Genomic DNA, 288,358 nt, shown 5'->3' on the forward strand with positions numbered 1-288,358 from the left:
ATAATACTGCTCCTATATACAAGAATATAACTACTATAATACTGCTCCTATATACAAGAATATAACTACTATAATACTGCCCCCTATATACAAGAATAGAACTACTATAATACTGCTCCCTATATACAAGAATATAATTACTATAATACTGCTCCCTATATACAAGAATATAACTACTATAATACTGCCCCTATATACAAGAATATAACTACTATAATACTGCTCCTATATACAAGAATATAACTACTATAATACTGCCCCTATATACAAGAATATAACTACTATAATACTGCCCCCTATATACAAGAATATAACTACTATAATACTGCCCCTATATACAAGAATATAACTACTATAATACTGCCCCCTATATACAAGAATATAACTACTATAATACTGCCCCTATATACAAGAATATAACTACTATAATACTGCCCTCTATATACAAGAATATAACTACTATAATACTGCTCCTATATACAAGAATATAACTACTATAATACCGCTCCTATATACAAGAATATAACTACTATAATACTGCCCCCTATATACAAGAATATAACTACTACAATACTGCGTCTATATACAAGAATATAACTACTATAATACTGCTCCTATATACAAGAATATAACTACTATAATACTGCTCCCTATATACAAGAATATAACTACTATAATACTGCTCCCTATATACAAGAATATAATTACTATAATACTGCTCCCTATATACAAGAATATAACTACTATAATACTGCCCCTATATACAAGAATATAACTACTTTAATACTGCCCCTATATACAAGAATATAACTACTATAATACTGCTCCCTATATACAAGAATATAACTACTATAATACTGCCCCCTATATACAAGACTATAACTACTATAATACTGCTCCTATATACAAGAATATAACTACTATAATACCGCTCCTATATACAAGAATATAACTACTATAATACTGCCCCCTATATACAAGAATATAACTACTATAATACTGCGTCTATATACAAGAATATAACTACTATAATACTGCGTCTATATACAAGAATATAGCTACTATAATACTGCCCCTATATACAAGAATATAACTACTATAATACTGCCCCCTATATACAAGAATATAACTACTATAATACTGCTCCTATATACAAGAATATAACTACTATAATACTGCCCCTATATACAAGAATATAACTACTATAAAACTGCCCCTATATACAAGAATATAACTACTATAATACTGCCCCTATATACAAGAATATAACTACTATAATACTGCCCCTATATACAAGAATATAACTACTATAATACTGCCCCTATATACAAGAATATAACTACTATAATACTGCCTCTATATAAAAGAATATAACTACTATAATACTGCCCCTATATACAAGAATATAACTACTATAATACTGCCTCTATATACAAGAATATAACTACTATAATACTGCCCCTATATACAAGAATATAACTACTATAATACTGCCCCTATATACAAGAATATAACTACTATAATACTGCCCCTATATACAAGAATATAACTACTATAAAACTGCCCCTATATACAAGAATATAACTACTATAATACTGCCTCCTATATACAAGAATATAACTACTATAATACTGCTCCCTATATACAAGAATATAACTACTATAATACTGCCCCTATATACAAGAATATAACTACTATAATACTGCCCCCTATATACAAGAATATAACTACTATAATACTGCCCCTATATACAAGAATATAACTACTATAATACTGCTCCCTATATACAAGAATATAACTACTATAATACTGCCCCCTATATGCAAGAATATAACTACTATAATACTGCTCCCTATATACAAGAATATAACTACTATAATACTGCCCCTATATACAAGAATATAACTACTATAATACTGCCCCCTATATACAAGAATATAACTGCTATAATACTGATCCCTATATACAAGAATATAACTGCTATAATACTGCCCCCTATATACAAGAATATAACTACTATAATACTGCCCCTATATACAAGAATATAACTACTATAATACTGCCCCTATATAAAAGAATATAACTACTATAATACTGCCCCCTATATACAAGAATATAACTACTATAATACTGCCCCTATATACAAGAATATAACTACTATAATACTGCCCCCTATATACAAGAATATAACTATTATAATACTGCCCCCTATATACAAGAATATAACTACTATAATACTGCTCCTATATACAAGACTATAACTACTATAATACTGCCCCTATATACAAGAATATAACTACTATAATACTGCCCCCTATATACAAGAATATAACTACTATAATACTGCCCCCTATATACAAGAATATAACTACTATAATACTGCCCCCTATATACAAGAATATAACTACTATAATACTGCTCCTATATACAAGAATATAACTACTATAATACTACTCCTATATACAAGAATATAACTACTATAATACTGCCCGCTATATACAAGAATATAACTACTATAATACTGCCTCCTATATACAAGAATATAACTACTATAATACTGCTCCCTATATACAAGAATATAACTACTATAATACTGCCCCTATATACAAGAATATAACTACTATAATACTGCTCCTATATACAAGAATATAACTACTATAATACCGCTCCTATATACAAGAATATAACTACTATAATACTGCCCCCTATATACAAGAATATAACTACTATAATACTGCGTCTATATACAAGAATATAACTACTATAATACTGCTCCTATATACAAGAATATAACTACTATAATACTGCTCCCTATATACAAGAATATAATTACTATAATACTGCTCCCTATATACAAGAATATAACTACTATAATACTGCCCCTATATACAAGAATATAACTACTTTAATACTGCCCCTATATACAAGAATATAACTACTATAATACTGCTCCCTATATACAAGAATATAACTACTATAATACTGCCCCCTATATACAAGACTATAACTACTATAATACTGCTCCTATATACAAGAATATAACTACTATAATACCGCTCCTATATACAAGAATATAACTACTATAATACTGCCCCCTATATACAAGAATATAACTACTATAATACTGCGTCTATATACAAGAATATAACTACTATAATACTGCGTCTATATACAAGAATATAGCTACTATAATACTGCCCCTATATACAAGAATATAACTACTATAATACTGCCCCCTATATACAAGAATATAACTACTATAATACTGCTCCTATATACAAGAATATAACTACTATAATACTGCCCCTATATACAAGAATATAACTACTATAAAACTGCCCCTATATACAAGAATATAACTACTATAATACTGCCCCTATATACAAGAATATAACTACTATAATACTGCCCCTATATACAAGAATATAACTACTATAATACTGCCCCTATATACAAGAATATAACTACTATAATACTGCCTCTATATAAAAGAATATAACTACTATAATACTGCCCCTATATACAAGAATATAACTACTATAATACTGCCTCTATATACAAGAATATAACTACTATAATACTGCCCCTATATACAAGAATATAACTACTATAATACTGCCCCTATATACAAGAATATAACTACTATAATACTGCCCCTATATACAAGAATATAACTACTATAATACTGCCTCTATATAAAAGAATATAACTACTATAATACTGCCCCTATATACAAGAATATAACTACTATAATACTGCCTCTATATAAAAGAATATAACTACTATAATACTGCCCCTATATACAAGAATATAACTACTATAATACTGCCCCTATATACAAGAATATAACTACTATAATACTGCCTCCTATATACAAGAATATAACTACTATAATACTGCTCCCTATATACAAGAATATAACTACTATAATACTGCCCCTATATACAAGAATATAACTACTATAATACTGCCCCCTATATACAAGAATATAACTACTATAATACTGCCCCTATATACAAGAATATAACTACTATAATACTGCCCCTATATACAAGAATATAACTACTATAATACTGCTCCCTATATACAAGAATATAACTACTATAATACTGCCCCCTATATGCAAGAATATAACTACTATAATACTGCTCCCTATATACAAGAATATAACTACTATAATACTGCCCCTATATACAAGAATATAACTACTATAATACTGCCCCCTATATACAAGAATATAACTGCTATAATACTGATCCCTATATACAAGAATATAACTGCTATAATACTGCCCCCTATATACAAGAATATAACTACTATAATACTGCCCCCTATATACAAGAATATAACTACTATAATACTGCCCCTATATACAAGAATATAACTACTATAATACTGCCCCCTATATACAAGAATATAACTATTATAATACTGCCCCCTATATACAAGAATATAACTACTATAATACTGCCCCTATATACAAGAATATAACTACTATAATACTGCCCCCTATATACAAGAATATAACTATTATAATACTGCCCCCTATATACAAGAATATAACTACTATAATACTGCTCCTATATACAAGACTATAACTACTATAATACTGCCCCTATATACAAGAATATAACTACTATAATACTGCCCCCTATATACAAGAATATAACTACTATAATACTGCCCCCTATATACAAGAATATAACTACTATAATACTGCCCCCTATATACAAGAATATGACTACTATAATACTGCTCCTATATACAAGAATATAACTACTATAATACTACTCCTATATACAAGAATATAACTACTATAATACTGCCCGCTATATACAAGAATATAACTACTATAATACTGCCTCCTATATACAAGAATATAACTACTATAATACTGCTCCCTATATACAAGAATATAACTACTATAATACTGCCCCTATATACAAGAATATAACTACTATAATACTGCCCCCTATATACAAGAATATAACTACTATAATACTGCCCCTATATACATGAATATAACTACTATAATACTGCCCCCTATATACAAGAATATAACTACTATAATACTGCCCCCTATATACAAGAATATAACTACTATAATACTGCCCCCTATATACAAGACTATAACTACTATAATACTGCTCCTATATACAAGAATATAACTACTATAATACTGCCCCCTATATACAAGAATATAACTATTATAATACTGCCCCCTATATACAAGAATATAACTACTATAATACTGCTCCTATATACAAGACTATAACTACTATAATACTGCCCCTATATACAAGAATATAACTACTATAATACTGCCCCCTATATACAAGAATATAACTACTATAATACTGCCCCCTATATACAAGAATATAACTACTATAATACTGCCCCCTATATACAAGAATATAACTACTATAATACTGCTCCTATATACAAGAATATAACTACTATAATACTACTCCTATATACAAGAATATAACTACTATAATACTGCCCGCTATATACAAGAATATAACTACTATAATACTGCCTCCTATATACAAGAATATAACTACTATAATACTGCTCCCTATATACAAGAATATAACTACTATAATACTGCCCCTATATACAAGAATATAACTACTATAATACTGCCCCCTATATACAAGAATATAACTACTATAATACTGCCCCTATATACAAGAATATAACTACTATAATACTGCCCCCTATATACAAGAATATAACTACTATAATACTGCTCCCTATATACAGGAATATAACTACTATAATACTGCCCCTATATACTAGAATATAACTACTATAATACTGCCCCCTATATACAAGAATATAACTGCTATAATACTGATCCCTATATACAAGAATATAACTGCTATAATACTGCCCCCTATATACAAGAATATAACTACTATAATACTGCCCCTATATACAAGAATATAACTACTATAATACTGCCCCTATATACAAGAATATAACTACTATAATACTTCTCCCTATATACAAGAATATAACTACTATAATACTGCCCCTATATACTAGAATATAACTACTATAATACTGCCCCCTATATACAAGAATATAACTACTATAATACTGCCCCCTATATACAAGAATATAACTACTATAATACTGCTCCTATATACAAGACTATAACTACTATAATACTGCCCCTATATACAAGAATATAACTACTATAATACTGCCCCCTATATACAAGAATATAACTACTATAATACTGCCCCCTATATACAAGAATATAACTACTATAATACTGCCCCCTATATACAAGAATATAACTACTATAATACTGCTCCTATATACAAGACTATAACTACTATAATACTGCTCCTATATACAAGACTATAACTACTATAATACTGCTCCTATATACAAGAATATAACTACTATAATACTGCTCCTATATACAAGAATATAACTACTATAATACTGCTCCTATATACAAGAATATAACTACTATAATACTGCCCCCTATATACAAGAATATAACTACTATAATACTACTCCTATATACAAGAATATAACTACTATAATACTGCCCCTATATACAAGAATATAACTACTATAATACTGCCCCCTATATACAAGAATATAACTACTATAATACTGCCCCCTATATACAAGAATATAACTACTATAATACTGCCCCCTATATACAAGAATATAACTACTATAATACTGCTCCTATATACAAGACTATAACTACTATAATACTGCCCCCTATATACAAGAATATAACTACTATAATACTGCCCCTATATACAAGAATATAACTACTATAATACTGCTCCCTATATACAAGAATATATCTACTATAATACTGCTCCTATATACAAGAATATAACTACTATAATACTGCCCCCTATATACAAGAATATAACTACTATAATACTGCTCCCTATATACAAGAATATATCTACTATAATACTGCCCCCTATATACAAGAATATATCTACTATAATACTGCCCCCTATATACAAGAATATAACTACTATAATACTGCTCCTATATACAAGAATATAACTACTATAATACTGCCCCCTATATACAAGAATATAACTACTATAATACTGCTCCCTATTTACAAGAATATAACTACTATAATACTGCCCCTATATACAAGAATATAACTACTATAATACTGCTCCTATATACAAGAATATAACTACTATAATACTGCCCCCTATATACAAGAATATAACTACTATAATACTGCCACTATATACAAGAATATAACTACTATAATACTGCCCCCTATATACAAGAATATAACTACTATAATACTGCCCCCTATATACAAGAATATAACTACTATAATACTGCCCCCTATATACAAGAATATAACTACTATAATACTGCCCCCTATATACAAGAATATAACTACTATAATACTGCCCCCTATATACAAGAATATAACTACTATAATACTGCTCCTTTATACAAGAATATAACTACTATAATACTGCCCCCTATATACAAGAATATAACTACTATAATACTGCAATACTGCCCTCTATATACAAGAATATAACTACTATAATACTACTCCTATATACAAGAATATAACTACTATAATACTGCTCCTATATACAAGAATATAACTACTATAATACTGCCCCCTATATACAAGAATATAACTACTATAATACTGCCCTCTATATACAAGAATATAACTACTATAATACTGCCCCCTATATACAAGAATATAACTACTATAATACTGCCCCTATATACAAGAATATAACTACTATAATACTGCCCCCTCTATACAAGAATATAACTACTATAATACTACTCCTATATACAAGAATATAACTACTATAATACTGCTCCTATATACAGGAATATAACTACTATAATACTGCCACTATATACAAGAATATAACTACTATAATACTGCCCCCTATATACAAGAATATAACTACTATAATACTGCTCCTATATACAAGAATATAACTACTATAATACTGCCCCTATATAAGAATATAACTACTATAATACTGCCCCCTATATACAAGAATATAACTACTATAATACTGCTCCTATATACAAGAATATAACTACTATAATACTGCCCCCTATATACAAGAATATAACTACTATAATACTGCTCCTATATACAAGAATATAACTACCATAATACTGCCCCTATATACAAGAATATAACTACTATAATACTGCCCCCTATATACAAGAATATAACTACTATAATACTGCCCCTATATACAAGAATATAACGACTATAATACTGCCCCCTATATACAAGAATATAACTACTATAATACTGCCTCCTATATACAAGAATATAACTACTATAATACTGCCCCTATATACAAGAATATAACCACTATAATACTGCCCCTATATACAAGAATATAACTACTATAATACTGCTCCTATATACAAGAATATAACTACTATATTACTGCCCCCTATATACAAGAATATAACTACTATAATACTGCCCCCTATATACAAGAATATAACTACTATAATACTGCACCCTATATACAAGAATATAACTACTATAATACTGCTTCCTATATACAAGAATATAACTACTATAATACTGCCCCCTATATACAAGAATATAATTACTATAATACTGCTCCCTATATACAAGAATATAACTACTATAATACTGCCCCTATATACAAGAATATAACTACTATAATACTGCTCCTATATACAAGAATATAACTACTATAATACTGCTCCTATATACAAGAATATAACTACTATAATACTGCCCCTATATACAAGAATATAACTACTATAATACTGCCCCTATATACAAGAATATAACTACTATAATACTGCCACTATATACAAGAATATAATTACTATAATACTGCCCTATATACAAGAATATAACTACTATAATACTGCCCCTATATACAAGAATATAACGACTATAATACTGCCCCCTATATACAAGAATATAACTACTATAATACTGCCCCCTATATACAAGAATATAACTACTATAATACTGCACCCTATATACAAGAATATAACTACTATAATACTGCTTCCTATATACAAGAATATAACTACTATAATACTGCCCCCTATATACAAGAATATAATTACTATAATACTGCTCCTATATACAAGAATATAACTACTATAATACTGCCCCTATATACAAGAATATAACTACTATAATACTGCTCCTATATACAAGAATATAACTACTATAATACTGCTCCTATATACAAGAATATAACTACTATAATACTGCCCCCTATATACAAGAATATAACTACTATAATACTGCCCCTATATACAAGAATATAACGACTATAATACTGCCCCCTATATACAAGAATATAACTACTATAATACTGCTCCTATATACAAGACTATAACTACTATAATACTGCTCCTATATACAAGAATATAACTACTATAATACTGCCCCTATATACAAGAATATAACTACTATAATACTGCTCCTATATACAAGAATATAACTACTATAATACTGCCTCTATATACAAGAATATAACTACTATAATACTGCCCCCTATATACAAGAATATAACTACTATAATACTGCCCCCTATATACAAGAATATAACTACTATAATACTGCCCCCTATATACAAGAATATAACTACTATAATACTGCCCCTATATACAAGAATATAACGACTATAATACTGCCCCCCTAGGTATAAGATTATTTCTGCAGTATCTGATGATCTGTTATAAATTCTTCCTGCCATAATGAGCAGATTGTCCAGCGCTGGAATATTTGTGAGGATTTTCGCCATCGTTCTGTGACGTTTTCCGTTTTCTTTTGCAGGACATTCGGCATGAAGCCAGCGACTATCCGTGTAAAGTGGCTCGAAAGCTCGAGAACAAGACCCGCAACCGCTACAGAGACGTCAGTCCATGTAAGTGTCCGCACTGACTGCAGCACGTCGTCCTTCTATTGCAGAATTATTCAATTATTATTAAAGGGTGTTGTTTCGTTTAGGAATCTCCTATTATTCACCCTATTAGAGAATTCAGGGTAATTCCGCTGTTCAGGATCCTGCTCTCTCGGGCAGAGTGCAGAGCGCTCACATAGAGCGTCGCTGGAGGACCTGTCCTGTATTACACAGACAACACTTATGTCTATGGACGCTGTGTAATGCTGCATTTCCCCTGTGGTGGCGCTGCAGGAAAACTGAACATTTGTGTGGGTTGAGAGCCTGAGGTGCAGACACAAAGGTCGGAGCATTAGAAGTTGGCAGATGTCTGGTGTCTGCTCCTCGTTAGATGGACAGATAAGGGATGCGCATCACTACGTGGAGCCGACCCTTCACTGCAGACCTTTCTGCTGCTGTTTTCCATGAAGATTCTGCAACTTTCCATTATCTTTCTGTTCCTAACCATTGTCTAGATTTCTGCTGGCTGTCAGTGAATGGAAACCGTGATTATTTACATCAAACAGCTGAAAACTCTTCTGGTCAAGATGCTTCAACCAGCTGAGGGTTCGCTATCATTGTAATCAGTCTATACATGTGATCCCCGATCTATGGCACTGCAGCTTTATGAAACTACTACTCCCAGCATCCCGTGACAGTCGAAGACCATTGACCATGTGAGCTATACACATCAGCAGCACAAATCTCTCTCCTGTCCTGATAGTTTGTTACAATGTATCATAGTAGGTCAAATGTATCAGGCTGGAGTCCACGTTTACCTCACAGGATTGTATGCACTGGATACATTGTAACAAAATACAGGCAAAATACAGTGAGCAGGACTGGTCTTTGCAGGTCTCCAGCCTCTGGATTTAAAGGGGTCTTCCAGCCACTAAAAGTTGATGGCCTCTCCTCAGGAGAGCGGCGATTCACGGGTATTGCAGCCGACTTATGCCATTCACTTCAATGGAGGAACAGGCAGCAATACCTGACAATCGACTCTGAGCACGAAGAAGTGACGGGGAGGCAGCACTTGTACGAGCTCTGCACCCCCTTCAAAACAGCTGATGGTCGGGGCTCCCAAAAGTTGATCCCCGATCCATCAGCTATTGATGGCCTTTCCTGAGGATAGGTCTTAAACTTTTAGTGGCTGGTAAACCCCTTTAAACATTAAAGGTTTTCTATTCCTGACAGCAATCAGTGGTCTAGAAATTGGTGTGAAGTTGATCTCATGATGATTTGGCCCATCCAGCGGTAGCTAAATAAATATTTCTGTTTCGCTCAGGATCTGCTCAGCAGAATGATGTAGTGTGAACCTGTTGAGCAGAGCTGAAGCTCTACACCGCTGTCTCCCGCTCTGTTTCACTGGGGCATCACGGGCGCGTCATCTTCTATTCTGCACTATTCACCCCACACAGGGTTAATTCACACCCCATAATCTAACCCTCTGACCATAGCATGCAGCAGACCTGACATTGACATTAAACCTGTCCCGTCTTATGCAAAGCTTGTAATGTAGCTATTTCAAGATCTCTGCATCTGTCAATGAATGATAACATTATTTTTCTAATTGCACGGTCTGCAAACCTGCCCTTGTCCTGCTCACACAGCTGATGAGCTTGTTACATTATATCAGTGTAGCTAAAACACAGCAGTGCACACCTTCTCCTGTCCTGACTCCAGGCTGATCGCTCCTATCTGCACTGATACATTGTAACAAACCTTCAGCTGTGTGAGTAGGATGAGGTCAGGACGGGTTCTAGGTCTCTTAATGTAAACGGGAGTGCTTTCCTGCGCTGACAGGGCGGCACAGTGACATGTAAAGCCAATTGTTCTATGGAGAGGTAACTTTTGGTGACGGCGATGAGGAGTCTGCGCCGTCATGTCTCCCACAATGCTCTGCTGCAGCTGACAGGACATGCTGGGAGTTGTAGTTTGACAGCAGCCAGAGAGACGCAGGTTGCAGAGCACTGATCTACAATGAGTGTAACATTAGGGGGGTCACTAATTATTCTGCCCCTTTATCTAAAGCTGCGGGGGCAACCAGGGCCGGCGTCTCTAGGATATTGCCTCAGTCGCATGAGGGACGTGATGACATTTACCGGGGAAGATTTCTCTGGAAATCTTGTAAACCACATTCTGCAGATTTCCTGGCTTCAGTTATTTGCAGCGATGAAAATAATAAACAGATAAGACCGGAAACTTCCGCAAGTCCTGGCCACGTTCCTGCAGTGGAGGGGTTCTCCCTTACTTGTAATAGAGGTGTATCTGACAGGCGGTTTAGATACATTTTAGAGTCTGTATCTAAGCTTTCTGACTCCATTACTCAGCCTAATGTAATGTCTGGCCCTGTAGAATGCATCTCAGCAGTCAGTCAGATACATGTGCAGAGTTGGATACATTTCTCAGTGGATGTATCTCGGGTGTTGTGCGTTGCGTTTTGAGGCGCCGCTCGTCCTTCGCTGATGAGATTTGCAGCGATCGTCTGACTCTTGGGTTGATTTCTCTTGCAGTTGACCACAGCCGGATAAAGCTGCGCCGCGAGGACAATGATTATATTAACGCCAGTCTAATCAAGATGGAGGAGGCTCAGAGGAGCTATATATTGACTCAGGTGAGCGCTGGCCGCGGCAGATTTTACCTGCGTCTCCTCCCGGCGCGCGGTTTTTCACGTAAACGAAAACTTACCAGTGACCTCAACCGGGAGCGTCCACGCCACTGGTGGGCCGGACAGGTAATAGTTAAGGGGGCGGCTGCACGGGACCCTCAGCCATGGACGTGGGATCCCCACTCAGGATTGTTGTATACGTTACTGTCGCTCCCGGGTACAACGTTTTTTGAGGTCCCGTGGCCTCCTCCCCCACTCCCTTCCCTTGCAGGTCGCTGGTTGTGGTCCTGCACATCTTCAGCTCTGCTATGTTTGCTGCCTTCTTCTCTCGCTCAGTACAGTATTTTAACACCATCTTGTCGCTGTGCAGGGACCGTTACCCAACACCTGCGGACATTTCTGGGAGATGGTCTGGGAGCAGAAAAGCTGCGGGGTCGTCATGCTGAACAGAGTCATCGAGAAGGGATCCGTGAGTATCGCGCCTCGCCCCGGGTGCGGGTGACATTATTATATTGTTATTATGTGTGTCCCCCTAATAGCAGCTACAAAACAGAGGACCCTTCACGTCCATTCAATGCACTGACAGCCGGTGTAATAGTTCTCATCCCCAGTGGAGGTGCTGCAGGGGGATAGAACAATGGCTGATGGATTCCTCCACAGCTGATCACTGGGGGGTCAATGCAGCGAGACCTGTTCTTATTATTGAGGAATCCTTCTAACCAAAAGTGATTGCCCCAAACCAAGGACCCCTATAACCCTAGACCAAGGAGCTTCACTAAACCCAGTGTCGTCTGCGGGGGGCAGCTCAAGGGGTGAATCCTATAAGATGGGGGATGGGTCAGTGTTCCCGGGGTTGGGGGCAGCTCAGGGCCTGAATCCTATAAGATGGGGGATGGGTCCGTGTTCCCGTTGTCGGGGGCTGGGTGTGATGAGTATAAAGCAGCCTCAGGTCAATAGTTGGGAATCCCAGCTAATCTCAAGGAAAGAAGAAATGTAAATGTGACTCCACCCAGTAAGATGTCCGGCACGGGCTCCGCCTTCCCTCCAGTCTGTGGGACAACTAGTTGATCACCAATATGGCTCGCAATATGTCACCCGGCTTTCTCAGACTTCTGAATGGCAGATCTCCCTGACTATAGAAACACCTCACGGGGAGCACGGGGCTGATCTTCTTACCATATAGATTTGTGATTTGGGGGGGGGACGCAGCTTTACAGAAGGTCTGAGGACTTCTAATGTTTTTCCTTTCCCCGTAGATAAAGTGCGCGCAGTACTGGCCCAAGGACGACGACCCCATGATGTTTGAAGACACAAACCTGAAATTAACTCTTCTCTCCGAGGACGTCAAATCCTATTACACAATCCGGGTCCTGCAGCTGGAGAACCTCAGTGTAAGTGCGGAGGCGACGCTGAACCCCCACCCCTGCTCTGCAGCCGCCCCGCCCCCGCTCTCTGCAGCCGCCCCGCCCCTGCTCTCTGCAGCCGCCCCGCCCCCGCTCTCTGCAGCCGCCCCGCCCCCGCTCTCTGCAGCCGCCCCGCCCCCGCTCTCTGCAGCCGCCCCGCCCCCGCTCTCTGCAGCCGCCCCGCCCCCGCTCTCTGCAGCCGCCCCGCCCCCGCTCTCTGCAGCCGCCCCCGCTCTCTGCAGCCGCCCCCGCTCTCTGCAGCCGCCCCGCCCCCGCTCTCTGCAGCCGCCCGCCCCCGCTCTCTGCAGCCGCCCCGCCCCCGCTCTCTGCCCCACCCCCGCACTCTGCACTAATTCGATTTAGGTTTCCTGGACGTGATTGTTATGTAGATGTCAGTTCTATGGAAAATGGCCAAAAATTCTAATAATCCAAATATAGTCTCCAAATTTGACCCGTGCGCAGCGTGGACCCGGCTGACTCCTGCGGGACCGTTATCTGTGTGCCTCATCTTGAGTGGTCACTGGGTCCAGACTTTTCTAAAAAAAAACCTGTTTACATTCCCTCACAGGTGCACAGCTCGTTACAAGCTTTGATACACTGTAACAAGCTGTACACCTGTGTCAGCAAGCAGAGGTCTTGAATATCGGAAGGACTTGAACAACAAAGTATGTGATTGTTTTGCCCCTGCTCTGTTACTCCTCCTCCGCCGGCGCTGCCCTCACCCTCCGCACCTTTTGTTTTTCAGACACAGGAGACCAGGGAGATCCTGCACTTTCATTACACCACGTGGCCGGACTTCGGGGTCCCAGAGTCTCCAGCCTCGTTCCTCAACTTCTTGTTTAAGGTGCGGGAATCGGGATCTCTGAACCCTGAGCACGGGCCCATTGTGGTGCACTGCAGCGCTGGCATCGGACGCTCCGGCACCTTCTGTCTGGCGGACACCTGCTTATTGTTGGTGAGTGATTTGCAGGAGGAATAATGGAGGATTCTCTGTTCCGAGGAGCAAAAGAAATGAGACCGGGAACACGTCCGGAGATAAAAAAAACAGCAGTTCCGCCATGTTGTAATTGTGTTTTTTTAAATGTACCGATGATTGCGTCCGTAATTACCAAAGGGGTTAAACAGTGGAGGTTTTTTTTTCTCCTGGCCGTTAAGGCTCCTGTGCCCGCATGATCTTACGGTTTTCCCACCATAGGATGTTACGGCATGTCATAGCCTAGTGATTGGCGCGGGACGACCTCTGGGACCTGCACAGGTCTGGAGATTGAGATCGAGGTGATTGAGCTGTGAATCCACGATCAGGCCGGGTTCACACGTATCGTAAATACTGCGGGTTTTCCACAATGGATTTCCTTACAGAAAACCTGCAGAGTAATACAGCAGCAGAGCCGATGATCTGAACGAATCTCCTCCACATTCTGCGGAAAAAAAACGCCGAAAATTCTTTCATAAACTGACCTGCGGTGCGGTTTTTTATTTCGCAGCTTGTCCATTGCGTTTTTTTAAAAAATATATCTTTTTTATTATCAGTTTTCACATTTTCTTACAAACATTTCACGTAACCGTTACATCATGAGTGCGCAGCACGCTACTGTCATGGGATTAACTTTGAATTAAATTCAACATAACATATAAACACATGAACATGGCATAAGTGTCTATCTTCAGATGGACCGAAAACATGACTTCCCCCAACCCCGACACGACCTAGGTCATCAATGAGTTTCTACTCATCCTTTTTCCCCCAGCTGGTTCAGAGTTGCAACCCCCCTAAAGTGCCTGCCAAGAGCTGCGTGCAGTACCACTTTGTATGCTGGAAAGGCTTAACAATTTCCGCTATTTCGGCTGCTGTACATTGCGATTCTATGAATATTTGCCACTTATCAAATAGCTTCTTGGTTCCCGTTTCCTTCCGCCTTTCCACCTCCGCCCTCTCAAGAACTAATAACTGTTTCAGCCGCGACACAATCAGTTCTAACCCCGGCATGTCTGCCTCTAACCATTTACTCAGCAGGCATCTCAAGGCTACCAGTAGAATCGTGTGCACCAGCGCTGGAGGTGATCTCACTCCTCGAACACCCTCTTCCTCTGGCGGCCGCGCCTGATAGAATAGTAGCGCTTGAGGCGTCAGTGGGAGGTTCGCTTTCCAATGATCCTCAATATATTTTTGTACCATCCCCCAAAATCGTTTCGTATGTACACACCCCCACACTCCATGCCATAAATTCGTCAGAGGTGTATTGCATTTGGGGCAACACGTAATGCGGTCAGGGAAGGATTGTGAAGGCAGAATATTAAAGCCATATATAGCTGAATGCATCAACTTAAAATAGGTTTCCCTCCAGCTCTCATTTATCACACTCTTCCGTACCGTCTCCCAACCCCCCAGTATGATCTCTCCTATACCTGGATCCTGAGTCCACCGTTCCCAGCTTTTAAAACTAATCCTTGATTGCGGACGAACAAAACCATCTCTCAGTGCTCTATACATTCCTGAAATGGTCGCCCGCCCAGTTGTTGGACCCATGACCTCATCCAGAGTGTGCGAGGTCGCTTCCTTACTCACATCCCTGAGCCTGGAGGTGCAAAATGCTCGTACCTAAAGTATTTGTAAAAAATTGACCCTACCTTCTATGGGTCTGAGTTTAGTGGTAATTTCCTCCCCAGTTAACCACCTCCTTTCCTCTGTGCATAAGATCCCCTGCGTTGTCAATGCCTACCCTCCCCCATGAGGCAAATCCGTCCCCTTTGCCTACTCCCGGTAAAAATTCCGGGTGTCCGCTCAACGGCATATATTTCGATACCAGGTGAGGTAACCCAAACTGCTTGCGTACCACTTTCCAAGCTAGGACTGTATCTCTCAATACAATGGAGGTTTTGAGACGGCACGGAAGAGAAGCGATTCTACAATGTAACAAAGCTTTCAGGTTCCAGGGTGAGGCATACTCCCCTTCCAGATCTAAGTTGCATCTACTACATGACGAAAAAGACAAGCCACGTTATAACCCCTGACATTCGGAAAGTTCACACCTCCTTCTTGTTTACCCATCATGAGCTTGGTAAGTGCGATGCGAGGCCTTTTTCCTGCCCATATAAATTTAGTGAATGAGGCCGTCAGTTTAGAGACATCCACATGCTTCAATAAGAGAGGGATTGTTTGAAAGGGGTATAGCAATCTGGGGAAGCTAACCATCTTAATCAGATGGCATCTTCCCAGGAGGGACAACGTCAATTGGCCCCATCTAGTGAGTTCCGCTTGTATTTTTTTAATTAACGGGGGATAATTTAGGCCATACAGGGTGTCCGGCACCATCCCTATTCTGATACCCAGATAAGTAATGCAATGTTCAACTGGGGATATGTCCATTGCGTTTGTGTAATCGCTGCTTTTGTGTTGCGCATTTTCTCCATTGCATTTAATGTGGAGGTAAAAGCCGCAACAAATAGCAGATGTCGTGATTTTGAGGCAGAAATGCTGCGATACCGCTGCAAAAATCGCAACTCAGAAAAAAAACTAAATCTTATACTTACCCAGAATTCTGTGCCAATTCATCTAGACCAGCCTCCTGGGATGACGTTTCAGCCCATGTGACGGCTGCAGCCAATCACAGGCCAATCGCAGGCTGCAGCGATCACATGGGATGAAACGTCATCCCAGGAGGCCGGGCTGCAGGACGTCCGAGGGTAAGGCCCCATGCACACGACCTTAATTACGGGCCCATCGACTTCTGTTGGCCACGGGTACCTTCCCGTTTGCGTACGGGAAGGTGCCCGGGCCGTTGAAAAATAGAACGTGTCCTATTTCAGGCCGTAAATTCGGCAAGGGCAGGCCATAGAAGTCTATAGAGCTCCCGTAATTACGGGAGCGTTGCTAAGCGACGTCAGGGGATTTCAATTTTTGAATAAAGAGAAGCAGAGAAAATGGAGTCTGAGCGATCATGTGACATAATTTACAGCCGCCCCTTTTTCTACGTGTCCGTAAATACGGGTAGAATACGGGTTAAAAAACGTGTGACAATGGAACTGTATTTACGGGAGGGAAAAAATACGGTCGTGTGGATGAGGCCTAAGTATGTGTGGTTTTTTTCTGTGCAGTTTTTCATCCGGAACTCGCTGCAGGGCGTCAGGGCGAATACGCGGTGTACTTTTAGGCAGCGTATCGGCCCTATGTGAACATAATCTTAAAGAGGATCTGCCAGCAGTTTATTAATTCCCGATCTCCTGACTAATCTAATAGTCGCTGTGATGCTGATAACTACAATGTGAGATTTTTTCAAAAACGTTTATTATTTGCAAAGTTCTGAGCATTTTTCTAAATATAATAATGTGGCTCTCATAGCCGAATGGGAGGAGACTCTTTCTTTTCACTCTGGGCGGAGTCATGTTTTCAGTATGACGCTGTCCAATCATATACAGCTTCACCCCTGACCAATCATATACAGCTTCTCCCCTGACCAATCCTATACAGCTTCTCCCCTGTCCAATCAGCATACAGCTTCTCCCCTGTCCAATCAGCATACAGCTTCTCCCCTGTCCAATCAGCATACAGCTTCTCCCTCTTCCACAGCGTGATCTTATAGTATAAAGCTTCCATTCCCGACTGTGTATTCAACTGGTGATCCCTCCGGTTGTGTCACAGCGAGAACTGCGGATTAGAATCTCATCTTTCATATGACACCAGATCCGCTGCTCTAGGTGGTCCTCAGCCGGAGATCTGGCTGTTTTGTGTGATCCCCCTTCCTCCAGCCTCGGTCTCACACTGTGTGAAGCAGCTTCATCCTGATAGGTCAGAGGCTGTGAGGAGGCTCCACCTCCAGAGAATCGCTGCGGTCACCTCCCACTTGTCTAGTAAAGCCTCATTTTCATATTTATAAAAAAAAGCTCAGAACTTCTAAAATAATAAACTTTTTGGGACACAATTTTCGCCATCATTATCAGTGTGACGGCGCCGATCACATTATCCAGGAGGTCGGACATTACTAAACTAGTGACAGATCCGCTTTAAGGGTCATCGGTCAGTATGTGTTACCAGTCGCCGCGTCGTCTCATGATCCGACATATCAGGAGTGGAGAGATAAATAACATGGTGTTCCGTGGTTTCCATTCACTTCCTGTAAGGACTCGTCTGGCAGCGTTCGCCGTGCGCTGCCGACCACAAGACGTTATTTATTTTCTTCTTTTACTTGCAGATGGACAGGAGGAAAGATCCGTCTTCAGTGGATATTAAGCAGGTCTTACTGGAAATGAGAAAATGCAGAATGGGTCTCATCCAGACGGCGGATCAGCTGCGATTCTCATACCTGGCGGTGATCGAGGGGGCCAAGTTCATCATGGGGGACTCATCGGTGCAGGTCAGGGGTCACGAGAGCGGCGCTCCCCTCCGCATTATACCGCCTTGTGGGTTTAGGTTGTCATAAGATGTGAATCCTGAGGAGCGCGATAGGAATGTGCAGTCATATGACATTGGATGACTCTTCTGATTGGTTGTTTTGTGTTGGCTGATGAATGAGCCCCCAGTGGCTGCACAGTCTGCCGGGACCAACTTATTTAAAGAGGTAGAAGAATAGAGGCAAGGATCTGCGTATAAGTAATGTATGTACACAGTGACTCCACCAGCAGAATAGTGAGTGCAGCTCTGGAGTATAATACAGGATGTAACTCAGGATCAGTACAGGATAAGTAATGTAATGTATGTACACAGTGACTCCACCAGCAGAATAGTGAGCGCAGCTCTGGAGTATAATACAGGATGTAACTCAGGATCAGTACAGGATAAGTAATGTATGTACACAGTGACTCCACCAGCAGAATAGTGAGTGCAGCTCTGGAGTATAATACAGGATGTAACTCAGGATCCGTACAGGATAAGTAATGTAATGTATGTACACAGTGACTCTACCAGCAGAATAGTGAGTGCAGCTCTGGAATATACTACAGGATGTAACTCCGGATCAGTGCAGAATAAGTAATGTAATGTATGTACACAGTGACTCCACCAGCAGAATAGTGAGTACAGCTCTGGAGTATAATACAGGATGTAACTCAGGATCCGTACAGGATATGTAATGTAATGTATGTACACAGTGACTCCACCAGCAGAATAGTGAGTGCAGCTCTGGAGATTGAGCATTTAGCAGAGCTTTATTGATGACTTCTTCTATTTCTGCTGCAGGAACAATGGAAAGAATTGTCTAATGAAGACATGGACCCTCCTCCAGAGCACACCCCGCCTCCACCCAGACCCCCAAAACGTACATCTGAGACTTTGAATGGGCGCATGCATGACCAGCCGGAGTTCTTCTCTCAGCAGGTGGTGGAAGAAGTTATAAGAAGAGCGGTCAGTGTGGTGGAGGAGAGCATTCCTGATGGCAAAGTTCACCTGACTGCTCAGCCTCCTGTAGACAGGTAGGAGATCCCAGGATCTGATCACCAGGATCAGTAATGGATAAGTAATTTTATGTATGTGCACATTGGCTCTACCAGCAGAATAGTGAGTGCAGCTCTGGAGTATAATACAGGATGTAACTCAGGATAAGTAATGTATGTGCACAGTGACTCCTCCAGCAGAATAGTGAGTGCAACTCTGGTGCATAATACAGGATATAACTCAGGATCAGTTCAGGATACGTAATGTAATGTATGTACACAGTGACTCCACCAGCAGAATAGTGAGTGCAGCTCTGGAGTATAATACAGGATATAACTCAGGACCAGTACAGGATAAGTAATGTAATGTATGTACACAGTGACTCCTCCAGCAGAATAGTGAGTGCAGCTCTGGAGTATAATACAGGATGTAACTCAGGATCAGTACAGGATAAGTAATGTAATGTATGTACACAGTGACTCCACCAGCAGAATAGTGAGTGCAGCTCTGGAGTATAATACAGGATGTAACTCAGGATCAGTACAGGATAAGTAATGTAATGTGTGTACACAGTGACTCCACCAGCAGAATAGTGAGTGCAGCTCTGGAGAATAATACAGCATATAACTCAGGATCAGTACAGGATAAGTAATGTAATGTATGTACACAGTGACTCCACCAGCAGAATAGTGAGTGCAGCTCTGGAGTATAATACAGGATGTAAGCTCGGATTAGTACAGGATGAGTAAAGCAGAGGATTTATAAAGTTACTTTTATGGAGATTTAACTGTTGCAAATTTTTGCTGAGAAATGCAGTTTTTGAGGGTCCTTCTGCTAAATGACCCCCATTAATCTGTTTACTTTTCTGCCTCTTTCTTGCAGCATTTGTCCTGACACTGAGGTGAGAAGGAGAAACGTCCCCGACCAGATCCCTCCCTCATCCGACCCTGAAGAGACGACCAAACCGGACAACTCTGACGACCGTAACGACAGCCAGGAATGGAAATCGTGGGCGCTAAACGTATGTGTGTTCACAGTGCTGACCGTGGGGGCGATCCTCTGCTACAGGGTCTGGTACCATTAACGAACACTCTGCCCAGTCTACATCCGACTTCATCACCAGGAGCAAGTGAGACGTATTTGGAACCAAATGAGGAGAAGGAGCTGAGCGAAGCTTTTACAGTTGCAGTCTCAATGCACTAACGGTGTCTCCGAGCCCTGACACCCCGCGGAGAGATTCCTCACTTCTCAGGGCATTTCTACATCTATTCAGGAGTAAACACAGATAATGCCAAATATATCTCTATATAAATATTATATTTTTTTTCTTTTTGGAATAAAATCGTGATGACAACACATTGTTGTTTCTTTTTGGCCAGGTTTTTTTTTTTTTTCTCCTCGTCTGTTTTTAAGAGGATGCGAGAGTCGATGCCTTTTATTTCCTTCTGTTCCATTTTACCTGAATCGCAAGCGGTTTGTATAAAGCTTGTCCCTTTTTTTTTTTGTCTCGCAACCACATGGTTCCTTTTTATTGGACAACCAAGAAGCCGCCCCCCTCCCCCATAACCTGGAATAAAAGAAAAAAAAAATAAACACATCAGAGGAATGTATTTTTTATTTTCTCTCTGGGGGGGGGGGCGTCATTTGTATTAATATAAGTTTTGACTATCGGGGGGTGAAGTTGAGACATTGTATAGATTATTTTCCCTCTTTTTGGTATTGGAATCTTGTGGGCTGAGCCTGGCACGTGTCCTCCGTGTATCTGTTACAGAAGCTTCATCGTCATTTCCATGTTTTGTAGCTTTGTTATTTTTTGTTTTCGCTCAGGGTAGGCCAAAATTTTTTTTTACCATTTTGTCTTACACGTTGGACTTGGGTTGGTCGTGCTCTCCTGTAGTCCTGACTGATACTTTCCTCTTACAATACGATAGATCCACCAGCATTTCAACCGTATGGTGCCTCAGAACTGGAGTGCTAGTCCATCCCTTTACCCTACGTGTTTTACCGGCCGCTGATAAACAATGTCCCTCCGCCAGCAGAGCCGTCGTTTGGGTCATGACTGTTCTTCGATCTCACCATCGGTGCTCGGGGAGTAATAAACCACTTTGTTGGGGCTGAGCCGGGGTGCGTTGGGCTTCACGTATCACCGCAGTGTCGGAAGGTCTGTCGGTCTACTCTATGACTGTTGTGTCTGTTTTTTATTTTTTATAAGCTTTTTTTTTTTTTTTCTTGCCCTTTGCATTTATACACCGTATATTGTGTTGGGTTGTGTAACCAACACCGTTTGGAAGGGGAGGAGTTGGGGGATGGGGGTCAATGTTTAGTGATCTTTTACAATACTGTTTAAACCTGACGCAATACAGAAATGCACTTGTGACACTTGAATGTGTTATGGATTTATGTGCTGATTCAATAAAGTTGTATCCCCCCCTTCCATCTGTCTGTGCCCGCTGTGTGGTTTGTGGCTGATCTGTTCCAGTGTTTGTGGGGGAATTCTTGGTACTGATCTAGCTCCACCAAAAGTTTTTTAGATTTTGTTTTATTTTATAAAAATCTGATTAATCCTGCAGCCTGAGCTGGGGACTGCTGTCAGCACAGGGACCATCCAGCTCTGAGTCCTGTCTGATTACTATGGATACATTGTAACAAACAGTCTGCTCAATGGGTTGTCCGGCATCTGTCTCCCTAGCGTAAATTTCTCACGTCTTCAGACAATACATTTTATAATATCTTAATAATTCTCGCCGCCTGCAGCCACCACTAGAGGGAGCTGAGGAGCCTATTGGAGACATTTATATTACTTCCATTGAACTCTTCAGTGATCTCCCTCTAGTGGTGGCTGCAGGAGGACATAATATTATCATGTAATTCTATAGCTATATGAAGGAAAGCAATAAATTTGGAGCTCCGACCCCTGTAAATATATATTATGAGATGAATCAGCACAGAATCTGATCAAATTTACGTAGTTTATCAGCAATGGACATTCACTTTAAAATATTATACACTGGAATCTTTCATTAATGAATATCTGAATAAGTGGAATTCCAAACATTAAGAGCGCACCCCAGTAGGGTTGTCACGATACCAGATTTTGGACTTCGATACCGATACTTTGTGCAGTTTTGCGATTCTCGATACATTGCCAAAAAAAAAAAAAAAAAAAGTCCTTCCATTTTCTGATGTGAGGCGCGAGGTGAGATGTGCCTCACATTAATAGTGATTAACCCCATCATGTTACTCAGTCATAATGGACAACATTGGATTAATGTGTGAGGTACATGATGGGGTAATTACTATTCGGGTATGTTCACACACAGTGGTTTCAGACGTAATTCGGGCGCTTTACGCCTCGAATTACGCCAGAAAAAACTCCCCTAATACGCCTACAAACATCTGCCCGTTGCTTTCAATGGGAATTACGATGTTCTGTTCCCACGAGCCTTTATTTTACGCTTCGCTGTCAAAAAACGGAGCGTAAAAAGAAGTAGCATGTCACTTCTTGAGGTATTTTTTGGAGCTGATTTTCCATTGAACACAATGAAAAACGCCTCAAAAAACGTCTGAATAGAAGCCTCAAAAGAAGCTCCAAATTTCATTCTCAGCTTCAAAAACGCCTGAAAATCAGAGGTTGTTTTCTCTGAAATCAGCTCCGTATTTTTCAGACGTTTTTTGTTAAGCGTGTGAACATACCCTTAATGTGAGGCACATGGAGGTTCCAAATTCATCATCATCGCACCTCGTGCCTCACATTAATGTTTAGGTTATTTATTTTTACAGCTTAAACATCATAAATGACGCTATAAATTTGTTGTGCAGGTTATTAGTTACGATGATACTGAATGTGTGTGTTATATATTGAGACTTATTGTAATGTTTATTGTAAAAAATGTTTGTTTACATTATTTTTTTCTTTTTAACCTGTAATGTTCTGGCATATATCTATATACTGATAGTAATGTACGGTTATATCTATATACTGTACACAGGCAGATGTTAGGACAGACCTAAGTATACCCTAACAGGAAATATGGTCAGACAGCCCTGGGGTACTTCTATGGTCACTGGTTTCTCTGCCCATATATGGTATGTCCCTCAATCGCATCACAGGGATCCCCCCTTCTCATTTTCCCCTTGAATGCTGCGGTGGCGGTCAGCTTTGATCACAGCATTGAAGGGAATAGCGGCGGCGATCAGAGGTTCCGCGGGGCTGCAGCTCTGTATTACAGCCATTGCCCCGCTCCTGGTCGTGCGCAGACACTTGTCGTGCCTGTGCGCTCAGTGTGATGCGGCCGGCGCTGCTCTAATGATCGGCAGGCACTGAAGACAGAACATGGAGGTGTTTTGCAGTGGTCCCGCCATGTTCTCAGTATTCAGGGCCGGCCGCATCACATCATGCTGCTGACTAGATTCAGATTTTTTTTTAGTACATAGTATTGATTTTTCGATGCATCGTACATCCCTACACCCCAATAATCCTGCTCCCTGCTCATGGTTTCTGTCTGTGAGTGGCCATACAATAGCAGAAATCTGTACAGACGGGAGGTGGTCTGGAATGGCTATTTATTAGATGGGGAAGTATCGAGCTCTGCAGAAACTGGCGCCGTCCCCATCACCTGAAGTCTTGTAATACGTAACTTTTATCCTATTTGTAAACTATTTATTCTTCATTTACTTCCATGTCATTTTCTAATGATGTGAAGAACATTTATATCTTTGCTGCAGTTGTTGATTTCGATTCTTGGCTTTTAAAGGGACAGTCGTAAAATGGAAGTTTTATGTCCGTCACTTCAGTTCTGGTGGTCAGGTCCAGTCTTTATTGTGCGGGTGGCCCTCGCCTATATCTTCTGCGCTTCCATCATGGTGGTGTTGCCAAGGGCTGGAGGGGCTGCTCTATGTCCTACAGTAGTGGTCTCCAGCCTGTGGAAAAATGACAGCTCCCAGCATGATGATGTCAGGACATACTGGGAGTTGTAGTTTCCTAACGGCTAGGAGCCACTGGATGGAGACCACTGTTGTGACGAGCTGCAGAGCCCGTGGTCTTTGTGTAAGGTGATGATTCCGCGGCGTGGCTCAGGTTTATATGTTTGTATTGATGATTGGCTTTTATTTCTAGCAGGGAAGTTACGCGGAGGAGACGATGACGAGAACCGGACATCTGGAAACAGGTAAAGTGTGAGGCGCCGCTGACTGCACAGAAGGGTTAAATAAAATCAAATGTGTTTTTTCGGAAGTTGCGCTTGTCTTATGCTTCGTTATTCATAGCCCAGAAGTGCAGCTTTCCTCATAAAATGCGCTCGATTTATCACTGAGGTGCGCCATTCTTTTGGCACGGTATATTGGTGTAAAGGACTCCAGCCAAGATATGGCCTCATGACCACTAAAGTTTGCTATCCGTTTTTTTAACAGATCGCACACTGACACATTCATGTCTATGGGGCCACGCACACGTCCATTGTTTTAACAGAACCGCGTGGCTGCGCCAACAATAATAAGAGCGGTCCTACTCAAGAACTTTGAGGAAAATCTGGGCCATTCAATTCATTTGATCCGTTGAAACATTGAACTGCAGACGGAAGCTAAACATGTGCGGTCCATGTCTGACGGATCTGTCATTAGCGGCTGTACGACGGGCAACGGAAGTGAGTGAGGCCTCAGGAAAGAGTGTCCAACATGAAAAATAGGGGCACTGATAAATGTGGCGCGGTGCCTGGCCGGTCTGGTCTTGTTCCATCACGTCTTATTTTAAGATAGTATTAATAAATCTTCCCCATTGTATCTCAGGCCTCATTCACACGGGTGTGACCGTAATCCCGGCCCACCATGACGGGCACGGTTGGCCGCGGACAGCCACTTGAATTTTCGGCCCATGCTCCCATACAAAGTATGGGAGTGCGGCCCGTAAATAGCAAAAGAACGGCCATGTTCAATAATTTGCGGTGCGCTCCTACAGCCCAGACACCTTCCCGCAAATATACGGGTATGAGCCCGGAATTGCGGTCCAAAGTTACGGTCCGCAATGACAGACGATTTTTACGGTCGTGTGCGCGGGGCCGTCACGATTCTTCTGGTTTTCGCTTGGAATCTGTTGCCCTCATTTAGCTCCTGTGATGTGGAAGATGCTTTTTTTTCTGTCCGGTTTTAAGCCCCGTCTCCCACAATACACCACAGCAGCGGGCTAAGTTCTGGTGCCCCAGCAGGGGGCAGCAGTGAGACATTATACGGTATGAATCCTAGGTTGTCGTTTTGTGTGTTGTGCCTTTTGATTTGCTTTTATATTACAGTGAACGTGTTTCTGCCCCTTCAGTCGCAGCGTTTTCCTGCCGGAGGGATAAATCTGCTTCTTTATAGAACCCATCCAGTATTTCCTGTCCACACGCGGCTGATTTTGCTGCAGACTAATGAATTGAAAAGGGTGAAATTCGTTGTGAACATTTATAAGGTTGTATTCACACAGTGCGATTTCGCTGCACGGGCAAAAACCATTTTAACTTCAAAATCACGTTTTTAAAGTGCGGCTTTTCAGCTGCGTGGCAAAACCAGTGTGATTACACCCTAATGGCATGAGCGTGCTGCCGATTTGAGATTCACAGCCTGTGGAAAAGATTTAAATTCTCATTCACATGGCCGGTGCTGTAATCCACTGGATTTTTCACGGGAAACCCGCTTAGTTTCCGTCCTGCGTGCAGGGATCTTACTGTAGATCAAGAATCTCCTCTCGTATTGATAGTAATTCTTAATGTTGTGCACGTTCCTGTGCTGCCACCTTGTGGATCGTTGTAGAACAACCTGCTCCGAACCCTATAATTATTATTATTATTCATCCCATTTATTTCCAGCGCTCGATCAGCGTCACAGATTTTTTCGGTGAGATTTGGTTATTCCCCTGTGATGCACAAGACGCCGGTTCCATCAAACCAATTTTATTTGTGAACTTGAGTTAAATATACAATACACAATGTATCAGGAGGTAATATACAGGTTTATGTACATTCCTTTAACCCTTTCAGCCCCCCCATTCATTATATACAGGATCTGTCCAGGCCTCGATATAATGAGTCATCGGGTACAGCCACGTCACAGGCGCCTCTGCAGAGCATCTGTCCTCTGCTGGACAGTGAGCCGGGAAATATTACACACAAGTTTTGGCCACTTTTGAAACAAAGGAATTTGTCTCTTGTGCTCAGAGTAAGGAAAGTGCCGCATGATATAAACTTCTGTATAGTCCGTTATGTCTGGCAGCGTTACGTCATAGGTTCCGGATCAGTGGCTGCAGATAGTGAGGACATTAATTTTAAAGTGCAGCTAAACGTTTGACAAACTTCTGACGTGTCATAGATATAATAGTGACATGTCAGAAGTTTGGATTGCTGGGGGTCCGAGCCCTGAGACCCCCACCGATCGCTAGAACGAAGCAGCTGAAGGTCTCGTGTGATCGCTCGGCCGCTTCGTTTCTGTTCTTTCCGGAAATAAATGTATCGTGTACGGAGTCAATATAAAGTCTATGAGCCCGTCCTCCGATACATTTATTTCCGGAAAAAACCGAACAGACACGAAGCGGCCGAGCGCTCACACGAGACCTTCAGCTGCTTCGTTCTAGCGATCGGCGGGGGGTCTCATTGCTCGGACCCCCAGCAATCCAAACCTCTGACATGTCACTATTATATCTCACTAGGACACGTCAGAAGTTTGTCAAACGTTTAGCTGCACTTTAAAGAGGCTGTCACCACATTATAAGTGCCCCGTCTCCTACATAGTCTGATCGGCGCTGTAATGTAGAGAACAGCAGTGGTTTTTATTTAGAAAAACGATCATTTTTGACCAAGTTATGAGCAATTTTCGATTTATGCTAATTAGTGTTTTAATAGACAACTGGGCGTTGTACAGAGGAGTGTCTGACGCTGACCAATCAGTGACTAATCAGCGTCATACACTTCTCTTTACAACGCCCACTTGGTTTAAAAGTAAAAACACGCCCAGTTGGTCATTAAGAAACTCATTAGCATAAATCTAAAATTGCTCATAACTTGGTCAAAAATGATCGTTTTTCTAAATAAAAACCACTGCTGTTCTCTACATGACAGCGCCGATCACATGATGGAGGGACAGGACACTTATAATCCGGTGACAGCCTCTAGAAGTCTCTCTGCTCAGAACACGGTGATCTCGATCTCGCCGTCCAGTGTCAGCGTCTCCTGTAGTTCTCTGCAGATCTTGTCCGTCTTTCCAAATGTTTGTCGACCTTTTTGACCTAAAATATAAATATCAGATTAGTACATTCCAGATTTTCTCATTTTTCCCCAAATAAATTCCTTCTAATAATGGTTTTATCATTCGAAAAATCACATCTTATTTATAGCGAAACTGACGGATGATTTCTGCTGCCCAATCAGACGGCTCCTCCTGGTAGAACTCTGCGAGTAAGCAGGACTCATTCTCTTCTCGGTCCTATTAATGGACCAAATCATAAAGCTCTATATCCCAGAGCTCAGAGTCTCGTCCTCCATCACACGGGGCCCTCCGATAGGGCACCAGAAGTCTGACCTGTGGGGGATTTCCCATCTCAGACATTTATTTGAGATGAGGCATCCACAAGATCTGCCATAAATGTCCGAACGCTGCGGGTTTCAGAGGTTGGACCTGCACTTATCTCTAGAACGGGGCCCCAAAGACCCCCGTCCGACCTTCTGCCATTGGGCTCGGGCCGCTATCTTACGAGGTGGCTGGGTTTTCTGGAATTCTGAGTTATGGAGGTTTCTGTAATTCTCATTTACTTCTATGGGAGTTACGGAAACCGCTGAGCATAACCGCGTAAGGTAGCGGCCCGAGCCCAACGGCAGAAGTTAGGATGGGGGGCCCCATTTTAGAGAGGTGCGGGTCCCACCTATCGGACAGTTATGGCAAATCATGTGGCTGCAATAAATGTCTGAGATTGGAAAAACCGTTTAAGATGAACAAAGCAAAAAGCGCTGAAGTGGCAAATGCCGAATTTATTGTGTTGATGATTTTTTCATCATAAATTTTAAAGTGTCTAGAAAAGGGGCGTAAAGAGGGGTCGTAATATGCGCGAGATTTTATTCCAGTATGCCAGCCCGGAGTCTAACCGGATGTGCCAAGGGGACGGATTTGGAGCAGTTTTCTACTGTGCGGGGGCAGCGTCAGGGTGTATTGTATACAGCGGGCTCAGGAAATATATACAAAAGAGAGGCCTAAATAATTCATCATGATCGATGTTACATGGCCAATAAATGGTGATATTGACTCGTCGTGATCGCCCGGCCCCCACGTGTGACCCTTTATATTCTCAGTGAAGATTTACTCACCGAACGACACGATGGTCTCTCTGGCTGTGATCCGCACGTCCTCCACTTCTGATTGGCAGAGTCCTGCGATCTGGTCGATGCCGGCTGTGCCCTGTGGGTAGGAGAACACGCCGGTCATATAAAGTCACAGCAGCAGCGCAAATCCCTGTCCTGTTAGTAAATCCCTGTCCTGTTAGTAAATCTGCTCCATTGTAGCAAACTGACTGTAAACTTAGACCCGGCAGTCAGAAAATGCACCAGATTTATCAAAGTGGTGTAAAAGAAATTGGCGCATCTTGCTAGACGCTTTTCCTTATACCGGGTATTAGTTGGAATAACGCAAGGTTTTTGCGCCAAAGTTGTGGCACTAGAACCCCCTCCCGTTGAGCGTCAAGCAATTAATACTTTCCACAGGTGCAGACACGCTGATCAGTCTGGATATACTTCAGCCTCTGGATGTTAAAACAATAATAATCAATCATATTCACTGACAGCAAGCAGAGATCTTTAGCAATGGCTAGGGACTGAAACACACAGAAAAGTGTATTCTTGCATTTGCAACACATTTCTGGCGTTGGAAAGTCGCAGGTTGTGGCGCACGTCACGTTTGGTAATAGTTTGCAACTCCTTGCTTTTTTTACACTATTCTTGCCACTTGTCAAAAGTTATTATTTTATTAAATAGCAGCGGCGGCGTCTCCAGGACGGCGGAGGGCAGACGGGTAATTCATAGTGCCCCGGGGTCTGTGCCGCGGCTGTAACGCGGTGCACTCCACCTGTCTGGGGTAGCGGTCGGTCGCCTCCTATTTTAATACTTGTATCCTCATGAAACATTTCTGGAGCATCTTTTCTTAGATCTCTGCTTTGTGCCGTTCCTCTGTTGTTCCTCTAAGAAATGTATGAATAAATTGATGACTGGCTGTTGGGCCGGGTTTCCACGTCGGATAAAAGCTGCAGAATTTTTGCACTGACGTTCTGTGGGGAAATTCTGCATCGTTTACAGGAGCAGCAAAGTGGATTTGAACAAAACTCATTCACACGTTGCAGAAAAAATCCTGTAAAACGTTCATAGTTTGACCTGTGCGGCCGTTTTTTTAATCTGCTCCGGAATCGCTGCCTTTGTTTTCCCTGTTGAATTCAATGGGAGGTAAAACTCGCAACAAATAGCAGATGCTGCAACTTTTGGGGCCGAAACGCTGCGACTTCGCCACAAAAATGGCAAATCAGAAAAAACAGCACTTTTTGTTTAAAACGAATAAAAAGGTCAACGCTTCCCCACTGGGCGGGATTTAGCGCCACATTCCTCGGTTCTTCGTTCAGGCCGACCTCCTGGGATGACCTTTCATCCTATGTGACGGCTGCATGACGAACAGAGGGATGTGTCGCTAAGACAACGCCCGGTACGGGTAAGGCTGGGTTCCCACGTGTCTGATACGCTACGTAAAAACTGCGCAGGATATCCGACCTGGATTCCGCAGCACCTTCCGTCTGAAAAAAAAATCGCACCACTCCGTGGTGCGGTTTTTCGGACGGAATTTCTGCTGTGGAAAGCAGCGCTTGAGGAAAAACGAAAAACCACTTCAATACTTCTCTGCGTAGTCCGGCCTCCTATGATGACACTGCAGCCTCTGATTGGCTGCAGCGGTCACATGGGAGGAAACGTCATCCCAGGAGGCCGGAAGAACGAGGGTGTTCTGGGGAAGTATGATTTTTTTTTTTCCGTAGTTGCGATTCTTGCGGTGTAATCCCAATTATGCCACAACGCTCGGCTTTCTGTTGCGGGTTTTGCATCCCCATTGAATTTAATAGAGAAAACTCGCAACGGAAAATCAACAAAAACGCAGCATGTCTGGCCAATTAAATTCCGCACTGCAGGTCAATTATTCACGTTTACGCTGCGGGTTTTTCCGCCACTTTGCTGCTACTGTAAATGCTACAGAATTTCCGCGCAGGATTCCGTTGTGGAAATTCTGCAGTGTTTACACCACGTGGGATCCCGGCCTCCATATTCATTTTTCTTATAATTCCAGGCACTGCAGGAAACGTTCTGCCTAAATATCTGCACCACAATTTGGTTCTGTTTTTCAGGCAGAATTCCCTGCAGGTTCTAGGTCGGATACGCAGCAGACTTTTACACAGCGTAGCCGCACCAAGGCATCCCAGCCCGACCCCCGCAGTCTGAGGTTCTCTGTACTGATTGGACAGGGTCAGTCTGTGTAGGAAAAAAACCCCCAACTGGTAACACCCGGGTGTCCATATTTCATATACTACGAACACATTTAGATTTGTGCCAACATTTTGCGCTTCTTCTCCTCACTTCCGTTATGTGGCGTAGACGATGTATGTATTTTGGGAGACCACGCCCACTTTCCGGATTACTTTTTTGATTGGGCGAGTGAGAAGAAAAGTCACAAAAAATGGTGCAGTTCTGTTTTCTAAATTATTCTGTTCACCCCACTGGGGCAGTCACCTTTGTGATGTAATATTTTCTGTTCCCAGAAGGGGTGTACTTACTTTCAGATGTTTCAGGGCCAGGCACGCTGATCTCTGCAGCTTCACATCTTTATTGGACAGGAGATCCGTGTAATAGAGAACGGACTGTAGAGAGGGGAAAACATCAGACCCAGAACAAGCAGCACAAGAAAATAGAGACCCCCCCCCCAGCAATAATCACTATTCTACAAGATGTCTGTATACACAGCAGTCACCATACACATATATGATATTACTTATCCTGAGTTACATCCTGTATTATACTCCAGAGCTGCACTCACTATTCTGCTGGTGGAGTCACTGTGTACATACATTACATTACTTATCCTGTACTGATCCTGGGTTACAGCCTGTATTATACTCCAGAGCTGCACTCACTATTCTGCTGGTGGAGTCACCGTGTACATACATTACATTACTTATCCTGCACTGATCCTGAGTTACATCCTGTATTATACTCCAGAGCTGCACTCACTATTCTGCTGGTGGAGTCACTGTGTACATACATTACATTACTTATCCTGTACTGATCCTGAGTTACATCCTGTATTATACTCCAGAGCTGCACTCACTATTCTGCTGGTGGAGTCACTGTGTACATACATTACATTACTTATCCTGTACTGATCCTGAGTTATATCCTGTATTATACTCCAGAGCTGCACTCACTATTCTGCTGGTGGAGTCACTGTGTACATACATTACATTACTTATCCTGTACTGATCCTGAGTTATATCCTGTATTATACGCCAGAGCTGCACTCACTATTCTGCTGGTGGAGTCGCTGTGTACATACATTACTTATCCTGCACTGATCCTGAGTTACATCCTGTATTATACTCCAGAGCTGCGCTCACTATTCTGCTGGTGGAGTCACTGTGTACATACATTACATTACTTATCCTGTACTGATCCTGAGTTATATCCTGTATTATACTCCAGAGCTGCACTCACTATTCTGCTGGTGGAGTCACTGTGTGCATACATTACATTACTTATCCTGTACTGATCCTGAGTTATATCCTGTATTATACTCCAGAGCTGCACTCACTATTCTGCTGGTGGAGTCGCTGTGTACATACATTACTTATCCTGCACTGATCCTGAGTTACATCCTGTATTATACTCCAGAGCTGCACTCACTATTCTGCTGGTGGAGTCATTGTGTACATACATTACATTACTTATCCTGTACTGATCCTGAGTTATATCCTGTATTATACTCCAGAGCTGCACTCACTATTCTGCTGGTGGAGTCACTGTGTACATACATTACATTACTTATCCTGTATGATCCTGAGTTACATCCTGTATTATTCTCCAGAGCTGCACTCACTATTCTGCTGGAAACTCAGGATCAGTACAGGATAAGTAATGTAATGTATGTACGCAATGACTCCACCAGCAGAATAGTGAGTGCAGCTCTGGAGTATAATACAGGATGTAACTCAGGATCAGTACAGGATAAGTAATGTAATGTATGTACACAGTGACTCCACCAGCAGAATAGTGAGTGCAGCTCTGGAGAATAATACAGGATGTAAGCTCGGCTTAGTACAGGATAAGTAATGTAATGTATGTACACAGTGACTCCACCAGCAGAATAGTGAGTACAGCTCTGGAGTATAATACAGGATGTAACTCAGGATCAGATAGTACAGGATAAGTAATGTAATGTATATACACAGTGACTCCACCAGCAGAATAGTGAGTGCAGCTCTGGAGTATAATACAGAATGTAACTCAGGATCAGTACAGGATAAGTAATGTAATGTATGTACACAGTGACTCCACCAGCAGAATAGTGAGTGCAGCTCTGGAGTATAATACAGGATATAACTCAGGATCAGTACAGGATAAGTAATGTATATACACAGTGACACCACCAGCAGAATAGTGAGTGCAGCTCTGGTTTCGTACTCCCGACCATGTAGTCAGGGAAGTTTAGGTGGCCCCGTTCTAGAAATAGATGTGGGTCCCACCTCTAGAACTCGCATCTATCTGACATTTATGACATAGCCCGTGGATATGCCATAAGTGTCCATGATGGGAAAACCCCTTTAATGGAATTTTATGGTATTTGGCAGATCTGCTTTTTTTTCCCCCAGGAAGAGGTCGTTGGGGATGACCACGCAATATCGGACACAACCCGCTAAATCTTGGACAATCCTTTTAAAGATAGTAGTAAACTGGTGTTCAGAGCTGAATATGCGATTCCTCAGAATTTTGCCTGTATATAATCGTCAGCCTGGGGTCCAATATTAGAATTACAGACATTGTCCTGCTCTCTGTATAAACAGTCCTCCGCCTGTCCCATAGGGATCCTGCTTACCCGTCTACAGTAAAAAAAAAAAAAAGACAAGTAGAAAACGATATTTCCTAGTGGCGAGAAAGGAAACGTAACGTGTGAACAATTTGCTGCACAAACCGTAGATTAATGTGTACGTCTCAGAACTATGCGCTGATCTGCGCACGCGCTCCAGTCCCTCTAATATGAATCCTGGTAGTGAATATCATGTTCCATATTACTGGACACTGCATTATAAGGTGAGCATTATAGTCAGTGATCTCTGTCCGTGGTAACTGTCAGGCCGTGTTCACACTGGGCAGATACACGGTGCAAAAGCACACATTGTATCCGCCCAGTGCGCCGCAGGGAATTCCTGGTGAAAAAGCGGAAAACTGCAGCGCTTAACCGGCCGACCTCCTGGGATGATGTTTCTTTGCAGGAGACCACGCTGGAGGGGGGGGGGGGGGGGGCAGAGACTTCTGGGTAAGTGATTTTTTTTGTTCTCAGCTGCATTTTTTTTGCGGCAAATTCGCTGCGAACCTGCCGTTAAAACCTCAACATCTGCTGTTTGTTTTGGGATTTATCTCCCAATGAATTTAATGGGGAAAACCTGCAAAAAAGAAGCAGAGTTTACGCAAATACAATTGACATGCTGTGGAATTAAACTCCGCACCGCAGGTCAGTTTGAGCTTGTTTTTGTGTGAACTGACCCTTAGGCGGTCCATACACTTTAGATAGCGGTCGGCTGAGCAGTGAACATCTATCTGTCCATAAACACTCTGTAAACTCTTAAATGTGCGAACTGTGCTGCCCCCTAGTGGACCTACTAATTATACACCAATGCAGTTATGTAGAATTCTCTCTATAACAGAAGTGAATCGGTGGTTTCTATCAGGTGACATGGAAAATGTCCCCGCGGTCCAAACACTAAACCCCTAACCCTTGTTCCATCCTCAGGACCGGCTGCGTGCGATTCAGTCTCTCTTATTCAATGATAACAGGATTTTTCGACAAAGGACTCTCCACTAGATGCCAGATAAACCTATTCAATTGTAATCTATCGGCCGAGCCCCAGCTATGCCTTATCCCCACTGTGGTCCATGTATATCCAGAGGACATCCCATAAATGCCCCTTTACATAGTGCCTGGTGTTAGGACTACATCTCCCACGATGCAGAACAGCAGAGCACGCCCGGTACAGGCAGAGGTGACGCATCTCCCCAGATTACCAGCATAAAATCCAATAAATCTGGAAATCTAACATGAAATAGAGGGGCAGGTAATCGTTTTGCTTTCTTTTGTTCAAAGAGTTTTCATGTTTCAAGTAGAAGAAACTTAACGAGTGAATAATGAAGTTGCTTATAGACAGCGGAGTGCTTCTTTATCGCACGCTCCGTTTTTACATTGGTGTTTCAGAACGGGGCTCCCATAGGAATGCATTGAGAGCCTCCCTTCCGGTTTTCTGAAAATCACAGCGATCCAGACAGGTCAGAGCGACGATCACGTGGACCCGAAGATGACAAGCGGCAGGGACTGCCAAGTATTTGTGCACACAGCACCCGCTGACACACCAATGTACAAACGGAGGGTGCAATAAAAGAAAAAAAATCGGAGTGGTTCTTTAATTCCTTATTATTTTGGAGAGCTCTGCTTGCTGTCAGTAACTGGGAACATTGTTGTTTAGCTAGTCCTGCTGCAGTTCATTACGATATAACAGTGTAGACGATCCCTTGTGATATAAACAGCTTAAACATTTTAACTGCACTGATACGTTGTAGAAAATCCCACGGTCAGGAGAGAAATCAGTTGTGCTGACTTGTTTAGCTCACCAAGGACTGTCAATCCTGTGTACAATTGTAACAAGCCCTCAGCTGTGAGAAGTCAGAATGAGGTTTGGGACAATGAATGTAAAGCGATTAGGTTTCCATTTACTGACAGCAAGCAGAAATATTGAAAATTGTAGCCAATTATTAATATAATTTGGAGAGTTACGTCTGACTTGGGTCTGAAACCAGGTTGTGCTATACAAATTAATGTATTTTTACGACGGCTCCAAAATATCACATTTGGGGGAGACAAAGGCCTCATGCACACGAGCGTGTTCGGTCCGTGATATACGGACTGCATGTCGGCCATGTTTCTCGGACTGAACACAGTGCAGGGAGCCGGGCCCCTCGTATTACAGATGTCGCTGTGAGTCACTGCCTCCCCGTGGGAATACTGTCCTGTACTGGAAATAGGTTTTGTTACGGGACAGTATTCCCGCAGGGAGGCAGTGACACAGAGCGTCACACACAACTATGAGCCCGGCTCCCTGAACTGTGATCGGTCCGGGAAATGTGTCCGTCATGCGGTCCGTATATCAGACTTAACACGCTCGTGAGGCCTTAATGTGGAAACGTTGTTTCGTTTCTTTCCTCCGGAGTCGCTGTGGCGCGGACGCTCACCTTCTGCTTGAAGTGCTTGTTGGCGGACGCTCTGCGGAAGAAGCCTGCGGCCGCTTTACACAGCTTAATGTTCTCATCTATCTGGAACGGGGCCACGAGCTGCAGGAACTGCGGCAGAGGCTGCAGCCGGGAGATCTGCTTTACTTTCAGCTTTTTGATTTTCTTCAGACGCCCGGGAAGCTGCAGGTCTCCAATGAGAGTGACTGGGGAGTGGGAGACAAATCATCGCTATGTGACTAGGTCAGGATTGTAAAAAACGCTGTAAAGTTTAGAACTAAGTATTTGGGAGAGGGGTCTATAGCCGGAGAGCAGCCTGGTGGGGTCACTCCCCACATCCACAATGCTGCTGATAGACAGGGATATTATAAGGGACACTTTACCTGCACCGCATCTTCCCTTGATTTGTTGTGCAGTTGCTTACATCTATTGTTCCCTGTAATCAGCCATTATATGCTGAGGAATGACTGACTGCAGGACAAGTGAGAATACCCTATTACTGCGGTGTGAGCGACATGGAGCAATGTCTACCCCTCCCCCGTCATACAACTCACCTTCTCTGGTAAGTGCCGCCAAGTGTTTCTCCAGGTCGACCACGTGGTATCTCCGCAGGTAGCCGTAGAATAAGAAGATGGAGACGACGGAATGTGGGATCTCGTTAGACGCCATTACCCCACCGAATCCAAATATCTGCTCCAGCGCTCTTCTAAACACTGCGGAATAACACAGATCGTCAGCTCACAGGGCGAGTCATCTAAAAATCAGGAGGATCCGTCTCCCGCCAGGAGCTGGTCGTATCGCGCGGTGACTGTACGGTAATAACGCTGCATTATATTATCACTACCAGTCTCAGAATTAGTTCTCACATTTCCCTCTAAAAAAAAAACAAAAAACGTATCAATCCCCAAGTCTAATTTTATCGAGGTGTGGAATTATTTTCAGCCTATTTATCGTTTTTTTGGGAAAGCTGGGTAACCACCAATATGGCCGCCATTACCGCTTCCACTGGGGGTTGTCATCCAGCCTTCCCGGGCTCCAAGTCAATTGTGCATTATGCAGTTATATAGTGACATCACACGTATTGCCATTCAGGAGTCTGGGAAAGCTGGGTTGTTGTTGGCGACTGCTCATCCTGCGGTGACTGAGAGAGTTCTAATCAGGCGGTGACTCCAGGGCTTCACATATTCACAATACATTATAACATTGAAAATAACATCCCAGAAGATCTATGTAGAACGAGCGATGACGACGTCGTCCAGGAGGAAGGACACGATGACTTCTCCCAGCCTGGTCGAGATGTAGGATTTATACATTCACAATGTTATGGGATATTTCCTTCCAGAAACAGCGCCTCTCTTGTTCAGAGGTTGTGTCAGGTATTGTAGTTCAGCTGATGGACAAGAGTGGCGCCGCTTGTGGAAGAAAGCTCTATGAGCATTAATATACAGGGTCTTTTGTTTCCTCCCCTACAGATTAACCCCATATTGAATCCACCACCTGCGGTAATCTCTCCCCCTCCCCCCCTAGGCTGGACTCTCAGTGCGGCTCTTTAATCTTTCCATGATTTATTTGATCTGAGTGTATAAATTATTTTCCAGAGCGGACTTTATTTACATGTTGTAATAACATCCTCCTGTATGATGGTAATGGGTTTTGCACAGATAGGGGGGAGGGGCACCAAGAAACGCAATGACTACGATGAAGTTAATGTGTCCTGCAGACGTCTCGTGGCGTCCTGGCAAATGCTCGTCCCTTGTGGGGGTCGCTCACAGCGGGGGCAGCACCGCAGATTACCAGATATCCTGCGTCCGAGGAATAGACCGGTACAGACACGGGGGGTAATGAGGTCCCTGCTGGGGGCTGCAGGACCTGTCCCCTCCTAGTCCACCAACACATGCAGCTCCTGTTATGTCTGGAGACCTCATTAATGTCCCAGCCAGACCGGCTTTATAAAGATTAAACCTTCTTTACACCCTATAAGGATTTCTCATTCTCTCCGCCATCAGATCTCGCGGCGTCTGAACTACCATGAAAGTGAAACGAACCCGGGTGGGATGAGGGGCAGCTGCAAGGCATAGGGGACTTTACTGCGGACGTTATAGAGTTTCAGCCACGCACCCCCCGCTCCCCATTCATTTTATCTGACATTTCACTAATACATAATCAAATGTCAAAAAAAAGTTTTGCCTGTGTCTGCTCCATGAAGTTATAATTGGGGCTCCACTGAGGACGTGGATACATTTTCCTGTCCACAGAAACAGTGCAAAACTCTGATTTCCCCCAGACGGTTCCATGGCGCAGACCTCCGGTATTGGGGTATGGGGTGCGGAGGCGCCTCACCTGCCTCCAGCTGTCCTGGGTACTTGGCTTTGATCTTCAGCACAAACATTTTCTTCAGCTGATTGAGGAAAACTTCAGAGGAGCAGAACCAAGGAGATTCAGGCCGGACACAGCCCTGCCAGAGCTCCAGGAAATGTCGGATCTTTTTGGTCTTTGGGAAAACTACGGAAATAAAGAAGAGAAAAAATTGGCCACTGACCGTCCTCCCCGTGTATAATATATCATCAGGGTATATACAGGGTGATACATACTGTCCTCTATAGAGGCCTTCTCCGGGGCTTTCTGGATATAGATGATTGACAGGTCCTCCAGCACCTCCCTCTGCCAGGATAACTCCTCCAGGAGGTGATGCTGAATAATCCTGGCTGTGTTTGGGGAGGTCAGTTTCTGAAATACAAAAGTTCTAATTCTGTTTAGACATCTTGGTTTCATGGAGCCCTCCGGGACGGATTTCGACGGGATTTGCCCAAGTATCCAACCTCCTCATGCCATGTATCCCCCAGAGGTAAGTGGCAACGGAGGAGTCTGGCAGCCGCTTATCCCTCAGTCTATTAGAATAAGCAGCATGTTCAGATGTGGACGGTCTGCGCCAGCTTAACGCTACGACATCTCGTTGATTTCCAGACGGTACACGGCGGCAGGGCACGGCTCACCTTTAGTAGTGCTTTACAGATATCCAGATGGACGGAGAGCAGCGTGTCCAGGTCTTCATGTCCGGCGCTCAGTCCATCCTGCTCGGAGGCGCTATGACCGCTGAATCTCTGTGTGACTGAGGGAGTCGCCATCCCGTTACTGAAACACAAAAGATTCAATATTGGGATTGGATATCAAGTTGTTGCACGAGCACGTACTGGTTTTTTTAATCAAAAAAGTTTTTATTATTACAAATTTTTAACAAAGAAGACTTCCCAACCCCACCTAAATCCCCCCCCCCCTCCCTCCCCCCGCTCACAAACAAAAGTCCTACAATAAATGTTCGCAATCTTCCCACTCGTGGATGTTCTCATATAGAGTCCTTCAAAGAAGCACCGGCAAGGAGCTAAATAAATCCCCCCCCCCCTGTCCCTTGTCATATACGACTTCATCATGGAACACAAATAGCAGAGATCTATCAAACATGTGAGAAGCGAAATTAGCAGACGAGCACATACTGTTAAATGGCTGGAACTATAAGGCCCTGTTCACACGCTTAGCAGAAAACGTCTGAAATTACGGAACTGTTTTCGAGAGAACCGCTCCTGATTTTCAGCCATTTTTTTTTTTAGCAACTTGCGTTTTTTACAGACGTTTTTGGAGTGGTTTTTCTATAGAGTCAATGAAAAACGGCTCCAGAAATGACCTGCACTTTTTTTTCGCGGGCGGTGTTTTACACGGCCGTTTTTTAAAAACGGCCCGTTGAAACAGAATGCAGTATTTCCCATTGAAATCAATGGACAGATGTTTGGGGACGTACTGCTTCCGATGGTTCGGCCGTTTTTGGCCCGAAAAACGGCCGAAAATAAGCCGTGTGAACAGACCCTAAAGCTGCTTTGGCTCAGCATGGGGTCTGTCGTGAGCACTCGTGTACCAAGAACTATGGGGAGCTGGGATCAGATAATAATGATGTAGATCTGTGATCACGCTCTGCTCCAGGGATCTATGCTGAACCTTAGGACTGTGGATAGTAAAACCAGACTGAGGAACACGACAGCGACCGACCTTAATGGGACCGATCTCTATTCCAACTCAGGCGTGACGACTATATATGTGGATATTACAAGAGATTACTGTAAAAAAAAAAAGAAAATCGCAAGTTTCTCACGGAGCACTTCATAAAATAGGAACTATGCAGTCAGGGAGGATGACTATGCGTGTCGCACGGCAAAACCGCTCACATCTTCCTGTCGTTTTTGCCCAGGCGGCTTGTACAGGGGCTTTACACTTGTTTCACCTGTAGAAACCGTGTGTCCAAAAACTGTATTGCAAAACCACGCTCAACAAACTTCTGACGTGTCATAGTGAGATATAATAGTGACATGTCAGAAGTTTTGGATTGCTGGGGGTCCGAGCCCTGAGACCCCCACCGATCGCTAGAACGAAGCAGCTGAAGGTCTCGTGTGATCGCTCGGCCGCTTCGTGTCTGTTCGGCTTTTTCCGGAAAGCCGATGTATCGGAGGACGGGCTCATAGACTTTATATTGACTCCGTACACCGATACATTTATTTCCATAAGAAGCTGAACAGACACGAAGCGGCCGAGCGATCACACGAGACCTTCAGCTGCTTCGTCTCCGTGCACGGACCCCACCAATCAATGAATGTTTAGTTACAATTTAAACGTGCGGTTTTGCCATGTGATTATTAGTTCCTCGGCACAAGAGACTCCACCCTGAAGGCGATAACAATCAGCTCCGGCACCGGTGACGCTACATTTATATGGGGTGATGTGAATCTTGAGCGGTATAGAAGGGAGTAGGGGATATCTGCATTTATTCTTAGCCATTAGACGTGTACGATGATTAAGATGTTAGGACACGTTGATCTGGTGACATTGCTGCAACAACCGTATATGCATCACTAAGGCTTCGTTCACATCTGCGTCCGGGTCCTGTTCTGGCGTTCCGTCTGAGCTTATCGCCAGAACGGAGCCCTGACTGAAACAAACGGAAACCATTGATTTCAATGGTGACGGATCCGGTGCAAATGGTTTTGTTTTGTTTCCGTTGTGCGAGGGTTCCGTCGTTCTGACCGTAGTCAACTGCGCTATTCATTCTGTCAAAACGACTAAACACTTACACCACGTGACAAACGAAAACCCTTTGCGCCGGATTCATCGCCATTGAAATCAATAGTGATGCAAACGGAAACCTACCGTTTCAGTCAGGGTCCTGTTCTCATGGGAAGCTCCGACGGAACGCTAGAACGGAGCCTTAAAGGAGAGAATTCATCATCATCTGATCCCTATCTGGGAGTCTGCAGTATTAATGTTCATACTGCGCCTCCTGGTTCATGATTAGAATCTCAATGAAGACTGACACATGGACAGAGCAGTTGTAACTCTAGATAATAATGCAATTCTGGGTCTGTGGAAAGCTGGGTGACAAACCCTGTTACTGTAATGGTCTGCCAAGATGACCCAAAATATAAGACTTCAGGACGACTCAGACGCATCTACAGAAGTTGCCGGGAATTTCATGAATTTAGAGACCAGTGTAATCCGCCAACCAGACGGCGACCATAGTGACGAGGTGGCACTTTAAGCTCTTAAAAAAAAACAACCTTTTTCTTAGTAATATTATCAAAACTGATTCTACCAACCACAACCAGACACAAGGGATGGGTCCGCTGTTCTACCCTATGTTTGTCAGGGAATGCTGGGAGTTGTAGTTTCTGAACAGCTGGAGAGCCACAATTTGCGGACTTCCTGGTTTACGTTGCGATTTGAGAACTTTATCTGTAGTTGACTTGTTCCCAGCACATCACACAGGAAATGCTGGGAATATTTGGAGACTGTGTGTTTTACCTCTTGCTGTGAGTGCGGACGCTGCCAAAGAGAGACAAGTCGTCTGCGCTGAAATCTGTGTTCAAGAAGTCAAAACTTTCCAGTGCCGTCTCCACCATCAGGCGGTCCATGGAGGGGAGCGCAGCTCCGGGATCACATGACCTCTGCAGAACAGAAACAACCAATAGGAGACAGATCTGTGATTTTATCTAGTGAGATGCACCATAAATCCCAGCATGTCAAGCAGTTCTGTTCATCCATCTACATGATAAGTACAACTTCTCTGCACTAATGGTAGTGATGGGGTTAAACGGTGCAGGGGTTTTCATAAACAGGCGCACTTCAGGATGGAATTCATTGTAACGTCAGCAGTTACTGGAGAAGCCGGATCACGCAGTGCTATGATGGGGTTAGGGCTGGGCAATTAATCGAAAAATAATCAAAACCGAAGTTCAGTGCAATTAATCGACATCTTGCGAATTTTGGTTTTATCAATTATTTTATCCCAGTTTAAACTGTATCTGCATCTTCAGGACGCAGATACAGTTGAATCCAATGGTAGAGCCGGGAGTCGTAAGGTCGCTGCACTAATATTCACTATGTATGGCGGGACTCGAGGCAGTGACGTCCCCGCACCGGTCTGCCCCGAGCCGCACAGACCAGAGGGATCTCCGCCACTCATCATTGGAACGGGTTAGGGGAGTATGTATATTATTATTTTTATCAGGCACTATAGGGGGCAGCTGTGGGACATTATACAGTGCGGGGGCACCTAGGGGGTCTCTATACTGTGTGGGGGGCATATATGAGGGCAGTTATGGGGGCATTACACTGTGTGAGGGCAGCTATAGAGGCATTATATGAGTGGAAGTCTGTTATAGGGGCATTATAGTATGTAGCGGCAGTTATGGAGGGCATTATACAGTGGGGGGGCAGATATAGGAACATTATAATGTGTGGGGATAGCTATAGGGGCAATATACAGTGTGGGGATAAATATAGGGGCAATATACAGTGTGGGGGCAGTGTCAGAGGGTATATTATATACAGTAGCATACAACAGGCTCAGGTGATAAATATTAATTCAATGGCGTAGCATGCAAATAGGGGGTGTGGCATGCTAAAAGGGGTGTGGTCTAAGTAATTATTTAATAATCGTAAATCTAGGCTACATGATCAATCAATCGTGATTTTGATTTAGGCCATGATCGCCCAGTCCTAGGTGGGGTGTTGTAGGGTTTTCAGGGTCTGCACAATTCCTGGATTCCAACACTGACCAACTAGACTTTACCAGGTGAAAGCATCTTGGAGGAAACCCCTCGATTAAAGTAGCAGCTACATGTTTAGTATCACTGACACCCTCCGCCCCATATTCTATGTACAAATACTTGCACTACTCACCTCCAAATATAAATTCTATATACACACACCCCCCTCCCCCATATTCCTCGTAAGAAATCACAAACCAACATTCATTGTCTATTAGACTCCGTGCACCAATAACACTGCTCCTTCTTCCGTCCTCTACATACCAGTACTCACCCCCAGTTCCTCACACCAGGACCCCCTCGCCCCCCGGACTCCACATTGCCACGTACCAATATTCTCTCTCTGAAGTTTAGCACGGACTGCTCCATCTCCTTCATTTTCCACCTTGTGGCCTCCTCTGACCTCAGCAGGTCCAGGACGTCGTCCAGCTGGCGCGGTAGTGACGGTTTCTCGTCTTCGCTGTTCTCTTTGCCTCTGGTGCTTTCCTCTAGAGTCGAGCTGGGGGTCCGGCCCTCCTCCGTGGTGGGGTTTTTGTCAAATTCTAGCCTTGAAGGTTTCCCGGTGTTCTGGGCGCTGTAGTAGTCGGTCGTCTCTCTGAGAATATCCAGCGTTTCGTGACCTGGCGGTTGCTCGTCTCTGGTCAGCTCTTGTGAAGAATACGGCAGAGTCTCCCCACATGAGGACGGTGGACTGGGGGCAGCTTCATCTCCGATCTCCTGTAGATTTCTCAGACTGTCTATGCTGTTCAGCTCCATGCTGTGTCCTAGACTTCGGCGGTCCCTGATAAAGCCGCTGTTGGCCAGATAGCTCAGGATGTACGGGGTCTGGATGTCTTTTTCCAGTGATGGATACGTGCTGCTGTCTAGATCGTTTGTCTGCAAAACAATAATAAAAAAAAAGTGAGGAATAAAATTCCATATAAATAAAACAAAATATTAACTTCTGACAAGTTCCCTATAAGGACCGTCAGCACTCGGTGATCGAGCGTCGCGCTGGACATGAGGATAATAACCTGGTCCCTGTATAATACACAACGGGCAGCGGCTGGGAGTTCACATACAGTACAACGCTGGCTGGTCTGTCCAATCTTCTGTACATAAAAAAGTGGAACTAAACTGTTTTTTTTAAATAAGTTTGACATGTCATAGTAACGTGTCAGAAGTATTGATAAGTGGGGGTCCGAGTGCCGAGACCCCCACTGATCACTAAAACAAAGCGGAAGAAGGGCTCGGATGAGCGTTGTGCTGCTTTGTTTCTGATCTTTCCTTGGAAAGCCGAGCTAGCAGGGTACGGACTCAGACTTTCTACACCGCGGAAAGCCAAGCAGAAGCAAAGCGACACATCGCTCACATTAGCGCTCTTGCCGCTTCGTTTTGGCGATCAGTGGGGGTCTCAGTGTTCAGACCGCTGTTGATCAAAACTTCTAAAATGTCCCTTTGACATGTCAAAAGTTTTATAAAAGTTTAGTTACACTTTAATGATTGTATAAAAAAGTTCTGCAACTTTTTTGTGATGTGTTTTAACTCTTCGCCATTTCCAAGATCTCTGCTTGCTTACATTCATTGTTAGCATTTTCAGCCTCTAAATGCTGAGGGCTTATTACAATGTATCAGTGCAGACATTCCTCTTTGATACAGCAACACATCTCTCTCCTGTCTTGTACACCAGACTGATAGCCCTTACCTGCACTGCTACATTGTAACAAATCCTTAGAAGATGTCAGGAGACGTTTTTAACCTCCGAATGTAAACACTAAAACAAAAAGTCTATTAGAAAGTTGCGGAACTTTTCATTATGCAAAGTTTAAGCTTTATTTATGGAACCCATTTACGGGTCGTCCCCTGGAACCAGATGACATGCAGTGAGACTATAGATACTCACAATGTAAAACTTGTCCCGGAAGCTGGGGGTGTTGGGGGGCGTCCAATGATATAAGGACATTTTCCGGACACTTGATGAAAACTTGTTGCTCATTCCAGGTGTAGACAGGATCTTGCTGCTATCAAATGGGCTGAGAGGGAAAAGACAATAAGAAAAACGTCATTGTACTTATGGCGATTACGAGAGTCTATAAAATTCAATCTAATGGTCAGGCAAGTTTTGCATTTGGTTACCACAAGTATAGGGGAAATCACACAGACTGATCGCAACGTTACACTCGTATAACATCTGTTACAATGACGTAACTTACAATTGATACTTTGTTACTATAAACGTGCCCTGCGGATACCGCCAATCCCTTTACACACAGGTTTTACCCGACCCTGGAATGAGACGGGTCACACAAACTATGACAGTATTCCGGCAGTTCAAGCCAATTGATCACGAGAGAACAGCTGGAAGTCGTCACTTGCTGAACGCGGTCGCACGAGATTAGAAACAGAACCTGCGTTTCATCACCGCGGCTCTTCATTCATAACCTGCCTCTAATGTAATCCAAATAACTAAATAAATTAGTTTGACGGACGGGCGACAAGTTTCTCCTCGGCTTTACTCATGTTACATATCAAAACAAATCCGGCGTCGGTGGCGTGTGAAGCGGCATGTGGCTTTAATGCAAAACTACAAATAACTTCACCGTACAAACAAAAAGGGGCCCCAGGAACACATTCTATTAAGGGGGGGGGGGGGGATTCTGGCTTCATATAAATAAAACTCAAAACTGATATCATTAAAAATTTCTGCAACTTCTAATATACTTTGATTTTTAAATTTCTCCCATTTCCAAGATCTCTGCTTGCGGTCAGTGACTGGGAACATTGATTGTTTGAATTTAGAGACTGAGAGCCCTTCTTAATCTAGTCCTGTTCATAGCTGAAGGTTTGTTGAAATTGTATGTAACCCAGGCAATACTCTGGACTGAACAGTCCGGACTTCAGGCTGATAATATTGGGACATGAGGGAGATTCTAGACTGTAAACAATGATACTGATCTAAGCGGTGTGAGAAGTGGTCGGGAACGGTTTTCAGCTTCTGGATGTAAATGAAAAAAAAAGTTTCTATTCTCGAACAGCAAGAAGAGATCTTGAAAATGGTGAGAAATTAATTATACAAATATTAGAACGTTTCAAAACTTTTCAATATACAAAGAGATTTGCATAAATTCAGGAAACAGAACTCCGGCAGTTCACCCCCAAGCCTCCTATGTTCTCTGCACATATCCTGCGGCCGCTCCTGATCCTTTATGGCAGCGCTGCCTTATACAACAGGATTCAGTTCAGGGGTTTCTATAGTTGCCTTTTAATACTGGAGACTAAGGGCAAATTCACACGAGCGTGTTCGGTCCGTGATATATGGACCGTATCCCGGACCGAACACTCTGACCATAGGAGCCGGGCTCCCTGCATAGTTATCTGTGACGCTCGGAGTCCCGGCCTCGCTACGGAAAACTGTCCCGTACTGAAAACACGATTACAGTACGGGACAGTCAAACCGCAGCGAGGCCGGGACTCCTATCGTCAGTGTTCGGTCCGGGATACGGTCCATATATCACGGACCGAACACACTCGTGTGAATCCGGCCTAAGTAAGAGTGAGTGAGAGCCAGTGTGTGTCATCAATCTGCATCTCTTCATCCTCTAGGCCATTCTGGGACATATAGTTCTGCAAGCTCGAGGGTGGGGGGGGGGTGAAATAAGTCAAACTGCTGAGTTCTGCTACATTAGAGAAGTTTTCCTCTTGGTGATCGCATGCGGTGACTGTCCGGCAATCTCTTACCTCGCACAATGGATGACAAATGAGAAAAACCTGCGAGAAACGCTTGTGGCAGATGAAGCTTTCTGTAGGGATTATCTCAGCACGGAAATATGTGTTCTTGGTACAGACTATCTCATCATTCCATCTAAGCGTTCGAGCCAGGCAGGAAAACAAGGGCTCCCTGCGGACCCGCTCAGCTCTGCTGCATCCCGTGACTGATTGTGACAAGCGCGCCACACGCAGAGCGCATCCTTCTTCCCGTTCTCGTTTACGGCAGGTTATTAACATCTCCATTACCCTCCCGCTCATTCATTGTCCTGAATCCAGAAATGACATATTCACAAACAAACAAGGAGAGGAAGAAACGCGTTTCCAGGGATCGATTGCACAACTGTTAACTGAATGCACCTGCTCTCGTCCCAAAACTGCAGGAGATGAAAGTTTTCTAGTTCTATGTAAATAAATATTGATTGTATAAAAAAAGTTCTGCAACTTTTCATTATGGTTTGTGTAACAAATGCTCACCATTTCCAATATCTCTGCTTGCGGTCAGTGAATGCAAACCTCGTTGACAGCCATAGCCTGAAAACCAGTCCTCAGTGCTAGCACCTATGTGAGCTTGACAAGCTAAGGGGGGGGGGGGGATTCCATTCACTGACAACAAGTAGGAATCTTGAAAGTGGTGAAGGATTTTAACACAAGCTATATTAGAAAGTTGCAGAATTTTCATTATACAAAGTACAGAAAACTGGACTGGGCCCCCGACAAATACGCTCAACATATTGAGCAGAAGTCCTTTTTCTTTGCAGCGGACGTTCCATAAGATATATCCATAGTCCCGCTGTGCGCGGCCGATCACCAGTGAGAAGGATGGATCAGCGCCTCGCTGGTCACACTGCTGTTATTCTTGGCCTCTACAATATACGGAATTGCTCAAATTAGCCAAGGTCCCCCAGCGGTGGGGAGCAAAATGGATCTTGCAATGTCCGGTTCCAAGGGGATCTGACATCAAAGGTCCGGGAGAGAGCGCGCGCGCCATCGCTGTGTTAATATTCTGAATATTTAGAATTACAGCGAGCCAGCATGAATATGTGATGCGGACATCTGATCCAGGACAATAGTCAGAGACCCCCCTCACCCCTCACTCATAAGCGCACAGTTCCAGGTTCTCCCTAATCTACACATGCCGACAGTGAATATCTGGGTGTATTCCAGGAACCGTCCAGTGATGATCTGAGGAGTGCGGCGCATGAAAGCTTAACTGATAATGGACCAAAACGTATGAAGAGAATGATCCATCAAGTATAATACAGCACATCAAGGGTTACAGGGACTCTCCGGGAGGATAACGGCCCGCAGCATAAACTTTTTTTGGCTGGATGAAGGAGCAGAGAGATCTGGGTAAGTATAGATTTTTTTTCCCTGAGTTGCGATTTTTGCGGCAAAAATCGCCGCTTTTCCGCTGCAAAAATCGCAACATCTGCTTTTTGTTGCGGGTTTTACCTACCATCTGCAGCATAACTTGACATGCCGCGGATTAAAAAAAACTGCACCGCAGGTCAATTTCTGAACCTTTTTTTGCCGTGTTTTTTTGCGCAGCGCGTGGATGAGATTGTAATGTAATACGCTGCGGATTTTCTGCAATTAAATCAGTTGCGGAAAATCTGCAGTATTTACACTGTGTGTGAACTCGGCCTTAGGCTGGATTCACACGAGCACATTATGTCCGTAATGGACGGAACGTATTTCGGCCGCAAGTCCCGGACCGAACACACTGCAGGGAGCCGGGCTCCTAGCTTCATAGTTATGTACGACGCTAGGAGTCCCTGCCTCTCCGTGGAACTGCTGTCCCGTACTGAAAACATGATTACAGTACGGGACAGTTGTCCCGCAGCGAGGCAGGGACTCCTAGCGTCGTACATAACTATGATGATAGGAGCCCGGCTCCCTGCACTGTGTTCGGTCCGGGACTTGCGGCCGAAATACGTCCGTCAATTACGGACGAAATGTGCTCGTGTGAACCTTACAGTCATTGGTCTGCTTCTTATCGTGCGGGCAATGATGCAGTCCCCACACGAGTAGGGTTACGCGTATGCTTATCGTTAAAAGCTAGTGCCTGCCGCGGAGGACGAGCATACTCTTGTGTCTACAAGTAGTTAAATAACGGCAGAACACCTAATAATCGCAGTTGTGTTTTCAGTGGAGTTTTGCAGAGATGATAGAAAGCACCCGATGAAGAGCACTAAAAATGCTGCAGACTCCAGAGGAGCCGGATTTGGGACACTTCTTGTTACCGGGCGGAAATTTGTCTGCGACACGGCAGGGTTAAAGCCAGCGTGTAACGTGTTGAATCTGCGAATGTTGTTTCCGGACACTGCGGGACGTTTTACACTGTTTGCATTGGATTTCATGTCGGCCGCAGGCAACGTACAGAATGTATAATTGATCATCCCTCCACAGGGAGGCTCCGCAAGAAGTTTCACTGTGTACCTCCCCTGCAGACATTTTGGCAAAACGTTCCCAATGATCCGTATAGAAGAAGAAAAAATAAAAAAACAACGTACAAAACCTTTTAACAACAGCAGTGCCGGGAAATAAAATCGGGCGCTGTACGATAATTCAAGGCGCCTCCTGCCAGGACCAACGTCCATTACTGGTACTGAGCCGTAAATTATATTACAATGCCGGAGCTCTGGAGAAAAGCGAGCCGGAAAAGTCATCATTTTAATACGACCCAAGAAAAATATGTGCGCTCTCGTCTGCGCTTCCGTGATGGTTTCATGACGATCACAATACGAAGTTCCGTCATTTGTAGAACAGAATCCAACAGCATGTAATGCGGCATACTAAAGTGAATCGTTTTGGGTATGCAGCGGAGATGCATAAACTTCAGCACTTCAATATCAACCCTGGACCCTATAAATACCATGTCCTTGGTGTGATGACCTCTAAAAATGAGCTCAAATAGACTCTAAAGTTGCTTATAGAACAACCAGTAGTGCAGATGATCAGGATTCTTCTATGTGACAAAATGACCCATCAAACTCTCTATTCTCCGCAGCTGGAATCGTCTGATAACATAACAATAGACTAAACTTAGCCGCACAGCAAAGATGAATCCGCTGTGACAGATCGCGAGCTCTGCCGAGGCCGGGGAAACTGACATGTACGGAATATCCGGTAATGATATCAGTAGCTGCACTAAGTCCCGGACAGAAGTCCTTGAGTCCTAATCTTCTGCAATAAAAATTGTGGGTGACAACGTGGCAGTCGCAAGAGCTTTTCCAGACTCCTGAATGGCTATTCTGCTATATGATGCAGCGATACATACTGGGCTCCCATAACTAGACCAATATCATGTTCAGGAATTATTAGAAAGCAGAATGACAGGTCCTATATCAAATTCTGTAAAGGATATACCTATAAAACAGTATATACGGCTTCTATTTAAAGCCAACCTAATCACCGGTCCGTTATGTTCCTGTGGCAGATTTGCTGTAGAAATGTATGAAAACCGAGTCGTTTCTGCACCAGGTGCGTAGATTTTCACAACCCCCATTCAGATGTATGAAACAGTCAGAAAAATGTCTGCAACAAACCTGCCCAGTGTGAACATATCCTACTAGGAGATGAACTGAAGGATCCTTATAGCGAACATGGATTCAGAAGAGTCAGGGGACGAAGACTAACACGCGCACCATTAGGGAATAGTTATGATCATTGACTCCAGCTTCGATGAATTGTCTTTCGGAGTAGGGTTTAAACATCCTCTTTCATCAGAATGCTTTACACTGCAGCCCTGCTTCTTTAGATCGACTTCCAGGAGTGAGAAAACAGCAATGACAGACCCCTTTTATACCTGTGATACGCTATGATACAGTGATAACTAGACAGGGGTGCACACGATAAGATCTACTTACTTCCATATAACTTCCAGCTGTAGCTTAATGGTCCCCAGCTCTGTGATGTCCACGATGATGATTCTTGGTCGAGTGGTAAAAAAGTCAGCGATGTCGCAAGTCACTACCCCGACCATGATGGTGGTCAGGCCCCGCTGCTCTATGACCTGAAAGGTGCAGAAAAATAGAAGAAGATTTGATTCTTAGTCTTAAGGGTCTCACGATTCTGACAATCCTACAAATAACAGGCGGCTGTAGGGTCACTGCCTGACTGGTGCTTTCCGCTATACGTGGTGTGAGCGACTCTGGTCCAGTCACCTGGATAAAACATTCAGCGGAGTTGATATTTGTTCAGGACAATTTACAAAGCTTTTGATTTATTTTTGTGGACCGTGAAGAATCCCTGATTCATCTGAGGAATGGCAGTAAAGTCTCTGACGGTGCGGTCTGGATTTGTGTGCGCGCTGCTGGTTACACTCGGCCCGCCACTGTGCGCCATGCTAAGCCACCTATATAATGTAAGGTATGCATACCTCTTTACTCTATAGACCTTTAACACTGAGGGGTGTCTTGGAGGGCAGCCAGATGTCATAAATACTATGTAAATGCTCCATATGTTTCTGGACATCTGGGAACTGTTACTTGTAATGTTTTGCTGCTGTTGTGCGACTCTACAGTGTGAAGGAGGCCACAGACATAATAGTTACCGGCTTGTCCGTGCACCATGATGGTTATTGGCAATGACGCTCGTTTAATACTGTGTGGAAGCTCAAGGGTTAAAAATGTTCGGTTCGTCGGTCTCCATTTGCATGTAGTTTGTAGAATTGACACATTCAAGGCAGTTTCTTAAGAGATTACAGGACTGATTGTGACAGTTACGTAGTTAGTACAGTTGAAAAAAGATGCATCTCCATCAAGTTCAACCAAGGGACGGGAAAAAGGGGACGGATGAAACAAAAATTCGACACATTGACATGGGAGCTGATATTTTTCCGTTCTAGGAAATTATCAAAGCCTTTTATCAAGCCATCTACTGTCCATGCTGTGACAGCTCCTGCAGTAGACTATTCCACAGATTCACCACTCTTACAGTAAAGAATCAGCTCCTGCAGTAGACTATTCCACAGATTCACCGCTCTTACAGTAAAGAATCAGCTCCTGCAGTAGACTATTCCACAGATTCACCACTCTTACAGTAAAGAATCAGCTCCTGCAGTAGACTATTCCAGATTCACCGCTCTTACAGTAAAGAATCAGCTCCTGCAGTAGACTATTCCACAGATTCACAGCTCTTAGGGGGGATTCACACGAGCGTGATTTTCGTACGTGCAGGCCGCGTATTTTTCACGCACCACGCACAGCCCTATAGAAGTCAATTGGGCAGTTCAAACAGTGCGTGATTTGTGCGCAGCATTTGTTCGCTGCGTACAAAACGCGACAGGTTCAATATCTCCGCGTATTTCGCGCATCACGCACCCATTGAAGTCAATGGGTGCGTGAAAACCACGCAGGTCGCACGGAAGCACTTTCGTGCGAACCGACTGAAACAGCGCACCAGCTGTCAAAAGGATGAAAGTAAACAGAAAAGCACCACGTGCTTTTCTGTTTCCAAACATCCAAATGGAGTGTCTTTGAGATGAGCGAACCCGGACAATCGAACCGAACTTCATCGGGTTCGGCCGAACTCGTTTTGGCCGAACCCGGCAAAAAAATTTCCGGTACGCGACGTCAGGAGATAGTCACTGTCCAGGGTGCTGAAAGAGTTAACCTGTTTCAGCACCATGGACAGTGACTACCGATCCCAATAAACATGAACCTGTAAAAAAAAAACGAAGTTCTGACTTACCGATAACTCCCGGCATCTTCCTCCAGTCTGACCTCCCGGGATGACAATTCAGTCCAAGTGACAGCTCCAGCCAATCACAGGCCAAGCACAGGCTGCAGCGGTTACATGGACTGGCGCGTCATCCAGGGAGGTGGGGTCCGATGTCAAGAGAGGCGCGTCACCAAGGCAACGGCCGGGAGGGAAGTTCTCGGTAAGTACGAACTTTTTCTTTTTTTTTTTAACAGGTTTCTCGATATTGTGTTCGCCATTCACTGTCGAGGGTGCTGAAAGAGTTACTGCCGATCAGTTAGCTCTTTCAGCACCTTGGACAGTGACGGGCGTCGACTAGCCTCATCTCTATGATGGCGGCTGCGCATCATACACGGATGATACACGCAGCTGTCAAATGGTTTTTGCGCGCGCAAAACGCAGCGTTGTTTGCGCGCGCAAAAACGCAACGTTCGTCTGAATCTGCCCTTACAGTCAAGAACCAGCTCCTGCAGTAGACTATTCCACTGATTCACCGCTCTTACAGTCAAGAACCAGCTCCTGCGGTGACTATTCCACAGATTCACCGCTCTTACAGTCAAGAAGACTTGTCGCCTCTGCAGGTTGAACCTTTTTTTCTCCGGATGGAGGGGGCGTCCCCTTGTCTTTTGAGGGGGTTTTACATGGAGCAGGTTTTCACTATATTTCTTGTATGGGCCCTATATGGTCATCATGTCCCCCCTTAGTCGTCTCTTTTCAAGGCTAAATAGGTTTAATTCTTTTCATCTTTCCTCATCACGGAGATCCTCCGCGCCCCTTATAAGCTTTGTTGCACTTCTTTGTATTTTTCCTAAATCTAAATCTGATATTTTGCAAATCCAGTATGACCCCTGCTTTCCTGTTAAAGGATTTTATATGGTTGTATAGAAATAAATCTTAATCAATGTAGAATTAAAAGTTTTGCAACTTCCTAATTCACTTTGTGATTCAATTTTCAAGCTTTTTTCCCAGATCTCTGCTGGTCAATGAATGAAAACCTTCATTGTTTACATTTAGAGGCTGCAAAGTTGTCTTGCCCTAGAGTCCTGCTCACACAGCTGATGAGGTTTTTACAATGTATCGGTGTAGATAAAGAGTGGTCAGCCTGAAATCCAGGACAGGACATTTGTGCGGTTTTGTATTGCTCAAAGAGGGTTGACTAGACCGTTACACTAAGGCCTCATGCACACGACCGTATTTTTTCCCACCCGTAAATACTGGCGTAAATACGGGTCCGGTGTCACACGTATTCGACCCGTTTTGCACCAGTATTTAAGGGCACGTTTTTGGCGGCAAAATAGCACTGCACTAATCGGCAGCCCCTTCTCTCTATCAGTGCAGGATAGAGAGAAGGGACAGCCCTTTCTGTAATAAAAGTTAAAGAAATTCATACTTACCTGGCCGTTGTCTTGGTGACGCGTCCCTCTCTTCACAGCCAGCCCGACATCCCTGGATGACGCGGCAGTCCATGTGACCGCTGCAGCCTGTGATTGACCTGTGATTGGCTGCAGCGGTCACATGGGCTGAAACGTCATCCAGGGACGGCCAGGACGTCGGGCCGGATGTCGAGAGGGACGCGTCACCAAGGCAACGGCCGGGAGACCGGACTGGAGGAAGCAGGAAGTTCTCGGTAAGTATGAAAGTCTTTTATATTTATTTTTTACAGGTTTATACTGATCGGTAGTCACTGTCCTGGTGCTGAGTTACTGCCGATCAGTTAACTCTTTCAGCTCCCTGGACAGTGACTATTTACTGACGTCGCTTAGCAACGCTGCCGTAATGACGGGTGCACACATGTAGCCACCCGTCATTACGGGAGCTCCATAGACTTCTATGGACTGTCCGTGCCGTTATTACGGCCTGAAATAGGAAGTGTTCTATCTTTTTTAACGGCACGGGCACCTTCCCGTAAGAAAACGGGAAGGTACCCGTGGCCAATAGAAGTCTATGAGCCCGTTATTACGGGTCGTAATTACGACCCGTAATAACGGGAGTTTTTTACGGTCGTGTGCATGAGGCCTAAGGGTGGGGCGCAACGTGGTGGCATTTATGTGATCGCACTGCGGATGAAAACCACGCTGGCATGCTGTTCGCCATGGTCATCAAATCGCATGTTAAGGGTGGTGCGTTGTTGCTGGGAAAACCACTGGTTACCTGCAAAATAGTTCAGCTATTAATAAATAGATCCTTATGGCTGCCCGATTTTGCAGGTAAATCGGCAAGTAAGCCGCCCCACCCTAACAGCCTGCGGATGTGTGCGTAGGACTAGGTCAGAATGAATTTTCAGCTTCCGAATGTGCATATGAATGTTTCCACTCACTGACAGCAAGCAGAGATATTGTACATGTTGTGGAATTAAAAACATAAGAAAGTTGCAGAACTTTTCATTATACAATAAGCTTTTATTTACTTAAGACAGCATCGAAAATGAATGGACGATGCTCCGTTATTACATGATCTACTGAAATAAAAATTCCCCTATAGAGCAGTGGTGTCCAACAGGCAGGAGACCACGGCCCTATCATCAAGGCACAGACACCATATTATGCATATAAACTACAGGGGTGTCTGTCCGCTCAACGGTGTATGACGACCCCACATCCTTTACCTTAATTTCAAAGTTCTCGCAGAGATTCGGTATAAATATTCTCTCCTCTTCATCCCACATTTGGCTGTCGTCTGTTTCTATCTTGCCTTTTAACCTCCACCTCTGGCGACCCAAACGTACCAGCACCTGTGGAACAGCACGCAACGACGTGAACTAGGGAATAGAAGCGGCACCTCCCTAGTCCTTGTTCTGTTAAAGGAACTCATTGCAGGAATTGTTACTATTTTGCGGTTATTGGGCTCCGTGCCCTGAGCAGCTGGCATGACTTTGGCAACAGTTTTTTTGTGTGGGGTAAAAATGGTGCAATTTGAACGTGACCTGCACCAACGCAGCATGGACGTATGTGTGAATTTGGTGCAAAATTTGTTATGTTATGAAAAAAATGTCTGGATAGCCCTGGCACTTCACTGGTTAAAGGCGACTGCTGCTTTGCGAATAAACTTTCCAGCGCCCATAATAACACATTGTACTCCGCAGCATACGTTACTTAGATCCCTGTGTCACGATTAGGTCTGCTTTACTTTTCTTCTGTCAGATACCAAGACCCCAGACATTTTCCACGCCCCCACAGCTACATGTAATTCCCAGATACGATCTATCACAGCAGGCCGTAAAGTGCAGCCATTAATCTGCTCATACACAATGGAGCGGCAATGTTAGCGGAGGCTCCACGTGAACCGAGTTCACTGTTCCCCTGGTTCGTGGTTACTGAAAACGTGTCCGGATGTTACTGGCAGCGAGCTCCTGGCTGGGTCGTAATTCCAGGTTTTATGGACCACGACGTGGTTCGGTTTCACTAACAATATGAAACAATATTTTCTCTGAGTGTTTACTGTACCTCATAATGGTCTCCGGGGCAGAGCCGAGCGTAACCCACCAGACCTAGACAGGACAAGGGAAGGATCACAATTACTCAAACTATCATTTTTTGGAGATGTTTAATAGAATTATTCTCAAACAGCGCCCCAGTATTTAACGAAGCGCCGTGCCCTCCCCCGCAAGTGCAACACCCCACACACCCTAAACGTCCGATTACATGACCCAAAATGGGCCCTGAAAACGAGCGCCGATCAGTGAGGCAGCTCGTTGATCGGCGCTCAGTTGCTCCTTTCACAAGGCTCATGTGTGGGGACGAGCGCTCGTTACTGCGATGTTCGTCCCCAGACATGTTCATCTCCTGTGCATTATAAGAGGTTCTCCAGTCTTATGTGAACTAAACTAAAAAGCCATTTTAAGATCTCTGCTTACTGTCCGAGAAATCAAAACATTCCCACTTAAATACAGAAGCTGAAAACCCATCCAGATCATTTCCTTCTGACACAGGTGCACAGCTCGTAACATTGTACCAAATCGATCTCTCGTAGAGAGTCGTTTAGCTTTGGTACCATTCGCTGACAGCAAGCAGAAATTTTGCAAAAGGGTGAGGAATTCAAATACGTGTATGAAAAAGTTGCAAGACCTTTCGTTATACAATGAATGATCTTTTTATTTACATACGTGATGAGAAATATCAGAGGTGGAATCCCAAAAGAGGATGGGGGTATTACTGCCCACAAATTCATGTACTTGGTTATTAAATCAGACAGAGCAGAAGTGACAATCCTCACCACAAACCAAACCCAAACATATAACAGAGTAGCCATTTTTGTATACAATTTGGTCAATTTCAAAGAGTCGTCTGTCTATAGGATATACTAGCGTGTGTAGGATTACCTTTCATCTTAATGAGAAATTCTCCCAGATGGACTTCCAGCGCTCCTTCTATCATACACATATCCTACAGTGAGATACAACAAATAAAGAGATCAGGACGTCTGCCTCACGCGCTGACGTGATCGGACCTGGGACTGCACCGAACGTTCATCAGCCTGTTCCCCGCCCCCCCGACCGCACTCTCACTATTACCCAGTCAGAGATGTCCTATAAAGAGGACTATATTCACACAAGATAGAAAAAATGCAGAAGCAACTTTCTAAAATATTTTGTGTTTCAATTCTTTGCCATTTACAAGATCTCTGATTGCTATCAATGAATGAAAACATTCTTGTTTACACCCAGAGATATCTGACGGGTCCGACTTGCTTTTCGGGGCCAGCCAGCAGGACCCCAATACACAAGATTGACGGCTGATCCTATGAGTATTGTTGGGTATGGCTGGCATAAAAACACAACCTGATCCGTTTCTGTTCACAAGGCTGCGAGACTTGCTAGAAGAGAGAGCTCTAATAGACCTAGGGTGCATTACGCTAAATCGTGGACAAAAAATGCGGCGTTATTTTTATTTTCTATTATTTTTTTTTTATCCAACACCCCACAAAATCTGCTTGTGTGAATACACCTTTAAACAGATGCAGGGCTTGGTAAGTATATCAGAACTCTCTACTCTAACGAGCCTAACAGCTGTGTGAGCAGGACTTTTTTGTGAGTTTTCAGCCTCTAGATGTAAACAAGTATGTTTATATTAACTGAAAGCAAGCAGAGATCTTGAAAGCAGTGAAGCATCAAAACACGACGCAAGATGAACCAGAATTCTGGTACAAATTGCACCAAATGTATTATGTGTAGTTGACACTTTTCACGGCCCCCTCAATAGTTTTAAAAAGTGTCTAGAAGAAGGGTCGAGGCGAAGAGAAATTACACTGCGCGCCATTCTTGGGGCACATATCGGTGTAAAGTACGCCAGCTACGAGAAAAGTGACTGACACGCCTAGCAAGTTGCCCCAGATTTATCATACAGCGTGCACGGTGATACATTTGGTGCCGTTTCTGCCGGTCATGTCTAGTTTTATCCCGTCTCACCCAAAGCCTATTAGAGAGTTGTTGGATCTGACACTATACAAGGACTTTAGTTCTGGGCCTTTAATAGAAAGATGCAAACGTCGATCTTAGTGCAGTGAAGTCACAAGGTTTATGCCGAGATGTCTCCACATGTGAAATGAGAAGGGCCAGGCAGCCAATCCTATTAATATCGCAGCTGCCGGGGACTCTCGGCTCATTTCCATCAGGACTCTGCTCCACATACAGAGACAAGTAACATCTGTCCTCCCTCGTCCTCCACACGTGTATCTGGCGAGTCCGCACTGTTTATGGACATTGTCAGCCTGTTGCAGTAATGTAAAGCAGATGTCTGATGGACTCCAGGTCAGGACGTGATATATAAGGGACTCATGAATGTCAGCACAGCCTCTTTACATACAGATATATTATGGAGTAGCGAGGACATTGTCATCATTATCAGGTGGAGGCTTCTTGTCCCCTGCAGATACAGCTCTGTAATGCCCGGAGGTTGTCTCTGACCACATTCATACATTGGTCCCAGTGTCTATTGCAACAAATGAGACGGAATTATAAAGAAGTAAACAATCCAGGGGCCCTACCAGGAGATCCAGGGGCCCTACCAGGAGATCCAGAGCCCCTACCAGGAGATCCAAGGGCCCTACCAGGAGATCCAGGGGCTCTACCAGGAGATCCAGAGCCCCTACCAGGAGATCCAGAGCCCCTACCAGGAGATCCAGAGCCCCTACCAGGAGATCCAAGGGCCCTACCAGGAGATCCAGGGGCTCTACCAGGAGATCCAGGGGCCCTACCAGGAGATCCAGGGGCCCTACCAGGAGATCCAGGGGCCCTACCAGGAGATATAGAGCCCTACCAGGAGATCCAGGGGCCCTACCAGGAGATCCAGGGGACCTACCAGGAGATCCAGGGGCCCTACCAGGAGATCCAGGGGCCCTACCAGGAGATCCAGGGGCCCTACCAGGAGATCCAGAGCCCCCAGCTTCTCAATGTATTCATATTTATCTAAAACATGTTTTTAAGTTTGGAGTGTGACCTGTCCACCAGTAATGACAGGTGAGGGTCTCTCAGCAGTGCAGAGTATTTCAGAAAATACGAGTGCTTGCTGTGTGAACAATGTAACCGCATTACAACACTACAACATAATGGTTGTATCCTACCTCCGTGCACTCCTGGAAGTTTTTGCACAGCTCTAGGAGACTTTCCCTGGAGGCTTTCGTTGATGGAGAGAGGGAAAAGGCTTGTTTCATGTTGCACGCGCCGACACGCAGCCGCCATTGTATGCAGTAGGTTTCATACAGCTCCTCGATCTATAAAGTCATAATTTAACCAGTTAAATAAAGCAAAACGCGTGAGTGAAGATGGTATGCTTGAGTGGAAGATGCACACACAGACATCACGACACAGAACCAGAAGTATATAGGTGTTAGAACATGAAAATCAGGGGGTTACTGATTCGGGGACTCCCCCCTCTTTTGCTTTAATACGTGTAGTATTTAATAGCTTTGCCCATAAACGTCTTCAAATGAAAAAGCAAAAAGGAAAGATAAAACACAATCTGAAGCTTATAAACGCAGCAGAGCTGGACTCCCATCTATGTGCTCGCCCCTAGGCTTCAGAATACAGAGCGGTGACAAGGTCGGGACAGTCAGCTCTATAGGTGAGGCCACCTCTGTGTATATGAGGACATAATCCTTATTATGTAACACGTGCGACTGTAGCACCGGGACCTGCACAGTGCTGGAACGTGTCATCCAGAACAATGCATCTTGTAGTGGTCGCGTTCTGGAATCCGGCAGCGAAGAGAAGATTATCTGTACCGGCGACCTCTAAATTACAGGGTAACGCGGAGCGACTTCCTGAAAAATGTTGCACATTCGACTCCGGCAATGGGATGACAAGGACTTTCCTAAATTACAGTTTACTAGAGAGGAGAACGGCAACAAATGACCAAGATAAAAGGGTTGCTCGCGATCAAGGTCACAGCGCTGGACTCCAGCAGGAGAACGGGTAATGACTGTAATTCACAAACCCCGGGGGTCCATCGCTGGGGTAAGAACTCTCATTCTACTGCAAGAGGCTAAACCGACCGGCAACAATCAAACTTAGAATCACACGCATTTTATAACGATGTAAAAAAGACGAATACTGCGGTCCCTAAGGAGAAGTCATACAGGGCAGATATGCAGCGTAAAAGTACACCGAGTATATATCCTGGAACCTGGAGTGAATTCCACTAGAAAACCAGCACCAAATTGTGGCGCAGTTTTCCGGGTGGAACCCCCACTGCGGAAACCAGGGCTAGAAAAAAAAAAAAAGGGTCAATACTTACCCCAGGGCATTGTCCATCGCGGAAAAACCAGTGTTTATGCGGTTTGTGTCCTTACCCTAAGGCGGAATTCAGACGAACGTAGGTTACGTCCGTGTGACGGCGGTTAAAACAACGGCCATCACATGGACGCATGTATTTCAATGGGGCCATTCACACGGCCGCTGAAAAAATAGAACATGCCCTATTTTGTTCCTTTTCGCGGATCCCTCCATAGACAAGTCTTTGAGGATCCGTGAAAACGGAACCCGCGCGGGGCACCCCGGACGTAAAAAACGTCACGTTTTTCACACCCGAGTTTCCCCATGTTCGTGTGAATCTGGCCTTACACTAGAATGAACTTGTGGGTTTTCAACTTTTCTAACTTTGGGTGTTTGTCATGAAGGGAATCTTCCAGACTGAAATATACGCTTTGTTTTCGGTCAGGTTATTAATAATATATTTTTATTTACTCTATTTCAGGGAAAGTTTAATGAAATTGAACGCGGCCGCCATTGCCGAGCAGAGAGGTCTAATCATGGTCAATTATGATAGAAATGGCTGAATGGAATTTTTTCTATTAAAGAAAAATAAATCAAAATCAGTGACTTGTATTTACTGGGGATTTATTTTAGAAGAAAAATAAATAAATTTGAATAAATCCGTCAGCTTCAGGGATGGGCAAGACCTGAATGGAAAAAAAAAAAAAAAAAGTAGATTTTGCGCCTGATTTCATACTTTACAATGCAGAGGATCAAATCTGTAGTGCAAATCCCCAGCATGCCCTGAATTCCGCACTGATTTTTTCCACTACGTGTAGATGGGTTTTTATACGTATGCTTTTATTGCGCATGTATTTTACTGTAAATTGTTGTATATTTTTTAATACGGAATCCAAAACACAAATCGGAGAAAAAAAATTCCGCGTTGTGTAAACTCACCCTTAAAGATGACAACTTCATATATTTTTTAATCCATTTTGCTGGCTCAGCCCGGATGAGGGTTGTTTAGATGAAATAATAAATGTGCACATTGTACCCTATTACATCCAAGTCTCGGGGTTCAGGGTTTTACCCGCAAGTACTGAGTAAAAATGTTGCAGGAATCCGTGTGTCACAGGACGTGTATGTGAAGAATGTGTGAAGCAGCAACAGCGATGACATCTGTCCCCCAGATGTGGAAACATGGCGACGCGGGATCACGCACTGCGGCCGCCCGGCACCTCCACAGTAAATCATACAAACAATCCCCACAGTAAAGCACGTACCTTACTTATGTGAAACTCCAGCTTCCTTATGTGTCTTTCAATTAGACGAATCTCCTTATAAAGCAAAGAAAGGCAGATTAGTGCGCAAACATTTCTAGAAAAGCCACTCCCTTAATCCGGCTCCGACGGATGTGACATGTGACGGATTATTGGACGTTCTGGATTATAGGAAGGGCATAGACACCTATATAAATATTCCCTGTTCGGTCTTCAGCATTCGTGAAATTCCACATTGTACAAAAGTTTATTGTTGAATTATCGAAGTTGCTGTATTATCGATTGCGGGATTAGGGGAATTTATATTATGAACAAATATTAATTTAACGTCAAATTATGGAAGATGAGATCCAACGTGTCCGATACCGCTCCAACATCTGCCGTTGCAGGATGGTCGTAACGCCCCCCCTCCCCCCTACACATTAAATGCTTGGTCAACCCCCAGACATTGCTGGGTTTGGCCGATTTTATATTCTACGTAGTCCGTTCACGGCTATAATATAAGTGCCCCAGACGAGCGTGTATTATGTCCATGTGACGGCCGTCACATGGACTTTGGTATTTTTTTGCGCTTCATGTATCCATCTGTAGACTCTGGTCTATGGGTAATGCAGGATAACTCGTCCCACAAGGGCACACATCGGACGTGAAATACTGTCGTTTTTCATGTCTGAGGTTTTTGCCACGTTGGTGTGAATGTAGCTCTAGGTGAAGGCCCGGCAGCCACGATCAAGTCTCAGGGCCCGATGGGATGACAAAGTGCTATATGTTAAGATTCGGTTTATTTGACTTTCTTGAAGAGATCTTCTTATTATTTTCTATGTCCATCCAGTAATCCAAGGTTTGTGGAAAACGGCCGGGTCCCAAACGCCGTCGTAAAGGAATTATCCGCTAACAAGACACGAGTTGTAGCTTTGAGGGAATATTCAGATGCAGATTTGCTGAAGTAAAACAATCCCGTTCAGAAGTATTGCACAAATCTGCCGCGTGTGAACGTGCCCTTACATGCATTAGTACTTGTAGTTTATGTGGATTCCACTGAACATAACGCAAATGACGTCGACATCAGATCACAATAAGGCTCTGTTCACACGGAGTCTTTTCAGACGTTTTTCGGGCTGTAAACGTCCCGAAAAACGACTAAAAAATCAGAAGCAGAACGCTTCAATGGTAAAATTGAACTTGATTTCAATGGGAAAAACGGCGTTCTGTTCAGACGGGGCGCTTTTTACGCGCAGTTTTTCAAAACGGCCACGTAAAAAAACGGCCGCGAAAAATAAGTACATGTCACCTCTTGAGCCGTTTTTGGAGCGTTTTTTCATAGACTCTAAAGAAAAACAGCTCCAAAAACAGCCATGAAAAACGCAATGATGAAAAAATGTCTGGAAAGCCCCTCCGTATTTTCAGACATTTTTTATTTTGTGTGTGCAAAGAAAAAAACCAAACGGTGAATGCTTGTGTTTCTGTTTAGACTGGGCATCCCCCATACATGACAGGATCCGCTCCGTTATATACATGCTCACTAACCCTTCATGTCTTATGAGAATAAGCAGGAACCGGAAGCAATGAGATAAGGTGGAGGAAAGAGAAGATGATCAGGAGACAGAACCTCCCCCAGTTATTCATGGTAATCAGCAGCACAGGCGGGGACTCACCTTGTCCAGGTCATAGACGTAGCCCTGTAATAGAGGACGGTCAGTCGGAATCTGCACTTCGCTGGTTTAATATACAGTTCTTGATGAGATCGTTGGGGCATTTTTTTATTTTTACCATTAAAGGGGTTTCCTGGTTGTAGGACGAGATCGCTTAGTCACTATTTAATGAGAAGTTTTGCTATTTTTTGTATTTCAATTCTTCCCGATTTTTAAGCTCTCTGCTTGCCACCAGTGAATGGAAACAATAGTCTACAATGAGAGGCTGCACAATTTTACCTATTAACTTTTTGCTGACTCAGGTGCCCAGCTTGTTGCAATGTTCCATATATTAGAAAGTTGCAGTACTTTTTTTTAACATTTTACGATGGTTTAGCTATAAACTGGTCCTTTAAAGAAAAAAACTTCTATAAAATCTCCTTAGAAAGTATTTCATGTCGAATGCTTTCTATGTATTGTGCACTTCAATGACCAATAATAAATAAATGTGTGCGTGTATTAGGAACTTCAAAAAAGAAAAGAAAATGTCAGATGCATCATCGCTATGAGGAGTAACGCACGATTTAATCACGTAGGGAATGGCACTGGTCGAGTTGCTCTAAGTTTCTGAATAATCTGCATCTAAACATTCATACGAATAACCTTGCTAGGTAAATGGGCACAACCAGGTCTGGCATCTAGAGAGGGAGAGAAGGAGCAAATATTACACCATCTTGGGCCTCCCCGAATTCACAGGCTTGGCACTGTAGTCCGCGTACTATAAGATTGCAGTGGTATTATTTCGGAACGGTGAAGCCCTGCATGGTGATATTATTTGGTCACTTTATGGCAATATATTTCGAGCGCTGTACAGCGGTTGATTGGGATAATAAAAAAAAATGTTAGCTTTTTTTTTTTTACCCAGAAACAGCACCACTGTATGTGGTAATGCATCTCATCCCCAGTAAGATGGACACCGGACACAACCCAAGGCCGGGAGTGCCATCCTTTCTGGAAATAAAAAAAGCAAACCCTTTATTCTAATCCTGGACCAGTCCTATCATTTCAGAACTGCATGGCGGTATTTATTGGGCACCACATGGCGGTATTTATTGGGCACCACGTGGCGGTATTTATTGGGCACCACATGGCGGTATTTATTGGGCACCACGTGGCAGTATTTATTGGGCACAACATGGCTGTATTTATTGGGCATCACATGGTGGTATTTATTGGGCACCACATGGCGGTATTTATTGGGCACCACATGGCGGTATTTATTGGGCACCACGTGGCAGTATTTATTGGGCATCACATGGCGGTATTTATTGGGCACCACATGGCGGTATTTATTGGGCACCACATGGCGGTATTTATTGGGCACCACGTGGCAGTATTTATTGGGCACAACATGGCTGTATTTATTGGGCATCACATGGTGGTATTTATTGGGCACCACGTGGCGGTATTTATTGGGCACCACGTGGCAGTATTTATTGGGCATCACATGGTGGTATTTATTGGGCACCACATGGCGGTATTTATTGGGAACCACATGGCGGTATTTATTGGGCACCACGTGGCAGTATTTATTGGGCACAACATGGCTGTATTTATTGGGCACAACATGGCTGTATTTATTGGGCATCACATGGTGGTATTTATTGGGCACCACATGGCGGTATTTATTGGGCATCACATGGCGGTATTTATTGGGCACCACGTGGCGGTATTTATTGGGCATCACATGGTGTTATTTATTGGGCACCACATGGCGGTATTTATTGGGCATCACATGGCGGTATTTATTGGGCACCACGTGGCGGTATTTATTGGGCATCACATGGTGGTATTTATTGGGCACCACATGGTGGTATTTATTGGGCACCACATGGCGGTATTTATTGGGCACCACATGGCGGTATTTATTGGGCACCACATGGCGGTATTTATTGGGCATCACGTGGCAGTATTTATTGGGCACAACATGGCTGTATTTATTGGGCATCACATGGTGGTATTTATTGGGCACCACATGGCGGTATTTATTGGGCATCACATGGCGGTATTTATTGGGCACCACGTGGCAGTATTTATTGGGCACAACATGGCTGTATTTATTGGGCATCACATGGTGGTATTTATTGGGCACCACATGGCGGTATTTATTGGGCATCACATGGCGGTATTTATTGGGCACCACGTGGCAGTATTTATTGGGCACCACATGGCTGTATTTATTGGGCACCACATGGCGGTATTTATTGGGCACCACATGGCGGTATTTATTGGGCACCACATGGCGGTATTTATTGGGCACCACATGGCGGTATTTATTGGGCACCACATGGCGGTATTTATTGGGCACCACATGGCGGTATTTATTGGGCACCACATGGCGGTATTTATTGGGCACCACATGGCGGTATTTATTGGGCATCACATGGTGGTATTTATTGGGCATCACATGGTGGTATTTATTGGGCACCACATGGCGGTATTTATTGGGCATCACATGGCGGTATTTATTGGGCACCACATGGCAGTATTTATTGGGAAGTATATAGAGCTTGAAATTAAAGTGCCATTATTTCGGCCTTCTATGGAGGTATTTGTGGGGCACTGAATGCTTTTACCATCAGTAGTTTATTTTTATTGACAAATGTTTCTGTTTTTACAAAATAAAGGAATATAATACAGTAACAATATACAACGTAGTACACGATGTCATTGATCAGATAGTACACATATGTCCTTAAGTGGGAACAAAGTCCATACAGGTCATAGCAACGACATATACATACGATGTACCTACAATGTATATAGAGTAAACCGTTCTGCACTGGATGCTTTTAGAGGCTGCTGTTCTTATAGGGGCCCCCACATAATGGATCTCTGAATCAATGACTGGACTGCACTTGTGTTGGGAATGAAACGCGTCTTATTGATGAGACTTTCAGTTCCCAGGTAATTCTATCTGAGCTTGAACCCGTGGAACAGAACAGGTATGGAGTGTGTACAGGCAGGAGGGATAATTGTGTCCCTTACCAGTCTGGAGTTTCTTTTTATGTCTTTCTGTTGGCCGGTCAGGAAATCCAGCTGCGATTGATGTTCTTCAAGGTACTCGCTGCAAAATTAGCCAAGGGTATTCCAATTATTGTTATGCAAACCACAACACAGGTCACGGCTCTCTAAGGAAACAGCTGAACTTAATGAACATGTTTTTAGATTGTAATCGCTGAGAAAATTCCTCCTTTAAAGCCATAAGTAGAACAGCGAGAGCCTCCAAGTGCTGGAACGTCTACAATAGGAGGCCATTGCTCTTCAACCTCTCACATTAGCGCCATGTGCCAGTGGAGTGGTCAACATATGAAAAGAATATTATTATGGTGACACCGAATACCCAAGTGTTTATAGGTTACTGAGAGCATTCACTTAACAGGGTGCCCAGCAATTATAACCAATTAGGGCAAACATTTTACCAAAAAGGCAGTAACGCAAAACTAATGACATCAGTTATATAATCACTGCTTAAATATTGTGTCATGTCTGATGCTCAAAACACATGGGGCTTTATATCAGTGGGTGATTTGCAGCTTGTATTACACTCCAGAGCTGCACTCACTATTCTGCTGGTGGAGTCACTGTGTACATACATTACTTATCCTGTACTGATCCAGAGTTACATCCTGTATTATACTCCAGAGCTGTACTCACTATTCTGCTGGTGGAGTCACTGTGTACATACATTACATTACTTATCCTGTACTGATCCTGAGTTACATCCTGTATTATACTCCAGAGCTGCACTCACTATTCTGCTGGTGGGGTCACTGTGTACATACATTACATTACTTATCCTGTACTGATCCTGAGTTACATCCTGTATTATACTCCTGAGCGGCACTCACTATTCTGCTGGTGGAGTCACTGTGTACATACATTACTTATCCTGTACTGATCCTGAGTTACATCCTGTATTATACTCCAGAGCTGCACTCACTATTCTGCTGGTGGAGTCACTGTGTACATACATTACATTACTTATCCTGTACTGATCCTGAGTTATATCCTGTATTATACTCCAGAGCTGCACTCACTATTCTGCTGGTGGAGTCACTGTATACATACATTACATTACTTATCCTGTACTGATCCTGAGTTATATCCTGTATTATACTCCAGAGCTGTACTCACTATTCTGCTGGTGGAGTCACTGTGTACATACATTACATTACTTATCCTGTACTGATCCTGAGTTACATCCTGTATTATACTCCAGAGCTGCACTCACTATTCTGCTGGTGGGGTCACTGTGTACATACATTACATTACTTATCCTGTACTGATCCTGAGTTATATCCTGTATTATACTCCAGAGCTGTACTCCCTATTCTGCTGGTGGAGTCACTGTGTACATACATTACATTACTTATCCTGTACTGATCCTGAGTTACATCCTGTATTATGCTCCAGAGCTGCACTCACTATTCTGCTGGTGGAGTCACTGTGTACATACATTACTTATCCTGTACTGATCCCGAGTTACATCCTGTATTATACTCCAGAGCTGCGCTCACTATTCTGCTGATGTGGTCACTGTGCACATACATTACATTACTTATCCTGTACTGATCCTGAGTTACAGCCTGTATTATACTCCAGAGCTGCACTCACTATTCTGTTGGTGGAGTCACTGTGTACATACATTACATTACTTATCCTGTACTGATCCTGACTTACATGCTGTATTATACTCCACAGCTGCACGCACTATTCTGCTGGTGGAGTCACTATGTACATACATTACTTATCCTTTACTGATCCTGAGTTACATCCTGTATTATAAACCAGAGCTGAATTCATAGTCCTGCAAACTTCAGAGCTGAAATCTCCCAGAATTCCCTGCTGGTTCAGTGTCTACATAGAGAGATTGCTTGGAGACTTGCATTTCTGATGTTGGGTCAACTAGCAAATCGCTTGCAGGAGTTTTAGAGCAGTGTGGGAGGTAGCTGCATTCAACACACATGTAAGAATACGAGCCACTGGTGGTCCCTAAATTTCACACAGGTCTTCCATCTAGAATCTTATTTCCAGGGAATACATTGTGATTTAAAGATTTCTCAAAACCACACACTAAATACAAGAAACGCCTTTACGCTACTCTAGACAGATGCTTTGAATTGTGTTGGGTTGAGTAGAATCATCTCAGCAGGAACATTCCCATAAAACGCACAATAAATCATTTGTGTATTACCGAATGCAGAACAGACAATTTCACCTGTGGGAACCATCCTGGGATCATGTAAAACATCACCTGCTGATCTGAGGATCAATGCAGTCCTAAAAATATGTTCCTAAAATATAGCAATACAGAATAACCTGGAAATCTGATAATTAATTCAGGTCTGGGAAAAGATTTGCAATGCAAATACAGAGGACATGCCATAAATGTCTAAACGATGAGCGTCCCAGCTCTAAGACTGCACCTACCTGGAGAATGGGAGTCCCCCGACCCACCTTTCTTGACTGTTTCCATAACTCCCATAAAACATAAAGAGCCACGCACACGACCACCCCTCCATTCATTCTTATTCGCAGGACCCACATTTGCCAGATAGATGCGGGTCCCAGATCCGGGATGCGAGTCTATCAGACATGGAGCATCCAGTGAATAGGCCATTAATGTCTAACATGAGACAACGACAGGTTCACCAGTTTATATACAGAAAACATCTAGGCTTTATAGCCTGTATTATACTCCAGAGTTGGATTCACAAATCTAAAACTTCAGAGCTGAAAGCTCACAGAATTTCATACTAACAAAGAATGTTCTGGTGATTTGCATTCTGCGAAGAGACTTTACAGTCACATGATGTAAAAATAACCCAAATCAGAAACTATCTACCCCCCTGCATCAGAGCAACATTATATCAGCCAAGATGTTAGAGGGCTGTCTGTCCACAAGCTTGCTGATTTCCAATTACAACCAACAGAATAGTGAGTGCAGCTCTGGAGTATAATACAGGATATAACTCAGGATCAGTACAGGATAAGTAATGTAATGTATGCACACAGTGACTCCACCAGCAGAATAGTGAGTACAGCTCTGGAGTATAATACAGAATGTAACTCAGGATCAGTACAGGATAAGTAATGTAATGTATGTACACAGTGATTCCACCAGCAGAATAGTGAGTGCAGCTCTGGAGTAGAATACAGGATGTAACTCAGGATCAGTACAGGATAAGTAATGTAATGTATGTACACAGTGACTCCACCAGCAGAATAGTGAGTGCAGCTCTGGAGTATAATACAGGATATAACTCAGGACCAGTACAGGATAAGTAATGCAATGTATGTACACAGTGATTCCACCAGCAGAATAGTGAGTGCAGCTCTGGAGTATAATACAGGATGTAACTCAGGATCAGTACAGGATAAGTAATGTAATGTATGTACACAGTGACTCCACCAGCAGAATAGTGAGTGCAGCTCTGGAGTATAATACAGGATATAACTCAGGGTCAGTACAGGATAAGTAATGTATGTACACAGTGATTCCACCAGCAGAATAGTGAGTTCAGCTCTGGAGTATAATACAGGATATAACTCAGGACCAGTACAGGATAAGTAATGTAATGTATGTACACAGTGACTCCACCAGCAGAATAGTGAGTACAGCTCTGGAGTATAATACAGAATGTAACTCAGGATCAGTACAGGATAAGTAATGTAATGTATGTACACAGTGATTCCACCAGCAGAATAGTGAGTGCAGCTCTGGAGTAGAATACAGGATGTAACTCAGGATCAGTACAGGATAAGTAATGTAATGTATGTACACAGTGACTCCACCAGCAGAATAGTGAGTGCAGCTCTGGAGTATAATACAGGATATAACTCAGGACCAGTACAGGATAAGTAATGCAATGTATGTACACAGTGATTCCACCAGCAGAATAGTGAGTGCAGCTCTGGAGTATAATACAGGATGTAACTCAGGATCAGTACAGGATAAGTAATGTAATGTATGTACACAGTGACTCCACCAGCAGAATAGTGAGTGCAGCTCTGGAGTATAATACAGGATATAACTCAGGGTCAGTACAGGATAAGTAATGTATGTACACAGTGATTCCACCAGCAGAATAGTGAGTTCAGCTCTGGAGTATAATACAGGATATAACTCAGGACCAGTACAGGATAAGTAATGTAATGTATGTACACAGTGATTCCACCAGCAGAATAGGGAGTGCTGCTCTGGAGTATAATACAGGATATAACTCAGGATCAGTACAGGATAAGTAATGTAATGTATGTACACAGTGACTCCACCAGCAGAATAGTGAGTGCAGCTCTGGAGTATAATACAGGATGTAACTCAGGATCAGTACAGGATAAGTAATGTAATGTATGTACACAGTGACTACAGCAGCAGAATAGTGAGTGCAGCTCTGGAGTATAATACAGGTTATAACTCCGGATCAGTATAGGATAAGTAATGTAATGTATGTACACAGTGATTCCACCAGCAGAATAGTGAGTGCAGCTCTGGAGTATAATACAGGATATAACTCAGGATCAGTAATGTAATGTATGTACACAGTGACTCCACCAGCAGAATAGTGAGTGCAGCTCTGGAGTATAATACAGGATATAACTCAGGATCAGTACAGGGTAAGTAATGTAATGTATGTACACAGTGACACCTCCAGCAGAATAGTGAGTGCACCTCTGGAGTATAATACAGGATGTAACTCAGGATCAGTACAGGATAAATAATGTAATGTATGTACACAGTGACTCCACCAGCAGAATAGTGAGTGCAGCTCTGGAGTATAATACAGGATATAACTCAGGATCAGTACAGGATAAGTAATGTAATGTATGTACACAGTGACTCCACCAGCAGAATAGTGAGTGCAGCTCTGGAGTATAATACAGGATGTAACTCAGGATCAGTACAGGATAAGTAATGTAATGTATGTACACAGTGACTCCACCAGCAGAATAGTGAGTGCAGCTCTGGAGTATAATACAGGATATAACTCAGGATCAGTACAGGATAAGTAATGTAATGTATGTACACAGTGACTCCACCAGCAGAATAGTGAGTGCAGCTCTGGAGTATAATACAGGATGTAACTCAGGATCAGTACAGGATAAGTAATGTAATGTATGTACACAGTGACTCCACCAGCAGAATAGTGAGTGCAGCTCTGGAGTATAATACAGGATGTAACTCAGGATCAGTACAGGATAAGTAATGTAATGTATGTACACAGTGACTCCACCAGCAGAATAGTGAGCGCAGCTCTGGTATATAATACAGGATGTAACTCAGGATCAGTACAGGATAAGTAATGTATGTACACAGTGACACCTCCAGCAAAATAGTGAGTGCAGCTCTGGAGTATAATACAGGATATAACTCAGGATCAGTACAGGATAAGTAATGTAATGTATGTACACAGTGACTCCACCAGCAGAATAGTGAGTGCAGCTCTGGAGTATAATACAGGATATAACTCAGGATCAGTACAGGATAAGTAATGTAATGTATGTACACAGTGACTCCACCAGCAGAATAGTGAGTGCAGCTCTGGAGTATAATACAGGATATAACTCAGGATCAGTACAGGATAAGTAATGTCATGTATGTACAAAGTGACCAATTTTATAATGAATTATTCTACATGTAAAACTGTAAAATGGGGTTCCAAGATGAATATGTATACAAAAAAAAAAAGGCAATATACACTGACACCACCTACGTACTTTAGTCCTTTTCTTAAAGCTTCAAATATCTTCTTAACTTGGTGAGGATGAGGGTCCAGCCTGATCGATCCTTTCCTCAGAGATGGGTACAACTTCTCGGACCGGACTGACATCTTTGACTTAACAGAATTTTTCCGAAGGGACTGACTGGAAAAAGAAGCCAAAGACAACATTAGAAGGGCAAATGACTTGTGTAAAGCAGACCTGTCAGACAACAAGGCATTTCCTTTACTACATAGAGTGTTGTGTGCGATAGTGGCGAGTACATCAGTTCTGTTTTTGGAATAGTTAAGTGAAAACCAGTATGGCGGATATAACTCCAACATTTGCAGGTCGCCAGCCACATTTAGTACTTATGGGAGTGAAGGCGGCACCAGCACTCTGTGCAAAAGCGAATGCATAAAATGTTTAATTGCCACCATGGTCTTTTTTCATATGCACTGGCCAGGTCATAAAAGTCTCATCAGTAGGAGATCAACCACTGGGACCCCCAACCACTGGGACCCCCACTAATCCAAAAGACAGGGAGTTCAGTGGGCGGTCACTCTCCATTAATGTAAATGATGGACACGCAGAGAACAATGTAAACATGCTTGGCTTTTTATGTATCCTCCGATTCACCAGAAACCGGGGTTAAAACTTTTTTTCTGGGGTCAGTGGATGTCCCAAAACATATTTCATCAGTATAGGACTTTGGGAAAGCTGGGTGACAAGTCGTGAGCCTAGTGGTTGCCACCCAGCTTTCTCAGAAGCCGATAATGGGAAGAAATGGCTAAAAGCATCTTGACAGAAAAGAAGGATTTTTCTATTGTAGAGGAAATGCTTTTTAAATCACGAATCAAAGTGAGGTCCAAAAGGAAAAAAACCTGCTTAAAAAATCTATTTTCCGTACATGAATCCATGCGCCTCCTCCCAGCAGCGTTTCAGACGGTGATGATCTGGTTTATATCTCAGTCACCTGAAGTTCGCAGTGACACGTGTTATCCATCCTGAAGATTCTGTTACATTATTCCTTAGTGCGGCTTCCAGGGACCTTCTCGTACATCATTTGCTAAACGTTTGCTAGACGGCAGACGTATTGATTTTACAGGCTTCCTGCGCGGGGTCGGCTGCCATATTTCAGTATCTATTGCACTTACGCTGAATTACAGGATATCAGGGCTGATTTCTGTGAGAGGCAGAGACATACTGTAATGCTGCTGCACGGTATCCCGGATTGCCTGGCATAATATTAAAGTGCAGCTAAACTTCTGACGTGTCATAGTGAGATATAATAGTGACATGTCAGAGGTTTGGATTGCTGGGGGTCCGAGCCCTGAGACCCCCACCGATTGCTAGAACGAAGCAGCTGAAGGTCTCGTGTGATCGCTCGGCCGCTTCGTGTCTGTTCGGCTTTTTCCGGAAATAAATGTATCGTGACCGGAGTCAATATAAAGTCTATGAGCCCGTCCTCCGATACATCGGCTTTCCGGAAAAAGCTGAACAGACACGGAGCGGCCGAGCGATCACACGAGAACTTCAGCTGCTTCGTTCTAGCGATCGGTGGGGGTCTCAGGGCTCGGACCCCCAGCAATCCAAACCTCTGACATGTCACTATTATATCTCACTATGACACGTCAGAAGATTGTCAAACATTTAGTTACCCTTTAAGCTGAGGTCTCCTACAAACACCTGGACTGAGCAGGGATTTAAAATACCTTGTAAATGGTGCTCTCCCTGTCAATCAGAAGTGTCTGGAACCAGGAAAACATTAAAAACAATCTGCAGAGGAGACTTTATGGGCTGAAACCTCATCAATCAGGGCATGTTATATGCAGACCACGTCTACCGGCCCCATAAACCCATCAGACGAGTCCTAATGTGTTCCAGACCCTCAGGTCTATAGAAAGATGTTCACAACGGCCGGGTCCCACGGCTGCTAATAACATTATTACTTACGAGGTTTTTCGGACTTGTAATGTACTAAAACCGGCGAAGGATCGGCTCCTACCGACCCCAGCGAGACCATCACCGGGAGAGCTAAACTTCAACTTCACCGACATACTGGCTGGAGGCTTCAAGAAGGAGAGAGAAGAGAATCATGAAACTGTCCTACACGAGAACCACTGCTAATAGTCCATTATTATGATGATTATAGTAGGACCCTGTCCCAGGAGAAGGTCCCTGTAGATTAAGGAATCTTTATTATTTCTCTAATGATCTCCCCAACGCCATCTCAATGTACCATTTACCTTACAGTCCCCCATCCCTCGTCTAAATATTTTAAAGTTTTCTAGTGTAAATAAAACATATTCATCAAATAAGGAAAAGTTCTGCAACTTTTGAATAAACTTAGTGTTTCAAATCATCACCATTGTCAAGATATCTGCTTGCTGACAGTGAATGATCACATTCTTGATTAGATTTAGAGGCTGAACACCAGTCCTGATCATGTGTAGCTAACACAGCTGCAGGGCTCGTCAGGGTAAGGCCCCATTTGCGGCCATAAAGGTCTATTAATAATGGCCGAATAATTGTGCAGGTAATCAGTAACTTTACTCGCAACACCGTGCGGCCATTAACAAGAAACTTGACAACCTCAAACACACTAACAAGTGAGCAGCACATTTTAAGGTCAGGGTCTTCTACTTCTAAATGTAAACAAAGGATGTGCCTGTTCACTGACAGCAAGCAGAGAAGTTGAAATTTGTACGGAATTGAAAAAAGCTAAATTTTGGTGCGTGCTAAAGTTACCCAGAATCTGACCGCTACGTTTCCCTCACGGCTGACCGTTTTTCGTTTGGGGCTGCGTGTACTCCACATTTATTAAATATTTGCGCCATTTTCCACTGAGGATTAAAATAAATTCTTCATTTTGTGACATTTCTATTTCCAACGAAGACAACAAAACTCCGGGCACCAGGTTAGTAGATCTGGTGAACGTCTGGTAGAAACGGCGCCATTCTTGCAAAGGTCATGTCAGCACATATTTGCATCCGTCGGCAGTCGTGGTGCTTTTTCAAGCTAGAATTTGCTTGCGTCCGATGTCTATAGTTTTGTCTGTTTTTGCCGTTCGTCCCACTGACTTCCCCCAGGATGCAGGAAAGCACCCGAGTGATTAAACCATTTGTCCTCTCTCAGTAACAATTATTTTGCAGTTTGATGTCCGGGTTTGTTGCTGCTGTCAGACTGCCAGCGCTTTAACTCTCCTGCAAGTGCACAGCTTGTAAAGACATCCACGAGAGATGAAAGATTTGGAGAGACGTCTCTCGGTGCCAAGTGCTGTATAGACGCTGCTGCATTATTAAATAGGGGGGACGTGAAGCGAGGGGCGACTCTTGGCTGCTCTCACCGCAGAACCGTTCATTGGACAGGTCGCCGCGACACGGCCGAGAAAACATTTATTTCTGTTTCCGGAAAATGCAAACTGGACAATGTGCTCGGGGGCCAGATTCGAAAGGTCTAAAAATGTTCTCTTCTAATAAAAGTTAACTTTTTTTTAATGATATAGAACATATTTACGGTGAAGCCGGAGCCTCGGCGCAAATATATAATTACTTTACATAAAATTAGCAGCTATAGCAGCCCAAAGACATTACACGTGTCTTATGGAAATGAAGTTCAATTTTTGTGTGCTGAAAAGTTGTTTTAATTCCTCACCATTTTCAAGATCTCTAATTGCTGTCAGTGAATGGGAACTAGAGCCTAGTTTCTCAACCTATGGGATGTGTATCTAAGGGGATTACATACCATGTCTATAGTGGGTACTCGCACTGTACTTTTAAGAAGCAGCACAGTGTATGATCATGACCTTGGGGATACTGTAATGTCATTTATTTCTTTAGGATGTACCTGGCTTAGGAACGTTAAGAACTACTCATCTAGTCTTGCTACAGGGTTCATTACATGAGGGGGGTCTGATTGACAAAAGGTCTCACTGATTAATAAGGGGTTAGGGTGATATCCTGAATAAAAGTCCATGTTACCACTCCCCCATGGGATCATCTGAATCCATACAGGGACAGAAGGAGGATCCGAGATGTCCCCCGCTGTCCCCTCCTCTACACAGGCTAAAATACTAGTTCAGGCTAGATCGTGGCTAGAGACACGATTCCGAGACTTGTTTAAAAGCCAGAGCTTTTAGAGTGGCAGCTCCCTCTGCCCCCACATCACCCCGATCCTGTGCTTGGCCTAAACTGTAAGGTCCTTTTCCTGCAGCATGAGCACAGCTCGGGGTAAACGGTTTGGTGGCTAAAACTCTGGAGGTAAACAGCGGATGTTTCCATTCAATGATGGCAAGAATGGATATTGAGAAAGTTGCACAAGCGTATACATACATACATACAAATAACTTCGAGCACTGCTTTGATCAATGCATGTAGGTTTCCAGTCTAATGTAGTGACCCTTCTCTGCTGGGCACCGCAGACCTCTGGGAAATTAAAAATGCCGATCCGTTATTAATTTCCCTGATTTCCAGAGTTAATTGTGAATCTGGAATCAGGTAACCAAATATCCTTATTATGATTTATAGTAGCCTCCTCACCCTCAACAGGATCGGTCAGCCATTCACAAGGCTTGAGCAGGCTCACATGACCAGCTCCCACACTCCTCTGTAATACCAAGAAGGTCTAAGGCCCCATGCACACGGCTGTGCCCATAATCACGGCCGTCCGCCCTGCCCGCATTTTCGACCTGTGCTCCTATACAAAGCATGGGAACTCGGCCCGTAAAACGCAAAAGAAAGGACATGTTCTATCTGTTGCGGTACAGTTCTACGGCACGGACACCTATCCGTATCGATACAGAAAGGCGTCCGTGGCCAATAGAACTGAATGGGTCCGTAATTGCGCAATTATGGAGATTTTTTTACAGTCGTGTGCATGGGGCCTAAGGGGCTAAACACGGACACGTGAGCCCACTGAACGCCACTGAGCTGACGGAATCCACCACATATGCCCATTGGCATGACATGCTTTATCTCACCCCCAAAAAGCATTTTGGGATGAATTTCTTGTTACCCGGAGTCTCTTATTGTGATGACACATTCTCTTGGAGAACAGAACGTTTACATTCCCAGCTGCAGTGAGAACATTCAGTAAAATCTAGAAATCCCACAGGTCAAAATCTCATCACAAATAATCACAAAACAAAAATAACCCGGGATGCGGCCGCGTTCCCGACTCGTGATTTCCGGTCTGTGTTTAGATTTGGTAATTGAGTTATTCACTTTAGATAAACCCCCAGATTACTTAATAAGGGTAACTAGGGTCATTCCCTTTAGTCGCCCCGAGTTCATCGCTGGGCACCAGAAGTCGAGGGGGAGTCCCAAGTGAAAGACCTCCCTCTATTAATTCCACATGCCGTCTACAATCTGCAAGGCTCCAGTTGTTGGGAAACTACAACTTCCAGCAGCAGACCATGTTGGGAGTTGTAGTTTCCTAAAAGCTTAGGAGCCACTGGTTGGAGATCACTGCCTTATAGATGAATTCTAGATGTAAACTGCAAAATGGGGAAATGGAACGTAACGATTGCTTGGCGTATAAATGCTGGAACCGTAGGATCTGCACCAGACAAGAAAATAAATATTCAAGAATTGTGATTGGACTGATGGTTTGTTATCACTCTATATAATCCCAATGGTGCACCGGGAAGGGTTAATATTAATATTAGAGGGAACGCCAGGTTAGCGTGTTTTGGCAGTCCTCAGGTATATTTATGGAGAATCAGCCGGGCAGACGGCCGGAGCTGTCCACTATTATGAAGCTTGGATAAAACCCACATTCATTTCAGATGAAGCATAGACTTGGATATTGCAAAAGACCTGGCAGAGCCGCTCACTTTCCATGGACGGTTTCCCTTATTGGTGTCGATCTGCAAACTTATTACCACTTACCTCTCCTGCTTGGTTAATAAATGCAGAATAAATCCACACAGTGACAAGTGACCGGATATCGTCTGTGAACTGCATTATACATGATCTATCACAGACTAACGTCACCCATGCACATTACATGCGTGTTAGTGAATCTACTGATAATGCAAGGTCCAAGGGGGCCATGTAATGCAGGGTCCACGGGGGCAATGTAATGCAAGGTCTACGGGGATAATGTAATGCAAGGTCTACAGGGATAATGTAACGCAAGGTCTACGGGGATAATGTAATGCAAGGTCTACGGGGATAATGTAACGCAAGGTCTACGGGGATAATGTAACGCAAGGTCTACGGGGATAATGTAACGCAAGGTCTACGGGGGCAATGTAACGCAAGGTCTACGGGGATAATGTAACGCAAGGTCTACGGGGATAATGTAATGCAAGGTCTACGGGGATAATGTAATGCAAGGTCTACGGGGGCAATGTAACGCAGGGTCTACGGGGGCAATGTAACGCAGGGTCTACGGGGGCAATGTAATGCAAGGTCTACGGGGATAATGTAACGCAAGGTCTACGGGGGCAATGTAATGCAAGGTCTACGGGGATAATGTAATGCAAGGTCTACGGGGGCAATGTAACGCAGGGTCTACGGGGGCAATGTAATGCAAGGTCTACGGGGGCAATGTAATGCAAGGTCTACGGGGGCAATGTAACGCAGGGTCTACGGGGGCAATGTAACGCAAGGTCTACGGGGGCAATGTAACGCAAGGTCCACGGGGGCAATGTAACGCAGGGTCTACGGGGGCAATGTAACGCAAGGTCTACGGGGGCAATGTAACGCAAGGTCCACGGGGGCAATGTAACGCAATGTCCACAGGGGCAATGTAACGCAATGTCCACAGGGGCAATGTAACGCAAGGTCCACGAGGGCAATGTAACGCAAGGTCCACGAGGGCAATGTAACGCAGGTCTATGGGGCCATGTAACGCAAGGTCCACGAGGGCAATGTAACGCAAGGTGCACGGGGACAATGTAACGTAAGGTCTATGGGGCCATGTAACGCAAGGTCTACGGGGGCAATTTAATGCAAGGTCCACGGGGATAATGTAACGCAAGGTCTACGGGGATAATGTAACGTAAGGTCTATGGGGCCATGTAACGCAAGGTCTACGGGGATAATGTAATGCAAGGTCTACGGGGATAATGTAACGCAAGGTCTACGGGGATAATGTAACGCAAGGTCTACGGGGATAATGTAATGCAAGGTCTACGGGGATAATGTAACGCAAGGTCCACGGGGGCAATGTAATGCAAGGTCTACGGGGATAATGTAACGCAAGGTCTACGGGGATAATGTAATGCAAGGTCTACGGGGGCAATGTAATGCAAGGTCTACGGGGATAATGTAACGCAAGGTCTACGGGGATAATGTAATGCAAGGTCTACGGGGATAATGTAATGCAAGGTCTACGGGGGCAATGTAACGCAGGGTCTACGGGGGCAATGTAACGCAGGGTCTACGGGGGCAATGTAATGCAAGGTCTACGGGGGCAATGTAATGCAAGGTCTACGGGGGCAATGTAATGCAAGGTCTACGGGGGCAATGTAACGCAGGGTCTACGGGGGCAATGTAATGCAAGGTCTACGGGGGCAATGTAATGCAAGGTCTACGGGGGCAATGTAACGCAGGGTCTACGGGGGCAATGTAACGCAAGGTCTACGGGGGCAATGTAACGCAAGGTCCACGGGGGCAATGTAACGCAAGGTCCACGGGGGCAATGTAACGCAGGGTCTACGGGGGCAATGTAACGCAAGGTCTACGGGGGCAATGTAACGCAAGGTCCACGGGGGCAATGTAACGCAAGGTCCACGGGGGCAATGTAACGCAATGTCCACAGGGGCAATGTAACGCAAGGTCCACGAGGGCAATGTAACGCAAGGTCCACGAGGGCAATGTAACGCAGGTCTATGGGGCCATGTAACGCAAGGTCCACGAGGGCAATGTAACGCAAGGTGCACGGGGACAATGTAACGTAAGGTCTATGGGGCCATGTAACGCAAGGTCTACGGGGGCAATTTAATGCAAGGTCCACGGGGACAATGTAATGCAAGGTCCACGGGGGCAATGTAATGTAAGGTCCACGGGGGAAATTTAATGCAAGGTCCACGGGGGCAATGTAATGCAAGGTCCACGGGGGCAATGTAATGCAAGGTCCATGGGGGAAATGTAATGCAAGGTCCATGGGGGCAATGTAATGTAAGGTCTATGGGGCAATGTAATGTAAGGTCTATGGGGCAATGTAATGTAAGGTCTATGGTGCAAAGTAATGTAAGGTCTATGGGGCAATGTAATGTAAGGTCTATGGGGGCAGTGTAACGTAAGGTCTATGGGGCAATGTAATGCAGGGTCCATGGGGGCAATGTAATGCAAGGTCCATGGGGGAAATGTAATGCAAGGTCCATGGGGGAAATGTAATGCAAGGTCCATGGGGGAAATGTAATGCAAGGTCCATGGGGACAATGTAATGTAAGGTCTATGGGGCAATGTAATGCAAGGTCCATGGGGGCAATGTAATGCAAGGTCCACGGGGGCAATGTAATGCAAGATCCACGGGGGCAATGTAATGCAAGGTCCATGGGGGAAATGTAATGCAAGGTCTATGGGGCAATGTAATGCAAGGTCCATGTGTAAAGGATCTGCCAGGCACTACGTCTGTGGATACTCCCAGGATTAATCAATCGACACCTGAGGCCGGACCTCTTAGACTGACTCCCACGTGGAGCATGTCAGGAAGGTGCTCCAGGTCCTCCGGGAAAATAATCTGTTTGCGAAAACCGAAAAATGTGTGTTTGGGGTACAGGAGATACAATTTTTGGGTCAAATCCTCACTCCTCATGAATTTCGCATGGACCCTGCCAAGGTTCAGGCTGTGGCGGAATGGGTCCAACCTGCCTCCCTGAAGGCGCTACAGTGTTTTTTGGGGTTCGCTAACTATTACAGGAGATTTATTGCCAACTTCTCGGTCGTCGCTAAGCCTCTTACGGACCTCACTCGCAAGGGTGCTGATGTCCTCCACTGGCCTCCTGAGGCCGTCCAGGCTTTTGAGACCCTCAAGAAGTGCTTTATCTCGGCCCCTGTGCTGGTTCAGCCCAACCAAAGGGAGCCATTTATCGTGGAGGTTGACGCGTCCGAGGTGGGAGTGGGGGCCGTCTTGTCCCAGGGTACCAGGTCCCTCACCCATCTCCGCCCCTGTGCTTACTTCTCCAGGAAGTTTTCGCCCACGGAGAGTAACTATGATATTGGCAACCGCGAACTTTTAGCCATTAAATGGGCTTTTGAAGAGTGGCGTCACTTCCTGGAGGGGGCCAGACACCAGGTAACGGTCTTTACTGACCACAAGAATCTGGTTTTCCTAGAATCTGCCCGGAGGCTTAATCCGAGACAAGCTCGATGGGCGCTATTTTTTACCACATTTAACTTTTTGGTTACCTATAGGGCTGGGTCCAAAAATATTAAGGCGTTAGCTTCTTTGTTTGTTAAACACATTCTGCGTCTCCATGGGGTCCCTGTCAATATCGTTTCTGACAGAGGGGTACAATTTGTTTCATTATTTTGGAGAGCCTTTTGTAAAAAGTTGGAGATTGATCAGTCCTTCTCCTCCGCCTTCCATCCCGAAACTAATGGCCAAACTGAGAGGACTAATCAATCCCTGGAACAATATTTAAGGTGTTTCATCTCTGACTGTCAATTTGATTGGGTCTCATTCATTCCCCTCGCCGAATTTTCCCTGAATAACCGGGTCAGTAACTCATCAGGGGTCTCCCCGTTTTTCTGTAATTTCGGGTTTAATCCACGGTTCTCCTCCGTTTCTCCTGGTAGTTCCAATAATCCCGAGGTAGAGGTCGTTCATCGGGAACTGTGCACAGTCTGGGCCCAGGTTCAGAAGAACCTAGAGGCGTCCCAGACCGTACAAAAGATTCAGGCTGATAGTAGACGTTCTGCTAACCCCCGGTTTGTCGTCGGGGATTTGGTCTGGTTGTCGTCTAGGAACTTGCGCCTTAAGGTCCCGTCCAAGAAGTTTGCTCCCCGATTTATTGGGCCTTATAAGGTCATTGAAGTCCTCAACCCTGTATCCTTCCGTCTGGAGCTGCCCCCATCCTTTTGCATACACGACGTCTTTCATGCCTCCCTCCTTAAACGCTGCTCCCCGTCCTGGTCCCCCTCGAGGAAACCTCCTGTTCCCATTCTCACCCCTGAGGGGGTGGAATTCGAGGTGGCCAAGATTGTGGACAGCAGGATGGTCCAAGGCTCCCTCCAGTACCTGGTCCATTGGAGAGGATACGGGCCTGAGGAGAGGACTTGGGTACCTGCTCGAGATGTTCACGCTGGGGTATTGGTCAGGAGGTTCCACCTTCTCTTCCCCACTAAACCAGGTCCTCTTAGTAAGGGTCCGGTGGCCCCTCATAAAAGGGGGGGGGGGGGTACTGTAAAGGATCTGCCAGGCACTACATCTGTGGATACTCCCAGGATTAATCAATCGACACCTGAGGCCAGACCTCTTAGACTGACACCGGCTCCCACCAATCAGGGTGGCAGGCTCAGGAGTGGGAGAGCCTATTGCGGCCTGGTCAGTCGGAGTTAGCTCCGCCCCCTGTCCATTTATACCTGCCGTTTTCTCTTCCTCATTGCTTGTGATTCTTCCTGGTTTCCTGGCCCTGATACAGCCTTGCTCTAGCCTGCTACTGCCTTGCTTCAGCCTTGCTACAGCTTCCGCTTATCCTGCTTCGCTCTGACCCCGGCTTGCTTCCTGCTCCTGCTCTGCGTCCGTATACTTCGGGACATCCTGATTCTTACTGGCTCGTTGACCACTCTGGTTTCCTCACGGTGTTCCGTGGGCTACTGCCCCTTCCCTTGCTTGTTCCCGGTTTGTATCCCCTTCTTCCTGTCATAACACCATGGGGGCAATGTAATGCAAGGTCCACGGGGGCAATGTAATGCAAGGTCCATGGGGGAAATGTAATGCAAGGTCCATGGGGGCAATGTAATGTAAGGTCTATGGGGCAATGTAATGCAAGGTCCATGGGGGCAATGTAATGCAGGGTCCACAGGGGGCAATGTAATGCAGGGTCCACAGGGGGCAATGTAATGCAAGGTCCATGGGGGCAATGTAATGCAAGGTCCATGGGGGCAATGTAATGCAAGGTCCACAGGGGGCAATGTAATGCAGGGTCCACAGGGGGCAATGTGATGCAAGGTCCATGGGGGAAATGTAATGCAAGGTCTATGGGGCAATGGAACACAAGGACTATGGGGGCAATGTAACGCAAGGACTATGGGGGCAATGTAACGCAAGGTCTATGGGGGCAATGTAACGCAAGGTCTATGGGCACAATGTAACGCAAGGTCTTTTTACCCCGAGATAAGCGACAGCAAGGTGACTGCCAGCTGGACACTTCCCCTGCCCCCTTCCTGTGCCTGACTGAGTGAGCCAAACACGCAAATCTATACTGTCTATTAATTCAGTTTATAATATGCGAAATGTGGTTCAAAAGGTGGACATATGCTTTAAAAGGTTTCATTTCTTGCAGAAACAGCGCCACTCTTGTCCATTGGCTGCCCCTGGTATTGCAGCTCATTCAAATGGAAATAAGCTTCAATATCTTGCACATCTTATGGATGGCGCTGTTCCTAGAAGAAAACAGATCCCTTTTTTCTCATTTCAGACAACCCCTTTGGGTCTAGTCACACCTCGTGGTCATTTTGTGTTTTTTTGCTAAAAATTGTGACAAAACCAGCATCATGACTGAGACGTGACAGCTGGCCATACACTTTAGATAACTGTAGCCCGAATGATCATTATTCCTGCCGACTCCCCCATACACACGCACAGTTGGTCGAGCGTCCATGCGTTTTTAATAGGGAGAAAGCCGAAGCCAGACGCTTATTTACTAACAGAAGATTCAACACGCCCGACCCTTCTCCACTGCCCTCGGGGGAGAGTCACCGCCATACACATTAAGTGGTCGGCCGGTCCCGCCAAAATCATCAGGTCTGGCCAACATACATGTAATGTGCATGGACAGCAGAGAAACCTGGAATCAAAAGGCTGACGCCAATTGTGGGAGTTACTAGAGGAAAATATCCGCAGATGACAGCGAAGAGTTGGGTCAGTAGTAAATAGGTCACACAGCATGTAAATATTTGCAGAGTTGTGATTGTGAGATGTAAACCGCGTCGGCGTGGGCGATCGACTGCTTATATTATGAGACCTATGAACGACAGGAAAAGCAGAACGGTCACGCATCTCCAGCGCAGTCCTATAAGGATCATTCTCCATCGCGGCGCTAATAGCGGGGCCGCCTCTGGCACGTTTATGCCTGTGGTGTTGGCCTCTGGAAGACCCTAGAAATACGACCCAATCAGAGCGCTGCGTGAAATCCAGGAAACATTCCTGCTTTTATTTTCTCTTATTCTCTGGTAATTGAGCGAGTGCATCTCTAGATCACGAGTAATATTACTATGAATACGGATCTATAGACTGTGCCAGTGACAACGGACTACAGGTGGCTGGGAATACAGTACCCATAGGGGTGGTCATCCAGCTTTCCACAGACCCTGCAAGGCAAATCAGCACTATGAAACTATGTGTCTGTTCGGCTTTTTCCGTAAATAAATGTATCCGTCTATGGACTCAATATAAAGTCTATGCGCCCGTCCTCTGATACATCGGCTTTCCGGAAAAAGACGAACAGACACGAAGCGGCCGAGCGCTCACACGAGACCTTCAGCTGCTTCGTTCTAGCGATCGGTGGGGGTCTCAGTGCTCGGACCCCCAGCAATCCAAACCTCTGACATGTCACTATTATATCTCACTGTGACACGTCAGAAGTTTGTCAACCGTTTAGCTGCACATTAATAGTAATACCTGTATATCTATCATGGCCGGCTCTGTAAAAATAGGAAGATTACATCTGAAAGTAACGATAATCCCTATAAAAACTGAAAGTAAATCTCTCTACATGCATCAATGCCTCTTACACAAGAGGTTAAGACCACGGTTACCTGGAAGAGTTACATTTCATAAAGCCGAGGATCCATTTCTGTGCTCACGCGTTTCTGAACACGCAATATTGTGATAAAACAAAGTAACAGCTTCCTTTATTGCTCTTATCCGAGATTTCCAAAAGTAACAGTTCCTTGAATTCCGGAGGTTCTCACGCTTCTTCTCCGCTATCTCGCCTTGTTTGTCTATGGAGTTCAGCGCTGGGGCCAAAGGTTTTTCTCCGCTAAAGTGCGGACGGAATGAGGCTTGGATTTTGTTTATTCTGAGGGCATATAAAGAGTTTATGATAATGACAGATTATTAAAAGGCGTTAACCTCCAGGGCAATAAAGGAATCTTCATGGAAGACGATCTAAAAATGTATCGTGGCAGAGAACGCTCTTCTGATTTCCGGGAAAAGTTGCTGCTTTGGGTGACCCGAACGTTTTACTGCCCGACAACCCCCCCACTTGTCCCGGAATAAAACTTGGTGAGAGTAAGAGACCAGATGATGTCCAGCAATGAGAGAGTTAAGCGTTATGCACATGTAATCCAGGCTTCCAGTAGGTCTCTATAGTATCACGCTGGTGGATTAATCTCTCACACATTTATAGTCTGCGGTGAATTATAGAATGCCGCAGAGACCAATCAAATGGGACCGTAAAAGTGAGAAGAAAAACTATTTTCTGACATATTCGCAGGCCGCGCTTTCATAGTGATCCAGGGCCTGAACAGTAATTCGGCTCTAACCATAGACCCTTCCTTTTCTATGCGGATGGGACAACTCCTGGCGCTCTGGCCGGGCCAACATTCAGGCTGGGCCCGTTCTAGAGTTGGCTCACAAGCGCAATACCATTATGAGGGCGTAACATGCGATTTTCTTCCTCATGAAAGAACTAAATATAGATCCGGTTAGTACAGAATTAAAATGTTTCTCTCACCCTTCCCTTTCACGAAGCTGTTGGGAGGAGGACACGGTCGAAAGCGGCCTAATAGGCCCATAGAAGGAAGCAACTATCCCTCAGCTTGAATGGTCCCAAATAAAAATGAGAAAGGTGTGGAATTACTCAATGAATCTGCCCCTGATTTCAGTCTATGATGCCACATGGCAAAAATGTGCCAGACCAGCAGCGCTGACAAAGACGTGGTTAGGAAGATTGTAATATTGCGTGCTGTCCGTATCGACATACTTTCTAAAAACATGTCGCAGATTCAGTAGCCCTGCAATGGATGTGCCATACAAACCCCACTACGGATACCAGTCACCCAACAGCTGCGGTATTTCCATCATACGCTATGAGAGAGTCTGATCTGTGGGGTACGATCTCTGGGACTGAGGTCCTATCACGTCAACCCCTGCATAATTGTGCTCCCGGCCAACCGCTGTGCAGGGAAACACTAAGAAGGAGCGCAACACTTCCCCTACATTAAAAGGAAGGTGGGAGTTACGGCAGTCTGACCCCCAAGATCAGTAAGTGATGGCAGATCCTAGCAATAAGCCATCACTTACGGCCTCATGCACACTGCCATTACGGCACGGACGGCTATGTCATTCGCGGGCCGTCCGCAATTCACGGACTGTGCACACATTGATTTCAATGAGCCCGGACCGCAAATCTGGACCGTATAATGATTTGTCCTATTTTATTGCGGGCTTCTGGCCAATGCACGGTCTGTGAATTGCGGACGCAAAAATACGTTTATGTGCATGTGGCATTACTATTGCGTAGAAAACCCCATTAACGATAAAAAAAATAGAAAAAAATAAGAAAAGTTGCCCTACTGGAGTCGAAAGCTCCAATCAAGTTACACAGCACGATTGGGTGGCTACAAAACCACTTTGGCTCCTGGAAATATACGGATGTGAGAAGGGAATTTGTCACGCTGCCATTCGTGTTTTTTTTTTTCTTTTGACAAATAAATATTCGGTCGGATTAAAGTATAAATTGTGTTTGATGCTGCGGTGGATGGAGCGTCCTGCCCGGCCTCCTCTGAAGGGAGTCTTGCGCATGCCGGGAGAAGTCACCGGCTCTTCTGGTGTCCGCTATGGGGTAATTCACGTTTCATGTGCGTCACCCTCAGCACTTCACAGCCTGACACCACGCATTTCACAAGGGGGGCTTAAACAATCCCACCTTAATTCAACAACAGGAATGTTTTCAGATCAGATTCCAGCCCGCTTACAGAAGGAAATCAACGTGACATCAACTGGACTTCAATTAACCGGCTCTGCGCATAAATAATATGTATGGGCCGTACGTGTTATTATCATGCGGATGAAATCAATTAACGTTTTCCGGCCCTGTCCAGTTCTATATAGAGTTTCATTATATAAGGTTTTGTGCATCTTTCTAATAGGCTTTGTGTTTCAATTCTTCCCCATTTTCAAGATCTCCGCTTGCTGTTAAATGCATATTAGCCCCTGATCACACAGTAGATTGTCTATTATATTCAATCACTATAAACAATCTTCTGCCAGATCAACAGCCTGGACTTCAGGATGACAGTTCTTATCTACACTGATACCTTGTAGCAAACCCTCAGCTGTGCTAATATTTGGTCTATACTACTGTAGAATTCAGCTTGTGGAGAAAAACAGGAATGTTCCCATTCACTGTCAGAAAACAGATCTTTAAGATGGTGATGAAACACAAAGTCTCTTAGAAAGTTGCAGAACATTTCATTCTACAGTGATGAAGCTTCAGGTACGAGGACTGGACCATCTAATATTTTCTAGTGGTGATTTATTGCGAATTGTGATTCTGTTTGTGATGTGAATACTGCGCAGGTGAGGACGTATCTGCTGCTCTGCCGTCTCCAGTCACAGACAAAGAGTTAATCCTGCGTTCTTGACCCGGTTTTATCTTTATGATCCTGGTATGTTCACAAGGTGCGATTAAAACCGCATCTGAAATACCGCATGTGTTTTTACCGCTATTTGGTACGTGTTTCGATGTGGTTGCGGTTTTTCAGATTTTGATGAGCTTTTTAACTGCACCTCAACCGCTATGTATGAATATACCCTGACGGGGCCTGAAATGTAAGGAGCGCACAGAATAATAATCTTCATAAAATATATTGAACATATATTAGAGGCGTTCCCATCCCCAGCTGTGTGCAGCGCCTGGCACAATGGTCCCGAGTCTATGGAACTGGTATGGTCAGTTCTACACATAGGGTCTACACTCCTGGGCTTAGACTATAAGCCCATCATTAAGGCCCCCTGCACACGGCCGTGTCCGTCATCACGGTCCACGATAACAGGCACGGCCGGGCCACAGACGGTCACCTGCATTTGTGGGCTGTGCTCACATTATAAAGTAAAGGTCCGCAAATTCAAAAAATAGGACATATCCTAGTTTATAGGGGTCATTCCTACGGCCCGGACACCTTCCCATAAATACACGGCAAGGTGTCAGCGAGCCATAGAAATGAACGTATCCGTATTTTGCTCCGTAATTACGGATCTGTAATTGCGAATCAAAATTACGGTTGTGTACATGGGGCCTTACATCGTAATTTATGTTTCATTGTGCACAAATGCGGCATCGTGATATTTGATATCATAAAGGAGACAGATGTTTCTGCTTTGTTATTGAGGGAGGTATGAAGGGAATGTGTTGGTTGGGGGTGAGAGGCAGAAAAATGGGGAATACATGACAAGAGGTGTACAGAGGGTAACAGCGACTAATAGAGAGAAAAGGAAGGGATAACGCTGAAACTACGGCAGGGGAGGACAAAAGACTCTGACCGGGGACCAAATGGTGAGGACGGGACAATCGGAAGCCAAAGACGGGGCAGCGGAGGGGCAATAAATGGACAGCCGAATTACTGTATATAAAATACTGACCTTAAGGCTACATTCACACGAGCATATAAGATTCACGTGCGTAATCCGGTCCGTGTGTTCGTTACGTTACTGCACCTGTGCTCTGCGAGTGGCATGCGTTATTCACACACTCGTAAAGAACATCTTTTTCAATGGAATTGGTGTGTAAATCAGGCACAGCACACAGATGTGCATCCATGTGCGTGATTTTCTTCAACGGGTGCGTAGGTGCGTGAAAAACGCACCAATATAGGACATGCAGTGAGTTTTACGCTCGTCTGAATGAGCCCTAAGGCTACACGCACACATTGCTGTGGAAAAGACGCACAAAAACTGCAGCAATACGCAGGAAAAAACCACACCAGATGGCGCGTTTCTCGGTGCGGTTTTTACACTTTGCTGCAATGTTTTGGTGCGATTTTCCTCCGCACTAGGCGTATCGCTAATTCGCAATCGGAAACGTAAGATAAATTTACACACTGCGGATGTTAAAATCCGCACCGCAGGTCAAAGTCTGTGCGGAAGAAAACGCATCGTGTGCATTGACCCTTAATGATATTAGTGACCAGTTGTAGACGACTAATGACTGAGGAGACGACTGTCAATGAATGAATACCTAAGACTTCGTTCACATCTGCACCAGGGCTTCGTTCCGACGGCACGGGACCCTGACTGACACAAACAGAAACCATAGGTTTCCGTTTCCATCACCATTGATTTCAATGGTGACGGATCCGGTGCCAACGGTTTCAGTTTGTCTCTGTTGTGCAAGGGTTGCCGGAATCAATACTGTAGTCGACTGCGCTATTCATTCGGCCAAAACGACGGAACCCGTACACAACTGAGACAAACGGAAACTATTGGCACTGGATCCGTCACCATTGAAATCAGATCTATGGTTTCCGTTTGTGTCTGTCACGGCTCCGTTCCGACGGAAAGCTCAGACAGAACGGAGCCCTAGCGCGGATGTGAACGAAGCCCAACATATCAGGGGACATGTTCTGATTTTACCCAATGACAACAAATTCTCTTACACTGGAGAGTCGTTATTAGGCATTCGTTTTATTACTGATTATGTGCAGAATGTGATGGGAAATAACCAGTACTCGGTCTGATCTCACAGCCGTCTGCATTTACTACAGTCCTAAATATAAGTGAAATATTCTGGCTGGTCCTACATCTGTCTAGGATGGTACGGTCCCCCGGTATGACGTCTCTCTTGCTTTGTTGCCCCAGTTAGCAGCGCATGGCGTTCTGCGTGGAACAAACATCTGTTCAGTGTAGCGTGTGTGGGAAACAGAGGTCACATGCCGCGTAGCCGTCCAGCTCCGCTTTATTTATTAGGCCTCTGTAAAGTATGTAGCACATGAGCTGGTCCCGCATACACTACAATCCATCTGCATAGTTCAGCCGCTAAGTAACAGCATTCCTGCAGGAACCGGTGACCTGGGAATACTGCGCGCCTCGTCTCGTAAAAGATGGAAAACCACAATAAGCAATGAGAAATATGTGACATCTTGTAAGATAACAGCCGCCAGCTCGGATATTTCTCAATCGTGCGCGCTTATCATTCTTTATTACAGAAACTTATACTTCAAAAGGAGAATTCATTAATCCATCAACCCCTATACAATCCACCAAACCCCTATACAATCCACCAAACCCCTATACAATCCACCAACCCCTATACAATCCACCAACCTCTATACAATCCACCAACCTCTATACAATCCACCAATCCCCATACAATCCACCAATCCCATACAATCCACCAATCACTATACAATCCACCAATCCCCATACAATCCACCAATCCCCCATACAATCCACCAATCCCCATACAATCCACCAATCCTTATACAATCCACCAATCCTTATACAATCTACCAATCCCCATACAATCCACCAATCCCCATACAATCCACCAATCCCCATACAATCCACCAATCCCCATACAAATGTGAAAAATATAAATGAAGGATTAATAAAACCTGTTGACAAGTATGGTCAGTGAGAGCAAAGATCAAAACAGTGGACTACAGGCTGCGATCACCTAACCACGAACCATCAGATAACATCTGCTACACCGATCAATGATCAAAAGATCCACATAACGCTACAGTGGGATACATGGCAGATACATCTCATTTTAAATAAGTTGGGTCATATTCACGCAGCTTTGTCATCCTGATGAGGATCAAAACAGCATAAGTAATATCATGTATGTACACAGTGACTCCACCAGCAGAATAGTGAGTGCAGCTCTGGAGTATAATACAGGATATAACTCAGGATCAGTACAGGATAAGTAATGTAATGTATGTACACAGTGACTCCACCAGCAGAATAGTGAGTGCAGCTCTGGAATATAATACAGGATGTAACTCAGGATCAGTACAGGATAAGTAATGTAATGTATGTACACAGTGACTCCACCAGCAGAATAGTGAGTGCAGCTCTGGAGTATAATTGTTAGGGATCTGCCAGGTACTACGTCTAGGTATACTCCTGGGATTAATCAATCCACACCTGAGGCCAGACCTGTTCGACTGACACCATCTCCCACCAACCAGGGTGGCAGGCTCAGGAGTGGGAGAGCCTATCGCGGCCTGGTCAGTCGGAGTTAGCTCCGCCCCCTGTCCTTTATTACCTGCCGTGTTCTCTTCCTCAGTGCTTGTAATTCTTCTGGATTCCTGGCCTCACTGCTGCTTGCTCCAGCCTGCTTCTGCCGTGCTTCTGCCTTGCTGCAGTTCCGCTTAACCTGCTTTGCTTTGCCCCTGGCTTGCTTCCTTCTCCGTGCTCACTTTGGTATACTCCACTTCATTGTGGTCCTGACTACTCATTCACCGCTCCGTTTCCTCGCGGCGTTCCGTGGCTACTGCCCCTTCCCTTGCGTGTTCCCTGTTTGTTCTCCCGTGCACTTAGACAGCGTAGGGACCGCCGCCCAGTTGTACCCCGTCGCCTAGGGCGGGTCGTTGCAAGTAGGCAGGGACAGGGCGGTGGGTAGATTAGGGCTCACTTTCCCTTCACCTCCTTCCTGCCATTACATAATTACAAGCCCCTACCTAGTCTACCATTTCTCCTACGCTGACGCTATCATGGACCCCCTTGAGACCCTGACCCAGCAGATGCAGGGACTCTCCCTACAGGTCCAGGCCCTGGCCCAGAGGGTCAACCAGGGTGACGCTGCCTTAGTAGTACCCCTCACCTCACCTCTAGAACCCGACCTCAAGTTACCTGACCGGTTCTCAGGGGACCGTAAGACGTTTCTCTCCTTCCGGGAGAGTTGCAGACTGTATTTCCGCCTAAAACCCCACTCCTCAGGTTCCGAGAACCAGCGGGTGGGTATGATCATATCCCGACTCCAGGAAGGGCCCCAAGAGTGGGCCTTCTTCTTGGCTCCTGACGCCCCTGAACTTTCCTCTGTTGATCGTTTTTTCTCTGCCCTCGGACTCATTTACGACGAGACTGACAGGACTGCTTTAGCCGAGAGTCAGCTGGTGACCTTACGTCAGGGTAGGAGACCGGTTGAGGAATACTTTTCTGATTTTAGAAAGTGGTGCGTAGCTTCTCGGTGGAACGATCCGGCCCTAAGGTGCCAGTTTAGGTTAGGATTATCTGACGCCCTGAAGGATCTGCTGGTTAGCTACCCCTCTTCTGACTCCCTTGACCAGGTTATGGCCCTAGCAGTACGACTTGACCGACGTCTCAGGGAACGTCAGCTTGAACGCTTCAATGTGCTCCCCTCTGACTTTTCTGAGATTCCCCCCCCCCCCCGAGGTCCCGTCTCCTCGCACCTCCACGAAGGACTCGGAGGTACCTATGCAACTCGGGGCCTCCATGTCCCCTCGACAACGTAGGGAGTTTCGCAGAATGAATGGTCTCTGCTTCTACTGTGGGGACGGCAAGCATCTACTGAACACCTGTCCCAGGCGCAAGAATAAGAAGACGGAAAACTTCCGCGCCTAAGTGATCATCGGGGAGGTCACTTGGGCGCACAGGTATTTCCCGTTAATGTGAAACGCAATAAAATTTTGCTTCCCTTTCAGGTCTCGTTTGCTGGCCGGTCTGCCACGGGCAGTGCTTTTGTGGATTCTGGCTCATCTGCTAATATCATGTCTGTGGAATTTGCTATGTCTCTAAAGATGCCTTTTATTGATTTACCTTATCCTATCCCTGTAGTAGGTATCGACAAAACTCCCCTTGCTAATGGTTATTTTACTCAGCATACTCCTGTTTTTGAACTCCTGGTTGGCTCCATGCATTTAGAGCAGTGCTCTGTACTGGTGATGCAGGGATTATCGTCTGATCTGGTATTAGGTCTTCCCTGGTTGCAGTTGCATAATCCCACGTTTGATTGGAATACTGGGGATCTCACCAAATAGGGTAGTGAATGTCTTATGTCATGTCTTTCTGTTAACTCTATTTCTCCCCGGGAGGAGGTAAACACGCTTCCGGAGTTTGTTCAGGACTTCGCCGATGTGTTTTCTAAGGAGGCCTCCGAGGTGTTGCCCCCCCACAGAGATTACGATTGCGCCATCGATTTGGTGCCTGGTGCCAAGCTTCCTAAGGGTAGGATATTTAATCTTTCATGTCCTGAACGTGAAGCTATGAGGGTGTATATCCAAGAATGCCTGGCCAAGGGTTTCATTCGCCCCTCGACTTCTCCTGTAGGTGCTGGCTTCTTCTTCGTGGGGAAGAAGGATGGTGGTCTTAGGCCGTGCATTGATTATCGTAACCTGAATAAGGTCACCGTAAGGAACCAGTACCCACTTCCTTTGATTCCGGATCTTTTTAATCAGGTTCAGGGAGCCCAATGGTTTTCTAAGTTCGATCTACGGGGGGCATATAACCTTATCCGCATCAAAGAGGGGGATGAGTGGAAAACTGCGTTCAACACACCCGAGGGTCATTTCGAATACCTGGTCATGCTCTTTGGGTTGTGTAATGCCCCTGCTGTCTTCCAGAATTTTATTAATGAAATCCTGAGAGAGTACCTGGGTAATTTTCTTGTTGTGTACCTTGATGACATACTGGTGTTTTCCAACGACTGGTCCTCCCACGTGGAGCATGTCAGGAAGGTGCTCCAGGTCCTTCGGGAGAATAATCTGTTTGCTAAGACTGAAAAATGTGTCTTTGGGGTACAGGAGATACCATTTTTAGGGCAAATCCTCACTCCTCATGAATTCCGCATGGACCCTGCCAAGGTTCAGGCTGTGGCGGAATGGGTCCAACCTGCCTCCCTTAAGGCGTTACAGTGTTTTTTAGGGTTCGCCAACTATTACAGGAGATTTATTGCCAACTTCTCGGTCGTCGCTAAGCCTCTTACGGACCTTACTCGCAAGGGTGCTGATGTCCTCCATTGGCCCCTTGAGGCCGTCCAGGCCTTTGAGACCCTCAAGAAGTGCTTTATCTCGGCCCCCGTGCTGATTCAGCCCAACCAAGAGGAGCCATTTATTGTGGAGGTTGACGCATCCGAGGTGGGAGTGGGGGCCGTCTTGTCCCAGGGTACCATCTCCCTCACCCATCTCCGCCCCTGTGCTTACTTCTCTAGGAAGTTTTCGCCCACGGAGAGTAACTATGATATTGGCAACCGCGAACTTCTAGCCATTAAATGGGCTTTTGAAGAGTGGCGGCACTTCCTGGAGGGGGCCAGACACCAGGTAACGGTCCTTACGGATCACAAGAATCTGGTTTTCCTAGAATCGGCCCGGAGGCTTAATCCTAGACAAGCTCGGTGGGCACTATTCTTTACCAGATTTAATTTCTTTGTTACCTATAGGGCTGGGTCCAAGAATATTAAGGCTGATGCTCTGTCACGTAGTTTCATGGCCAATCCTCCTTCCGAGAAGGATCCTGCTTGTATTTTACCCCCTGGTATAATCGTTTCTGCCACGGATTCTGATTTAGCTTCTGATATCGCGGCTGATCAGGGTGCAGCTCCCGGGAACGTCCCTGGGGACAAACTGTTTGTTCCCCTGCAATACCGGCTAAGGGTACTCAGGGAAAACCATGACTCCGCTCTATCTGGTCATCCTGGCATCTTGGGCACCAAACACCTCATTACCAGAAACTATTGGTGGCCTGGGTTGCCTAAAGACGTTAGGGCTTACGTCGCCGCTTGTGAGGTTTGCGCTAGGTCCAAAACCCCTAGGTCCCGACCTGCGGGCCTACTACGTTCCTTGCCCATTCCCCAGAGACCTTGGACCCATATCTCCATGGATTTTATCACCGATTTGCCTCCATCTCAGGGCAAGTCGGTGGTGTGGGTGGTAGTAGACCGCTTCAGCAAGATGTGCCACTTTGTGCCCCTTAAGAAGCTACCTAACGCCAAGACGTTAGCTTCTTTGTTTGTGAAACACATCCTGCGTCTCCATGGGGCCCCAGTCAATATCGTTTCTGACAGAGGGGTACAATTTGTTTCCTTATTTTGGAGAGCTTTTTGTAAAAAGTTGGAGATTGATCTGTCCTTCTCCTCCGCCTTCCATCCCGAAACTAATGGCCAAACTGAAAGGACGAACCAATCCCTGGAACAATATTTAAGGTGTTTCATCTTTGACTGTCAATTCGATTGGGTCTCATTCCTTCCCCTTGCTGAATTTTCCCTGAATAACCGGGTCAGTAACTCGTCAGGGGTCTCCCCGTTTTTCTGTAATTTCGGGTTTAACCCAAGGTTCTCCTCCGTTTCCCCTGGTTGTTCCAATAATCCTGAGGTAGAGGATGTTCATCGGGAACTGTGCACTGTCTGGGCCCAGGTTCAGAAGAACCTAGAGGCGTCCCAGAGCGCACAAAAGATTCAGGCGGATAGTAGACGTTCTGCTAACCCCCGGTTTGTCGTCGGGGATTTGGTCTGGTTGTCGTCCAGGAACTTGCGCCTTAAGGTCCCGTCCAGGAAGTTTGCTCCCCGATTTATTGGACCTTATAAGATCATTGAAGTCCTCAACCCTGTATCCTTCCGTCTGGAGCTGCCCCCATCCTTTCGCATACATGACGTCTTCCATGCCTCCCTCCTTAAACGCTGCTCCCCCTCGAGGAAACCTCCTGTTCCTGTTCTCACCCCTGAGGGGGTGGAATTCGAGGTGGCCAAGATTATGGACAGTAGGATGGTCCAGGGCTCCCTCCAGTACCTGGTCCATTGGAGAGGATACGGGCCGGAGGAGAGGACTTGGGTACCTGCCTGTGATGTTCACGCTGGGGTATTGATCAGGAGGTTCCACCTTCTCTTCCCTACTAAACCGGGTCCTCTTAGTAAGGGTCCGGTGGCCCCTCATAAAAGGGGGAGTACTGTTAGAGATCTGCCAGGTACTACGTCTAGGTATACTCCTGGGATTAATCAATCCACACCTGAGGCCAGACCTGTTCGACTGACACCATCTCCCACCAACCAGGGTGGCAGGCTCAGGAGTGGGAGAGCCTATCGCGGCCTGGTCAGTCGGAGTTAGCTCCGCCCCCTGTCCTTTATTACCTGCCGTGTTCTCTTCCTCAGTGCTTGTAATTCTTCTGGATTCCTGGCCTCACTGCTGCTTGCTCCAGCCTGCTTCTGCCGTGCTTCTGCCTTGCTGCAGTTCCGCTTAACCTGCTTTGCTTTGCCCCTGGCTTGCTTCCTTCTCCGTGCTCACTTTGGTATACTCCACTTCATCCTGGTCCTGACTACTCATTCACCGCTCCGTTTCCTCGCGGCGTTCCGTGGCTACTGCCCCTTCCTTTGCGTGTTCCGTTTGTTCTCCCGTGCACTTAGACAGAATAGGGACCGCCGCCCAGTTGTACCCCGTCGCCTAGGGCGAGTCGTTGCAAGTAGGCAGGGACAGGGCGGTGGGTAGATTAGGGCTCACTTTCCCTTCACCTCCTTCCTGCCATTACAATAATACAGGATATAACTCAGGATCAGTACAGGATAAGTAATGTATGTACACAGTGACTCCACCAGCAGAATAGTGAGTGCAGCTCTAGAGTATCATACAGGATGTAACTCAGGATCAGTACAGGATAAGTAATGTAATGTATGTACACAGTGACTCCACCAGCAGAATAGTGAGTGCAGCTCTGGAGTATAATACAGGATGTAACTCCGGATTAGTACAGGATAAGTAATGTAATGTATGTACACAGTGACTCCACCAGCAGAATAGTGAGTACAGCTCTGGAGTATAATACAGGATGTAACTCAGGATCAGTACAGGATAAGTAATGTAATGTATGTACACAGTGACTCCACCAGCATAATTGTGAGTGCAGCTCTGGAGTATAATACAGGATGTAACTCAGGATCAGTACAGGATAAGTAATGTAATGTATGTACACAGTGACTCCACCAGCAGAATAGTGAGTGCAGCTCTGGAGTATAATACAGGATATAACTCAGGATCAGTACGGGATAAGTATTTTCCTTACTGTGACAGATAGGAAATGACACAGGAATATAAAAGCTAATAATAATCTCTCAAGTGGTTACATGACATTCACTCCAGGAAATTTGGCCAAACTGAGATAATCAAGGACGAAGCCAAAAGTTACAGAAAACCAGTTACAATAAATATCTATAAGGCACACATTAATATAATCTCCTGCCCTCAGACAACCGTAAAACCATTCTGCACTTCTCTTTTGGGAAAGAAAAAAATGAAAGGGGCCATAACAACATCTTTATATATTTATACATAAAAAGTTTGTTATTATGCAGACACCATATTACAAGTGTGAGGCTTTCATGACTGCCCAACTTCATAGACCTTACCCAATTAAATGCTACCCAATAACTTGCGTCTGCTCATAGAATAACGTCCAATAAAATTGCCGTTACTTTTTAACGTGTCGGAATGACAATAACCGTACCGGATGAGGAGCGCGCCGCTTGTAAAGCGCAGGCTGCTGCCGCTGTGACTGGGTCGGCCGTGGCGTAAGGCAGAGAAGGCGCAGACTCTTGGCTCGGCGTTCAGTCTCTGCACAGATATGTTGAGTGCAATGTGATGGCATTTCATAGCTTTACAGCAAATTAATGTTTTATCTGAAGCAGATGGATTGTTCCCCGTACACATTCCTAGGGAACTATTAAAAAATACAAGCGGTGATTGCTGAGCGGTAGGATGTTGTGCAAGCTACGGACAAATGCATCGGAAAATCCCAAGTATTAAAAAATAAATATCTTCTCAAAGATGAAGCCTAGAAATAACCCAGACTTGAAAATCATATAGGAGCTTACCGCAAAACCTACACATATAAATCTATGGCTACTCCCAGCAGGGCCATACAAGCGCCATATTATTTACCCCAAGACTTCGTGGGTGTAAAGGTGGGACTCCTGCTGCAGGTACAGCGGTTTACTACTCTAGACATCCCCTTTTCATTTCCCCTACTAAATAAAACGGTAATAGAGGGGGTCCCACAATCAGGAGCCAGCACCTCTGTGCATCACATCGATAGCCCAATCATTTGCATTGCGGCGGGTAAAATTAAGTGGTGCATCCAACGAGCCATGATCCGGCCTCATCTCACCCTATATACAAACGGATATATGGAATAAAAGGGAATCAATCACAGCTCATGTCATCAATTACATACCAAATATCTGAACACCAAGGCCCCATGCACACAACCGTATTTTCATCTATCCCGAAATACCGTCCGTAAATACGTATCCGTAGGTTCCCGTATTTCATTCGTATGTACGGAAAGGTGCCTGTGAATATGATCCGTATATTCGGATCTGTAAAAAAAGAGGGAGGCTGCAAATGATGGCATCAACATGTTGCCTAGCAACGCTTCAGTAAATACGGACGGTATACGGATGCACATCAGTAGCCGTCCGTATTTACGGAAGCTCCCATAGACCTCTATGGGAGAGTCCTTGCCGTAATTACTGACAAGAATAGGACGGGTTCTAGAATTTTTTCAACACGGACACCCGTCAGTAAAAATACAGGAAGGTGTCCGTGGCCAATAGAAATGAATGGGTCCGTAATTACTGATGAGAAATACTGTCGTGTGCATGGGGCCTAAACTGCTGCACTCGGCAGATTTGCCACTCAGGAGTTTTGGAAAGTTAGGTAATAAACACCTGTGGGAACTGTAATGGCATTCATGTTGTTGTCACTCAGCTTTCCCGGGGACTGGTAAAAGTGGGAAATGGCTGAAACAATTTTGTTACCAGCTGGATAGAAGAGACTCAGGGGCTGATAAATAAACGCGTTTTGGTGTACGATAGATGGATCACAATGGCGTAAGGTGGGATAAAGTAGGCGATCACGGACAGTCTGTAAAGCCCTGTTCAGATGACCCTTTATCTCCTGCGTTTCACGTGTACACCAGGAACGCTCCAGAATTGACAAGCTTAACGGGTCCACGGGGCGCCATTAGCTCGATGAAGGCCAAAAGAGTGTCCCCCATGCTGTTCCATAACACGACACCCCTGAAAGAAAACGTATACCGCAGTCAATGCTTTAACATGGGAGCCTATGGGTGACGTATGCCACTGTATGGCCAGTGTAACGGATACGTCATGAGCTTTTCATTACATATATGTTAAACAGATGCCATAACAACCTATGGGTTGCAGATGCCTAAGGGGCTGTTCACATCTGCGTTGGACACTCCGTCAGGGGCCTCCATCGCAGATCCGTCAGAAATTACCGGAAACCATAGCATAGCATGCTGCGCTATTATTTCTGGTAAATCGACGGAGACACTGACGGAAGGATGATGGAACACATTAAAATCAATGGATTCCGTCAGCCGCCGGCGGTGTCCATAGCGTGCGGCATTCCCTTGTTTCTACTCCTCTGACGGAGCAGTACAACGGAATGGCCTGTAGCAGATGTGAACAGGTCCCAACAGTGGAATCCGTGATCTATATATTATTATGGCATCCGTTCAACATATATACATCAGGAAGAGGTCATTATACTTTAAGACGTCTACGTTACCAGTGAGCAGGGACGTTTCCCTCGTCCAATGCAGAGTTACAAGACGTTGGACATCTGTTACTTTTTAAAAACTTATGTAACTAAAGCTGAACATTTTGACAACCTCAGGACGGCTTCTCTGCAAAGTTCAATCGTAACGATCTGAGCCAAGATGGCTACAAGTGGACAAACAGCACATCGCAGGGTCCAAGGCGAGCCAAAGATCCTTCTTGTCTATCGACTCACACACTGCGGTCCAGAGAAAACATTCACTTCATTATAGACGTTGTGTTAGGACATTTATCACAGGGAAGGGTCAGAAGGAAACAGATAAATATATTGGTGACATCACAGATGGATGGGATCTATTATCTGAACTGTGCTGAGAAATGAGAGCAGGGACTAGTGCTTGGGGGACAACCGCCAATACAGCCCTCTAAAAACCTATCAATGCTCGGAGTACGATACAAAGTGAGATCACCGGCTCCCTCCTACTGCTCTGCCTGTCAGTCTACGCTTCATTCTAATCATGAACCAGAAGTCTATGAACAGGGCGACCGTTCTCTGCCAGAGATGGGAAGGCTATAGTACAAGGCATTGTGGGAGTGCTCAGAAAAATGATCTTTCAATGGTAATACGAACGCATACAGCTTAATAATAAGGAGCATTATGGGATGTAAATCCACCTTGTTCCGCAATGTCACTAATAACGGAGGAGCAGGCCAGGGAGGCTGTAATGGAGGACGTATTGGTTATGACCATGAACAGATCATGTAATCTAGCTGTGCACTGATCGCTTTCCGCTCTTGATCAATGGGAATTGTATTGCAAAGTAGAATCTGACATAACTAGGGACCCTTTTACAGCGGCCAATTATTAGGCAAACGAGCATTCACAGAACGCTCATTCCTGATCATTTCCCCGTGTAATAAGGGCAACGATCAGCCGATGAACGAGCAAACCCTCCTTTATCGGCTGATTGTATCCTTCATGCAGCCGAAATTATTATCGTTGTCGGCAGCAACTCTCTCTGCGCAAACAACAATGTGCTGCCGCCATGATACAAATGTATGGGGATGAGCGACGAGCTTGTCCATACAGGAGAAACGAGCGCCGATCAACGAGCGGTCTCAATAATCGGCGCTCGTTGAAACGGCCAAAATCTGCCGGTGTAAAAGGACCCTCTCAATCTCAGAGCAAGCTGTAATGGTGGTCATGTTGGCGGCCACCCAGCTTTCCCAGAAATAGATATATCTAAGAAATAGCAGATTAGGAGTTCATGAGAAACGCTCAACAGATACAAATAACTGCTGCAGCCGCAGCCTGAAAATATCAGAAAACCGAGAGGAATCGCCACTCCTAAAGCAAGTATTTCATGGTGTATAACCGACCCAAATTTGTAATCCTACCTCGCTAGATGTTACAAGGCTTCACATATCAGTCGACCTGCTGGAGCCGGCTCAGGAGCGCGGGCCGGACCGCCGCTTTGTTGAGGTTTTTGCGGCCACTTTGCCAGTTTGAAAACATATCAAAAAACATCTTCAAGGCAAAAGTAGGAGCCCAAATTTTCTCTCACCCTGCAAATGGCCGTCTGGTATGGAGCCTGCCTCCTGCCAAAACCATTACATGACGTGCCGATACCTTTAAAGGGTTCTTTATTATACTGGACTCTAATTGATTAGTTGCCAATAAAAAGCAGGGAAGACTCCTAATAAAAGGTGAGGGGGGAAAGTAAATGGAGTTTGGAGCTCATGGAAGGGCTTTTGGCATTGCAATGTTAGTTAGGGCTCTTTAATTATTTTGGCTCGTGCGCTGGAAAAAAGAAAATCCCCCCAAAAAAAAAAATCACATAAATTGACCTTGTGGAAAGATTTCCTTTTTTTCGGTCTGTAAGGAATGGCTGCTCTTTACCGCTATATAGTGCAGATTTTTCTCATTGAAATGCAATGCCTTTAAACAAACTTGTAGGACGCAAAAAAAACTCTCTCGTTGGCCTTCGGAAATCTGACGGAAGGAGCTGATGTTCCTATAGAACTGCGGCTCCTCTGAGTCTGTAATTCAAGCTGGATGTGACTATTAATCTTGGTGGGATGTCGGGTCCGTAGGCCAATAAATCAATATAAAGACGTGAAGAATCAGCAGGTAGTCCGACACTGGGAGGGGGCCTTAAAGGGGCGGTCAGCTTTGCATAATCCCTCTCTATGTGGTTTATTATGGCATATGGAGGTTATGAGGGGAAGGGGTCATCCAATCAAGACCTGTAAAGGGAGGTCCTCTTTCTCTGAGGGACCACTAGGGGTTGCCCAGGGTTACAGAAGCATGGCAGCTTTCCTCCAGCACCGCACCTGTCCAGCTCAATTGAAGTGAATAGGGTTGAGCTGCAGGACTATAAACAACCTGTCGACAGGTGTGGTGCCATTTCTGAAACAAACCGTGAAAAACCCTCTTAAGATGATTGTAATTAGCGTCTTGTAAGGCTTAATTTGCCCTGTGGTGTTAAGCGGCTTGCCTAGTCAGCTAAAATCACAGCAGAAGGGGAACCCACCCCATCAGCTAGTGAGGCCAGAGACACAAATTAAATAGGGGTTATACCAATTACAAGAAGAAAATAAAGACAAATAAATGAAAAGCCCTGAACTGAAACCCCACAAGACACAGAACTGGCATCTGAGAACATAAGACATTTGCATTGTACCAAGACACTTCACCCCTAGTGTATGGCAGAGACAGCCGGGAGGAACCCCTCGGTGAAGAATATGGAAACCACGGCCTCTATGGAATAGACTTGAGCTGGTTTGGTAGTATTACGGAGTCATTGGTAGGGTTTGGGTGAGATGGGCTAAAAGGGATTGTCTCAAGGGGAAACCCTATAATGACATATGGATGTCAGAGGAGTTGGGTCGCTCTGGCACATGCTGCCACGGAAATTGTAAGTATTCCCCTACAGATGAACATAGACTAAACATACAACATACACATATCCTGCAACTGAGGACACTGAAACTTACTCTCATATAGCGCTCTCCCTGTTTTTAATCTGCCCTCCCCGAGAACTGGAAATGAGTCAAATGAAATACTGCAAGATTCTAAATTAAAAATATTTTCATAACTCGCTTTCATTCAAGTCCAAAATTCAAAAGGGGTATTCCGGTTACAACAAGAAACCCCCTATTCGTAATAAAAGGGGTAACTTGCTGCTCTGTGGGTGTCCGACAGATCAGACCCCCACCGTTTCCGAGAACGGGGAGCCCGAAGTTGCCCGAACCCCAAGTTTGAACCGATGGACAGGTCGCTCACGCGCACTGTCGCTCCATTCACTCATTATGGGAGCGCCGGAGACAGCCAAGTGCAGTGTTCAGCTTTTTCCGGCACTGCCATAGAGAATGAATGGAGCGGCAGTGCACGGGAGCGACCTGCCGCTCGGTCTAAACTTGGGGTCCGCGCAACATCGGGCTCCCTGTTCTCGTAAACGCTGGTGGTTCGAGCTGTCGGATACGCACCGATCAGCAAGTTCCCCCTTACCCTACGGATAGGGGGTAACTTGTTGTAGCCGTAAAATCCCTTTAATGTTCATTTAGGTCACGTCTACACATAAAAGTAGTGATGTAGGTCACATTTATAAAATGAATTGAGCTGAGCATCTGTGTGAGCAGGACTAAAGTCACAAAGAACCGACAGCCTTTGAATGCAACACGTTTTAATTCACTGACGACAAGCAGAGTTCTTGAAAAGTGGGAAGAATTAAAACACAAACTATAATGGAAAGTTTTAAAAAAAACTTTTCATTCTAGAAGTAAAATAATAGAATTGACATAAAACCCTTCTTGCCCGGTTCACGCAGTGCAGTTTGTGATGCACGAACCAAGATCGGATCTTCTATTTCTCCCCTCTTCAGGATACGCCCGGCCTCAGGAATAAGAAAAGAAAGCATCAAATACTGCACTGTGTAAAACGAAGGGTGGAGTGATACCTTAATAAGCCTCAGGTGTTAACATCCCATTTTTCATTGATCCTATTCCATGGCATTTACATCATTAAAACAGAATACATTAAATAATTGCAAATACCGGGATCGGATCCCTGACAGGACGGGATTTATGAGGTTCAGACGATGGGAGTTATGAGGCGTTATAAGAGAATGTTGGTTTTGCAGTACTCGGGATCCACCCTGCCTGCAGTATCAGTAACCGCCGTGGCACTTGTGTTGACAGATGCTTAATACGCAGATTAAACCACTCGGCTCTGTCAGTAAGCCCTTGAACATATTGCAGAGCTTTTGGCGGAGCCGGTGCAACCACGAGTATGAATCCGGTTACTGAAACAACACGCGGGGAAATCGGGGGACGCCGTATCCAAGAGTCAGTGCGAAGAGAGTTTGTGTAGAGGACAGCCAAGAGCGGCGAGCACGACACTACAACGTTTCCCACCATCTTATTATCCCTCCATGTAAGTTTAGATGGGTTAAGGTCGCTGACCAAAAGCCAAAGATCCCGTCTGACCCATCCCCAATCTCTGTGTTAGTCATTTCTGGGATTCAGCAGGAGATTTATTGCAACATCCCATATAGAGAAATTGTCCCTTTTTTTCCGCCTAAAGAATGCAGCCCATACGATGAGCCGACTGTGGAAACATACGTAACTGCATTTCAGGCTATTATAATGGAAAACACCAGGAAAAACAAAAGAATTTACATGTTAAACAATGGCCTGGAGTGTTTGTATGTTTATTAGCAGAGAAAACGTGCAGTGATTTAGAGCTCGCTGGGAAGGCATCTGGATCTTGCACAGCGCAGTTCTCTGATCTGCTCGGGATGTATTGTCGTGGCGTCCGGCCTGATTATCAAATAACCCGGATGATTTACAAGAGCAAAAATCCTAATAATAAATATCATATATACTTTCTGATTTATGATTTGGCCCGAGGGTGGTGGTAGTGTATGAAGTGGGGGGGGGGGGGGTCACTCCATCAAAGATCTTCATCACTACATAAAACAGATATGAATTACAGACATCTCATTCAGACACTAGTAGAAATTCCAAATTCTAGAAAAGTCTACATGCACACGATGGGAAAGACAATTTAAGTAACATTGTAATTTTTATTACATTACTTATCCTGTAATGATCCTGAGCTGTATGATACTCCAGAGCTGCACTCACTATTCTGCTGGTGGGGTCACTGTGTACATACATTACATTACTTATCCTGCACTGATCCTGAGTTATATCCTGTATTATACTCCAGAGCTGCACTCACTATTCTGCTGGTGGAGTCACTGTGTACATATATTACATTACTTATCCTGTACTGATCCTGAGTTAAATCCTGTATTATACTCCAGAGCTGCACTCACTATTCTGCTGGAGGTGTCACTGTGTACATACATGACATTACTTATCCTGTACTGATCCTGAGTTAAATCCTGTATTATACTCCAGAGCTGCACTCACTATTCTGCTGGTGGAGTCACTGTGTACATACATTAGTTATCCTGTACTGATCCTGAGTTATATCCTGTATTATACTCCAGAGCTGCACTCACTATTCTGCTGGTGGAGTCACTGTGTACACACATTACATTACTTATCCTGTACTGATCCTGAGTTACATCCTGTATTATACTCCAGAGCTGCACTCACTATTCTGCTGGTGGAGTCACTGTGTACATACATTACTTATCCTGCACTGATCCTGAGTTACATCCTGTATTATACTCCAGAGCTGCGCTCACTATTCTGCTGGTGGAGTCACTGTGTACATACATTAGTTATCCTGTACTGATCCTGAGTTATATCCTGTATTATACTCCAGAGCTGCACTCACTATTCTGCTGGTGGAGTCACTGTGTACACACATTACATTACTTATCCTGTACTGATCCTGAGTTACATGCAGTATTAGGGTATGTTCACACGGCGGGGGTCCGTAACGGCTGAAATTACGGGGATGTTTCAGCCTGCATGTGCAGGCGCTTGAACGCCGCGTCAATTACGGCCGTAATTAGCGCTGCTATTCATTGGAGTCAATGAATAGCGGCTCCAATTACGGCCAAAGAAGTGACAGGTCACTTCTTCTACGCGGGCGTCAATTTACGCGCCGTCATTTGACAGCGGCGCGTAAATATACGCCTCGTGTGAACAGACAAACGTCTGCCCATTGCTTTCAATGGGCAGATGTTTGTCAGCGCTATTGAGGCGCTATTTTCGGGCGTAATTCGGGGCAAAAACGCCCGATTTACGTCCGTAAATAGGCCGTGTGAACATACCCTTATACTCCAGAGCTGCACTCACTATTCTGCTGGTGGAGTCACTGTGTACATACATTACATTACTTATCCTGTACTGATCCGGAGTTACATCCTGTATTATACTCCAGAGCTGCACTCACTATTCTGCTGGTGGAGTCACTGTGTACACACATTACATTACTTATCCTGTACTGATCCTGAGTTATATCCTGTATTATACTCCAGAGCTGCACTCACTATTCTGCTGCACACAGGACTCAGAATGGATAGAAGTCTTATAGGAAATCCTGCTTGCATGCCTGCACATCTTTTACTTAATCCCCCTCCCTTCTTAATTAAAACTGGTCTGGTGAATGTTAAAAAGTCTCAAGGATCGAGGACAAGGCTGTCAGGTTCTATATACAGTGTGATAACCATCAGGAACTTCTGCGGAGTGTGCTGCATCTCAAACCTGTCATATAAAACCTGCGCTGTATAGCCGAGAACATAAACATGAGAAAGAATAAGCCAAACAGAGCAGGGCCAGCGGCCGGCCGGTCGGTCACATCCTCTTCTACTGGTGACAATTCTGATTAAATTACAAAGCAAAAATTCCCGCACCGAGCTCTCAGCCTATGGAACCAGCATTCATGGAGCGACCTCGGGCAGCTTAAAAGGGGAATTTATCCTGAAAGAAAATGATTATTTCCTGCATTAGTAGGGGATGACATGTATGAGGAAAGTACCACGGGCGGCTTCATAAACGTGTAAATAAATTGAGGCATCGAGCAAAGAATTACCGAAAGAAAAGGGAACTGGAAAACATTTAAAGGGGTTTGTTGGCTTTTCCATGAATCCTTCTCCATCACCAGCAGCCACTTGCTGGGTTCTCAGCGCCCCCCATACATAATATTCACGCCCCTCCAGAATGCACGGACTTGGCTGCTCGGAGGAATGGGTTTTGCTACGTGCAGATGGTTTTCCAGCTCATATCTCCTCAATCTCCAGACTGCCCGCTCCTCGATTATTACATCTTTTTTAGTCCCCCACTTTTCCAGACACCACTGGAAGTTTACGACAACTATTGAGACAAGGCGACCACGTGGTCATGAAACCGGATGTTCCCATAGATTTTATTCTGATCTTCAACTTTTAAAGTGCAGCTAAACGTTTGACAAACTTCTGACGTGTCATAGTGAGATATAATAGTGACATGTCAGAGGTTTGGATTGCTGGGGGTCCGAGCACTGAGACCCCCACCGATCTCAAGAACGAAGCAGCTGAAGGTCTCGTGTGATCGCTCGGCCGCTTCGTGTCTGTTCGGCTTTTTCCGGAAAGCCGATGTATCGGAGTGCGGGCTCCTAGACTGTATATTGACTCCGTACACCGATACATTTATTACCGGAAAAAGCCGAACAGACACGAAGCGGCCGAGCGCTCACACGAGACCTTCAGCTGCTTCGTTCTAGCGATCGGTGGGGGTCTCAGTGCTCGGACCCCCAGCAATCCAAACCTCTGACATGTCACTATTATATCTCACTATGACGTGTCAGAAGTTTGTCAAACGTTTAGTTACCCTTTAAAGAGACTCTGTCACCACATTATAAGTGTCCTGTCTCCTACACAAGGAGGTCGGCGCTATAATGTAGGTGACAGTAATGCTTTTTATTTAGAAAAACGATCTATTTTTAACGCTTTATTAGCGATTTTTAGATTTATGCTAATGAGTTTCTTAATGCCCAAGTGGGTGTGTTTTTACTTTAGACCAAGTGGGCGTTGTACAGAGGAGTGTATGACGCTGACCAATCAGTGACCAATCAGCATCATGCACTTCTCTCCATTCATTTATACAGCACAGAGATATAGCTATATCACTATGTGCAGCCACATAAACACACTATAACATAACTACAGTGTCCGGACAATGAATATACATTACCTCCAGCCTGGACGTGATGTGTCTGTTCACAATCCTGACACTTCTGAATCTTTTCTGTGAGATTTCCAGCAAGGCAAGCGTAATCACGCGAGATTACGATGTAACCTGTCATTTCAAACGAGATTACGTTTGCCTTGCTGGAAATCTCACAGAAAAGATTCAGAAGTGTCAGGATTGTGAACAGACATCCCGTCCTGGCTGGAGGTAATGTATATTCATTGTCAGGACACTGCAGTAATGTTATAGTGTGTTTATGTGGCTGCACATAGTGATATAGCTATATCTCTGTGCTGTATAAATGAATGGAGAGAAGTGCATGATGCTGATTGGTCGCTGATTGGTCAGCATCATAAACTTCTCTCCACAACACCCACTTGGTCTAAAGTAAAAACACGCCCAGTTGGGCATTAAGTCAGTCATTAGCATAAAGCTAAAAATCGCTCATAAAGTGGTAAAAATAGATAGTTTTTCTAAATAAAAAGCATTACAGTCACCTACATTACAGCGCCGATCCCCTTATGTAGGAGACAGGACACTTATAATGTGGTGACAGCCTCTAAGTCCCAGCACTACAAGTAACGTATTGTAAGTCCCTACTACCACAACTAAAAATGCAACCTAGGCAGAGGATGTATCCCATGTTACATGTTCCCAGGAGCTCACAATCTAATCTCCCCATCTCACACAATACATCCCTACCATCATCCCTGACTCCAGGAGCTCGCTGCCTAATCTCCCTCTCTCAAATACACAATCACTCCCATCATCCTAGTTCCCACAGTTAACACACACACTGTGGAGGACTTCACTGAAACCCACACAAATGCCCCACGCGCATGACCGTAGTTTTCATCCGTAATTACGCGTTAAATTGCGGATCCATTCATTTCTATAAGCCACGGACACCTTTCAGTATATTTATAGATGTGTGTCCGGGCCATAGAAATGATCCGCAATATATATATATATAACATGTCCGACTTGTCCGCAATTGCGGCACGGACTTGCCCATAGAAGTCTATGGGCGCTTCTGTATTTGTGGACAGTAAAAACCCTTACGGTGGTGTGCATGAGGCCGAACTCCATTTAAATATGAACCCTCCGCTCCATTGCTGCCCATAACATTTACACTCAATACAGCAAAGCCGCACGTGTGCCAGGCTGCCACAATCCCCCTTTTTAGGGTTGTTACTTACACATCACTATTCTGCACGTCTGCAAATTCCTAAACACAGAGTTCATCATCTCATTATTAATCTAGACAAGTAATTGCCACGAGAAATATGTTATATGTCCCCCGAGACAACAAGTCTCCCATTACAACAATAAACAATGAGAAAATCCGCTCAATCATCAAAGTGACGAGACGAACGGCCACCGAGAAATGCTGCGATTTATCAGCTTCACCGTGGACGGGAGCAGCGGCAGATTACAGGGACGCCTGTCTCCGCCAGAGAATAATATATAATCCACAGGCGTCATCTCTCATGCCAGTCACCCTCACATAGGGCTACTTATTTTACACTGGTCTGGGGATGCAGCCAAAACAATGTCCCCACCACTGTCACCCACTCCCCTCTTTTCTTAAAAACATTAACCGATGACAGCAATAGGAGAAAAGGCCTCAATCGTCATTTTCACATGTTAATGTCAGAAAGGAATTTAAAACAATGTTACAGGAATTGTCGAAGACTCGAAAAAATGCTGTATTTCTTACAAAAACAGCGCCACCCTTTTCCACTGGTTGTGTGTGGTACTGCAGCTTAGACACATTCACGTCAATGGAGCGGAGCTGCAATACCAGAAACAACCTGTGGACAGGTGTGGAGCAGTTACTGAAAGATAGCCGCCATGTTTTTCTAATAAAGGACAACCCTCCACTACAATTTATTTCTAGTTTAGAAGTAACTGGGTCTGCGTCCCATGTGTTTGTAATAATCTTTCTGTGCCAAACTGCAGCTACATTGAAACCTAAGCTAGCTACTTCCTCCCTGATGTCCCTATTGCTTCCCTTGCCAGTACTTTAAATGCCCTTTTACACCGGGCCAATCATCATGCAAACAATCGGTCATATAACGCTCGTTGCCGATAATCGTCCTGTGTAAACAGCGCAGCGGATGAACGAGCAAACGCTTGATCATCTGCCGGTTGTACAGTTTTAAAAACTAAAATATTCTGGTTGTCGGCAGCGCATCTTGGTGTGTAAACAGGGAGACGCGCTGCCGACATGATAACAACGTATGGGGAGGCGCGATCGGAGTAACGAGCTCCTCAGAGTACATAGACCCTTGTGACTGGAGCAAACGAGCAACGATCAACGAGCGGTCTCATTGATCGGCTCTCGTTGCACCACCACAATTGGCTTGTGCAGATCTCGTGTGTCATTCCGTAGTCGCTGACCTGTGATTGGCGTATGAACACTACAATCAATATGATACCCTAAGGTATCACCCAACAGCACCAAAACTTCCCTGCATATAATAGTGGTTGTACCATAATGGACAATTATTAGCTATTCAGAGGATAGGTGTTAAGTGTCTGATCCCTGGGGGCCCCACCGTTGGGTCCCAAAACGATTGCGAGAACAGGGGTCCTGAAACTCCTGTAGTAAGGAGGGGCTTAAATGGAGCGGCGGTCGAGCATGTGCCTGCCACTCCATTCAATGTCTACAGGACTGACAGAAACAGCCGAGTGCAGTTTCCGTCAGTACAATAGACTTTGAAAGGAGCGTCAGCGCGCATGATCGTCCGCCGCTCCATTTAAAGTCCTTCTCACTGCGGTCGAGCAGGGAGGAGGAACGAAGCCTTTGGGGCCGAGCGATCAGATACTTATCCTCTATGCTGTGGACAGGCGATATGTGTCCCATTTTGGGAATGCATTAGATGCAGGAAAATTTGGAAGTCAATTAGTGCTACTTCATCAAGAGGAAAGAGGTCATCAATCTCATTAAATGTAGTTGTAGTCTTTAATAGGGTGACGCGTTTCGACATCGAACCAGTGTCTTCATCAGACCATTTTGGGAATAGCCATACATCAAATGTCTGCAAAAAGTCACTACAGCATCTACTTCAGGGGACTGGGGATGGACTTTACATTCAAAACACAGATTGTAGGCGATTTGTAGGGGAGGACCCCAAATGCGTTGCCATAATATTTTATTGGGAGCCATCTATTTTGGGCCCTGGAGTAAGATCATTGTGATATGTGTGGCCCAGGGATAGGCTGAACGTTACATATGGATCATCACTGAATATAGACACAAAGAATGTGAAGGCGTAAAAGGGAATAACATAAGACAGATGATAAAAAAAACTGTAAGATCCTCGTCTGTAAAAGTACACAACACCAGCACCCGCAAATAAACTCCAGTCCTCCGCATGTTTATAGCCCGGCGTACGTCTCGTGTGTACAGCGTAACGTATACAGAGGTCTCTGCCCATTGTGTGATTAAACGACAGCAAAGGAAACACATTGCACTTGGCTCCAAAAATCCAAATAATGTGGGTTTATATTTCACAATTTTGCAAAACGAAAGCATCTCCTGAGTAAATACTGAGAAGCTGCTGCATAAATGATCAAGAAATCTGTTTACTGAAAGCTCAGCAGCGACTGCGGCCGGAATCATTTAGGAAGGGGGTGACTGGAGTTGTAGACGTAATTACACCTTTGAAACCATCTTTTATATATATATAAATGTGTATCACTGTTATTGGTGCAACTTTCTAAATACCTTTCATTAAAAAATATTTTCAATTTTGAGATACAGCTGCTTTATATCCTGTAAACAGAGCGGCTGTATCTAGCGCTGAAACCTGTAACCGTCAGGTCAACAGGACTGACGGGTTCAGTGTCAGCGGGTGCTGGGTGTCTCTGACACACACAGGATCCACCTGTTATCCATCACATCTAAGGTAAGAACTGTCAGAGACACCCAGCACCCGCTGACACTGAACCCGTCAGTCCCACTGACTTGACGGATACAGGATTCAGCTATAGATACAGCTGCTCTGTATACAGGATACAAAGCAGCTCTATCTCAAAAAGTTAAAATAATTGAAAAAAAAAAAAAGTATTTATAAAGTTGCACCAATCGGACTGATAGACATTTTTTTTATTAATTTAAAGGTGTACACAGCCGTTAAAGTGTTTCTCCACCTGAACGGATTTTTGCAGCCTGATGTACTGGTGACATGGAGACAACCGCTGGATGCTGGCAGGACGGGTGCAGAGGAGGATGTACGTTGATTTACCCTTAGGATTTGTTAGGGCCTCGAGAATAGTCAGGAAAGCATGGAAAGCCTAGAGAAGGTCCGGGAGGTCTGGCACACGTCGCACAGCGCTGTGGGCGGATAAGTGGCACTTAGTGGGCAGCTGCCAACCTACAAAAACTTTTCCTGGCTTTCATTTTTGCAAACAAAACGGTCCGGATTTCTACAATAGAAGCATTCGCTGAGCTCATTGGCGAGCGTTGCATGAACTGTAATAGGATAAATAATACCAGTCCCTTTATCCAGCGCTGATTAATCATAAATGCTCCAGGGGGAGGACGTCACAAACACCATTCATTAACCCAAAACTGACAATTATTCTACAGTATTATATATATAATTTTTTTTAACTGAAGCAGACGGACGTACAGGGACCCCTTTGATTGAGTTTTAAACAGGGCCACAAGTGTGTTACACATATACTCTATATTTATCACCTGTCCACAGGATAGGTGATAAATAACTGATTGGTGGGGGCCTGACTGCTGGGACCCGCACCAAGCCCAGGAACGGGCTCACCTGTCCATCCCTGTGCCCTCCCCCCACCCCCCTTTGAATAAAACAGTACTGTGCATGCCCGGCCACCACGTTCATTTTCTATGGGGCTACCAGACCCCACGGTACCTTATATCACCTGTCATGGGGAAAAGGTACAAGAATATGTAAATCTATGGATGAACGCGCACCCCCTATAATATGATCGAATGCAAAGGTGACGTATGAAGTCCGCTCCGGTGATATAAATACTAGTACATTTTATACTGGACGTTTAGACTAATTACCAGACTAGATCGTGCGGCTCTCCTTTCTGATTGGTGTGCAGGAACGATTTCAGTGACGGGCGCGCTGTATAACAAGTGCTGAACTTTACCATTTCACTGGGATTCTCTAAGCAAACAAGTCCGAGGATAATGAATGTCCCGGCCGTCCCTCACATAACATCTATTCTTAGAAGAATATGTAACCAAGAGAGACTTCTGCAAGTAAAGATCGTGCCGCGGCGCCCGCCTCGAGACGTGCTGGAAATGAACGGTGATTATTAGGTAACAGTCAGTAATATAGGGGTGAACAACTAGCGGTCGCATTATGAGGACTCTGGAGACCTGCGATATTTTAGTGTCAGTAGATGTAGAGGCAGCCGCGCACATTAAACTATTGCTGGATAAATTCATTTAGTTCACAGTCACTTCTTTCATTCGTCATCTGCCGTCGGGGGGGGGAAGAATCGGGAGCCCCCCATACACATAAGATCGTCAGCCGGTCAAGCTGAAATCGGCAGGTTCATCCGAGCTTTGTCTAATGTGCCTTTACATCTTATTCACACAGCGCAGAATTGCTGAATATTTTGCCGACCTATAAGACCTCGCTTTATAGATTTCTTCTGTTAAGGTTCTGTTCCTAGTTTTGGCATGAAAAATACTGGCCAAATCTGCAGTGTGTGAATAAGGCCTTATTGTGTACGAGGAGGCAGCCAGTCTACATAGAAGGGCACACCAAAACAACAGTCGTGATGGATTTTTGAAAAATTGTTATCCGACCAATCATCAGTTACCAAAACGATCACAGCCCTTAGGCTGAGTTCACATGTTGGCGGATTTGTCGCAGATTTTGACGCAGATCTCACCCTTTTGCATTGCAAAGTATAAAATCTGCGCTGAAAATCTACGTCAAATCCGCGACGTGTGAACTCAGCCTTAAAGTGCAGTTAAACGTCTGACGCGTCATAGTGAGATATAATAGTGACATGGCAGAAGTTTGGATTGGTGGGGGTCCGAGCACGGAGACCCCCCCACCGATCGCTAGAATGAAGCATCTGAAGGTCTCGTGTGATCGCTCGGCCGCTTCGTGTCTGTTTCCGGTAATAAATGTATCGGTGACCGGACTCAATATAAAGTCTATGAGCCCGTCCTCCGATACATCGGCTTTCCGGAAAAAGTCGAACAGACACGAAGCGGCCGAGTGATCACACGAGACCTTCAGCTGCTTCGTTCTAGCGATCGGCGGGGGTCTCAGTGCTCGGACCCCCTACCAATCCAAACCTCTGACATGTCACTATTATATCTCACTATGACATGTCAGACGTTTGTCAAACATTTAGCTGCACTTTAAATACAAATCAGCAGAGAAGACCCCAATTGACTATAATGGGGAATCGCCAGCATCACAAGCAGCTCGTACAATCTCTGCTGTCTTTATGTGCCGCACATCAGTTCAGTTCCCACAGACATGTCCTTGAATTGCTCCTTCAAGAAAATCGCTGGAAGGTAAAACTGCGCGTGTAATGATGAAGTGTGAATGCGGCCGTAGAGGAGATCTCCGCACACTCGTCTGTGTAAAGCCTTAGAACCGAGCACCTGTGACACCTACGTCACCCCACAGCCCCTCCACCGTCCGAACACATAATAACAGAGCCTCCCCCTGCCATGCTGCCCCCGCGTGCTACGGGAGGTAAATGCTGCATTAGTAGAGCTCCCACCTCGAGACGTCCTTATAAACACACGTCGTGATATATATAGTGACAGTGAAACGCTCCGGAGACACACAACATCTTTGGCGCCTTTTTAATATACTTTAAGTTCTAGTTCCACACTATTTTTTATATTTGTGCTTGCTGTCAGTGAATGGAAATACCCAAGAAACATCTCATAGCTACAATTTATTAGTGACAGGAAGCATTTACTGATTACACGGAGGCAGTGTTCACATGTCTTAGTTAACGTGCGATTTTTTTGCGGGAATTTTTGCTAAATCTCTGCAAAATTGTGCGTGATGTGTGAACACAGCCTTAGAGGCACACGATGTGCTGCTCATACAGGTGCCTGGCTCGTTCCAGTGTACCAGAGATCTCGGTTTTATGGCTGGGTTCACACGTTGCAGAAGTTCGATGCATAATGCAGGTAATTGCCTCGCAGCTTTTACAGGCGAAACGTCTTTTTAACATGAGTTGCCTCAAGAAAACGTGCAGCGAATAACCAGATAGCAAAACCATGACAATTTGCGGTAAAACACGCACGCATCACCCAGCCTAACCGGCACAATTCCCATTCATTGACAGCAAGCATAGATCTTGGCAATGTTGAAGAACTTTTAAAAAAAAGTTACAGAACTTTTCTTCACGATGAAGCTTTACTAGAGAACCCCTGTAAGCAATGACATGAACCCTCACTGCTTCCCAAGTGCTAAGGCGTCTTGGTTACGATCTTCAGTTCCCTCCACGCCAGTGCATCTGTGTTTAATTGGGTCATGAGCGCCGAGAGCTACTCGCTGATCATACTAATCGAGCGCCCCCACATCCAGCGTCCCCGGCTACTTATCCCATACAACTTGGTGGGTAAATTAATCAGGACAGCGCGTGCCACTTACCGTTGGTTCTCGTCGTCTTCAGCCCGTACGTGCGTCCGGCTCGGGCTGTAATTGGTCTCCGGTGGAGCGGCGTTTATTTGGAGTTGTCATGCAGGCAGCGCGCAGATAACAGCCTTATCATGAAAGCAGCTCAGCACATGTTATAGCAAGAGGCACTTCTATGAAATGTACATAGTACAGGGGGAACGAGGAGGGGAGAGGAGGAGGAGGGAGCTCTCCATGTACCACTGTCACACTCACTGCTGCCGTCTCCTGATGGGAGTAGCAGTCACCCCCTCTGTGGATCCCTCCCCTGCTCTACCCCCCTAAACCTGGCATGGCCACTGGGAAAGTGCAGCTAATTGGAAGGACATGCAGAACCCGTAGCCGTGTCGGGCGCGCTCTGCTATTAATCACAGTCCACGCCAGCTTTGCATCGGAGGGCAGGCAGGACGATGAGGATTTTTTTCTCTATTTACTTGAGTTTTGCACAATGCTTAATCACAAACAGGCGATCCGGGAAAATAAAAAAGTTTAAAAAAAAAATAGTAAAACAATACACTACCCCCCCCCCCCGTCCTCCCTCCCACCAGCCTTATATAGGAATCCATTCTGAACTAGTAAACCCTTTCATTGCCAGGGTCACATTCATGCTGCCATTACTTACCATCAGGAGGACGCTCGTTCCTACATTTATTTCTGACCAGACCCTAATGGGTGTTCACCTCAAAGGCCGACCTGGGGATTGTGGCGGAACGCGTCTGCCGCAGGGATCTGTGGGGGGAGAAATAGGGTTAATGAGCAGATCAATAATACCAGGGATTCCCCGCGGCTGCTGAACGCCAATTTCCTGTCATGTAGATGAAGCGGCATCTTCCCCAAATCACAGAATAAGACGTCATTCACACGAGCGTATCCGATACACGCGCGTGACTCTGGTCTGTGTGCATCAGTGTGTACTGCGAGGGGCGAGTGTTATTATTTTCAATTAAATTGATGCGCAAATCACGGACAGCAGGCAGATGTGCGTCCGTGTGCGGTGCGTGGCGTGGCTTTTACGCACCCGTTGACTTCATGAGAACGCACCAATGTAGGACATGCAGTGAGTTTCATGCAACGGACTCTCGCTGCGTGAAAACTCCTGCATGTGTGAACGGCCCCATTGAAATCAATGAGTCCGTGTGTGAGCGTGATTTCCATGCGTAGCGCACAGACGTTATTCACGTTCATCTGAATGAGCCCTAACAGTCCGTTCAGACGTTGAGGAGCGGGTAAAACCGTACCAAAAAAAAGTATGCGTTTTTACTGATATTTGATGTGTTTTTCCTATGCGGCTGCGCTAAGAAAACAACAATTGCATCAAAAGCGCATCAAATAGTCTACAAAAACAACGCATGCCGTTTTAAACCACAAGGTCTGAATGAACCCCAAGAAAATGATTTCTTACATTCTCCCCGCACTGCTCCATGTATGAGGGTATGTTCACACGGCCTATTTTCAGCCGCCGCCGCCTCTGCGCCACCACCTCCCTGACCGCCGTCTCTGCGCCACCACCTCCCTGACCGCCGTCTCTGCGCCACCACCTCCCTGACCGCCGTCTCTGCGCCACCACCTCCCTGACCGCCGTCTCTGCGCCACCACCTCCCTGACCGCCGTCTCTGCGCCACCACCTCCCTGACCGCCGTCTCTGCGCCACCACCTCCCTGACCGCCGTCTCTGCGCCACCACCTCCCTGACCGCCGTCTCTGCGCCACCACCTCCCTGACCGCCGTCTCTGCGTCACCACCTCCCTGAACGCCGTCTCTGCGTCACCACCTCCCTGACCGCCGTCTCTGCCTCACCACCTCCCTGACCGCCGTCTCTGCCTCACCACCTCCCTGACCGCCGTCTCTGCCTCACCACCTCCCTGACCGCCGTCTCTGCGTCACCACCTCCCTGACCGCCGTCTCTGCGTCACCACCTCCCTGGCCGCCGTCTCTGCGCCACCACCTCCCTTACCGCCGTCTCTGCGTCACCACCTCCCTGACCGCCGTCTCTGCGTCACCACCTCCCTGACCGCCGTCTCTGCGTCACCACCTCCCTGACCGCCGTCTCTGCGCCACCACCTCCCTGACCGCCGTCTCTGCGCCACCACCTCCCTGACCGCCGTCTCTGCGCCACCACCTCCCTGACCGCCGTCTCTGCGCCACCACCTCCCTGACCGCCGTCTCTGCGTCACCACCTCCCTGACCGCCATCTGCGCCACCACCTCCCTGACCGCCGCCTCTGAGTCACCACCTCCATGACCGTTGTCTCTGCGTCACCACCTCCCTGACCGCCATCTGCGACACCACCTCCCTGACCGCCGTCTCTGCGTCACCACCTCCCTGACCGCCGTCTCTGCGCCACCACCTCCTCACTATCTCTGCGTCACCACCTCCCTGACCGCCGTCTCTGCGCCACCACCTCCCTGACCGCCGTCTCTGCGCCACCACCTCCCTGACCGCCGTCTCTGCGCCACCACCTCCCTGACCGCCGTCTCTGCGCCACCACCTCCCTGACCGCCGTCTCTGCGCCACCACCTCCCTGACCGCCGTCTCTGCGCCACCACCTCCCTGACCGCCGTCTCTGCGCCACCACCTCCCTGACCGCCGTCTCTGCGTCGCCACCACCTCCCTGACCGCCGTCTCTGCGCCACCACCTCCCTGACCGCCGTCTCTGCGCCACCACCTCCCTGACCGCCGTCTCTGCGTCACCACCTCCCTGACCGCCGTCTCTGCCTCACCACCTCCCTGACCGCCGTCTCTGCCTCACCACCTCCCTGACCGCCGTCTCTGCGTCACCACCTCCCTGACCGCCGTCTCTGCGTCACCACCTCCCTGGCCGCCGTCTCTGCGTCACCACCTCCCTGACCGCCGTCTCTGCGCCACCACCTCCCTGACCGCCGTCTCTGCGCCACCACCTCCCTGACCGCCGTCTCTGCGTCACCACCTCCCTGACCGCCGTCTCTGCGTCACCACCTCCCTGACCGCCGTCTCTGCGCCACCACCTCCTCACTATCTCTGCGTCACCACCTTCCTGACCGCCGTCTCTGCGCCACCACCTCCCTGACCGCCGTCTCTGCGCCACCACCTCCCTGACCGCCGTCTCTGCGCCTCCACCTCCCTGACCGCCGTCTCTGCGCCACCACCTCCCTGACTGCCGTCTCTGCGCCACCACCTCCCTGACCGCCGTCTCTGCGCCACCACCTCCCTGACCGCCGTCTCTGCGTCACCACCTCCCTGACCGCCATCTGCGCCACCACCTCCCTGACCGCCGCCTCTGCGTCACCACCTCCCTGACCGCCGCCTCTGCGTCACCACCTCCCTGACCGCCGCCTCTGCGTCACCACCTCCCTGACCGCCGCCTCTGCGTCACCACCTCCCTGACCGCCGTCTCTGCGCCACCACCTCCCTGACCGCCGTCTCTGCGCCACCAACTCCCTGACCGCCGTCTCTGCGTCACCACCTCCCTGACCGCCATCTGCGCCACCACCTCCCTGACCGCCGCCTCTGCGTCACCACCTCCATGACCGTTGTCTCTGCGTCACCACCTCCCTGACCGCCATCTGCGCCACCACCTCCCTGACCGCCGTCTCTGCGTCACCACCTCCCTGACCGCCGTCTCTGCGCCACCACCTCCTCACTATCTCTGCGTCACCACCTCCCTGACCGCCGTCTCTGCGTCACCACCTCCCTGACCGCCGTCTCTGCGCCACCACCTCCCTGACCGCCGTCTCTGCGCCACCACCTCCCTGACCGCCGTCTCTGCGCCACCACCTCCCTGACCGCCGTCTCTGCGCCACCACCTCCCTGACCGCCGTCTCTGCGCCACCACCTCCCTGACCGCCGTCTCTGCGCCACCACCTCCCTGACCGCCGTCTCTGCGCCACCACCTCCCTGACCGCCGTCTCTGCGCCACCACCTCCCTGACCGCCGTCTCTGCGCCACCACCTCCCTGACCGCCGTCTCTGCGCCACCACCTCCCTGACCGCCGTCTCTGCGCCACCACCTCCCTGACCGCCGTCTCTGCGCCACCACCTCCCTGACCGCCGTCTCTGCGCCACCACCTCCCTGACCGCCGTCTCTGCGTCACCACCTCCCTGAACGCCGTCTCTGCCTCACCACCTCCCTGACCGTCGTCTCTGCCTCACCACCTCCCTGACCGCCGTCTCTGCGTCACCACCTCCCTGACCGCCGTCTCTGCGTCACCACCTCCCTGACCGCCGTCTCTGCGTCACCACCTCCCTGGCCGCCGTCTCTGCATCACCACCTCCCTGACCGCCGTCTCTGCGCCACCACCTCCCTGACCGCCGTCTCTGCGTCACCACCTCCCTGACCGCCGTCTCTGCGTCACCACCTCCCTGACCGCCGTCTCTGCGCCACCACCTCCTCACTATCTCTGCGTCACCACCTTCCTGACCGCCGTCTCTGCGCCACCACCTCCCTGACCGCCGTCTCTGCGCCACCACCTCCCTGACCGCCGTCTCTGCGCCACCACCTCCCTGACCGCCGTCTCTGCGCCACCACCTCCCTGACTGCCGTCTCTGCGCCACCACCTCCCTGACCGCCGTCTCTGCGCCACCACCTCCCTGACCGCCGTCTCTGCGTCACCACCTCCCTGACCGCCATCTGCGCCACCACCTCCCTGACCGCCGCCTCTGCGTCACCACCTCCATGACCGCCGCCTCTGCGTCACCACCTCCCTGACCGCCGCCTCTGCGTCACCACCTCCCTGACCGCGTCAGTAATAATCATACCTCCCAACTTTTAAATTCGGAAAAGAGGGACATTTTAAGCCACGCCCCCTAATATCCGGTATAAACACATCAAATCACGGCAGGATCCTTCTGCAAATAACGCGCGCACATTCTCACTGAGGATCTCTGGACTGTCTGGATATCACATATATTATATTTCAGGTGATTTCGTCTTTGTGTTACTTTTCCTATCTTGGGTATAACATTTGCTCATCACGGCGGCAGCGGCTGCAGGACAAACCAAGAGGCTGAGAACAATGAAAGTCAAGAGGGAGACCCTGTGGTTGATGACTTTTCAATTGACAGGTAGCAGAGTTAAAAGATGGGGATTTTTTTTTCCAGTTGTGTAACTCTGCTACCGGTCAATGGAAAAATCATCCACCAGAGGGAAAAAGGTTTCCCCACGGCGGAGTACCACAAGGAAACACCTGGGAATCAAACGTGACGGGGAAACATTTTTTCCTGTGGTGGATGACTTTTCAGCTGACAGGTAGCAGAGTTACATGAAGGGGAATCATTTTTCATTGATGTCTAGTTTCTACTGCAGCGCAGGGAAGACAGAAGTCGCTGGAGGGGAGAAGAAGTTTTTTTACTCTTCATATTAGTAACTTTATTTTTTTTACGGATTAAATTGCTGATCCATTCATTTCTATATACCTCCAGGTAAGTTCTCAGGTAAAAAAAACAAAACACAGCCCCCTGTAGATAGCTCCACACACAGCCCCCAGTAGATAGCTCCACACACAGCCCCCCTGTAGATAGCGCCACACACAGCCCTTCTGTAGATGGCACCACACACAGCCCCCCTGTACATAGCTCCACACACAGCCCCCCTGTAGATAGCGTCACACACAGCCCTTCTGTAGATGGCACCACACACAGCCCCCCTGTACATAGCGCCAGACACAGCCCCCCTGTAGATGGCACCACACACAGCCCCCCTGTAGATGGCACCACACACAGCCCCCCCTGTAGATGGCACCACACACAGCCCCCCCTGTAGATAGCTCCACACACAACCCCCCTGTAGATAGCGCCACACACAGCCCTTCTGTAGATGGCACCACACACAGCCCCCCTGTACATAGCTCCACACACAGCCCCCCTGTAGATAGCGTCACACACAGCCCTTCTGTAGATGGCACCACACACAGCCCCCCTGTACATAGCTCCACACACAGCCCCCCTGTAGATGGCACCACACACAGCCCCCCTGTAGATGGCACCACACACAGCCCCCCCTGTAGATGGCACCACACACAGCCCCCCCTGTAGATCGCTCCACACACAACCCCCCTGTAGATAGCGCCACACACAGCCCTCCTGTAGATAGCGCCACACACAGTCCCCCTGTAGAAAGCGCCACACACAGCCCCCCTGTAGAAAGCGCCACACACAGCCCCCCTGTAGAAAGCGCCACACACAGCCCCCCTGTACATAGTGCCACACACAGCCCCCCCCCTGTACATAGTGCCACACACAGCCCCCCTGTACATAGCGCCACACACAGCCCCCCTGTACATAGCGCCACACACAGCCCCCCTGTACATAGCGCCACACACAGCCCCCCTGTACATAGTGCCACACACAGCCCCCTGTACATAGTGCCACACACAGCCCCCCCTGTACATAGCGCCACACACAGCCCCTGTACATAGTGCCACACACAGCCCCCCTGTAGATAGCGACACACACAACCCCCCTGTAGATAGCGCCACACACAGCCACCCTGTAGATAGCTCCACACACAGCCCTCCTGTAGAAAGCGCCACACACAGCCTCCCTGTAGATAGCTCCACACAGCCCCCCTGTAGATAGCTCCACACACAGCCCCCTGTACATAGCGCCACACACAGCCCCCCTGTAGATAGCTCCACACACAGCCCCCCTGTACATAGCGCCACACACAGCCCCCCTGTAGAAAGCGCCACACATAGCCTCCCTGTAGATAGCGCCACACACAGCCCCCCTGTAGATAGCGCCACACACAGCCCCCCCTGTACATAGTGCCACACACAGCCCCCCTGTACATAGCGCCACACACAGCCCCCCCCTGTACATAGCGCCACACACAGCCCCCCTGTACATAGTGCCACACACAGCCCCCCTGTACATAGTGCCACACACAGCCCCCCCTGTACATAGCGCCACACACAGCCCCTGTACATAGTGCCACACACAGCCCCTGTAGATAGCGCCACACACAGCCCCTGTACATAGTGCCACACACAGCCCCCCTGTAGATAGCGACACACACAGCCCCCCCTGTAGATAGCGACACACACAGCCCCCCCTGTAGATAGCAACACACACAGCCCCCCTGTAGATAGCGCCACACACAGCCCCCCTGTAGATAGCGCCACACACAGCCCCCCTGTAGATAGCGCCACACACAGCCCCCTGTACATAGCGCCACACACAGCCCCCTGTACATAGTGCCACACACAGCCCCCCCCCTGTACATAGTGCCACACACAGCCCCCCTGTAGATAGCAACACACACAGCCCCCCTGTAGATAGCGCCACACACAGCCCCCCTGTAGATAGCGCCACACACAGCCCCCCTGTAGATAGCGCCACACACAGCCCCCCTGTAGATAGCGCCACACACAGCCCCCTGTACATAGCGCCACACACAGCCCCCTGTACATAGCGCCACACACAGCCCCCCCTGTAGATAGCAACACACACAGCCCCCCTGTAGATAGCGCCACACACAGCCCCCCCCTGTACATAGTGCCACACACAGCCCCCCCCTGTACATAGTGCCACACACAGCCCCCCCTGTACATAGTGCCACACACAGCCCTCCTGTACATAGTGCCACACAGCCCCCCCTGTAGATAGCGACACACACAGCCCCCCCTGTAGATAGCAACACACACAGCCCCCCTGTAGATAGCGCCACACACAGCCCCCCTGTAGATAGCGCCACACACAGCCCCCCTGTAGATAGCGCCACACACAGCCCCCCTGTAGATAGCGCCACACACAGCCCCCCTGTACATAGCGCCAGACACAGCCCCCTGTACATAGTGCCACACACAGCCCCCTGTACATAGCGCCACACACAGCCCCCTGTACATAGTGCCACACACAGCCCCCCCTGTGGATAGCAACACACACAGCCCCCCCTGTAGATAGCAACACACACAGCCCCCCTGTAGATAGCGCCACACACAGCCCCCCCTGTACATAGCGCCACACACAGCCCCCCCTGTACATAGCGCCACACACAGCCCCCCTGTACATAGTGCCACACACAGCCCCCCTGTAGATAGCAACACACACAGCCCCCCTGTACATAGTGCCACACACAGCCCCCCTGTAGATAGCGCCACACACAGCCCCCCCTGTACATAGCGCCACACACAGCCCCCCCTGTACATAGCGCCACACACAGCCCCCCCTGTACATAGCGCCACACACAGCCCTCCTGTACATAGTGCCACACACAGCCCCCTGTACATAGTGCCACACAGCCCCCCCTGTGGATAGCGCCACACAGCCCCCCCTGTACAGTGCCACACAGCCCCCCTCCCCCTTTGTGCCACATAACCCCCCCCCTCCCCTTGTACTTTGTGCCACACAGCCCCCCTCCCCTTGTACTTTGTGCCACCTGCTACCCCTCTCCGCTCTCCCTGACGTCACTCACCGTTAGGAGGAGGCTGGGGGTCTTGCAGCGGCGTTCTCATTCATTGGGGTCGATGCCGGCCCGTGAGTATCACCGGTCAGGTAACTGGACCACTCTCGGCCGGCATCGACCCCAGTCATAACGCCGCTGCAAGACCCCCAGCCTCCTGCCGCTGATCGCTGCTGCTTGTCCGGCCTTGAAGGGCGCCTGTCAGCAGCGATCAGCCCCCACCTCCGAGTTGCGCCCGGGGCACCGCGGCCCCCAGCGGGACATTTTTAAGACCGCCCGGGACAGCGGTGAGAAATCAGCAGTCCCGCCGGATCCGGGACGGTTGGGAGCTATACCCCAATTTCCAAAAGTTAAAGCCATTTCTACACGTACGGCACATAATGACATAATTCATACAAGATGGTGGCCAGACGTTTGTAAACTATTCTCTAAGCTCCAATATGGACGTCACGTGTTCACAATGTGGGAGCAAACAGACAAAAATGGTGCAAAATCCTGTCAGAAATCTACCAGAAACCGCCGGGCCCCACAGCTGTCATGGCGGCCACCTCCTCACACTACCGGCTCCTCCAGGGCGGCGGGCGCGGGGCATGCCGGGAGCGCTCCACACGGCGGCCGTTACCGGAGCTCATCGTCATCATATCCCGGCGGCTCTGCTGTCACGTACACGGGTGAGAGTAGCTGCTGTGTGGACAGGACGGATTATCAGTAATGGCGGATCAGCCGTCTCCTCAGAAAAATGTGCAGAGAGAGCAGAGCAAAGATGGCGGCCGGGGGGGGGGGCTATAATAACGGTCGTCAGGCAGGCCCTCATTTAGGCCTTACTCACACAGTGCAGTTTTTTGGTGCAGTTTTTGAAGCCACAACCAGGAGTGTATTCGAAAAAAGAAGTGGAATCTTTTCTATATACTGTCCGCACCATCCTGGTTATAACTTCAAAAGCTGCACCAAAAAACTGCACTGTGTGAATAAGGCGTCTCGCATTTATCAAGCGTTACCAATGATGTTAATGTTACAGTTTTGTTGTTTGAGCCAAACGTATATAAAATGGCGCACAGCCCTTCATATGTCCCGATTTACACGGTTTATAAATATGGCGCTGGTTTGAACATCATTTATTAATCAAAATGCAGTAAAAAAAAAAAGCAGCAACTTTCCCACGTCTTTGTCTGACGGCTGCGGGTTTTTTCCCGTGATTTAGCGTAAAATGAACCTCAAACCGCACATGTAAATCAACCGTAAATACTGTAACGAGCCGTGCACCTGTGTGTCCATCACATGGCCAGCACTGATATCTATTCATTGCAGGTTGCTATTCAATTACAGCAATCAGAGATATAGAAAACTGTGATGAAGTGATACAGAAAATATATATCAGGCAGCAGCTTATCTCCCGCTGAAACAAAGGATCGGGCCTGCCCGATCCTCCTCCCCTCCGACACCTGCCCGATCCTCCTCCCCTCCGACACCTGCCCGATCCTCCTCCCCTCCGACACCTGCCCGATCCTCCTCCCCTCCGACACCTGCCCGATCCTCCTCCCCTCCGACACCTGCCCGATCCTCCTCCCCTCCGACACCTGCCCGATCCTCCTCTCCCCCGACATCTGCCCGATCCTCCTCTCCCCCACATCTGCCCGATCCTCCTCTCCCCCACATCTGCCCGATCCTCCTCTCCCCCGACACCTGCCCGATCCTCCTCTCCCCCGATCCTCCTCTCCCCCGACATCTGCCCGATCCTCTCCCCCACATCTGCCCGATCCTCCTCTCCCCCACTTCTGCCCGATCCTCCTCTCCCCCGACGTCTGCCCGATCCTCCTCCCCCCGACGTCTGCACGATCCTCCTCTCCCCCGACGTCTGCACGATCCTCCTCTCCCCCGACATCTGCCCGATTCTCCTCTCCCTCGACGTCTGCCCGATTCTCCTCTCCCTCGACGTCTGCCCGATCCTCCTCTCCCCCCACATCTGCCCGATCCTCCTCTCCCCCGACATCTGCCCGATCCTCCTCTCCCCCGACATCTGCCCTATCCTCCTCTCCCCCGACATCTGCCCGATCCTCCTCTCCCCCGACATCTGCACGATCCTCCTCTCCCCCACATCTGCCCGATCCTCCTCTCCCCCGACGTCTGCACGATCCTCCTCTCCCCCGACATCTGCCCGATCCTCCTCTCCCCCACATCTGCACGATCCTCCTCTCCCCCGACATCTGCCCGATCCTCCTCTCCCCCGACATCTGCCCGATCCTCCTCTCCCCCACATCTGCCCGATCCTCCTCTTCCCCACATCTGCCCGATTCTCCTCTCCCCCGACATCTGCCCGATCCTCCTCTCCCCCGACATCTGCCCGATCCTCCTCTCCCCCGACACCTGCCCGATCCTCCTCTCCCCCGACATCTGCCCGATCCTCCTCTCCCCACATCTGCCCGATCCTCCTCTCCCCCACATCTGCCCGATCCTCCTCTCCCCCACTTCTGCCCGATCCTCCTCTCCCCCGACGTCTGCCCGATCCTCCTCCCCCAACGTCTGCCCGATCCTCCTCCCCCCGACGTCTGCCCGATTCTCCTCTCCCTCGACGTCTGCCCGATTCTCCTCTCCCTCGACGTCTGCCCGATCCTCCTCTCCCCCCACATCTGCCCGATCCTCCTCTCCCCCGACATCTGCCCGATCCTCCTCTCCCCCGACATCTGCCCTATCCTCCTCTCCCCCGACATCTGCACGATCCTCCTCTCCCCCACATCTGCCCTATCCTCCTCTCCCCGACATCTGCCCGATCCTCCTCTCCCCCGACATCTGCCCGATCCTCCTCTCCCCCACACCTGCCCGATCCTCCTCTCCCCCACATCTGCCCGATCCTCCTCTCCCCCACATCTGCCCGATTCTCCTCTCCCCCGACATCTGCCCGATCCTCCTCTCCCCCACACCTGCCCGATCCTCCTCTCCCCCACATCTGCCCGATCCTCCTCTCCCCCACATCTGCCCGATTCTCCTCTCCCCCGACATCTGCCCGATCCTCCTCTCCCCCACATCTGCCCGATCCTCCTCTCCCCCACATCTGCCCGATCCTCCTCTCCCCCGACATCTGCCCGATCCTCCTCTACCGGCCTCTGCCGGCGGTTTCACTTCATGTGGATTTCGTCTGATTTTTACAGGTGAAACACGTTTATGTTCACAGGCGAAAACCACATAACGGACCGCGATAATTTGCGGTAAACCATGTGTTGTTTTGCTGCGATTTTTTTTTTTTTATGTGTTTTTTACCAAAAAGTTTTATGCAAATGGGCGGGAACCGTGTCATTCAGGTGTCTGGGAGAGCTGTGTGAACGATGATGGCGGCCGTATAGGGTGTCACCCAGCTTTCCCAGAATCAGATATAACAACAAAAAATGAAACAGGAGAGTACGACCCCAGGACTGACAGATGTTTTTATTACAGGGGTGAAGGCTGTTTATGGCGCCCGTCGGCACAGTCCGCGGTGACACGAGCGTCCCTCCGTCTTCTGGAGGATTCCTGGCTCCTGTGGATCGGATGTTCCCCGTCCGGAGGCGCAGGTAATCCTCCCATCATGTCATTACCGTGCTGCATGAACTCTCATCATTCACAACGATGAAAACCGTCCGGGTGTATCCACACATTGCGCTCGTACCATTAAAATAAACGTTAGGGTCCATTCCGACATTGTGTTTGAGAAACGGTTAAAACCGCATTGGAAAAAACGCATCCATGTGCTCTTAACCGCACCTCAAGCGCCAACGTCTGAATAAACGCTTTTACAGGACGCTGTCGGTCATGTGACATATTTGCAGCGCTGCCACCAGCCTCATAACGAGTCAAATATAAGAACTTCCATCTGTCAGGTTGCAGGTTGGCGCCCTCTGCTGGACACTGCTGATATTTAAAGTCTAGCTAAAAGTTTGACAAACTTCTGACATGTCACATTGACATGTTAGAAGTTTGGATTGGTGGGGCTCCGAGCACTGAGACCCCCACCAATCGCTAGAACGAAGCAGCTGAAGGTCTCGTGTGAGCGCTCGGCCGCTTCGTGTCTGTTCGGCTTTTTCCGGAAATGAATCGGTGCACGGAGTCAATATAAAGTCTATGAGCACATTCTCAGATACATTGACGATGTAATGATGGGGGTAGGGAAACAGACAAGTGAGCCCTAATCTACCCGCCACTCAGTCCCTGCCTACTTGCAACGACCCGCCCTAGGCGACGGGGGTACAACTGGGCGACGGTCCCTACGCTCAGTAAGTGCACGAAACAGACAAGGGTACACAGAAACTAAGGGAAATGGGGCAACAGGAGTGGTGAACGAGCCGAGTCAAACCAGGAGTGTACGAGGTACCAAACGCTGAGCAGGAGAGTAGTGAACAAGCCGAGTCAAACCAGGAGTGTACGAGGTACCAAACACTGAGCAGGAGAGTAGTCAGTAAGCCAGGGTCAGTATGAAGCAGGGACAAATAGTTCAGAAGCTGCAGCAGGGCCAGGAAACCAAACGAGAAGAATCACAAGCAAAGAGGAACAGGAAAGGCAGGTATAAATAGACAGAGGGCGGGAGCTAGCTCCGTCTGGCCAGGCTGTGATAGGCTCTCCCACTCCTAAGCCTGCCATCCTGAGTGGTGGAAGATGGAGTCAGTCTCACAGACATAGAAGCAGGTGCAGACTGATTACCTATGGGCGTTGACACAGAAGCTGTGCCTGGCAGATCCTTTACAGTACCCCCCCCCCCTTTTATGAGGGGCCACCGGACCCTTTCTAGGTGGACCTGGTTTATTGGGGAAACGAAGGTGGAACCTCTTGACCAATACCCCAGCGTGAACATCCTGGGCGGGTACCCAAGTCCTCTCCTCAGGCCCGTATCCTCTCCAATGGACCAGATACTGGAGGGAGCCTTGGACCATCTTGCTGTCCACAATCTTGGCCACCTCGAATTCCACCCCCTCAGGGGTGAGAACGGGGACAGGAGGTTTTCTCGAGGGAGCCAAGGACGGGGAGCAGCGTTTAAGGAGGGAGGCATGAAACACGTCGTGTACTCGAAAAGATGGGGGCAACTCTAGTCGGAAGGAGACAGGATTGAGGACTTCAATGACCTTGTACGGCCCTATAAACCGGGGAGCAAACTTCTTGGACGGGACCTTAAGGCGCAAGTTCTTTGACGATAGCCACACCAGATCCCCGACCATAAACAAGGGGTTAGCAGAACGTCTTCTATCTGCCTGAGTTTTTTGTATGCTCTGGGACGCCTCTAGGTTCTTCTGAACCTGGGCCCAGACTGTGCACAGTTCCCGATGAACGACCTCTACCTCGGGATTGTTGGAACTACAAGGTGAAACGGAGGAGAACCGTGGATTAAACCCAAAATTACAGAAAAAGGGGGAGACCCCTGACGAGTTACTGACCCGGTTATTAAGGGAAAATTCAGCGAGGGGAATGAATGAGACCCAATCATATTGACAGTCAGAGATGAAACACCTTAAATATTGTTCCAGAGACTGATTAGTCCTCTCAGTTTGGCCATTGGTTTCAGGATGGAAGACAGAGGAGAAGGACAGATCAATCTCCAACTTTTTACAGAAGGCCCTCCAAAACAATGAAACAAATTGTACCCCTCTGTCCGAAACAATATTGACAGGGACTCCATGGAGACGCAGGATGTGTTTGACAAACAAGGTAGCTAACGTCTTGGCATTGGGTAGTTTCTTGAGGGGCACAAAGTGGCACATCTTACTGAAGCGGTCTACTACAACCCACACCACCGACTTGCCTTGAGATGGAGGCAAATCGGTGATAAAATCCATGGAGATATGGGTCCAAGGTCTCTGGGGAATGGGCAAAGAATGCAGTAAGCCCGCTGGTCGGGACCTGGGAGTCTTGGACCTAGCACAAACCTCACAAGTGGCGACGTAGGCCTTAACGTCTTTAGGCAACCCAGGCCACCAATAGTTTCTGGCAATGAGGTGCTTGGTACCCAGGATGCCTGGATGGCCAGATAGTGCGGAGTCATGATTTTCCCTAAGTACCCTTAGCCGGAATTTCAGGGGAACAAACAGCTTGTTCTCAGGAAGGTTCCCGGGAGCTGAACCTTGATCAGCCGCAATTTCAGAGACTAAATCAGAATCAATAGAGGAAATGATTATACCTGGAGGCAAAATACAAGCAGGATCTTCCTCCGAAGGAGGGCTGGCCATGAAGCTACGCGACAGTGCATCAGCCTTAATATTTTTAGAACCAGCCCTATAGGTAACCAAAAAGTTGAATCTGGTAAAAAATAACGCCCATTGAGCTTGTCTTGGGTTTAGCCTCCGGGCAGATTCTAGGAAAACCAGATTCTTGTGGTCAGTAAGGACCGTTACCTGGTGTCTAGCCCCCTCCAGGAAGTGGCACCACTCTTCAAATGCCCATTTAATGGCTAAAAGTTCGCGGTTGCCAATATCATAGTTACTCTCAGTGGGCGAAAACCTCCTGGAGAAGTAGGCACAGGGACGGAGATGGGTGAGGGACCTGGTACCCTGGGACAAGACGGCCCCCACTCCCACCTCGGAGGCGTCAACCTCCACGATAAATGGCTCCATTTAGTTGGGCTGGACCAGCACTGGGGCCGAGATAAAGCACTTCTTAAGGACCTCAAAAGCCTGGACAGCCTCAGGAGGCCAGTGGAGGAGATCAGCACCTTTGCGAGTGAGATCCGTAAGAGGCTTAGCGATGACCGAGAAGTTAGCAATAAATCTCCTGTAATAATTAGCGAACCCCAAGAAGCACTGTAACGCCTTCAGGGAGGCAGGTTAGACCCATTCCGCCACAGCCTGGACCTTGGCGGGGTCCATGCGGAATTCATGAGTGAGGATTTGACCCAAAAATGGTATCTCCTGCACCCAAAACACACATTTTTCGGTCTTCGCAAACAGTTTGTTTTCCCGAAGGACCTGGAGCACCTTCCTGACATGCTCAATGTGGGAGGACCAGTCCTTGGAAAACACAAGTATGTCATCAAGGTACACTACAAGAAATACCCCCAGCTAATTTCTCAAAATCTCATTTATGAAATTCTGGAAGACCGCAGGAGCATTACACAACCCAAAGGGCATGACGAGGTATTCGAAATGGCCTTCGGGCGTGTTAAACGCAGTCTTCCACTCATCCCCCTCTTTGATGCGGATAAGGTTATAAGCCCCCCATAGATCGAACTTAGAGAACCATTGGGCCCCCTGAACCTGATTAAAGAGATCAGGAATCAAAGGAAGGGGATACTGGTTCCTTACAGTGACCTTATTCAAGTTTCGGTAGTCAATGCATGGCCTAAGACCACCATCCTTCTTCCCTACGAAGAAGAAGCCAGCACCTACCGGAGAAGTAGAGGGGCGAATGTAACCCTTGGCCAGGCATTCCTGGATATATTCTCTCATGGCTTCACGTTTGGGACAAGAGAGATTAAATATCCTACCCAATCGTATTCTCTATGAGGAGGTAACACTTCGGAGGCCTCCTTAGAGAAAACATCAGCGAAGTCCTGAACAAACTCAGGTAGCGTGTTCACCTCCTCAGGGGGAGAAATAGAATTAACAGAAAAACATGACGTCAAGCATTCATTACCCCATTTGGTTAGCTCCCCAGTATTCCAGTCAAACGTGGGATTATGCAACTGCAACCAGGGAAGGCCTAAAACCAAATCGGACGATAATCCCTGCATCACCAGTACAGAGCATTGCTCCAAATGCATGGAGCCAACAAGGAGTTCAAAAACAGGGGTATGCTGTGTAAAATAACCATTAGCAAGAGGAGTAGAGTCGATACCCACTACCGGGACAGGATAAGGCAAATCAATCAGAGGCATAGCAAGATACATAGCAAATTCCACAGACATGATATTAGCAGAGGAGCCCGAATCCACGAAGGCACTGCCGGTAGCAGACCGGCCAGCAAACGAGGCCTGAAAGGGAAGCAAGATCTTATTAGGTTTCATATTAACGGGAAATACCTGTGCGCCCAAATGACCTCCCCGATGATCACTTAGGCGCGGAAGTTTTCCGGCTGCATTCTTATGCCTAGGACAGGTGTTCACTTGATGCTTGTCATCCCCACAGTAGAAGCAGAGACCATTCTTCCTGCGGAACTCTCTACGTTGTCGGGGGGACACGGAGGCCCCGAGTTGCATAGGTACCTCCGAGTCTTCCGTGGAAGAGCGAAGCAACTGGACCTCGGGAGGCATCATGGGGGAGTCAGAGGGGAAAACACAAAAACGTTCACGTTGTCGTTCCCTGAGACGTCGGTCAAGTCGTACCGCTAAAGCCATAACCTGGTCTAGGGAGTCAGAAGAGGGATAGCTAACTAGCAGGTCTTTCAGGGCGTTCGACAGACCCAACCTAAACTGGCACCTTAAGGCAGGGTCATTCCACCGAGAAGCTACGCACCACTTCCGAAAGTCAGAGCAATACTCCTCAATTGGTCTCATACCCTGACGTAAGGTCACCAGCTGACTCTCGGCAAAGGCAGTCCTGTCAGTCTCGTCATAAATGAGTCCGAGAGCAGAAAAGAAACAATCAACGGAGGAAAGTTCAGGGGCGTCAGGAGCCAAGGAGAAGGCCCATTCTTGGGGCCCTTCCTGGAGCCGGGACATAATTATACCCACCCGCTGGCTCTCAGAACCTGAGGAGTGGGACTTTAAGCGAAAATAGAGCCTACAACTCTCCCGAAAGGAGAGAAAAGTCTTCCAGTCCCCTGAGAACCGGTCACGCAACTTGAGGTGGGGTTCAAGAGGTGAGGTGAGGGGCACTACCATGGCAGCGTCAGGCTGGTTGACCCTCTGAGCCAGGGCCTGGACCTGTAGGGAGAGACCCTGCATTTGCTGAGCCAGGGTCTCAAGGGGGTCCATAGTGGTGTGAGGGACCAGGGTAGACTAGGTATGGGCTTGTGATTATGTAATGAAGAAGGGTGTGGAAACAGACAAGTGAGCCCTAATCTACCCGCCACTCAGTCCCTGCCTACTTGCAACGACCCGCCCTAGGCGACGGGGTACAACTGGGCGACGGTCCCTACGCTCAGTAAGTGCACAACAGACAAGGGTACACAGAAGCAAGGGAAAAGGGGCAGTTGCCCACGGCAACACCGTGAACAACAAGAGTGGTGAACGAGCCGAGTCAAACCAGGAGTGTACGAGGTACCAAACACTGAGCAGGAGAGTAGTCAGTAAGCCAGGGTCAGTATGAAGCAGGGACAAATAGTTCAGAAGCTGCAGCAGGGCCAGGAAACCAAACGAGAAGAATCACAAGCAAAGAGGAACAGGAAAGGCAGGTATAAATAGACAGAGGGCGGAACTAGCTCCGTCTGGCCAGGCTGTGATAGGCTCTCCCACTCCTAAGCCTGCCATCCTGAGTGGTGGAAGATGGAGTCAGTCTCACAGACATAGAAGCAGGTGCAGACTGATTACCTATGGGAGTATACACAGAAGTGCCTGGCAGATCCTTTACAGACGATGCAAACATTTTTTAGTTTCTTTCAAACTTTTACACTTTTATTTTTTTTAAAGTACTTAAACAACAAAAACGATATAGATTTGGTATCACCGTGATCGTACGGACCCGCAGAATAAAGATAACGTGTCATTTTCAGCGTACATTGAACACCGTAAAAAACAAACCCATAAGAAATGGAGGAACTGCTGTTTTTTCCAATTCCACCCCATTCTGAATTTTTTCACACATTATACTGCAGTTCTGTGCTGGATTATCAGACTTTATGGATTATCGGATGTCGGATTAAAGTTCAGCTTTGGTTTTTGGTTTGGTTCTTTTTTTTGCACTTTTTCAATATGATGATTGATGTGTCTCCGAACTGGAGCTCCTCTTTAATAATAGTGTCACGGTTCGCAGGCAGATTCGCCGCGGCGCTCCATCTGTCCACGAACGGTAGGGGGCAAGCCGGCTCGTCCGGAGCTGTGGTGTCCTGTTGACAAGGCGTCGCCACCTCTGCTTGCTCTGTGCAGACCCGTTCCATGGCGTTTGATGCATCAGCGGGAGACCTTTAAAGGGGAACTGCTCCCTGGATTTCATGCTTGGGGTTTTTATTTCCCTTCTTCTGGATCAACAAGGATAAACTCAGATGTTTGTGGACGTTCTTAGTGCAGAGGAACGTGGGCCGGGGCTCACACCGAGAGGTCGTTTCCAGCACAGATGACAAGTGCCCCCTGATGGGTTTTCTCAATTCTCCGGTCATGTCATACTGACCTCCTCCCGTCTATCAGAAGGTCATCAGAGCCTCGGATCCCGGACGATGTCAGAGGCGCTCGGTCTCCATCTGTAGAGACGTTTCATATCCTGCCAGCAGCCGTCCCCCCAATGATGAGATCTAGAAGAAAGCGCTGGCAGCAGCGAGGAAAACGTCTTCAAGATGAAACCCAGACCCGTGTTCACAGGCAAAACTTTAATGGGGTGAAGTATAAGATGGGGGAACAGCAATGTCTGGCTACAGGATGGTGAGAGGTGACATGACATCTTGTCACAGTCCGTTAGGACGCCATGATGGGACACCCAATAAGCAAGTCACTGTTACTCTAGGATTACCTGAACTTTTCCAATACGTTCTGTCCTTTTTTTTTTGTTTACATCCAGGCACTGAAAAACCTGTCCTGACCTAGACGTGATACATTGTAATCTCCGCTTTAAGAATTATTGGGTTTGTATAGTTGGATGAGAACAAGAATGCTCCCATTTACTCACAGCAAGCAGAGATCTTGAAAATGGTTAGGTATAGGAATACGAGTATACGTTTCAGAATGAGGTTACATAACATGCGTGATTGTTGTTTGTTAGACACTTTGGGCGTGAGTCATGCAGTTATCCAAGATGTTTCCGTATATAACGTCTGCATTGTGTCCCGGACATGAAGGTCGATCACCGTGCAGAGTACAATGTGTGTTCTGGTCCATGTGATACAGAGATGACATCTGTCGGGGCAGCGCTGGTTTATTTGTGTCTATGTAATGATGGTGCGGGCAGGACACAGGCGGACGCTGCTGAAACGCACACTCCTTTACTACGTTTTTAATTAGTTGAGCACGAAATTCCAAAGCCGCGAAACCCCGGAGAGAAACGTCCTGACGGGCACACGAGACGGCGACTAAATACAGGGGTCAGTGGCCAGTAGTTGCCCCCTGATATATGGAGCGCGTGGGCTTCATTCCATATAGACCAGGGGTCTCAAGCATGCGGCCCCTGGGTCTGTCATCTGCGGCCCGCAGGACACAGACAGAGCCGCTAGTGTCGGCTCTGCCCCGGGACTCCGGAATTCCCCGACATCGCTGTCCACATATGAACAGCGATGTCTGGGGCTTCCCCAGAGCCGGAGTCCCGTGCAGAGCGCTAGTATCGGCTCTGCTCTGGGACTTTGGGGGAGCCTCTGACATCGCTGTCCATACATCGACAATGATGTCAGGGGCTTCCCCAGAGCAGGAGTCCCAGTGATGTCAGGAGCACAGCTGGAGTCTCAAGAAGAGCCTACTAGCGCTCTGCCCGGGACTCCAGCTCTGGGCAAGCCGCTGACATTACTGTGGCAGCATCTACAGGGGGCACTGCGGCAGCATCTACAGAGGGCACTGCGGCAGCATCTACAGAGGGCACTGCGGCAGCATCTACAGAGGGCACTGCGGCAGCATCTACAGAGGGCACTGCGGCAGCATCTACAGAGGGCACTGCGGCAGCATCTACAGAGGGCACTGTGGCCTTATCTACAGAGGGCACTGAGGCCTTATCTACAGAGGGCACTGCGGCCTTATCTACAGAGGGCACTGCGGCCTTATCTACAGAGGGCACTGCGGCCTTATCTACAGAGGGCACTGCGGCATTATCTACAGAGGGCACTGTGGCCTTATCTACAGAGGGCACTGCGGCCTTATCTACAGAGGGCACTGCGGCCTTATCTACAGAGGGCACTGCGGCATTATCTACAGAGGGCACTGTGGCCTTATCTACAGAGGGCACTGTGGCCTTATCTACAGAGGGCACTGCGGCAGCATCTACAGAGGGCACTGCGGCATTATCTACAGAGGGCACTGCGGCCTTATCTACAGAGGGCACTGCGGCCTTATCTACAGAGGGCACTGCGGCATTATCTACAGAGGGCACTGCGGCATTATCTACAGAGGGCACTGCGGCAGCATCCACAGAGGGCACTGCGGCAGCATCCACAGAGGGCACTGCGGCAGCATCCACAGAGGGCACTGCGGCAGCATCCACAGAGGGCACTGCGGCAGCATCCACAGAGGGCACTGCGGCAGCATCCACAGAGGGCACTGCGGCACTATCTAATAAGGGGCTGCCCAATCTTGACATGTGTGCTAACTGAGCCGCCGGACTGCATTTAGCGACACTTAAACTGGAAAACTGGATTGTTGAAATAAGAACGTGGAGAAATATCTCAAATTTTAAACCTAGCGCTATTATTATAGTAATGTAGTATTATTATTATAGTAATATAGTGTTATTGTATCAAATTTGAAAGTAATGCGGCCCGTCAACTTCCCACTTACCCGGCCGAGTTTGAGACCCCTGATATAGACCCTGATATAACCTGTGTACAAGGAAGTGACGGTGACATACAGCATTACCTGTTCTCTTCATGGCAGGTGATCGTCTCTTCCCCTCCCCCGGACTGTGACCTGAAGACATTGGGGGGAATCTATAAAATTTTCTACGCCAGTTGCAAATACACAATTCAGTTACAATTTGCGCCAAAATAAAGTGCGACTTTTGATGCATTTACGCCGTTCACGCCACTTTAGCAAAAAGTATAGAGGAATTAGAGGAAATCCACGGCAGCTGGTGTAGATTCTCCTTTCTTGTGCATGGACCGCAGAAGACGTGCACCTCTTAATAAAATAGTCGCATCTTACTCCTGCGGGAATAGGAAACGCCAGTCTTAGTAAATCTCAGCGCCGGACAATATACAGGACTGAGTTTCACGTATCATAGAGGGGGTTGTAAATATGTGACAGCGAGACCTGGCATTGCGCGCTGCCCGCAGTTTATGGACATCCGTTACCGCTCCGCAGGGTATTCTATAGGCATCCTCATGCCATACCCCCCTCCATCCTCATGCCATACCCCCCCTCCATCCTCATGCCATACCCCCCCTCCATCCTCATGCCATACCCCCCCTCCATCCTCATGCATACCCCCCTCCATCCGCACATGACGTCCTCCTTCCAGCACGTCGCCCAACGCCACGGCTGCTGATACTACGCGTTTTCTACACACACAATGGTGGTTCATTCTTCTCCTCATCCATATATTGTATAACTATTTCCTAGGAGCTTACAATTCACCATAAACCATAGACATTGGTCATTTAATGCAACATAAAAAAAAGATGCATTGCTTTATTAGTTGGGGGTCGGCGTTGTTTCTTCTTTTTTAGAATTGATTTTAAAACCACACCTGGGATAACTTGCATTTTGCGCATTTACCCGTCTTCACATTAGTAGAAATATAACTGAAGGGAATGGAGGATGCGGAAGAAATCAGCGACCATTCTTGACTTTTCCATCGTCCTGAAATCCTCGCTGGCCTCAGATTTACCCTTCAGCTGGAGGCTAAATATTCTGGCCTCTGTTTGACGCACTTGATAAGATGATTTTGGAAAGCTAATTGGAAACTCCCGAAAAAGAATTAATTCCGGTAAATTGATCCCATCACCAGACACTGACAGGCAGGAAATAGCTGCAGTTACTCACCGTGACCTGCAGAGGGCAGAGAGTGTTCGAACTTTGTTGGTTGTTTGATTTGAGCAGCATTTAACCCCTTACTTATCACAGCCACCATGGCCTTGAGGGCCCAAAGAATTTTTTTCTTCTTGCCTTTCGTCATTCTGACTTTATTTTAACTCCGTCATTGCTGTACGACACTGCGATTTCTTTGGAACAAGTGGTACTCTCTGTCGGCGAGGTTTCAGTGTATGTATGTGTATATATATATATATATATATATATATATATATATATATATATAGCTAAAATGTTCATTTTCTGGTGTCCAATGATTCAGAAAAATGTATGGAAATTCAAAAAATCTTTTGCTGTTTTGCAACGTGTATTTAATGAACTTTATGTATGGAAAAGATTGCCTTCAAGAACTTTCTTTTTATGGGGCGGGAGAGGACCTGTCCAATAGTCCATAGATCTGTTAATCTGGCACTTCTATATGTGTATGTGTCATTTATATTCTGTTCTCCCTGTTACAAGAGATAACACCAGGCAATCATTTAGCCCCTGTAAACCTCTGTAGTCTCGTTTAGCGCGATTCTTGGCCGACGCGACCGTTAAATAAACAGATACCAGATCACCATAGATTGTTAAACACTTTCACAAAGGAAATCCTATGATCCAGGCCGCTGGGTGGACACAAGTCAGGACTTGCTTGGTAAAGTGAGGCTTAGACTTTCTTAACCCTTCATTATCTATTGAGCATGGAAAAAGGGTTAAGGACCACAGCTGAGGTTAATACTTGCACTGAGGGCTAAACTTCAACCTATCTGCCATGTTTTATTTGCTCCATTCCCTGGTGTCCAATGATTCTTTCTTTTAGTCCCTGGTGTCCAGTGGTTTAGTGCTCCAGTCCCTGGTGTCCAGTGGTTTAGTGCTCCAGTCCCTGGTGTCCAGTGGTTTAGTGCTCCAGTCCCTGGTGTCCAATGGTTTAGTGCTCCAGTCTCTGGTGTCCAGTGGTTTAGTGCTCCAGTCTCTAGTGTCCAGTGGTTTAGTGCTCCAGTTTCTGGTGTCCAGTGGTTTAGTGCTCCAGTCTCTGGTGTCCAGTGGTTTAGTGCTCCAGTCTCTGGTGTCCAGTGGTTTATTGCTCCAGTCTCTGGTGTCCAGTGGTTTAGTGCTCCAGTCTCTGGTGTCCAGTGGTTTAGTGCTCCAGTCTCTGGTGTCCAGTGGTTTAGTGCTCCAGTCTCTTGTGTCCATTGGTTTAGTGCTCCAGTCTCTGGTGTCCAGTGGTTTAGTGCTCCAGTCTCTGGTGTCCAGTGGTTTAGTGCTCCAGTCTCTGGTGTCCAGTGGTTTAGTGCTCCAGTCTCTGGTGTCCAGTGGTTTAGTGCTCCAGTCTCTGGTGTCCATTGGTTTAGTGCTCCAGTCTCTGGTGTCCAGTGGTTTAGTGCTCCAGTCTCTGGTGTCCAGTGGTTTAGTGCTCCAGTCTCTGGTGTCCAGTAGTTTAGTGCTCCAGTCTCTGGTGTCCAGTGGTTTAGTGCTCCAGTCCCTGGTTTCCATTGGTTTAGTGCTCCAGTCCCTGGTTTCCATTGGTTTAGTGCTCCAGTTTCTGATGTCCAGTGGTTTAGTGCTCCAGTCTCTGGTGTCCAGTGGTTTAGTGCTCCAGTCTCTGGTGTCCAGTGGTTTAGTGCTCCAGTCTCTGGTTTCCATTGGTTTAGTGCTCCAGTCTCTGGTGTCCAGTGGTTTAGTGCTCCAGTCTCTGGTGTCCAGTGGTTTAGTGCTCCAGTCTCTGGTGTCCAGTGGTTTAGTGCTCCAGTCTCTGGTGTCCAGTGGTTTAGTGCTCCAGTCTCTGGTGTCCAGTGGTTTAGTGCTCCAGTCTCTGGTTTCCAGTGGTTTAGTGCTCCAGTCTCTGGTGTCCAGTGGTTTAGTGCTCCAGTCTCTGGTGTCCAGTGGTTTAGTGCTCCAGTCTCTAGTGTCCATTGGTTTAGTGCTCCAGTCTCTGGTGTCCAGTGGTTTAGTGCTCCAGTCTCTGGTGTCCAGTGGTTTAGTGCTCCAGTCTCTGGTGTCCAGTAGTTTAGTGCTCCAGTCTCTGGTGTCCAGTGGTTTAGTGCTCCAGTCCCTGGTTTCCATTGGTTTAGTGCTCCAGTCCCTGGTTTCCATTGGTTTAGTGCTCCAGTTTCTGATGTCCAGTGGTTTAGTGCTCCAGTCTCTGGTGTCCAGTGGTTTAGTGCTCCAGTCTCTGGTGTCCAGTGGTTTAGTGCTCCAGTCTCTGGTTTCCATTGGTTTAGTGCTCCAGTCTCTGGTGTCCAGTGGTTTAGTGCTCCAGTCTCTGGTGTCCAGTGGTTTAGTGCTCCAGTCTCTGGTGTCCAGTGGTTTAGTGCTCCAGTCTCTGGTGTCCAGTGGTTTAGTGCTCCAGTCTCTGGTGTCCAGTGGTTTAGTGCTCCAGTCTCTGGTTTCCAGTGGTTTAGTGCTCCAGTCTCTGGTGTCCAGTGGTTTAGTGCTCCAGTCTCTGGTGTCCAGTGGTTTAGTGCTCCAGTCTCTGGTTTCCAGTGGTTTAGTGCTCCAGTCTCTGGTGTCCAGTGGTTTAGTGCTCCAGTCTCTGGTTTCCAGTGGTTTAGTGCTCCAGTCTCTGGTGTCCAGTGGTTTAGTGCTCCAGTCTCTGGTGTCCAGTGGTTTAGTGCTCCAGTCTCTTGTGTCCATTGGTTTAGTGCTCCAGTCTCTGGTGTCCAGTGGTTTAGTGCTCCAGTCCCTGGTTTCCAGTGGTTTAGTGCTCCAGTCTCTGGTGTCCAGTGGTTTAGTGCTCCAGTCTCTGGTGTCCAGTGGTTTAGTGCTCCAGTCTCTTGTGTCCATTGGTTTAGTGCTCCAGTCTCTGGTGTCCAGTGGTTTAGTGCTCCAGTCTCTTGTGTCCATTGGTTTAGTGCTCCAGTCTCTGGTGTCCAGTGGTTTAGTGCTCCAGTCCCTGGTTTCCAGTGGTTTAGTGCTCCAGTCTCTGGTGTCCAGTGGTTTAGTGCTCCAGTCTCTGGTGTCCAGTGGTTTAGTGCTCCAGTCTCTTGTGTCCATTGGTTTAGTGCTCCAGTCTCTTGTGTCCATTGGTTTAGTGCTCCAGTCTCTGGTGTCCAGTGGTTTAGTGCTCCAGTCTCTTGTGTCCATTGGTTTAGTGCTCCAGTCTCTGGTGTCCAGTGGTTTAGTGCTCCAGTCCCTGGTTTCCAGTGGTTTAGTGCTCCAGTCTCTGGTGTCCAGTGGTTTAGTGCTCCAGTCTCTGGTGTCCAGTGGTTTAGTGCTCCAGTCTCTTGTGTCCATTGGTTTAGTGCTCCAGTCTCTGGTGTCCAGTGGTTTAGTGCTCCAGTCTCTTGTGTCCATTGGTTTAGTGCTCCAGTCTCTGGTGTCCAGTGGTTTAGTTCTCCAGTCCCTGGTTTCCAGTGGTTTAGTGCTCCAGTCTCTGGTGTCCAGTGGTTTAGTGCTCCAGTCTCTGGTGTCCAGTGGTTTAGTGCTCCAGTCTCTGGTGTCCAGTGGTTTAGTGCTCCAGTCTCTGGTGTCCAGTGGTTTAGTGCTCCAGTCTCTGGTGTCCAGTGGTTTAGTGCTCCAGTCTCTGGTGTCCAGTGGTTTAGTGCTCCAGTCTCTGGTGTCCAGTGGTTTAGTGCTCCAGTCTCTGGTGTCCATTGGTTTAGTGCTCCAGTCCCTGGTGTCCAGTGGTTTAGTGCTCCAGTCTCTGGTGTCCAGTGGTTTAGTGCTCCAGTCTCTGGTGTCCAGTGGTTTAGTGCTCCAGTCTCTGGTTTCCATTGGTTTAGTGCTCCAGTCTCTGGTGTCCAGTGGTTTAGTGCTCCAGTCTCTGGTGTCCAGTGGTTTAGTGCTCCAGTCTCTGGTGTCCAGTGGTTTAGTGCTCCAGTCTCTGGTGTCCAGTGGTTTAGTGCTCCAGTCTCTGGTGTCCAGTGGTTTAGTGCTCCAGTCTCTGGTGTCCAGTGGTTTAGTGCTCCAGTCTCTGGTTTCCAGTGGTTTAGTGCTCCAGTCTCTGGTGTCCAGTGGTTTAGTGCTCCAGTCTCTGGTGTCCAGTGGTTTAGTGCTCCAGTCTCTGGTGTCCAGTGGTTTAGTGCTCCAGTCTCTTGTGTCCATTGGTTTAGTGCTCCAGTCTCTGGTGTCCAGTGGTTTAGTGCTCCAGTCTCTGGTGTCCAGTGGTTTAGTGCTCCAGTCTCTGGTGTCCAGTGGTTTAGTGCTCCAGTCTCTGGTGTCCAGTGGTTTAGTGCTCCAGTCTCTGGTGTCCATTGGTTTAGTGCTCCAGTCTCTGGTGTCCAGTGGTTTAGTGCTCCAGTCCCTGGTTTCCAGTGGTTTAGTGCTCCAGTCTCTGGTGTCCAGTGGTTTAGTGCTCCAGTCCCTGGTGTCCAGTGGTTTAGTGCTCCAGTCTCTGGTGTCCAGTGGTTTAGTGCTCCAGTCTCTGGTGTCCAGTGGTTTAGTGCTCCAGTCTCTGGTGTCCAGTGGTTTAGTGCTCCAGTCTCTGGTGTCCAGTGGTTTAGTGCTCCAGTCTCTGGTGTCCAGTGGTTTAGTGCTCCAGTCTCTGGTGTCCATTGGTTTAGTGCTCCAGTCTCTGGTGTCCAGTGGTTTAGTGCTCCAGTCCCTGGTTTCCAGTGGTTTAGTGCTCCAGTCTCTGGTGTCCAGTGGTTTAGTGCTCCAGTCCCTGGTGTCCAGTGGTTTAGTGCTCCAGTCCCTGGTGTCCAGTGGTTTAGTGCTCCAGTCCCTGGTGTCCAGTGGTTTAGTGCTCCAGTCCCTGGTGTCCAGTGGTTTAGTGCTCCAGTCTCTGGTGTCCAGTGGTTTAGTGCTCCAGTCTCTGGTGTCCAGTGGTTTAGTGCTCCAGTCCCTGGTGGAAGTATGTAATAACCCTTATTACCCGGCCACATGATCTTTTCTTCGGCATTATCAGTCTGTCTCAGAAACTCGCACCCATCCCAATTCCGGACTATTTAGCACTATTTCACAATGATATTGGACATTTTCTGTGTATTTGTATTCACGCCACGGGCTCAGATACAGGAAACCACCAGAGGGTACATTCTCATGTTGTGGTTTTGATGCGGTTCATCTGGAGACGAGTTTGTGTAGATTCGATTTTAGTGCTGCTGTTCTGCGATGGTCGTGTGGTTTTCAATGTGGAAATATGAACTTTTCAATACTCCTCCTTTCAATATGTGGGGGGCTAGTGGGCTGAACTGATAGCCCCATGAAAAGTAAAGGAGGAAAACCACACATACCAACACAAGTTGACCTTGTTTTTGTACTGCTACTTTGGAATACAAAATAATAGACATCCAATCATTTACCTGAGAGAGCAAAAGCAGATGGTTTCAGTTTGAAAACTGCAAAAAAAATCAAAAACTGCACCTCCACCGCTGTGTGTGAATGTGCCCTGTGAGCAATGATAGCTGCAGTGACGTGGTCAGCCATGAGGGGGCAGTGCAGCCTCTACATCAGCGCCGCTCTCATGACCGTTCCCACCTTACAACACAATGGAATCCGGCAGGACAAGTTCAGAGAATGTCACCTTTGTTCGCAATGGAATTTACTCTGATCACAGTGACTCCGGAGAAATGTCAACAAGTGCAGGTCTAAGTGACGGGAATTGTGGATGTATCTTGTGCGCTGGCATGGCAGCCTATAGCCTCAGAGCGATGAGGACAGGAGCACATACAGCCTCTTACTGCTGCGGTTTCGGCTCTATCTATAGATTCTTTCATCCTATGCCTCCTTGTTCCCTAAGGCCCTGTGCACACGACCGTAAAAAAAAACTCCGTAATTGCAGACCACAATACGGTACGCAATTACGGAACGAACCGCCCGGTTCTATTAGCCGCGGACACCTTTTCGTATCGCTACGTAAGTGTGTCCGTCTCGTAGAACCGTGCCGGGAAATATGGAGCATATCCTACTTTTCGTTTTTTGCGGCCCGTGCTCCCATAGAGAACGGCACGAAAATGCGGCCCGCAGGTGTCGGCGGCCGGCCGTGCCCGCAATCGCGGGCCATGATTACGGGCACGGCCGTGTGCATGAGGCCTAATATCTTACTCACTGCGCGCAGCCATCAGCTCTGCCAGACATCCTGATTGCATAATCGCTAAACAGAGAAATGTCATTATACAGTGAATGATTATTATTATATCACCTCTTGGTCGTGACGCATTGCAGCAGTGTGTATTGAGTCTGTACAGCATGACATCATCATATATGACAGGATGTGACATCATTGGCGGGTATGTGGCAGGACCAGGCATAGGTTCACCCGGGAGTGTTCTGCCCCACTCATTCTCCCTCCACCATCTGCAGGACATATTATCCTGTACTATTATAAATGGTTCCTACCCCGCTCAGCTACAAGTGCACAGATCCCTATAGGAAGTTATGGCAGTGATTCGCTGTTCTTGCCGGTGGAATACGGCGTCTTGGCATATATCTCCCTTGCTGCGACCGCTGCAGCAGAAATGTAGCGTTACATGGCGATTATGTAACGCATGGACACGCCAGCTCCGCCAGAGTGGGGGCTGCTCTTACAGACCCCTAATAGGATGACAACCCCAGTACATATGCCCTAAGATGTCCCCTTTTACATACTAATAGTGCTTCAAATTAAGAAGGTTACTGACCCAATCTGTCTCTTCTAGTTGGGTACAATCTATCACTTCCTGTTATCAGCCATGTTATTCTGGGGAGGGGCTCCTCAATGTGATGAGTGACAGGAAGTGTAGCCCCCTCCCCTCCCCATGACCACTATTTTATATCACATCTCTCCAGTGCTGAGAACCTTCCATATGTGTGACTGGTATCATCCTGTTATAACGCTCCGGTACTGTTATAAGCTGTGGATTTTGGTGTTACTGGCCCTTTAAGGCTATGTTAAGATGTTGATACCTTATTCTGATTCCTCGTATTGCTGCGTCTTATAATTATCTGTAGCAGGAAAGTGACCGCTCACACAGCTGGGGGGTTCCCATACTCTACACAGACCGATATGATTTATGTAATATGGGGTGACGCAGCTCGGCCTCGCTCCCCCCCCCCATCCTACATTTTCCCAAGTATCAGAACATTAGTATTATTAAATCACGACATTAACGGGCAGCCGCATGAATGAGGGGAGGGGGATTGTGTGTGCCCCCCACACTCCAGATCCATGACGAGGTTCATACGAGAGCATTCAGCGTACAGCGCTATGGAGTATGGCGGCGTTCTCTAGATGATGACATGAAAACTGTGCGGGTTTGGTGCCATGGTAGATGCCCCTTCATAGAGACGTGTCAGAAGATGTAATTGGTGGGGGTCTCTGAGCTCATATGTCTCGGTAGATCTCCTATGGAAATCCACGGGACTGTAATTCACATATATTCCAGTCCCATCCATATCAACGGGACATCTGTCCACATAACTGCGAGACGTGGAGCCGGGCACTGGGTGAATGGGGAGATCTCCGCTCATAGACCCCCAACCTCAACCAACTCAAATGATGCTAAAAGGGTCGTCCAATCAGACATTTATGGAATATTGATTGGTGGGGGCTCCACTGATCCCCAGAATGTGGGTTCCAAGCCCCCCCCCCCTGTTATTATCAGAGTTCTGTATCTATCATTGGTTATTATAGAATGTGATGTCATCTCAGCGCCGGTATAAGGGAACGAGGCCCTCCAGTGGGGTCCCATCACTTCAGACCTTTACTATATCTAATTGATGTGCCATAAATGTCTGGATGGAGTAAATCAGGAGGACGGCATCGTAAATGATTAGAAAAACATGGCTGCTTTCCTCCAAAGATAGCGCCACACCTGTCAATGGGCTGCGTCTGGTATTGCAGCTCAGCTCTATTGGTCTGAATAGGACTGAGATGCAATATCACACACAACCTGTAGACAGATGTGGCGCTGTTTTTGGAAGAAAGAAGACATGTTAATCTTGTACAACCCCTGGACCCGAATATAAAATCTGTATTTGGACCCCCACCTACTATGTGCCATTTATAATACTGGTGTCTTCTCATGTGGCAGAGCAGCCTTGGGCCCCCTCAGCTGCCACTGCTACCTCTGCAGCCCCTATAGTTACGGTTGAAAATGACCCGCATGTCGGTCTGAACTCTCTGTTTTTAGGTAAGAAGACGTTTTATAGGATCGGTAATAATTCCCATTATAGCAGAAGAAACCCCATCATTCACCATAACAGCCGCTCCCTTCCAGTCGCCGTTCACACGATAATATCATTGTGATCGCAGTGATCAGATTGGGAAAATCTTGTGCCGATCAGATGAAGTAGATCCTGTCATTACGACCCTTATATCCTCAGTCACTGCGGGTCTATAATCCGCGTGGAGACGTCACGTGGCTGTCGCTTCCCTCGTCCGCAGATCTCACAATCCTTCCGATCACCTGTTTATACACAGAGTTATGATGCTGCGGATGATGAGTAGTCCGCGTTCTGCAGATACCACTCACATCAACACGTGTGCAGTCAGGTCCATCACCTAACACGGACTGAATACAGATCAGGCAGGAGAGCAGTAACAGTGCAGCGCCCCCTGCTGCTCCATTCTCTGATCTCCAGCAATCAGCATTATTTGAGGATCACACACAGTTTTTGGTGCAGTTTTTGTTTTTTCAGCCAATGCCAGAAGTGGATCCAAAAGGAAGGAAAGGTATAAAGAAAAGTCTGATCGGCTCCTGTCTTTTTTAGTTTAATCTTGTGTTTGGCGCAATAATTGTATCCAAAAACTGCATCAAAACTGCGTGTGTGTGATCCAGGCCTTTGTATGTCCATTAAGCTTCATTATTGTAAAATAAAGTTCTGTAACTTTCTAATATACTTTATACTTTAATTCCTCACTATTTTTTTTCAAGATCTCTGCTTGCTGACAGTCAATTGGAACATTCATTGTTTACATCCAGAGAATGAAAAACAATCCTAACCTTAATAATTTTGCAGCTGAGGGTTTGTTACAATTGTATCCAGTCTAGATTATCCCCCTAGATTATCCCCTGTAAGGGTCAATGCACACGATGCGTATTGCGTGAGGTTTTGCGTGCGGCAAATCCACAGCGTAATACAGTACCAGCAAAGTAAATGAGATTTCAAGAAATGTCACCTACATGGTGCAGATTTTTTTCTGCACCTAAATTGACCTAGAAAAACGCAACAAAATACGCAGCGAATAAACGCACCTATTTCCACATCAAAATGTAAAACCGCATCAAAAACCGCACCATTAGATTCGGTTTTATCTGCGGTTTTGATGCATATTTTCCACATCAAATTACGCAACGTGTGCATTCAGTCTAAGGGTAAGTTCACATGTAGCGTAAATATTGCAGAGTTTCCGCAACGGATTTAGTTGCGGAAAACCCGCAGCGTAATACAGTAGCAGCAATGTGGATGAGATTAGAACAAATCTCATCCACTCGCTGCGTAAATGCTGAGCGGAAAAACCTACGGCGCAGTTTTTTTTTCCCAGCAGCATGTCAATTGTATTTGCGGAAACGCTGCTTATTTCTTGTGGGTTTTCCCTCTTGAATTCAATGGGGAGGTAAATCCCGCAACAAATAGATGTTGCAGTTTTTATGGTGGAAAAGCAGTGATTCTGCCGAAAAACCGCAACTCAGAAAAAAATAAATATATATTATGCTTACCCAGGAGTCTGTGTTTCTTCCTCCAGGCCGGCCTCCTGGGATGACGTTTCATCCCATGTGAGCCAATCATAGACCAATCACAGGCTGCAGTGGTCACATGGCATGAAACGTCATCCCAGGGCTGCAAAGCGTCAGGACGTCGGAGGGATGCGTCACCATGGTAAGTATCATTTTTTTTTTCTTCTGTGCAGTTTCTTGCAGCGGTCATTCCGGCCGAACCACAAAGCCGAACACTGCACTCGGCGCTCCCATAGAGAATGAATGGAGCAGCAGTGCGCATGAGCACGAACTGTAGGACACCCACCGGTCAGCAAGTTACCCCTTACCCTACAGATAGGGGGTAACTTGTAACCGGAATACCCCTTTAAGTATGTACAGGTTGTCAGCCTCTTGATGTAACAAGAATGTTCCCATTCACTGACCACAAGCAGATATATTGAAACAATGTAGTTTAGAAAGTCACGGAACTTTAAATTATATGATGACTAAGTTTTAATGCAATACTGGTAAACCCCTCCGTTCCCACAATCACCCGGACGAGCCCCCCCCGGACACTGGGTGTTATATGTGATGTCATCCGTCTATTTTCATGCAGATCAGTGTTAATCTGAAGGTAAATGAATGCAAACATCATGACGATGAGGGGGAGGGGGGTTCGTTAGTAGAACACAAAACGCTGCATGCCGGAGTGGGAGAGCTGGGCGGACGGGGTCACTGCGCTGGATATAATCGCTCTTCTCACATGCACAGAACAGAATTCATTTCACTAAACAATTAAAGAGAATTGTCCCCCTAAAATAAAGGATCCCCAGTAAATGTCATTACATAGTTACATAGTTAGTACGGCTGAAGAAAGACACATGTCCATCAAGTTCAACCAAGGGACGGGAAAAGGGAAGGAAAAATTTCTACACATAGGAGCTAATATTTTTTTGTTCTAGGAAATTATCTAACCCTTTTTTAAAGCCATCTACTGTCCCTGCTGTGATGGCTCCTGCGGTGTCTCCTGTCCCTGCTGTGACCAGCTCCTGCGGTGTCTACTGTCCCTGCTGTGACGGCTCCTGCGGTGTCTCCTGTCCCTGCTGTGATGGCTCCTGCGGTGTCTGCTGTCCCTGCTGTGACCAGCTCCTGCGGTGTCTACTGTCCCTGCTGTGACGGCTCCTGCGGTGTCTGCTGTCCCTGCTGTGACGGCTCCTGCGGTGTCTCCTGTCCCTGCTGTGACGGCTCCTGCGGTGTCTCCTGTCCCTGCTGTGACGGCTCCTGCGGTGTCTCCTGTCCCTGCTGTGACGGCTCCTGCGGTCGGCTATTCCATAAATTCACAGTTCTCACTGTAAAGAAGCCTTGTCGTCTCTGCAGGTTGAACCTTTTTTTCTCCAGACGGAGGGAGCGCCCCCTTGTTTTTTGAGGGGGTTTTACAAGGAACAGGATATCACCATATTTTTTGTATGTGCCATTAATATATTTATATAAGTTAATCATGTCCCCCCTTAGTCTTCTTTTTTCAAGGCTAAATAGGTTTAATTCTTTCAATCTTTCCTCATAACTTAGATTCTCCGCGCCCCTTATTAGCTTCGTTGCTCTTCTTTGTATTTTTTCCAACTCCAGGGCATCCTTTCTATGAACTGGAGCCCAGAACTGAACTGCATATTCTAGATGAGGCCTCACTAATGCTTTGTAAAGTGGCATTATTACATCCCTGTCCCGCGAGTCCAGGCCTCTATAATACACGACAATATCCTGCTGGCCTTTGAAGCAGCTGATTGACACTGCATGCTGTTATTGAGTTTATGATTTACAAGTACACCCAGATCCTTCTCAACAATTGACTCCCCCAGTGTAGCTCCCCTAGGACATATGATGCTGCAGATTATTACACCCAGATCCTTCTCAACAAGTGAATCCGCCAGTGTAGCGCCCCCTAGGACATATGATGCATGCAGGTTGTTGGTACCCAGATGCATAACTTTACATTTATCTACATTAAACTTCATCTGCCAAGTGGACGCCCAAACACTTAGTTTGTTTAAATCTGCCTGTAATTCATGAACATCTTCCATAGTCTGAACTATATTGCATAGCTCGGTGTCATCTGCAAAAATAGAAATAGTGCTATTAATCCCATCCTCTATATCATTAATAAATAAGTTGAATAATAGGGGTCCCAGCACTGAACCCTGGGGTACACCAATTATAACCGGGGACCATTCAGAGTAGGAATCATTGACCACAACTCTCTGGATACGGTCCTTGAGCCAATTCTCAATCCAATTACAAACTATATTTTCTAAACCTATAGTCCGTAATTTACCCATTAGGCGTCTATGGGGGACAGTGTCAAATGCCTTTGCAAAGTCCAAAAACACTAAATCCACAGCGGCCCCTCTGTCTAGACTTCTGCTCACCTCTTCATAAAAACAGATTAGGTTAGTTTGACAACTTCTGTCCTTAGTAAAACCGTGCTGGCTGTCACTTATAATACTATTTATTGTCACATAATCCTGTATATAGTCCCTCAATAGCCCCTCAAACATTTTCCCCACGATGGATGTTAAGCTTACTGGTCTATAATTACCCGGGGAAGACATAGAGCCCTTTTTGAAAATAGGCACCACATTTGCCCTGCGCCAGTCCCTTGGCACTATACCTGTCACTAGAGATTCTCTGAATATTATGAAAAGGGGGACAGAAATAACTGAACTAAGCTCTTTAAGAACTCTAGGGTGTAACCCATCTGGTCCCGGAGCCTTGTGCACATTTATTTTATTTAATTTAGCTTGGACCATCTCTACATTCATCCAATTCAGTATATCAACTGATATATTAACAGCACTGGCACCGGCTACATCAGCTGCTCTTTCTTCTGTTGTATATACAGAGCTAAAGAACCCATTTAGTAACTCTGCCTTCTCTTGATCCCCTGTGATCAACTCCCCATTACCATTATCTAGGGGTCCTACATGTCCTGGAGTCGTCTACAAGTTAAGGCCCTGTTCACATCTGTAAAAATACGGGAAAATAAATCTGCGTCGGGCCTTTCTGTTCTGCTCCATCGGAGGAGCCGGACAAGTGAATACCGGACACAACGGTTCTGTTCACCACCTTCGTGTGCATGGGGCCTTATTCGTATCAGATTTAATGCTGCCCAAAATGTACTTCTGTTATACTGTTATACTGACTCTTAGGGCCCATTCACACGAACGTATTTTTGCGGCCACAATTCACCTGCCAATCTGTGGGTGAATTGCGGTCCCACTCATTTCTATGGGTCCATGCACACGACAGTGGTTTCCACAGTCTGTGCATTGCCCGGGAGCCTGGACCGCAAAAAGAGCGGACATGTCTTATTACGGCCGTGGCTCATAGAAATAAATGCACTCGGCCATGTGCACGGCCCGCGATTTGTGGGTGACGGTCGTGTGCATGAGGCCTAAGTCACATCATGTCTTCTACTCCTGCTGCATCCAGAGCTGCATTCACAATTCTACTGGTTTTCTGTTACAGGAGAGCAGTGCATTATGGAAGCTACAGAGCGCTAGGTCACATGATCTATCTATAAAGTGTTTAGGCACCAAGTAGAATTGTGGATGCAGCTCTGGATGTTACTAGAGTATAAGGGAATCAGTAAAGCACGGTCTCTAAACATTTCATACAGATGAAATATTAATGAAATTTGGGTAAAGCGTTGAAGTTTGTGTTTCTTACACACTAAGGTGTCTAGTGTTTTTCGCCCCCAGCGCTGAGCATATTGAAGTCTATGACTTATTTTAAAGTCGTGCTCGTCTCCTCAGCTTATAGTCTTAAATCCCGAGCAGCAGGATCAGCCCATGGGTGACCAGCTTATCTAATAACACTCAAAAAGCTGTGTGGTGGGGGTGGTCCATACAGGCTGGAGTAATATTCCCAGAACGTGACCTGATGCGCCAATACTGAGGCCTCCACACACGGCTGATCAGTCGCCCCCTTTATTAAGGACTGGGGGAGGGGGGATCTATATCACGTCTGTAATTAACTCAAAGCGGAATGTGGCAAAGAGTTTGGAAAACATGGAGCTCCTTCCAAGTGGCATTGACGCCATTTACAGCGATACGTGACCCCCCATGATTGAGGCTGGAGAGCAGGTGACCGATGACTTGACCTTGGCGCGGGACGCACGGCTCGCGCTCTCGGGCCTTATACATGGCAGGAGTGGAGTCTACATTTCCATTTCCAACAGCATTTTCAGTGCAGAAAAACAGGATCCTCTACATTTCTGCATAATCGACCTCCTGTACAATGAAAAGGTGAATTCCTGACTCCACAGATCGAGGGGGCAAAGGTTGAGTCTCCGCAGCCGGAGTATTTATCAGGTCTGACAGTCGGGTGGTTTGTACTATAGCCTTGTCATTCCCTCCACTCATATGTAAGCGGGGTGGAGGCATTTACAGAAACTGCCACACACCAGGGCTATAGAGACGCAAAACGCGTGGCAGACGCCGGTTCAGGCCTCGGAGAGTTTCTGTTATCTGTGCACATTGGGAAGTCACTTTAGAATAGTTACAGGTGTTCCCTAATATAATGTTATGAGTCGCCCTGTCCAACCGTTCACATATAGAATGCATCTACGCTGTACAGATATTACATTATTTGTCTAGTAATGTTCCTCCGTTACAGCCTGTATTATACTCCAGTGCTGCATTTACCAATCCTGCAGGCTCAGAGCTGAAATCGCCCACTGCTTGTTCACCATCTGCACAGAACTTGCTATGGAGAAAATAAATAGTTATATGAACCTGTTACCCATGCAGTATCTGAGCCAATACAGATATAAAGTGGTGCATTGTGGGTAGATAGTTGAGGACGGTGGAGTGGAGATATCTGTGACCAGGTCAGGTTGTGTACGGGCCCTGGAGTGTGGTCATGTGACATCGGCCTACTTGAAGAAATACGTTTTCAGGGCACGCGTAAACTGGGAATGTTAGGAGCAAGTCTGGTCCGGGACAGTACGATCCACGGAACAGGTGCAGCACGGGAGAAGTCCTGACGACAGGAGAGAGCGGATGTTATAAGGAATTAGATACAAATATTACATAAACTCTCTAACCGCCTCCCTCCAGCGATGCCTTCTTCTAGAGAGCAGCCGCCATCTTCATGTGAGAAATCGTTAAACATGCCGCCAGCGCTCCTACAGAATAATGGCGGACCACCCTGGACTCCACAGACATTCACAACTCTCTGTGGCAGATTGTGGATCTGAGCTTCTTCATAAAAAGTGCAGCCATGGGAAATGGAGTCATATTAGTGACATCACATTAGTGACATCACCAGGGGAGATAATGACCGCCGGCTGTCACGGGAGGCACTGACCCTGTAACCCCCTCCCTCTGAATGCCACCAGCAATTACGGACAGTGGCTTATGTGACTTTTTCCAGTTCAGCATCCGGTCCAGTTGATGAGTCTTATTATTAAGGATAATGATTAATATTGAGAGGTCGGAGTGCAGGCGTCTGGAGGGATTTCCTACTTTGACGCCTTCTTCAGTACCTCTGTGGGTCGACCAGTGATACAATGTTGGAGTGATCTGGTCTTCTTCCTACACCATGCCCAGTAACGAGTGCCGGTCCTCACCCAATCCAATCGGCGGGGGCTCTTCCCGTGACCGCGTTGTTCCTGAATGTTCTATGAACAGACGGTTTTCAGGGTTTTGGATGAGCAGTCGCAGCAGGGAAAGGCCTATAATCAGCGTGACGGACTTACAATAGGTAGTAAAGAGAGGACACAATTGCGCTGCGCTCTGTTGGTTTAAGGTTTTGTCTTGTTACTAAATTTAGAAGGAGAAGCGTTTATAGCCAGTCCGGGCGGGCGGCGGAGAGCGCAGGAAATAATCACTTACACTCATGGTTTGTGCTTTTTGCATTGGAGAAAGCAGAGAATTATCCCAATGTTCCTATTTTTGCTCTCATAGTTGCTGGATTATCGGATTTCCGGATTATTGGGCTGATGCATAATTAACCCTTTAAGGGCCTTTGACATGAGTCGATTATCGAGTAAAGGTCTACAGTCATTGGCCCGTGTTATCATGTGATGCGATTGCACAATCAGCGAGAAATTGATCCTCTGTCGTTAAACGAATCTTTTTTGATGACCTAAAGATTATCGTCTGCAGCCGTTATATCGTCTCGGAAAGACGCGCCACCTCAGAAGCGATTGAATTAACGGAAAAACGTAGGTTTTATTGTTCGATAGAAATGCACGTCGAGCGTTCACGACTCACCAGATTGACGATCAGCGCTGGTTTTCGCTAATTTATAAAAAAAAATATCTCCTGGGGTTGCAGCTTGTTCCACGCTTCTCTTCACCTCCTGATTTTCGCCAGGATTATTACAAGTCTACAGAAATATCACTGCATATCCCGGATATCAAATCCATCCCCTCCATTCTTGGCTTTTGAGGTCACCCTAGACGAGTTTATATGTTCACCCGACTCCTGAACTCCCTTATAAACATGCCTGCAGACTGACGCTTATCACAGCACCGCTTATCACAGTGCCGCTTATCACAGCGCCGCTTATAACCGTGCCGCTTATCACTTTTAGCCAGTTTAATGGTCACTTTTAGGGTGTGTGGACCCATCATTTCCTTACAGAGACGGGAACTAGTGCGCACATCCAAGTGGGTGATAGGGAACACCCGGCCATGTGCAGGCCTCAGTCCGTCAGATGTGAGCGGGAGGTACAGGATGTGTAGGTGCTCAGTGCCGCACACAGTGATATTCACAGAATGTTCCCGTACATCCCGACTGGCCGGTCCTGTTTTTGTCAGGCCTGGTTATGTAAGTGACACCTGATGAGTCGTGGATTCCAGACATACGAGCGGTGCGGCAGCCCATGATCGCTATGTATTTACATTATCCTCTCCATCCAAATATGTCAAAATCAAAAGTTTCCTGGACTCGCTGAACCTTTCCTGTGTGGTGCAACGTGGAAACCTGACTACACCCTGCTGAGGAACGACAGAAATTCTGACTATTTCACCGAAGAACTTCAAGGCTTATCTTGTATCAATAAAGCAGATAAGATGTCGACCTCTCTATACGAAACAGAGCGTCTATGATCCGTGATGACAACACCGCTGCCATTATCACTGCCATAAATTCCATCTTTACATGTCATTCCCCACCCCCACCCCAGCTGTGCGCCACCACAAACATGGCCGCCCATGCTGTGCCGCTGTCATCGCTGGAGAGTGCCTGAGTATATTGCACTTCTGAGCACTTGTCACCAGGCCTCTGAATGGTCGCCGACAATGTATCCATTCATTCAATCCTGTGCTGCTCACACTGTAACGCGGAACCGGGCACAGAATACGTTACGCGGCACTGAAATACCGTAATCCGGTGAAACTCAAACCAGAGTGGACCATTCATATAACCAAGTGCTCTTAACCACTGAGCCACATCTAGAAAAGAAATGTAATGCAGCCAGGTCAGAGCACAATAATTGCAGAGGATGACCTGCTCCTATAGTTGGGGGGGAGGCCGCGTCTTATATACAGGTAGATGTGACTATACAGGGGAGGACACATGTTATATACAGGTAGATGTCACTATACAGGGAAAGACACATGTTATATATAGGTAGATGTCACTATACAGGGGAGTAAACATGTTATATACAGGTAGATGTCACTATACAGGGGAGGAAACATGTTATATACAGGTAGATGTCACTATACAGGAGGAGGACACGTCTTATATACAGGTAGATGTCACTATACAGGGGAAGACACATGTTATATATAGGTAGATGTCACTATACAGGGGAAGACACATGTTATATACAGGTAGATGTCACTATACAGGAGGAGGACACGTCTTATATACAGGTAGATGACACTATACAGGAGGAGGACACGTCTTATATACAGGTAGATGTCACTATACAGAGGAGGACACGTCTTATATACAGGTAGATGTCACTATACAGGGGAAGACACATGTTATATACAGGTAGATGTCACTATACAGGAGGAGGACACGTCTTATATACAGGTAGATGTCACTATACAGGGGGAGGACATGTCTTATATACAGGTACATGTCACTATACAGGGGGAGGACACGTCTTATATACAGGTAGATGTCACTATACAGGAGGAGGACACGTCTTATATATAGGTAGATGTCACTATACAGAGGAGGACACGTCTTATATACAGGTAGATGTCACTATACAGGGGAAGACACATGTTATATACAGGTAGATGTCACTATACAGGGGAGGACACATGTTATATACAGGTAGATGTCACTATACAGGGGGAGGACATGTCTTATATACAGGTACATGTCACTATACAGGGGGAGGACACGTCTTATATACAGGTAGATGTCACTATACAGGAGGAGGACACATCTTATATACAGGTAGATGTCACTATACAGGGGAAGACACATGTTATATACAGGTAGATGTCACTATACAGGAGGAGGACACGTCTTATATACAGGTATATGTCACTATACAGGAGGAGGACACGTCTTATATACAGGTAGATGTCACTACACAGGAGGAGGACACGTCTTATATACAGGTATATGTCACTATACAGGAGGAGGACATGTCTTATATACAGGTAGATGTCACTATACAGGGGAGGACACGTCTTATATACAGGTAGATGTCACTATACAGGGGAGGACACGTCTTATATACAGGTAGATGTCACTATACAGGGGGAGGACACGTCTTATATACAGGTAGATGTCACTATACAGGAGGAGGACACGTCTTATATACAGGTATATGTCACTATACAGGAGGAGGACAAGTCTTATATACAGGTAGATGTCACTATACAGGAGGAGGACACGTCTTATATACAGGTAGATGTCATTATACAGGGGGAGTACACGTCTTATATACAGGTAGATGTCACTATAAAGGGGAAGAACACGTCTTATATACAGGTAGATGTCACTATACAGGGGAAGACACATGTTATATACAGGTAGATGTCACTATACAGGAGGAGGACACGTCTTATATACAGGTAGATGTCACTATACAGGAGGAGGACAGGTCTTATATACAGGTAGATGTCACTATACAGGGGAGGACACATCTTATATACAGGTAGATGTCACTATACAGGGGGAGGACACGTCTTATATACAGGTAGATGTCACTATACAGGAGGAGGACACGTCTTATATACAGGTATATGTCACTATACAGGAGGAGGACAAGTCTTATATACAGGTAGATGTCACTATACAGGAGGAGGACACGTCTTATATACAGGTAGATGTCATTATACAGGAGGAGGACACGTCTTATATACAGGTAGATGTCACTGTACAGGGGAGAACACATCTTATATACAGGTAGATGTCACTATACAGGAGGAGGACACGTCTTATATACAGGTAGATGTCACTATACAGGGGGAGTACACGTCTTATATACAGGTAGATGTCACTATACAGGGGAGAACACATCTTATATACAGGTAGATGTCACTATACAGGAGGAGGACACGTCTTATATACAGGTAGGTGTCACTATACAGGGGGAGGACACGTCTTATATACAGGTAGATGTCACTATACAGGAGGAGGACATGTCTTATATACAGGTAGATGTCACTATACAGGGGAAGACACGTCTTATATGCAGGTAGATGTCACTATACAGGGGAGAACACATCTTATATACAGGTAGATGTCACTATACAGGGGAGAACACATCTTATATACAGGTAGATGTCACTATACAGGAGGAGGACACGTCTTATATACAGGTAGATGTCACTATACAGGGGAAGACACATGTTATATACAGGTAGATGTCACTATACAGGAGGAGGACACGTCTTATATACAGGTAGATGTCACTATACAGGGGGAGTACACGTCTTATATACAGGTAGATGTCACTATACAGGAGGAGGACACATCTTATATACAGGTAGATGTCACTATACAGAGGAGGACACATCTTATATACAGGTAGATAGATGTCACTATACAGGAGGAGGACACGTCTTATATACAGGTAGATGTCTATAGAGAGGGAGGACACGTCTTATATACAGGTAGATGTCACTATACAGGAGGAGGACACGTCTTATATACAGGTAGATGTCACTATACAGGGGAGAACACATCTTATATACAGGTAGATGTCACTATACAGGAGGAGGACACGTCTTATATACAGGTAGATGTCACTATACAGGAGGAGGACACATCTTATATACAGGTAGATGTCACTATACAGGAGGAGGACACGTCTTATATACAGGTAGATGTCACTATACAGGGGGAGTACACGTCTTATATACAGGTAGATGTCACTATACAGGAGGAGGACACGTCTTATATACAGGTAGATGTCACTATACAGGGGGAGGACACGTCTTATATACAGGTAGATGTCACTATACAGGGGAAGACACATGTTATATACAGGTAGATGTCACTATACAGGAGGAGGACACGTCTTATATACAGGTAGATGTCTATAGAGGGGGAGGACACGTCTTATATACAGGTAGATGTCACTATACAGGGGGAGGACACGTCTTATATACAGGTAGATGTCTATAGAGGGGGAGGACACGTCTTATATACAGGTAGATGTCACTATACAGGGGGAGTACACGTCTTATATACAGGTAGATGTCACTATACAGGGGGAGTACACGTCTTATATACAGGTAGATGTCACTATACAGGAGGAGGACACGTCTTATATACAGGTAGATGTCACTATACAGGAGGAGGACACGTCTTATATACAGGTAGATGTCACTATACAGGAGGAGGACACGTCTTATATACAGGTAGATGTCACTATACAGGGGGAGTACACGTCTTATATACAGGTAGATGTCTATAGAGGGGGAGGACACGTCTTATATACAGGTAGATGTCACTATACAGGGGGAGTACACGTCTTATATACAGGTAGATGTCACTATACAGGAGGAGGACACGTCTTATATACAGGTAGATGTCTATAGAGGGGGAGGACACGTCTTATATACAGGTAGATGTCACTATACAGGGGGAGTACACGTCTTATATACAGGTAGATGTCTATAGAGGGGGAGGACACGTCTTATATACAGGTAGATGTCACTATACAGGGGGAGTACACGTCTTATATACAGGTAGATGTCTATAGAGGGGGAGGACACGTCTTATATACAGGTAGATGTCACTATACAGGAGGAGGACACGTCTTATATACAGGTAGATGTCACTATACAGGAGGAGGACAAGTCTTATATACAGGTAGATGTCGGGGCGGCGGGCACTATAGAGGGGGAGTATTTATATATCACATTGAGCGCCCTCTATAAGCACTCGGCTGTCACGTTTGTTGTTGTTTCCATGGCAGCCGGCCCGGGCGACGTCATTACGTAACGCAGCGTTTCTTTCCAGGTGTCCTGCTCGCCGTGTGGTGGGCGTGGTATGTAGGGGGCAGTGGGCGTGGCGCTGACGCAGATGACCGGGAGGCGGGGCGGTGACGTAGGCGGCCCCGAGCTCCGTGTCACACGGGAATACCTTCCAGGCACAAGGTGGACGAGGAGAGGAGCGGCAACATGAACCGGAGCCACCGGACTGCGGGCACCAGCAGCAGGTCCCTGGGCACCGTGGAGGTGAAGAGCAAGGTACGTGCCGGGGCAGAGGAGGGGGCACCTGTCGGGGGTGGAGGAGGTGACATGTTGGGGGATACGTGCCGCAGAAGAGGAGGGGGACGTGGCGGGGGCACCTGACATACACCTGGCGGACACCTGATATATAGGATGGGGGGTACCATGTGGGCACCTGCAGTGGAGGGAGAACACCTGCCAGGTGAGGAGGGTTCTAATGACGGGCACCGCCTAGTGACGGAAGGTAATGACTGAATCTGCTGAGCAGACATGGGAAGAGGGCACCTGCCAGGGGGATGGTGGTGAGTAATGGGGGCAGCATCCTGCTGGGAGAGACTGCTACAAGGTGAGGGGCTTTTACCAGATACAATGTGGTATGGCAGAGAAGGTTCTGTAGAGCTGGGCACTGTGTGAGGAGCGGCGGGCACTGTGAGGAGCGGGGGGTGGTGGGCACTGTGAGGAGCGGGGGGTGGTGGGCACTGTGAGGAGCGGGGGGTGGTGGGCACTGTGAGGAGCGGGGGGCGGCGGGCACTGTGTGAGGAGCGCGATGGCGGGCACTGTGTGAGGAGCGGGGCGGCGGGCACTGTGTGAGGAGCGGGGCGGCGGGCTGGCACTGTGGAGCAGGCGGCGGGCACTGTGAGAAGTGCGGGGTGGCGGGCACTGTGAGGAGCGGGGCGGCGGGCACTGTGTGAGGAGCGGGGCGGTGGGCACTGTGTGAGGAGAGGGCGGCAGGCACTGTGTGAGGAGCAGGGCGGTGGGCACTGTGAGGAGCGGGGCGGCGGGCACTGTGTCAGAAGTGCGGGGCGGTGGGCACTGTGAGGAGCGGGGCACTAGGCACTGTGAGGAGCGGGGCGGCGGGCACTGTTAGTGTTGGGCACTGTATGACAAGTGCGAGGCGCTGGGCACGTGCCTGGGGAGAAGTTATTTGGTGTTTCCAGGTTATGTATAGGATGTGGCTGGCGCCTCTGTAGACCAGTCTATGCCCTTGCCATTGTATACGGTGCCCCCCCCCCCCCCCCCCCCGCTCATCCTCAGGGTTACATTGTATACAGTGTTGTCGTCCCCCCCCCCCCCCCGCTCATCCTCAGGGTTACATTGTATACAGTGTTGAACCCCCAACCCCCCCCCCGCTCATCCTCAGGGTTACATTGTATCTCTTGCTATCACTTGTTATTATTTGCGCTCGTTACATAACGCTGATCTCTAGGTGTGTGGATTGTAACAGCTAAATATAGAATCTAGTCTGGAATGAGCGGATAGGAAGTTGCCCGGTGCTTACGTAATGGGGCGAGAACTGCCATATACACGTTGTCCGCATCACCTGGGTTTGGCGCAGTCACAATGAACCAGTGACGTCACTTTGCTCTTCCTGCTGTACACAGCTGGTCTGTAAATACAACTCCTACTGGGCCGTGCAGGTGTAGCAGTGTGTATTGTCCACTTGCAGCGGAGCCTTTCCACCTAAAATTTTGAAACCCCAAGTAAAGTCTAAAACCTGAAGTCTCTGCTGTGAAGTGATTCAATTCATCTTCATTATTGCTGGGAAAGATTGGTGACCGCCAGTTGGACGAGCTGTGAAGTTGTCATTCAGCTCTCCTGAAGTTCTGCATGGCACAACTGACTCCTTATACAATGATGCACACGTGGGAGATTTCTTGCTATATATAGTGCATGCAGAAGTATTCACCCTCGTGGTGTTTTTACTGTTTCGTTGCATTACAATCTGGAATTGAAATGGATGTAAATTTGATATTATGTAACGGACCTGACAAAATAGTAAAAAAATAAATAAAAAAATGCTGAAAACTAAAGTTGTGAGTACTTATGTATTCACCCCCTTATCTATGAAACCCCTAAATAAGATCTGGTCAAACCAATGAACTTCAGAAGTCACAAAATTAAACAATCAAAGTGTCACATGACGTCAGTATAAATCCACCTGGTCTGAAAGAGTCTGCAGCAACATGAAGACCGAGGACCCTCCAAACAGGTCAGAGGGAAAGTGGTGAAGTAGAGATCCGGGTTATAGTATAATATCCCAAATGGAGTAGCAAGAAATCCATTATAGCAAAATAGAAAGAATATGGCACAAATCCAAACCTGACGAGAAGCCGCCCAACAGAACGGGCGAGGAGGGCGATAATCGGAGATTAAAAAATAACGTCAACGATAACCGATCCAGAGCGGGGATGTAGTATATATATAGGATCAGTATAAGATGTATACAGAGGAGATGTAGTATCTGTATATAGGATCAGTATAAGATGTACACAGAGGAGATGTAGTGTCTGTATATAGGATCAGTATAAGATGTATACAGAGGAGATGTAGTATCTGTATATAGGATCAGTATAAGATGTACACAGAGGAGATGTAGTGTCTGTATATAGGATCAGTATAAGATGTATACGGAGGAGATGTAGTATCTGTATATAGGATCAGTATAAGATGTATACAGAGGAGATGTAGTATCTGTATATAGGATCAGTATAAGATGTACACAGAGGAGATGTAGTATCTGTATATAGGATCAGTATAAGATGTACACAGAGGAAATGTAGTGTCTGTATATAGGATCAGTATAAGATGTATACAGAGGAGATGTAGTATCTGTATATAGGATCAGTATAAGATGTACACAGAGGAGATGTAGTGTCTGTATATAGGATCAGTATAAGATGTATACGGAGGAGATGTAGTATCTGTATATAGGATCAGTATAAGATGTATACAGAGGAGATGTAGTATCTGTATATAGGATCAGTATAAGATGTACACAGAGGAGATGTAGTATCTGTATATAGGATCAGTATAAGATGTACACAGAGGAAATGTAGTGTCTGTATATAGGATCAGTATAAGATGTATACAGAGGAGATGTAGTATCTGTATATAGGATCAGTATAAGATGTATACAGAGGAGATGTAGTATCTGTATATAGGATCAGTATAAGATGTATACAGAGGAGATGTAGTATCTGTATATAGGATCAGTATAAGATGTATACAGAGGAGATGTAGTATCTGTATATAGGATCAGTATAAGATGTACACAGAGGAGATGTAGTGTCTGTATATAGGATCAGTATAAGATGTATACAGAGGAGATGTAGTATCTGTATATAGGATCAGTATAAGATGTATACAGAGGAGATGTAGTATCTGTATATAGGATCAGTATAAGATGTACACAGAGGAGATGTAGTGTCAGTATATAGGATCAGTATAAGATGTACACAGAGGAGATGTAGTGTCTGTATATAGGATCAGTATAAGATGTACACAGAGGAGATGTAGTGTCTGTATATAGGATCAGTATAAGATGTACACAGAGGAGATGTAGTGTCTGTATATAGGATCAGTATAAGATGTACACAGAGGAGATGTAGTATCTGTATATATGATCAGTATAAGATGTACACAGAGGAGATGTAGTGTCTGTATATAGGATCAGTATAAGATGTATACAGAGGAGATGTAGTGTCTGTATATAGGATCAGTATAAGATGTACACAGAGGAGATGTAGTGTCAGTATATAGGATCAGTATAAGATGTACACAGAGGAGATGTAGTGTCTGTATATAGGATCAGTATAAGATGTACACAGAGGAGATGTAGTGTCTGTATATAGGATCAGTATAAGATGTACACAGAGGAGATGTAGTGTCTGTATATAGGATCAGTATAAGATGTACACAGAGGAGATGTAGTGTCTGTATATAGGATCAGTATAAGATGTACACAGAGGAGATGTAGTGTCTGTATATAGGATCAGTATAAGATGTATACAGAGGAGATGTAGTATCTGTATATAGGATCAGTATAAGATGTATACAGAGGAGATGTAGTATCTGTATATAGGATCAGTATAAGATGTACACAGAGGAGATGTAGTGTCTGTATATAGGATCAGTATAAGATGTACACAGAGGAGATGTAGTGTCTGTATATAGGATCAGTATAAGATGTACACAGAGGAGATGTAGTGTCTGTATATAGGATCAGTATAAGATGTATACAGAGGAGATGTAGTATCTGTATATAGGATCAGTATAAGATGTATACAGAGGAGATGTAGTATCTGTATATAGGATCAGTATAAGATGTACACAGAGGAGATGTAGTATCTGTATATAGGATCAGTATAAGATGTATACAGAGGAGATGGAGTATCTGTATATAGGATCAGTATAAGATGTATACAGAGGAGATGTAGTATCTGTATATAGGATCAGTATAAGATGTACACAGAGGAGATGTAGTGTCTGTATATAGGATCAGTATAAGATGTACACAGAGGAGATGTAGTGTCTGTATATAGGATCAGTATAAGATGTACACAGAGGAGATGTAGTGTCTGTATATAGGATCAGTATAAGATGTACACAGAGGAGATGTAGTGTCTGTATATAGGATCAGTATAAGATGTATACAGAGGAGATGTAGTATCTGTATATAGGATCAGTATAAGATGTACACAGAGGAGATGTAGTATCTGTATATAGGATCAGTATAAGATGTACACAGAGGAGATGTAGTGTCTGTATATAGGATCAGTATAAGATGTATACAGAGGAGATGTAGTATCTGTATATAGGATCAGTATAAGATGTACACAGAGGAGATATAGTATCTGTATATAGGATCAGTATAAGATGTACACAGAGGAGATGTAGTATCTGTATATAGGATCAGTATAAGATGTACACAGAGGAAATGTAGTGTCTGTATATAGGATCAGTATAAGATGTATACAGAGGAGATGTAGTGTCTGTATATAGGATCAGTATAAGATGTACACAGAGGAGATGTAGTGTCTGTATATAGGATCAGTATAAGATGTATACAGAGGAGATGTAGTATCTGTATATAGGATCAGTATAAGATGTACACAGAGGAGATGTAGTGTCTGTATATAGGATCAGTATAAGATGTACACAGAGGAGATGTAGTATCTGTATATAGGATCAGTATAAGATGTATACAGAGGAGATGTAGTGTCTGTATATAGGATCAGTAAAAGACGTACACAGAGGAGATGTAGTGTCTGTATATAGGATCAGTATAAGATGTACACAGAGGAGATGTAGTATCTGTATATAGGATCAGTATAAGATGTACACAGAGGAGATGTAGTATCTGTATATAGGATCAGTATAAGATGTACACAGAGGAGATGTAGTATCTGTATATAGGATCAGTATAAGATGTACACAGAGGAGATGTAGTGTCTGTATATAGGATCAGTATAAGATGTACACAGAGGAGATGTAGTATCTGTATATAGGATCAGTATAAGATGTACACAGAGGAGATGTAGTGTCTGTATATAGGATCAGTATAAGATGTACACAGAGGAGATGTAGTGTCTGTATATAGGATCAGTATAAGATGTATACAGAGGAGATGTAGTGTCTGTATATAGGATCAGTGTAAGATGTACACTACACAGTGGCAGTCGTGTTGTGTGGCGACGGTGGTAGTAGTCGTGTTGTGTGGCGATGGTGGTAGTAGTCGTGTTGTGTGGCGACGGTGGTAGTAGTCGTGTTGTGTGGCGACGGTGGTAGTAGTCGTGTTGTGTGGCGACGGTGGTGGTAGTAGTCGTGTTGTGTGGCGACGGTGGTGCTAGTAGTCGTGTTGTGTGGCGACGGTGGTGCTAGTAGTCGTGTTGTGTGGCGACGGTGGTGCTAGTAGTCGTGTTGTGTGGCGACGGTAGTCGTGTTGTGTGGCGACGGTGGTGGTAGTAGTCGTGTTGTGTGGCGACGGTGGTGGTAGTAGTCGTGTTGTGTGGCGACGGTGGTGCTTGTAGTCGTGTTGTGTGGTGACGGTGGTAGTAGTCGTGTTGTGTGGCGATGGTGGTGGTAGTAGTCGTGTTGTGTGGCGATGGTGGTAGTAGTCGTGTTGTGTGGCGGTGGTGGTAGTAGTCGTGTTGTGTGGCGATGGTGGCAGTAGTTGTGTGGCGATGGTGGTAGTAGTCGTGTTGTGTGGCGAAGGTGGTAGTAGTCGTGTTGTGTGGCGACGGTGGTGCTAGTAGTCGTGTTGTGTGGCGACGGTGGTGCTAGTAGTCGTGTTGTGTGGCGACGGTGGTGCTAGTAGTCGTGTTGTGTGGCGACGGTGGTGCTAGTAGTCGTGTTGTGTGGCGACGGTGGTGCTAGTAGTCGTGTTGTGTGGCGACGGTGGTGCTAGTAGTCGTGTTGTGTGGCGACGGTGGTGCTAGTAGTCGTGTTGTGTGGCGACGGTGGTGCTAGTAGTCGTGTTGTGTGGCGACGGTGGTGCTAGTAGTCGTGTTGTGTGGCGACGGTGGTGCTAGTAGTTGTGTTGTGTGGCGATGGTGGTGCTAGTAGTCGTGTGGCGGTGGTGGTAGTAGTCGTCGTGTTGTGTGGCGATGGTGGTAGTAGTCGTGTTGTGTGGCGATGGTGGTAGTAGTCGTGTTGTGTGGCGAAGGTGGTAGTAGTCGTGTTGTGTGGCGATGGTGGTAGTAGTCGTGTTGTGTGGCGATGGTGGTAGTAGTCGTGTTGTGTGGCGGTGGTGGTAGTAGTCGTGTTGTGTGGCGATGGTGCCAGTAGTCGTGTTGTGTGGCGATGGTGCCAGTAGTCGTGTTGTGTGGCGATGGTGCCAGTAGTCGTGTTGTGTGGTGGTGGTGGTGGTAGTAGTCGTGTTGTGTGGCGATGGTGGTAGTAGTTGTGTTGTGTGGCGATGGTGGCAGTAGTCGTGTTGTGTGGCGATGGTGGTAGTAGTTGTGTGGTGGTGGTGGTGGTGGTAGTAGTAGTAGTTGTGTTGTGTGGCGATGGTGGTAGTAGTCGTGTTGTGTGGCGATGGTGGCAGTAGTTGTGTGGTGGTGGTGGTGGTGGTGGTAGTAGTATTAGTAGTTGTGTTGTGTGGCGATGCAATTAAAATTTCTAACGCAAGAAAACCGGAAAAGCACCTGTAGTAGTGATGATGGTGGTGGTAGTGGTGGGGGGGATACTTTTTTATGGCACTTTAAGAAGTTTAGCCAGAGCCCTTGGACTTTGGAATGGCAGCCATATTTGTGGTCACCCAGCTTTCCTAGAGTCTGAGTGTCAGATCTGCCTATTTTTGTAAAGCATTGCTGAGTAGAAAGTGGAGATCCTCCGTAGTAGAAGCTGGCAGCCATATTACCTGTCACCCAGCGCCCCAGAGACCTGAAGGGCTGACTTACCTGGTGCACAGGTGTCACTCTGTACATATTCAGGTTTTCTTGTCTACAGCTTTCAATATCTGACAGTCCCGTCCATAGAAGCGGTAACGGAGGTCGCAGTGGTTATCACTTAACGTTCCCAGAGACGGAGATAATGAAGAACAGACAGATACGATCTCAGACGATCACGAGTCCAGAACGTCCATTTATTGGGGACTTTGTGATTTTAGGGGGATGGTTTTTGTTGCACTTGCTGCCAGCGCAGCCTTGTGGATGGTTTTCGGAGGGGCCTCCTCCAGGTAACGCTCAGGGGTACAGGTTATAATTAGCGTCCAGCGTCTTACGATGTCCTGTCCTGGTGACATCGCCTCCTGCAGGTTGTAATCCAGCATGGCGGCCCAGGACTTAACCAGCCTATTCATGAGCATGTCCAACCTTACCTCAGGTCAGCGGGCCGGGCATTGCCACCAGCAGGTGAAAGCTGGGCCTCCTGGACTCTGCACCTGCTGTAAAGCTGAGGGGACTGTAGTGCAGCAATGCATACGACTATTCAGTACTACTGAGTGTTGCAGCTTCACATGGAAGGGATGACTGCTGCCTGTGTGAGCTCCTGGGGGACATGGATCAAAACCAGTGCAAAGTGGAGCAGTTTCCCAAAGAACCAATCACATTTCAGCTCTCCTTTTCCGGAGACTCCTATTGGTTGTTATGAGCGTCTTTCCCTCTTTGCACTAGTTTTGGTAAATTGTATTTAATATTTTTAGTAACTCTCCTTAAATACTCTGCTCCACGGCTGCCGCAGACTTTTCCTTTTCAGTTCCATCTCCCACCCCTTCCTCTCCATGTGGTCATTATGGGGGAATCTTAACTATAGACTGGCATACAAGTGAATGCATGCCATAGAGGCAGCCATGGCACAATTCAGGTATAGCAATAGATAATGGGGTGTGAGGGTGCCCAGTTTTATGTTATCGGTGCCTTTGCTGTATTTGCTTCCATGTTGGCAGACGGACACTTTATGAATACACCGCTTTATATCGTTGCCCTGTTGTGAATCTTGTCCCGAAGGGGCAGTGGTGATGCCACAGAGACCACCAGTCCCGCCCATACTCCTTGCTGGCCTTCATATTCAGTCCCCTACGACTGTACACAGATCAGTAGACGCAGCGGGGGAGACGGGCGCAGGGTGAACGTCTCCCCTGTGACCGCCACCTTTATCTTGTATGTTTACACGCGGCTGCGAACGATTTCGATTCAGTTGTAACCTTTGATATTTCACGTTTATTCTTCAGCGTGCCGATTGCGAATAACTGAGTTCCTGGAAAATGTCTACAGTGCAGCAGATGTGCGGTCACACGGCGTTCACGGGGTCGCCCACTTCTGCGTAAACGAAAATTTCTGCAACATCGCTGAACAGCGGCATTGACCTCATAGTGTGAGGGTTTGCTCCAATGTATCAACCTTCTATTAACACACCTAGAATTGCCTACACTGATACAAACCCTCAGCTGGCCTGGGTGGACTTTAGTCTCTGAACGGTAACAAGAATGTTTCCAGTTAATGACAGCAAGCAGAGATCTGGGAGATGGGAAATAAGTCAAACACAGTCTATTAGTGTGTTGCAGAACCTTTTATTATACAGCAGGCTGGACGAGCCCATTATCTCAGTGTTCCCCTCCGCAATCTGGGCGATCTGCTCTGTACTCTGATGTAGAATATTACCAGGCGGGTGCAGCAACCGCGGGCACCACACTCTCCAGTGTAATGATCTACACCACCTAAACCCATGGGCAGGCTGTCCGGGCACCATGTTAGCGGTAGTTGCTGCTGGTGGACAGGACAGTTTCGGCTTGTATGCGTCTCCGCGCACCGCCCGGCTGGTGACCGTGTAGAGAGGAGCTGCACCTGCTGTCAGATTGTCTACTGACCCCTGAGGGCACGGGAAGAATTTACTTTACCGTAAAGGGTCAACGTTCAAAAAACTTCTGACTGGTCATAGTGAGATATAATAGTGACATGTCAGAGGTTTGGATTGGTGGGGGTCCGAGCACTGAGACCCCCACCGATCGCTAGAACGAAGCAGCTGAAGGTCTCGTGTGATCGCTCGGCCGCTTCGTGTCTGTTCAGCTCTTTCGGGAAAGCCGATGTATCGGAGGACGGGCTCATAGACTTTATATTGACTCCGGTCACCGATACATTTATTTCCGGAAAAAGCTGAACAGACACGAAGCGGCCGAGCGATCACACGAGAACTTCAGATGCTTCGTTCTAGCGATCGGTGGGGTCTCAGTGCTCGGACCCCCTACCAATCCAAACCTCTGACATGTCACTATTATATCTCACTATGACACGTCAGAAGTTTGTTGAACGTTTAGTTCCTCTTTACTGAGTGTCTTTGAAGGGAAACGGATAACACCCCACACCGCGTCGCTTGCGCAGATCGTGCACTGTGTACCATGAGGGGATTATGGGGTACGCAGGTCTGTGGATCCAATACGTGCAGGTGACCCTAAATACTCTGACCGGTGCAAACATTACGCGTCAATGGGGATAATCCTCGCACGGATCCGCCGGGTCATCTACGATCGCGTCGGCCAAGGATTTCTGCCGCGGATTCTTTGTAAAAAAAAACCCATCCGTATTTAGCGATCGCTGCCGGTCACTTCAGGAAAGTCTCTGAGGACGACCCGTATCTGGGCTTTTTATTTTTTCCGTCCTTTTGGACAACATATTTGTTTTTTTCCTCCGTAAATTCCACAAACGCCTCCTCCAGTTTGGCCGCATTTCCATGTGACCTCGCCATTGCGCCGTGAATAGAAAATTAAAGGGTTCACCCCTCATATAACTGGGGAGCAATAAACTAGACGTTCTCTGTATTAAGAGGATGTTCCCTGCTATTAAATGGGCGGTCTGTTCTTATTAAAGAGCTGAAGGGGTTAATTGGTGTTAGCGAGCCGCATACCTGCAGCAGTGCGTGCGCAGCAGATGAGGCACGGCGAGGTATTTGTGCGTTCGGTGATTATCTGCCTGACTCAGGCGCTCGTCCTTCCTAGAGCCGGCAGAATGTGTGCGCTGACCTCTTACTCATACATAGGTGTGTCTGATCCCAGTGGGACGAGGTATCGGGACGTACGCCGCTGACGACCGACCCCGGGGGCGGCGCATACAAAACAAAGGGTTGTGACATTGCCACAAAAACTGAACCGCGTTCTGTGCTAGTCACGGGCAATGTGATTGGACGCTTAGAGATCGGGGATCGTGTGGCCATAGAACCTCTGCCTGTGGTGTTTATAAAATACCGCCACTTTAAGAATCCCCGAAGTTTGCAGTGACTGACGCTGCGCCATTACCATGACGATTAGAAGCTTTATTATGAAAAACGCTAACAAAAAAACTCACCTTGTCAACCATAGTTACCAATCAGAGCAGTTTAAGAAATGAATGCCGATCTCTGATTGGATGTTACGTAAAACAAGGGCGGTTTGACTGTTGGACGGTTTTGATCAATCTCCCGCATGGTTTTCGTCTTGTCTTGTGTACTCCCGGTCTGTGCAGGTCCTATAAACCTTCATCCAGAGCCTCCCGGTGCAGCAGTAGAATTCCAGAACTGCAGTGAAGACTGACAGTTACACAGGCAGAGCAGGAAGGGTTCACGCCGTAGAGATGTCGGCCATCCTATGTTCTGTCCCATACAGGTGACTGCGCGTGTCAATATTCCCTTAGGCCGGGGTCCTACGGGTCGGATACGCTGCCTAAAAATTACGCAGCGTGTCCGACCTGGAACCCCCCGTACATTCCATTAGAAAATTCTCCCCACGTGGTGAGATTTTTCGAATCGAATTTCTGCTGCGGAGGAAATAGCTCCACTTACACCCTCCCTCCTCCGATGTCCGCTCCGGCCTCCTATGAGGAGTCTGCAGCCTGTGATTGGCTGCAGCGGTCACATGGGATGAAACGTCATCGCAGGAGGCCGGACTGCCGGAAGAACAAGGGCGTTCTGGGTAACTTTTGGTTCTTTTTTGTTTTCCGAAGTTGCGATCTTTAATTTTTTTCTTTTTTGTGGTGTAATCGCTGCAAAAGTCACAGCATTTGGCTTTTTGTTGAGGGATTTTCATCCACATGCAACAGAAAATCAACAAAAACGCAGCAGAAATTGATTTAAATTCCACACCAAAGGCAAATTTACTTGGCCCCGTTCACACTGGGTTTTGTTGACGCGGAAACTGGGTCGGAAACCGCTCCAAGAAACGTCTGAAGACGGCTCCCATTGATTTCATTGGGAGGCGGAGGCATTTTTTTTTTTTTTTACTGCAAGTGCAAAAAAAACACGCTCACGGGAAAAAGAAGTCATATTTTCTGCCGGCAGGTCAAAATCTGCCTCAAAATTCCTGAAGGAATTTTGAGGCAGTTTTTTGTGCCTGCAGAAAAAAAAACTCAGTGTGAACAGGGCCTTAAGGGCAGATTCACACGAACGTTGCGTTTTTGCGCGCGCAAACAACGCAGCGTTTTGCGAGCGCAAAAACCATTTGACAGCTGCGTGTGTCATGCGTGTCCGATGCGCGGCTGCGTGATTTTCGCGCAGCCGGCATCATAGAGCTCATGCTTGTCAACGCCCGTCACTGTCCAAGGTGCTGAAAGAGCTAACTCTTTCAGCACCCTCGACAGTGAATGCCGAACACAACAGCGAAAAACCTGTAAAAAAAAAAGATAAAGTTCCTACTTACCGAGAACTTCCCGGCCGTTGCCTTGGTGACGCGTCCTTGGTGACGCGTCCTTGGTGACGCGCCTCTCTTGACATCGGGCCCCACCTCCCTGGATGACGCAGCAGTCCAAGTGACCGCTGCAGCCTGTGATTGGCTGCAGCCTGTGCTTGGCCTGTGATTGGCTGGAGCTGTCACTTGAACTGAAGTGTCATCCCGGGAGGTCGGACTGCAGGAAGGAGACATGAGTAATCGGTAAGTTAGAACTTCGGTTTTTTTTTACAGGTTAATGTATTTTGGGATCGCAAGTCACTGTCCATGGTGCTGAAACAGTTTAACTCTTTCAGCACCATGGACAGTGACTATCTCCTGACGTCGCGTACCGATAATTTTTTTGCCGGGATCGGCCAAAACGAGTTTGGCCGAACCCGGTGAAGTTCGGTACGCTTGTCCGGCTTCGCTCATCGCAAAGACACTCCGTTTGGATGTTCGGAAACAGAAAAGCACGTGGTGCTTTTCGGTTTTCATTCATCCTTTTCACTGCTGTTGCGCGAATCACGCTCGTCCCACGGAAGTGCTTCCGTGTGGTGCGCGTGATTTTCACGCACCCATTGACTTCAATGGGTGCGTGATGCGCGAAATACGCAGAGTTATTGAACCTGTCGCGCTTTTTGCGCAGCAGACAAACGCTGCGCAAAAAGCACGGACTGTCTGTACTGCCCCATAGACTTGTATTGGTCCATGCGTGCCGCGTGAAAACCACGCGGCCCGCACGGACCGAATACACGCTCGTGTGAATCCCCCCTAACATTTACGCTGCGGTTTTTTCCTGCAGCAAGGGCTGGAGATTTTCTCAATCTCACCCACTTTGCTGCTACTGTAAATGCTGGGGAATTTCCGCACAGAATTCCATTGTGGAAATTCCGCAGCTTTTACGCTACGTGGGAACCCGGCCTGAGAGAGGCTACATAGTGACATATTTACACAGCGAGCGGGGGAGGGCTGTGACTTCACATCTAATTACGGTAAAGCTGGGTGACCGCCGCTGCTGTTATGATGGACATTTTGGCGGTGGTCTCCCACCCCAGCACGGGCGGAGGACATCTCAGGGCTGTGTCTCTAGGTCATATTTGGTTTTAGGGAGAAATATTTGCGCTGGTCCTGACTGCCCTGTAAACCTTTGATATTTCACGTCTTTCTGCCACATGACAGCCCACTATTTGCGCGGCTGCGTTGCTTCTGACCGCGAGCTGCGACGCGATTCTTGTGTACGGGCCGCTGTGTAGACTCGTCAGTTCTGGGTTTAACGTTGATGATAGATTTGTTTTTTTTTTGTCTTTTACAGTTTGGCGCAGAATTCCGGCGTTTCGCCTTGGAAAGGTCTAAGCCAGGGAAGTTTGACGAGTTTTATGGATTACTTCAACATGTGCACAAAATCCCCAATGTGGACGTGTTGGTGGGATACGCCGACATCCACGGAGACCTGCTGCCCATTAACAACGACGACAATTACCACAAAGCCATGACCACGGCCAACCCGTTACTCCGGATATTCCTACAGAGAAAAGGTAAACCCTCGGCCACGACTTCATCTCACCTGCTGGTGTCCGCTCAAACGGACGTAGAAAGAAAAGTCCCCTCCCCCACTACTTTTCTGTCTCCGTCTGACTGGACGCTGGTTGTTAAAGGGCCATACACCGTCCATTTCTAATCAATACACAGTTCAGTTCACTTCCAGAACAGGAGGTGTTCTTAGTGGCAGCGCTCTGTTCTGGTCTATAGCAGGAAGGGTCCCCAGACTGCCCCTTTAATGGTCGCTATTGATGATTGGGTTGTACTTCGGTTCGAGGCTGCGTTACTTTTCCAATGGGAAACCTGTCAGACGCGATGACAAGCAGTTTATATATAAAATTAATCTACATACAAAATGTTGCTGATCCTGAGATACATCCTGTATTCTACTCCAGAGCTGCGCTCACAATTCTACTGGTTGTTATTGGAAACGGTCAGCAAGCTTGTGGACAGAACCCCCCTAACTATTTAGTCGAGCTCCTATATCGGGGGCACTTAGTTTTTCCTGCACCAGGTGACTGAACAGAATATGATGTAAAGAAGACCATTTCCAACACTAGGCAAGCTCTGTGCAGAGACGGGCAAGCAGGGAATCCTGGGAGATTTCAGCTCTGATGCATGCAGAATTGGGAGTGCAGCTCTGGGGTAGGATGAAAGGATGTTTAGAAGTGAATATATACTGCAAATGTGTGTGTATATGGGAACTGTAAGGAGAAGATAAACGTGTTTAATATTAACCCCTTCTCTGCGTGTTACCAGGGTCTCGTGTTCCGTCTCAATCCCAGGATCAGATTCCCCGACGTAACCGTTATAAAGGAATCATCATTCATGTCTTGGCCTCCGTCCCTCATACGTCACATACAAGTCTCTGCTTGTTTCATCATGAGATTGGTGACGACGTACTTCAGAGCTGTAGTTCACATTTAAAGGCCCGACGCTGCGTTGTATTTGGCGGCGTCCTGGACGGAGCGGTTATCTGGCGCCGGGTTGCTTTGTGCACTGGACCTTGTTGTAATTCTGTTTTAACTTTTTCCCCCACAGAAAATATTTTGCAACTTTTTGTTCTTTTAATTTCGTTGCTTTGGTCGAAAAACATCTCCCACACGTGCGTCCTGCGGAGCTCAGCGTTTCCTGGCGCGAGCTGCTCTCAGGTCTGGAGTGACGTGTGGATATTGCTGTTACTTTGTGTTTTCTTATCTTCTCCCCGTGTCGGTTTTTCTGCTACAGTCATTTGCCTTGTTTACTTTTTGCTGAGATCGGCAACTTCGAAATGTGGAGTCCAGGATTAGAAAAACATGGTGATCTCCCAAAAACAGCGCCACACCTCTCCACAGGTTGTGTCTGGTATTACAGCTCAGCCCTGTTCACATCAATAGAGCTGAGCTGCAATACCAAACACAACCCATGGACAGGTGGGGTGCTGTCGCCATGTTTTTCTCATCCTGAACATCCTATTTAAAGAGTATTTTCTTTAGTGATATCTACAGGAGTCACCACCCAACTTTCCTAGAGTCCTGATTGGTCAGTCGGCCTTTCTATTCAGCTCTGAGAGGGAAGGCATTTCATTGCATGACTGGACTGATTTGCCGTTCAGTGTTTTGGAGAAGCTGAATGACAACCCCTGTGCGGAAATAAAACGTCGGCCATATTGTTTGTCACCCAACTTTCCCAGGAACGAAGAAGAATTTATACCAGTTAGTGACAAACAATATGGCTGCCTTTTCCGCTCCCACCGGGACCTCTACCCAGCTTTTCCAGGACCCTGAATAGTAAATCTGCCATGATACGATCTGTATGTGACCTGTTTTTATGCGCTTGGTTTCTGTCCCGGTGTTTCTGGCAGCAGCCGCCGTATAATGGCCTCATTATATGGCTATAATAGTGTTGCAATCGGTTACGTAGTTTCTTTCACACAACAAGTTCCAGATCCAATATGGATTCCGCTTGGGGGCAATTTCTGCAGACTGGCGCTGCCGGGACGCGGCCTCTTCATTGCGTATATTCAGTGTTTATAACGTTTCTATATAAATAACTTATGGGATCCTTTAAATGATTCACCATAGAAAGTCATAACGGCCGCCGCTACGCTGCCTGCAGGGGTGGTCACTCAGCTTTCCACTAACCCTGAATGGTGTATATATAGATGTGCATTATCGTGCAGAGTTACTTCACATTCTACCTGTGTGTCAGTCTTCACTGTTTGTGAACCAGGAAGCTCAGGATGAAATACATAAAATAGGTTTACCTGTAGACCCCCCAAGACTGGAGATGGTTGTGTAGATGATGCCCATGTGTCTCCAGGCGCCGCTGATCTCGGGATTTTACCATCTCTATCTTGGGAGAACAGATTTTGTTCTCGGCTTCTGGGGAAATTCTCTTCATCGTTGACCGAGAAATTCAAGGTTCTTGTGACATCTCATATTTTATTATCCTCGAGGACTGCCGAAGGGTTAAGGAGAACCAGTCCCTACGTGACGTCACATGATCCGGCTTCACTATGTCCCGGGGGTGGAGTCTGACACCTGTGTGCGGACGTGGGAAAGTAGGTGTCACCGAGGGTAGAAAACGTATAGGAAATCGTGTGAGCGCAAAGCGTTTATAACGTACCGATGATGAGCTGCTACTAGAACTATAGACTGTTTCATTTCCTCACCAGTTTCAAGATCTCTGCTTACAGTGGCTGAATGTGAACGTTGTTGTTGTTTACATCATGTGACACAAAACCTTTACAGATCTAATCTAGTTCTTATAGCTGAAAATTTGTTACAATTGTATATAGTTTAGGCAACCGCATAAATCCAAAGGGTTTTGAGCCTGACAGCAAGCAGAGATCTTGAACAAGGTTTGAAATTGAAATACGGAGTCTATTAGAAAGTAGAACTTTATACAGGGATTAAGCTTTCTTTACAGAACACTGGACAAGCCCTTTAAGTATTCTATGACGAGGACGGGGTTGTCTTGGTCGGCTCTGCTGCATCTGGCCCTCCCCATCTTGGCGGTAAACACGTTTGGGCCCACATTTCCTCATATCGGTGTCAGACCCCACCCCGGTCATTCTGGGGGGCTGTTCACTGTTGTGCAGAGTAACTTTCCACTCTTTGCTCCTCATCTTTGAGTCGGTGACTGTTATTTCTGTAGTTCTGGCATTATATTCATGAACCAGTCAGATCAGGATTGAGCGCTGCTACAGACTGTGCACAGGAGAAAATATTACCCCCCCCCCTCTGTCTTATTTGCACATCAGGGGCCTGGACAGCAGGTCTGGGGTCGTTCCCCTTCATGCCCCCCTCTCCCCGTGTGTGGTCTGCGGTGGGTGAAGGGCTGACTGTGGATTTCAGAGTTGTTGGAGCAGCCACTGAATGAAGGATGAGCGGCGGAGCGCAGGGGTTCCCGTCCGTCTATATCCGCTGCAGGGGTTCCCGTCCGTCTATATCCGCTGCAGGGGTTGATACGGCTCCGTCCAGCTGTTTAGTGCCACATACACCAATGTCCGAGGCAAAAAAGATCCCGCCGCGGTAACGATGACACGCGGCGACCGGATGTGATGATCAGTCTGATATAAAACACCTCCGGTTATAGCCAGCGATTGGCCGGTTTGGGATCACATGTAATATTGTAGCTATAGCAGTATATATAATGTGTGTGTTATATATGTGACATGTTTGTATAGTGTGTGTGTATATAATATAGTGCAGTGCATTTGTATATTGTGTGTGTTCTATATGGATTTGTATAGATGTATATTGTGTTTGTATACTGTATATACTGCATCATATGTGTGTATAGTATGTATATAAATATACTGTGCATTTTATGTGTATCTGTATATAGTGTGTGTATTTGTATATTGTGTGTATACTGCATCGTGTGTGTGTGTGTGTGTGTGTGTGTTTTATAGATGTGTGTCTGTATTTGGATACTGTGTATTTGGATATTGTGTATAGTGTGTGTGTGTGTGTGTGTGTGTGTGTGTGTATTTGGATATTGTGTATACTGTGTGTGTGTATTTGTATACTGTGTGTGTTTGTATACTGTGTATTTGTATATTGTGTGTGTATGTGTATACTGTGTGTGTTTGTATATTGTGTGTATACTGTGTGTGTTTGTATATTGTGTGTATACTGTGTGTGTTTGGATATTGTGTATACTGTGTGTGTGTATTTGGATACTGTGTGTGTTTGTATATTGTGTATACGGTGCGTGTGTTTGTATATTGTGTGTGTGTGTGTGTGTGTGTTTGTATATTGTGTGTATACGGTGTGTGTGTTTTGTATATTGTGTGTGTGTGTGTACTGCGTCTTATGTGACTTTTCCACCAGATTATGGTGATCTTTCCTCCGTTGTGTAGGACGTCTTTGTGTCTTTGTGTCCTTGGGTCTGTAATACTTTAACCTGCAGGACGGGCCGCGGGGAGTTTGTGATATTTCTACAGACGCTCTGCCCGGAGGCCGGACCCGCTGGACGTTACTCTGCCGCCCGGCTCTGCTCCTTTATCATGGACCGCGACACTTTACTCCTAAATTACAAAAACTCAGTCACAAATTCTATTTGGCGATTCTTCTATATATAACAGACCTGTTTGGGAAAGCTGGGTGACCACCGTTACGGCCGCCCGTGTTAACCCCTTAGTTGCCCCGCTGCAGTGTATATATATTTAATAAGGCGGCTGACTGGCCTGGCGGCTCCGTATAATAGGAGTCATTGTTCCTGCAGCAGATAATGGCGAGGGCGAGCGCTCCCGGGACGTGCAGTGAGATAGATTTAATGGGGTGTAGTTGGCAGGTGCCCAGCAGGTATTAATGTTTCCTTTCATGGTAAAGGGCACATAAGGACACGCTCCTCGCCCGGCAGAGGTTGCCCCATCCCGCCCGCCGCTTATTCCTTCCTGCGCTTTGATATTGATTGTATTTTTCTGCCGCGGTTTTCTCACATCGGGGGAGGGCGGACATTTGTCCTTGCTCGGTGGAATGACGCCGGCCGCTGGTTCAGGGGTTTCCCGCTTGTTGCGTCATTTTCCTGGAAAGCCAATTATGGAGTTTGTGGGTAAATTTGGTCGTATTTGGGATTATGTTATTGGACTATCGTTCACAGAACAAGATCTTTCCATGGGGGGGGGGGGGGTATTATCTGTAGGTGAATAGGGGCGTCTGTCAATCCAATTCTGCGCGTCTAATGCAGGCGCTCTGTACTGACCCTGATCCAGCAGGGTATGTCAGCTATTGCAGTCTGAGCGCTGACAGAGAATGGTGACTGCAGCTCTGGTGGTGACTGGAGTATAATAAATGATGTGACTGGAGGATTTAATAAAGGATTCGAACTTTTTGGCTCATCAAGATTTGTCCATGACTGAAGTGCAGATGCGGCATTGTTAATATTAACCCTTCTTGTCCTGACACTGACGGTTCTGGTTGTATTACGGGGCACTGTGATCCTCGTGGGGTGCCAGTCACCCCATTAACGATGGGACTGCAGTATTTTTCGGCTTTGTGTGCCCCCATAGTCCCTTGCACAGTTGGATTCTGCCCATTTTTGCTTCTATTTGACTGTTTTTGCTCCATATTCTCGGCTTGACCCCAATGCAATTACTGTCTATGTAAGGGAAGGGGTCAGAGCAGACGTTCCCCGCCAGGAACATATATGAAGGCTCCTGTAATGGGGGCGGCGGGTGGTCTGGGGGCTGTCAGGTTGCAGCCGGTGCACAGAATAGAGGAGTTTGAGGAATGTTTTGGATCCTGGCACAGCCGAGCACCGTGGATAACGTCACCGATGAGGAGAAACATTCCCCTGTGCTGAGCCCAGGCCTATGTTACCTGACTACCGCCATTCTTCTTTCCTGGGTGATTCATGTGCTGTGCTCTGATGGGGGTTGTTGTGGCACATTGTTCTGTCGTTACTAGTCAAGAATGTAAAACCTTGTGTATCTGAGGACTCCAGAACGATGCACTAAATCCCGCCATAAAGAATCAGCCGCACAAGTCAAGAAAGGTGGGAAGTTGTGTGTGCCGTCATATGCACCTTACGTGACTGCAGCCTGGCATTGTGTAGCACCCGCTATCCTGGGCCTTACCAACACATAGAAGTTCCCTGTGACGGGTCCTTTACACATTCTTGTTTATATCCAGAGGCTGAAAACTCAGACCTCATATTCATATTTTTTTCACAGCTGAGTGTTTGTTACAGTTGCATCCAATGTATACAATCCTCTGTGAGATAAACAGATCAGCAGCACATTTCTCTCCCCTGTTACAATGTATCCGTGCAGATAAAATGTATCAGTATGGAGTCCAGGCTGTTTAGCTGTATTTACGGAAGACTGGACTGGCCCTTTAAATGCAGCCATTGTGGTATACAATCCGTTATTGCGTACATGCGGCAGCGCCCAGATTAATTATTTCTCCAATATCTTGCGGTGCGAGTCCAATAGCGGAAAATATCAGAACGCTGCTTATGTCGGGGGCGGCGCAAGAGACGTGTTTTACCGTTATAGGCCCATTCGCCAATGCGTTCTCGTACGACCGCTCATTCCCAATCATTTTTTGTGTAAGCCGGCAGCGAGCAAATGATTAATTGTCGGCTGATCAAATCTTTTATTCGGCACGAAAAATGGTCGCTTGTCGGCAAAATGTCTTCTTGTGTGAACCGGAGACGTGCTGGCAGCAATATGCAGAATGTATGGAACGAGCGATCGTATTAACTGCAGATTCCCAAAAAGCCACGGAGCAAACGAGCGCCGATCGACGTGCCGGGTTATTGATTGGCGCTCGGCAGAATAGGTGGGCCTTAACCTTCGATTAATGGTAAAATCCACCACCGGGATCCCATGGCGTGGAGCACGTCCTACGGGGACGGTCAGGTGACTACTGGGAATGGCGCCATGCGGTGAAGTTTGTGTGTCACTCCTGCAGAAAGCGGGGGGGGGGGGGGGGGGGCTACTGGATTGTGATCTCACTTCCTTGTGGTGAAGTCATCGCCCGGTCAGGTAGGGTAAAGGTGAGCGGTGATTAAACCTGCGCTCACCGGCTAATTATATAACTGCGCGGTGTGTAAATGCCGCATGTGTGAGCCTGACCTGGATGTGCTGCCCCACAAATACAACCCTCAGGCGTCAGAGGCGCGGCCGCTGCATTCCTGCCAGGTGTGTACGTAACAACCCGTCCGGCCGGATTCTGTTTACCCGCAGCCTCCGCAGTCCCTGGTCTCCATAGATGGGTCTACACAGCGGAGTCATCACCTGCAGAGGCCAGGATTAAATATTTAAAGGGCCAGATTTCTTCAAATACGCAGAATGAAATGTTTAGCAACTGTCTATTAAGCTTTGTATTTCCATTTTCAAGATCTATGCTTACTGTTCGTGAATAGAAACTTTCTTGTTTAAATCCCAAAGCGAAAAACCCATTCTGATCTAGTCCTGCTCACACAGGTGATTGGTTTGTTGCAATGTATTAGTGCAGGTAAGATCTCAGGACTGAGGAGGGATTTGTGCTGTTGCCGTCTTCAGCTCACAGAGCATTGCCTTCACTGATACATTGTAACAAACCTTCAGCTGTGCGAGCGCGAGTAGGTCAGGACATGTTTTTAGCCTCTGATTGTAAATACTGAATCGGCATCTAACTCCAGCCAGGAGGGTTTGTGTTTTTGGTTCAGGTTCTACGTCTTCGGCCTCTCGTTTCACCTTCGTTTGTGGAGCGGTAACGAGCATATATAATTCATATTATAGATCCTGCGGCTGTAAAGTAAAACATAAATTGTCGGTGATCTTCATCAGGAGACCCGGCCGTGTCTTACAAGCTCTTCATAAACACCGGACGAGTCGTCAGCGCTGTATGTAACACAGTACAAGTCTGATAGTCCGACACTCCTGATAATCTGTCAATGTGGGGCAAAATAAGTGCCGGATTACCATGAGTTTCCCCAATAGTCCCCTGAGCGTCCCTGGCAGCGAGGTCCATGGGGGTCCTCATCTTCTGGGACTGACGCCAGTGTTAACAGCACACGTCATTGTCAGCACTGGGGGGTCTCATGGATGCCGGACGATTGGAATTTTGTTGTAATATTATTTGGGCCCGTTCCTCGTGTTGTAGGGTCTGCTGAGAGGAGGCTCCTTCTATAACATGTTGGTTGTCCGTCGTGATCTGATCTGTGATCGTTTCTTCTTTGCGCTCATTCTGACTTGTTCTTTCTTCCCTCCGCAGAAGAAGCCGACTACACGGCCTTTGGCACCGATACTTTGACCAAGAAGAAGACCGTACTATCAACCGTTCTTCGCCCAGACATCAACAAAAAGAAGCCACATCTGGTCATCGGGATGCCCAGCGACTTCCGGCCGGTTTCCTCCATCATCGATGTCGACATTCTCCCCGAAACCCACCGCAGAGTGCGACTCTACAAACACGGAATGGAGAAACCTCTGGGCTTCTACATCCGGGACGGCTCCAGCGTCCGCGTGACGCCGCACGGCCTGGAGAAAGTGCCGGGCATCTTCATATCCAGGCTCGTTCCTGGAGGACTCGCCCAAAGCACCGGATTATTGGCCGTCAATGACGAGGTTCTCGAAGTCAACGGCATTGAAGTTTCCGGGAAGAGCCTGGACCAGGTCACCGATATGATGATCGCGAACAGTCACAACCTCATCATAACGGTCCGGCCGGCCAACCAGCGGAACAACGTGGTACGGAACAGCAGGAACTCCGGCAGCTCAGGCCAGTCGACGGACAGCAGCACCAGCATGTACGGCAACCATCCCCCGCAACAGATCATCCAGAACTTCCATCCCGAGGAGGCGCAGAGCGACGATGAGGACATTATCATAGAGGAGGGCGGCACCTCGGTCATCCCCAGGGCGGCACCTTCCACCGAGAGTCTGGAGTCCTTAACCCAGCACGACTCTTACCACGATTCCCCACAGAACGGATTTATATCATCGACGTACCGCACACACTTATCTGCCAGCTCCGGCAGCCTGGACCACATTGGGCATAACCACGACACTAAGATCTTGGAAGAAGATGGCACCATTCTTACACTGTGAACGCCGGGCCGGACGTGGCGCTTCGTTGCACATTTTTTTTTCTTTCTTTTTTTTAGTTTTTAACCTTTTTTGATTCGTGTGACATTCTACTTGCAAAATCATTTTTTTTATATTAAGAAATATATTGTATAGTTTATCTCATCCGCGGGTCTCCTGTCCCCTCAGGACTTGCTATTCTATTTTTGTGAAATGAAGGAAAGAAAAAAACAAAAAAGTTATGATAAAGTGTTTTTATGTTGGTTTTTGCATTCCATAGGCGAACAAAAGGCCCCTCCACCTATAGCGCGGTGATCAAGCAGACGAGGTGCCCTGTGAGCACCATATTCTGCATTTTGTATTTTCATATCTTGTTGTCTTCAGTTCCGTTGTATCTCGGTATCTGGCTGGCGAGGGTCCGGCCATCACACATGGCGACATGATCAGCGTGGCGTCCGTGTAAAATCATTGGACTTGTTCGTTTTCTACACTGGAATTCTCTTCAGAACTGACCCGGTAGTGGGTGATCGTAATCAGATCTCTGGATCGCCGAGGTTATTGACCAGCAGACCTTGCCGGGTGTCGCTGACTCGTTGTAATGTATATGATTACCTGTAACTGGAATTATTTGCACATGTGGGTCGTCTACACACAGAGGGTTCGGCCGGATGAGTGCTCCACCAATCAGTGCTTTCCTTTAGTATCAGGGGACCACTGATTGGTGGAGCACCTTTCAATCACTGGGCACTTAACCAATCAGAGCTGACCATCAGGCGTAAGTGACCTCAGACTCCCATTGGCGGGGTAACACGATTCACTTGTAACTTGGAGGGGCCCAAGCGTTTCCTCCTGATGTGGCCCGCATGCCGTTGACCCACTGGCTCCTTATAAGTGTGGCCCCCAGCATGGCCCCTGTGTGTAGACGACAAGTCAGTCTTGTCGCTGGATATAATATACATGACGTGATGCCGGATCTGTAGCGATAATGTGTTATTTCTGCTGTGACCCCCGTATGTCGCTGTACACACTGGCTGCGCCTTCCTTTGTGGTGTTAATATGGCCGCTGTGTGGACAGTGATCCGTGTAAAGGCCGCACTGGTGCCTTCTGGGTACGGGCCGGACTCTTCCTCTTTACCCCTATACGCATGGCACTTGTGCTTAGTCTAACACCATACTACTAATGTATATATTCTATAAATCTGATGCTGCTATTAACGATGGGTTAAGATTTTACACAAAGCTGTTTATGAAAGGGTTAATTTTCAGCTCTATTGCCTTCAGTTATCAACCCAGTTCACTAAGAAGGGCTCCGCTCCAAAGATTCCCTGCATAAGAGGGAGCAGTTAAAGGGGCCCCCCCGCTCATATCACGTTTTTCCCCACATTGAGAGCTGCGCTGGACGTGGCCCTCGCTTCTGATCATTAGATGGGGGCTCCTGCTCTATATGGTGATCCTGACGTAATAAGGGGGTCACCAAAAATCCGAGCATCCCCTTTAAGAGACCATTGCAGCATCTCGCAGCGAGGTCGTGTCCGATCGTCTTTCTATTGGCTGTCGTTGTTTCTGCTGGGTGACCGGTGTGGGATCATGGCCGCAGTTGCTGCAGACCTGTAAATATGAACCTGTCAGACGCTCTACCTCTTATTTTCCTCTTTGACACTGGACGTCGCCCCCTGTTTGACTTCTCGTCAGTCCGGACTTCTCGCCTATGTGCGGTTTCCGGATTTTCGAGTAAATGTTTCCGTTTAAACACATTTTACAGGTTACAGAAAGAGCCTGTATTACACTCCAGAGCTGCAATTACAAATCTGTTGGTTGGTACTGGAAACAGTCAGCAAGCTGGTGGACAAACACCCTTCTTAGTTAAGCTCCTATAATGCAGGGGTGGGAGCAGCTAGTTTTTCCTACATCAGATGACTGTACAGAGCCTGGTGTAAAGACTACACTACCCAGAATGCAAATTCCTAGAACCAACTCGGTGGAAGGTAGGAATGCTGAGAGATTTCAGCTCTGAAGTCTGCAGAATTGTGAGTGCAGCTCTGGAGTATAGTACAGGCTGTTTTATATGTGTAAACTGTTGGAGCAGTGCTTTAACTCTGCTCCAACAGCGCAGGAGTCACCCCCCCTCCTTTATACTTCACGACTGGTGCAGTCCGATATTCATCACGTTATCGGATCACATGACTGCGATCGCTTTTTTTTCTTGTAAACCGCTGGACATTTTGCTTTGACTTTGATATAATTTATTGCTGTGTATATAATCGTATCTGACTCTTCATATATAAGAGAATCCTGTGTAACGAATGACTGATGACGAACATGAAGGAATTACCCAGAATCCCCTGCACCGAGCACCTCCGATTCCTTATATTTTATTATCTTCTCCCCCTTTCCCTGGCCACCATCCGGGCACAATAAATGGGGACTTGGGCGGCTCTAAATAATAAGCCCCACAACGCAATACTACGGCACGGTCACTGTTAATCTCACGACGCCCCGACACGGCGCAAATGTTTGTAAACTTCCCGTCAGCTGAAATTATTTATTGATGTGAGACTTAAGGCGCAGAAATGCCGCCACCGTCTTATTACTGTGTATTCTGACGCCACCGCAGCCGGTAACATGTTTATTACGGAGGGTACAGAAGATTTATTTTTCTATGTTTTGTTTCGTGAGTTTAACCCCCGAGAGCACAAGGCCACATAGTGGGTGTTACCATACGGTACAGCGCACAACCCACGTGTGGCAAACGGTTAAAAATCATAAAGCGGGGGTAATAGCGGTAGAGGGTATGACCTCATCACTAATCATGGCGGTGCGGACGCCATGACCAAACAAGTTCCTTTACCTGTGGTATGATGGATGCCACGTCTGGATGCCACGTCTCCATGGGATCCACCCCCGGCTACAACTGTTGGTGCCACCGCAGGGCAACGCATTAGGTTATGGGTGGGCTCCCGGATCGGCAGGTCCTCCCGGCAGGCAGGGGTCACTGTGTAGACGTGGCCTCCGGAAGAGACTAAATATTTTGTAGCAAATAAAATGTCTAATAAGTAAATGCCCCCCCCCCCCCCCCATGTGTCATACCATGGCTTCCTATGTCATGTGACCTCAGAGGTTGGTTAACCCTTTGTTGATGACCATTGTGTAAACATAATGTAACACTAGAGTCCCTTAAAGGGGAGCTCCACTTTTTACAGAGTTTGACGAGGATATTCCGTGAAAGATGGGGCCACCGGTAGATAAATCATGGTGGAGTTCCCCTTTAAGATTATTTTTAAAGATATATATATATATTTTAATACAATGACCTCCATAGAAGCACAAGCCGGTGACTACCATGAGTCTGACCATTGTCGTCTGGGCTCGTGGGTCACATCTTTGTGATTGATCAAATGTTTCTGTTATAATTCCCGTTCTTGTAAAACTGGTGAAGTGATTGGCGCAGCGGATGTACAAATAACGCGCTATAAAGTCACGGGGGATGGGGCTTCTAACCAGGCGCAGCGGCTGCTCCGTAACTGTGTCGTGTGTAGGAGTTTTTGGACATAATCCACCTATAATATTCAGTAACTGCAAATGATTTCTTTCCTTGTAGTGATTTACTCTAGTCACACCCAGAGCTGTATTCAACTTTCTGTTGGTTTCCTGTTGGCTGCATGACCCTACATCTTCCGGCTGTGCTGCATTGTAAGAGATGTGGTGCTCACTCCGGGCTGTGAATGGTCTTATATACTCCAGTCACAGTCAGAGCTGCATATACAACTCTGCTGCTGCTGCCCTTGGAAGAAAAATTTGGCACTCCGCTGTCATGTGACCTAAAAGGCTCAGATCTGTGTAAGTGGTATCTGAACTCCCATAATGCACTGCTGTCTGTTACCGTAAACTAAAAAAAAAAATTGGAACTGCAGCTCTGGCTATGAGTAGAGTATAAGACCGCACGTCAGACATGAACTATAGGTTCTGACCTAACTGTAACGCTCATCTGACTTCCTATAATGCACTGCTCTTTGGTAGGAAGTCCAGCAGATTGGTGACTGCAGCTCTGGAGGTGACTAGAGACAAAATGTAACTTCAGATGATTTGGATTTAGAAAGTAACTGAATATTATATGTAGATTATTACAGATGTGCCCTGTAAAGCGGTGATCATCCAGCAGTAAAGCGCGGCCGCCGTGTGGTAAGCCCCGCCCCCGCTGTGACACGTTGCTCGTTTTACGGCTATAGAGAAATGTGATTTTTACACAATTTCCGAATGTTTTAAACGTCAGATGTCAGTATTTTTAATACAATTCTGTAAAATATGCATTTGTATCACTAAATGAAGTTTTAATTTTTCAACAATCAGATCATTGCTTCTGCAGTACGTCATGTCATATATTTTTACAAATGGAAAAAATAAACCATTAGATTCTGACGCATCTCGCTTTTATTAATGGCGGCTTTTATTGGGGGAGGGGATGCATGCTCAATCCGAACAGAGGAGATCATTGTGAGTGATACAGACGGACACCAGACTACTAGGACAATGCTGGATATGAACACTACATCTCCCACAATCCACTGCAGCAAAACGTGCTCAGTGCAGACACTGAACCATCAGGGGTTAAGCAGTGAAATGTGATGTTCTGCAGCCCAAGAGTTATCAGCAGAATGGTGAATTCAGCTCTTCTAGACCATAACAGTATATATGACCTCATAGTGTTAGTGGATTTCATATTGCAGCCAGCAAAACTCTAAACGCAGCTTTGGATGTGGCTGGAGTACAAAACGGTTCAGTTACTCAAAATTCTATGCACGTTACATGGAGATATAAAAATATCTTCACAACAGATCTCCTGTGGCTCTCCAGCTGTATGGCTGTCGGGGCATGCTGGGAGTTCTAGTTCCCCAGCAGCTGGAGAGCCACAGGTTGCCGATCGCTGCTTCACATACAGGATGAGTCCAGAATATGAGATCATTACCAATGGGGGCACCTGTCTTGTGAGGGACCCCTCCGCCATCTTGAATGCAGCCGACCAATCGGAAGTAGCCGACCGTTTATAATAACCATCAGAACATTATAAGGGTGCAGCTCCGTGACGAAGACGTTGTATGGTCACAGGCCGCAGCTGGGGGTTGCTGGGTTCTTGCCCCCTGGCACCATGTCTCTGCCTGGTATCCGCCATGTCTGACCTTGAATGTTGCGGCTTATAAATTCTCTGGAGCTGAGGGTTAACCCCGCAGGAGCCTGGCAGTGCCCACAGGAGTCCAAGGCTGGATCCACACCGTGTTCAATTTCGTTTTTTTGCACGTTTTTGGGGTTTTTCAAATCGCAGCGTGCTGTTACGGCGGTTTTTTCTGGCGTTTTCCATATAAGCTTCTTTTATAGGACTTTACAAATGGCAGAAAATGTACAAACATTATATTATTAGAAGTGACCAAAAACATGTTACGTTTTTATTTGCGGTTTTTATTGCAGTAAAATGCCAGACGGAAACCGTGTGAAGAACGCCCAATACAGTCGGTCCCGGGCGCCTCCTTCAGACGCTGCGTTTCAGTACGGGGTGACTGCGCTGGGAGGTGCATGAGGCCAAGAATGGGATTACACCGGATTATTCCGCCTGGGCCTCAGCTGTGAACTCTTCTTGGCTGTGACTGGCCAGAGAAGGGTTAAAGGATTATCCAGACTGGATACAATTGGAACAAACCCTCAGCTGTGAGAAGAATTAGGTCAGGACAAGTTTTCAGCTTTTAGAGTTTAGGTAACAGTATGTTCCCGTTCACTGACAGCAAGCAAACATCTTGAAATCAGTCAGGAATTGAAGTACAAAGTCTAACAGAAAGTTGCAGAACTCGGTAAACAATTATTTACGTAAAACTGGAAACGTAAGAGGTGCGCCCTCTGCTGTAAGAAACGGGCAACTGCCCTGCTCCACCTGGACTCCCCTATGACCCCTCCTCACAGGTCAACAGCGCCGCCTGTACCTGACCCGTCACCGTATGAACCGACGGACAGCTGGAGTCGGGCGCAAAGTCTTGGATTTATTCATTATTGGAATATTAGGACTAGAACATTATCTCGTCCTGACCCGGATATAATCTACAAGTAAGAAATCGGAAGGGTCTGTCCATGGTGCCAGTCGGGCAATAGTGGAGCCTCTGGCGGGTCAGCCTGAAGGGGTTAAGCTGCTTTGGCTGGAATGTAGGGCACAGATTACGGCAGGCGAGGATTAGGACCCCCGTGGTGCAGTCAGGTAGGGATTTCCTGCGTCTTGCAGAGCTGAAATAGTTACGGGGCGGGACAGGGCCGGGCACCTCAGACGCCTACAGCTCATACTCCAGCCTTATCCTATGTGGCCCATACATATATGTAGCAATAATCCATCACAGCCGGGCTCCCGCTATGATCGTGCGGGCATCATCAGGATGGAAGGAGACCCCTCCTGTGACGTACATGTACGTGCAGGGGCGTAACTAGGAAAGACTGGGGCCCCATAGCAAACTTTTGACTGGGGCCCCCCCTCCCCCGGGTGTAACACAACCCCCCCCCCCTTGTAGATAGTGTCTTTTTTACAAACACCCCCCCCCCCCTTTTGATAAGGCCATACAGCCCCCTTTGTAGATATCTACAGGGGGCTGTATGGCGTTATCTACGGGGGGACTGTATGGCGTTCCCTACAGGGGGGGCTGTATGGCGTTCCCTACAGGGGGGGACTGTATGGCGTTCCCTACAGGGGGGGACTGTCTGGCGCTATCTACAGGGGGGCTGAATGGCGCTATCTACAGGGGGACTGTATGGTGTTATCTACAGAGGGGACTGTATGACGTTACCTACAGGGAGTCTGTATGGCGTTCCCTACAGGGGGGGTCTGTAGGGAACGCCATACAGCCCCCCCCCCTGTAGGGAACGTCATACAGTCCCCCTGTAGATAACACCATACAGTCCCCCTGTAGATAGCGCCATTCAGCCTCCCTGTAGATAGCGCCAGACAGCCCCCCCCCCCCTGTAGGGAACGTCATACAGTCCCCCTGTAGATAGCGCCATTCAGCCCCCCTGTAGATAACGCCATTCAGCCTCCCTGTAGATAGCGCCAGACAGTCCCCCCTGTAGGGAACGTCATACAGCGTCCCCCCTCCCAAAAAAATGCGACCTACAGTGTGTCCTAATAAAAGACATGTATCCCCTCTCCACAGGATCTCCACAGGACAGGGGATACATGTGTGATCGCTGGCAGTGATAGGGAGAACGGGGGACCGAAAGTCCCCCGAAGTTCTCCATGACTAACCTGTGACTTCCGGCGTCTGCGCAGCTCAATAAAAATGAAAGGAGCGCTGGTCACGCATGCGCACAAGCACGACCGGCGCTCCATTCATTTCTACGGAGCTGCCGACACAGACCCCGGAAGTCCGAGGTTTGTGATGGAGAACTCCGTCCTCCCTATCAGTGCCAGCGATCACACATGTATCCCCTGTCCTGTGGAGATCCTGCGGAGAGGGGATACATGTCCTGTGGAGAGGGGGATACATGTCCTGTGGAGAGGGGATACATGTCCTGTGGAGAGGGGGATACATGTCCTGTGGAGAGGGGATACATGTCCTGTGGAGAGGGGGATACATGTCCTGTGGAGAGGGGGATACATGTCCTGTGGAGAGGGGGATACATGTCCTGTGGAGAGGGGGATACATGTCCTGTGGAGAGGGGGATACATGTCCTGTGGAGAGGGGGATACATGTCCTGTGGAGAGGGGGATACATGTCCTGTGGAGAGGGGGGGGATACATGTCCTGTGGAGAGGGGATACATGTCCTGTGGAGAGGGGATACATGTCCTGTGGAGAGGGGGATACATGTCCTGTGGAGAGGGGATACATGTCCTGTGGAGAGGGGGATACATGTCCTGTGGAGAGGGGATACATGTCCTGTGGAGAGGGGGATACATGTCCTGTGGAGAGGGGATACATGTCCTGTGGAGAGGGGATACATGTCCTGTGGAGAGGGGGATACATGTCCTGTGGAGAGGGGATACATGTCCTGTGGAGAGGGGGATACATGTCCTGTGGAGAGGGGGATACATGTCCTGTGGAGAGGGGATACATGTCCTGTGGAGAGGGGGATACATGTCCTGTGGAGAGGGGGATACATGTCCTGTGGAGAGGGGATACATGTCCTGTGGAGAGGGGGATACATGTCCTGTGGAGAGGGGGATACATGTCCTGTGGAGAGGGGATACATGTCCTGTGGAGAGGGGATACATGTCCTGTGGAGAGGGGGATACATGTCTTTTGTTTAATGGCAGAGCGGGGAGATACCTCCCTGCTCTGCCGTAGTGTTCAGTGGCGTCCCGCTGTAGCAGCCATAGCGGCTGCTAGCGGAGCCTCCGGCCATGGTGGGGGCCCCGAGCCGGCGGGCGACACGGGCACCCTCATGCCGCGGGCCCCGTAGCAGCCGCTACTGCTGCTACGGCGGTAGTTACGCCACTGTGTACGTGATGTGTATATCCTGGGGGGAAAGGAGGGACGTGATGAAAAGCTTCACATATGTTAAAGGGTTAAATGGGATTTAAGGGGGAAGAAGCTCAACACAAGAACAAGGCGGCACAATCTGACATTAATGCGGGGGAGATCAGCGGCAATGTCAGGAAATATTATAAGAGTAGTGGAGGCTTAGAAAATCGACAGTAAATGAATGTGAACCTGCCGGCGATAATCCTATGTCCTAAAAGAGAACGAAAAAGGAAATAATAGAAGGGCCGGCAAGATGGAGCGGGTGCTGTAGACTAAACACGGGTCACACTTTGGGGCGTGTAGTAAGTGAAGATTTGCTTGCTTGTATCGCCATCTAGTGGTCCATTTAGGAATGACTACATTTTAAATAAAATCAAGGGAGACAAAAAAAAAATGGCCCAATCAATGTATATGTATTTTGAGACGATTAAACTTTACTCCCTGAACTACTTGGACTCCAACCTCTGAAATTATTCAAGAGGGTAGCGCCAGTCCTTGGGATAAGTATCAATTGTAATGAACCCTCATCTGTGACAAGTATTAGGTCTGTATAGGTTTTCTGCCTCTAGATGTAAACAAGACTATTGCCAATCACTGACAGCAAGCAGAAATATAGAAAAATGTGAAGTATTCAACACAAAATCTATTACAAAGTTGCAGAAGTTAAAATTCTACAGTAATAAAGCTTTATAAGACTGGGCACTGGCCCTTTAAATTTTCCGCAGTAGGAGCAGCGTTGGTGCTTTGTAGAAACTGCTATTAAAAGGATTTTCAAGTTCTATAACCTTTTTCCCGGTTACGACACAATATAAGAGTCACTAATACAGACGGCTGAAATCTTCCCCCCGGCCAGCGCCCTATATAAACAAACTGCAGGTAAAGCCGATCTGTATGATGTCAGCGTTTAGGGGCCACGTGATATCACATGACCACGTGCTCCGTGGCCTCAAGTTCTGGACACGTCTCTGTGAAGGTGAATAGAGCGCAGTGATCTGATTGGTTGCTGTGGGTATCACTATTTGTGAGTTTATCGTATATTATTGGGTAATGGACAAAAATGGGACCGAACCAGAAAAACCAATAGTTTCTGCAAAGTCTGTGATGTCAATGAAGAGGCGAAGCAGAGGAGCCGTGCTCACTGGGGGTCCGGTACCGCGAGGTCCAAATACAACCGAAACATCTAATAATGGGATCCGATCAGCCGTAACCGCAGGATATTCCAGGCGCCGCTGCCTCCCAACAATGCCACCTAAATACCTGCAGAAAAGTGGCAGCGCCACATTCCTCGTCATCCTGAGTCATCCTTGTAGGATGCGTGCAAATTTTGATGTCATTGTCTATAGACCGTGGAAATATTTCGCCTGAAATACTATGTGCTGCTGTAAATATAGCCATTAGAAAAAAATGTTGTTAATTCCATAGTAATAAAAAAAATTTGCAGAATAGTCCAAGCAGGAGTTTAGGACAGTTTAAAGTGGTCTACACCTTACCATACACCGGTGTAAACCTGACAAAGCGGCGCAACGTCTGCAAAATGCCAACCCTGAGCTGGACGGCCAGAAGATCGACTTGGACTAAATGGCCAGAATGGAAGGTGGTGATGGCGCAGGTGGGTGAGGTTTTCCTGTTTATTTTTTATTTTGTTCATCTATCTAACGTGGGCTGTCATGTGGATGGATGTCCTATTAACCTCAAGTTGTAGGCTCCTTGATGATCCGAATTATTAGAAGGGCAAATGCGGCATCTCCACCGTATGCAGGAGGCATCCAGGTTCATTGGCAGGAATCCAACATGTCAGTGAAGACCCATTCCTGACAATGCCCTTGCCACGCAGCAGGGACTTGTACTTCCCCCGGCGGTGTCAACCATGTGGAGTCCATCACAGTGTCTATAAGGTGTGGCAGCTGGTCTGCACACATAATGGTCATGATTGGGTGCGAGATGGTGGTATTCAGGGGCGCACCTTCCATGAGGCCGGATGAGAACTTTGGATAATAATCATCTTTATATATTCCACAGCGCTTTACAATTCAGAGGGAACATGAACAGAGAAGATCAGACGTTACATAGTGACAAAACTAACAATTCAAACACGAGCAGCGAGGACCCTGATCACAAGAGCTTACAATCTATGAGGAAATAGAGACCCAAGAGGAGTGAGGGGATTGTATGGCAGTAATTATTAGGGCACTGTATTGTGTTATTATTGGGCACTGTATGGTTATTATGGTGGTCTTGGGGCACTGTTTGGTGGTTATTATTAGGGCATTGTATGGTGGTATTATTAGGGCACTGTATGGTAGTTGTTGTTATTAGGGCACTGTATTGTAGTTATTATTGGGCATTGTATGGTTATTATGGTGGTCTTGGGGCACTGTATGGTGGTTATGGCACTGTATGGTGGTATTATTAGGGCACTGTATGGTAGTTATTGGGCACTGTATGGTAGTATTGTGCACTGTATGGTAGTATTATTAGGGCACTGTATGGTGGTATTATTGGGCACTGTATGGTGGTATTAGGGCATTGTATGGTTGTATTATTAGGTCACTGTATGGTGGTATTAGGGTAATGTATGGTGGTATTAGGGCACTGTATGGTCGCATTAGGGCACTGTATGGTAGGTATTATTGGGCACTGTATAGTAGTTATTATTAGGGCACTGTATTGTGTTATTAGGGCACTGTATGGTGGTATTACTGGGGCACTGTATGGTGGTATTTTTAGGGCATTGTATGGTGGTATTTTTAGGGCACTCTATGGTGGTATTATTAGGGCACTGTATGGTAATTATTATTAGGGCACTGTATGGTAATTATTATGGTGGTATTAGGGCACATTTCTTTAGTTATTATGGAGAACAATATTTCTCTGCTTTTTAGCTGACTCTGTTTCTCTTTTTCCCAGGAGAGGCCCCCACAAATCACAGCGCTATTTACAGGTACAGACAGGAGGAATCCGGACAGAAGATGCTGCTGAATACTCCGATGTATGTGATGTTATTTCCTTCTTCTCACATTAGTAATTAGTTGCCCCTCCACTGGGGAACAGACGTGTAATGAGGGGTAATAGAGTCATGTGACCCTGGGTGACCCTGACAGGACCCGCCGGTGCACTGCACTTCCCGGAGATGACCACACGGTGGCGGCAGCGCTCGTCTGAGTGCAGGATGTGATGGGAGGACGCGCAGGATGAGCCGCCGGGGATAAGAGACGAGACCGGTGTCCGGGAGGAGCATGGAGGCCAGCGGGAGAGCCGGACAGCCCGGGGTGAGGGACCGGAGAGAACTGCAACTGCACACAGGCGGGGAGGGAGCGGACCTGAGGGGACTAACGAAATATGGGGACATTAGAGCAGATGTCGGGTATTGGGGCAGGGGCAAAATGTGGGGGCATTACAGCAGATGTCAGGGGTATTGGGGCAGCGGGATGTGGGGCATTAGAGCAGATGTCGGGGGTATTGGGGCAGCGGGATGTGGGGCATTAGAGCAGATGTCAGGGGTATTGGGGCAGCGGGATTTGGGGGCATTACAGAAGATGTCGGGGGTATTGGGGCAGCAGGATGTGGGGGTATTAGAGCAGATGTCAGGGGTATTGGGGCAGCAGGATGTGGGGGCATTAGAGCAGATGTCGGGGGTATTGGGGCAGCGGGATGTGGGGGTATTAGAGCAGATGTCGGGGGTATTGGGGCAGCGGGATGTGGGGGTATTAGAGCAGATGTCGGGGGTATTGGGGCAGCGGGATGTGGGGGTATTAGAGCAGATGTCGGGGGTATTGGGGCAGCTGGATTTGGGGGCATTAGAGCAGATGTCGGGGGTATTGGGGCAGCGGGATGTGGGGGCATTAGAGCAGATGTCAGGGGTATTGGGGCAGCGGGATGTGGGGGTATTAGAGCAGATGTCGGGGGTATTGGGGCAGCGGGATGTGGGGGTCTTAGAGCAGATGTCGGGGGTATTGGGGCAGCGGGATGTGGGGGTATTAGAGCAGATGTCGGGGGTATTGGGGCAGCGGGATGTGGGGGTCTTAGAGCAGATGTCGGGGGTATTGGGGCAGCGGGATGTGGGGGTATTAGAGCAGATGTCGGGGGTATTGGGGCAGCGGGATGTGGGGGTATTAGAGCAGATGTCAGGGGTATTGGGGCAGCGGGATGTGGGGGCATTAGAGCAGATGTCAGGGGTATTGGGGCAGCGGGATGTGGGGGTATTAGAGCAGATGTCGGGTATTAGGGCAGCGGGATGTGGGGGTATTAGAGCAGATGTCGGGGGTATTGGGGCAGCGGGATGTGGGGGTATTAGAGCAGATGACGGGGGTATTGGGGCAGCGGGATGTGGGGGTATTAGAGCAGATGACGGGGGTGTTGGGGCAGCAGGATGTGGGGGTATTAGAGCAGATGTCGGGGGTATTGGGGCAGCAGGATGTGGGGGTATTAGAGCAGATGTCAGGGGTATTGGGGCAGCGGGATGTGGGGGTATTAGAGCAGATGTCAGGGGTATTGGGGCAGCGGGATGTGGGGGTATTAGAGCAGATGTCAGGGGTATTGGGGCAGCGGGATGTGGGGGCATTAGAGCAGATGTCGGGGGTATTGGGGCAGCGGGAGGTAGGGGCATTAGAGCAGATGTCGGGGGTATTGGGGCAGCGGGATGTGGGGGTATTAGAGCAGATGTCAGGGGTATTGGGGTAGCGGGATGTGGGGGTATTAGAGCAGATGTCAGGGGTATTGGGGCAGCGGGATGTGGGGGCATTTGAGCAGATGTCGGGGGTATTGGGGCAGCGGGATGTGGGGGTATTAGAGCAGATGACGGGGGTAATGGGGCAGCGGGATGTGGGGGTATTAGAGCAGATGTCGGGGGTATTGGGGCAGCGGGATGTGGGGGCATTTGAGCAGATGTCGGGGGTATTGGGGCAGCGGGATGTGGGGGTATTAGAGCAGATGTCAGGGGTATTGGGGCAGCGGGATGTGGGGGTATTAGAGCAGATGTCAGGGGTATTGGGGCAGCGGGATGTGGGGGCATTTGAGCAGATGTCAGGGGTATTGGGGCAGCGGGATGTGGGGGCATTAGAGCAGATGACGGGGGTAATGGGGCAGCAGGATGTGGGGGTATTGGGGCAGCGGGATGTGGGGGCATTAGAGCAGATGTCAGGGGTATTGGGGCAGCGGGATGTGGGGGCATTTGAGCAGATGTCAGGGGTATTGGGGCAGCGGGATGTGGGGGTATTAGAGCAGATGTCGGGGGTATTGGGGCAGCGGGATGTGGGGGCATTAGAGCAGATGTCGGGTATTGGGGCAGCGGGATGTGGGGGTATTAGAGCAGATGTCAGGGGTATTGGGGCAGCGGGATGTGGGGGTATTAGAGCAGATGTCGGGGGTATTGGGGCAGCGGGATGTGGGGGTATTAGAGCAGATGTCAGGGGTATTGGGGCAGCAGGATGTGGGGGTATTAGAGCAGATGACGGGGGTATTGGGGCAGCGGGAGGTGGGGGCATTTGAGCAGATGTCGGGGGTATTAGGGCAGCGGGAGGTGGGGGCATTTGAGCAGATGTCGGGGGTATTGGGGCAGCGGGATGTGGGGGTATTAGAGCAGATGTCAGGGGTATTGGGGCAGCGGGATGTGGGGGCATTAGAGCAGATGACGGGGGTAATGGGGCAGCAGGATGTGGGGGTATTAGAGCAGATGTCAGGTATTGGGGCAGCGGGATGTGGGGGTATTAGAGCAGATGTCGTGTATTGGGGCAGCGGGATGTGGGGGCATTAGAGCAGATGTCAGGTATTGGGGCAGCGGGATGTGGGGGTATTAGAGCAGATGTCAGGGGTATTGGGGCAGCAGGATGTGGGGGTATTAGAGCAGATGTCAGGGGTATTAGGGCAGCGGGATGTGGGGGCATTAGAGCAGATGTCAGGGGTATTGGGGCAGCGGGATGTGGGGGCATTAGAGCAGATGTCAGGGGTATTGGGGCAGCAGGATGTGGGGGCATTAGGGCAGATGTCAGGGGTATTAGGGCAGCAGGATGTGGGGGTATTAGAGCAGATGACGGGGGTATTGGGGCAGCGGGAGGTGGGGGCATTTGAGCAGATGTCGGGGGTATTAGGGCAGCGGGAGGTGGGGGCATTTGAGCAGATGTCGGGGGTATTGGGGCAGCGGGATGTGGGGGTATTAGAGCAGATGTCAGGGGTATTGGGGCAGCGGGATGTGGGGGCATTAGAGCAGATGACGGGGGTAATGGGGCAGCAGGATGTGGGGGTATTAGAGCAGATGTCAGGTATTGGGGCAGCGGGATGTGGGGGTATTAGAGCAGATGTCGTGTATTGGGGCAGCGGGATGTGGGGGCATTAGAGCAGATGTCAGGTATTGGGGCAGCGGGATGTGGGGGTATTAGAGCAGATGTCAGGTATTGGGGCAGCGGGATGTGGGGGTATTAGAGCAGATGTCAGGGGTATTAGGGCAGCGGGATGTGGGGGCATTAGAGCAGATGTCAGGGGTATTGGGGCAGCGGGATGTGGGGGCATTAGAGCAGATGTCAGGGGTATTGGGGCAGCAGGATGTGGGGGCATTAGGGCAGATGTCAGGGGTATTAGGGCAGCGGGATGTGGGGGTCTTAGGGCAGATGTCAGGGGTATTGGGGCAGCGGGATGTGGGGGTATTAGAGCAGATGTCAGGGGTATTGGGGCAGCGGGATGTGGGGGTATTAGAGCAGATGTCAGGGGTATTGGGGCAGCGGGATGTGGGGGCATTTGAGCAGATGTCAGGGGTATTGGGGCAGCGGGATGTGGGGGTATTAGAGCAGATGTCGGGGGTATTGGGGCAGCGGGATGTGGGGGTATTAGAGCAGATGTCGGGGGTATTGGGGCGGCGGGATGTGGGGGTATTAGAGCAGATGTCGGGGGTATTGGGGCAGCGGAATGTGGGGGTATTAGAGCAGATGTCGGGGGTATTGGGGCAGCGGAATGTGGGGGTATTAGAGCAGATGTCGGGGGTATTGGGGCAGCGGGATGTGGGGGTATTAGAGCAGATGTCGGGGGTATTGGGGCAGCGGGATGTGGGGGTATTAGAGCAGATGACGGGGGTATTGGGGCAGCGGGAGGTGGGGGCATTTGAGCAGATGTCGGGGGTATTAGGGCAGCAGGAGGTGGGGGCATTTGAGCAGATGTCGGGGGTATTGGGGCAGCGGGATGTGGGGGCATTAGAGCAGATGACGGGGGTATTGGGGCAGCAGGATGTGGGGGTATTAGAGCAGATGACGGGGGTATTGGGGCAGCGGGAGGTGGGGGCATTTGAGCAGATGTCAAGGGTATTGGGGCAGCGGGATGTGGGGGCATTAGAGCAGATGACGGGGGTAATGGGGCAGCGGGATGTGGGGGTATTAGAGCAGATGTCAGGGGTATTGGGGCAGCGGGATGTGGGGGTATTAGAGCAGATGTCAGGGGTATTAGGGCAGCGGGATGTGGGGGCATTAGAGCAGATGTCAGGGGTATTGGGGCAGCGGGATGTGGGGGCATTAGAGCAGATGTCAGGGGTATTGGGGCAGCGGGATGTGGGGGTATTAGAGCAGATGTCAGGGGTATTAGGGCAGCGGGATGTGGGGGCATTAGAGCAGATGTCAGGGGTATTGGGGCAGCGGGATGTGGGGGTATTAGAGCAGATGTCAGGGGTATTAGGGCAGTGGGATGTGGGGGTATTAGAGCAGATGTCGGGGGTATTGGGGCAGCGGGATGTGGGGGTATTAGAGCAGATGTCGGGGGTATTGGGGCAGCGGGATGTGGGGGTATTAGAGCAGATGTCGGGGGTATTGGGGCAGTGGGATGTGGGGGTATTAGAGCAGATGTCGGGGGTATTGGGGCAGCGGAATGTGGGGGTATTAGAGCAGATGTCAGGGGTATTGGGGCAGAATTGACATGTAAGTTGCTGGGTGGTTTAACGCGGACATACGTTACTGCCCAACGACCAGCGCCAAGCTGCGATAATAACATGTCGATCAGCGCTCGTTTGCGCCATTTAGATTGGGACTGGTTGTTACGATCGTTCGTCCCCAGACATTTGCATCTTGTCGGCAGCGCTTCCTCTGTTTACACGGGGAGATTCGCTGCCACCAAGTATTTTCAGCGCCATAAATGATGTGATCATTGTCTGATCGCTGCCGTGTTTACTCAGGACAATCATCAGGAACGAGCGTTTGTTGAGCCGATCGTCTTCCCGCGTATAAAGGACCTTAAAGGGTCACCAGGGATGTGACGTGTTTTTATTAGGGGCTGGGAATGAAATAAATAATCTAAAAAAGCAATAATTTCCTGTCCTTACCCCCGGCGATCCTGCGCTTTCGCTGCGGCAGTTCTCCCGGTGGTTGTAACACGTGACCGCTGCAGCCAATCCGAGGGCTCAACAGCCATATGTTGTATTCCTGGCATTATGCCGGAAGTACGATTCATCACCAGCGAGCCCCGCCGAGCCCTCTGATTGGTTGCAGAGGTCACATGCTACAACCACCGGGAGAACCGCCGGAGCGACAGCGCTGGATCGCCGGGGCAAGGATCGGGAAGTGTTGCTTTTTGGTTTATTTATTTCATTTCCAGCCCCTAATATGACATTTTCTCTTCCCGGATAACAAAAAGATTTGTAGGGTCCCAAAACCTTCAGTCCTTGACCCTGTGGAGCGCAGACAAACATCTCCCTCGATCTCAGCTTCCTGGACCCCTGAGTGTGACCTGGCGGGAGGAGACCATGGAAGTTAAGGGGTTACTGCAATCTCCGAAAGATCTATAGGATCTACCATAAATGTCTATCTCGGGATTGGCGGGCCTGCCTGGTAAGATGGCCGCTGACTGTCGCATCCAGACGGGGGATCGGTGCAGATGTGGGGGAGGTTTCATAATCCCGACCACCGTGCCGCTCGGTCTCCGCCTGGATGTGGCCGCCATCTCACCCGGCGGGGTTGGGGGCTCTCCGATCTCATTCAATGGGAATTCCCCTTTAAATGGAGTCACATCTATAATGTTAGGTTTTGGGTGGAGTGACTGAGGTTCTTCTCGCCTCGTACCTCGAGGTTCCGCTATTCGGACATTGGCGTGTCTGTCGCCGGTGACCGCTACGTTTATAATGGATTCTTTACTCAGTTTCGATGTTTTTTGTTGTTCTGAGATTTCTTCTCTCCGGCCCAGGACCTGGAGGGCTCCATAGAGGAGATGCTGATCCGCCTGGACGAGTTCTGCGCCATGATGGATATGGTGAGTGGGTTCCTCTGCCCCCGCCCTGTCATACACTCCCCGACCACCAGGGGCTCGGCACACACACTGAGCGGCCATCTTACGGCTGCTCCCTCGCTGACTGGGCTCAGCTGCACCAAGCAGTTACGGCAGCCACTAGGTGGCAGAAGTGGGCGGAACTAGATCTAACGCAGAGCATTTCTCCTTGCGCTCCAGTTAACCTGTTCATGGCTGAGGTGCAGTGCAGCTGCTTAACCCATTGATGTGCAGTACAGAATAAAATGATTAAACGCCATAAGAGCGGAACTCCAGCCCATAGGTGTCCGCAGGGCGGCCGTTCCTAAAGGCTGGGATAATTACAGCGGCGATGGATTAGTGGGCGGGATCATATTAACAGGTGTTGAATAATTAATTAGGTATTTGGATAAGCTCCGCCCCTCATTGATGATATCATCAGTTTACATACAGGAGATCAGCAGAGAGGTGTTACCTGAGGATCGGGGAGGGGGGGGGGTCATAAAATAGAGAGTTGCGTTCGCCGTGTCTCGCTGTTATCACCATGTTTATCTTTGCCGGTACATCAGCTCCGTTACCCCAGACAAGTGTCATTTGACGGATGAGGGGAGATCAAGGGTTAATTACACCCACAACTCAGTGTCCTCAGGGGTGTTTCCCAAATTAGGCTCTTATGATGGCGGTATTGGGGGCACGAACCCCTTTCATTGATGGACAGGTCCCAGTGGATGAAGCCCCGTTGACAACCCCCCTCCCCATTCTGCTCCATCCGGCCATATATTCCCTGGACGCCATTGTCGTATTTTAATAAAAATGAAATCCGATTTTATTATGACAGACGATGATTTATTATCAGGAAACCATCAACATGGAGGACGTGTCAGGAAAACACAGAGCAGCTTGTGGTGGTGCCCGGAGCAACCAATCAGGGTTCAGCTTTCATTCCATAACCTGCACTGGAGAAATGGCATGATTGGTCGCTATGGGTAACGAGGTGTAAAATGAAAGCTGAACCCTGATTGGTTGCTATGGGCAACATAATTCCTGACATTTAAAGGGGAATCGCACTATTTTACAAAATGAACCACAAATTAGGAGCAGGAAAAGGTTAATTAATGTGAAATCGATTCTGAATTACAACCGTTTCCAAAGACGTTTAGAGGGAAAAATCCCAATCAAGTGAATCCGTCCTTTATCGAGAATTTCTCCACTAAATCCCTCTCGTCGCCTCCGCTCGTCTTCCGTCTAATATCTGATCTCGGATGGTCGTGTACATGCGGTGGATTTGCTTTCATCGGCATCACAGGGACCTGATCGGTTCTGAATGATCAAATGTTGCGTATTATCGGACGGTCATAAAAGTATAGAAAGCACGTTTGTGAGGGTGGAGAACTTCGGCGCAGCATAACCCTCTATAACCGCTCCGTATATGATGAAATGTGCCGTCACTTATGAGCGGTCGACCGTTCCTCGTCGCCTCCATCCCGCAAGCAGTGTCTTCCCCCAACGCGTATTTAAGCTGCGAGGAATAAATGAAGCGTTGGTTTTTTCCGTGATCTGCACATAGACCGCGTCGGCCTCCGTGGTGGAAAGTGCCGCTTCAGACGCTCTGGAATCTGAAATATCACTTCAGAGTGGCTGCCATTTTGTGGAGCCAGTCTCCAGTGTTCACTCACTCAGGAAATGGAGGATGCCCTGCTGGATGTCATATCCGGAGTGGCCACAAGGGGAGCTCTTCCTCCGCTCGTGCCGGTGACCACGCTGCGTGCAGGATAAGTGGCTTCTGACCTGATTCCAGTTTCTGCTTGTAAAATAAAACCTACCGGTCCTGTCTATAGATCCCGTCTCCATGGCGACCACTCGCCTCCATCTTGTCCTTGCAGCCATTCGCATCACTTCGCAGCATACACGGCCTGTGCTCCCCGCTGCAGACGGATCACTCATCCCCGCAGCCAAATGCGATAAATCGGAGACGGCAAAAGGCGGCTTGTTGGGGGGACTACAAGTCACAGCATTTCTGGGCAGCCCATATACACCTATATTTGGAGGCACGGCGCCGACCGTCAGATCAATATACAGCTGCTGATCAGACGTCTACCCTCCCGTGTAATGTTAGGGGGTTATGAGCATTTAGAGGGGGGCAATCAATACGTTACATTAACTTAAAGGCACAGGTTAGTCAAATTTGCTTAGCGTTGGAGTTCCCCTTTTAAATGGGAATTTTTGAAACTCTGATGTGTCGTGATTGAATTCAAACATCGCCAGTAAATTGTCAGGAGAATAAATTGCGCTGAATAAAATGGAGGCCTCGGAGAGCAGCAGCGACGCCCAAAAGGGTTTGTCATGGCTGCAGTGGTGACGTCATCGCTGGCAGCTTGTAAACAGATCAGCGGGGGATTGGAGAGGTCGGGTTTATCTTTTTTAAACGTTATAATATTTGCAGTTTTTTTTTTTTTTTTTTAAATCCACTAGACGACCCCTTTAATATCGTTGATTTGCGCCTTGTAGATCAGAAGTGAAACGTCACTCATCCTAGAAGACCGAATCCCAGCAATTAAATTCAGAGTGGAGGAAATGAACAAGATTTACTGTCGGGTGGAAAAAATAGAGGTATATTATATTCAGTGATGTCAGTAACAGGGGGCGGAGCTGTGACAACCTCTCACACATGATATACAGGCTGGTTGTCAGTAGTAATAGATGAATAGCTGTTACTGTATATAAGATGTGTGGATCTCATGTCTGATCACAGTGTAATTATATTATATATCAGTGATGTCAGTAACAGGGGGCGGGGCTGTGACAACCTCTCACACATGATATACAGGCTGGTTGTCAGTAGTGATAGATGAATAGCTGTTACTGTATATAAGATGTGTGGATCTCATGTCTGATCACAGTGTAATTATATTATATATCAGTGATGTCAGTAACAGGGGGCGGGGCTGTGACAACCTCTCACACATGATATACAGGCTGGTTGTCAGTAGTGATAGATGAATAGCTGTTACTGTATATAAGATGTGTGGATCTCATGTCTGATCACAGTGTAATTATATTATATATCAGTGATGTCAGTAACAGGGGGCGGGGCTGTGACAACCTCTCACACATGATATACAGGCTGGTGTCAGTAGTAATAGATGAATAGCTGTTACTGTATATAAGATGTGTGGATCTCATGTCTGATCACAGTGTAATTATATTATATATCAGTGATGTCAGTAACAGGGGGCGGAGCTGTGACAACCTCTCACACATGATATACAGGCTGGTTGTCAGTAGTAATAGATGAGTAGCTGTTACTGTATATAAGATGTGTGGATCTCATGTCTGATCACAATGTAATTATATTATATATCAGTGATGTCAGTAACAGGGGGCGGGGCTGTGACAACCTCTCATACATGATATACAGACCGGTTGTCAGTAGTAATAGATGAATAGCTGTTACTGTATATAAGATGTGTGGATCTCATGTCTGATCACAGTGTAATTATATTATATATGTGATGTCAGTAACAGGAGGCGGAGCTGTGACAACCTCACACATGATATACAGGCTGGTTGTCAGTAGTAATAGATGAATAGCTGTTACTGTATATAAGATGTGTGGATCTCATGTCTGATCACAGTGTAATTATATTACATATCAGTGATGTCAGTAACAGGGGGCGGGGCTGTGACAACCTCTCACACATGATATACAGGCTGGGTGTCAGTAGTAATAGATGAATAGCTGTTACTGTATATAAGATGTGTGGATCTCATGTCTGATCACAGTGTAATTATATTATATATCAGTGATGTCAGTAACAGGGGGCGGGGCTGTGACAACCTCTCACACATGATATACAGGCTGGTTGTCAGTAGTAATAGATGAATAGCTGTTACTGTATATAAGATGTGCGGATCTCATGTCTGATCACATGTAATTATATTATATATCAGTGATGTCAGTAACAAGGGGCGGAGCTGTGACAACCTCTCACACATGATATACAGGCTGGTTGTCAGTAGTAATAGATGAATAGCTGTGACTGTATATAAGATGTGTGGATCTCATGTCTGATCACAGTGTAATTATATTATATATCAGTGATGTCAGTAACAGGGGGCGGGGCTGTGACAACCTCTCACACATTATATACAGGCTGGTTGTCAGTAGTAATAGATGAATAGCTGTTACTGTATATAAGATGTGTGGCTCTCATGTCTGATCACAGTGTAATTATATTATATATCAGTGATGTCAGTAACAGGGGGCGGGGCTGTGACAACCTCTCACACATGGTATACAGGCTGGTTGTCAGTAGTAATAGATGAATAGCTGTTACTGTATATAAGATGTGTGGATCTCATGTCTGATCACAGTGTAATTATATTATATATCAGTGATGTCAGTAACAGGGGGCGGAGCTGTGACAACCTCTCACACATGATATACAGGCTGGTTGTCAGTAGTAATAGATGAATAGCTGTGACTGTATATAAGATGTGTGGATCTCATGTCTGATCACATGTAATTATATTATATATCAGTGATGTCAGTAACAGGGGGCGGAGCTGTGACAACCTCTCACACATGATATACAGGCTTGTTGCCAGTAGTAATAGATGAATAGCTGTGACTGTATATAAGGTGTGTGGATCTCATGTCTGATCACAATGTAATTATATTATATATCAGTGATGTCAGTAACAGGGGGCGGAGCTGTGACAACCTCTCACACATGATATACAGGCAGGTTGTCAGTAGTAATAGATGAATAGCTGTTACTGTATATATGATGTGTGGATCTCATGTCTGATCACATGTAATTATATTATATATCAGTGATGTCATCAGTAACAGGGGGCGGGGCTGTGACAACCTCTCACACATGATATACAGGCTGGTTGTCAGTAGTAACAGATGAATAGCTGTTACTGTATATAAGATGTGTGGATCTCATGTCTGATCACAATGTAATTATATTATATATCAGTGATGTCAGTAACAGGGGGCGGGGCTGTGACAACCTCTCACACATGATATACAGGCTGGTTGTCAGTAGTAATAGATGAATAGCTGTGACTGTATATAAGATGTGTGGATCTCATGTCTGATCACAATGTAATTATATTCTATATCAGTGATGTCAGTAACAGGGGGCGGAGCTGTGACAACCTCTCACACATGATACACAGGCTGGTTGTCAGTAGTAATAGATGAATAGCTGTTACTGTATATAAGATGTGTGGATCTCATGTCTGATCACAGTGTAATTATATTATATATCAGTGATGTCAGTAACAGGGGGCGGGGCTGTGACAACCTCTCACACATGATACACAGGCTGGTTGTCAGTAGTAATAGATGAATAGCTGTTACTGTATATAAGATGTGTGGATCTCATGTCTGATCACAATGTAATTATATTATATATCAGTGATGTCAGTAACAGGGGGCGGAGCTGTGACAACCTCTCACACATGATATACAGGCTGGTTGTCAGTAGTAATAGATGAATAGCTGTTACTGTATATAAGATGTGTGGATCTCATGTCTGATCACAATGTAATTATATTATATATCAGTGATGTCAGTAACAGGGGGCGGGGCTGTGACAACCTCTCACACATGATATACAGGCTGGTTGTCAGTAGTAATAGATGAATAGCTGTGACTGTATATAAGATGTGTGGATCTCATGTCTGATCACAATGTAATTATATTATATATCAGTGATGTCAGTAACAGGGGGCGGGGCTGTGACAACCTCTCACATATGATATACAGGCTGGTTGTCAGTAGTAATAGATGAATAGCTGTTACTGTATATAAGATGTGTGGATCTCATGTCTGATCACAGTGTAATTATATTATATATCAGTGATGTCAGTAACAGGGGGCGGGGCTGTGACAACCTCTCACACATGATATACAGGCTGGTTGTCAGTAGTAATAGATGAGTAGCTGTTACTGTATATAAGATGTGTGGATCTCATGTCTGATCACAGTGTAATTATATTATATATCAGTGATGTCAGTAACAGGGGGCGGGGCTGTGACAACCTCTCACACATGATATACAGGCAGGTTGTCAGTAGTAATAGATGAATAGCTGTCACTGTATATAAGATGTGTGGATCTCATGTCTGATCACAATGTAATTATATTATATATCAGTGATGTCAGTAACAGGGGGCGGGGCTGTGACAACCTCTCACATATGATATACAGGCTGGTTGTCAGTAGTAATAGATGAATAGCTGTTACTGTATATAAGATGTGTGGATCTCATGTCTGATCACAGTGTAATTATATTATATATCAGTGATGTCAGTAACAGGGGGCGGGGCTGTGACAACCTCTCACACATGATATACAGGCAGGTTGTCAGTAGTAATAGATGAATAGCTGTCACTGTATATAAGATGTGTGGATCTCATGTCTGATCACAATGTAATTATATTATATATCAGTGATGTCAGTAACAGGGGGCGGAGCTGTGACAACCTCTCACACATGATATACAGGCTGGTGGTCAGTAGTAATAGATGAATAGCTGTTACTGTATATAAGATGTGTGGATCTCATGTCTGATCACATGTAATTATATTATATATCAGTGATGTCATCAGTAACAGGGGGCGGAGCTGTGACAACCTCTCACACATGATATACAGGCTGGTTGTCAGTAGTAATAGATGAATAGCTGTGACTGTATATAAGATGTGTGGATCTCATGTCTGATCACAATGTAATTATATTATATATCAGTGATGTCAGTAACAGGGGGCGGGGCTGTGACAACCTCTCACACATGATATACAGGCTGGTTGTCAGTAGTAATAGATGAATAGCTGTGACTGTATATAAGATGTGTGGATCTCATGTCTGATCACATGTAATTATATTATATATCAGTGATGTCAGTAACAGGGGGCGGGGCTGTGACAACCTCTCACACATGATATACGGCTGGTTGTCAGTAGTAATAGATGAATAGCTGTTACTGTATATAAGATGTGTGGATCTCATGTCTGATCACAGTGTAATTATATTATATATCAGTGATGTCAGTAACAGGGGGCGGGGCTGTGACAACCTCTCACACATGATATACAGGCTGGTTGTCAGTAGTAATAGATGAATAGCTGTTACTGTATATAAGATGTGTGGATCTCATGTCTGATCACAGTGTAATTATATTATATATCAGTGATGTCAGTAACAGGGGGCGGGGCTGTGACAACCTCTCACACATGATATACAGGCTGGTTGTCAGTAGTAATAGATGAATAGCTGTTACTGTATATAAGATGTGTGGATCTCATGTCTGATCACAATGTAATTATATTATATATCAGTGATGTCAGTAACAGGGGGCGGGGCTGTGACAACCTCTCACACATGATATACAGGCTGGTTGTCAGTAGTAATAGATGAATAGCTGTGACTATATATAAGATGTGTGGATCTCATGTCTGATCAGTGTAATTATATTATATATCAGTGATGTCAGTAACAGGGGGCGGAGCTGTGACAACCTCTCACACATGATATGCAGGCTGGTTGTCAGTAGTAATAGATGAATAGCTGTTACTGTATATAAGATGTGTGGATCTCATGTCTGATCACAGTGTAATTATATTATATATCAGTGATGTCTGTAACAGGGGGCGGGGCTGTGACAACTTGTGGGCGTCCGTCACTCCTGACCATGACTGTGCTGTCTTGTTTACAGGCGTTTGTGAAGATGGTCGGATATCATGTTTCGTACATGGAAGAAGAGGTGATCCGAGCAGAGAGGGATAACTTGTCCTTCCCACAAGCAGTAAACCGGTTCCTGGCAGGAGCTCCTCTCCCGTCTTTCCTGCGGGTAGGTCTCCCTCATACATATGTGTGGGAGGGGTCTTCCTAACTGTGGTATAAGTGCTTTGATACCCCACCCCATACTATATAGTCCTACAGAACGGTATTTGATGGGCAGGTTGCTGGTCGATAATGAAGCAAACATGGGCCCGTTTCTTTGTGTAGTCATCGTATTTGGGAGGAGGGGGTGAGCTTATTTGTATATGGCGTGACGTCGGCCGTGTATGGACAATGGTGGATGTTTCTGTTGTGATGAAGTCGGATGCCGCTGTCCAGGAGAAAAACATGAGTTACTGTATGGAGCCATATCCGCTTCTTTACTGTCACCCAGAGGCTCCTCCCCCTTCCTCTCTCTGCTCTTCCTGTCAGTCCATAACTGTGAGAGATAGTATTCCCAATTAATAAGATCAGGAGATGAAACCGTTAACCAATGAAGGCTGCTGGGAAGTGGAATTATATTGTGACATTAGTGAGGCAGGAAGTAGCTAGCTTCCCCTCCTGCATTACAAATCATTCTATCTGCAGCCCGCACATGCCTGGGATATAATAAAGTTTTATAATACACCCTGCCGTTCACGCCCTATTTTCTGTACTTGCGCCATTCTTTACAATAATTCCTCCCCCCCCGACCATAGCGCAAAGAAACACCTCTCAGCAGTCAGTGTCGCCGCTCCCCAGGGTGGAGAATATAAGTACATCAGATGCCGGGGGGTCAGTGAGGTGAATGGCTCCATCTGCAAAACGTCATGGTGTGAGGCTGCAGTGCGGCCTGGAAATGCAAGCAGAGGTGGGCGATGTACAATATATCAAGCGCAGAGGATTATCTCCAGTAGACTAGATACAATTGTAACAAACCCTCAGCTGTGGAAAGTATTAGAAAGTTTCAGAACTCTACAATCGTTAGGCTTTATTTACGGCGCGGGCCCTTTAAGTCTTTGGTGGGACGTCGTCCATCTTCCCGGCACGTACAGTATAAGAACATCTATCTGGCAAGTAATTAGTTAACAAGTATCTGGATATTTTTGGTCCTTCCGTCTTGAGAATTGTCGCAGACGGTCCCCGGAGCCGAGAACATGACACCGAGTATAAAAGGTGCCGCGCGGCTCCCGTAATAAAACCCCCAATATTATTATCATTATTATTCTGGTTTTATTTTAGATAAAAAGAATAATTAAAAACGATTCCTAAACCCGAGTAATAATCCTGTGCGCCTGCGCCGCCTCCTGCGCCCCGTGATAATGTCAGTAAGACGTGGCGGCCACTACGGAAAAAGGCCCACGGTTACGTTATACGCTTTGATTGACGGCTCCCCCGCCCCCGTACAGTCAATGACCGGACACTGACAGGGAGACATCAAATCTGACATTTAATTTGGGGTCCCGGCAGCCGTTTTCTCTTCCCAGGGACCCAAAAAGTGTGGGGTCCATTCATCTCCCTGCGTGTAGTGACCGCGCTGGATCGCCTCCGCAGAGTGGAGGTCTCGTCATGTCACCCGGCCGCGGATTCCCATGGTTTTCCGTTTAATGACCCTATAAGATAAGTCACTTGTCTCGGTGCCACGCTGTAGTGAGGTCACATGATCTAAGATATCGCGCCGCCGCCGTTTCTCAGTTTACTCCTTTGTTCTAAAATTAGGTTGCTGTATTTTCATGCAACGTCTGCTGGTATTTTGCCATCTCGTATCTGTCACCGCCCCCGGTGTTGTGTCTCCAGCGCCATCTGCGGCCTCCCACCCCGTAGGGCCTGTCGTCTCCCCCGGGCACGTTCTAGTGTTCTGTGGTTTTTGTTCTGCAGGACATGTGTGATGCCCCCCCGTCCATTACCTGTAGTGTAGCGGGCTCGTACTAATGACAGGAGGAATAGTCTGCAGGATACCCCAGTGAGGAGGAGGCTTGAAGTACCTGGTAAGATGACGGGCAGCAGCGGGTACCTGATCTTTGCCAGTATAGTCCAGGTGGAGCCGCCGCTGGGGTTGTTGCCCGGTTAGGGGATCCTATAGCACAGGCCGGGCTCTTGCTTGTTCCAGGCCGGGCTTTGTGTGTTATAACCTGTCTCACCTGGGGCAGGTGACGTGGAGTCTACCTGTAGTCAGGGGTAGGTTGGCAGCAGCGTCTCCGGGGCCTCCCCAGACAGCAGGTTGAGACAAATTATCACTTAGAGATTTTCTGACAACTTTTCAGACTTTGGCAGAACTTTCCAGGTGTGAAATAATAAATATGGAGGTGACGGCAGTCACAGCGCAGCCCCAGCGGTAACTTGTAGTATAGATGCCCCTCCTGTAGGGGGCGCAGAGATACTCCCTGGTAATGCGGCTCTGTGTCCTATAAGTCGTATGCTACATTGTTGCCTTTGTTGTTGATGTTACCCGCAGACAATAGAGAACGTGCGCACAACCGTAACGCCGTCACATGGTGTCTTTATGTTTCTATGTTAACCAGTTCCCTCCCACATAGCAGGGTGAGCTGTGGTCAGGCAGCTGTTTGCCCTTCTGTGAGGAGTGTCAGGGGAGGGACTGTCTTATTGGACTTACTGACGGTCGCGTTCTGGTTCACCCCCCGTCCCCCGTCCGTCCCCCCCCCCCGTCATGACATTTATTATACTGCAGGAGGTCAGTGATGTCACAGCCGAAATATGTCACAGTCGGAATATATAACTTATATAAGGAGGTCAGTGATGTCACAGCCGGAATATATAACTTATATTAGAAGGTCAGTGATGTCACAGTCGGAATATATAACTTATATTAGAAGGTCAGTGATGTCACAGTTGGAATATATAACTTATATTCGGAGGTCAGTGATGTCACAGTCGGAATATATAACTTATATTAGAAGGTCAGTGATGTCACAGCCGGAATATATAACTTATATTAGAAGGTCAGTGATGTCACAGCCGGAATATATAACTTATATTCGGAGGTCAGTGATGTCACAGTCGGAATATATAACTTATATTAGAAGGTCAGTGATGTCACAGTTGGAATATATAACTTATATTAGAAGGTCAGTGATGTCACAGCCGGAATATATAACTTATATTAGAAGGTCAGTGATGTCACAGTTGGAATATATAACTTATATTAGAAGGTCAGTGATGTCACAGCCGGAATATATAACTTATATTAGGAGGTCAGTGATGTCACAGTTGGAATATATAACTTGCATTAGGAGGTCAGTGATGTCACAGCCGGAATATATAACTTATATTCGGAGGTCAGTGATGTCACAGCCGGAATATATAACTTATATTAGGAGGTCAGTGATGTCACAGTTGGAATATATAACTTATATTAGGAGGTCAGTGATGTCACAGTTGGCATATATAACTTATATTAGGAGGTCAGTGATGTCACAGTTGGAATATATAACTTATATTAGGAGGTCAGTGATGTCACAGTCGGAATATATAACTTATATTAGAAGGTCAGTGATGTCACAGTTGGAATATATAACTTATATTAGAAGGTCAGTGATGTCACAGCCGGAATATATAACTTATATTAGAAGGTCAGTGATGTCACAGTTGGAATATATAACTTATATTAGAAGGTCAGTGATGTCACAGCCGGAATATATAACTTATATTAGGAGGTCAGTGATGTCACAGTTGGAATATATAACTTGCATTAGGAGGTCAGTGATGTCACAGCCGGAATATATAACTTATATTCGGAGGTCAGTGATGTCACAGCCGGAATATATAACTTATATTAGGAGGTCAGTGATGTCACAGTTGGAATATATAACTTATATTAGAAGGTCAGTGATGTCACAGCCGGAATATATAACTTATATTAGGAGGTCAGTGATGTCACAGTTGGAATATATAACTTATATTCGGAGGTCAGTGATGTCACAGCCGAAATATGTAACTTATATCCAGAGGTCAGTGATGTCACAGTTGGAATATATAACTTATATTAGAAGGTCAGTGATGTCACAGCCTGAATATATAACTTATATTAGAAGGTCAGTGATGTCACAGCCGGAATATATAACTTATATTAGAAGGTCAGTGATGTCACAGCTGGAATATATAACTTATATTAGAAGGTCAGTGATGTCACAGCCGGAATATATAACTTATATTAGGAGGTCAGTGATGTCACAGTTGGCATATATAACTTATATTAGGAGGTCAGTGATGTCACAGTTGGAATATATAACTTATATTAGGAGGTCAGTGATGTCACAGTTGGAATATATAACTTATATTAAGAGGTCAGTGATGTGACAGCCAAAATATATAACTTATATTCGGAGGTCAGTGATGTCACAGCCGGAATATATAACTTATATTAGGAGGTCAGTGATGTCACAGTTGGAATATATAACTTATATTAGGAGGTCAGTGATGTCACAGTTGGAATATATAACTTATATTAGGAGGTCAGTGATGTCACAGTTGGAATATATAACTTATATTAGGAGGTCAGTGATGTCACAGTTGGAATATATAACTTATATTAGGAGGTCAGTGATGTCACAGTTGGCATATATAACTTATATTAGGAGGTCAGTGATGTCACAGTTGGAATATATAACTTATATTAGGAGGTCAGTGATGTCACAGTTGGAATATATAACTTATATTAAGAGGTCAGTGATGTGACAGCCAAAATATATAACTTATATTCGGAGGTCAGTGATGTCACAGCCGGAATATATAACTTATATTAGGAGGTCAGTGATGTCACAGTTGGAATATATAACTTATATTAGGAGGTCAGTGATGTCACAGTTGGAATATATAACTTATATTAGGAGGTCAGTGATGTCACAGCCGGAATATATAACTTATATTCGGAGGTCAGTGATGTCACAGCTGGAATATATAACTTATATCCGGAGGTCAGTGATGTCACAGCCGGAATATATAATTTATATTAGGAGGTCAGTGATGTCACAGTTGGAATATATAACTTGCATTAGGAGGTCAGTGATGTCACAGCCGGAATATATAGCATATATCTTTGTATCCAGAGTTTAGTATGTTGGTTTAACGGTAACAATTGGATCTAAGAATCGGTTGCATGGAGGAAGGAATTGTAATGTGCGAACCACAAAGTATCACACATTAAAGGATTAGATACAGTAGCCCAGCAAACCGTATCACACATGATAGGATTAGATACACAGCTCAGCAGACAGTATCACACATGGAAGGATTAGATACACAGCTCAGCAGACAGTATCACACATGATAGGATTAGATACACAGCTCAGCAGACAGTATCACACATGGAAGGATTAGATACACAGCTCAGCAGACAGTATCACACATGATAGGATTAGATACACCGCTCAGCAGACCGTATCACACATGACAGGCTTAGATACAGCAGCTCCACACACAGTATCCCACGTGCTAGGCTTAGATACAGCAGCCATTGCTCTTGAGTCCATCTCCTCCATTGTGCTCCCCCGCTATCTTGGTGCCTCTCAGGTGGTCTCCCTTATAACTAGTGTCTTGTTACAGAGCAGCCCCTCCCCCTCCCGTTCCCCCCCGGGCTCCTGAGCCGCAGTCTGTAGTTGGCCGTGGATTTCACCTCGTCCCCAGCAGCAGATGTATGAAGACATCGGACGAGACGGTCGCCGTGTTGTAGAAGCGACATCGCAGCTGAATGGAATCCTGGTTAACCCTTCAGTGGCTGCGCAGCTTCAGTTTCTTTACAGACGTGAAATGTCTGACAAATTCCTTCCATCGAGTCAACCGGACACTTGCCGAATTATTGGACATCCCGGAGTGCGGGGGGCGGGGGTATTTTTAATTAAAACTAATTCCAAGCCAAATAAATTGTATTCTTTATATAACGAACAGCTAGAAATATTTACTTTGTATCAATGCCTCACAGTTTTCAGGATCTCTGCTTGCAGTCATTTGGAACCTTCATTGTTTACTTGTAGGGTATTCAAATCTGGGAGTGATACATTGTGTCTATACAGGCGCAGCAGCGGATCATGGCGCGACACGAGGCGCGTGTTACGGGAGATACGAGGGATATGCGGCAGCAGCAGGGACCGAGTCTCTGATGTGTTTCCGCCGCTTGGTTGGCCGCTCCGCCATGTCCCTTCTCATCACCTGTGCGCGCTGCGTCATGTCAGTTCGTTGCTATGGAAACACGTGGCCTGCGTCCCAGATTTGTGTTCACAGGCCGGCGCCTAGGGCTCCCACATAACGGGGGGCGCTGAGCGCCTCATTTATGGAAAGCAGTGCAGATCAGGTGGGTTGGGATGTGGGGGTTACACGGCGGATGAGGGGGATGTTCCCGGCAGTCCACACTGCACCCCGGAGCGACAGCAGCAGGAAGGGGAGACCGGGATAATGCGGAGCTCTGCCGCACATGATGTGACCTTGGCTGACAAGGAGAAGGCGCACTGCGCTGCCATGGAACAGGGATTCTTTTTCTTAGTCCAAGTAGACAATGGGAGCCCCTCCCCCCACAGGACACCGCTGCATGACGTCATAACGATGACATCACTTTTGTTTAACTCACAGAGGATTTTCTAGACCGGAAACAATTGTAGCAGTTGTGAGAAATATTGAGTTTGTACAGGGTTTCGGCCTCTGGCTGTGATAAACAATGTTCTCCCCATTCACTGACCGCAAACAGTGATTTTGCAAATGGGGAGAAATTAAAACACGGTTAATTAAAGTTTCAGAATGTATTACATAAAGGGAAGCTGTGACCTGGACGAGGTCCCGGATTAGTGTGTGCCCGGCTCCTCCGGACTGCAGGTAGTTGGGTAGAGGCGCCCCCACCACATTTGCGGCTTTTTATGCCCTTTGAGGAATGAACAATCTTAGAGACCGGTGCACAGACCTCGAAGTGAGGACTATAAGGGGTTAAACTAGGACAGCACCCTGAACCGTGGGGAATAGTGAGGAGCTGGTGGAGAGGGAATTACTGCAGAGCTAAGCAGATTTCACTTCAGGGCTCTGGGAAAGCTGAGTGACCCCCGTCCTCTCAGCTGTAATGGCCTTTATATCGGTTGTACCCAGCTTTTCCAGAAACAGATGCCTGTTAGGCTCTGTTCACATCTGCGGCTTGGCTTCCGTTTCTATCAGATACTTCTAGGCAGCGCCGGATCCTCCGTATATAATGGAGATGACTGCGGTTCAGGTGCGTCATGGCCGGCGCGGTTCTAGAATGCGGCCAGCCGTAACGTCCTGCGCAGATGCCGAGTCCTGGGGTGAGTTCCCTCGGCCTCGGATGGCCGCGCTCTCTCTCCTCGGATGGCCGCGCTCTCTCTCCTCGGAGCAGCCGCGGCTCCGTGTGCGCTCCCCCGTCTGCGCAGTACGGACGCCCCACATGTTCTCCGCAGCAGCAGCTCAATATCTGCTCCCCTCCCCCACACTGCGAGCTCCATGGCTGCTTTTTGCTCTCAGCCGTCTTGGCTGGAGGTTCTGGGCCGGGGATGTGGCGGCTCCTGCAGCTCTTCTGTCTATTGGCCTCCTGCAAACTCCATTCATTTTTTATGAGATTTGGGGGAGGTTTGTTCAGGGACCCAAATTTCTGTTCCCGTTTTGTCTGTTCTTGGTCTCTGTTTCACCCTAATTTCGCACTTTGTCCATTTTATTGGATGCTGAGACATTTTAAGTTAACGTTTGTGCTTTTAATTTCCCCCAAATGGGAGACGATCACTTATTGGCGATCACTTCCCCCTTCTGCTATGTTACATCTCATGAGGCATGTGCTCGTATCTAATAGATGATTAGGATTTCCTTAGGATAACGGCTTAAACTTTGTGTTTCAATTTCTCACTATTTTCAAGATCTCTGATTGATGTCAGTGAATGGAAAAATTATTATTGACATTGTAAGGCCAAAAACATGTCCTGACCCAGTTCTTCTCACACAGCTGATAAGTCTGTTACAGTGGATCAGTGCAGATAGAGGCTATTAGTATTTAGTCCAGAATAAGAGAGCGTCTTGTGTTGCTGCGTGATCAGGACGGGTACTGCCACAATGTTACCCATTTTCTGCAACTGTCGGCAGTCAAGGTAGACTATAAAATAAGATTTCCATTGTTACCGTCTCTGCTGAGTGATGACGGCGGGTGCCCTATAAACCATGCGCCTCGTCTCTCCTCAATCACAATTGGCACTTTGGGGGGTGCACCCCACAAATGATGTACAGATTCCCACGTGTTGCTCCACTACCAGCCAAACCGATTGTAGTTGTACGTGTCAATCTACGCATAAATGGCGAAAATTGCAAAAAAAAATAAAAAAATGCCACATGCAAAAAAAAAAACGTTATGCCCATTTTCGATAACTGACGTCCCTGTTGCTAAATCTTTACTCCGTCGCTTTTCTGGTGACACAAAACACTGCAGCTGACGTCTATTAGATTGCAGGTGCCTCACAGATTCTGATGCTTTTTTTTTTCACCGTTCCTAAGATATTGGTGCCGTTCGTTCTGGTGTCCGATATGCAAATGAGGCCTTTGACTGTCAAGTGGGCGGGTAACACCTGTCACATGATAAGGGGGAACTGCCCACTTGACACTCAAAGGCCTCATTTGCATATCGGACACCAGAACTAACAGCCCCAATATCTTTGGAATGGTGGGGGCTAGAAAAAAAAAATAAAAATAAAAAAAAGCATCAGAATCTAACTAAAGGCCCTTATACACTGGCCGATCAGCGCTCGTTACTCCGATCCCTCGTCCCCGTACATTATCATCATGTCGGCCGTGCGTCTCCTGTTTACACAGCAGGATGAGCCGCCGACAACCAGAATATTTCACTTTTTTAAAATGATCCGCCCGGCAGATGATTGAGGGTTTACCCGTTCATCCGATCGCTGCTGTTTACACTGCGCAATTATCAGCAACGAGCGTTATATGAATAATTATCTGCCCGATAATCATGCAGCGTAAAACCCACTTGAGATGTCAACTGCAGTTTTTTGGGCAGGTGACCGGTTCTCTACAGTAGGACAGGCATTTCCCCGCCGTGCCTATACCGCCTTTCTTTGTGTCTGTGGCGACTCGTTGTTCTTGCAGAAAGTGGGAGATATGGGGAGACTGGCAGAGTTAACGTGACAGATGGAGCAGGGAGCGACGGGCAGCAGCGCTGGCAGCGTATACTTCTACAATTGCCTCTCTATTTATATTTGTAGCATTGGCGGTGTAACCAGAGGGATAACAGCGGCGCAGGACATCATGTGACCTATAGATATCCGCAGACGTACATCAGACTGTCCCATACAGTATAATGCTCCCATATGAGTCCCCCTCCCCCTCCCAGTATAATGCCTCATATGTACGTACCTAATAGAAAAACAATTACATAATTACTTGCCTATCCCTGATCCCACGACGGGGGGGGAAGAATCCTTCTCCTCCGGTCTGTGCTGTGAGTGACATCACTACATCGCGCGGCGCCGCTCACATTGCACTGAACTGTATTTGCGTCCTGTTTAAGCGCGATCAGTGCTGTGTGGCAACGGGGGCAACTGCGAACGTTACGACCTCCTATAGTTCCGCCATTGAATGTAAGTGAAAATTGCATCAAATGTTTGCGAATGGTCGGTGGGTTTGGAGAACGCTGTTATACGCATTTCTCATTATGCCTCCTCATCACTGCCCAACATCGATTTTATGCACCAAAAACATCGACCTTTTATGTTTGGCGCATTTAAACCCTAAGGCCAAATGCGGATTATGTGCAGATTTGCCATACAGATTTTGGCACGGCAAATCCGCAGCGTAATTCAGGACCGGCAAAGTAAATGAGATTTCAAGAAAAGTCATTACTGGTTCCAGATCCATTTTAAAATCTGCACCGCAGGTCAATTCATGTGCGGGAAAATACTGCAGCGTGTACGTGATTTCCTGGAACTGCGTTGTCCTGTATTACGCTGCAGTTTTGCCACACAAATCCACACGTCAGACTTCGTTCACATCTGCGTCAGAGCTCTGTTCTGTCCGATGCTGGTTCCGTAGACCCCCCCCCCCCCTCTCTCTCTCACTGCGGCCCACCCCCGGGATCCAACAGTCACTCAGTGATCAGACAATATCATAGGTACAAGGCCGCATCGCTGTTATAGGAAGGTACGGGCAGCGCGGTGGCTCAGTGGTTAGCACTATTGCCTTGCAGCTCCGGAGTCCTGGGTTCAAATCCAACCAAGAACATTATCTGCATGGAGTTTGTATGTTCTCCCCGTGTTTGCGTGGGTTTCCTCCGGGTACTCCGGTTTCCTCCCACACCCCAAAAACATACATCCCCCAATGAATTGACAATTATCACCTATCCGCAGGATCGACGATAATAGTCTGACCCACCCATTCCCTCCTCCTCGCTGCAGCCCTTGCGGTGAGGAGGAACTTTCACTCTAGTCTGTGGGACTGATGCTGGTTCCATAGACACCCCCCCCCCCTTGCTGCACCCCCGGGAGCCAAGTCACTTGGTAATCGCACAATATCCTAGGTCAATTCAGCACAATGGTTTGCTACAATGTATCAGAATTAAATAAACTACATACAAACCTGTGAGAATATTACGATGCGTATTAGGCGTCATCAGGGTTCTGTCGGAACGGAGCCCTGACTGAGACAAATCATCTGTTGTTTTGATGGCGGTAGTCAAAACAACAGTACGAACTGAAAGCATTGCACCTTTTTAAACCTACCCTGATGACGCCTAATACGCATCGTAATATTCTCACAGGTTTGTATGTAGTTTATTTAATTCTGATACATTGTAGCAAACCATTGTGCTGAATTGACCTAGGATATTGTGCGATTACTGAGTGACTTGGCTCCCGGGGGTGCAGCAAGGGGGGGGGGTGGTCTATGGAACCAGCATCAGTCCCACAGACTAGAGTGAAAGTTCCTCCTCACCACAAGGGCTGCAGCGAGGAGGAACAGTGGGGGTGGGGTGGCTCAGACTATTATCGTCAATCCTGCGGATAGGTGATAATTGTCAATTCATTGGGGGATGTATGTTTTTGGGGTGTGGGAGGAAACCGGAGTACCCGGAGGAAACCCACGCAAACACGGGGAGAACATACAAACTCCATGCAGATAATGTTCTTGGTTGGATTTGAACCCAGGACTCCAGAGCTGCAAGGCAATAGTGCTAACCACTGAGCCACCGCGCTGCCCGTACCTTCCTATAACAGCGATGCGGCCTTGTACCTATAAAATAGATGCAAGTGACCATGTAGAACGATGGACAGATGTAATAATGTTTTGTCCCTGCATTAAAAAAAAATATATTTTTGCTTTTCTACAGAAAAATTCCAAGCCGCATAGCGCCTATCAGTTACCGGCGCTGTACAGGACAGAGGATTACTTTCCTGCAAGTTGCAAATAGCAGAGAAACATGAAGTGACCCGTAATGTCCGCATGAACCGTAGAGCGGCCGCTGCTGGATCGCTGCATGATGGCGAGTAATAAGCTGGAGCCGGACCCCAGGACGCTCTGCCGCGCCGCCTGGGATATTGATGCTATTCCACACGCACTAATGAATTCACATTTATTTTGCCTGCAAATTGTTTGATTTATAGAAATAAAATCAAAAGTTTCTTTCCCAAAATAACAAAAACCTCATTTACAGCCTATTGTTGACCAGTTCCTACTTGCCTCGGGGGCGTTTGGTAAAAAATAAAAATCGCTGTACATATCTAAAGCTGCATTCTGCGGATTTTTCTAAAGCAGTGCATTGTGGGAGTAACTTGGGGCCAAAGATCGCACATCTGTTTTCAAAAGCGACCAACAGAAATTCAAAAGCAGAAGTAAAAACTGCACCAAACATTAAAGTTAGAGAATGTCATGTATTTACTATGAGATATAGATAGACATATATAGTGTGTAGACGAGAAATAATGGGTTAATTATAGGTTTATATGTTGTAGATCGGGGCGGCCATACTGGAGGCACTTCCTTCCTTCCTGTATGGTCTTTGTAGATAGTGCAGGAGAGTGTGCACTTTATGGCAGCTGCAAACAATGGGAGTTAGAGGGGTCATTCAGGACTAGAAATAAGAGGATTTTCCAGAAATAGTGCCACATCTTTACAAGGGTTGTGTCTGGTATTGCAGTTTACCCCCTTCCAGTGAATGGAGCTGATCTGGAACTAGTCCTGGACAACAAACAAATAGTCCCCAGGAAGTGACGTATAGCCCCTCCCCCGAGCGTGGCAGGAGAGCTGCATACAGAGCCTCTGTATGTAGTGGGACTATCCTCCAGCAGTACAATAGAGCCGTCATTATCTCACCCCACCCTCCGACACCGCTCACTCCACCCAGAAAATTACTCAAATCTGGAAAACAAGTTGTTGAGCTTTTTTACGTTCCCTTTTTTGCTATGAAACATTGAAGGCCGATAAACACATCTGATTTGGATCTCATCAAGAAAGTTTTCCTAGAGCGCGGATTACAACTGGATATAGGCCCATATATAAGAGCGCTGCACCGGAGCACAAGATCCATCATAGTTAAATGGTCATGTTAATGCTGAGTACTCCGCACACACAGGGACAGGTCGTCGGGCCAGTTCACACTTTATGCTGCACATTTATTACATCTACTCTTTTCTATTAAAACCGGTGTCCAGGCATCCAGAAAAAATGCAACTCTGATTGGTCACACAAACCATGTGACGAGTCTGCGTCTCTTTTACCCCACTCTACGGTTGCCATATGAAATTTCTGTTACCATGGAAACCTGCCCTTCGCTCACGCTGCCCGTGGAAATCAAATAACATTAAAGAAAAATAAGAATAAATAATTTCATCTACCCTGGTCCACGCCTGTATGGAGCCGCTCGTAAGCTCCTCGGGTCAGCAGCAGTCTGCACTAGTGACTAATATGCATAGACGTGCTGAATTATAGGCTGTAAGTGTCCCATGAACGGGAGCCTCCAAAAAAGATACAAGGCCTAGGGGGTGCCAGAAGCAGGGGACAGGCCACATCCTGGGGGTCTGAGCTGGGCCAATGACCTCACGATGACATCAAATCACCAACGCCCTATGTCAGCCCAAAGACTAGATAAAGCATTAAAAGGGGTTATCCATCACACACATTTATGTGATCGCTGCAGGAACTGCTGACTAAAGATCAGATCGATGCAGAAAGGGATCCCCTAAACCCTGTTCTACCTTTCTCGGCTCCTTCTGCCTCCCTGCAAAGGTTTCCATAACTTCCGACCATCTAAACCGAAAAAGCCCGGGAGGCACAAGGAGCCGAGACAGGTAGAACAGGGTTTAGGGGATCCCTTTCTAGAGATGGGTGTGGGACTCGCATATATCTGATATTTACAGCATATCCTGTGGATATCCTATAAGTGTCCCTGATGGGCAAACCTCTTTAAGAAGTTGTTCATTATTGAGGAATGGCAGGTGGGTCACTACAGAGGTGTATAAAATGCATAGAATATACATGTCAATGATGGGCGCCGGCTCAAGCACCCCCAAATGGACCTGTCGATTTAATTGCACAAAATGCTGCACGTTTGTTAAATCAGCTTTTCATGCTCCAGAGCAGAACATTCTGACAGTGGAGAAGAAAAGAGTGGATCCAGCGTGGATGCGTTTAAAATGGAAACTAGTTCCAAGTTTAATTGGTCAAAAAAATCTAAAAAGATAGGACTTGATTAGAGTGTAGAATCCTAAGGTGTAAGGAAAAAATATCCGATGTAGACAAAGCCTACGCGTTTCTGACGCTTCCTGCGTCCTTAGGACGCAGCAGAATAGTGAGTGTAGCTCTGGAGTATAATACAGGATGTAACTCAGGATCAGTACAGGATAAGTAATGTAATGTATGTACACAGTGACTCCACCAGCAGAATAGTGAGTGCAGCTCTGGAGTATAATACAGGATGTAACTCAGGATCAGTACAGGATAAGTAATGTAATGTATGTACAGTGACTCCACCAGCAGAATAGTGAGTGCAGCTCTGGAGTATAATACAGGATATAACTCAGGATGAGTACAGGATAAGTAATGTAATGTATGTACACAGTGACTCCACCAGCAGAATAGTGAGTGCAGCTCTGGAGTATAATACAGGATGTAACTCAGGATCAGTACAGGATATGTAATGTATGTACACAGTGACTTCACCAGCAGAATAGGGAGTGCTGCTCTGGAGTATAATACAGGATGTAACTCAGGATCACTACAGGATAAGTAATGTAATGTATGTACACAGTGACTTCACCAGCAGAATAGGGAGTGCTGCTCTGGAGTATAATTCAGGATCAGTAGATACATGGGCTGTCAAATGGCGAACATTCATTTCCCAGGGTTTCAGCCACTTTATTTTAGTTGATAACATTCTACTTTGTCTTATTTGCATGACCCAGAATATTCTGTAATATTCAAATATCTGTTTATATACATTTAAGAGCCACTTTAATAATTAGGTAACTGCATTATGAATGGTACCAGGGTAATGAGACCGCACTGCTGTGAGCTTCAATACCAGGCACAAACAAACATACAGCACCTGAATAGCAATGAAGTGAAAGCCCCCTACTAACCGCTGATCCACAGGAGAAACCCCACAATCAAATATTAATGTCCTATCCTAAGGAGAGAGTCAATATTACAGTCCCAGAAAACCCATTTAAATGCCAGGTTGAGGCACAAAACATATCCCGGGTACCATGTGCCACAGAGAACAGAATTCACTCAGGATAGATATAGGAAGTCTTCCTAGTAAGGCCGGATGCACACGATGGTGTGCCTTTTCTGCTCGCAAAAAACGCAGTGTTTTGCGCGCGCAAAAGGTCCATAACAGCTCCGTGTGTCAGCCGCGTATGATGCGTGGCTGGGTGATTTTCACGCAGCCGCCATCATTATGACACTCTGTTTGTATGTTTGTAGCATGTGGTGCTTTTCTGTTTTCATTCATACTTTTTCTTGCTGTTGCGCGAATCACGCGCGTCACACGGAAGTGCTTCCGTGTGCTGCGCATGATGCGCAAAAAACGCACAAATAACGGACGTCGTGAATATTATGCAGCGGACACACGCAGCGTGAAACTCACAGTCTGCACGACCCCATCGACTAACATAGGTCCGCGCAAGGCGCGTGAAAATCACACGCGTTGCACGGCCGTCACGTTCGTCTAAATAAGCCCTAAAGCTACAAATATAGACATTTATAGACTGAATATTTTAAAAAAAAAACCTACTGCCCATTTATGAAGAATACTTGTTGACATCATTGGTGAACTACACGGCCTGAGAACACGGTGCTTATATAGTCATCGCTACATTTTTCATTGACGTCTAAATATTTGTATCAATTCTGATATTAAATAGTGGCACAGCGGAGGAGCCTTTGGCGATGTTCACACAGAGGAATGCTACCTCACTCATTTTAATGGGAGGCCGACACTTTTTTTTCCTGCTAGCAGACAAAAGAAACGCCTTGCACGATCTTCGGGTGGATTCCACCCAAACCTACCATTGATGTAAACGGGAGTAGGAATCTTCCTGATGGAAGGAATAATTCTGCAGCAGGACCCACCAAGCAAAATCCACCGTGTGAATATAGAACAAGAAACCGCGTAACAAAACGGCCTTAGGACTCTTAGGGCGCAGTCACACGCAGCAGATTTTGTTGCCAGTTTGTCAGCATCTATGTTAAAGAGCTTCTCTACTTAGGACAATTCTTACCCAGGGGACAGGACAGATCCACCAGAGACTCAATGTAACCACTCCCCACTGTGACCAAGAGATGAGGGACCCGAACAGCAGACCCCCTGCTCTCTTACCCAGAATTCACTAATAGGGTGCAGGACAATGGGTTTTCTAAACAGTTCACCACATTTAAAGTGTAACTAAGCTTTCTACAGACTTCTGATGTCATAGTGAGCTATAATAGTGACATGTCAGAAATTGTGGTTGGTGGTGGTCCGAGCACTGAGACCCCCCCCCCACACCAATCGCTAAAACAAAGCAGCTTAAATGCTCGTGTGACCGCTCATCCACTTCGTTTCTGTTCGGCTTTTTCAGTAAATCAATGTATCGGTGTACGGAGTCAATAGAAAGTCTATGAGCCGGTACATCGGCTTTCCGGAAAAATCCGAACATAAACAAAGAGGCTGAGCGCTCACACGAGACATTCTGTCACTAAGTTTTAGGAATTTTTGGGGGTCTCTGTGCTCGGACCCCTACCAATCAAAACGGACATGTCACTATTATATCTCACTAGGACAGGTCAGAAGTTTGAACGTTCAGTTACTTTAACAAAGAAAAAGAAACAAGCCGGCAGCATCCAGTCTGTTACTATTTTAGAATGGAAACTTTTACGGTTAGTAAGTTAGTGTGTAACACGTGTAACTATGGAAACACAACGGACTGTAGTTTCCATGGTTACAGATGTTGGTGAGGTCGGTCATTGCCACAGTGAGTCTGAGACGAACAAGTAATTTCAGGCAGATGCCAAATTTAATGTACAGAACGTGTAAGAAGAAACCGAGAACAGCGCTTTACACAATGGCTCAGGATCAGTTCCATCAGCCACAACACGGAGGATGGGGATGTAGTCCGCAGATCGACCACTGAACGTACAACTCAGACAGCAAACATCTGATGGAAACCGTTCCCAGTTCTCCCTCCAAAACAGGATTTATCATCGGCAGAGGGTTCTCACGCTGCTACTTACCCGTATATCTACTGCTGTAAACGACCAATATATCTTCTGTTACACCCATAGAGAAGTGTACAAATCCCATCACTAGAGTAGACACGGCACCAAACCTGCAGCGAGCGCATGTCGACTAGTGGCGCCCTCCGCAGCCTTAACCCCAGAAGTCGTCTCTGCAAACCAAGTCTTAAAGGAACACTAAACCTAGAAAATCAACCAGAACATTAATCAGGAGAGATCGCCCGTCTGCAGGATTTCCTACATGCTCCGTAAATAAAAAAAATCTCGTAGAAATCCTGCAGAGAACAAGGGTAAGGCTGGGTCACACAGTGCAGATTTGCTGCAGGTTTTTTAAGCCAAAACCAGAATTGGATCCAGGAGAGCAGAGCTAGGCGGCCTTTCTTAATATACTTCTGTTTAGGTTCCACTCCTGGCTTAAAAACACATGCAAAAGTTGCAGAAAATCTGCAGTGTGAAGACAACCCTAGGGCTCATTCAGACGAGCGTAAAACTCGTCCGTGTGCGGTGCGTAGAAATCACTCCCAGCACACGGACCCATTGATTTCAATAAGGCCATTCACACATGAAGGAGTTTTCACGCAGCGTGTCCTAGAATGGTGTTTTTCACACACCTGCGCGCTCATTGAAGTCACTGGGTGTGAAAATCGCGGACAGCACATGGACGCACATCCGTGTGCAGTACGTGATTTGCGCATCAATTCTATTGCAAAAAAAACCAAAAAACAACGTGCTTTGCGAGTGCGTGAAAACCACAAGCCACACGCAAAGCACAGATGCAATAACGCAACTCACACGGACCAGATCTACCGCGTATTTTATGCACGTGAATCTGATACGCTCGCATGAATGTAGCCTCAGTCTCTTGCTAAAGTTCCATTTTTGGCTGGGGAACGGTGAAGTGGGTGGGCTTTAGCCAAGGGGGCGGTGTTTAAAAATATTTTTGTCCTACTGCAAACAAGATAGAGGGGGGAGAGCTACTGCTCCAGCTAGGGGTCATACAGGGCAGGGAGGACACGGCTGATCTCCCGGGACACACGGAGAAGTGTTTTTTTTTTTGTGTATCTCTAAGTTTATTGTTCCTTTCTGTGACCCTTGGGTTTTACCCATCTAACGCGTCAGGAGGTTACATCGGTGGGGGGGATTGAGCCAGGAAGTCTACAAACTGCTAAAACAAGCAGCAAATGTGTATTACACTAGGATAGTATGACGGACGCAACGAATCCTATGGCAGCACATTCATCATCAGCCCAGACATCTCACAGCAATCATGTGAATAAAGGGAAACCCAAGTGTCACAGCTCGAGACCACCACCGAGGCAACCGGCTGATCCCTCACCATGAACTCGGATTATTCTACGGTCTAGATCTCCAGCGATATGGGAGACCTCGTCCTCACCTGAGCGTATCCACAGAACGCAGCCCAAGCTCCACATTAAGCACAATACAGCTTTTTATTTAGATGCTTAAATGAATACAAAGGGAAAGAAAGATCACAAAATACTACTACAACAGTGTGCCAAATATTAGATGGAATAAATGAACATCACTAGGTGGGCAACTAAATATACTAAGAACGAAAATACGGCATTGTGTTCTCTTGTTTGATACTTTAAACACAATACATATTATACAGATTTCCACCTTCAGAAAGGTATCAGAATAGGTCGACTAGCAAACATTTTGTTTTTTTCTTGCAATGGAGCGCCCTAGTTTAAAGCGTGCCCGCCACTTACGAACAGCAGAAGCGGCCGTCCTGCGGAGGAAACGTCTACTCAGCCTTTCCTTAGGAGCCGTTATCCTCAATGTGACAGCGTTTTCCAAGGAAAGGATAGGCTGCTCGGCCACAGAACGGTCGTCTGGGCAGAACGCCAGCACCGCGGACGCTTTATGTAGTTACCTCTCATCCAGGGTTTTCCAACAGCTCAATGTCCAGGGTAGCGAACAGTATCTATTACAATAGTCCAGATATATTTTATATGACCGACTCCATTTTCAGATTGTACAGATTATGTGCAAAAACCCAAGTTCATCAAAATTCATATTAAGTTTGTGTTTTTTTTAGATTTTCTTTTTTTTTTGTTTAACTATAGCAGTTTCAAGCCTTTCGCTAAGTAAACTCGATACAGCGTTAATTACACAGCAGGCCATCACTAAATTAAAAAAAGAAATCTATAGTGGGTACACAAGAACAATTTCGTAAGTCTCACTTTGAAGAAGTCTAAAATACTGTACAAATATACATTTTAACTATTCAGAATGAGTACATGACAGGGAGGAAAAAAGAAAAAAAAAAAAAAGTATCCCAAAATTCTATACACCGTGATCCAGAAATTCGGAATAACCTGCACAGGGCGTCTTGTAGTTTAGGGGGATGAAAACTGCGCTCAGTGAGGTTTACCGGATTTCTCGGCATCACGTTTTTGTTTTTTTTTCGGTTTTCAAATTTTTTTTTGTAATAGAAAAAAAAATATCAAAATGATGAACATGTGAGAAAAACTCAAAAAGAAAAAAAAATGCAGCTAAAACACATCTGTGCATTTTGTATCATCCAATGTTGCTCATCACATCGGTCTGTGCCAAACGCAAGATAGAGCGAGCCATGGAAATAAAATGGTGGATTATCCGGCGTCTGATGTCACCGTGCAGGAGACCCCTCCAAGTAACAGTTCGATAGGATCGCTTGCCAGTCCTGTTGTAATGAAAATATTTTATCAGCTACGAGGCTGTACATACAAGTGGTATCTAAAAAGTTGAACCTATACTTCTTGGCTGCTTAGTCCTACTCCTGGTAGACTGTTGTGCACCTTGTCTGTAACAGTCACGTTAAAGTGATCGCCGTCTTCGCGGTTATTTGTGCTCGTCTGCCACTCCATCGGCTGCTCGGACAAATTCTCCTCTTTCACGGACACATTAGGTAACGACAGGGACTTCTCTTTAGACCAGAATTCTTCGGCTTTGTCGTGAGAGTTTGTTTTGCATTTGGCTTCCTCCTCGTCGCTCTCGACTAGCCGATCTTTCTCAAGCTCTGGTCCGTTTTCAGCATCCTTACTGTGGTTGGAATCATTGATCGGAGTTTCTTGCTTTACCTCCGGCTTGCTCTCCTCCAAGTCCAACTCTAGCTGCGCTGACGCAGGTTCAGAACGCGTGAGCTCATCCTTCGGGCCAGGGGGATCAGATTCCTCCTCGTCATTGTCAGAGCTGTCCAAAATTATTTCACTACACTCCTTAGAACGATCGTTTGCCTTTGGCGCAGCGTCTGTTTTTTGGTTTTCTAGCAATTTCACGGGTTGCTCTGAAAGACTTGTGTTCTGTTCAGAATTTGGGGACTTATTGAGGACTTTAACATCTTTCTCGGGACTTTGCTCAATGACACTTTCGCTCGAGTCCTCTGCGGCATTTGCCGAAGTATCGGATGAGCTGGACTCGTTAATTTTTTTCTTGTCCACAGTTTTACTTGCATTCGGAGCGGATTGACTCTCATCAATGTTCTTAAACTTCCACTCGTCCCCAAAATCCATTTCGTGTTGGACTTTATTCAGCTCTCTCATGTTGAAGCCAAGCAGGACGCTGAGCGTGTATCTCTCGCAATCTCGGGTGCACTTTTTCCTCTTGTTGCTGAAATGAGACGCGATATCGTTCTTCCATAACCACAAACTGGCCGCCAATTTTTCGATCTCTCTCCTGTTGGCGTAGGGCTGCATGTTGAAGTATTTTGTAAGGAATGTCTTTCTGGCTTCATAGGAGTCGTCTTCATGGCCTCTGGGGTCCAAAGCCAAAACCACTGGGTCTTCAGGTTTATCATCTAAAATGATTGGGGCATCGGGGTCGTCGTCCGGCCTTCTCTTCTTGGCGAACGATAGATCTATATAGTCATTGGAACGTTTCATTGCAGGTATTGTTTGAGATGGATTTATCTTAATGGTCTTGTCTTGCCCGTTTTGGGTTTTGCCGACCCCTCTGCAATGTACGAGGTGCAGAGTAATGGTGGAAGCCGTCATGTTACTGGTGTAAACGCCTAGACAATGGATGCATTTGTAGGTGAGCTTTTTCTCAACGGGATGGACGGTCTGGATGACTTGATGTCTTTCCCTCAAGTGATGAGCAAGAGCATCAGATATGGGACCCTTTAAGATGGAAAAGCAGAGGGGGCAAAGGGTTTTGCCTACATCTTTCTTGTACGGCACGGCGGTCTGTGGCAAGTTTTTGACAGCTGGGTCTACCTTCTCCACCACCTTTGGTTGAGTTTTTGGAGGAGGAACAGCAGGTTGATTCTGTGCGTGGTAAGCGACGGACTCCGCTGGAGCATCACGCAGGTTGTACGTGGTGACCAGTAAATGGATATTGGTGTGGCTTCCTTGCTGTAACGTTAAGTCGAAGGTCAAAGTGGAATCCGTTTTAGGTGCCATCTCTTCGTCGGCGTGAACCACTCTCATGTGGGCAGCCATTTTCTCGACGTCATTGAAAGTCGATCGACAGTAAGGACAGGAGAGGCCGTGGATGAGCATGTGATTTAGCAAAGTGTCAGTTGGCAAGTATCGGTTACAGTACAGACATTTGCTTGTGAAGTTGTGTATTTTCATGATGTAGTTCGCCACTGCTGGAACCTTTTCCGCTTTGTGCTCCTTCTCGAAATGAATGCTGTACACATTTTCTGGAAATAACTCGTTGCAAATTGTACAGATCTTCCACTTTTGGGTAGAGTTGGAGGAGTTGGCAGCTGCGGCGGCGGCCGCGGCAGCGGCAGCTGCAGAGGGTTTTGCACCGGACTGAATCAGCCCTCGAGACGCAGCATGGGATGGATTCATGGAAGCTGGTTTAAGATGGCCGCTTGAAAGGCTGGAGTTTCCAGACTGAAGGGAGTACCTTAAAGGAGCCGCCGATCTTTGATCATTACTTAGAGAGTAAGTTCTCATGTTCCCACCGGGAAGCATCTGCTTCATGGACTGGGATTGCTGGGGGATAGAAACCGAGGCATTACCACCCATTCCTAATCTCATCTGCTGCCCAACAGGGTACCCTGAAGACATCCCCTTCACCCCATAGTTATTCTGCTGTAGGTGGACATTGGACATCATGTTAGAAGGCTTTGGTATTGAAAGTCTATTCACCATTTGTTGAGAAGGAAGAGTTCGGACGTTTCCAGTGGACATTGGACCCATTCTTTGTGGAATGCCCATGTTTTTTTTATCTTGCGGCTTGGGAGCGATCAGCATCAATGGCTTGGATCTAGGAACTACCACATTTGTATGTCCAATCATTGCCGTCACTTGGTACCCAATCCGCTCGTGGTCTTCGATTACATGCTGAACTAAGGTTTCGTACGTCTTCGGCATAAACAGGCATCGCTTGCAATGAATGCCGCTGTCACTCGCCCCTATAGGCACGGAACCGTTCAGTGATTTGTCGCCACCCTTTGCAACGTACGGCAACGCAACGTGCTGGAAATGTTCCCTGTATATGTGTTTTCTCACCACATCATAGAGCGGATCTCTGTAAGTGCACTTTTTACAATAATAAACCGCTTGCTCCACGCTGTCTGCCTGCTTGGGTTTAAGGCTGTCCATCTTGTTTTTATCTTTGAAAGCGCTGAGGACTGGGCTTGGCTGAGGGGTGTTGGGTGCGTGGAACACCTTAATGTGCATTTCCAAAGTCTTTCTGTCTCCATTGTAAGTACAGTACGGACAGTTCAGAAGGATCCTGTTTTCAAAGTCCTCGTTGTGGACGTTTCGAAAGTGACTTTTGTAAGCAGAGAAGAACTTTGAAGAGAACGGGCACTGACTGCAGCAGAACTGTTTTGTCCTGTAGTCCTAGAAGTAAAAGAAAGTGGAGAAAGTTACAACCTCCTCCGTACTTATACAGACAAAACACAGTCATTTGCCACGTTAAAATGAAGAACGGCAACATTAAAAGTTTGTCTAACGCAAAGAAAAAACTGATGTGAATAGATCTCGCATTATTTTCAATGGGAACGGTTATGAAGCAAAAATGTCCGCTTTATAATGGACGTCGTATGCCTTGCAGGATATGGCCGGATGGGATGGATGGCTTCTTGACTTATGTGGTCTAGAGGTTTTATTCTGAGAGTTGCGATCCTCTAAAGACACCTAAACATTTGTTGCATCCGTTAAAACAGGCTCTGCTTTTTGTTTCCCAGAAACTGCGCCACTCTTGGCCATAGGAGGTTTCGGACATTGCATTTCAGCCACATTCACAGCCCATGGCACAGGTATTACAAATAAAAGCAGAGATTTCTAATCTCGGGCAACCATCACATCCTGCAGCAAATATTCGAATAAGGCCCGATTCACACGAGAGTATTTTACATACCGACATTAAAACAACGGACGTCACACGGACCTATGTAACTCAATGGGGCTATTCAGATGTGTTTTTCACGTGTGTCCGCTGCGTGAAACTTACTGCATGTCCTATTTTTGTGCGTTTTTGCGCACCACGCAGCCCATTGAAGTCAACGGTTACACGAAAACAACTAACAGTATACGGACGTCATCCGAGTGCGGTCCATGTTTTTCACGCACCAGTTGCTAAAGAAACGGAGGAAAAAAATTCCACCTCCTTCAGTTTTTTTTGCCGACGTAAAAATCGGATGATATACAAAAGGATATACGCACGTAAAAAAAACGCAGACACGGATGTCACAAGGAACTGCAACGCAAGAAAAAAAAAATGTGTTTTTTTTTTAATGCGTGCAAAACAGAAACGCTGGTGTGAATCCAGCCTAATGATGCCGTCACGGGGCTGAATGGAAGCCGAAATCCTCATCATTGTCCTTTGCATCATTCAGCCCGACGCAATTTACAGCTGCCAGTATTCTGTTTAGGTAGCAGACTGGTTGTCAAAGAAGAGTTGTCAGTAAAATGAGCCCCTGATTTTTACTGTAACAGATTGTAAAAATTAAGTAACTCATCTAAAACCCCGTGCACAAGAATGTATTTTTGCGGCCGCAATTCACCTGCAAATCTGCGGGTGAATTGCCGCCCCATTAATTTCAATGGGCCCATGAACATGACCGTGGTTTCCACTGTCCGTGCATGGCCCAAGACCGCAAATAGAACAGACATGTCTTATTACGGCCGTGTTCTGCGGTCCAGGCTCATAGAAATGAATGCACACGGCCATGTGCTCGGCACGCGGGTGACACGGCGGCCGTCCGACCCGAAAATCACGGCCATGCACATGGCTACGGTCACGTGAATGAGGCCTAAGAGGTGTACATCGGGGAAAAGCAGCTTAAAACCATTACCCAGCGCGTCCGTAGCGCAGCAGATGGATTGACGTTTGCCTTTCTGTAACAATGTAAAACGTGCTGCGATATCTATAGAAATCTGCACGGGGCTTCCATCGCACGCACTTTGTGGCTTTTTTGGGGGTTTGTAAAAAACTTTTTTACAATAATTTTTTGGGTGACATTTATTTTATTCACGCATCTTTGACATGCAGAAATAAAACGCCACACCAAGCAAATACTGCGCACAAAAAGTGAGGAAAACAAAATGCAACGTGGTGTTTTACATTTACCTATTGACTCCCAGTTAACATCTGGCTACACAGACGGCGTTTTTCCTATACGTGATGTGTGAAACCACCCTGAACGGGGCTCCTGGCATTAGGCAAATTAAAGAGGCTCTGTCACCAGATTTTGCAGCCCCTATCTGCTATTGCATGTGATCGGCGCTGCAATGCAGATTACAGTAACGTTTTTATTTTAAAAAAACGAGCATTTTTGGCCAAGTTATGACCATTTTTGTAGTTATGCAAATGAGGCTTGCAAAAGTCCAAGTGGGTGTGTTTAAAAGTAAAAGTGGGCGTGTATTATGTGCGTACATCGGGGCGTGTTTACTACTTTTACTAGCTGGGCGCTCTGACGAGAAGTATCATCCACTTCTCTCCACAACGCCCAGCTTCTGGCAGTGCAGATCTGTGACGTCACTCACAGGTCCTGCATCGTGTCGGCCACATCGGCACCAGAGGCTACAGTTGATTCTGCAGCAGCCTCGGTGTTAGCAGGTAGGTCAATGTAGCTACTTACCTGCTAACGCCGATGCTGCTGCAGAATCAACTGTAGCCTCTGGTGCCGATGTGTCCTCGCTCGTCTGACACGATGCAGGACCTGTGAGTGACGTCACAGCGTGATCTCTGGAGAACACGCTGTGTCTGCACTGCCAGAAGCTGGGCGTTGTGAAGAGAAGTGGATGATACTTCTCATCAGAACGGCCAGCTAGTAAAAGTATTAAAAACGCCCAGATGTAACGAACACAATACACGCCCAGTTGGACTTTTGCAAGCCTCATTTGCATAACTACAAAAATGGTCATAACTTGGCCAAAAATGCTCGTTTTTTTTAAAATAAAACCGTTACTGTAATCTACATTGCAGCGCCGATCACAGGCAATAGCAGATAGGGGTTGCAAAATCTGGTGACAGAGCCTCTTTAAGCTTATTCATTGTATAATAAAAAGTTCTGAAAGTTCACGATTTTACATTTTCAAGATCTCCAATTACCGTTAGTTGGACAGGATCAGGTTGTGTTTTTGCCATTTACTACCACAGGTGCGAGTCACGTTGCAAGACAGCGCAAACACTTAAAGGGGTTTTCCAGGGACACTTTTTTTCATGCCGGGCAGCGCACGAGCACCGAGGAGTTTCATTAATGACGAGAAAATGGGGCAAAAACAGTTTCCACAGCACTGGACTGCAGGTGGGTGCCCGCCTCAATTGGACCTGGTCCACGCATTCAAGCATGCTTGAAAAAAGTCCTGTTGGACTGAAACGTCGCACGGGTGAATAAACTGCTAATGCTTTTTGGAAGTGCTGCCTATGTCCATTTTTTGTCTGCCCAAGAAAATGGGGCAGGCATTGAGGCGTAAGAAAGGAAATCAACGGGACGGGCATTGAGGAGACTGTGGACCAATAGGATGCCTCAAACCCAGATATATGTCAGAAGTCCCAGGTTTGGAGCATCCTATTGGTCCACAGCAATGCCCGCTCCATTCATTCTATGTTTCTGCTTCAATAGCGGCACCATTTTTATCAGTGCCCAAAAGCTGCCTGCCCCGATGGTATCTACAGTTATGATGGGGTACATATATTTAGGGATGATCAGGATCACATTAGATATCTGAGGTGCGGTCACGTGATTCTGTGACCGCACCTCAGACAGAGCAGGTGGGCGGGATAAACTAAAGGGTAAGGGAGAACTAGTGGGGAGGGCCAACAGACACAGAGGGGGCCGAATAATTAGTAAAGTACAGCCCTGTGTCGTTCCGCAGGTCAGTGCGGTATCAGGACTGTGTATAACAACTCTCGTGTCAAGAGAAGAAAAAAAAAAAGAGAGACAGACGAAAATCAGAACTTCCGGCCGCGCAGAGGTAGCGAGAATAGGAAGAAATGTGTTCAGATTTAATACAGAGACTATATTAGGAACTTTATTCAATATTTACATAGAATATAAGTTCAAAAATTGTGTCCCTGGAAAACCCCTTTAACGGCTGTACCCGTGTCAGTTGGAGATGATCAGGACAGTTTGTAGCCCCTAAACACAAACAAGAACACACCCTTTCACTGACAGCAAGCAGGGATCTTTCAAATGGTAAGAAATTAAAACAGATTAAAAAAAATAAATACAAAAAAAAAAATGTATGTCTGAAAGTCACAGAAGTTTTATCTACAGAAAACCAGAAAATTCCTTCATGCACCGGAGCGTTAAGCGTCCACCTAAACTACGTCTACCATGATAGAGAAATATAAAGTACCTGATTTTTAGTGAGCGTGGGGTCCCACAGTCCTACATCATCCCATGACGTGTTTTTCACGTAGAAGTCGTTGGGTTCAAACTGCTTAAATTCCTGCACGTAATACAAAAAAGAAAAAACAGAGGGTAAGACATGTACAAGCGTACGAGGGGGGGGACGGGACGGGGACATACATAAAACATTTGCAGCAATGTCAGTGGGAACAAAGTCCTTCAGAGAGAGGGAGTCGTGTGATATGTAATCAGGTACAGGGATGACTTTCTTTCCTTCCAAATAGTTTTTGGCTTTCATTGCCCATTCTAATTCAGACACATGCATTTCTACCTAGACACATATGGGGGGACCCAGACTCATTAGACCCACGCACTATGCGGTAAGCGGAGTTCCTCTTCTGACGAGTCATAGGATACATTCTAGTTCTTAGCAATATTCCAGCCACTAAATCATTAGTTCTGCACTACATTGGCGCCATGTTTCTCAGTATTAAAGATTGACTATAGATCAATGTATCGCGGAAGGTTCCACTTACTGCCCCATTCTAAATCTTCCTCCCTGTAGGAGAAGCCACTTGAGGGCCTTTTATACCGGCCAATGATCGTACGAACACTCGGTCCCTATCATTGGCCAGCGATCAGCCAGACGTGCAAATGCTGAATTGTGGTTGATCGCATCTTTTATGTGCCTAGTTTGTCGTTTGGTGTAAACCAGGGGATGCGCTTACGTCTATAACGCAAACTGCAAGCGGACGAACGATTAGTTAACAATTAATCATACCCTATACAGTTTGCATACTCCCAATGTCGTCGATCGGCGCTCCTTAGAGAAAGGAAATCCGCTCTTTTAAAAAAAAGGTCCTTACTTTACGTACAGAGAATTGTGGCGCTATAAAAGCCAATAGGATCATATCCAATGACGCCCAACACAAGGACACTCACGTCTACATGGTCTCTGCAGTACTCCAGGCCAATATCACCCAAGATCTTCTTCACGGTCTTCCTGGCTTTTCGTAAACTGCTCAGATTATTTACCGGAAGTTGGAACATTATTACTGCCTGGAGGAATAAAAACAAAGTGGTTACTTCAGACGCAGGACAGATCAGTATAAGATGGTGAACGTCTCCGGTAATAGGATTCCTAGGAATGAAAATACACACATACTACACTATTATACTACACATATCCCTCTCCCAAACATTGGAAAGGGAGAAGCTGTCTCCGAATAGGACCGACCTCAGCTCTGCAATGCAAGATCAGAGAAGTCCTACAAAAATACTAATACCAAACAACAAACCGCAGCTTCATAGCATAGGAGAGAGGGAACAAGCCATGGTACAAGTCCCTATAACCCCTGACAGGCCATGGGGGAAGCCCCTCCACCCAACAAAAGTAGAAAATATACACATTACATTGGACTATAGATGGAGAAAAAAAACAAAACACAGAAACCTCAAATACTGGCATTAACCCCTGAACGACATGTCACGTTCTGGTACGCGGCAGCCGTTAAGGGGAAGTATGGAGCGGCTCACGGGCTGATCGCGCTCCATACACAGCAGGTGACGGCGGTATTATACAGCCGACACTGCAATGGGCGGAATCAAATATCACTTTGATTCCGCCCGTTTAACACCTGAAATGCCAAGTTCAATCACGACCGTGGCATTTAAATTGTTAGAATCAGGGGGGTGCCCCCTCAAATACGCCATCGTGCCCCCCGTGGCACGATCAGCCATTTACAGCGGTTGTTATGGCAGTCTGAGGGTCTAATATAGGCCCCCGGGTCTGCCATCTTTGTACTACTGCAATACGTTCGTATATAGTGCAAGCGTTCCAACAATCGCTTCTTCAAGTCTCCTAGGGGGACTAATAAAAAAGTAAACAAACCAGTTAAATAAAGATTACTATAAATGATCCAAAAACAAAATAAAAAAAAATTAAAAAATTTTAAAAAAAAACCTTTTGCCATTTTTTCCCTAAATCAATGTGAAAAAAAATAAAAGTTAACATAACTGGTATCGCCGAGTCCGTAAAAGTCCGAACTATCACAATATAGCGTTATTTAACTCGCTGGGTGAATGTTAAAGAAGAAAAAAAAATTCTATATATAAAAAACATACAAATTGCTGTTTTTGGTCAACTTAGCGCTCAAAAAAAAAAAAAAAAAAGAATAAAAAGTGATCAAAAAGTCGTATACCCAAAATCATAGCAGTGAAAACTACAGCTCGCCCTGCAAAATTCAAGCCCTCACATCACTAAACGGATGGAAAAAAATAAAATAAATAAAAAAAGTTATGGCCCTCAGATCACGGCGACACAAAACATTTTTATTTTTTTTAGCAAATAACTGTTTTTTTAAAAGTGGTAAAACATAAAACAAAACATATAAATTTGGTATCGCCGTAAACGTATGAGCCGGTAGAATAAGATGAATATGTCGTTTTTACCCCGATTGACGCCGTAAAAACAAAACCCCCCAAAAAATGGTGTAATCGCTGTTTTTTTTCAGATTCCCAGTACATTATGTGGTACAATAGTGCCATGAAAAACTACAGCTTGTCCCACAAAAAACAAGCCCTCATAGAAAAGTTATGGCTTTTGGAAGACGGGGAAGAAAAAAAAAAATAAATGAAAAATTCTAATTGGTCTGGTCTTTAAAGGGTTAAGTAGTCATTTACAAGTCTAAAAGATCCCAGAAACCACAATTTACAGACTAAGTTGAATCACTATAAAGAAAAAACCGAAATAAAAAGACTGGACGCAGTCGCACCTGGGCTGTAGTTCCCGGGGGGCCCGGGTGTCGTGCTTCCATGTAAAAGCACAGCAGTATTAGGCCTCATGCACACTTCAGTTATTTTCTTCAGGGTGCTATGCGTTTTAGTTTTTTTTAACTGATAGCACCCTGACTCATTCATTTCTATGGGGCCATGCACACATCCGTTGTTTTGACGGTTCCGTTTGTCCGCTCCTTCAAAAGTAGCGCATGTCCTACTTTGTCCGTCATTCATTGACCGTGGGGCCCATTGAAGTCTATGGGTCCATTAAAAGAAAACCCCCCAAAAAAACTGACCCGTTGCGAAGCAACGGCAGGGTGTGCCAAAGTTCCCAGCATTCAACACACAAGATGGATTTCAATGGACCATTTAAAAAAGAAGACAAACGGAAGCACAACATCTGTTTAAAACGGAACGGACGCGGAGTGACCACGGAAACCACACAGATGTCACAACAAACGGATCAGTTTTAAACCGACGTGGAAACGGTGAAGGACGTGTGCATGAGGCCTTATAAATGGTCTTAAAGAGGCTCTGTCACCAGATTTTGCAGCCCCTATCTGCTATTGCCTGTGATCGGCGCTGCAATGTAGATTACAGTAACGTTTTTATTTTTAAAAAACGAGCATTTTTGGCCAAGTTATGACCATTTTTGTAGTTATGCAAATGAGGCTTGCAAAAGTCCAAGTGGGTGTGTTTAAAAGTAAAAGTCCAAGTGGGCGTGTATTATGTGCGTACATCGGGGCGTGTATTATGTGCGTACATCGGGGCGTTTTTACTTCTTTTACTAGCTGGGCGTTCTGATGAGAAGTATCATCCACTTCTCTACACAACGCCCAGCTTCTGGCAGTGCAGACACAGCGTGTTCTCCAGAGATCACGCTGTGTCGTCACTCACAGGTCCTGCATCGTGTCAGACGAGCGAGGACACATCGGCACCAGAGGCTACAGTTGATTCTGCAGTCCATGTAGCTACTTACCTGCAAACGCCGATGCTGCTGCAGAATCACCTGTAGCCTCTGGTGCCGATGTGTCCTCGCTCATCTGACACGATGCAGGACCTGTGAGTGACGTCACAGCGTGATCTGCCAGAAGCTGGGCGTTCTGAAGAGAAGTGGATGATACTTCTATACACAACGCCCAGCTAGTAAAAGTATTAAAAACGCCCCGATGTACGCACATAATACACGCCCAGTTGTACTTTTGCAAGCCTCATTTGCATAACTACAAAAATGGTCGTAACTTGGCCAAAAATGCTCGTTTTTAAAAAATAAAAACGTTACTGTAATCTACATTGCAGCGCCGATCACAGGCAATAGCAGATAGGGGCTGCAAAATCTGGTGACAGAGCCTCTTTAAGGCCCAAGTTCAGATTGTGCATTGGGTCCTGGAGTATGAAGCTGCATAACCATATACACTACGACACTGCCGGGACCTGTAACAGTATCAGCACCTGTTCACACAGACGCCAGGACGGCAAGCAGCAGTCAGACTGTGTATATCGGTCACTATACCATAGGTCAGCGGTGTTACACAAACTACAGGCTACAGTTACTGTCTGCAAGGAACTGAGAGTATCCTGGGGGGTAAAGGAAGATGAAACAGAACTTGTAGGATTGAGGTATATAAACCCTGAAGTGTATTAGTAACACGACGAAAACTAAACTAGTGAAATGCTGGTGACACCGTTAATATAGAAACGCTACTACTTCAGGTCAGCGCCAACCATAGGAGTCCTCCTGTGTGACCAGTCAGATGGTAGAACCGGCCGCATGGAGAGGAGCCACATAAAGGGGCACGACAGAAAGCAGAAGAGCGCAGAAGCCACTCACCCAATAAAGGGTCTGTAAGGACGGGCCGCACGCAGTTTAAAAGGACATCAGGTCTGAGATAAAACAACATTCAAGAGCAGCGTCCAATATATCTCCTTAGGCCTCATGCACACGACCGTAGCTATATGCACGCCCGTGATATCCGGGTCAGCCGGCCACGGAGTGACAGCCGCGAGCCGCCCGCAAGTGGCAGGCTGTGCACATGGCCAAGGCCATTATTTTCAATGAGCCCGGACCGCAGAACACGGCTGTAATAAGGCCTGCCCAACACGGGGGCCGTGCACAGACCGTGAAAACCACGGTCGGGTGCATGGCCCCATAGGAATGAATGGGACCGCAATTCTCCCGTGGATTTTCGGGGGAATTGGGGCCGCAAAAGCACGTTCGTGTGCATGAGGCCTTAGAAGCCACAATGTAATGGACACATTTGTTCGGCTGAAAGCAAATAGTAAATCATTCAAAGTAAAAAAAATAAAAAATAATAATAAAAAAAAAAAAATTATAAACTTTTTGCAAACTCTTCTTAACACCAACATCTTCTTCCCAAGTCCACGACAATGGACTTCAGCAATATTCTACAAGTCAGTATGATGAAAAGACGTAACAGGATTTATCACGTGCAAAGAAATAATCCAACATGACCACCACCAATAACAGGGATACAGATACACGAGTCATTCTTTACATCCGGGATGGACGGCGCCGTCAGCCAACGTGCTGCTTTTTGGGTTGTTTTCTATTGAGGTCCATGAAGGGACTTATTGTATGGATACTTTACAATTATATTCCCGACACATTGCGTTATGCCCAGTCCAGGGCCCGAGCGGGCCGAGTAAGACATTATCTGGAGAGGACTAGATAGGACAGTATCACTTCTGCCTGGGGTGCCCCTTTAATATAGTATTTCCCCCTTCTACTCTTCTAAGGGAAGAGAAGACACTTGACACCACTCAATGACTGATAATCCTACAATGCTGCAATTCCAGCAAAATTCACACTTATTGATATATTAAAAAAAAAAAAATGTGACAAGATCGGGCTGGAGCTTCACTCGTTCTTCACGTTTGGTCGAAAAGGCCAGGGCTGCATGCTGGTTTTCGGACATGGGCCGACACGTTTGCGCCTATAGGAATGCAGAAACACAACGCATGCAACTCCCTGTGACGGTCACAAGTCACCCATGACCTGAAACACTGAAGCAAATCAGCCCTCTCCCTACAGAAGTGAATAGGGAAATGAGGCTGAAGAAGTCGCATTCATTCTCGTAGCAAACACGGAAAGTGCAGCGATCAGTATCAAGCAACCCGTGTCACATGACCAGCGCCACATGACTGAAGTCGTCATTTAAGCCCGGCCTATGTACACGTCTTGCTTTCCAGTTCACGTCTGTCCTAAACAAAGCAGCTGCCTGCAGCAGGACTGAAAAAATAAAGCCGGCCTAACATTAAAAGAAAGGAAGACGAACCGGTCAAGCAGACGATTATGTGAACACTGTAGAAAGTACCGTCCATAAGTCTGAAAAAAACTGCTCGCCTATATTCTGGAAATACCGCAGCAGCTATAAAAACACATCCACAAACCCCAGACCGAGGACCGACTTCTAAAGCGCGATTACTTGTCATACGATTGGCTGCTAAAGGAACGAAAAGTAAAAAAAAAAAATAGAACAATAATAGTTTGCTACGGAGGCAGCAATACAATAAACATAGGGAAGGGAAATATGTCTAACCAGTCCAAACAGCCATCAGACCAGAATTTTCTCGTTCTCTGAATGCAGCCTGCAGTATAAAGAATGGAGGTTTTCATGGCTACATCCATGGTCCTGTGTACGTATACATGTAAGGAAGTCTTCTCCTCTGGACAATACTTCGTATACCAGACACTATTACGGATGAAGGTTAAAGAGTCTCTGTCACCACATTATAAGTGGCCTATATTGTACATGATGTGATCGGCGCTGTAATGTAGATTACAGCAGTGTTTTGTATTTAGAAAACGATAATTTTTATGGAGCTATGACCTATATTAGCTTTATGCTAATGAGTTAATCAATGGACAACTGGGCGTGTTTTACTATATGGCCAAGTGAGCGTTCTGGAGAGAAATGTATGACGCTGACCAATCAGCGTCATACACTTCTCCCCATTCATTTACATAGCACATAGTGATTCTACAAGATTAATATGTGCAGCCACATGTACACACATTAACGTTACTGAAGTGTCCTGACAGTGAATACACATTTCCTCCAGCCAGGACGTGATGTCTATTCTCAATCCTGACACTTCGGTAACGAGATTACGATGTAAACTGTCATTTAAAACTAGATTACACTTGCCTTGCTGTAAATCTCACACAAACATTACCGGAGTGTCAGGATTGTGAATAGACATCCCGTCCTGGCTGGAGGTAATGTATATTCATTGTCCGGACACTGCAGTAATGTTATAGTGTGTTTATGTGGCTGCACATAGTGATATAACCATATCACTATGTGCTGTGTAAATGAATGGAGAGGAGTGTATGACGCTGATTGGTCACTGATTGGTCAGCGTCATACACTCCTCTGCACAACGCCCACTTGGTCATATAGTAAAACACGCCCAGTTGTCCATTAAGAAACTCATTAGCATAAAGCTAAAATAGGTCATAACTGCGCCAAAAATTATAGTTGTTCTAAATAAAAAAACACTGGTGTAATCTACATTACAGCGCCGATCACATCATGTACAATATAGGCCACTTATAATGTGGTGACAGAGACTCTTTAAGGCTGGGCTCCCACATAGCGTAAACGCTGCAAAATTTCTGAAAATTAATTCTGCATAGAAAATCCACAACTGAATTCTGCACAGAAAGTCAGCAGCGTATTACAGTAGCAGCAGAATGGAGGAGATTTGAACAAATCTCCTCCATACGCTGCAGAAAAAAAAAAAATCTACTGAAAGAACGTTTATAAATAAACCTATGGTGCGTTTTTTTAATCCTCAGCCTGTCAGTTTATGCTGTGGAATTGTTGCAGTTGTCTTGCGTTTTCCCCCCATTTAAGTCAATTGATGTAAAACATGCAACAAATGCGATTTTGTGGCAGAATCACTGATTCAGCTTCAAAAAAAAAAAAAGAAAAAATCTGGAACAAACAAATATTGGAAGCAATTTGAAGATTGGATAGTCAGCGTATCCGACCTGTGAAAAAATACCCTAATAAGTCTACAGAAGGTGAGTGGCTGGAGATGTGTGATTGCACTAGTGTAGGGATGCACGATGCATCGAAACTTCGATACGGTTTAGATACTGTGCACCCTCAAACAGTTCAATACAGCTATTTTGTGTATTTCGATACTAAGCTGTGTGGCGGCCCAGCTAAGTATAGTAGCACATGAATGTGTGAGAGCGGGTCCGCAGCTGTGTGACACAACCATTGCCCCGCTCCTGAAAAGCGCGCACGCGGTCAGCATGATGCGATGCGAGCAGCACTGCACTAATGAGCGGCAGCACTGAAGACAGAACATGGCGGAAACCGTGCAAAACACCCCCATGTTCTGTCTTCAGTACCTGAACCGCCGCTCATTAGTGCAGCGCCGGCCGCATCACCTCATGCTGACCGCACACACACACACACACACACTTGTCAGGAGGGTGGCAATGGCTATATTACACAGCCGCAGGAGATCAGAGAAACCGCTCATCACTGCCGCTATTCTCCTGAATGCTGCGATCGATCAAAGCTGAACGCAGCATTCAGGAGAAAATGAGAAGGGTGGATCCCTGTGAAGTGATTGAGGGTCATACCATATATGGGCAGAGACCCCTAGGTCCATTGAAGGACCCCAGGGCTGTCTTACCATATTTCCTGTTAGGGCATACTTATGTCTGTCCTAACAGCTGCCTGTGTACTATCCGTATATTGATATATGCCAGTACATTAAAAAGTTTTAAAAAAATAAATAAATAGTAAAAAAAATAAAAATATATAAAGTAAAAACCGCACACATTTTTTACAACAAACTTGTAATGAAGTCTTGATACATAATACGTACACATTCGGTATCGTCGTGACCGTAATAACACATTTATAGCGTCATTCATGTTTATACGGTTATAGAACTGCTTTCTTTCACTTATTAATGTGAGGCACATCACACCTCACGCCTCACATCAGTAAATGGAAGAACTTTTTATCTTATTATTATTGTTGGCAAAGTATCGTTTTGGTATCGAGTATCGCAATACTGCAAGAAGTATCGGTATCGAAGTCCAAATTCTGGTGTCCTGACATCCCTACACTAGTGTTTAGCTTGGCACAAATGTCATTTATGAGGCCCCAGAACACGGATAAACAAGTTTACTTTATGTCGAGAGAAGTGAACAATTTTGTACGGAAATATACACGGCCCGTTACACCTATTCTTCAGGACTACGTCAGTCTTATATAGATGAAGCACTGGGACACGTTTATAAACGGTTCCCCTTTAAAGGGAATGTGTCGCTAGAAATTATAATTTTTTTTTCAGTTAAACAGTTAGTATATAAAATGATTAGACATTGTTTTAATTTTTTCACAAGTCAGGAAATATAAATTAGATTCTAATTTATAACATTTCCATGTGCAGGTCACTAGAGGGAGCAATTCCCAAAATTGCAGCATTGGCATGTGATAAAGCAACCTCATTGATGTATGCTGCAAATTTGGAGTAGACACACTCGCTCTAGCGTCCTCACACAATCCCCCCTCCCTTCTTCTAGCTAGTGCCAGGAGAAAGGAGGGGATTGAATGTTCAAACCTCCTAAAATGTGTGCCGCCATTTTCTGAGCGAATGCACAGTGTAGGATTAGATACAGTGGTAATCAGACAGTATAACACGAACATACACGAACATAACTTACCTGCTCCTGCCGCCTCCGCTCCTATTCCTTGCTCCTTCGCTTCCTTGAAAATATGGCCGGATGTCGTCATCTTACTGTCCGGCTGCGGCTTTTGGTCCACATGAAAATGGCGCCGGATGTCGCTCTACCAAAGACCTTCCTTTTGGTCTGTGTGGGAGCGGCGCATGCGCCGCTCCCACACAGACGGCGTACACTATAGTGAATGGAACGGCTCACGTTCGCATTCTCTATGGGGATGTATGTGCCGTATTCCATCTCTGTATGTGTCGTTAATCGACACATACAAAGATGAAAAAAAAAATGGCAGCCCCCATAGAGAAGTAAAAGAAGGAAAAAAGTAAAAAGTACAACACAAATAAAATGTATTTTAATGACATACTAAAAGCAATTTTAGATATATATAAAAAAAATTTGTGACACCTTCCCTTTAAGACACCATTACATACAACCATAAAATACTGGAGGAATAAGAAGCACCCCCATATCTGCCGACAACAATCCTGCATACGTAAAGTTCAGCAACAAGTTCCTAATTCACACGCTGTAACCATGGAAACCCCTTCACTTCCCAGAGTAAAATGACGCAGATGCCAAATGAAGCGACACTGTTATTCCCAACCCCTAAATGAGCGCACATTCCTTCACACTGCACCGCCCGAGATAAAGCAGCCGTCCGCCATGACAATACCGGCACAACGGAGGCCTATAATGCAGCGGCAACAGGCTCTCATATTATAGGGGGGCAACGACAATAGGCAGCTTGCTGCCCGAGGAACTGATACGCGAGTAATGGAGCCCAAGCCACGCTCCTGCCGCTCACCAGGTGGAGGACCAGCGATCCCAGAAGACAGTAGAAGTGAATGCATGTCTCTGCTGGAGTCCAGCGCTGTCCCAATATCTGACACTGCCACAAGTCTGCAGACTGGCAAGACAAGAAAACACTTTCCACCACAGTCCCACTATTACAATTATTCATCAGGGAGACCTTCAGACTCCCCAGTGCATAACCCAGTGATGTTTGCCAGGCAGCCGCGCAATATGTTGGGGCATGCTTAGCAACCAATTCTGCAGCCAGTAGGTGCCACCGGCAGATGCCCACGCTGAAGTCAACAGGAAAGCTGCTAACATGTATTGTTTCCCGTCACCAGAGACAGGAAGATTGTCGCCAGTAGGCAAATAGTGCAATAGTAGTTGGCATATTCTATATATTTGTTTTTTTAAATCCGAATTGGGACAAGCACGGAGAATCATTAGGAAAATGGAGAGGCACTAGATCTACTGGGCAGATATTAAACATGCCCGGATGATAGCGGTGACTGGAAAGCATCTAGGTGTGACTGACACACACACACACACACACAAATAATGTGTATGTCTTGGTGGGGTACAATTTTGGATTGTTATGGTTGGGTGCTTGCTGTCTGCTGTTCAATTTTTTTTATTATATATATATATAATCTCACTTTAACCCCTTAATGACCGCCGATACGTCTTTTTACGGCGGTCATTAGTGGGCTTTATTCTAGAGCGCCGCCAAACTACGTCGCTGCTGTAGAATAAAGTAAACAGAGCAGGGAGCCGTGAAATCTCCCTGCTCTCAGCTGCCAGAAGCAGCTGAGGGCTGGGGGCGTCCCTGCTCTGCCGGGTGAGATCGATATTAGTATCGATCTCACCTGTTTAACCCTTCAGATGCGGTGCACAATAGCGAGCACCGCATCTGAATGGTTTTGGAGAGAGGGAGGGAGCTCCCTCTCATCTCACTGACACCCGGCGATAAAATCGCCGAGTGTCTGTGTCTTCTATGGCAGCCGGGGGTCTAATAAAGACCCCCAGGTCTGCCTGGAGCGAATGCCTGCTAGATCATGCCGCAGGCATGACCTAGCAGATGCCTGTCCGTTTTAAACGGACAGGCAGTAATACACTGCAATACAAAAGTATTGCAGTGTATTATAATAGCGATCGGAGGATAGGGAAGTCCCCTAGTGGGACTAGTAAAAAAGTAAAAAAAGTTTAATAAAGTTAATTAAAAAAAAAAGTGAAAAAAAAAAAATGAAAAACCCAGCTTTTCCCCTTACAAAATGCTTTACTATTAAAAAAAACTACAATAAAGCAAAAAAGTTACACATATTTGGTATCGCCGCGTCCGTAACGACCCCGACTATAAAGCTGTTACATTATTTAACCCGCACTGTGAACGCCGTAAAAAATAAAATAAAAAACAAAGGAAAAATTGCTGTTTTCTGTTAATCCTGACTTTAAAAAAAATGTGATAGAAAGTGATCAAAAAGTCGCATCTACTCTCAAATGGTACCAATAAAAACTGCAAGTCGTCCCGCAAAAAACAAGACCTTATACAGCTATGCCGACGCAAAAATAAAAAAGTTACAGCTCTTCGAATGTGACAATGGAAAAATCTAAAAAATGGCTTGGACATTAGGGCCCAGAATGCCAGCAGGGGGAAGGGGTTAATGCATCAGCAGTCTGATCTGATGTATGAATGGATTGTTGCTGTGCAACCTGTAATAGGGATAGTATTATACAGAGTGCCAGCACCTTGTTCACACATCAGGATTTCAGGGGAACGGTTGTTGCTCTTCAAAAAAATTAATTTAAAAAAATCGTTGACTCAGGAACAGCAGCGTCAATCATTCTCCATCACTAGAAATGTTACTATGACATCAATATCTGATCAACGGGAATCCACTAAAAACCCATGTGGTCCAGAGAATGAGATTTTAATGCGGGTGGGTAGGTAGTCGTACACACACGGTCGTATTCCATCATAGTAAGGGCTTATTTACACGAACGTGTAATACGTCCGTGCAACGCGCGTGTTTTTCACGCGTGTCGTACGAACCTAGGTTAGTCTATGGGGTCGTGCAGACAGTCAGTGATTTTTGCGCAGCGTGAGTCCGCTGCGTACAACTCACGACAGGTCCTATATTTCTGCGTTTTTCGCGCATCACGCACCCATTGAAGTCAATGGGTGCGTGGAAATCACACGCACCAGAAGGAAGCAGTTCCGTGGGACACGCGTGATTCGCACAAGAGCAGTCAAAAGTATGTTTGCAAACAGAAAAGCACCACGTGCTACAAACAGTGTCATAATGATGGCTGCTGCACGAAAAGCACGCAGCCGCACATCCTATGTGATGACACACGGAACTGTTAAGTGCCTTTTGCGCCCGCAAAACGCACATGCTCGTGTAAATCCGCCCTTAACGTAAGGAAAAAGCTTAGGGCAAAAACCCCTTTAAATCAGGGTTGCAGATGCATCGTAACTTCGATACTGTGCACCCTCAAACGGTTTAATACCATGATTCCATGTATTACAATACTAAGCTGTGCAGCCGCACAGCTTAGTATTGCAATACATGAATGTAGTCAGAGCAGGGCTGCATCTGTGTGATAACATTGCCCCGCTCCTGAGAAGTGCGTGCGGTCAGCATGATGTGATGCGACCAGCGCACTGCAGAACACCCCCATGGTTCTGTCCTCAGTGCTTGAACCGCCGCTCATTAGTGCAGCACTGACCGCATCAATTCATGCTGACCGCACGCGCACAATTATTGTCAGGAGCAGGGCAATGGTTGTATTACACAGACGCAGCCCCGCTCCAACGGTGGAGATCAGAGAAACCTCTGACCTCCGCTGCTATTCCCTTGAATGCTGCAGTCAAAGCTGACCGCAGCATTCAAGGGGTAAACGAGAAGGGGGATCACTGTGACACAATCGAGGGACATACCATATATGGGCAAACAGTCCAGGGTCCATAGAAGGACCCCAGAGCTGTCTGGCCATATTTCCTGTTGTTAGGGTATACTTAGATCAGTCTTAACAGCTTACGATCAGTGTATTCATAAATACCAGTACATTTGAAGTTTAGAAATAAAAAAAGTAAAAAATTAACTAAAAAGTAATGTTAAAATTATTATTTTTTTTTACAATAAATTAAAATAAGTCCCAATACATAAAATACACATTCAGTAGCGTCACAACCATAACAAATTTATAGCGTCATTTATGATGTTTACGCGGTTAGAAAATAGAATCTGCTTTCTTTTACTTATTAATGTGAGGCACAAGATATTATGTATTCTGAACCTCCATGTGTCTCACATTAATCCCATCGTGTACCTTACACATTAACCCAATATTGTCAATTATAACTGTGAGGAACGTGATGGGGTCAATTACTATTAATGTGAGGCCCATTCAAAATTCATCGCACCTCGCATCAGAAAACGGAGGAACTTATTTTTTTTATTATTATTGTTGGCAAAGTATCGTTTTGGTATCGAGTATCGCAATACTACACAAAGTATCGGTATCGAATTCCAAATTCTGGTATCGTGACCACCCTACTTGGAACACAAGACACAGACGAGTCCGTGTGACAGCTACAGGTAAACAAACCTCTTGGAAAGTCGTCCTAAGAAAGAAACGAGACCCAAGACAAATACTCCAGGAACAAATAAGATTTCCGTGGTGCTTCACTATGAAAGGCGTTGTCTCCGTTGAGCGATCCCAGAACGGAGCACACGTAAACGACGTCTCTGCTCGATTCTAGCGGTGTCCTACTTTTAGTGTCAGGGAACTGGTTAAATGAGAAAGGGCAAAGGCTTAGAAAGCACAATGACAATATCAAAGTGGCACCAAGATTAAAGGGGTTTATGTCCTAGCTGCAAATGACAACCCCCCGCAGCCCAGAGGAATACACCACCACTAGAGGCCAGAGCCCTGCGAGGACCATCAACCCCACAGAAGAACGCACGACCGTTACACAGGGAGACCGAGGGTCTAAACCCAGCAAAGAGCCATTACCATCCAATCAAAATGATCTTCTGAAAACTGGAACCATCCCGACACACTGTTACGGATGTAAACGCTCCTGTGCTTAGATTGTTCCCAGTTAGAGAAATCTCTGAGCAGCGCCAAAGGGGTTTAACCAGAGACCTGACATTCTTGAAATCAGCCACGTCATAATCTCACATGTATCTATGAGCAATCAAGTCATCAATTACCCCGGATTTCTTCTTGAACCGTAATTGGAAACATAGAACCTGAAGCCACGTGCACAAACCCTACAGAGCGCTCATCTGACCATAGGATGAAAATAAAGCAAACACCACAGGACACCAGGGTTTTGCTACGAAGGAAATGAATAAGTTGCTCAGTGCATCCTGTTTGGGCCAGAACGTGTATGGGGTGCTCTTTAACCCCTTCCCGCATTATCACGTACATAGGGATGCACGATGCATCGAAACTTTGATACGGTTTCGATACCGTTATTTAATGTATTTCGATACTTAGCTGTGCGGCCGCACAGCTCAGTATACTAACACATGAATGTATGAGAGCGGGGCTGCGGCTGTGTGATACAGCCACTGCCCCGCTCATGAGTCCTGACATGTGCGCGCTCAGCATGATGTGATGAAGCCAACGCTGCACTGATGAGCGGCGGCACTGAAGACAGAGAACATGGCGGGCGCGCTGCAAAACACCCCCATGTTCTGTCTTCAGTATCTGCGCTCATCAGTGCAGCGCCGGCCGCATCACCTCATCCTGACCGCGTGCACACTTACTGTCAGGAGCGGGACAATGGTGGTATTACACAGCCGCAGACCCGCTCTATAACGGCGGAGATCAGAGAAACCTCTCATCTCCGCCGCTATTATCCTGGATGCCGCAATCAAAACTGACCGCATCATTCAAGAGGAAGTGAGAAGGGGGAATAACTGATGCAATTGAGGGACATACCATATATGGTATCCATTGAAGGACCCCAGGGCTGTCTTACCAGATTTCCTGTTAGGGCATACTTAGGTCTGTCCTAACAACTGCCTGCGTACTATCAGTGTATAGATATATACCAGAACATTAAAGTTTAAAAATAAAGTAAAAACATAAAATATTAAATTTAAAAAAATACATATACACCTTTTTTTACAATAAACATTAAAATAAGTCAATACATAAAATATTCACATATTGGGTATTGGCGTGGCCGTAATAACCTGCACTATTTTTTTGCATCACTTATGATGTGTACGCTGTAAAAAAATAAAATAAAAACTGCTTTCTATCACTTATTCTGAGGCACGAGGTGCGATGATGAATTTAACCTCCGTGTTCCTCACATTAATAGTAATTAACCGCATCATGTGCCTCACACATTAACCCATTATAACTGAGAAACATGATGGGGTTAATTACTATTAATGTGAGGCACATTCAAAATTCAATATCACCGAGCGCCTCACATCAGAAAATGGAAGAACTTTTTTTTTTTTTTTTATTACTATTCGCAAAGTATCGTTTTGGTATCGAAATCGCAATACTACACAAAGTATCGGTATTGAAGTCCAAATTCTGGTATCGTGACATCCCTAAAATGCAGTCTGTTCGCACATTCCCATGTGCATGTACGTGATGGAGATCGTGCGGGCACGCGGGAGCCAGGCTGTGACGGACGGACAGCCAGGCTCCCGCTGCAACGGCCGAGATTGAAGAAACCTTCAAATCTCAGCCGCTTAACCTATTAAATGCCACGGTGAATAGCAACCGCGGCATTTAAATCTATTGACAGAGGGAGGGAGCTCCCTCTGTCACCCATCTGCGGCCCGCAAATGCGATCGCCGGCCTCCAACGGGTTGCCATGGCAGCCGGGGGTCTAACAAAGGCCCCCAGGCCTGCCCTGGCTGTATGCCTATTAGGCACGGTGTAATAGATTGCCTGTCGGTTTTACATGGAGAGGCAATAATGTTTGGTATACTAATAATACCAAAGCATTATATCTGCGATCAAAAGATCGCATGGTTAAGTCCCCCCCAGTCAGATAAAGTTTTTGAAAATATATTTAAAAAAACGTGAATAGTAAAAATAAAATAATTTTTTTCCATAAAAAGTTGTTTGATTTAATAAGTGTAAAAAAAAAAAACATGAAAAGTACACATATATGGTATCGCTGCGATCGTAACGACACAAAAAATAGTGAACGCCGTACAAAAAAAAAAAAAAAAAAAAAAAAAAAAAAAAAAAGGCAAAATCACTTTCTCCATTCCCCCACGAAAAAAATATAATAAAAGTTAATCAATAAGTCCCATGCACCCCAAAATATTAACAATAAAAACTACACCTTGTCCCGCAAAAAACAAGCCCTCGTATGGCGATATCAACGGAGAAATAATAAAGTTGTGGCTCTCGGAACGCGGTTATGCAAAAATTAATTTTTGTTTAAAAGGTTTCTTATTGCGCAAACGTAGTAAAACCAAAAACCTAAACACATGTGGTATCGTCGTAAACGTATCGACCCATAGAATAAAGGTAACATGGTATTTAGACCGCAGAGTGAACAGTGTAAATTTAAAATGCGAAAAACAATGCGGAAATAGCATTTTTTTTTTTTTTATTCCCTTCCCGCAAAAAAAGTTTATAAAAGTTAAGCAATATAATATATACACCAAATAGTGCCATAGAAAAACATAACTCGTCCCGCAAAAAACAAGCCCTCATACGCCTATGTTGACGGAAAAATAAAAATGTTTTAACTCTTGGAATGTGAAGATGAGAAAAATAAAAAACTAGAACGCTTGGTCATTAAGGCCAAAATAGGCCTGGTCGTAAAGGGGTTAAAGGGATTCTCCCATCTTATCCACAGGATATGCCATAAATGTCCGATAGATGCGGGGCCCGCACTTCTCTCTAGAACGGGGGTCCCCTGAACCCCGTTCTACCTTGCTCTGCCGCTTCCTGATTACATGGTCGGGAGTTACGGAAACAGCGTAGTTCGCTGCGCTACGCTGTTTCCGTAATTCCCGACCGCCTAATCAGTAAGTGGCTGGAAAGCAGTAGAAGCCGAGCAAGGTAGAATGGGGTTCAGAGGACCCCGTTCTAGAGATAGGTGTGGAACTCGTATCTGTCAGACATTTATGGCATATTGAACTGATGAGCAACGTAAGAGCATTTAGGTGCAACGGTAACGACCCTTGTTGAACCTAAATGCTCATTAGCATAAAGTTAATAGAACTTATTTCTCTACAAAGGAGGCAGAAAATGGAAATAAAACGCTAGAAACAGGAGGTCTCCTCCACAATACCCTGGTACTAGTTTAACACGGACATTCTGGTGACTCATTTAAAGACCACGTATTAATGCTGCGTCCAAATCTGTGCTGCACGTGCTCAGTAGTGACGTTTCTCCTCTGAAGTACGGGGGAGCAAGTTCACTACGGGGTGCAGGGCCACTCCATCACTTTGGTGGCCCCAGTGCAAAAGTTTAATGTGGACAGACTGGAGCGCTGAGGGTTAATATCGTCTATGTTCCCAGTGATCGGGCCGCACTGAGGGCTGTAGTGTCCTATAATTATCACGCGGTCTCCCGCTCTGCCGCACAACCCTCCTCCTATATTCCCGTCCTCCCTTAGGCGCCCGGCCAATCTGCTCAGCTAGTTCAGCACTGCAGCACGCTGCGTTCCTTCTCCGTCCTAGCCCGTCCGCCAAGGAAACGGTCTCCCTGACAGCCAGGAACCTTGCAAAGTGCTTAGCGGCGCCGCAGCGAGCTGGACGCCGCTGAACAGAACTACAAGAGGGAGAACCGCCAGACTGACACAGGAGGGAAGACAGACAACCGACGAAAAGTGGAGGAAGCAAGGAAAACAGGACGCACAGAGAAAGACGCACAACAAGGCCGCTCTCCCCGTCTCAGGAAGTCCACCCCCAAACCCCGTTCTCAACTCTGTCTGAAACTGGTGCCACCGCCATGGGGCACCTATGGTTCCTATCCTATGGTTAGATCATCCCTGCTAGAGAGGACCGTTCAGGGTAAGTACTTACGGGACGCGATTGTGGGCACGGTTGGCCGAATTCTCGGCCAGCGCTCCCATACAAAGCATGGGAGGACGTCACGTAAGAGATAGGACATGTCCCATATTTCGCGGTACAATTCTACGGCCCGGACACCTAAACGGGAAGGTCTCCGTGGACAATAGAAGTGAATGGGTCCGTAATTGCGGTCCGCAGCTACTGACATTTTTACGGTTTTGTGCATGGGGCCTAAAGGTTTATTTTAATCCCATTCAGACTTGCACTTGATTTCCAGGAGATATATATTTACCTGAGTGCACACTGTTCTCTTACAACATTATCAACCACACGTACGTTATACACAGCGAGCAGACGACCGCCCTTATACATCAGCCCTACATGAAGGAGTCAGAAGTTTGTCTTGTCGACTCCACAGCCGTGCTCTGTGAGCTGAGCAGCTGGGACTATAGACTGACACATTGTAGCAAAATATCAGGACAGGAGACAGCTTTGCTTGTGCGTTTAGCTCACAGAGCATTCCCGAAGTCGGGTTTACACATCGCGTATTTGTTGAGGAATTTCAGAAGCAGAATCTGCACCGATATCGCCCATCAAAGCACAGTACAACGTGGGGGAATGTAGTTATAACCAACCCCATTCACTTACAGTGTGATAAACAAGAACGTTCCTATTCATTGACTGCAAGCAGAGTTTTTGACAACAGTGAAGAATTTTAAACAAAGTATTAGAAAGTTGCAGGATTATTTGCATAAAACTAGAAAATCCCTGGCGCTTATATCTGGGTATGGACATTCGTGAGAGTTCTCATGTCCAGAATAAATCCAAAACTCAAAGAAATGGTTGTCAGTGACAAAATATTGGGGTCTCCATAGTAAAGTTTAGGGACAACTTATGATACATTATCTCTAATAATTGGTTCTTGCGAAGTGGGGCAATCAGACAGGTAAATGACACAAACCCTTTAGGCCTTGTTCACACGAAGCAGATTCGATGGAGATTTTCCGATTATTTTGTGCCAAAACCAGACTTGGATCCAGGAGAGGAGCTCTAAGACCTTCCTTTATAGATTTATTCAGTCTAGGTTGCATTCCTTGTTTTGGCTTTAAAAAAAAAAAACACATGCTAAATCTGCAGTGTGAACAAGGACTTAATCGGAGCGCGGCCGTGCTTTCCAGCAGTATTAAATAGGGGCAGTTCATGTAGTACGTGAATGGCTTGAGGCTGCTTTTGGGGAGGGGGGACACTGTTCATACACCCCAATAAGATTGGACAACCTCTAATATATAGACAGGAAAACCTAAACATACCCGTCTGAAACATTACCATTAGACTATTAGGCCTTGTTCACACAGAGTTTTTTGCAGGCAGAAAAATCCGATTTTGACCTCTTTGCCACGTTTTTTGGCTACGGACATTGAGCGCCGCTTGAAAAAAATGCAGCGAAAACCGCTTTCTCTGCCTCCCATTGATGGCAATGGGAGTCTCAGAGACGGAAACGCCCGAGGGGCATGAAGCTTCCTTTTCCAGCTAGCGTTTTTTTCCCACTTGCGGGGAAAAAAACCGCCTGCGCCTCCCACTGAAATCAATGGTAGGTGGTTTCGGTCTTTTTTGTGGCGCTGTTTCTTCGTCAAGAAACGCAGTGTGAACAAGGCATTACATTGGATTAACAAATCAACAGCCAACATGGCAGAATCTTCAAGAGAAAACAGATCAATGAAAACGAGAGAAAACCAGGAAAATTCTCGGACATGGAACGAGCACATTAAAGTGGGCGATGTCAGGAAGCATTGACCGCTCTCTGATCTGGACGCTCAGGATATGCCATGTGAGGCTTTATTCACACGACCGGGTATAGAATCAGACGTGACAAAACTTGTCCTATTTTTTCCTGGGCCGTTCACAAGGACTGATAAAAAAAAACAAAAAAAAACGGTGTGTGAACAGCTCCATAGATGTGCATTGATTTTAATGCAGCCTTGTGACGTCCGTTGAAAAAAAACAAAACACGTTCGTTGCACATCCGATTATCTCGGGCGTCTAAACAGGACCTAAATCTGCTCCAGATAGCACCAGGGGATGAAGCATTTCATAGACGGACCAACAGCAGCTCACGGTTTATGCATTTTTTATTTTACTATTTCAACCGAAAACAGAAAAACTTGACTGGATAAAGTTTTTAACAAGAAATACAAAAAAAATGGCCCTGTACTCGTGCCCTTAAAGGGAACCAGTCCCTCTGAGAACGCAGCACGTTATAGAGGAGCGGAGCAGTTATACATAGTTTGGTGGGGAAATATTAAATATAACTTGTAATTTATTCATTTAAACCTCTGCTTTTTCTGGGCTTCAGTGTTTAGTGGGCGGTGCTAATCACTGATCGTCAGAATTTCCAGTATGATCGAGCCTACAGAGCTGTCCATCATTGAGTAGGACCGCCCACCGGACTCCTAAACACAGAGAGAGAGGGATTTCGATCTATCCTGATCCTTTGTTCTGGAGATCAGTGCAGATTCCAGCGTACACAACCCTATAAATGTTATTTCCTGCCTTGTAACTGAAGGTGGAAATCCCCTGTAAAGCCTCTTGGTCACGGGGGATGTACAGAGTCCAGTATGTGCTGTACAAAGTGAAACGCGTGTGATTTGCACTGGTGCTAGGAAAAGTCTGTAACGCCGCTGCCCTCCATGGAACTAAGGATTTAATTATGGAAAGAACAAGCGGCCAAAATAGTCAGATCAAAAAGTATGAAGACTCTCAGGGGGCGGGGAGCATCTATGACAGGGGATTTTAAGAAACCTTGTGCCAAAAAACTAAGAAGAAGAAATCAGACTCTTCGTAACATACCGACCATTGCAATTCTCCTGCGTTCTGCCACCGCCGCCACTTATTCAAAATTCAGCATGATGACATCATGCATTATGTCACAGGAGGTGACATCACTGGCTGGCAGCAAATGATCACCAGTCGCATGATGTCATTACGGTCAGTACATGGTCATGCTGGATTCTAAACGAGTGGGGGGGGGGGGGGATTTAAAAAAATAAAAAAAGGAATTAAAAAATGCAAGGAATATAACACATAAGGCTTATTATAAATCCTGGCAAAACCCCTTCAATCTGACCAGGAAATATACCGGAAAGCTGCGGACACTGCTCCGTGGTGACCGGTCTCCCGGCATTTGACAATCCAATGTCATAATGTCCGACAAGGATAAACAGATTTTTAATAGCAGAAATATAAAAGTTTTCGGAATCAATAGCAAACGACCCAAAAAGTTATAGCCAATATGTAGCAGCATTGACTGCCGGACCCTGGGACCTGCCAGCCCCGACCTCGAGAACGGAAAAGAAACGGACGTTCTCATGATCAGTAGAACTGGACTCATTCTGCAGAATTCGGTGGGAAAGCAAAAACTGGAATAAAATACCAGCAAAAGGGGGTAAAAAATAAAAAATTAAACCATTTACCCCTAAAAAACAAAAAAAGGAAATAAAATTATCTGTCAAAACGGAACCGCGGACTAATCCCAGGAATAAAACGCCGCCGCCATGAATGGATCCATCTAATGATAAAGAGAATAACCCAACCGGACACGGCATAAAAAACAAGGACTGAGGTGACCCCAGAAGAGACGTCCGAGACCCTGCACAGAAGACCAGACGCCAAGGATCACAACACCCAACATCCGAAGTAGTGCAGCAACATCTCATAGCAAAGTATGGAGTCCCACAATGCACCTGCTCCATGACACCGCGACCGCCGCGGGTACAAGAAGCTCACACTGTGCGCCAAAACAATGTGATGCGAGGACCACCAGAGGGAAAGTTGGGCATGGCACAGGTGAGAGCTAACTACATGACGACAGGCCTCTCTCCGCTGCAGAAATCTAAACTCTGCTACATCACTGATCTCAGAAGACAAGCAGCCGATACATGGACATACATTTCTTCATGGACGGTGACCGCCGGTGGGGAGGGGACGGACTGATAGAAATATATAGGAAGGAACAACAAACCTTTTGCTTCTCAATAAAATGAGATCAAGAAGGTAAAGCGAGGACGGCGCCGGTGCCACAAACGTCGGGATCTTCACACAGGGCAAAGTGATGGCAGATAACATCCATACATCCAGCGTGCACCGAGTCCTCCTGCAACAGCAAAGTACAGGCACGTCAATCATCAGCCCCCAGAGGGAGATACTGGGGGTTATACTGCTGCGGAGCTCCCACCTCATTACACTTAGTTATGATCAGCTGGTGGAGTGACACTAGTGTAACATTGTGTGGCCGCCGTCTCCCTCATCAGCTGGTGGAGTGACACTAGTGTAACATTGTGTGGCCGCCGTCTCCCTCATCAGCTGGTGGAGTGACACTAGTGTAACTTTGTGTGGCCGCAGTCTCCCTTCCCTCATCAGCTGGTGGAGTGACACTAGTGTAACATTGTGTGGCCGCCGTCTCCCTCCCCTCATCAGCTGGTGGAGTGACACTAGTGTAACATTGTGTGGCCGCCGTCTCCCTCATCAGCTGGTGGAGTGACACTAGTGTAACATTGTGTGGCCGCAGTCTCCCTTCCCTCATCAGCTGGTGGAGTGACACTAGTGTAACGTTGTGTGGCCGCAGTCTCCCTCATCAGCTGGTGGAGTGACACTAGCGTAACATTGTGTGGCCGCCGTCTCCCTCATCAGCTGGTGGAGTGACACTAGTGTAACATTGTGTGGCCGCCGTCTACCTCATCAGCTGGTGGAGTGACACTAGTGTAACATTGTGTGGCCGCAGTCTCCCTCATCAGCTGGTGGAGTGACACTAGCGTAACGTTGTGTGGCCGCCGTCTCCCTCATCAGCTGGTGGAGTGACACTAGTGTAACGTTGTGTGGCCGCAGTCTCCCTTCCCTCATCAGCTGGTGGAGTGACACTAGTGTAACATTGTGTGGCCGCAGTCTCCCTTCCCTCATCAGCTGGTGGAGTGACACTAGTGTAACGTTGTGTGGCCGCAGTCTCCCTCATCAGCTGGTGGAGTGACACTAGCGTAACGTTGTGTGGCCGCAGTCTCCCTCATCAGCTGGTGGAGTGACACTAGCGTAACGTTGTGTGGCCGCAGTCTCCCCCATCAGCTGGTGGAGTGACACTAGTGTAACATTGTGTGGCCGCCGTCTCCCTCATCAGCTGGTGGAGTGACACTAGTGTAACGTTGTGTGGCCGCAGTCTCCCTTCCCTCATCAGCTGGTGGAGTGACACTAGTGTAACGTTGTGTGGCCGCCGTCTCCCTCATCAGCTGGTGGAGTGACACTAGTGTAACGTTGTGTGGCCGCCGTCTCCCTCATCAGCTGGTGGAGTGACACTAGTGTAACGTTGTGTGGCCGCCGTCTCCCTCATCAGCTGGTGGAGTGACACTAGTGTAACGTTGTGTGGCCGCCGTCTCCCTCATCAGCTGGTGGAGTGACACTAGTGTAACGTTGTGTGGCCGCCATCTCCCTCATCAGCTGGTGGAGTGACACTAGTGTAACGTTGTGTGGCCGCCGTCTCCCTCATCAGCTGGTGGAGTGACACTAGTGTAACGTTGTGTGGCCGCCGTCTCCCTCATCAGCTGGTGGAGTGACACTAGTGTAACATTGTGTGGCCGCAGTCTCCCTCATCAGCTGGTGGAGTGACACTAGTGTAACGTTGTGTGGCCGCCGTCTCCCTCATCAGCTGGTGGAGTGACACTAGTGTAACATTGTGTGGCCGCCGTCTCCCTCCTCTCCGCAGTCTCAGATGCGGCTGCCGCCCGGTAGGAGGCGCTGTGCTGCAGTTCCTGCCTCCCCTCCCCCACAGCCTCGCACAGAATGCGCCCCCTACAGGACTGTGGTGGCCATGTCTCCGGTGCATGTTGGGTGGGGGCGGTGTTATTTGTCACGACTGTCCGGGCAGGGGAGACAATGCTCGGCCGCGGTGCCGGGAGGCCTTTGTTCTATACAGTACAGACAGTATATGAAGTGCGGGGGGCAGCATGGCTACAGGCAGGAGCGCGCCTTTTTTTTACAGCAGTCCGGAGGGGGCAGCACTGCACCCGCCCCCAACATTAACCCCTTCCCGGCCTCGGCCGCGTTGCTTTTATACACAATCCCCCCCTCCCAGAGGTGTTAACCCTTTCAGCGCCATATATCACACGTGTGTGCGACAATTTACATGACAACAATGTGACCGGATGACAGGGATCACATCCCACCAGGCCCATATACATCCCCTATAGATGACGGGGCCCCTGTATACGGAGGACACGGTGTATATATATGTACGTCCTGTATACGGAGGACACGGTGTATATGTACGTCCTGTATACAGGAGGTTCTGTCCCTGTAGTATATATGTATACATCTCGGGAGGAGGCCCCTGGTGTCCGGTGTGAGGTGAATGTCCCGGTACAGTCCCCCTATATCCCGGCCCTCTCTTCTATATGTCCCCTGTAAGTCCCGATACACCGGACCCCCTATATGTGCCGGGCGTCGCTCCCCTTCCTTCCCCCGGGGGGCCCTCACGTACCTTCAGTTCTTGGGGTGTCAGGGTCCGGGCTCCCCCTCACCGGCCGGCAGGGAGGGGGTGGCGGGGCCGGCGGGAGATGATGGTGATGAGGAGGAGGATGAGGCGGGAGCCGGCGGCCGGGTTCCTCCTCCAGACAATACACGGCGGCTCCGATCCTGCCCTGGCCAAAATGGCGTCCGAGAAAGATCGGATGTGGCGTCAGCGGCTCATTAGCATGTGGGGGGGACTCGTTGTCCGGGCGGGGGCGAAGAGAGCCCGGGAAAACACAAACCTGTCCGGCCTGGCGGGAGTGGAGGCTCCCGGGGTGACGGCTCTCTCTGTCTTGGTGCGGGTGGAGGGACCTCTTTGTCCTAGCACCGAGAGCGGGAGAACGGCGACGGCAACTGCACTCTGTCTCCAGTAGGGGGCGCCTCACTCTGACGGAGGGATACGAGGAGACAGGGCCGAAAATCACGGTGGAGATGTTCACTGTGTGGTGTTTTTTTCTCACTTCTCTTTAGCATATCCTTCCGCTGCCGGGACTTCATTCTGGTGCTGGTCACATGGTGTTGGGTGCTCAGTGCTGCAGCCATGCGGTCAGGGCGGGGATGGCAGGCTCTGGGCCCCCACTTCCTGCTTTATGCAGCATGCAGCTCACACAATGGTCGTCAGTAGAACTGCCTGGGGCCCTGACTGCTGCTCCCAGACTGACCAAGGGGCCCCACTGATGGTCAGGGGCCACTGGAAATATGCAACCACCAACACCACTGGTTAATAACCAACCAGACCTTGGCCAAGACTAAGGCCTAGACACCCATCTTGAAATCTTCACCCATTTGTGTAGCTGATGCGGCTCTTCTTAGGGGTCTTAGATGCGAGTCATCATTCGGGTAATGAGTGAGAACATATTGGGCAACTGGAAACTTGGAAATTCAAATAAATAATTTCATGAATTCTTGAGTCTCTTTCTCTTTCCTAATCAAAGACTGAGATTAAAGCTCCTTAGCACCAACATCCGTGCCACGGCCCCAACATCCATACCACGGCCCCAACATCCATACCACGGCCCCAACATCCATACCACGGCCCCAACATCCATACCACGGCCCCAACATCCATACCACGGCCCCAAGATCCATACCACGGCCCCAAGATCCATACCACGGCCCCAACATCCATACCACGGCCCCAACATCCATACCACGGCCCCAACATCCATACCACGGCCCCAACATCCATACCACGGCCCCAACATCCATAGCACGGCCCCAAGATCCATACCACGGCCCCAAGATCCATACCACGGCCCCAAGATCCATACCACGGCCCCAAGAGCCATACCACGGCCCCAAGATCCATACCACGGCCCCAATATCCATACCACGCCCCAACATCCATACCACGGCCCCAACATCCATACCACGGCCCCAAGATCCATACCACGGCCCCAAGATCCATACCACGGCCCCAAGATCCATACCAAGGCCCCAATATCTATACCACGCCCCAAACAGCCATACCACGGTCCAAACGTCCATACCACGGTCCAAACGTCCATACCACGGTCCTAACATCCATACCACGGCTCTAACATCCATAACACGGCTCTACCATCCATACCACAGCCCCAGCGTCCATACCGCAGTCCTAACATCCATACCAAGGCCCCAATATCTATACCACGCCCCAAACAGCCATACCACGGTCCAAACGTCCATACCACGGTCCAAACGTCCATACCACGGTCCTAACATCCATACCACGGCTCTAACATCCATAACACGGCTCTAACATCCATAACACGGCTCTACCATCCATACCACAGCCCCAGCGTCCATACCGCAGTCCTAACATCCATACCACGGCTCTAACATCCATACCACGGCTCTAACATCCATACCGCGGCTCTAACATCCATACCGCGGCTCTAACATCCATACCACGGCTCTAACATCCATACCACGGCTCTAACATCCATGCACGGTGCAGCACCTAAGCCTCAATGGCTTTGATAACCCCCAATTTCATAGGATCCATATAATTCTAGAGTAAGCGCAGGTAATTATAATGATAAGTCATTGACTCTCCGCACCTGCTGTACTCTTATATGCCCTAGCACCAAGGACATGTTGGACAGACCACCCCTATGACATCTTCACTGGATTGGAGCTAAGTCTGTGACTTTCGGAGTGGCCTCTACTGGTAACTTTTCCCATAGAACGCAATAAAGGGTTTGTATGACATTAGAAAAACATGGCTGGTTTCTTCAAGACACAGCGCCACTCTTGTCCATGGCCATCTGTGGTATTGCAGCGGATCTTCTATAGGATGGTAGGCGCTGTCCTCCTTGGAGATGAAGTTGTAGAGTACGAACGAGCTTGTAATTAGCACAAAATCTCTGAAGTGATGTAATTATCCGTAGTCTTCTATTCAGTGTCCTCATTATCTTAGCTACAGCCAGAGTCATCTTTCTGTCACTTACAGCGCTCCCAGCGATGATGATGATGGTGTGATCCACGCCGTCATCTACCCTCCTTACTTGTTTCACCGATGTTAGAACCAATTGAATGATTATCTCCACCTTCACAACCTGTTTTCTTTTTTGTTACAATGTATCTATGATTAAAAAAGAAGCAACTTTGTATATAGTCCATTACAAATCTCCTATTATTTTGTGTGTACAGCTCCTATGCAGGCTTATGTGTCTCCATGGTAACAGGCAACAAACAAACCTTGTATAGTCTGATCCTGCTGCCATAATACCATTCATCGACCCCCTAATTCTTACTAACATTAGGTTAGCCTTTTAATTTTAGATGCAATAGGTGCACGTGGCACGGCAGGCACAAGAGAAAAATATTCAAAATCTTATCCAGGTGGTAAAAGATGTCCAGATCTCCTCCCCAAAATACATCCATATACCTGCGTCACAAGGCTGCAATATATCCCACTGTATAGGTGGCCAAGAACTGCAAGTTTTTCCGGTAAATTGCCTCAGCTTTGCGATGTAGTTTAACCCCATGTGGCCTGTACAGGTGAAGCACATGGTGCTACTGCTGCTACCTGTACGGGCCCCTCTATTTACATCATGGGTATTATATGACACTGTTCATAGGAGCGCTGTTTGGCATAATTAATTTGGGCACTCTGGCACTATTCATGTGGGCACTCTGGCACAGCAAAGTCAGCATGAACAGTTTTTGCAGGTGGCTGATTTCTTTAGGGTCCCGATTCCGATTAAAACAATTTTGATTTGGAATATTAACATTTCTTTGTTTTATTATATTGCAAGAAAAACTTCTGTCGGGCGAGTACGAAAACGACTCCAGACCTCCTGCGACCTTCTCAATATAGGTAATGGGCCAAACCAAAATGTCTTCATGTCAACAGTCGTCAATCATTTTCTCATCCATCCGCGCGCCGGTTTCCTAAATTGGTCATATTTCTAAATGTGCACCTTTGTTTTTATCACACCTGACGGTGTATTCATGTAGTGTTATGAAGACAACCCCTTCATTAGGACAATGGACGTCATGGGGCCCCCCACTCAGTTCTGGCAGACCGAAGCTACTCATGTAATATAACATTTCCTCTGCAGCAGTCGCCGGCTGCGGAAAAATCAGCCGTATAAGTGGCGGTAGGAGTTGGACCCGCGGCGATCAGCTGATGACACGACCGCTTTAAAGAAACAGAATTGTCAGCAGGTAACGCTACTTCGTTGCACAATGGCAATAAATCTTTAGTATCAATTATTTTTTATTTTTTTTTAAAAATCACAATTTTTATTCTTACAAATAGACAAAATCCATAGGAAAAAAACAAGTAATAATTACATCCATTTTTATTTTACTCCCTCTTATATACCCTCCCCGAGCCTGGCACAGCATTATGATTCAACACGCCCAACCATGGGCTCCAAGTTGGTCCATGTTATTTAAAGAGGCAAAATATATTTTATGCCAAAACGAAACAACCATTTTGACCGAGGGTCCGCGTTGGCTGGTTCATCGGCTGATCGTTGCAATGATGGGGAATGAGTGATCACATGAACACTCGTTTGCCGGATAATTGGTCCGTGCGAGGTCCTTAGGTTGGTCTTCCTAGCCGCTAATAATAATCTATATATACCCAATAAATGTTACAGTTTTCACTATGGTAGAAGAATACAAAATGTGATATTAAATCTGTATCTATATTATGAAGTTCTGTCATTTTCTGAATATCACAAGACCAGTAACGTCTTCATTTTGGGCAATTGCAAAGAAAATGGATCATCGCTCCTTAGGAATTTCAACATTTAGGAGACAGAGACAAAACTCTAGAGCCAAATGTATCCAGTAGCCTTGTAGAACGTATAGCTCCATATAGCAGAGCCAGATTTAAGAATCTATTGGAGATGGAGACTCGGACATCCCCAATATTCCTCACCAATTCTCATCCTAAACAGAACCACAATCATCTTCCTATTTTCTTTTCCGCTCTAGAAGATTTTCGTCATTGAATAAGATAATTAGAATACTTAGAATTCCCCCTCTCTGATTTTGACGTTTAAAGATTATGTCAAAATTATTAAATGATTTGAAAAAAAAATTATTTTAAATTTTGTTTAAATAATGCCGATCCCAATGGCCAATATTTATAAAAGGATTTAGTTTTAAGATTAAATTCTACTTTCATTTGTGCAAATTTTTTTTTAAAAATCCAATATACAATTCAGATAACAATATGAAGCCTTTGGACTGTCAATCATCTAATCCAGGGAGTTTTGGACATTCTGGGATTTTATTGGTGAGTAAATAACAGGAATAATTGTCGCTTTTTCTGAAATAGATTCCAAACATAATAGATCCGAGATAGAGTTGGACGTTAGTCGCCATTGAAGATGTTAAATTCTTCACTCATCACCTGGCATAAAAAATGGACTGGATCCTGGGACTTATTACAGTCCAAACCCTCAATTTCTTAGAGTTTTCAAGATCTCTGCTTGCTGTCATTCAATAACAACCTTTATTGTGTGCCTCCAGGGAATGAAAATCTGCCCTGGTCATGTGAGAACACAGCTGCAGCCCTCGTTACAGCTACAGTATAATTGTCTTGTCAGGAGTCGAGCATCACATTACTACGTAAACAAGGTTTCTATTCACTGGCAGCAATCAAAAATTTGAAATAGTCAAAAAGACATTAGAAAGTTGCAGAACATTTCAGGTAGCCAGTAAACTTTATTTTCTGAATCTGAAGGACTCCTTTAACGTTCCTATGCGTCATTAACTGAGGACCGGAGGGAAGGAGGAGGTAACGCTACAAATGTGACAGTCGTGATATTTAACATCTGCCATGAATGAAATGTCAATTGTATGGAAAATTTGCACAATAATGTTATTTTAGCCTATTATGGAAAGTGTTTCAGCCTCCAGATATAGGAAAATGTGATGCACGGTATTTGCTCAATGTGTGATCTGTGTGCCGCATTTAAAGGGCCCAAGTCCAATAAAATGTGCATTTGCTCATGAATATTCATGTTATGTTCATAGGCAGCCATCTTGGAGTTATAGAGCGGAGTCTTCTGGTCACTTAGTCACCCACCAAGTATTCCCTGACATTTCCCTGCTCATACTCCCTCTTCTCTTTATTTCTGTGAATGTTACTCTTATGTAACTCCTCTGTGGATTAATACTCAAGGGGAAGGCACCGAGGTAGAACACCCACATGACAGCCCACACCTATACAATAGGTTTCCCACGTCTAATATACACGACCACATCAAGGATCTTACATTATTACATGGCTTGGTGGTGGGTGGTATTCCTGCTGCTGGACCAGTGAAATTCTAACCTCAGGTCCCTCGTAATCCAACAGATCAGTGTTTCTCCAAATCTACCATCAGTTGTGATTGATCATACTAGGACATGCATATTAGATGCCGTTTCCTTGGCTCTGTCTGTTGTGGAAATCCCATGGATTTCATTAATTGCTATGCAAAGAGTAAAATCCACGACTATTTCCACACCAAAATCTGCATGTAACACGTGGAATTTTAGGCCGGTTTGTAAAACCTAGCCCAAGTCACACAAATACATTCCTGTTGTACGTATTATTCCTCCTGTCGCACAATTCTGCAACTTGCTTGTAGCTCGTGCATGTTTTTGGGGAGGTCTGGGGCGAACCCTCACCGTCAATCAGAATCCACAGGCGCAATGTTCTGCAGCCCAGCGATCACCCCCTTACAGATCACAGCATCCTCAGCGCAGGGCCCTGTCATTCATATCTGCCACCATGCACAGGTGCAATGTTCTGCAGCCCAGCGATCACCCCCGTACATGAGATCACAGCATCATCAGCGCAGGGTCCTGCCATTCATATCTGCCACCATGTACAGGTGCAATGCTCTGCAGCCCAGCGATCACCCCCGTACAGGAGATCACAGCATCATCAGCGCAGGGTCCTGCCATTCATATCTGCCACCATGCACAGGTGCAATGTTCTGCAGCCCAGCGATCACCCCCGTACAGGAGATCACAGCATCATCAGCGCAGGGTCCTGCCATTCATATCTGCCACCATGCACAGGCTTGTCTAATTCAGTTCTGTCTGTAAATCTCTGGATGTAGTGAAGGCAGAAGTGACCCGGGGACTGGGAGAAGTAGAACGTGTGCCCCCTCCAGCCTCGCTGCCTGCCATCTCTTAGGCTCTGTTCACACGCAATCTCAAAAACGTCTGAAAATACGCAGCTGTTTTCAAGGGAAAACCGCTCCTGAATTTCAAACGTTTTTTAACCCACTCGCGTTTTCCCGCTGTTTTTTACGGCCGTTTTTGGAGCTGTTTTTCTATAGTCAATGAAAAACGGCTCAAGAAGTGACATGCACTTCTTTTTCACGGGCGTCTTTTTACGTGCCGTTTTTCGAAAATGCGGCGTTACAAAACGCCCCGTCGGAACAGAACGCCATATTTCCCATTGAAATCAATGGGCAGATGTTTGTAGGCGTTCTGATTTTTCAACCGTTTTTCGGGACGTTTACGGCTGAAAACACTACGTGTGCACGTACACTTACGTTATACGTTCCAGGGCACTGACCAGACGCCGCCGGCCACGTATCGTCATTGGTTTATTATAGATGGCGGACTGGAGCACACGGTGTATTCTTCGGTCTCTGCCGGTTATTATCGTCTTTGCTTCCTGTTGGAATTTTACCCCAATTGAAAAATGGAAATTTCTTGCGAACGGTCATCACATTTGGGGAATATAAAGAAAATCCTGGGGAAGAGAAGTTACAGAACGACACCGCTGATGACGGGGGAAAAATGAGGTCCTATTATTTGAATCACTCATATACATTAGGGTGTTAATTCGATGCCTAAATAATAATAAGTTAGTGCAATGCCCCACAATGATCCCGGCGGGAGGGCGGTTTTCAGTAGGTGAGCGCACTGCTCCTCCATCGATTGGCTGAGAGATATCATGTGACTAGTATCCATATCTTCAACAAGAACGGTAACGCCTCCCCGACAGTTGGTGGGTAGTAGTATTAAAGAGTAAGGGTCCTCGTACACGGCCGTTTAGCGCTCTTTGTTATGGTATGTTTACACGCTTAACAAAATACGGCTGACGGAGCTGTTTTCAAGCAAAAGCAGCCGTTTTTTAATCAAACTCGCGTTTTTACGGCCGTTTTTGAGCTGTTTTTCCATTGAGTCAATGAAAAACTGTTCCAAAAACGGCTCAAGAAGTGACCTGGGCTTCTTTTTACGGGGCGTCTTTTTACACGCTGTTTTTAGAAAATGAGGCGTTAAGAAACACCCCGTCGGAACAGAACGCCGTATTTTCCATTAAAATCAATGGGCAATGTTGGTAGGCGTTCTGCTTCCGATTTTTCAGATGTTTTTCGGGACGTTTACGGCCCGAAAAATGTCCGACAATAGGTCGTGGGAACATACCCTTAGGCTGAAGACGGACTCAAAGTAACAGAACTTCAGCCTAACGCTGAGCGACAATCACAGCTGATGGTGCAGGGTTCTCAGCTGGGTGCTTCTGCCCCTCCGTGTCAGCGACAGTAGGAGTCTCAGCACCCCGACCCACCCATCAAAACTGCTAAAATATTTCTAGGACATATCCAAAGTTTTTTTTGAGCATGAATCGCTGTTTACGCTCCTACTGGATGCCCTTAACATTCTAACATATTTGAATTCCTCATTTTTAAGATCTTTGCTTGTTGTCAGTGACCGGATGTCAGTGTTTAGAGGCAGAAAACCCGTGTACATCTAATCCAAGAGCCGTCGACTTGTAGTGGGGGGAATGTCTCAGGACGGGCGTTTCACAGACCAGTATTAATACTAAGAAAGTCGGAGAGAAAAGCTTCTTAGTAAGTTTAGTGTCCGTACCCCAGAAAGTGGAATCTACGCCAGCCGTGAGATTCTGGCGTAAATTTGTCAGGTGACACCCCCCCCCCCCCCAGTCCCAATTAGAATAGTCGTTTGTGCTGCGAAAACAGCACAAAAGTGTCAATTTTTTTAATATCAAATTGCAACTTTTCTACGCCATAAAACCGCCGTAGAGAAGTAAATTAATTACCCCCATCGTCTTTTAGTTACGGGACTGTTCATGACACAATGACTAAGGTGGTAGTGGTGGGGGGGGGGGGCTCTGTGTTCCCAGTTCACGTTGGGTCATAGATTTCTTGCCAAAAACGAAAAAAGCGTAAAAAAAAACCAAAACAACAATTTTTCAAATTTACATATATTTACAAAATATTTCATTTATCCCCCCCCCCCCCCCAATAGTCTCTTCTACATATTAAACATTGCCCCCTCCAGGGGTAAAGCTCCCATTTTGTCAGATTCAAGTTTTTCCTCTTTAATCTGAAGGGGTAAACGTGAACTGACGGTGGCGGACGACGTCTTCATGTGGTGGCAAATAAGGTCAACAGCCCCTTTACGAAGGAGACAATTTCGTTGCCCCCGAGCTTGGACTCTCCGTAGACACGATCCACAAAGGAGATCGGTACCTGTTAAGATGGAGACAATTAGAGAGGTTACAGGGACGTTTGCGCAAAACTTCACCGTTCCACCAGACTGGTAATGAAATATACATACAATGGACCTGGAACTACTAGAGGACGGTTATCACCCAGCTTTCCACAAACCCTGAATGGCACAACCCCACTGTAATACTGCATTTACATGCCCGTGTGTCAGTCTTCACTGCGTTTTTTGCATTCTATTTATGGACTAGGACCATGGGGGTGAATAAGAGTCCTAGGTCTTGCCCAGACAGGGAGATCTGCAGTACATGGAATGGACCCGCCTGATCACATGGTTTACAGCTCTGAACTTTCCGGTGCCATCTTTATTGCGCCATGTTATTGTACCAGCCTGTGCAGACGTGCTGCCTGCCTCCGAGAGGACGTCGTATGTCCGGTTTGGTGCAGAGGTCGGTCCCATTTCACGCCTTATTAATCGCTACAAATCCATATATTTTAGAAATGGCGTAACTTTACCTCTCCGATCGTGTATTTAAACTGCCGCGCTCGTACAATCATCTCCATCTGGAAAACGTAACCCTTGGAGACGCAGTGTTCCATTAGCTTCTGCAGAACCTCTTTCTTATAAAGCCTGTATAATACAGAACGTTTACAATATGGAGATGAAACACCGCGCGGTAAAATCGTACAATGGGCGAAACAAGATAGAAAGGAAGAGATATAAGCAGCTATTATGTCCTAGAAAAATCTTACAGTGCAAAGAAGAACTCACTTTAAAGATCTCTGCTTGATGTCAGTGAATGGAAAGTGACAACACTGCACAAACCTAATACTTCTCACAGTTGAGGGTTTGCTACTATTGTATCCAGTCTAGGGGATCCTCTGTACTAAACAGCCACCACTCCACACATACATTGTAGGAAGCACTCAGAATATTTGGGCTGATGATGCGGTTTACACATGATTTACTAGGCCGGATACAATTGTAACATACCCTCCGCTGTGAGAAGCATTAGGTCTGCGCAGGTTTGCAGCCTTTGTATGTAGGAGTGTTTCCGTTCACTAACCTCAGGCAGAGATCTTGAAAATTGTGAAGAATTGAAACACAAAGTTTATGAGATAATCGTAGATGTGAACGCTTTTTCGGTTGCTGATGATAATCGTTATTTCTATGCTACTAAAACAATCAGGTGCTGTAGATGTGGTCACATGGTCCCCCCCGGCCAATCAGCCATGAGAACCGTGACCGTTCCATACAATGGGACAGATTTATTAACACGGTCTTAAATTTAGAAATAGGGTAGGGCGCCAAATCTATCACAGTGCGAAGTTTGGCCCAACTTTAGGCATTTGTCTTACTTTAGGTCGTCTCTTGTATTTCTAACTTTAGACCAACTTCTTTGCGCCAAAATCTGCACCAACGTGGCACATTTAAAGTTACGTCCACTACATCACACACCCTAGTCAAGTCGCAGAGTGCATTAAATGGTTAATAAATGTGGCGCACGTCGTGTGAAAAAACTCTCGTGCATTTTGAATAGTAAATCTGTCCCTGGCTTTCGTTCCTTAGATCAGTGATCCCCAACTACCGGGCCGCGGACCAATACCGGGCTGCAGGTCATTTGGTAACGCGCCGCGGTATCTGGTACCTGCCCCCAGTGAATTTCGGGCGTAAAACCGCACCAAACTGCGGTGCCGTTTTTTGCCCGCAATGTCCGCTGCTGAAAACTGTTGAGCATTTAGCCAGCCGGCATCCTGGGCTGACGTTTCATCCCAGGAGACCGCTGTGATTGGCTGCAGCGGCGGTCACGTGGTATGAAACGTCATCTGAGGCGGCCGGCCTGGAGGAGGAAACACAGACTTTTGGATAAGTACAAGTTTTTTCTGAGTTGCGTTTTTGCGGCGGAATCGCGGCGATTCCGCCACAATAAGAGCAATAACTGCTATTTGTTGCGCGTTTCACCTCCACATTGAATTCAATGAGGAAAACCCGCAACAAATAAGCAGCGATTACGCAAATACAATTGACATGCTGCAGAATAAAATTTCGCACCGCAGGTCAGTTTCGGAGCGGTTCTTCCGCTCAGTATTTACGCAGCGTGTGGATGAGATTCGTTTTATCTCATCCACTTTGCTACTACTGTATTATGCTGCGGACTTTCCGCAATGAATTCCGATGTGGAAAATCCACTGTATTTACGCAACGTGTGAACTTACCCCCCCCCCCCCTCACGGAAACATTTTCTTGCATAAAACTGGTCCTTGGAGCAAAAAAGGTTGGGGACCGCTGCTTTAGATCATGTAATAGAAGTTAAAATGACGCTTTAATTGTTATCTCCTGTCTGATCTTTCATTGCAGAGACGCAGGTTGGACGACGGGCGGCGCAGTTGCCGAGGCAACCGTACGACCGTCGAGGAGAACATGTCCAGCTCCACTATGCGGATCATTACAAATACCACCATCAATTTTAATTTGGCATTCAAAGGGATTTATTCGTGAAAACTGAAGACGCGTTTCACCTACCTGAAACTTCCGGTCAAGTCGGAGGCTCCTGGACGCAGCAAGACCTGGGATAGGAAATTCGCCCCACGACTGTCAGAGATAAGGAAGAAGATCCCACAAGATCATTAATCATCAAATATCATTGATTTAGGCATTAAAAACTCACGGGGATTTCTGCGGACCTTATGAGCTTCCTCTTTAAGTCCCAGCCATAAACGCCGCCGTCTCCGATGTATCGAGTCCCGGACACAATGTCAAAGTTACCTTCCTTCTGTTTACTGCGGAAATACAGAGAAGTTAACATTAATGTGTATTTATTGTGCTGTAATGTTCAAGCTAAAAAGTGGAGAGGTCGCTGCCCGAAGATCAGCACACTCCTACTGAAATACTCTGTGCTGCTGGGAAACCCTGCTCCTTCCTATATAAAAAAAACCCTCATTCCGTGACCTCCCGCAACATCAACACACTCTTCTCCTGAAATACCCTGTGCTGCTGGGTGACCCTGCTCTAGTGCCTTCCCAGGAGATCAGCACACTCCTTTCCTTAAAATACTCTGTGCTGCTGGACTCTTTCTACACGACACAACAAAATGAAAGTTGTACTCACTTGATAAACTCTGGGATAAATTTGGGCTGAAAAAAAAATACAAAATAAAAATAAATGCACAGATAAGATTGAAATATTACGATCACGTTCATCACGCCCGGACGAATGACTCTCTGGAGTATAACGACTATGTGTCCCACCAATCACAGCTGAAAGAGGCAAGACGATCATGGCGACCCCATCATTTCAGGGATTGTTTGGGTATGTTCACACGAGGGCGTCCGTAACGGCTGAAATTACGGGGATGTTTCCGCCTGAAAACATCCCCGTAATTTCAGCCGTAACGGAATGTGCAGGCGCTTGAGCGCCGCGTCCATTACGGACGTAATTGGCGCTGCTATTCATTTGAGTCAATGAATAACGGCTCCAATTACGGCCAAAGAAGTGACAGGTCACTTCTTTGACGCGGGCGTCTATTTACGCGCCGTCATTTGACAGCGGCGCGTAAATTACGCCTCGTGTGAACAGACAAATGTCTGCCCATTGCTTTCAATGGGCAGATGTTTGTCAACGCAATTGAGGCGCTATTTTCGGACGTAATTCGGGGCAAAAACGCCCGAATTACGTCCGTAATTAGTGCGTGTGAACATACCCTTTGGGGTCCTGCCGATCATACATTTTCAAAATATTTTACTATACATGTACATGGTGGCAAAAACACCCCCCTTATTACCATGTAAAATAAAAAGAACTGGTCGCCGACTATCGCAGTGCAACTAATACGTACGTGGTGCGAGAGGTCGGCATCCATGATGATGATGAAATTCCCTGAAGCGTGCTGCATGCCGTGAATGTACGCCGTTCCTAGACAAACAAAGCAAGAGAAAAAAAATGTAAGTTTTTTTTAGGGGGTCTCACGGTCATCAAACTGAACCCCTTAATGACCAAGGATTATTTTTTGTTTTCTCACAGTCGCATTCCAAGAGTCGTAACTTTTTTTTTATATTCCGTCGACATCGCCGTAGAAGGGCTTGTTGTATTTTTCAATTGCATCTTTTTTAGGTGCTTATAATATATTGATGAACTTTTATTAACTTTATTTTAGGAGAGAATTGAAAATAAGCCGCTATTCCAGGATTGTTTTTCACGTTATAAATTTACGCCGTTTACTAAATAACATGTCACCTTTATTCTATGGGTCGGGACGATTACGAGGATACCAATTATATAAAAGCTTTTATAGGTTTTTCTACGTTTGCACAACAAAAACCCTTTTAGAAAAAAAATTATTTGTTTTTGCATCGCCGCATTCCAAGGGCCGTAACTTTTTTAATTTTCCGTCAATGTGGGCTTGATTTTTGAGGGGCAAGGTGTCGTTTTCATTAGGACTATTTTGAGGTACATGGGACTTATTGATTAACTTTTATTTTTTATGGGGCGAATAGGAAAAAAAATAATTATTTTGCAGTTTTTTTTTCCGGACGCCGTTTATCCGGCGGTTTATTTATGGTGTTCATTTTATTGTTCGAGTCGTTACGATCGCGGGGATACCATATATGTGTTATTTGCTTTGAAACTTTTTCTAAATAAAACCACTTTTTGGGGAAAAAAGTGGTTTTATTTTCACTGTAAGCTTTTTTTTTTCCCTAAACTTTATTTAACTATTTGACTTTTTTTTTTTGTCCCACTAGGGGACTCCACTTTGCGGTCTTTAGATTGCAGATATAATGCTTTGCTATGCTTAGTCCTGTCCTGATCGGTAACTACAATGTATCTGTGTAGGTAAAATGACATTAGTGCCGAGTCCAAGAGAGAATGGTCTGAACTGGATACATTGTTGCAGCTGTCTGAGAAAGACTAGGTCAGGACAGGTTGCAATTCTCTGAATGTAGACAAGAACGCCTTCATTCAGTGTCAGCAAGCAGAGATCTCCACCTGGTGAAGATGTTGTCTTATAAATGAGAAAGCGTTACATAAAACTAGCAAGACCCTTTAATAAGTCATGGGATCAGGGATCAAAGGCGATCACTGCATCATGCTGGCCCCTCTGGTTGTCATGACTGGGCCACCGTCAGTAGGGGGAGGGGCAATCATTACGGCAGACCCCACTTCCTGTCAGCAGGGGAGGGGCAATCATTACGGCAGACCCCACTTCCTGTCAGCAGGGGAGGGGAAATCATTACGGCAGACCCCACTTCCTGTCAGCAGGGCAGGGGAAATCATTACGGCAGACCCCACTTCCTGTCAGCAGGGGGAGGGGAAATCATTACGGCAGACCCCACTTCCTGTCAGTAGGGGGAGGGGAAATCATTACGGCAGACCCCACTTCCTGTCAGCAGGGGGAAGTTCAGTCATTACGGCAGACCCCACTTCCTGTCAGCAGGGGGAGGGGAAATCATTACGGCAGACCCCACTTCCTGTCAGCAGGGGGAGGGGAAATCATTACGGCAGACCCCACTTCCTGTCAGCAGGGGAGGGACAATCATTACGGCAGACCCCACTTCCTGTCAGGAGGGGGAGGGACAATCATTACGGCAGACCCCACTTCCTGTCAGCAGGGGGAGGGGAAATCATTACGGCAGACCCCACTTCCTGTCAGCAGGGGGAGGTGAAATCATTACGGCAGACCCCACTTCCTGTCAGCAGGGGGAGGGACAATCATTACGGCAGACCCCACTTCCTGTCAGCAGGGGGAGGGACAATCATTACGGCAGACCCCACTTCCTGTCAGAAGGGGGAGGGGCAATCATTACAGCAGACCCCACTTCTGGTTAGCGCTAGTCATCATTATACCAAGGGATCCATATGGAGACACATAGAGCGTTGCTTCCACCCTCCTGATCTCAGGGCCCCCAACACCTCATGATTTGGGGATGATCCGACATTATTATATACCCTGCGCAATACGAAGGAAATCCTGAGAACACGTCCTGCTGGGAGGACTGGAGTTGGGAACCATTATAATTACCTAACCCCAACTTCTTCTCTCTTGGTCGGAGCAGCTGAAAGAAAAAGAAAACGTATATAAATATCGCCAGCTCTAAGAAGATAAACGCTCATCCTGGCCTTAAGAAGATCAATTTTAACCCCTTAAAGGAGGTCTCCGGGATGTAAACAATGATGGTGAATGTGCCCGGTACTGCTCATCCTCACGAGGGGGAGCGGAGGTGGCAGGAGCTTCAATATGTGGATTGTCAGGGGTCCCGAAGTTCGGACCGCCATTGATCAAACATTGATGGCCTTAACCCTAAGGCTCTGTTCACACAGCATGAGAGCCCTAAAGCCCCCGGCCCATACACCAAACATACCCTCAGGCCCCATGCATACGACCGTATTTTTTCCCTCCCGTAAATACGGGTTCTTTGTCACCCGTTTTTAACCCGTATTCCACCCGTATTTACTGACCCGTAAAAAAAAGGGGGCCTGGAAATGATGTCACAAGGGTCACATGATCGCTCAGACGCCATTTTCTCTGCTTCTCTTTATTCAAAAATGTAAATCCCCTGACGTCGCCTAGCAACGCTCCCGTAATTACGGCCTGAAATAGGACATGTTCTATATTTTTCAACGGCCCGGGCACCTTCTCGTACGCAAACTGGGAGGTACCCGTGGCCAATAGAAGTCTATGGGCCCGTAATTATGGGCGTTTTTACGGTCGTGTGCATGGGGCCTAAGAGTGTGTCCTTTTGGTTTACCCCGGTCTGTTTCTTTTCAGATAGAAAAGCATGATGGACTACGCCATTCTATACAGAGGGATACATAAAAAAAACTAAAAAAATATATCCGGTGGAAAGTTTTTCTTAGATCTCTGTGATCACTATGGGCAACATACGCCTATACAGTGTTATACGTTGCAGCCTTCTATTGGGGGTATTTGTTGAGAAATCCTTAGGGTATTTTCACAGAGTCGTTTTGATCTCCCTGGACGTTGTTTGCCGCGTTTTTCGCCTGCGGCCATTGAGCGCCGCGGGCAAAAATGCTGCGAAAAATGCTTTCTCTGCCTCCCATTGACGTCAATGAGAGGTCAGAGACATAAATACCCAAAGATAGGGAATGCCGCTTCTTTTTCCCACGAGACGGTTTTTCAGTTCGTGGGAAAAAACGCCTCCGCCTCCCATTGACATCAATGGGAGGCATTTTGGGATGTTTTTTTAGCGCGTTTTCCACGTAAAAAAACTCAGTGTGAACTGACCCTTAGAAGGACGGCTATAATATCATGTGAACAGAGCCTGAGGGTAGCCCATCAATGTACTGGAGAACTTCTATAAGACCCCTGCACACGACCGTGCGACAGCGGACAGCCACCGGCGTTTACAGGACGTGCTCCCATTATAAAGGAGGAGGCTTTCTACGGCCCGGACACAGGTGTCTGTTGGGAATAGAAGTGAATGGCTCCGTAATTACGGACTGTGATTACGGACGAATTCTACGGTCATGTCCATAGGGCCTAAGGGAGCATTTACGGGGGAGGTCTTTGGCCGCGAGTCAAAAACGGCATCAACATTTGTATCAAACAGTGTCCGCTTTTACCGTGGGTTGCGATGCGGTTTTTACAGGTAAAACACATTTCTTTTTCATGTTTCACCTGTAAAAACCGCACAGGCGAAAACCGTATTGCAAAACCATGGCAATCCCGGGTAAAAATATACGGTCTTTAGTCACTTCTTGAGCCGTTTTTCATTGACTCTAGAAAAACGCTGCGAAAAACGCGAGTTGCTAAAAAAACAACTGAAAATCAGGAGCTGTGTTCCCTTGAAAACCGCTCCGTATTTTCAGACGTTTTCAGGAGTGTGAACAGAGCCTTACTGTGCAGCCAAAGACGTCTCATGTAAATGTACCCATAGGGCTAAAATCACACCCGCAGTTTAGAAACAGTTTTGGTGCAGTTTCTTGGGCCAAACACAGAATTGGACAAAAAATAAAGGCGATGTCAGGGTATGTTCACACGGCGGGGGTCCGTAACGGCTGAAATTACGGGGATGTTTCAGCCTGAAAACATCCCCGTAATTTCAGCCGTAACGGCATGTGCAGGCGCTTGAACGCCGCGTCAATTACGGCCGTAATTCGCGCTGCTATTCATTGGAGTCAATGAATAGCGGCTCCAATTACGGCCAAAGAAGTGACAGGTCACTTCTTTGACGCGGGCGTCTATTTACGCGCTGTCATTTGACAGCGGCGCGTAAATATACGCCTCGTGTGAACAGACAAACGTCTGCCCATTGCTTTCAATGGGCAGATGTTTGTCAGCGCTATTGAGGCGCTATTTTCGGGCGTAATTCGGGGCAAAAACGCCCGATTTACGTCCGTAAATAGGCCGTGTGAACATACCCTCAGTCTTTTCTTTATACTTTCCCATCTTTTGGATCCTCTTTTGGTTTTGGCTCGAAAAACAAAAACAGCACCAAAAACTTGATGTGTGATCTTGGCCTAAATCCGGTCTCCACCTCAGTCTAGATCAGCAGTGGCGTCCGCGGGCGCGGTCGTCAGACGCAGGACATCCGATCTGCCCGGGTTACTGCCCCGACCTACTCACCATCTTGTCGGAGCCGTAGATCTTCTGCAGTTGCCGAGCCACTTCCAATGTCCCATCCGGGCTCCCGTCATCGATTACGATGATTTCATAATCGTAGCCACTGAAGAGAGAGAACAGGTTAACAGTGACTCCCCGCCCAACGGTCACAGCCGTAAGAAAACAATGCGAAACGTAAACCTGCGCAACAGGAACCTACGTAACCGCTAATTCCTACAATGTACAACGAAGGGGACTCTCCAGGACGGCCGCAATCAGAAAAAGATGACGTATTGCAGCAAAGCGAGCGCGGACTTCTACGAGACACGACAGCGGAGGATCGTACGATCGCGGTGGTCACTGCGGGACGTCCTGGTAGTGTACGGGAGATGACGTCACATGATAGAAAGCATCATATGGACTCCGGCCAGGTATTCACGGGCGTTGGTTTCCTTCGTGACTCAAATGTCGGGATGCGACTTTCGTGCAGTGCAAGATGCGACTTTTCCCGCTGCGACGTTGCGTGATGGACTCCATCCTGCAACTTTAACCACTCTGCTGCTGGTGTAGTGTGACCGCGCTGCTTCACGCTAATATTCTGGCGCGGTCACGTAAATATTCACAACATCAGAGCCGCTAATTGTCTAATTCTATCATCAAACCAAAGCAAGAAAACGTCACAACACAGATTGTGAAATCCCAACCTGTGACTACAACTCCCGGCATGCTTTGCGCTGTAATTTACGAGAGCTCAGATGGGTCAAAACACCTTAACATGCGGAATTTAAATGAATAATCTAAATACTACGCATATAGACCAAGTCGATCCCTCTCCCGTCTTGGGGGAAGGGCGGACTGTACCTCTCTCCAAAGTATTTGACCAGCAGCCACACGATAAGCGGCAGATTCTCCCTCTCGTTATATGTGGGCAGCAGCACTGAATACTTATCCCGTCTTCCCTCATCATTCCGGATTTTACCCCGCTGAGTGACAACAGACATGGCGCCCGGCAACCAGGATGTGACAGGGCCCCTCGTTTTCGGTGCAAATCATTCAACCAATCAGATCGCACGCTTGGTAAGCGGCGAGTGTTACCTTAGCCAATCAGCTCTGGTGGCGGTGGGCGTGGTTAGCAGGGTTTAGTCGCCTGTCCTCTTTGCATTTAGTCAGATCTCCTCAGACGTCTGAGGAGAAGGTGTACAGGGGGAGACTGTGTTGGTTTTGGCGCCGTTATGGGAGCTCCGCGGCTGCTCGCGGTATGTCTTATCAAATGGTGGTTGCCTGGGCCGCGTATTGACTTTTTCTGAGAAGCTGTGAAGACGTAAACTGAACGGAAATAAGAATGTGGGTTTTTTGGTCTTTTTACATAAAACCAATTTGTCTTAATACATTATATACAACGTGTAATATACATATCATACTCACCTACTATATACATGTGATACCCACCTACTATATACATATCATACCCACCTACTATATACATATCATACTCACCTACTATATACATGTGATACCCACCTACTATATACATATCATACTCACCTACTATATACATATCATACTCACCTACTATATACATATCATACTCACCTACTATATACATATCATACTCACCTACTATATACATGTGATACCCACCTACTATATACATATCATACCCACCTACTATATACATATCATACTCACCTACTATATACATATCATACTCACCTACTATATACATATCATACTCCCCTACTATATACATGTGATACCCACCTACTATATACATATCATACCCACCTACTATATACATATCATACCCACCTACTATATACATATCATACCCACCTACTATATACATGTGATACCCACCTACTATATACATATCATACTCCCCTACTATATACATATCATACTCCCCTACTATATACATGTGATACCCACCTACTATATACATATCATACTCACCTACTATATACATATCATACTCACCTACTATATACATGTGATACCCACCTACTATATACATATCATACCCACCTACTATATACATATCATACTCACCTACTATATACATATCATACCCACCTACTATATACGTATCATACTCACCTACTATATACATATCATACCCACCTACTATATACATATCATACCCACCTACTATATACATATCATACCCACCTACTATATACATATCATACCCACCTACTATATACATATCATACCCACCTACTATATACATATCATACCCACCTACTATATACATGTGATACCCACCTACTATATACATATCATACCCACCTACTATATACATATCATACTCCCCTACTATATACATGTGATACCCACCTACTATATACATATCATACTCACCTACTATATACATATCATACTCACCTACTATATACATGTGATACCCACCTACTATATACATATCATACCCACCTACTATATACATATCATACTCACCTACTATATACATATCATACTCACCTACTATATACATATCATACCCACCTACTATATACATATCATACTCACCTACTATATACATATCATACTCACCTACTATATACATATCATACTCACCTACTATATACATATCATACTCACCTACTATATACATATCATACTCACCTACTATATACATATCATACTCACCTACTATATACATATCATACTCACCTACTATATACATATCATACTCACCTACTATATACATATCATACTCACCTACTATATACATATCATACTCCCCTACTATATACATATCATACTCACCTACTATATACATATCATACTCACCTACTATATACATATCATACTCACCTACTATATACATATCATACTCACCTACTATATACATATCATACTCACCTACTATATACATATCATACTCACCTACTATATACATATCATACTCACCTACTATATACATATCATACTCACCTACTATATACATATCATACTCCCCTACTATATACATGTGATACCCACCTACTATATACATATCATACTCACCTACTATATACATATCATACTCACCTACTATATACATGTGATACCCACCTACTATATACATATCATACTCACCTACTATATACATGTGATACCCACCTACTATATACATATCATACTCACCTACTATATACATATCATACTCACCTACTATATACATATCATACTCCCCTACTATATACATATCATACTCACCTACTATATACATATCATACTCACCTACTATATACATGTGATACCCACCTACTATATACATATCATACTCCCCTACTATATACATATCATACTCACCTACTATATACATATCATACTCACCTACTATATACATATCATACCCACCTACTATATACATATCATACTCCCCTACTATATACATATCATACTCCCCTACTATATACATGTGATACCCACCTACTATATACATATCATACTCACCTACTATATACATATCATACTCACCTACTATATACATATCATACTCACCTACTATATACATATCATACTCCCCTACTATATACATATCATACTCCCCTACTATATACATGTGATACCCACCTACTATATACATATCATACTCACCTACTATATACATATCATACTCACCTACTATATACATATCATACTCACCTACTATATACATATCATACTCACCTACTATATACATATCATACTCACCTACTATATACATATCATACTCACCTACAATATACATATCATACTCACCTACTATATACATATCATACTCACCTACTATATACATATCATACTCACCTACTATATACATATCATACTCACCTACAATATACATATGATACTCGCCTACTATATACATATCATACTCACCTACTATATACATATCATACTCACCTACTATATACATATCATACCCACCTATATACATATCATACTCACCTACTATATACATATCATACTCCCCTACTATGTACATATCATACTCACCTACTATATACATATCATACTCACCTACTATATACATATCATATTCACCTACTATATACATATCATACGCACCTTCTATATACATATGATACCCACCTACTATATACATATGATACTCACCTACTATATACATATGATACTCACCTACTATATACATATGATACTCACCTACTATATACATATGATACTCACCTACTATATACATATGATACCCACCTACTATATACATATGATACTCACCTACTATATACATATGATACTCACCTACTATATACATATGATACTCACCTACTATATACATATCATACTCACCTACTATATACATGTGATACCCACCTACTATATACATATCATACTCACCTACTATATACATATCATACTCACCTACTATATACATATCATACTCACCTACTATATACATGTGATACCCACCTACTATATACATATCATACTCACCTACTATATACATGTGATACCCACCTACTATATACGTATCATACTCACCTACTATATACGTATCATACTCCCCTACTATATACATATCATACTCACCTACTATATACATGTGATACCCACCTACTATATACATATCATACCCACCTACTATATACATATCATACCCACCTACTATATACATATCATACGCACCTACTATATACATATCATACGCACCTACTATATACATATCATACTCACCTACTATATACATATCTTACTCACCTACTATATACATGTGATACCCACCTACTATATACATATCATACTCACCTACTATATACATATGATACCCACCTACTATATACATATCATACTCACCTACTATATACATATCATACTCACCTACTATATACATATCATACTCACCTACTATATACATATCATACCCACCTACTATATACATATCATACTCACCTACTATATACGTATCATACTCACCTACTATATACATATCATACTCACCTACTATATACATATCATACTCACCTACTATATACATATCATACTCACCTACTATATACATATCATACTCACCTACTATATACATGTGATACCCACCTACTATATACATATCATACTCACCTACTATATACATGTGATACCCACCTACTATATACATATCATACGCACCTACTATATACATATCATACGCACCTACTATATACATATCATACGCACCTACTATATACATATCATACTCACCTACTATATACATATCATACTCACCTACTATATACGTATCATACTCACCTACTATATACGTATCATACTCACCTACTATATACGTATCATACTCACCTACTATATACATATCATACTCACCTACTATATACATGTGATACCCACCTACTATATACATATCATACCCACCTACTATATACATGTCATACCCACCTACTATATACATGTCATACCCACCTACTATATACATATAATACTCACCTACTATATACATGTGATACCCACCTACTATATACATATCATACTCACCTACTATATACATATCATACTCACCTACTATATACATGTGATACCCACCTACTATATACATATCATACCCACCTACTATATACATATCATACTCACCTACTATATACATATCATACTCACCTACTATATACATATCATACTCACTATATACATATCATACTCGCCTACTATATACATATCATACTCACCTACTATATACATATCATACTCACCTACTATATACATATCATACTCACTATATACATATCATACTCACTATATACATATCATACTCACTATATACATATCATACTCACCTACTATATACATGTGATACTCACCTACTATATACATGTGATACTCGCCTACTATATACATATCATACTCGCCTACTATATACATATCATACTCGCCTACTATATACATATCATACTCGCCTACTATATACATATCATACTCGCCTACTATATACATATCATACTCGCCTACTATATACATATCATACTCGCCTACTATATACGTATCATACTCGCCTACTATATACATATCATACTCGCCTACTATATACATATCATACTCGCCTACTATATACATATCATACTCGCCTACTATATACATATCATACTCACCTACTATATACATATCATACTCACCTACTATATACGTATCATACTCGCCTACTATATACATATCATACTCACCTACTATATACGTATCATACTCACCTACTATATACATGTGATACCCACCTACTATATACGTGTCATACACACCTTCTATATACGTGTCATACGCGCCTACTATATACATATGATACGCGCCTACTATATACGTGTCATACGCACCTACTATATACGTGTCGTACGCGCCTACTATATACATATCGTACTCACCTACAATATACATATCATACTCACCTACTATATACATATCATACCCACCTACTATATACATATGATACGCGCCTACTATATACGTGTCATACGCACCTACTATATACGTGTCGTACGCGCCTACTATATACATGTCGTACGCACCTACTGTGTGCGCTTGATACGCGCCTACGTATAGTTGATCGTTTTTCAAAATAAAAATCACTGCTGTTCTCTACATTATAGCGCCGATCACATGATGTAGGGACAGGGCATTTATAATCTGGTGACCGCCGCTTTAAGTCTCGCACGTCGCCACATTGCGCTATTTCCAGTGTCACACAGAGAAGCGCAGAATTTTTTTTCCGTACAGTTTGAGTGTTTTTACAACATGTGGCGCTACAAGTCGTGGTCGGTCATTGCGATTCCTCATGTCCGTATTAATTTCGTATGTGGAATGACCGGATCATGGCGGCTATTCGCACGGTCACATTTTTGTCGTTCCTGTTAATACACGTTTTGTTGCATCGCCGTCCTCCATTTTCCTCACAGAAGTGAATGCCGTTTATATTACCCCTCCCCCGCCTCTAAACTTGTTCCGTATTTACATTCACATTGTCACCTGTGTTGTGGCCACCCAATGGAAGAAAATACGCCGAGACGGGCGCCATGTAGGACCCGCTGACCTAATAGATTAGACTGCTGTGGAGTCCACAAGCTTTAGGGGGCTGACCCCATGGGTAGTGGGGTCTCAAAGGTGGGAGGGGGGGGGGAGTGATCACTTTATTACTACCGCTGGATAATGGAGGGAGGGGTGATGATAAAGTGAGGGGGGCCCACAGTTACTTGTTACATTGCTGCAGGTAATTGTCCAACTGACTCATCTGCGTAACTCGTTACAGTGTATCAGAGCGCTCTTTTGTAAAGTGCTGTGCGTCAGGTGTAATATGAAGAAGTTTTCACCCTCTGGATATAAACAAAAATATGTTTTCCATTCACTGACAGCAAGCAGAGGTATTGATCATAGTCAGACTTTAAAACACGAGTTCTATTAGGCAATTACAGAACTTTTCATTGTACAATCATTTGCATAAAACCTCAATGTCCTGGCGGGTGATGGGTAACCCTGAACCGTGAGTGATCGGCCGCATGCACACGATGCGTAATACAATATCCGCAAAGTATATAAGGTTTTTACGTTCTCTCAAATTGATCTGTGGTCCGGAGTTTACAATTCGCAGCATGTTAATTCATCTTGTTTTATAATTGTATCGAACAAGTTTATAAAATAAAAACGCACCTAAATGTAAAAAAAACGCGTAAGCTGCGGGCGTTCCCTGCGTGTCTCTGCAGTTTTGATGCAGATTTTCCACATTAAATTCTGCAACGTATGCATGTAGCCCCACGGTATAAAGCAGCGGCAGCCTTATTAACCCTTTTGATGTCTTTCATTTCTAGGTCCGTGCACCATCTTGATACTCGTGTTAATAATCCTCCCGTCAGACGTCTGCTGGGGATCCCGCGTGTAATCCTGTCATCTCTGCACTGCGTCCCCTGCACCCGGGAATGATCGTGTCTGTGATTGGCAGGTTAGTGGTATTCATCAGTATCACATAATCACCTAAAATGTCCCAGAAGTCACTTCCAGCACTGGGCCCATGTGAAGAACAGGATGTGGCCCCCAACCGTCCAACATCTTATCTGCTCGTCGTGGAGCGGCCTCATCCATGGCAAATCCCTCATCTCCAGAACAAGGATCTGCAATAATGCAATACATGTCATCTAATCTGAAACAGTTATTTCTAGAGCACCATCACTAATGTAGGAATTAACATAACACAATATTGGGGTAACACATTGTAACAATTACAAAAGATTGTGTGATACAGACCAATGAGACCGTTCTTACAAGATACATTAGGTAAGAACCCCGCCGGCATGAATAGGAAATACATATTTATATATAGACCAAAAACCATAGGAACTTACAGTACATGTATAAAAGTAGAGCCACCACTAGGGGGAGCTCCTTTTTAATATGAATTTATACAGCAATTTGCTCCCCCTAGTGGTGATTCAGGCAGCAGAATCATATGTAACTCTGGGAGCTGTAGACACTATATACACTACTGTTCAAAAGTTTAGGGTCACTTAGAAATTTCCTTATTTTTTGATAGAAAAGCAGTTTTTTTTCAATGAAGATAACATTAAATTAATCAGAAATCCACTCTATACATTGTTAATGTGCTAAATGACTATTCTAGCTGCAAACGTCTGGTTATTAATGCAATATCTACATAGGTGTATAGAGGCCATTCCCAGCAACCATCACTCCAGTGTTCTAATGGTACATTGTGTTTGATAACTGTGTTAGAAGGCTAATGGATGATTAGAAAACACTTGAAAACCCTTGTGCAATTATGTTAGCACCGCTGTAAACAGTTTTGCTGTTTAGAGGAGCTATAAAACTGACCTTCCTTTGAGCTAGTTGAGAATCTGGAGCATTACATTTGTGGGTTCGATTAAACTCTCAAAATGGCTAGAAAAAGAGAGTTTTCATGTGAAACTCGACAGTCTATTCTTGTTCTTAGAAATGAAGGCTATTCCATGCGAGAAATTGCCAAGAAACTGAAGATTTCCTACAACGGTGTGTACGACTCCCTTCAGAGGACGGCACAAACAGGCTCTAACCAGAGTAGAAAGAGAAGTGGGAGGCCCCGCTGCACAACTGAGCAACAAGACAAGTACATTACAGTCTCTAGTTTGAGAAATAGTCGCCTCACAGGTGCTCAACTGGCAGCTTCATTAAATAGTACCCGCAAAACGCCAGTGTCAACGTCTACAGTGAAGAGGCGACTCCGGGATGCTGGCCTTCAGGGCAGAGTGGCAAAGAAAAAGCCATATCTGAGACTGGCTAATAAAAGGAAAAGATTAATATGGGCAAAAGCACAGACATTGGACAGAGGAAGATTGGAAAAAAGTGTTATGGACGGACGAATGGAAGTTTGAGGTGTTTGGATCACACAGAAGAACATTTGTGAGAAGCAGAACAACTGAAAAGATGCTGGAAGAGCGCCGGACGCCATCTGTCAAGCATGGTGGAGGTCATGTGATGGTCTGGGGTAAAGTGGGAGATTTGTACAAGGTAAAAGGGATTGTGAATAAGGAAGGCGATCACTCCGCAACGCCATGCCATACCCTGTGGACAGCGCTTGATTGGAGCCAATTTCATCCTACAACAGGACAATGACCCAAAGCACCTCCAAATGATGCAAGAACTATTTAGGGAAGAAGCCGGCAGCCGGTATTCTATCTGTAATGGAGTGGCCAGCGCAGTCACCAGATCTCAACCCCATAGAGCTGTTGTGGGAGCAGCTTGACCGTACGGTACGCAAGAAGTGCCCATCAAGCCAATCCAACTTGTGGGAGGGGCTTCTGGAAGCATGGGGGGGGGGGGAATGTCTCCCGATGACCTCAGCAAATTAACAGCTCGAATGCCAAAGGTCTGCAATGCTGGAATTGCTGCAAATGGAGCGACCAAAGCAAAGTCTGAAGGAGAAAATTATTATTTCTAACCTTGTCAATGTCTTGACTATATTTTCTAGTCATTTTGCAACTCATTTGACAAATATAAGTGTGAGTTTTCATGGAAAACACTAAATTGTCTGGGTGACCCCAAACTTTTGAACGGTAGTGTATATCTGTATGTAGTGAGCTCCCCCTACTGGTGACTGCAGGCAGTAGAATGCTATCAGGCAACTATGGGAGCTGTAGAAATCTGTGTAGTGAGCTGCCCCCTAGTGGTGACTGCATGTGTACTTGAGCCTTTACTGCGCTAGTTGCAGGAAGCGTTATCATGGGGACACGAGTAGAGGAGCTGCAATCCCTAATGTTGCAAATCCGCAAAATACTCAAATAAAAAACTTCTGAAATTCCTTCTTTACCCTCTTGTATGTGTTTGTTACCATGAGTATAACATAGGGCGTCTCCTTATAGAAACACTTCTGATAATGTAATGAAAAATGCATCGGCCTGAAATACTCGTGTAAATGCTCCAGTTAAACTGGGACCGTCTCTTTACCTGCTTAATAAGTGAAGACTCCCATCAATATTCAGAGCGTTTACTGCACTTTCCCATAACTAAGAGCTCCATAAAGGATGATTGCTCCGTGCCGCTCTGTCTCCTCGTCTGGCCGTGTCGGCACTTTGTCCGCTGGTTACTGGGAACATTTCCCTGCGTACAATAAAGTTGTCTGCTGAGGCCGCCTGCACTCAGCCCTGACCCGAGGAGTGAGATATTACATAGAACTTATGCAAACGCTGCAAGAAGAGTGGAAAGCTTCAAAGCCCCATTCTGAGATATTGAAAAATAAAACTTTTTGCGCTTTCATCTGCCCGTAGAGCTGTGATCGCGGCGTTTACCTGAGGGGATACCGGTCTGCAGCTTTACCGTTGCTCCAAAATGTATAGACACAACATGGATTGATATTGGCTGGAAACCCCCGCCCCCGAGAGCCTGTTCACTCGTTCTTCTGGTCCCTGCTGGATTTGTTCGCCGGATCCCGTGTGCCTTTCCACCCCCTTGGTCTGTCCCTGAAACCATATATTTTTTTTATTTTTATCTTTTTGTTCTTTTTTTTTTTTATTTGATTCTGTACGTTTCGCAGAAACGCCATTTAAAGGCTTTGTAGAAATGTGACACCGTCTGCATATTCTTTATATCCTAGTGTAATTCTTTATTAGTACAATGTAGATGCCGAAACGCGTCCTTATACTAATAAGTTAACAAAAGATAGACCACTGCTGATTGTGAATTAAAGCGTGTCTGTCACCACATTATAAGTGCCCGGTCTCCTACATAGTCTGATCGGCGCTGTAACGTAGATAACAGCAGTGGTTTTTATTTTGAAAAACTATCATTTTTGAGCAAGTTATGAGCAATTTTAGATTTATGCTAATTCGTTTCTTAATGCCCAGCTGGGCGTGTTTTAACTTTTGACCAACTGGGCGTTGTACAGAAGTGTATGACGCTGACCAATCAGTGACCAATCCACGTCATACACTCCTCTTCATTCATGTCCATTTGTACTCCAGGCCCAGCGTGATCTCGCGAGATTACGCTTGCTGTGCAGCGATTAAGTCCCACACAAACTTTACCGAAGTGTCGGGAGTGTAAATAGACATGGCGTCCTGGCTGGAGGTGATGTCTATTCACTCTCAGGACGCTTCAGTAAAGTTAATGTGGGTGTATGTGACAGCACAGCGTGATCTCGCTAGATTGTGCGGAGTATGAATGCAGAGAAGTGCATGATGCTGATTGGTCACTGATTGGTCAGCGTCATACACTTCTCTTTACAACACCCAGTTGGTCAAAAGTTAAAAACACGCCCAGTTGGGCATTAAGAAAGTCATTAGCATAAATCTAAAAAAGGTCATAACTTGCTCAAAAATGATCTTATAGCTGCCCCCATCATTATATTGCCCTATAGTACCGAACCGCACACTCCACAGACCGGCGCGATGTCGTCACTACATTGCGCCTCTATGCGCTGAGCCGCTCACGGCCGGCTTTACATAGTGCATCCTGGAGCAAGGAGCTGTCCGCTTTCTGCTCCAGCATTGGATTTGACTGTATTTGCATCCTGTGGACGCAGATACAGTTGAAATCAAGACATCGGTGAGTGGCTCGCGACCCCCAGCCGGAGGTCTTCACACAAACCCCTGCAGGGGTCGCAGCCCATAGTTTGGGAAACACTGTGCTGG

General features: G+C 46.3%; 6 protein-coding genes and 2 long non-coding RNA genes across 14 annotated transcripts in view; 5 read left to right on the forward strand and 3 right to left on the reverse strand.

The window, feature by feature from the left end:
- The first annotated feature begins 9,805 nt into the window (after positions 1-9,805).
- PTPN1 (protein tyrosine phosphatase non-receptor type 1) lies at positions 9,806-21,918 on the forward strand. The gene is made up of 8 exons (XM_075846808.1): positions 9,806-9,932; positions 12,461-12,561; positions 12,926-13,024; positions 13,812-13,946; positions 14,704-14,913; positions 19,148-19,309; positions 20,131-20,363; positions 21,208-21,918. Exons 2-8 carry the CDS (start codon positions 12,526-12,528, stop codon positions 21,407-21,409), a joined length of 1,077 nt encoding a protein of 358 aa, XP_075702923.1. The 5' UTR covers positions 9,806-9,932; positions 12,461-12,525; the 3' UTR covers positions 21,410-21,918.
- Positions 21,919-28,138: 6,220 nt separating this feature from the next.
- Positions 28,139-125,329, reverse strand: RIPOR3 (RIPOR family member 3). Of its 2 annotated transcripts, XM_075845957.1 has the most exons (23): positions 125,103-125,329; positions 116,840-116,946; positions 74,713-74,828; positions 72,775-72,921; positions 67,042-67,120; positions 64,018-64,041; positions 62,366-62,419; positions 59,951-60,100; positions 57,711-57,774; positions 56,836-56,879; positions 55,998-56,123; positions 51,559-51,704; positions 45,825-45,954; positions 44,273-44,818; positions 42,696-42,838; positions 39,848-39,986; positions 39,446-39,581; positions 39,195-39,356; positions 37,409-37,567; positions 36,858-37,060; positions 32,141-32,224; positions 29,649-29,739; positions 28,139-28,576 (listed from the first exon to the last, which is right to left on the reverse strand). In XM_075845957.1, the coding sequence occupies exons 2-23, from the start codon at positions 116,840-116,842 to the stop codon at positions 28,476-28,478; spliced, it is 2,847 nt and encodes a 948-aa protein (XP_075702072.1). In that variant the 5' UTR covers positions 116,843-116,946; positions 125,103-125,329; the 3' UTR covers positions 28,139-28,475. The 2 variants fall into 2 exon arrangements, with proteins under 2 accessions (XP_075702072.1, XP_075702073.1); XM_075845958.1 differs by lacking the exons at positions 116,840-116,946; positions 125,103-125,329 and adding an exon at positions 116,194-116,635.
- Positions 124,815-149,007, forward strand: LOC142666072 (uncharacterized). Its single transcript, XR_012851630.1, has 3 exons — positions 124,815-125,263; positions 128,022-128,137; positions 148,865-149,007. It is a non-coding gene; the product is annotated as an uncharacterized LOC142666072 (long non-coding RNA).
- Positions 149,008-159,381: 10,374 nt separating this feature from the next.
- PARD6B (par-6 family cell polarity regulator beta) lies at positions 159,382-186,393 on the forward strand. Its single transcript, XM_075845959.1, has 3 exons — positions 159,382-159,579; positions 172,767-172,989; positions 181,186-186,393. The coding sequence occupies exons 1-3, from the start codon at positions 159,511-159,513 to the stop codon at positions 182,019-182,021; spliced, it is 1,128 nt and encodes a 375-aa protein (XP_075702074.1). The 5' UTR covers positions 159,382-159,510; the 3' UTR covers positions 182,022-186,393.
- A 1,518-nt stretch (positions 186,394-187,911) lies between these two features.
- Positions 187,912-219,190, forward strand: BCAS4 (breast carcinoma amplified sequence 4). Of its 2 annotated transcripts, XM_075846806.1 has the most exons (6): positions 187,912-188,084; positions 193,389-193,470; positions 199,632-199,697; positions 202,200-202,301; positions 207,425-207,559; positions 218,795-219,190. In XM_075846806.1, exons 1-6 carry the CDS (start codon positions 187,927-187,929, stop codon positions 218,873-218,875), a joined length of 624 nt encoding a protein of 207 aa, XP_075702921.1. In that variant the 5' UTR covers positions 187,912-187,926; the 3' UTR covers positions 218,876-219,190. The 2 variants fall into 2 exon arrangements, with proteins under 2 accessions (XP_075702921.1, XP_075702922.1); XM_075846807.1 differs by lacking the exon at positions 202,200-202,301.
- A 6,420-nt stretch (positions 219,191-225,610) lies between these two features.
- ADNP (activity dependent neuroprotector homeobox) lies at positions 225,611-259,304 on the reverse strand. Of its 2 annotated transcripts, none has more exons than XM_075846550.1 (5): positions 259,054-259,304; positions 256,281-256,412; positions 234,887-235,003; positions 233,952-234,044; positions 225,611-229,985 (listed from the first exon to the last, which is right to left on the reverse strand). In XM_075846550.1, exons 3-5 carry the CDS (start codon positions 234,992-234,994, stop codon positions 226,935-226,937), a joined length of 3,252 nt encoding a protein of 1,083 aa, XP_075702665.1. In that variant the 5' UTR covers positions 234,995-235,003; positions 256,281-256,412; positions 259,054-259,304; the 3' UTR covers positions 225,611-226,934. The 2 variants fall into 2 exon arrangements, with proteins under 2 accessions (XP_075702665.1, XP_075702664.1); XM_075846549.1 differs by having other exon boundaries at positions 258,783-259,304.
- An 8,223-nt stretch (positions 259,305-267,527) lies between these two features.
- Positions 267,528-277,345, reverse strand: DPM1 (dolichyl-phosphate mannosyltransferase subunit 1, catalytic). The gene is made up of 9 exons (XM_075845513.1): positions 277,152-277,345; positions 276,315-276,414; positions 273,750-273,783; positions 271,569-271,645; positions 270,842-270,867; positions 270,418-270,513; positions 270,257-270,325; positions 268,249-268,363; positions 267,528-267,756 (listed from the first exon to the last, which is right to left on the reverse strand). The coding sequence occupies exons 1-9, from the start codon at positions 277,289-277,291 to the stop codon at positions 267,652-267,654; spliced, it is 762 nt and encodes a 253-aa protein (XP_075701628.1). The 5' UTR covers positions 277,292-277,345; the 3' UTR covers positions 267,528-267,651.
- Positions 277,346-277,448: 103 nt separating this feature from the next.
- The window catches only part of LOC142665761 (uncharacterized), a 320,337-nt gene continuing 309,427 nt past the window's right edge, over positions 277,449-288,358 (forward strand). For 3 of the 4 annotated variants that reach the window (XR_012851563.1, XR_012851562.1, XR_012851560.1), the window contains exons 1-2: positions 277,449-277,546; positions 284,054-284,184. This is a non-coding gene — a long non-coding RNA (uncharacterized LOC142665761). Of the gene's footprint in view, positions 277,635-284,053; positions 284,185-288,358 lie in introns of all 4 variants that reach the window. The other variant, XR_012851561.1, reaches the window with a different exon arrangement.

Source organism: Rhinoderma darwinii, chromosome 13 (genome assembly GCF_050947455.1).
Source record: "Rhinoderma darwinii isolate aRhiDar2 chromosome 13, aRhiDar2.hap1, whole genome shotgun sequence".
In the NCBI taxonomy this organism is placed as follows: Eukaryota; Metazoa; Chordata; class Amphibia; order Anura; family Rhinodermatidae; genus Rhinoderma; species Rhinoderma darwinii.

Coding starts and splice junctions, on each gene's coding strand:
- RIPOR3 (XM_075845957.1), bottom strand. Junction 64,042..67,041: donor TAAAAAGAAACTCCAGACTG/GTAAGGGACACA, acceptor CCTCTATTACAG/GGCTACGTCTATGACCTGGA. Junction 28,577..29,648: donor AGAGACCATCGTGTCGTTCG/GTGAGTAAATCT, acceptor TTTATATTTTAG/GTCAAAAAGGTCGACAAACA.
- DPM1 (XM_075845513.1), bottom strand. CDS start 277,291: ATGTCTGTTGTCACTCAGCGGGGTAAAATCCGGAATGATGAGGGAAGA. Junction 273,784..276,314: donor TCTACGGCTCCGACAAGATG/GTGAGTAGGTCG, acceptor TTTTTCTTTCAG/CTGCTCCGACCAAGAGAGAA. Junction 271,646..273,749: donor AGAGAAGAAGTTGGGGTTAG/GTAATTATAATG, acceptor TTGTTTGTCTAG/GAACGGCGTACATTCACGGC.
- ADNP (XM_075846550.1), bottom strand. CDS start 234,994: ATGTTCCAACTTCCGGTAAATAATCTGAGCAGTTTACGAAAAGCCAGG. Junction 234,045..234,886: donor ACTGCAGAGACCATGTAGAC/GTGAGTGTCCTT, acceptor TATTACGTGCAG/GAATTTAAGCAGTTTGAACC. Junction 229,986..233,951: donor CCACGCTCACTAAAAATCAG/GTACTTTATATT, acceptor TTTTACTTCTAG/GACTACAGGACAAAACAGTT.
- PTPN1 (XM_075846808.1), top strand. CDS start 12,526: ATGGAGGAGGCTCAGAGGAGCTATATATTGACTCAG. Junction 12,562..12,925: donor GGAGCTATATATTGACTCAG/GTGAGCGCTGGC, acceptor GTCGCTGTGCAG/GGACCGTTACCCAACACCTG. Junction 13,025..13,811: donor GAGTCATCGAGAAGGGATCC/GTGAGTATCGCG, acceptor CTTTCCCCGTAG/ATAAAGTGCGCGCAGTACTG.
- PARD6B (XM_075845959.1), top strand. CDS start 159,511: ATGAACCGGAGCCACCGGACTGCGGGCACCAGCAGCAGGTCCCTGGGC. Junction 159,580..172,766: donor CCGTGGAGGTGAAGAGCAAG/GTACGTGCCGGG, acceptor TGTCTTTTACAG/TTTGGCGCAGAATTCCGGCG. Junction 172,990..181,185: donor GATATTCCTACAGAGAAAAG/GTAAACCCTCGG, acceptor TTCCCTCCGCAG/AAGAAGCCGACTACACGGCC.
- BCAS4 (XM_075846806.1), top strand. CDS start 187,927: ATGACCCCTCCTCACAGGTCAACAGCGCCGCCTGTACCTGACCCGTCA. Junction 188,085..193,388: donor GACCCGGATATAATCTACAA/GTAAGAAATCGG, acceptor TCTTTTTCCCAG/GAGAGGCCCCCACAAATCAC. Junction 199,698..202,199: donor TCTGCGCCATGATGGATATG/GTGAGTGGGTTC, acceptor TGCGCCTTGTAG/ATCAGAAGTGAAACGTCACT.